The sequence below is a fragment of the Rana temporaria genome, chromosome 13 (assembly GCF_905171775.1).
Source record: "Rana temporaria chromosome 13, aRanTem1.1, whole genome shotgun sequence".
In the NCBI taxonomy this organism is placed as follows: domain Eukaryota; kingdom Metazoa; phylum Chordata; class Amphibia; order Anura; family Ranidae; genus Rana; species Rana temporaria.
In genome coordinates this window covers 45,943,235-46,231,592 of record NC_053501.1, presented here as the reverse complement: position 1 = coordinate 46,231,592, position 288,358 = coordinate 45,943,235, and the positions used below count along the sequence as shown (strand labels likewise).

General features: G+C 42.8%; 4 protein-coding genes across 7 annotated transcripts in view; 2 read left to right on the top strand and 2 right to left on the bottom strand.

The window, feature by feature from the left end:
* EIF2AK4 (eukaryotic translation initiation factor 2 alpha kinase 4) overlaps window positions 1–43,328 on the top strand; it is a 101,784-nt gene extending 58,456 nt beyond the window's left edge. For both annotated transcript variants that reach the window (XM_040332416.1, XM_040332415.1), the window contains 19 exons: window positions 1–175; window positions 2,786–2,861; window positions 3,588–3,709; window positions 6,738–6,787; window positions 8,083–8,251; window positions 11,344–11,460; window positions 11,759–11,824; window positions 15,841–16,017; window positions 17,977–18,111; window positions 19,337–19,447; window positions 22,177–22,299; window positions 24,778–24,864; window positions 27,247–27,359; window positions 29,877–29,935; window positions 33,104–33,201; window positions 36,533–36,601; window positions 37,353–37,397; window positions 38,972–39,087; window positions 42,971–43,328. The exon at window positions 1–175 is cut by the window's left edge and continues 62 nt beyond it. In XM_040332416.1, coding sequence (XP_040188350.1) covers window positions 1–175; window positions 2,786–2,861; window positions 3,588–3,709; window positions 6,738–6,787; window positions 8,083–8,251; window positions 11,344–11,460; window positions 11,759–11,824; window positions 15,841–16,017; window positions 17,977–18,111; window positions 19,337–19,447; window positions 22,177–22,299; window positions 24,778–24,864; window positions 27,247–27,359; window positions 29,877–29,935; window positions 33,104–33,201; window positions 36,533–36,601; window positions 37,353–37,397; window positions 38,972–39,087; window positions 42,971–43,028 — 1,966 coding nt within the window. In that variant the 3' untranslated portion in view covers window positions 43,029–43,328. The remainder of the gene's footprint in view (window positions 176–2,785; window positions 2,862–3,587; window positions 3,710–6,737; window positions 6,788–8,082; window positions 8,252–11,343; window positions 11,461–11,758; window positions 11,825–15,840; window positions 16,018–17,976; window positions 18,112–19,336; window positions 19,448–22,176; window positions 22,300–24,777; window positions 24,865–27,246; window positions 27,360–29,876; window positions 29,936–33,103; window positions 33,202–36,532; window positions 36,602–37,352; window positions 37,398–38,971; window positions 39,088–42,970) is intronic.
* A 3,429-nt stretch (window positions 43,329–46,757) lies between these two features.
* LOC120920963 (protein farnesyltransferase subunit beta-like) lies at window positions 46,758–77,386 on the bottom strand. Its single transcript, XM_040333467.1, has 12 exons — window positions 77,220–77,386; window positions 73,443–73,507; window positions 63,918–63,990; window positions 62,677–62,768; window positions 59,598–59,744; window positions 58,137–58,220; window positions 57,757–57,843; window positions 57,527–57,656; window positions 56,172–56,304; window positions 51,227–51,338; window positions 51,021–51,135; window positions 46,758–47,596 (listed from the first exon to the last, which is right to left on the bottom strand). Exons 1-12 carry the CDS (start codon window positions 77,316–77,318, stop codon window positions 47,489–47,491), a joined length of 1,245 nt encoding a protein of 414 aa, XP_040189401.1. The 5' UTR covers window positions 77,319–77,386; the 3' UTR covers window positions 46,758–47,488.
* A 19,698-nt stretch (window positions 77,387–97,084) lies between these two features.
* Window positions 97,085–221,515, top strand: RAB15 (RAB15, member RAS oncogene family). Its single transcript, XM_040333609.1, has 7 exons — window positions 97,085–97,547; window positions 147,983–148,043; window positions 160,236–160,296; window positions 181,778–181,855; window positions 185,287–185,376; window positions 216,576–216,641; window positions 220,877–221,515. Exons 1-7 carry the CDS (start codon window positions 97,424–97,426, stop codon window positions 221,030–221,032), a joined length of 636 nt encoding a protein of 211 aa, XP_040189543.1. The 5' UTR covers window positions 97,085–97,423; the 3' UTR covers window positions 221,033–221,515.
* Window positions 221,516–242,048: 20,533 nt separating this feature from the next.
* LOC120920222 (carbohydrate sulfotransferase 9-like) lies at window positions 242,049–278,857 on the bottom strand. 3 transcript variants are annotated; one of them, XM_040332178.1, is made up of 3 exons: window positions 278,828–278,857; window positions 257,405–257,551; window positions 242,049–244,237 (listed from the first exon to the last, which is right to left on the bottom strand). In XM_040332178.1, the coding sequence occupies exons 2-3, from the start codon at window positions 257,505–257,507 to the stop codon at window positions 243,402–243,404; spliced, it is 939 nt and encodes a 312-aa protein (XP_040188112.1). In that variant the 5' UTR covers window positions 257,508–257,551; window positions 278,828–278,857; the 3' UTR covers window positions 242,049–243,401. The 3 variants fall into 3 exon arrangements, with proteins under 3 accessions (XP_040188112.1, XP_040188111.1, XP_040188113.1); XM_040332177.1 differs by lacking the exon at window positions 278,828–278,857 and adding an exon at window positions 263,452–263,583; XM_040332179.1 differs by lacking the exon at window positions 278,828–278,857 and having other exon boundaries at window positions 257,337–257,416.
* Between the last annotated feature and the right edge of the window lie 9,501 nt (window positions 278,858–288,358).

The following is a 288,358-nucleotide window of genomic DNA, read 5'->3' as shown; positions in this document are numbered from 1 at the left end:
CTTGAAATGTGACCTTCTGCCACCACCTCAGTTAGAAGAGTCTGAACTTCACGAAGTGCTTCACCATACATTGGCCAATATAGATGGAAAGGCCTACCGCACAATGATGAGCCAAATATTTTCCCAACGCATATCACCTGCAATGGACTACACCTATGACAGTGATATATTTAAGGTATACCTATTTACTTAAAGTGAACTTGTTGGTAATTTTAAACTCCTAAGTTTCTGCTTATGAGCAATCATCACAAAGTATCCAGGCAACCCTCCTGTCTAACTCCCCAATTGAATTTCACTTTGTTACTACGGTCTTGACTTCATGGTTTAGCACCGTCCAGTTGCATCCAGTCCAATAGAATGCCCTTAGTGGTTCTAATGCCTAAACATCTTTATCTTAATACATTCATACGTTCCCTGCATTAGGTTACAACATAAAAAATGTTTAGGCAGTAGTATGCCCATCAACACCGCCCCCCTATTTTTACCTGTCCTCACTATATCAAGCGTTGCCCATCTGCAACAGCTTGGTCTTATCTCCCCGCTCTCACAGGACAGTTTGAAGCAGTAAGGACCGTTGCCTCCCGCTGCTGTCAGTCAAATCCTGTGACGAGAAAGCCAGGGGTGAGGCCGGGACGCTCTGTCTGTGTCTATGGACGCAGCCGGTGCATCTTGGAGTGAGCCCGCAGATGTGCCCCCATAACAAATGGCTTGTTATAGGGGCACACCAAGAAGAGGAGAAGCCAGGAGCACTGGCGGAGGACCTAAGAAAAGGAGGCTCAGGACTGATCTGTGCAAAACCATTGTATTGAGCAGGTAAGTATAAACCATTTTGTTTAAAAAAAATGTTTACAATCACTTTAAAGTGAACCTTTGCTTTGCCCACAAAAAGTGTCAGGTTTCTTTTCTTTAAGCTCACAGTTTCTGCTGATTGGCTACCTGTAACTCTGACTAAGGCCGACCATAGACGGAGCGACTTTCTTTCCTGCAACCACACTGACTGTGTTGATGGGGGAATCGCTCACGCAGCGCCATTGTGTTTTTCGGGCAGGGGAAGCTGTCCCCACCGGGAGAACACAGTGATTATTGCTAGCGGCCATAACAAACACTAGCAATAATCGCATGTAAAATCCATCAACTTGGGGACATTGAGCCTGCCTGTATATGGTTTGAATCTTGGCCGATTCCTGCAGAAACGACTGAGATTCGAACCATCTATGCCCGGGTTAAATAGTAAGTGTGTTGGAAAGCTAATTCAAAAAGATGATTTATATGAAGACCTCTCAGTAGAAAAAAATAACATGACATTAAAGTACCATCATCCTAACATAATTTGAATAAAGATAGGGTTCGTTGGGACCCCAGAGACCCAAAGAAGCCAAGGGGAGTGGATGGGGGCTGGTGGACTGTATCGGTACTTAGATAAATCAGTTATACAGAAGAGTATGGTAAAGGTAAAAAAGTTCAATTTATTAAAAAATAAACATAACATAAGGGGATTAAGGAGTACACAATATTTTAAAATTACAACAGTGATAGTGTAAAACAGATAGATTATACGACCAGCCAACACATCATAGAGATGGTATACAAGCCCTAGTCAGCGGGCAGCGATTGAGGCGGAGGGGGTCGTATAGATCAGGATCTCTACTAGTTTCGCTACTCGTGGTAGCTTCGTCAAAACTTTAGGGCCCTAGGACCTAACTTATAGTAGGCAGGGACCAGAGAGGAACCGCCAGGCACAGCGCTGGAGGAAACCAATTTGAGGGATTCCAGCGGTGAGGGTAAATATGTTTAAGGCCACTTGTGGTAGGTGTACCGTCAAGTATGTCCCAGGGTCGGGTGTGTAAAGGATGTGGTACCAGTAAATCCATAAGACAATAGAGGGAGACATGTTTGCACCCTCTCTTCCAATGTTGTCTTCTACGCGTTAGAGCATAAGTCCCGCTACAGTTATCTAAAGCATTTAGTGGAGCGAAGGAGTTTTCTTCTGGGCAGCTTTACAAAGTTGGCAAACAGTAAAGCCTTATTATTTTGAGCCCCTTGATTTTATTTTTTAAATATTTTTGCATAAACTACAGTTGGGTTTTAAATTTTGATTCTTGTTTGAGCTGAGTGTATCTTAAAATGGATGTAAACCCTCCCCTATACCCGGTGAAGTGAACAGCCTCAGATGATACACAGAGATTAAACATATCTCCCTACATAAGTGTATATCTTCTGTCACACCCCCCTCCCCTCCCTCCTCCACATAGGCAGAGAAACGAAGATACTTGCAGAGCTGTATTATGAGTAGACCAGCTCTCTGCTTATCTATCTCTATGTTCATTCCCCAACACCAATTTCCAGGTGCTTTTATCTTGTGTGTTGGAGAACTTGTCAGACGTTATTATGCTGATAACAGAGGAACGGAACAGCAGAAAGACACGGTACTTAGGGCTTTGAAGAGAGATAAAGTAAACACTACAGATATATGCGCCCAGGTCAGATTTCATGAATGGAGTTTACAACCACTTTAAAGTGGTTGTAAACCCATTATAACAACTTTATGCTACAGGTAAACCTATATTAAGGCTTACCTGTAGCTACCCTGGATATCTCCTAAACCTGCACAGTTTAGGAGAAATCTACCTGTGTCTGCATGTGCCCAAGTGATCGGCATACTAGCTCATTATGCTTTTGTCTTGTAGGTTTTTTTTTTTTAAGAGTTTACAACCACTTTAAACTTTCTTGTCTTCCAACATATTTTAAATATGTTTATCATATTTCATCGTCTTTATTTTTTTAGGGTAGTTTCTCTGCCCGTTCAGCTAGAATTCATCATCATGTGTGTGAGACGGTCTGTAGAGTGTTTAAAAGACACGGTAAGTTTTAAGCAAGGATAAATTGATATTGATTATCTGTTTGGTGTTCACAATTTGGTCTTCCAAAGCAAGATGTGTATCTATAGCTGGAAACAAATTATAAGTACCCTTGTCATTGGCAGATACTGTGACAGTCCCCTTATATAGCTTGTTGTCCATAGTCAAAGGAACTGATCAGATATCACTGCATGCGTTGGCCTATAGTGTACAGGAGTAAGGAGAAAACGATATCGCAGTATCACCTATGGTCCAGGATATCTTCTACACAAGAGTTTTTTTTTTATTTATAATATTGTTACAATGGCAGGATCTAGAAAAAGATGCTGTCATTGTGGCTTTGTTGTTGAAGGTGCAGGCTCTGGGGCTGACCAGTGAAATGTTGGAACAACTGATATGCATATATTTTCTCTGGGTAATTGACATGCCAAGTAGAGAAGGAAGTAAAAGATCAAGAGGTTGCACATTCAAAGCTAGTTGCCAATGGCTGCTGCCTGTGACCTTGTTGGTATAATTATTATTTTGGTGACCACACTGGAACTTGGGAGATATTTGGGCACACAAATCACAAGAACTGGCAGTTAGAAAGCGAAAAAAAAAAAGTGACTCTTCTAAGATAGTGTTCCTATCTTCCGCTCTATGCTTGTATAAACCTTTGTTTTAAAATAAAACTTGCTTCAGATCTGCTGTCCCTGTGATCCAAGTATTTTTAACTGGGTTTCTTTTTAGGTGCAGTGAAGCTACATACACCTTTGTTAATGCCTCGGAGCAAAATGGCATCTGAAAGTGGTGAATTGGCCTGTTTTATGGACCACAGTGGCATGCTAGTAATGCTTCCTTATAATCTCAGGGTAGGTGCTATGGTTGTTAATATAGTAAACCGATCTATGACTTGGTGTTTTGGATTGCTGGAAAACAAGAACCTTAAAGCGGGGTTCCAACCACAATTAGCATTTTTTAAATGTATGTCATCATGCGTTTTTATAATATAAATCCGGTCACTTACTATTTTACAATCCGCCGCCGCTCCGCATAGTTATTCAAAAAAGATCGTTTATAAAACTATGTCCACACCATTGTCATTTTGCTTGTGGGCATTGTGAAGCCCACAAGCACTTCCTGAAAGTCTTGGATGGGGAGTGATAATTGGGTAGCGCACTGCATCCTGGGAAATGATGACACACATTTCCCAGGAGCATTAGAGGGAGATGATGTCAGAATCCTAGGTGATTCCAAATGCAGATTTCGTGGGACCGCATAGCAACAGGCATTTCCAGATGAGTAAAAAAACATTTTTTTTTATTAGATCTAATGAGCACAATAATGAAAAAAAAAAATTTGGGGATGGAAACTCAACTTTAACAATTTCATTAGAGTAAAAATGGAAAAAGTGCTTTAAAGTAATGTGAAAAAGCATTAAAGGATCACTAAAGGAATTTTTTTTTTTAGCTAAATAGCTTCCTTTACCTTACTGCAGTCTTGGTTTCATGTCCTCATTGTTCGTTTTTGCTTTGAAGTAGCTGTAATTCTGCTGTGATCTCCACACTTCCTGCTTGTCTGGCTCCTTATGAAAAAACTCATGGGAGCTTCTCACTGTGGTCTAAGCTGTGTGTCTAAAACTCCTCAGAACCAGAATCAGATTCATTTTAAAAACAAAACACTGCCCTGGATTATTTTGTTTTTGTTCTGTGGGTCTCTTTACTTCACATAAACATGAAACCAGTTTAAAACCGAAAGTGAAACTAGAGGCACATTATATGATAGAATTTAATCTATTGTTAATCATTTTTAAAAGGAATCAGTTAACTTTTATGTCTCTATACCCTGTAAACAGTCATTTCAGCAAAAAACATTTTTTCCTTTAGTGACCCTTTAAGTAACAAATAGTTGGCTTTTTCCATAAACACATTTTTTTTTTTAAACAGAACCATTTAGTACCTTATTGGAATTTTACAAGGAAGAAGCAATGAACTACTAAAGTGCTCACCAGCGCCCGTTCAAATCATCTGCCGTGGTGGCAGACAGGACTTTAAATAGTAACAGCGTGTGCTGGGAGAGGATCCCCCACCAGGTGTCACAGGGGGTGAGAGGGAGGCTACAGGACACAAAAGTGTTAATAGCCATTACTACATGGGTTATGCTGCCACCTTTTGGTGAATGGATACTGGCCAGAAAAAATTGTCAGGAGTCATCCTTAACCAAAAGAACTATCCATATTTTACCTTTCATTGGTTTTGTACCGTAAGAATGAAAGTTGGTTGCTGATTAGTTGCCATGGGCTACCTTTTTGTTCATTACCTTGTCTTACTGCTTTGAGACCCTTTAAAGCAGATCTAAACCTAAAAAAAAAAATGTATCTATTTGCCAGTCCTTTCAGCAAGTACAGAAAATACCTGTTGACCTTGGCAGTAATACAGTGTCCTTGTCCCTTTCCAGTGAGCTTAGAAGAAAACACAAAGGACCTTATCGTTCTTGTGTAAATTACTAGACCCATCAATCTGCCATGCAATGAATATTAACAAATGCAGACATTTTTGAAGTCCTAACTGTGTGACAACCATAGCTCCCTCCATAAATATAGTGGAGAAAAAAGGATAGACATGTGGGAGACAGGAGGGGCCAGATCCACGAAGCGCGGCGCTTCTCTCCGTCCGGCGTAGTGTATCTCAGATACACTACGCCGCCGTAACTTACTTCTTTTTTTTTTTTGTATCCTCAAAGAATTCCCGCCGTAAGTTACGGCGGCTTAGTGTAGTGTAGTGCTCGAAATTAAACCGGAACAAGCCAATGCTTACGACGGTGACGTCATTCTACGCAAAGCCATATTCGCGAACGACTTATGCAAACGACGTAACATTTTCAAAATTCGACGCGGGAACGACGGCCATACTTAACATAGGATACGCCTCACATAGCAGGGGTAACTATACGCCGGAAAAAGGCAAACGCAAACGACGTAAAAAAAATGCGCCGGACGTACGTTCGTGGATCGCCGTATCTAGCTAATTTGCATACTCGACGCGGAATTTGACGGAAACGCCACCTAGCGGCCAGCGTAAATATGCACCTACGATCCGACGGCGTACTAAGACGTACGCCTGTCGGATCAAGCCCAGATTCAGTCGTATCTTGTTTTGTGGATACAAAACACAGATACGACGGGGCTTTTTAAAAATTACGCAGCGTATCCATAGATACGCCGGCGTAATTAGTTTGTGGATCTGGCCCGAAGTGTGTAATTGCAGAATTGCCAGGTGAAAAGAACTGAAAAAAAAAAAGCCTAAAAAAAGAAAACAAATGCAGACAACACATCTACAGACTGGTATTCGGCATTACAACACATTTTTGGTTTAGTGTTTGGATACGGAATTATCTGTTACTAACCCTGGCGGCCGCTCATGCAGGACGCATGGGTGCCGTCCCCCCCCCCCCCTAAATCCATGCGTCCAGCCCCTAATCTACATACAGGGCGCATTGTATTCCATTGTTTTTTTTTTTTTTTTTAGAAGCACAAACTTAAAGTCAGAGGTGAATTAATGTTCGCTTTCGTCCTCCTGCTTCTCCTCTCGGCCAATCAGGAAGCTAGTCCTGAGATCCGATTAGCCGCGGGTCCTAAGTCCTGATTGACCGGGAGGAGACACAGGGGGGGAAGCCGCGACATGGACGGGGTAAGTGCAGGGGCTGGAGGGGGGCCTGGGAACCCACAGGCGAGTGATGCAGTGGCAGAGGGGGGGGGGGGGGGAAGCAGCAGTCGAGCGAGCATTGGGGGAGGTTGTTTGGCTGGGGGGGGGGGTTTCTGGCTGGGGAGGCTGCCCCCCCCACAAGAAAATTGAGCACCAGCCTCCACTGGTTACTAATAATATTTTTAATTTCTTGTAGATTCCTTTTGCAAGATATGTTGCGAGAAGTAATGTAACTAACGTTAAAAGGTAACAAAATAACATAAATGCTTAAGTGGTTTTACCAAAATAAATGACTAAACTTCAATATGTCTGTGTGAATATAAAGGAGGCAGGTCTATTACAAGTTGAACCAGTAATGGGAAACATAGCTTTTACCCTGTTATCACACATTTTCTTACCACCTGCTAGCGTTTGCAGCTCTTAAAGTAGTTTTTTTTTTTATAAACGCATAATTCCCTAATTGGGAAATACAGAACTGGGGAATGCCTGTAGTTCAAGAAGCCATCTTAAGGACTTTATAGCCGAAGCTGGCATCAGATGAGGCCACTGCAGAAGACCAGGTGGCAGCTATGCAGATCTCGGAAACCGATCCCTGATCCTGAAGCCCAAGAAGCACTCAGATCTAATAGCATGCACCTTGACAGGAAGGGGTGAATAATGGTCTCTCTGAGTCACCTACAAATGAAACAAGAGGCCGGTGCTCCCTGAAGTGGTCCATCTGAGATTACAAAAAAGGGGATTAGTTCTCCTGAATGAAGCAGTGGCTGAGAGCAGTCCAAACCACATCTAGAGAGTGGAGGGAAATTTCATTTTGGTGAACTGGAGATGTACAAATGAAAGGAATAAAAAAATTCCTGGTTGAGGTGAAAAGCATAAACTACCTTGGTTAAGAAGGAAGCTCAGTGAGCAGAGAGGAGCTTGTCATCCGTCGGCTCAGCGGAGATCTGCGGACTGATCTCCCGCTGAGCTGGCGGGAGCAGGCGGACTCCGTAGGAACGGAGTCCGCCTCGTGTGAATGGAGCTTTAAGCTTTGACCAAAAAAAAAATGAAAGCTGATTGGTTTCAGCTCCAGATTTTGCACTCTTCAGATTTAGTAAATCAACCCCTCTGTGTCCCTCAATAAATGAGACTGCTTGATTCCAGATTTATGTCAGGTCTTCATAAACATTCCTTTTTTATATCTCTGTTGGCAGCTTATCAAACACACTCAATTCAGAGCATTCTACAATAAACAGTGACATGATGTGAATAATGCAGACAAAATGATACATTTTATACAGCTTAGAATGTGTATGATGACAATAGCGCCAGCATGTTAATGTAACACGGTGATTAAACTTAGATGGCAGTCTATATATACCATTACTTACATGGCAGCTTTAGAATGTGAAAATCCAAAGTGCCAGTCCTGGATTTCAAAGAACACATGTATCGAACCTGAATATATATATTTTTTTTTTTCCGATTCTTATGAGTTGGGAGAAAAGTCTAATATTCAAGCCATTTTAATGCTAAGCGTTTTATCTTTTCTATGACATCAGGTACTGTATTGAGAGAGTATTTAGGCCACGGAAATTGAACCGCTGTCACCCAAAGGAACTCACTGAATGTGCGTTTGATGTTATTACCTCATCTGTGAATAGCTACTTGCCTACTGCGGAGACTATCTACACAATATATGAGATAATTCAGGAATTCCCAGTGTTACAGGTATGGTTCTCACAATGGGAGTAGCAAATAACATTGAGTGAAAACACCCATGAGGGCTTGAAGTACAATGCAAGGGGTACAATGTAAGGGGTATAACATGTAGCCTCATACCTCTGTAAAAATCATGCTGTTGGAATGTGCAAAGGAAAGCTGCAAAGAAAAAGGTTAGATTTATACTTCCTTTACCTCCATCTTCTGCCTACGGGGTGTGACTTCACCAATCATCTAGGACAGAGATATGCAATTAGCGGACCTCCAGCTGTTCCAAAACTACAAATCCCATCATCCTTTGCCTTTGGGTGTCATGCTTTTTGCTGTCAGAGACTTGCTATGCCTCATGGGACTTGTAGTTCTGCAACAGCTGGAGGTCCGCTAATTGCTTATCCCTGATCTAGGAAGATCCTCGAGGAATGCAGACTAGGTCTATCCCAATGAGAATCTTAGCAAGTCTTGGGTGCCCTGTATTCCCCACGATCTTCTCAGAAGAAGCATAACATCACACTTACCTAGGTGCCGCAGGCGTAAGGTGGGGGTAAGGTAAGTATAAAGTCTAACCATCTTTTCTTTACAGGTACATGTTTACAAGGAGGGGGAAAGGTCTGATTTAAGCAACAACATGACGACAAGCTGGCGAAATTCATTATACCTTTGTAATAACAGCATTTCTTTAAAATCTTGGCGCTTCTGTTATATTGATCTTAACTTTCCTCTTTGAAGTTCATCTGAAACAGCTGACATAGAATTCTTTTACATATCCAATTAATTGTATACTTCAAGGATTATTTATGATATTCTGTTTCTATATTCTATGTTTCTTTAACATTTATTAGAATCTGTAAAGCATTAATACTCGGTGGGATTAATTCTACGACTGACCACCTCTCATTGACGTCATTGGGACTTTCCCAGTACATATCAAATGCTTTGCTTTCCATGCAATATGCACTTTGATGATGAAGGCTGTGGTGGATTGCTGTATGTAGAATAATGTTTGTTAGATGTTTTTTAAATTGCCTGTGTGCAGGAAAGCATACTGGCATGATGGATAGCAGAACTGCATGAATTTATAAAACTTTTTTTCACACCACAGTGTTTTTTGGAAGAATCCAATGGTATTTTTAGCCATTTGACCTCTGGAAGGTTTTACCCCCTTCATAACCAGGCCATTTGTTTGCTATTCAGCACTGTGCTACAAATGGAGCTTTCTTTTAGTGGTGTTTTGATTACCACTGGGTTTTTTTATTTTTTGCAATATAAATGAAATACGACAAACAATTTTAGGGAAAAAACAAACAATATTTTCTACTTTGTCATAAAACATATCCAATAAAATCACATTTCGACATAAATTTAGGCCAAAATGCATTCTGTTTTCTTTTTTTTTACCAAAAAGTTTATATTAATTGGTTTGTGTGAAATTTTTATAGCGTCTACAAACTATAGGACATGGTATAGTAAAATTGATCAATTCTGATGTAATGATTGCCTATAGCATTTCTCGAGGCCCTTAAAGGATGAGTTCAATTTTTAGGAGAAAATAAAAGTGCCTCCTCCTCAGTGCTGCCCATCAGTGCCATCTATCGGTGCCCATCAGTGCTGCATATTTGTGCTTCATCATCAGTGCCTGTCAGTGCAGCCTCATCGGTGCCCACCAGTGAAGCAGAAAACTTACTTATTTTACAAAATGTTATAACAAAAACAAACTTTTTTTTTTTATACATTTTCAGTCTTTTTTTTTTTTTTTGCTGATCAAATACCACCAAAAGAAAGAACTATTTGTGGAAACAAAATGATAAACATTTTGTTTGGGTACAGTGTTGCATGACTGTACAATTGTCATTTAAAATCAGACAGCTGAAAATTGGCCTGGGCAGGAAGGGGGCAAAGTTCATATTGCCCCTAAATAACCCCTTTTTGGAAATTAGACAGTCGAAGGCATTTAGTGAGAAGCATGTGAGCTTTTGGAAGTTGTAATTTTTTTTGTCCAAATTTTGGGGAAAATTAAGAAATTGAATAAGATTTACTTTTTTCACAATTTTATTTTTATTTTTTACATACTGTCACCAGTGCAATACAGCATCATCATATGACTGGTGTGGCGGTGATTAGGGACACTGACTTGTGACGGTATATTAAAAAAATAAATATATTTTTTATTCAAGTTTAAAAAAAAAATAAACTGTACTACTCAGGGGTGTGATATTTTTTTTTTACATTTTGTTGTTACAATGAATATTGTAACAGAAAAGTTTTCAACTGTCGAGAATGGGTTAACCATTCATGACGGATGTGATCACAATTCACTAGTGACCTGTGATTGGCTACAGCTTATCACATAGTACAAGGTGCTATGATTGGCCCAGGTACCATGTGATAGCTGTGGGCCAAACACAGCTGTTATGAATGAATTGCCGTAATTCATAACAACTTTGTTGATATTGTGATCGCATAGATCACCCTGGGTGAGGGTTGTACTTTGAAGGGCTTCCTAAAGGCACACTCTTGCATTGGAGGTTGCAGCTAAAATCATACAGAAAAATTAAAATCCATGTAATTTATCAGGAATTTCTATGTCTTCCATACAATATCAGTTTCCAGCACTTTTGCTTAGCCTGCTCTGCAGAAATAAGCTACAATGCTGGCACAAGAGAGGCCCAATCAAAAACTTGCATCGGGGGCCATGTGAGAAGATAGGGGGTGGCACAATCCACCGGACTCTACTTAGGACTGCAATATCCATAAGCGGACTGACTCATTAAATCCACAGGTCTCTGTGGCCCAGTAACTACATTTTGAAGGTATTTTATCAGGCTTGTCCATGAACTTTGCAACCAGGAGCTAATGTGTAACCATAACTTTCTACCATAACATGGCTGTCTAGATTGTGTATAAACTAGTATAGTGTCATCACTTTGCAGGGTACCCTGTTGCATTACTCAGTGTTCCCAGTGTGCCTAATACATCAGTAAAACTTGAATCTGTTGTCTTTTAAATGCTTTCTCATAACCACTGGTAAAGCACGCTTTGGTGCTTTTGGGAAGCATGCATTACTGTGTGACGGTTCTAACAGCTCTTTTTATATTTTATTCCAGGAAAGAAATTACAGTATTCATTTAAATCACACTTCCTTATTGAAAGCCATTCTCCTCCACTGTGGTGTGCCAGAAGATAAGCTCATCCAAGTGTACAATATTCTTTATGATGCTATGGTAAGTGCTCATGGTTCCCCGATGTTACTGAGCTTCATACAATAGACATTATTCACTTCAAGTTATTTACGATCATTATTTACTTTTCTTATACACAATGATTGCAAAATCTCAAAGTAGCGATTGTCATGCAAAATAACATGCCATTTATTCACGTTTGTAAATTTGTGCTTTTTAACGCTAGTGCTAGTAGTCATTCTTCATCTGGTACTTCATAATCTGCACTCCCATGAGTTTTGATTCAGCGCTGTTGAACTGTTCACCTTATGTTAACCTAACATTTTTTTTTTCTTTCTAGATTGAAAAACTTACTAAAAGAGAAGTAGAGGCCAAGTTCTGCAACCTTTCTCTCTCTCAGAACAATGTAAGTAAATATGAATTGAAAAATGATATTAGTGTTTGAGGACAAAACAAATGTGCAGTACATATTGTCAAAGCATGCACATTTTCTCATGTTTTACCCCCTTTAAAGTGGAGTTCCACCCACTTTTTTAAGTCCTCTGCATCCCAAGCTGCTCTGGGGGCTTAAAACGAATTGGCATATATATAAAATATATTTTTAAACTCAGTTTTATCTGCTCCTCACTGTATTATGTGGCCGCGGCTGAGCACCTTATCGCCTCTCTGCAATGCCTCCTGGGAGATGTTTGTCATCAATCCCAGGATGCAATAGTCATGCTGAATGCAGAGAGAGGAGCTGAGAGATTTCAGCGTGATGTAGGGGTGGGTGGGACACGGGGTGGGCGGGACCCAGAGGACAGCAGCTATCAAACACCAACCAATGGGATGGAATCTGGGCGGGCCGCTACGTGTATGTGGCTCCACCCACTTTCTTAAACAGCCCACGCCCGCCCACCCCCGACATCACTTCTCACAGCTAGTCTCTGCATTCAGTTACATATAGTGTAACTGAATGGGAGAAAACGGCTCAGTGTGAAATTGCCAGTGACACCAGCCAGTGCCAACATTTTAATATATATATATATATATATATATATAGGCAGATCCACGTACCTCAGCGCTTCTCTCCGCCGGGCGCAGCGTATCTAAGATACACTACGTCGCCGCAGTGTACGGCGGCGCAGTGTATCTTTGGCGGCGTAAGGCCGCGGAATTCAAATGGCTGTGATGGGGGTGTGTTTTATGTAAATACGTCGTGACCCGACGCAAACAACGTTTTTTCTGTGGGGGTATCCCAGTGCGCATGCTCGAAATGAAACCGGAACAAGCCAATGCTTCCGACGGTGACGTCATTCTACGCAAATCCCTATTCGTGAACGACTTGCGCAAACGACGTAAAAAATTCAAATTTCGACTCAGGAACGACGCCCATACTTAACGTTGAGTACGCCACCATAAAGCAGCTTTAACTATACGCCGGAAAAAGCAAACAACGTAAAAAAATGCGCTGGCCGGACGTACGTTCGTGGATCGCCGTAACTAGCTAATTTGCATACTCAACGCGGAATTCGACGGAAACGCCACCTAGCGGCCGGCGGAAAAAATGCATCTAAGATCAGACAGCGTACTAAGACGTACGCCTGTCGGATCGATCCCAGATGCCGTCGTATCTTGTTTTGTAGATACAAAACAAAGATACGACGCGGGAACTTCTTTTGTGGATCTGCCCCATAATTTTTTTACATTTTAGGAAATTTTTCTAATTTTTCATTCGATCGTTGCATCTAATTTTTACGATAAAGAGTGAACAGTGGGAAGTGAAATACGAACAGCAGGAAATAGACATCATGGGATGTATATCCTAAAATTTCAGTTTTTTGTTTATTTTTTTTCATTTTTTCATTGTATATTCCTTTTTTTACATCTATATACATACATATTAGTCATCTACACTTATTTAGACACACATATATTGCCACTTTATTGTTTATACTTTGTGACTTTACTTTTTCTAGTAAACAGATAAATGAACTATAGATGTACATATAAAACAATTTCTTTTCACTTACTATTCACCACTTGAGCCCCTTCATAAGTATGTACTCATATACACCATTATTATTGTCACACCCACACACCTGGGCTTTATTACAATAATTTTTTCTCATTGTTCTTTTATCTCTCCTCATTCGCATCACATCTGCTTTGTGTCTTTTACACGTCAAATGTTCCTTTACATACACCTTCACTTTCAAACTCATTTTTACCATGGTCACATATATACATGTGACACAAATTGACTTTGTTACAAAGTTTCAGAAGGCGGATTTGAATATGCATACATACATACATAATAATGTTTGATCCACCACCGATTTGTGTCATGATGACACTCTTTCGTTCGTTTACACTTATATTGATTTTATGTATGTATATTAGTTTTATTAGATTTTATTTAACCACTTCCATACCGCGTCATTGTGAAATGACAGCGGCAGGAACCCCTCGCCGATCCGGGTGGACGTCATATGACGTCCTGTATTCCCGGCGATCTAGGGCGCGCGGCAGCGCTCGTGACCCGGCGCGGGTGCCCGGCGGCAATCGTGGTGCCCGCGATTGTCGGTAATCACGGCAGGAGTGTGAATCTGTGTGTGCAAACACACAGATCCACCACCTCTCAGCGGTGAGGAGACCAATGTGTGTTCCCAGTACAGAGGAACACACATCGGTCTCCTCCCCTTGAGAGTCCCCCTCCCTTCTACAGTTAGAACACACCTTAGGGAACATATTAACCCCTTCAACGCCTCCTAGTGGTTTACCCCTTCCCTGCCAGTCACATTTACACAGTAATCAATGCATATTTATAGCACCAATCACTGTATAAATGTGAATGGTCCCAAAAACGTGTCAAAAGTGTCCGATGTGTTCGCCGCAATGTCACGGTCACAGTAAAAAATCGCAAATCGCCGCCAATACTAGTAAAAAAATTAATAAAAATGCCATAAATCTATTACCTATTTTGTAGACGCTATAACTTTTGCACAAACCAATCAATATATGATTATTGCGATTTTTTTTTTTTTTACCAAAAATATGTAGAAGAATACGTATCGGCCTAAACTGAGAATTTTTTTTTTCTTTTTTTATTGTGATATTTATTAAATAAAAAAGTAAAAAATATTGTGTTTTTTTTAAAAATTGTCGCTCTTCTTTTGTTTATAGCGCAAAAAATAAAAACCGCAGAGATGATCAAATACCACCAAACGAAAGCTCTATTTGTGGGAAAAAAACATAAAGATTTAGTTTGGGTACAGTGTTGCATGACCACGCAATTGTCATTCAAAGTGCAACAGCGCTGAAAACTAAAAATTGGTCTAGGCAGGAAGGGGGTGAAAATGCCCTGTATGGAAGGGGTTAAGTCTCATTTTCATGCATTTTTACTTTTATCATTATTTGATTCAATTTGATTTGTTAAATGTGTGTGTATGTGGCACTTTCATTTATTTGGCCCACTCCTGCATTGGATTATCATCGCCGTCAGTCCATTGACTGACTACACACAATTAGCGATGGCCTATCACAGGCAGGGACGGGCCATGTGATGTTTTTAGATGGGTTTATATATTGGAATGTATTTCATTTTGTTTTTAGCTATGACTAAGCACGGAACCCTAGTGCGAAACGCGGCAGTATATACCCCACTGCTTGCTGTGCTTTGTAGTGCTTCTTTCCTTTTACCATTAAAGGCTACCTTTTTAAGGTTCTTCTGGTGTGCGGCTGTCCATATCTCCTCTTCAAGTTTAGCCAGTGCCAACCAGTGACACCAGCCAGTGCCATCTGCCAGTGACACCAGCCAGTGCCATCTGCCAGTGCCATCTGCCAGTGACACCAATCAGTGACACCAGCCAGTGCCAACCAGTGACACCAGCCAGTGCCATCTTCCAGTGACACCAATCAGTGACACCAGCCAGTGCCAACTGCCATTCAATGTGATGTGCTGGGGGCAATGTGATGCAATATGCTGGGGGCAATGCGGTGTGCTGGGGCGATGCGCGATGTTATGGTGGCAATGTGCTGTGCTGGGGGAAGGAGGAAGCAGGGCACAGCAGGTGTACAGACCTGGGTACTCAGCACAGCACAGGGATGGTGGGAATCCCTCATAATGAGCACAGCAGGTGTACAAACCCAGGAACTCAGCACAGCACAAAGATAGTGGGAACCCCTCATAATGAGCACAGCAGAGGTACAGATACCTTGGCACTGAGTCAACAGCGCTTATATGGAACCAGAGTGTGAAGTTCAGAAGGCAGCTCTAAGGTTCTCGCACCTTAGCCTAGTGACAGGACCACTGTTCAAAGTGTTGTTGTGCATTACGTTGGACCATAGAAATAAAAAAAAAAAGCTTCTGCATAATGTAAAACTGTAGCTTGACTTGTTCTGTTGTCCAGCTATTTATTTATTTATGTTTATTTCTTTCAGTTCCAGCTGAATCGACTTTATAAGTTTATTGAGCAGAAAGGAGAGCTCCATGAGCTGGCGGCAAGTATGGCTTCTCTGACAAAGCAGAAATCGGTGGTTGGCGTCCTGGCAAAGCAAGGCCTGAAGGACCTAGAGGAGATCATTGGATTAGTTAAGAGGCTGGGCATTAAGTCTCAGGTGAGAATCTGCTGAAACTAGGAAATGTTATGAACATGTACAGTAGCGTCTAGTTTCAAAAGCATCCTATCATAGCATTCCTTTACTAATTTGTACTAGAGGAAGGACAATGTGTATCCTTCTTTTATTTTTTTTGAGAAAATTTGAGCGTATACAAATGCTTAAATTATGAGAACTATATATGGTCTTATGAAAAAAATGCCCGCCCTTCTAGTATTTAGCTTTATTTTGTCTAAGCCCAACTTGAGTGGACGAGAGGCCATCTAAATTCTTTGGCCACATGGAAGCAAAGATTAATACCTAGAATGGTGCTTGTCTGCTCAGATATCTAGCTCTGCCTCATGGGGACAGAGACCTCAGCCGCATGTAAGCTCCAGGTTTCTTGGCGTTGGGATTATTGAATAAGCTCAGTTACAATCGGTTGAGAATTTAGAAGCCAACTTTTTATTTTTTATTTTGGATAGAGTAGGGAATGGTTAAATTCCTCTATGAAGTTATTTTTTTTATATCTGTGTTCTGCTGGGGGGGGATATTCCTTCACTCTCTGTCTTGAAGATGGAATAGGAAATAAGATGAAATCGTCACAGAATTAGGGGAATTTTCCTCTTGGATAATTGTCACCCCAGAACATTTGTCCCTATTGGAAGTTTACCCATCTTCTCTTGCTTTCATGAAAACAATAACATTTTGAATTACTCTTCACTTTCTGTCTCATCAGAAGTGCTATTGCTGACCTGGTTGACTAATTTTCTTACTGATTTTTTTACTTCAATCCATTTCTTAGTCACTGACTCAGAACACATTTGCAGTAGATAAAACCAGAGCTACTTATCTGCATTCTCTAGTTCTGGGCTATTGACCCAGAGCATTGTGGAGCATGACAATCACATCGGTCACATGATCATAGACCACGCCTCCTGGCATCTGAAACCCCTTAAAGGGCCAGGAGGCGCTGACTCCATGGGGTGAATTATTAGGCAGAAGTGAGAAACTCCCAGGCCATAGCTGTTGAGTCAGCTGTCTGTCCCCTCCCCTGTGCTCCTTCTGGTCCCCCCCCCCATGCTCCCTGCTCCTCTGGTCCTCCCCCTGCTTCTCTGTTCCCCCCTCCCCCAGGTGAGCACTGCGGGGACGGAGAGGAGGTGAGCGCTGCAGGGATAGAGAGACAGAGGAGCGGAGGGGGGCGGCGGCCAGCTGTCACTAAAGCCGGCCCACTTAGCCATCGGCCCACCGGGAAACTCCCTGTAGTCCCAATGGCCAGTCCATCCCTTCTGGTCGATCGTGGTCTGGGCTTGATGACCCTCCATCCCAGAGCATCAAACAGAGTGCAATGCAGAGGGACTACTTGTAAAGTTGGAACTGTAGTAGGGAGCAGGAGCCACATAAGCCGATGTCTCCTCTGTAGTGCTGGCTCCTGTACCAAGATCTTCAGATCAGTGTGAAGCAATACACTGGGCATAATAATATATGGCTGCTTTCACACTGATTTTTACCTGTACCACAGGTGCAGTGCAGTGTACTTGCAGCTTTCCTGCAGTATTGCTGTGCTTTGCCATAGACTTCAATTATATCCTGCGGGTTTGGTGACCTTTCTGAATGCATGACTTTTGGTCCGCTTTCAGAAAGTGCACCACGCCACCTGATTTAAAACCATGATTGCCGAGCAATGCACGCAATTGTGACACGGTAAGTACGACAGTTAGAGGTTTAAATTAGGGGTGATGCGATACTATGCCCAGTGATCTTTGACTTCTCCCATGTTGTTCAGGTAGATTGCCACCTCTTTAAGGTTGCCTACCCCTGCTTTAGCCTATGAAAGCTTTTTTTTTAAGCAAATCATTATTTAGATAGTATAATAGTATATCATTTTGTTTTACCACCAGCTGGAATTTATGTAGCAGTAATTGCTACATTCATTTAGTTATGTTCTGCTCCTCCAACATTTGTGTCTGTTTTCTTTAGGTGGTGGTAAATTTCGGCCTGGTGTACAAGATGCAGCAGCACAGTGGGATTGTATTTCAATTTGTGGCATTCATCAAACGCCGGCAGAGGACCATCCCTGAAATCCTGGCAGCTGGGGGGAGATATGACCATCTGGTACGTGTTGTGTAATGGAGAGATGCGGGGGACTGGGCAGTGAGTACAGCTGGTGAGCAAATAATCCCTTGTCTTTACAAGGTGACACGGAGCACATCATAAGAGCATGTGCTTATTATCATGTGTTTACTCTTCACTGACTTGCCAGTGTTTAGGAAAAGAGGAACAGTGTCATTTATAGAATAAAGCTGAACACACATTCCTACTGGTTTTTATTTGCATAAATAACAGAAATATTTGCATAATTTACATAATATTAATCATTATCAACATACTCAACCCCCAATGGAGACCCAGACAGCAAAACAAAAAAAAAATGGTGACCGTTCTCTATTCTTTCCATAGCTTACAATAAACTAATCAGTTTCTGCTACTGGCAGGTTTTTAGGAAAACTATGAAGTATGGTGTCGGCTTCCTCCTTCTGTTATTGGCTGCTGCAGCTTAAAAAAAAATGTAGATGCCACAAGCTTTTATTTAAACTCTCTAATTCCCCTGTGTGGATAATGGTTTCATAGGATAGACTCGTTATTTAGGGACCTTATTTGGAAGAAGGGTCAGGCCAGCATTTGGCATTTTCAGCTCCCCAAAGATATAGGTGGTTTAGCCATTCACCACCCTTGAAGCTATTACTGCGCTGCTCAAATCTGACAGGGTGTGCCACGTTGAATATAATTAACTCCACACAATTGTTACCAAATGCACTCTGCCTGGGCCATCAACAGCTTAAAAAAAAAAAAAAACTGAAGGGGATCCGTCCCATTTCGTCTGGGCAGATTGAATTGGAGGGCCCAAATAGTTGTGTGGGCTGTGTCAATGTCTGTTCAGCATATGCAGCGTGGACACAGACCTGTCATCCTCCCATTCCACTTATTTAGGCCCGCGGCCGTTTAACAAGTTGCTTCAGTGGCCCTCGCTCTTCAAAAGGTTGGGCACCCCTGTTGTAGACTTTCAGCTCCTCTATGTGATTGCTGTGATCAAATTGGGCTCCTGGAAAGTATGCATGATCCACTTTGATCGCTCTTTAATGGGCAACACTTGTGTAAACGATCTTTTTCTGTTTTAATGGATTGACAAAGGGTTTGAAGCGTTTCCAGTTGTAGAAAGTCTGCTAGTTCAGGAAATTTATAGCTATTGTGTGGCCAGATTTGATTGATGCTTGACGTTGTGCTGGAGTGTTCAATTATTGCAACTTCTAAAATGCTTATATATTTTATCCTCTTTTAGATTTCCCAATTTCGTGGGCCTCAGACTGGATCTGCCATTCTACCCTGTGCAGTTGGTGTTAGTATTGCTATAGACAAGATCTCAGCTGCTCTGTCCAATGCTGAGGAAAATGTAAGTCTGGCTGATTGACGATATTGTAGCCTTTTTTTCTTATTCTGTGCATATCTTACTTGGCTTTCTAAATTAATCGCAGATCTCCGCCACTACTAGTAAAAAAAACTAAAAATTATAAAAAAGGCCATATAAATGCCATAAATCTTTTCCATAGTTTGTAGGTGCTATAACTTTTGTGCAAACCAATCAATATACGCTTCTTGCGATTTTCGCAAAAATATGTAGACGAATACATATTAGCCTAAACTGAGGAAAATTTATTATTCTTTTTTTTTTTTTTTTTAAATGGGATATTTACTATAGCAAAAAGTAAAAGATATTGTTTTTTTCAAAATGTACGTTTTTTTTTTTTTTTGTAGAAAGTGAGACCTATTGAATACTAACTAAAGGCTGCTTGAGGCCAATTAGCACAAATATTCATAGGTCAGGAGGGTGTTGGTTGGGACTTTCGAGGCACTGATAGGAAACCATAAATAGGTATAAAACGTTTTATTTTTTTGTTTATAGCGCAAAAAATAAAAACCGCAGAGGTGATCACATTCCACCAAAAGAAAGCTCTATTTGTATTGAAAGCGCGACCGTGCAATTTTCAGTTAAAACGATGCAGTGCCGTATCGCAAAAAATGGCCCGGTCATTGAGCAGCCAAATCTTCCGGGGCTGAATTGGTAATGTGACCTATAAACTGTACAACTCAATTGAAAAACAAACTGAAATCTTTGGGGGGGGGGGGGGGGGTAAAGTAAGAAAATAATAATGTGGTTGCATAAGTGTGCACACCCTCTTATAACTGGGGCTATAAAACTCATGTTAAATAGGAGTCAGTAGACACCTGCCATAATTTAAAGTGCCTCTGATTAGCCCCTACTAAAGTTTAGCTGTTCTAGTAGGTCTTTGCTGACATTTTCCTAGTCGCATCCTACAGCATGGGCCATGGTCCGCAGAGACCTTTCAAAGCATCAGAGGGATCTCATTGTTAAAAGACATCGGTCAGGAGAAGAGTACAAAAGAATTTTCAAGGCATTAGATATACCATGGAACACAGTGAAGACCGTCATCATCTAGTGGAGAAAATATGGCACAACAGTGACATTACCAAGAACTGGACGTCCCTCCAAAATTGATCAAAAGACAAGAAGTAAACTACAAAGGGAGGCTGCCAAGAGGCCTACAGCAACATTAAAGGAGCTGCAGGAATATCTGGCAAGTACTGGCTGTATGGTACATGTGACAACAATCTCCTGTATTCTTCATATGTTTGGGCTATGGGGTTACAGTGGGAAGACGGAAGCCATTTCTTACAAAGAAAAACATCCAAGCCTGGCAAAGTTTTGCAAATACACATCTGAAGTCTCCCAAAAGAATGTGTAAAATGTGTTCTGGTCTGATGAAACCATGGTTGAACTTTTTGGCCATAATTCCAAAAGATAGGTTTGGCACAAAGACGACACTGCACATCCCCAAAAGAACACCATACCCACAGTGAGGCATGCTGGTGGCAGCATCATGCTTTGGGGCTGTTTTTTTTTTCAGCTGGAACAGAGGCCTTAGTCAAGGTAGAGGGAATTATGAACAGTTCCTAATACCAGTCAATATTGGCACAAAACCTTCAGGCTTCTGGTAGAAAGCTGAACATGAAGAGGAACGTCATCTTTCAGTATGACAACGACCCAAAGCATACATCAAAATCAACAAAGCAATGGCTTCACCAGAAGAAGATTAACGTTTTTGGCCCAGCCAGAGCCCTGACTTAAATCCAATTGAAAATCTGTGGGGTGATCTGAAGAGGGCTGTGCACAGGAGATGCCCACGCAATCTGACAGATTTGGAGTGTTTTTGTAAAGAAGAGTGGGCAATGATTGCCAAGTCAAGATGTGCTGTGCTGATAAACTCATACCCAAAAAGATTGAGTGTTGTAATAAAATCAAGAGGTGCTTCAACAAAGTATTAGTTTAAGGGTGTGTACACTTATGCAACCATATTATTATTGTTTTTTTATTTTTACTTCCCTCCACCTAAACGATTTCAGTTTGTACAGTTTATAGGTCACATTAAAGGTGGAAAAGTTCTGAAATAATTTATCTTTGTCTCATTACAGAAACCTGACATTCTAATAATCTTTATTAATTTACTTAGAATACCCGGTCCTGCCAAACCCGTTTCTTCCTTGTCGTAAAGTGACCACGCTAAGGACAGAAGCTGATCTACGTTAGTGTGGTCAGTTTGCATCCCGCGTCTTCTCGTTCAGAGGAACAGGACACTGTGCAAGTCTGTTTTGGAGCCAAGCCCACACTGAGCACTGCACTGTTTATTAAAACGACAAAAGTCTGCTAGAGATAGGGGAGTGATGTACCTGGGCTTGATTCTTTGCTTGTGTTCTGTTGACATATAAATGTTAGTACTAGCAGGTATACGTCATGGATGTGACACTAGTACAGTACAGGTAGTCAACCCATCAGCTGATCCGTGATGCTGTGCAGAGGGGAAAAAAACCTTTATAGAAAGCAGTTATGATTTTTTTTTTTAGGTGGATTTAGAAAAACTGTGTGCTACTACATTCCTGTCTGTGTATATATAGCACCTGCAGAGGCTTTACAACTACTTCAGCTGAAACTTTGCAACTACACTGCATTCCAAAACATACATTTTAAATTGCTAAAATTCTTGTATTACAGTTTCTAATTTTACAAATTTCATATGGGTGTACAATTCTTTTTCTTCATCTAAGGTCAGCAGTTGTGATTTGCTTGTTGTAAGTGCCGGACAGATGTCTGTAAGCAGGGCAACTGGCATCATTCAGAAGCTTTGGGCCGCGGGCATTACAGCTGAAATAATGTATGACTGGTCAGAGGTAAGTACAATGTCTGCTTTCACTTCCTAAAAATAACTGAGAACTGAAAAGATTCTGCCCATAAATGTTATAATATTATTGCTAGTTCATTACCATGTAAACTAGTAGGAAAAAAGATTCAGTGTATATTTTGTTAATGATGCACAGCTTGGCTGACTGATCCTTAACTTTTGCAGTAAGAGCCCTTTCACACCGAGGCGTTGGTGGTAAAGCACTGCTATTTTTAGTGCTGCTTTACTGTAGTTCTTGCGGAGGTATTCGGCCGCTAGCGGGGCGCTTTTCACCCCCGCTATCGGCCGAAAAAGGGTTAAAACCATCCGCAAAGCGCCGCTGCAGTGGCTGTTTGGCCGTGCTGCCCATTTATTTTAATGGGCAGGAGCACTGTATACACCGCTCCTTCACCACTCCAAAGATGCTGCTTTCTGGAGTTTTTTTTAACATCCTGCCAGCACTTCGCCTCAGTGTGAAAGCCTGAGGGGTTTCACACAGACTGCAGGGGAGCCGTTTTACAGGCGCCATTTTTAGCCCAACAGCGCCTGAAAAATGTCCCTGTGTGAAAGGGTTCAAATGGCTTTTTGTGATTCCTTGTATTTATGCAGCGCTAACATATTATGTATATATACACCGCACCAATCGTATAGGCTCTATCTTGATGGAGCTCACCACCTAATGTTTCTACCAAATTCATGCATGTTTCTTTATTACAAGAGGAAAAAGGAGCATGTGAAAGAAACCTGTGCAAAGCCCAGCACTGTACAGTGGGAATTTAAACCCTACAACCCCTGTGCTACAACAAGGCGAACTAGCTACAATCATGGCATTGTTTTGGCTTGTCTTGTTATATAACTTCATTATGTAAAAATATAATTTCTCTGTACATATAATTGTTAAGACCTGCAGTGGGTAAGGTACTGCGGCCTTCTTTCCATCCTCAATTGCCGGGCATAAGGGATTATCGCTACCATAGGAGGTAGAGGGATAGTGGAGATGAATGCAGTTTCCAAGATGATTCTTCCGAATAGTTAGAATATTCCCCCCCAAACATGAGCCAAGACTTCATGAAGGGTGTCCAGATCTAGAATATCTTTAATGAGGGGCAGGTTCTTATATACAGCAAAAGGGAATACTTGACGTAATTGGATGAACAATGACAATCTCCTCCCACCACATCATACAATGGTTTTACTAACGATAGACCTCTTAGGAGACAGACAAAAGTTCATTTACATGACACCGCAGACGATATTATCACAGCAAGCTCTGCCTGGGAGATATTGAGATCAGTTAAGGAATAAACCAATTATCTCCAGGCAGAGAGCACCCCAAGTTTCCCAAAAGTTGGAACACCCCTTTCCACACAAGGTACCCCTACAATTACATATCCCCCTGATAGCTCCGATCTGGGGGACCAACATATCCAAATTTCACCCAGATCGGTCCAGGGGTTCTTAAAAAACAAACAGAACCTATGAGAAAATCCAGAATAAAGTCTATTTTCTTCACAATAATCATATAAAACAATGTCTGCCAATGAAATATAATATAATTGTTCAAAATTTCCTTCTGTCTCTAGTGACATTAATATGGAATTTACATGCATACAAAGACACGAGAACAGTAGTTAATAACAATAATGCTGTAGTATGTATTTACTAGTAGCGTGTACTTTTATTATATAAGGGTTAATGAAATTGTGTGGTCTGTGGAGTGGTGGTGTTGGAGCAGCATGACTACCTGTAGACTTTTCATAAACACGTGCTCTTGTTTTGGCTGAAGTGCATGTTTGTTGACAACCTCAGGGTCAGCGAATGTGTCTGCTGATGTCACAGTGCTTCTTGAGTTAAAAAAAAAAAGAAAAACCCTCCTTGAATCCAATGAGGAAGTGATGGCCTCAAATCTGTAGGATGCCTAAGGCCCCGTACACACGGTCGGTTTGGTCCTGATGAGAATGAACCAAAGTTCATTTTCATCGGACCAAACCGACTGTGTGTATAGGCTATCGGTCTGTTTTCCTTCGGTCCAAAATTTTAAAACATGCTTCAAAACCGAACCGATGGACCGCTGCCCGATCGGACCAAACCGATGGCTAGTACAGAAAAGCATCGGTTCAAAACCCGCGCATGCTCAGAATCAAGTCGACGCGTGCTTGGAAGCATTGAACTTCGTTTTATTCAGCACGTTGTGTGTTTGACGTCACCACGTTCTGACCCGATCGGATTTTGGACTGACGGTGTGTACACATATCAGGCCGTACGGCCACTATAGAGGTGAACCGATGAAAACGGTCCGTCGGACCATTCTCATCGGTTTTGTCCGACCGTGTGTACGGGGCCTAAGATTGCCCGATGAAGGCACTCAGTCAGATTCTGCTGATATTGCAGAATTTTATGCTTTGGTAGGAACTTTTACTTTATTTAACAAGGTTCTCTCAATGATCTATAATTTTACTTGGTTCCTAAAAATGCATTTCTGTCTTAGTCACAGGATGAGCTGCAGGAGCATTGCAGGATATCTGGAATCACACATGCTGCCATTGTCTCAGACAAAGAAGGAAATCACGTCAAGGTAAATTTGAGGGATGTGTAAAAATCACAACCCACAAGTGGGTTCTCACCAATCCTTCAAGCATCATGAATATTAGAAGGATAATATTAATAAGAACTAAAAACACAAAAGATCAAGGAGGGTCCTCATATGGACAAGTCTTTGCTGAAAAGCCTACCTTACATTTCTGTACATTTTTGTGATGTTATCTGCATTCTATCTTCTTTTGTGTTGTACAGCTGGTAGATGTGTAGATCTAATTTGAAGGTCTTGGCATTAAAGTGGTTGTATGGCTTTGTTTTTTAAAAATGACAAACGTGTTATACTTACCTCCACTGTGCAGTTCATTTTGCACAGAGTGGCCCCGATCCTCGTCTTCTGGGGTCCCTCGGCGGCTGTCTCGGCTCCTCCCCGCAAGAGCTAATCCCCTTCATGGGAAGCGCTCTCCCAAGGGGGTTAGCTTGCGGCCCCGCCCCCCGACCTGCCGTGTCATTGGATGTGATTGACAGCAGTGCGAGCCAATGGCTGAGCTGCTATCAATCTATCCAATCAACGGCCAGACTCCGTGGAGAAGAGGATGTCGGGGGACGGGCACAGCAGGTGAACTGGCTCAGGTAAGTAAAACCGTCACTGCCAGGTGTTTTTTTACCGTAATGCATAGGATGCATTAAGGTAAAACAACATGAACCTTTACAACCCCCTTAAGGCCCCTTTCACGGGGTGGATCCGTTGATCCCCGCTGAGCGGGCGGGTGACCGGTCCATCTCTGCTCAATGTGTAGGGACAGACCTGTCAGAGACCCGCTGATCTCTATGAGAAGATCGGCCGACGGATGGCGAGCAGATCTTGTCGGATCGGATGGCAGGCGGGTGTCAACGGACACATCTTCTCTGACATCCGCCTGCCCATGTCAATGGGTGGCCTGCTCGGATCCACAGGCGGATCTGAGCAGGCCGATAGTGTGAAAGTGTGCGTAAAGATAGTGTTGAAAAAAATATATACATTTTAGGTTTAGACAAATTGCTGTCTTGCCTTACTAGCATGTAGATGGGAAAGTGTTAATGTACATTTTAGGGTATACTAATCCCTTCCTGAACTAGTTTGTGAGCCCTCATAGAGTTGTATAGTGCTGTCTTCTGTGTGTCTCCCCTCTGTCACTGAACAGTATCTACCGCAAGTACCCACTTGATATAATGGTATATTCATAGGATCTTAAAAAAGGGATCGACCGATTATCGGTGCGGTCGATATTCACTTTTTTAGAAGTATCGGTCTAAAAACCTGACCAATATTGCTTCTAGTGGTTTTATCAGGGTGATACATGCAGCTGCATTCATTACCCCAGTACCGTTCTTTAGAGCGTACGGACGGCTTTATTGTAATAACAAACAATGTGGCTCAGAGCAGCCGCTCAGCTGTTATTACAAGCATCGGGAAGGGACGTCCCCCCACTGCCACCTTCTGCCTGCCCGTGCTCTCCCGTCCCAGCCGATGCTTCGTTCTTCAATCCTGAAGCAATGTCATGACATCACTTCCCGGATTACTGGCATCTTAAATGCGCCATTTTTATTTTTTTAAAGTATTCTGAAATGCTAATCTTGATGTTTTTGACTACTTTGAAGTACAGAGGAGGGGTTAGAGGTCTTATAGACCTTCGATCCCTCCATAAAAAGTACCTGTCGCTGCCTATTACTGTCACAAGGGATGTTTACATTCATTGTGACAGCAATAACAGTGATAAACTAAATTAAATGACGGTGTACACTTCTTTTCTTTTGTAAATGTACAAAATATTGGCAGGAGAGGTGGCCGAAATATCGGTATCGGCACCAAAAAACGATATCAGCCGATCCCTAATCTTAAACATAAAAAAAGAACTGATTGCTATAGTGCATATTATTTATTCAAAAACACATAGTTACAAGTATTGCACTTAATAAAGGGCAGGTTTGTGAGTCCTGTAAACAGCCAGAGGAGCTGGGTAAAAGGAGAAATGGCTGGAGTCTCATTGTGTCAGTACATAGATAGATCTATCTATCAGATATGATGGACATTAGCCATTATGATAACATTGAATCCCAGTATCTATATAGAAAGATTTTGCACAATTGAGAATGCATGGCTCATTTACTCTTTTTCTTAATGTTAGAAAATAAGCTTCCATCTGCATTTTGCCAGCCAAGTTGGTATATCTGCCCATCCCAGATAGTTCTAGGTATGTCCTATGTATGTGCAAGGATCATGTAATAGCCTTGGACTAGTTCCTCTATGAAGTTTGGAAAATTGAAGCCAGATACACAGAAAATGTCTCCTGGAATGATTCATCTATAGCAGCTGTCCTCATAAAAGCCACTTTAAATACACATCATTATTAATCCACCCACTTTGTTTCTGTTTGAACAGCTGAAGGCGTTTGAAAAGGAAAGGCAGAGCGAGAAGAGAATTTTGGAGTCAGATCTGGTTGATTATCTTTTGCAGAAGCTGAGGATCAAAGTGCTGGATGAGAGAAATAACAGGTGTGATAAATATTGTTCTCTTTTTCAGGAAATAAAGACAAGGGAAGGCGGTGAAGGGAGATTGTTATCCATAACAATACATCCAATTTTCTTCTCCCTAAGAGAAAGATGAAACCTGATTGGCTTCCGTCAGGTTTCATCGGTCTTTCTCTTGGAAATTAGACAAGTGTAGTTGAAACGGAGAACATCTCCAATGTAATTACACTGATCACTGCGAAAACTACTGGCTCCTGATGTTTGACCAGTGCCATGTAATAAAACCTCAAACCACCCACAAATGATGTACAGAAACTTTAATCACCAGTCATTTTCTTGCCTTATGTGGTGACAGTTGAACCCGCCCAGCTGATCTCAGAGGTTAGAACCTCGGGTCTGCTTACTTGATCCAGGCCAGTGATGTTATTGGATCATCGTGATGGACTTCTGTAAAAATATCTACTTTTATAGGGCTTTTACCGAAATTTTATTTTTTCTACCGTATTCATCTTTTCGCATGATATCAGGGACTGCCCTCTCCACCACCCAAATCTTAAATCCATCAATTTTACCATCATATTTCAAGACAAAATGTCTAGGCATCGGGGGCATTAGATGTTTGTATTGTATATCATGAAGTCATTTTCTGACCATGCGTCTTCCCATTATAGAAAGCCCCGCACACACAGGTCAGGATTTAGACCACAAGTAATGTTCCCAAAACATCTGAGTAGCCGCCTTGGCAATGGGGGTCAAAACATTGCCCTCTATTACAAAAGGGCAGTTATCACACTTCCCACATTTGGATACACCAACTGTAACCTGTCCAGTTTCTCATTTGTCCTTATCAAACTGTGTACAGGCCAGTCCTTTAAGGACCAGGCCCTGAGATAAATAACTGCAGTTTTTTTTATTTTTGAACAAATTCCTTTAGCTGCTTGTCATCAGCAAACAAATGCCAATACGTTTGGCATATGTTTAAAATATCTTGGGAAGATGTAGCATACTGTATGCAAAGATGTGTCCGATTATCCTGAACTTATTGCCGACCATATAACAGGTCCTCCCAGCTACTTTCCCTGCCCCTCATATAGGCTTTAGACAGGGCTTTTTTCTCAGATAATAGGTTCAGGAACTCTCCCTTTTGGAGTTACCCTGTCTTCACCACTACCTACCTCCTAGCACCGTTCCTTGGTCCCACCCCCTACCCACCTCCCAGTATTCCCCCTTTTAATTTGTTAATGATAACAAGAAAAGCAGTAAAATAGATCCCCTACAGCCAAAAACAGACCCCCAGCAACAATAGTTCCTTGACAACAATAGACCACCCTCAACAAAATAAACGCCTCCTAGCAACAATAGACCCCCAGCAGCAACAAAAGATCTCCCCACAGACAGTATCGATAGACCATCCAGCAGTCAGCTACAATAGAATTCTCCCTCAACAGTAGATCCCTCCAGGCAACAACTGACTCTCCCAGGAACATAAGACCCAACCCAGCAACAATAGATGCCCTGTCAGCAAAAATATACCTCCTGAGCAACAATAGATCCTCCCCTTGCAGAAATACATCCATTCCAGCAACACTATATCCCCCGGCAGCAATAGACACTGTAGCACAACCCAGCACTCTTGACATCACATACATTCAGTGCTAGAGGTGCCGGAACTGTGTTCCCCCGCGTTCCCGCTGAAAAAAAAAGCCCTGGCTTTAGATAACTGTTTGTTTGTTTGTACCCCCTCCTCAAAAATATCTCCTTAAGGGTAGAAGCCTTCTGTTCAAAATCATCAGGTAAGGTACAATTTACTGTATTTGCTGGCGTATAAGACTACCTTTTACACTTAAAAAAACTGGCCAAAAAGCAGGGGTCGTCTTAAACGCCGGGTCAGCTTCTTGGATGCCTGCTGGATGTGCGGTAATACTGTATGTAGCTTCGGCTACATACAGTATATACCGTTTAGCCAATCCCAGTGAGCGATGTATTCAAATGAATACAGAACCTGCCTGAATTGGCTTTGAGAGTCAGAGAGGCGTAAGATGATGATGTTACAGCCTCTGCCAATCCAAGCAGGCTTTGTATTCATTAATAGAATACATCGCTCGCCGTGATTGGCTCCAGCAAGAAGTAAGAAGAATATGGCTCCGGCTCCAGCTCCAGCAAGAATGAAGAAAGATATGGCTCCAGAAGGAAGAAATATTAAGCCTAGGAAGGGGGGTCGTCTTATACAGTGAGTACAGGCAAAAAATCTTAAAAAAAACTGTAAAATTAAGGGGTAGCCTTATACACCGGCAAATACGGTATTTGCGCTCTTAAAAACTGTCCCACGGGGATCTCCTTAATTAGGGGCCTTGGGAGGAAGCTATCAGACCCCCAGAGATTATTTGAGGATCTAGACTTCCCAAAGAGTTTTATGGCAAGGGAACAATCTTTGCATTTTGAAATTGTAAGCCAGAATTTTTTTTACGGATTTAGCATCACAAGCATAAGGGAACTTCGGGTGCAGTATTTGTGAGCCATTATTTCCTTCTTTGTTTTTAGAGAAGCGTTGGACACCCTGTCTGGTCAGAACGTAAAGGGCTCTTTCTCCAGCTCACAGAGTAAGTACACAATCACTGCTGCTTACACATGGCTTGCTTTTATTGTGATGTAGGCTTGCCTCTCTACAACATGTTAAATGAGGGGTCCTGACCCACAGTCTCAAATCACGACAATAGCTCTCTGTTCAGGCCAATTGAATACAAATCTGATTTGCGATATGGGAGTGTCACATGCCAGTTGGCGTCATTTGTGGATTGTTGATTGTTTTAAACCATGTGACCTTGGTTATATGCGGGACTTCAACACAAGAAGTGTAGAACTGGGAGAAGGAACATAGAGTATGAAGGTAGTACAAAGGTTGCGTGGTATAGTTTCAGGTCCTCGTTACTTATGCATCATGTCCCATATTGTGCGTCCGTTTCCTCTTTTAGTCACAAAATCAACTCCGTTTAACGATTTGACTCTGGCAGCTGGAACACAAGGTGTAAAATACAAGTAAAACCTTGGTTTGAGATTAACTTAGTTTGAGAGCGTTTTGCAAGAAAAGCAACATTTTTTAATAAAGTTTGACTTGATATACAAGCGATGTCTTGATATACAAGTAGTGTCATGTCACAACTGAGTATAAAAGAGAAGAGAGGCGCCTCTTAAAGGGGTTGTAAAGGTAAATGTTTTTTTCACCTTAATGCATTCTGTGCACTAAGGTGAAAAAAACATCCCAGTATTAGCGGCCCCCCAGATTACTTACCTGACCCCTCGAAAGTCCCGTGCTGTGAACGAGCAGGCTTCTCGGCCATCTTTCCGGCTCATTCATTGGTTGATTTGAAAGCAGCGCAGCCATTGGCTTGCGCTGCTGTCAATCACATCCAATGATGCAGTGCGCCGGGGGGCGGGGCCGAGTGATACAGTGAGCGGCTATGTCCGCCGGCTGTATCACGGGAGCACGCCTGCAAGCTCGCGCAAAGGTGTTGAGCCGAGACAGCTGCCGAGGGACCCCAGAAGACCAGGTCGGGGCCACTCTGTGCAAAACAAACTGCACAGTGGAGGTAAGAATAACATGTTTGTTATTTAAAAAACAATGTCTTTAGTGATCCTTTAAGTGTAGCAATATGGTTACATTTAATGAAGGTACAACATTTAGCAACTTATTGCTACACTTAGAGGCGCCTCTCTTCTCTTTTATACTCTGTAGCTGCTGCTGGATTTTGGTTCTAATCCCCTTGTAGAAGCTTCTATTTGTGGATGGACATTTTATGATTACACAACCTAATCACATTGTTAGAATCTTTTTATAGAAACCATAAACTGAAGGACCTATGAATAAATGGTTGTGGAACAAATCCATTATTTCTTATGGGGAAATTCACTTTGATATACAAGTGCTTTGGATTACAAGCATGTGTCTGGAACAAATAATGCTCGCAATCCAAGGTTTTACTGTACCCACAAACATGATGAAACGAACACTTCATCATTGATTTGGAATTCTTATGTCTGAGTGCAGTCTTGGAATTATTAAACAGGCCAGAAAATCAACTGCAATTGACCTTGTTTCAGCTGCAATAAGCAGCATCAGCAGGGAACCCCCTTTTCCCTTCATATGTACAAATTTATGAAGTGCACTTGAATCTAAGGGTGAATAGATTGACGTATTATTAGTGAAATTAAAACCCAATTGAAGTATCCTAATATATTACTATAAGGCTGCATACAGAATAGGAATGCTTCTTTTTTTTTTTTTTTATAAACAAAATGTTGTAGCAAAGATTAAAATACCTTGGTGTTGGTATTATATAGGACAGTCAAACCACCACAAACACACACACACAATGCAGCACTCTGAATATTCAGATCACCAACTCCTGGACACGCCTCCAACCAACGGTGCTGCTCAGAGAGCCAAAACAATGTTGAATAGGGCAGAGTTAGGAAGGGTGAGTTTAAAATAAGAAGCATATTTATTACTGTATTTGTGGCCTGACTCCATTACTTTTTAAAATTTGAGGGTTCATTTTTACTTTATAAAAAACATATTAAAAAAAACATGAAGGCTGCCATTGTTGACCTCTCATCCTTTAAAGCGGAGGTCCACCCACTTTTTTTACTTTTTCTTATTCAATCTATTAATGCCAATCATTCACTCATTGATCTTTTTTTTTTTTTTGTCAGCTTACCTTGTTTCTAAGCTGATCGATTTCACTTCCTCCTCCTCACACCCGCGGGTAATTATGCCATTTCCCGGCAACACACTGTCTCCTGGGAGCTTTATGTCATAGTTTCCAGGAGTCAGTGTGTATCGCCGCCGCTCAGCATTGCGCCATTTTAAAACCGAAAGGGGCACAATCCCTGGAATGTGCTATCTTCCTTCTATTGCTTTGCTTATGTTCGTTGCCATCACAACGGGGGGCACACTTCCGACGACGACGCCCGTTGTGTGGCAACGTCTGAAGTTTACGGCACTGCGAGCTTAACCACACACTGGGCATGTGCGAGTACGGGCGGTGCATGCTGGTCGCTCAGCATCACCGTATCCCCGAAGATAGTGCTTGTGGGCTTCACATGCCCACAAGCAATATGGAAAATACCAAGAGACCTGAATAAAAGTTATCTTTTTGATAGGAAATCGACAATTGAGCGGCGATGGATCAAAAAAATGGAGTGCTATAAATGATAGTTTTAATCCAACGATCTTCATCATAAAATGTTGTTTCGTTTTCCTCGCTGCTTTGGGTGAGTGACTCGGAATAAGTATGCAGATATGGAGTTTTCCAATCTGTTTACTTGTTCATGTCAGTGACTTCAAGTAGGCAACTAGCAATTTTTAAAGAGGTCAGCAATGATAAAAGCTGTATGGCAGATATACTTGTCAGGTAGATCCTGACCACAATTATTGGTAATTCGTACATTCATATTTATTTACGTAAATTCTTGGTAAAATTTGACAATACTGGATGCCCAGAAACCTTGGTTTAATTGGAGCAACAAACACTTGGCGTTTTTAATATACAGTTTTAATAGAAGAAATCTGTAACACAATATGGGGTAATTACTGTGCAAAGCAAACTTTATGGCGTTAAGCGTATGTTTTATAAATGATCCTGCAGTTATATTGTACATCTGATGTGAATGTGTCTTTGTTCATCCCTATTGTGTGAGGGGCTCCGTCAGGAGACAGCCCTGTTCTATACTTTGCGTCATCTCAGGCTATACTTTCTTTTATCTGACAGGTCAGTTTGAGCAGCACAGCAGTACCATAGTGCCGCCTGTCAGTGTCATCGCTCCAGAAAAGTTATCTGCCAGCGTAAAACGCCGTTTTGAAGCCCAGGTAGTCACAGCTCTGTCTAAGGCAGATTTTTTTTTTTTTTTTAAACAAAATACTGTAGAAACTTTTGCTTTATTTCTGTATAATTGCAATGTAACATATTTTATGCAACATTTTCAGGGAGGGGCCACCTCCCAAATAATGGCTAGCTATATAATATAAGCCTGTATTTGCTGTGACAAGACAGATGGATTGAACTACATGAGCATATGTTGTTTTCATATTTATATTGTTTCCAGTATGCAGATTTGATGGCTTGTTTTCAGCGATTTTTTTTCACAGTGGGTGGTAAGATTAATGAATTGGGCTAATTTAGAAACAATGCAAAGAGCAGAGAGGTGTGCAGTAGTCCATAGCATGTAAATGACAATCGTCTTTATTAGAGTTCCCAAAATCTGATGTCAGTCTGCTTTCTGCATGGAGTCCTGTTTAAAATGGTGTGTACAGAGTTGTTTAATAAGCAGTGATTATTAAGACCAACTTGGGCCCCTTTCACACTGAGGAGTTTTTCAGGCGTTTTAGCTCTAAAAATAGCGCCTAAATACCACCTAAAAAACTCCTGCCCTGCAGTCTCAGTGCCAAAGCCCGAGGGCTTTCACACTGAAGCGGTGCGCTAGCAAGACCGCTCAGCTAGCAGGACCACTCCAAAAGTCCTGCTAGCAGCATCTTTGGAGCGGTGTGTTTACTGCTCCTCCACTGCTCCTTACCATTGACAGCAATGGGAAACCGCGATAATACCGCCGGCAATGAGCCTCTTGCATTGCCGGCGGTATTAACCCTTTTTCGGCCGCTAGTGGGCGCTAAAACCGCACAGCTAGCGGCCGAATACCGCCGCAATTCCGACGGTATAGCGCCACTATACCGTCAGCGCACCTCCTGCCCTAGTGTGAAAGGGGCCTAAATGTGAACATTTTATATCCACACTGGATGACATCAATCTAATGCTGTTTTCATTGTCGTTAATCAGGACACAGTGGGTTCATTGGGAGACGAGAGGGTTATACTGCTGCCTATAGGAGATTGGACAATAGCAAAGCTTGTTATCCCAATATAACCCCTTTCACTCCCATCATGCTGCAATTTATTGCTAGTGTCCTAGGGAAATGGACAACTTCTCTTCTGAATGAAGAAAACCCTTTTCACTACACTTTTTTTTGTTTTATTAAAATGTATTTTTTACTTCAATCAAGCCTTTGCTTTAGAGCCAGAGAGCTTCTTGTAGTTTTCTAGATTGGCCGGTGTTCGTCATTGCCTCCCTCCATCTGGGGACTCCCTGGTATATAGGATGCCTATTTGCATATCCCTATTTTTCCAGCATATTACATTTCCAGCAGATTCTTGCCTTTTAAGGCTTGGTTCACGCTGGAAGCGGCTGCGGATCGCCCAGGAACGCTGTGTGTTCTTGTTCTCTGGTTCAGGGACAAATCCTTGCCTGAATTCGGCCCTGAAATGGACCCAAAGACGCACAGCATTTCTGTGCAGTGCGCTCTGCAATGTGAAGTCGGTCACATTCTCCTGCTATGCAAATTCAATTCGCATAGGTGTGAACCCAGCCTTACAATGGGTGGACATCACTAGTTTGTTACACTTCCCTTTCCGTCTGTCCACTACACCTGTACTTTCTCTGTTTTGTTCACAGAGCATCCCCCTAGTGGGATTTTACCCCACATCCAATTCACTTAGCAGGAGAATGTGACTGTCTCTCTATGGAGCCGGTTCACATATCTCTGCAGCAGCAGATCTGGTGCGTTTTGCAAAACTTGCCTTTTTTGGTCCGTTTTTCAGGTCCGAATTCAGCCCAAAATTTGCAAAAAGGTGAACCAGGACACATCGGACCCCCTGCTGTGTGACGGATCCATCTTAGGTGTGAACCCAGCCTCATACTTTGCATCTACCAAGTATCATGCTACCACAATTGTTTTGGAGGGCTTGTTGGCATTTAATTTGCTGTGTTGCCCACCCCTCAGTTTTGATGTCCCTTTTGCCTCACATTAACACTGTGCCCCTTAAAGCGGGGGTTCACCCTATAAACCCCCAAAAAAACATATATTTTTCTTCTACCATAAAATCAGGCATTGTAGCGCGAGCTACAGTATGCCTGTCCCGATTTTTTTATCCCCGTACTCACCGTTTACTCGTACATCGAAGATACCGACTCCCCTCGGGGAATGGGCGTGCCTATGGAGACGGAGGATGATTGACGGCCGGCTCTGGCGCGTCACGCTTCTCCGGAAATAGCCGAAATAGGCTTGGCTCTTCACGGCGCCTGCGCATAGCCTGTGCGCAGGCGCCGTGAAGAGCCGAGACCTACTCCGGCTGTCTTCGGGGAGAGTGACGTGCCAGGGCCAGCCGTCAATCATCCTCCCTCTCCATAGGCACGCCCATTCCCCGCGGGAGCCGAAATCTATAATGTACGAGTACACAGTGAGTACGGGGGTAAAAAAATCGGGACAGGCATACTGTAGCTCGCGCTACAATGCCTGTCTCGATGGTAAAATCATGGGATTGTGGGTGAACTACCGCTTTAATGATTGATAAAGAAACCAGTATTTATGTATGTGAAAAAACGTTCTTCTACCTTCACAGGGGTAGGGACACTGTTCTCTCTTCTATCTTTATGATCCATGCCAACTGCTCCTTTTCCACAAAACTGGAAGATGATGGGAGTGAGAGGGATAATATCTGGCTAACCGCTTTGTTTGCTAGAGTCCAATCTCTGGGCAGCAGTATAACCCTCTTGTCTCAGAATGCACTCTCTGTTCCATAATGAATTTTAAGAAAGATTTTACGCAAGTACAAAAATATATTTTATTTTTTTGCAAACACAAATATAATGCTGTACCCTCAAGAAGCGTGATGGGAACAGATTGAAACCCCCTTAGCACCCTTCTGACCCAGGATCCTGGCAGAACGCCTATTATATACAGAGTGCTCAGGGGTATACATTAAGATTTAACACATTGAATATTCAGTGATATATTGTTATAACCGTGCAGGTTTTTTTTTTTTATTAACAATTAGAAATCCCCCTTTCTCAGCTCTGCCCTGGTGTGTCAGGACTTTATCAATGGCCTGGAATAAGGATGCAGTCAGTGAAGTCTGTACACCTAATCTGCATACCTGTACCAGGTCAGAGATTCAGGAAGCTATGGAAGCAGCTGAATCATAATTGGCAGCCAGCTAACTTTTTTTAGGAGAAGGTTGGCAATAGGAGCCTTAACATTTCTCCCAGAGTGTTTCCTTTACATGAACTGCAATGTTAGAACTTTTGTATATATTACAATGATAAGTTTTCTACTTGTAATATAAGAAAATATTGGTTTTGTATTCACAGGTACTTTCAAAACTTCAAACTTTCATAACAAACTTTCAACAAAGAAATACAGAGATTGAAATTCTGGCAGTAAGTCTTGTGTTTTAGAACAATGTAATTCACATACAACAGAACTTAGAATACATTTCCTCTTGCCCCGTACACACGACCGGGTTTTCCGACGGGAAAACTGCGAAGAGAGCTTTTGGCCGGGAATCCCGGTCATGTGTATGCACCCTCGCAGTTCTTCCGACAGGAGAACTGCCAAACCCACCGAAAAAAGAGAACCACTTCTTTTTTTTTTTTCTCGCCGGGATTCCAAACTGACTTTTTCCCGTCAGTAAACTCGGCCGTCTGTAGCCGAAAACTGCTATTTTTGTCCGTTTTCCTGTGGGAAAAAACTCAGATGGAGCAAAAACACGATCGGGATTCCTGAGTAAAAGCTCTCATCTGAGTTTTCCCAGCGGGAAAACCGATCATCTGTACGGGGGAAAAGAAGAGAGCAGGTTCTCGGCTGCTTCCCTGAACCTCTGGTCTCCACAGGAAAGTAATAACAGTGGGCAGTGCAGTCTCCAGTCAGTCTGTTAGCTTGGAACAGGGGAATGCCTTGCCATCCTAGGCAAAAAGGGATGTGTGTTTCTATTGAGGCACACAGTGTAGAGAGATACCCTTGCATGCAGGGACTGAAGTTGTGACTCCATAGTGTTTTTTGTTTAGTTTGGAATTGGTTTGTGAATTACTAGGACACATGTAATATTGGTAGATAATGCCCATGTTGTGTTGTATTCAGTTATTGACTTTCTAAAAAAAAAAACTAAAAATGTTCCTTTTCATATTTTAGGTAGATCTACCAAAGGAAACAATACAAAGTTTATTATCCCTGGAGGTAAGTAGTAGGTAAAAAATCACCTTAAAAACTGTACTGGTATTTCTGGATGACTAGGGTCTGAGAGAGGAACTATCTTCATAATGGGCTAGACTTTGAAGTTTAACTGGACAAACATGTATGTTTCAAACTGCATAGGTGGTCCGAGCGTACCAAGTTTTTTTATTGGTTGTGTGCATTTTTTTTTCTTGTCTGCTGTTGTACGTCCGAACCCAGGTATGCCCAATAGGCTCTATTCTGTACATAAATTTAAATACTGCAATAAAAATAATTACAAAAACACTGTACTGGTAGACACGGGTTTAACCACTTTATGCAAAAGTACATACCTGTACGTCATTTGCCTGAAGTGGGTATACCGGGTGATGACTGTAGTTGCAGCATGCCCAGGCACACCCTAATCACCCTGTGTAGCACAGATTTCCCCTACTATCCTGCCCCCATCGCTTCCAGCCTCTCCCAACATCTGTTGCTGCGGGGATGCTTTAAGATAAGTGGGGGAAGGAGCCGGTAAATATGTAATTTACTGGCCCCCTTCCCTTTCTGAATGAACAGCGTAAGTGATCAGTAGTGTGTGTGTGTGTGTGTGTTTGAGCTTTGGGGTGCACACCATAATGCAATAGGCTGTGCACACCTGTGAGTTGCAGGTAAGCATTAGGGGCACAGCTGCAGACAAAAGGCTTTTCTCTTCCATTCATGGACGGACACAGCAGCAATTGACCTTCGGGTATTATCCTCCCTTTTAGGAGATTGACTAGGCAGAAAAACAGCATGTTAAGTACTCCACACAGTACCTCCGGGTACATCCCCCATTCTCTGTTCTGCAGCCTCAGTTTGTAAACAAGCAGTACAAACAAAGGAGGGGTGGGCGCTGTGTCCGTCCATAAGCTCAGAGAAATGGATTTTACAGTGAGTACAAAAATCCTATTTTTATCTTAATGCATTTAGATAAAAAAAAAACTGACTTTACAACCACGTTAATAACACAAGATTTTAAAGCTGAACTATAGACAAACAGTTAAAAGAGAAGTATGGGAATTAATAAACAAACATTTATTTTCACCTAGGTGGATGTGGCATCTGTCTCCCACCAAGAACTGAGTGATCAAAGACCACTGACTGCTCAGTCTTCAGTGAGCAAAGCACTAGTGACTGCCAGTCTCCAGCTCTGCACCTCCAGTGCTCACTGAAGTAGCAGGATGTGCAGGGGGTGGGATATGCTGGCTCAGGCTCTCAGCACCATGCTGAGAGGTCAAGCCAGCTGCCAGTCAGGCATCTAGGTGGATTCCAACATTCAAGTTGGGATCTCTCCAGAGCCTGAAGCAGCTGAGTGATGTCGGCCAACAGCAGACTTTTATCCCGTTGTCGGCTGAATATAGGACACAGGAGTGCAGAACTAAGTGCACTCTTGTGCCCCACAGGAAAAGTAGGGCCAAACGAGCTTTGGCCCCACTTCTCCTTATAAAAACACACAGATGAAAGCTACTTTACCAGCCCATGTATGGGCATCTGCAGGTGGAATGGTACATTACTCTCCAAGACTGTAATCTGCATCTGTTTCCTTTCCTTTCCAGTGTGGAGATGAACAAATGTTCAATGCATCAGTGAAGGATCTCATATCTAGACTGCCAAGACAGAGATATCTAAAGCAGATCTTTGATGAGATTTACACATTCAAAATAGAAAAGAGGTAAAGCCCTTGCTGACACTTGTGTAACATTCTGAATGTATTTAGTAACAATGATACTACTTTGTGTTGTACAGTGAGGGTAACCTTTTGTGCTCGGATAGTGAATTCCCACAAATACCAGTTGATCCTGACAGCAAAGTCCACCTAATGCAGCTTCCTGTGATAGTGTGACAACAATGCTGCATTGTTCCTAAATTCAGAGCACAGTTGTCACTCTGCATGGCTGTGCTTGCACTAGAGTGGGATGGGAAAATATTGCAGGGGGCGTGGCAATTAGCATCTGGCCACACCTAGCATTGATTTTGTTACTGAAACCCTGCTTGTAGGCTGCAGTGTCTGGAAAGGGGGAGCGTGGCAGACACAAATAAAAGATTTGTCCCAATCAGAGTTTATTTTATAAGGGTTGTTAATCAAAAAGTTACTTGAACCGTACAGGATCCTTTAGGAATGCAGCTACTGAAGTCAGAACCTCTAATGGACCAGCCCATGTATTCTCTCTCAGAACTCATTTTCTTTTACCAGGCAGCCAGTGGAGATTCATTACTGTTTTTGTGTTCATTCAATATTAAATGGGCTGTTAATGTGCTAGAAACGCAGGTTAGATGGTACCTTCATTCCCTTCAACCCTACACAATACAATGTTCACATCTGGACTTTGGGTTGTCATTTTTTACTGCATAGATGTGAATTCACCATGTTTTTGTTAGGCCTTTTCAGCATATATAATCATTGTATTGGCCCGGTGCGACCCATTTCTGGGTAGTTTCTGCCAATCACATTTCTTTTATACAGACTGCAAAAAAATCTAATTTATACTACTTAGTTCAGATAAGCTGCTATGGGAAGAAGTATGTGTGTTTTGAGCTAGCATCATTCACTTGATAGAAGTGTCTGAACATAGTGGGTGTTACACTGTTGTCAAAAGTATTGGTACACCTGCGTTTACACACATGAACTTTAATGGCATCCCAGGGGGGTCTTAGTCCGTAGGGTTCAATATGGAGTTGGCCCACACTTTGCAGCTTCAACTCTTCTGGGAAGGCCGTCCACAAGGTTTAGGAGTGTGTCTATGGGAATGTTTGACCATTCTTCCAGAAGAGCATTTGTGAGGTCAGGCACTGATGTTGTACAAGACCTGGCTCGCTCTAATTCATCCCAAACGAGTTTTGTTGGGTTGAGGTCAGGACTTTGTGAAGGCCAGTCAAGTTCCACCTCCTCAAACTCGCTCATCCATGTCTTTATGGACCTTGTTTGTGCACTGGTGTGCAGTCATGTTGGAACATGAAGGGGCCATCCCCAAAATGTTCCCATAAAATTGTCTTGATATGCTGACACCTTAAGAATTCCCTTCACTGGAACTAATGGGCCAAGTCCAACCCCCACACCATAATACCCCTCCACCAAATGATTTGGACCAGTACACAAAGCAAGGTCCATAAAGACATGAATGAGCACATTTGGGGGTGGAGGAACTTGACAGGCCTGCACAGAGTCCTGACCTCAACCCAATAGAGCACCTTTAGGATGAATTAGAGCAGAGACTGGGCCAGGCCTTTTCGTCCAATATCAGTGCCTGACCTCACAAATTTGTTTCTGGAAGAATGGTCAAACATTCCCATAGACACACCTCTAAACCTTGTGGACTTCCCAGAAGAGTTGAAACCGGTATAGCTGCAAAGGGTGGGCCAAATCAATACTGAACCCTACGGACTAAGACTGGGATGGTCCCTTTCACATGATAGACCCCGGTTGGACCCACCCGTCTGTTTTTCAGGAGGATCTTGACTGGCCACCCATTGACTTGTATGGACAGGCGGATAGCGGCAGAGATGTGTCTGCTGACCCCCGCTTGCCATCCGATGAGATCTGCTCAAAACACACAGATGGCGATATATGTTTGCCATCCGTCCAGCGTAATGGGATGAAAATGGACACGCTGTCCATTTTCATCCGATCTTCCAATAGACATCAGCGTCCCTCCCCGCACAGTGAGCAGAGATGGATCCGTTATCCACAGGCTCAGCGGGTATCAACAGATCAATTTCCATGTGCATGTAAGGGCAGGTGTTCCAATACTTTTGATAATATAGTGTAGGTTACCTGTGTTTCCAAAGAAGAACAGGTAGGTACCTTGGTTGTTGGGACACCATCAATTTGCTTGGCTTTTCCCCTGGTGCTCTAGGAGTCTGCATGGGCCTCAACAAGACTGGTCCCCTCAGACTAGTCATGCTAGCAAAACATTTCTGAGGGTGTTTGGATTCATGTCTGAACACCCCTATATTCCCTGGGGCAGCTTAGAAATTTAATGTAATTACCACTTTATCCTTTACACCAGTAGTCATGAACCCTGTCCTCAGGGCCCACTAACAGGCCAGATTTTATGTATTACCATGGGGAGATGCAGACTAGAATACTGCAATCACTGAGCAGAAAATTATATCACCTGTGATGTTTTATAGTTATCTTGCAAACCTGGCCTGTTAGTGGGCCCTGAGGACAGGAGTTGATGACCACTGCTTTACACCCAACACCCCAATGTAAAAATGTGGTATACTGAAAAATATACTTGCCCTAGATACTAGATGACGGGGACATCAGACTTTTTTTGGGTAGGTCCTGGGAAACTGCACTTATTTTTTTTCATGTTTTATGCCTTTAAAAACCCACAAGTCCAAAAACCCTGATCTACCAGAAATACAGTGAGCTCCCACTTCCTGTTTAAGCTGACAACTCTACCCCTGCAGCACTGAAATTCCAAAGGGTGCTGTCAGCCCAGGCCGAATTTTCTATGATCTTTGGACATCTTTACCCCCCCCCCCCGATTCCTGCATACTTAGCTGTGCCCTTTTTAACCACCCAACGCTGATATAAGTCGGCAGAATGGCATGGGTGGGCATAAGCACGTCCTCTTTAAGAGCCTAGCTGTGTGGCGGGGCCGTGAGCTTCGGGTCACAGAGCTGAAGAACAGGGAGAGGCAAGTGTAAACAAACCTCTCCCTGTTCTTCCTAGTGAGAGTGTCACTGATCGTCTGCTCCCCGTTATAGGGAACAATGATCAGTGATGTCACACGCCAAGCCCCCCCCCCCCCCCCCCCACACACACACACAAAGTAAGAATCACTCCCTTAGGTCACACTTCACCCCTTCACTGCCCGTGTCATTTTTATAGCACTGATCGCTCTAAAAATGACAGTGTTGTTGAGTGTCCGCAGTCACGATAATTTTTTTTTATAAAAATGCCATAAATCTATCCCCTATTTTGTAGGCACTATAATTTGCGCAAACCAATCAATAAATGCTTATTGCGATTGAGGGATATTATAGCAAACTGTAAAAAATATTGCATTCTTTTCAAAATTGTCGCTCTTTTTTGATTATAGCGCAAAAAATAAAAACCGCAGAGGTGATCAAATAAATACCACCAAAAGAAAGCTCTATTTGTGGGGGGGAACAAAAGACGTCAATTTTGTTTGGGAGCCACGTAATTATCAGTTAAAGCGACGCAGTGCGGAATCGCAAAAGGGGCCAGGTCCTTTAGCAACCAAATGGTCCAGGGCTGAAGTGGTTAATCATGAACCATACGAGTTGCTAAAGGTTGTACCTTCATTAACTGTAACCATATTGCTACACTTAGAGGCACCTCACTCTCTCTCCGCCTCCTTCCCCCCCCCCCCCATACCCTGTAAGGGGGGGAAGGAGGAGGAGAGAGAGTGAGGCGCCGCTAAGTGATACTTGATACATACCCTGTATCAAGTCAAAATGTATTGAAAAATGTTGCTAGTCTTGCAGAAGACTCTCAAACCAAGGTTTTACTGTACCGTAATAAATGTGGGTTTCTGGCTGCACCCTAATTATTATTATTTATTGCTATTGTGTTTCTACAGGGTGCCCATGCTTGTGCTATACAGTTATCGAGACGATTACTTCAAGATCCTTTTCTAGTCTCCTGCCTTTAAATCATGTCATTGCTGTAAATATTCCCAACCTGCAGAACTGATTACAAGGTGGATCATACCCTCTTTTTATACAATGTGAACTCCAGCTGTTCAGGGACCTGAACTTCTCATCAGCCAATCTCTGGCCTGGAAAAGTACTGTACTCAGACCGACATTACATCAACATTTCCTACCGCTGCTGTTTGATTTCTTTTTATGTACAAGACACAGGAAAGGTGTTTTTTTTTTATTTTATTTTGTATACATTCCTATAGAAAGGAAAAATAAACAACTCAGCCAGTATAAATATATGTCGTATTTTGGCAAGAATTATCAAGTCAGTAATAATTAATAACAGCAATCATCCTAGCCGACAGTGAAACATTTTTAAGGTTTTAAATGCAACATGACACATTTAAAAAAGGTATGTTCAACACAACCAGATGAGGCATTGCATATCTGAAATACATTTGCAGAATAAGTGCTTTAAAGCCCAAAGCTAGCCAAACATTATTTATTTTTTAGTAAGGGAGAAGGGTTACATTTATGTGTCTTTAATTCTGATCTGTTTCGAGGCTTGGGGTCACCATCACAGGAAGCGAGAGAAAATGTCTGCAAAGTCCCATTCAACTCCAGTTTGTAAATGTTGAACACAGATCCTAATGGGAGTGCCGATTGGCACTTTAGGCAGGCAAGCTTCAGAACTTCTTGACGCATTTTAGCCGCTTGCTTAAATGCCATTCCCATTAGGATCTGTTTAACATTTACAAACTGGAGTGGAATGGGACGTTAAAAAAGGTTCCTGAAAGCTCTGCAAATGCTTTGTCATCGCTTGCTGTTCACGCAAGCTTCAGCTTGTTTAAGAGCAGTGTGAAGTATTCCTGTACAAAATGTGAACATTGCTTCAAAATTGTAGTTACCCGTGGCGCTGCAAAATATAAAATTAAGAGCTAGTAGAGAATTGGCAGCATGCATCTTCCCTGACCAGTGCCCTTTAACTGCATTCATTAAAACATTGCGCTTTTTACGAAAGCAAGTGCAAAGTGCACTTGAAATTGCATTGGAAGTGCAGTCGCTGTTAATCTGAAATGAGGGGAAGCTCTACTGATTTTATCATCCAATCATGTGCAAGCTAAAACGCTGTTTTTATTTTCCTTGTATGTCCCCCTCGGATCTACAGTGACTACCTCCCCTTTTTTAGTGCAATTTCAAGTGCACTTTGCACTTGTAGTGCAAAGTGGATTTGCCTTTAGTAAATAACCCCCACTGTACTTTTGTATTTCTCCCTGCAATCTATAAAAAAAAAAAAAAAAAACACACAGACAATGATCCGTTACTTTTATGGAACATAAAGCCTCTGTGTTGTATCCATCTCTGCTGCTCCCACCCAGTTTGTCTGGAGGTGGGAGACCTGTTCTGCATGGCTTTAAATTAGAATCTTCCCCCCTAGCAGAAGGTTTTGCAAAGCAGGTTGCATTCAGCATGGCTGGAAACAGGATTATTTCACACCAAGGGCTCTTTCACATGGGCGGCCCGTTCAGGTCCGCCTGGCAGTTTTTTAGGCGGACCTGAATGGGCGCTCTGTGCTCCTCTATGGAGCCGCGGATGTCAGTGGTGACATGCCCACTGACATCCGATCTGCCAAAGTGTGACGGAGGAAAAAAAAAATACTTTTCCATCCGTCTGGCGGATCGGGTGAACACGGACAGATGGTCCATGTTCCTCTGATCCCCCCCCCCCCATAGGGGAGAGTGGAGAAAAGACCAGGCAGTCCCTGCACAGTGTGCGAGGACCGCCCTGCCTCAGCAGGGATCAACGGACCGATCCCCGCTGAGTAAGCAGAGGTTCACGGGGCTGATCATTACTGATCCGACCCGTGTGAAAGGAGCCTAACTCATATTGCAATTTATTCATAGATGCGGAGAGAAGTACACTTTTTTTTTGGGCAGCTGCCTGGAGCACCATACTTGTGCTCAGGCCATGTTTTCCAGATTTATAGCTACAAATATCAGGGTCATTAATAAATAGGAACTTTGAGGACTCCCATTATTCCAGACCACTTTCATTACACAGTGTATTAGTGCACTTCATGTACATTAATTGGAAATCACTGCCCTGTTATATTGTATATATAAAATACTGGCCACTGGGGATCACAGCTAAGACACATTGCTCTACAGGCAGATAATCAGAAAACATTTGGTCACCTGATCAGTGACAAAGGGAACAGAGCACTGTTTCTTTGCTCTGGTGTATGGAATGTTGTACAGGACAGTACATACATGTCCACCCCACACAAGAACTAAATACCACAACAGTTTTCTGGTAAGAAATATGTACTTGTATCAAAATAGATCAGATTTAGGATATGATTGCGTTATCCACAGTTCATAGAAACAGGCCTGAAAGCAGAGATATAAATATTTCCTATCGGCCTTCTTTGCAAAGACAATTCCTAGGCTGTCCTAACATCGAACCTGCAAAAAGATTCCTACATCCATAGGTCTCTGCTCTGGAGCTGGGGCGTCATTTGAATTATTAACACACAGGCAGTATTTTAGAGCTGACCTGTTCTTCAAATCTAAAGCTTGGTTGTCCAAGGCTGCTTTCACACTGAGGCGCTATTATTGCACTATAAATAGCACCCTGAAAGAACCTCTCCTTTCCATCCAGTGTGAAAAGCCTGACTGGAGCGTTGCGCTGGCGGGACAAAAAAAAAAGTCGTGCCAGCCGCATCTTTGAAGAGCGGTAAAAATACCGCTCCTATAGTGCCCCTGCCCATTGAAATCAATGGGGTAGCGCCTCCAAAGCAGCATTTTTTGTGGGCGGGTTTAACCCTTTCGGCCACTAAAAATCTCCCCGCTAGCACCCAAAAATCACAGTAAAACGCTGCTCAAAATAGTAGCACTTTACTGCCATTGCATCAAGCGCCTCAGTGGGAAAGTACCCTAACAGATTCATTAGCATATTTTATTGTGACAGAGCAGATCAGTCTAATTCCAGATAGCAGGTGCAGAATACCTACCAAGCTGCCCTTAGAGGACCTATTTTTTCCTTCAGGGAGTAGGCTGATCAAGAAAAAAAAAAAAAGTGACTTCCTCCATCCAAACAAGTGAGGTGAATGGAGGAATCTTCCTTGCCGAGACATTGTGGGGTTGAATTATTAAACCTAGAGTGCAAAATATGGTGCAGCTCTGCATAGAAACCAATGAGCTTCTAGGTTATTTTCCCTCCCCTTTAAAAGTTTAATTGAACAAGCTGAAGTTGAAAGCCGATTGGCTACCATGCACAGCTGCACCAGATTTTTCACCCTCTAGTAAGACCACATAACACACTATACAACTTTTGTTGTCGGATTTCCTTTAGCTTTACCAAAACCATGTACTACAAGGGGCCTGCCTGCATACAAATTGAAACTCTTTAGATTTACCAAAACCAAACCTAAAGGGAGGCAGAGGGATTAAAAAAATCTCCAAAACATTGTATAGTGTGGATCCAGCTTTTAGTCAACCCCCTTATCCGGACATCGGGACTTCACCACTGTCAGAATGCACAGATTGTTGGCTACAGTTGCCGATCAACAAAAGTTTTCCAACATTCCCATTTTGATCCAACAATTGACTTCTGTCAAACAGGGACACCCACACATGGATCGAAACTTGGCCAGCTGAAGTCTGTAAATTTTATATGGAACATGGTATATAAAAAGGTGGCCTTTAAAAGGAGATTCTCCCAATTTTTTTTTTTTTGTGAAATTAACTTTACTGCAGTTACATATGAGAACGTTGAGGTTTCTTCCCTTAGAAACTATCGCTGTACCAAAAAGGCCCATTCCATCAAACACTTGCTGGCCTTTAAGAAAAAAGTGCACCTTACAGGTTTTCTGATCACAGTGCTTAGCCCAGTCCGGGTCGCCTTACATTTAGGCCATTCAGACATACTTCTGTTACACAAGAAGACCAGCAAATCTATTCATTTGTAGCCAGCGAGCACCATAAATACATCAAAGTGCTGCAGGTAGCACAGCTACATACAGTAAATATGAAGACTTAAGGTAATATGTACACTTTCCGTTTTACTATTTTCATTCAAGAGAGGATATTTGGTTTAACAATTACTATAACTCAATGGAGTCTTGTTACCACAGCAAATAGAGGAAAAAAATCTGGAATCTGATTCCTGTGGGCACCACTGTAAGCCTATCTAGTCAAACGGTATTCAGATCCTGCCACACATACATTACAGAAGTGCTAAAGTTTAATAAGTACGAATAGAAAATGTCTCTTGGGTTAATGTGTGGATTTACCATTAGAATGGCCTTTTCACTTCCACAAACACCATTCATTCAGTCCTGGAAACGCACGAGACACTGTGCAGCCCTTATAAGAGTGTACATGATGGCTTCCTCCAGGTTGTAACTTGTCGCGTCATAAACCAAAGTAAGTGCTTGGCGAGCTTGTGCTCCACCTAAATGTCATTTTTGGAATTCAAGTCTGGAATCTCTTTCTGCATAAAATGCATGATGGCCTGAGCCACCTTATCAGGTCCAATATTATATACGGGATGTGTAGGCTTCTGCCAGGGAGGAAGAGAAAACAGACATGAGATACCATACATGGTTCTGCATTCCCACAATTTTCATGGTATAGAGGTAATCTATGCATTTTTATTATTAGGCAAAAGAAACCCAACTCTTCTGGTTATATTTTAGTATAACAGTTGGGAAAATAAGACAAATATTAGGATGTAGAAAAAAAAAAAAAAAAAGCAGCAAATTATATCACCTGTGATGCATTTCAGTTATCTTGCTAACCTGGCCTGCTAGTGGGCCCTGAGGACAGGGTTGATGACCACTGACATAATGGGCAAATATGCGATGCATACTGGCCCATTATGCTTTTAATTTGCAGGGTTTGCAGTGAACAAAAGAGGAAGTAAAACCCATCCGTGTTTACTTCCTCTTTAATGTCCGTTAAAATTTAAAACACAGACGCCTACTGTGAATAAAGTGCAATCAATTTTTCACCAGCTCCCCCCAGGGTGTGCTCTCATTTGGCCCCCACTAAAAAAAAATCGAATTCACATGAAACAGCCCATACACAGGTCAACAAGATGGATCCAATCAATGAAGGGAAGGTGCACAATGGGGGTGTCCATGCCTAGTAGTTGTTATCTGGATCTTGAGCTCAATAAAACAAAAGAACAATCCATAGTGCTGATTTTATTAAAAAAACAAATGCATAAGCATTGTATTTAAGGCTACTTTCACACAGAGGCGTTGGGGGCATCTGCGGTAAAGTGCCGCTATTTTTAGCGGCGCCTCACCGTCTTTATTGCTGTGCTTTTCGGCCGCTAGCAGGACACTTTTAACCCCCGCAAGTGGCTAAAAAAGGGTTTAAATTGGCCGCAAAGCAGCGGCGCTTTGCCGACGATGCTGCCCATCGATTTCAATGGGCAGGAGCGCGCTGCAAAGATGCGGCTTGCAAGACTTTTTTTTTTACCGTCCTGCCAGCGGACTGCTCAAGTGTAAAAGCCCTCAGGCTTTCACATTGGAGTGAGAGGAGAGGCTCTTTTAAGGCGCTATTATTAGCGTTATAGTGCCTGTAAAAGCAGCTTAAATACAAGCGCTTCAAAACCTGCTGCTGTTCTCATGCCTTCTCACTGCAGTCACTGAAAGACCAAACACCACTCAGGGATGGATCATGCAGTCTGTAAGGGTTCCCGCTTACTCTGGAGTCTATAGACTTCGCCCTACACATTAGAATCGGAATGACATCAGGGACATAACTTAAACGTTTTTTATTCATTTTTTTTATTGCTGTCACAAGAAATGTAAACATCCCCTGTGACAGCAATAGGCAGTGACAGGTACTCTTTATGGAAAGATCTGGGATCTATTAGAGTTTACATCTGGGAAACTGGAAGTGATGAAAATGCTTGTTGCTTCTGTTTTCCTATACACAGAGCTCAGAGAACTTCTGGTCTTCCACAAGCTCTGTGGTAAGCCAGTAGTAGTGCTGGCTGAACATTCTGCCCTCCTGCTGCTTATAAAAGCAATCCAGCAGCTAAGTAGCCGCTAGGATCGCTTTTACAAGAAAGCCAACCGGGATGAGACCTGTAGCTGCAGGCATCATCCTGGTGTAACCATGTGAAGTCAAATGACGTTCATGTACGTGATTTAGCAGCAAGTTGTGTTTCTATGGACATTAAGCACATTTGTATGCAATCTTCAGTTCTCGGTTGTTGTGGATAGTTATTATGGATTTTTAACAATACTGGCACTTTTCTATTCTGCATATTTGTGAATTTTGATCAAACTTTTACATTGTTTATTCATCATAATCTGTTAGTGACACAGTGGGGTTGATTACTTAGGTTCACACTTTTGCGAATTGGATGTAGTTCCCCCCCTCCGCATCCAATTCACATATCTGATTGTGACTGGCTCTCAATGGAGCCAATTCACACATCTCCAGAGCAAATTACATAGAGGTCCTGTGTGTCTTTTGGTCTAAATTAAGCCAAAAATCCAAACTGAAAAATCGGACCTGAAAACAGTGAACAGGGGGGGATGCACCGGACCCCTGCTGTGAGCCTCTCCATACAGCAGTGTGAAGCCAGCCTAAAACTGGAGTGCAAAATCTGGTGCAGCGTCCAGGTTTTATTGTCAAAGCCAATTGCACAGCTGCACCAGATTTTGCACTCCCATGAAGTCATTCACATTTTACAATATATATTTTTGATATTATTATAATAACAAAACCTAATGTATAAAGTGCTGCACCTATACTTTTAATGTTGATTTTGCACCATTTTGTGCTAGTAGCTAATTTAATGGCTACTGTAGCCCAACCCATATGTCTACTTAACTACTTGCCGCCGTCATTCTACGGCGGCAGGTTGGCTCTCCTGCGCGAGAGCCCGTAGCTCTACGTGGGCTCTCTCGCAGGGAACTAGGGGCGCGCACGCCCCCCGACTCCCGGCGGGTGCGATCGCCGCCGGGCACACGCGATTGCTCGTTACAGAGCGGGGACCGGGAGAGAAATGCTGATCTTCTGTTCATACAATGTATGAACAGAAGATCAGTGATTTCCCCTAGTGAGTCCACCCCCCGGGACATACTTAACCCCTTCCCCGCCCCCTAGTGTTAACCCCTTTACTGCCAGTGGCATTTTTATAGTAATCCAATGTATTTTTATAGCACTGATCACTATAAAAATGCCAATGGTCCCAAAAATGTGTTAAAAGTGTCCGAAGTGTCCGCCATAATGTCGCAGTACCGGGAAAAAAAAAAAAAAAGCTGATCGCCGCCATTACTAGTAAAAAAAAAAAAATATTAATAAAAATGCCATAAAAATACCCCCTATTTTGTAAACGCTATAGCTTTTGCGCAAACCAAACGCTTATTGTGATTTTTTTTTTACGAAAAATATGTAGAAGAATATGTATCAGCCTAAACTGAGGAAAAAAAATGTTTTTTTTATATTTTTGGGGGATATTTATTATAGCAAAAAGTAAAAAATATTCATTTTTTTCAAAATTGTCGCTCTATATTTTTTTATAGCGCAATAACTAAAACCCGCAGAGGTGATCAAATACCACCAAAAGAAAGCTCTATTTGTGGGAAAAAAAAGATGCCAATTTTGTTTGGGAGCCACGTCGCACGACCGCGCAATTGTCAGTTAAAGCGACGCAGTGCTGAATCGCAAAAAGTACTCTGGTCTTTGACCAGCAATAAATATGGTCCGGGGGTTAAGTGGTTAATTTGTAAGCTTCACGAGCAGGGCCCTCCTATTTCTTCGGTATTGAAACTGTACTATCCCAATTTATATTGTAAAGCGCTGTGCAAACTGTTGGCACTATATACATCTTGTATAATAATAATGCCCCATTACGATTTAAGAATCCCCCCCCCCCCGGGGTCTATCCTTTCAAAAGTCAGCTGCTGCTTACTTTAAACTGATAGAAGTCACCAGTTGTCACCGATCTTCCTACTCACCAACAAGTTCTCCGGAGATCCCACAACAGTTTCTCGAAGCATTTCACCACTTCCAAAATGCTGAGCTATAGACAAGCCACTCAGACAATAGCAGGTATGATAGAAGTCTCTTGATCTTTTAAAACATAAAATGAAAAAAATGAATCCTGTAATCAAAAGAAGCCACCACAGTACTATACCAGGAAAAACTAAACAGTTCTTCTTACTTGCCGGGTTTATCTAGTAAACCACCAGAGGGGCATTGGCAACACAAGAGAATATATTCCTGGAGGGCTTTCTGGTCAAACATCCAATTGGCGTAGCTGAGGGTGGATTCTCCTGTAAAGACAAAGATTTCAGTATTACATTGCAAGAATGACATACAACGTGCTGTGACCTAGAGCAGCCAATCAGAGTTCAAGCAAACCTTTCCTGAAAGAAACATGGGGCTGCTACTAGTAATCCCTTTCTGAAGATGCTAGCCATCTGGCTGCTACACCGACCAATTGGGTTCAGTGTGGTTTCTGTCACTGACCTGGAACAAGCATGCATATGTAAAGTCCGACGTCCTTTTGTGCATGCTTGTTCCAGGTAACAGAAGGCATTTGAGAGGGTAAACATGACATCCACAAGACACATCTGCAGAATCCCACAATGGTAAGCTCTATGCCTCTCTCAGGAAGGTTTCCTTTTATTTTATGGCTGTCTTTTTACCGCTGGAGCCCCGGAAGGTTTAACCCCCCCCCCTTTCATGACCAGGTCATTTTTTACAATATGGCACTACGTTACTTTAACTGACAATTGTGCGACGTCGTGCCCAAACAAAATTGTTGTCCTCCTCCCCCTCCCACAAATAAAGCTATATTTTGCTGGCATTTGATCACTTCTGTGTGTTTTTTTATTTTGTGCGCTATAAAACAATAAAAACTGACAATTTTGAAAAAAAAAAAAAAAAAAGGTTTTTTTTCATCAATTTAGGCCAATATGTATTCTGCTACATATATATTTGGGTAAAAAAAAATCCCAATAGGTGTATATTGATTTTTAATTTGTTTTGCAAATCAATCAATATACACCTATTGGGATTTTTTTTACCCAAAAATATATGTAGCAGAATACATATTGGCCTAAATTGATGAAAAAAAAAACTGATTTTTTTTTTGCAAATGCAAACTATGGGACATTTTTTATTGTGTTTTTTTTTTACTAGTAGGAGTGGCAAACAGTGACTTATAGTGGGACTGCAATGTTGGGGACCAGCAACACAATGATTAGTGCTAAAAAAAAAAAAAAAAAAAAAAAAAAAAAAAAATTCACTGTACTTCTGACATTGGCTGGGAAGGGGTTAACATCAGGGGTGATCAAAGGGTTAAATGTATGCCCAGGTTGTGCTTACTGTGGGGGGAGGTGCTTTGACTAGGGGTAGGCAGAGATCTGTGTTTACATAGGCAGACTGCCACTCTGCCTGTGTCCCGAACGATCGGCGGGTCCCATCGGACAGAGTCTGCCAGACCCGCTGATTGGCTCCCACCGTGTCAAATCACAGCGAGAACAGGCCGCTGGCGGCACACACCCCTGACCCAGAAGTGTCCGATCACATACTAGGTACATGATCTGGTACAGAGCAGCCGCCCTACCGCAGTAAATGTACGTAGAGCGCTCACAAAGTGGTCAATTTATTGCACACAATTTGAATATCAATGACACGTTCCTTAACCACTTCAGTACCCACCCATAGTCAAATGACATCCAGAGGAGGGATCTCCCATCCTTTGTGGATGTCATATGATGTCCTGGGCTACCCGGCCGTCTGAGGGGCGTGGGCCCGCGGCATCCCTCGGGACCCGTGCCGGGCGGCCGCGATGTCCGCGGCATCCCTCGGGACCCGTGCGCGTGTCGGGCGGCCGCGATGTCCGCCGGGCACCAGTGATTACAGCAGGACGTGGATCTGTGCATTTAAACACACAGATCCATGTCCTGTCTGTGGTGAGGAGACCGATGTGTGTTCCCAGTACAGAGGAACACAGATCGGTCTCCTCCCCCTACAGTTAGAATCACTCCCTAAAGAACATATTTAACCCCTTGAGTGCCCCCTAGTTTTTCCCTGCCAGTCACATTTACACAGTAATCAGTGTAGTTTTATAACACTAAATTGCTGTATAAATGTGAACGGTTCCAAAAATGTCAGGGTCACAAAAAAAAAAAACCCACGCAGATCGTCGCCATTACTAGTAAAAAAAATAAAAAAAATTCAATAAAGCTATTCCCTATTTTGTAGACAATATAACTTTTGCGCAAACCAATCAATATACGCTTATTGCGATTTTTTTACCAAAAATATGTAGAAGAATACGTATTGGCCTAAACGGAGGATTTTTTTTTAATTTTATTTAAATTGTGATATTTATGAAGTCAAAAAGTAAAAAATAGTGCTTTTTTTTCGAAATTGGCATTTTTCTTGCGTTTATAAAAAAAGAAAGCTTTATTTGTGGGCAAAAAAAAAAAAAAAAAAAAGACGTAAATTTTGTTTGGGCGCTGAAAACTAAAAATTAGTCTGGGCAGGAAGGGGTGAAAATGCCCTGTATGGAAGTGGTTAAAGCGGTTGCACACCCTTACCTATACACGCTAAAGTGACTAGCTTCAGGTGCTACACAGAGATTAAACAAATCTTTTTCCATAAGTTGTATCTGTAGCCATCTCTCCTGTACAGTCACAGTGCACAGTTTACACAGCATTTCTGAGTTCCAGGAGGTGGGATCTGATGTCACAGCACAGAAAGGACAGCTGAGTGTAACCTGCAACCTGAGTGGAGGGAATGGACACACCCCCCTCTACACAGTATCATAAGGAAACTTGTACAACTGGGGCCGTCAATCATCTGTTATATGCTGGGGGTGGGGGCACCACCATTTCATGGGATAAAAAGATCAGAAGTGACTCATGCAGATGACAGAGGAATGGGAAAGCAGACTCTGTGCTTTGAACTGTGGCAAGAACACACTATACAAGGATATGCATTGTTCATTTTTCATTTCAGAAGGTTCACAACCACTTTAAAACCTTATGTAGAACACATTAAACCATTCAAAACAGTCATTACTTCCAATCTAACCCTATAACTGAAGTCACACAGCACAGACAGATTTGGGTTAATTACAGGACATACAGATGGTTCTCAAAAAATTAGCATATTGTGATAAAGTTCATTATTTTCTGTAATGTACTGAAAAACATTAAACTTTCATATATTTTAGATTCATTACACACAACTGAAGTAGTTCAAGCCTTTTTATTGTTTTAATATTGATGATTTTGGCATACAGCTCATGAAAACCCCAAATTCCTATCTAAAATAATTAGCATATTTCATCCGACCAATAAAAGAAAAGTGTTTTTAATAAAAAAAAGTCAACCTTCAAATAATTATGTTCAGTTATGCACTCAATACTTGGTCGGGAATCCTTTTGCAGAAATGACTGCTTCAATGCGGCGTGGCATTGAGGCAATCAGCCAGTGGCACTGCTGAGGTGTTATGGAGGCCCAGGATGCTTCGGTGGCGGCCTTAAGCTCATCCAGAGTGCTGGGTCTTGCGTCTCTCAACTTTCTCTTCCCAATATCCCACAGATTCTCTATGGGGTTCAGGTCAGGAGAGTTGGCAGGCCAATTGAGCACAGTAATACCATGGTCAGTAAACCATTTACCAGTGGTTTTGGCACTGTGAGCAGGTGCCAGGTCGTGCTGAAAAATGAAATCTTCATCTCCATAAAGCTTTTCAGCAGATGGAAGCATGAAGTGCTCCAAAATCTCCTGATAGCTAGCTGCATTCACCCTGCCCTTGATAAAACACAGTGGACCAACACCAGCAGCTGACATGGCACCCCAGACCATCACTGACTGTGGGTACTTGACACTGGACTTGAGGCATTTTGGCATTTCCCTCTCCCCAGTCTTCCTCCAGACTCTGGCACCTTGATTACCGAATGACATGCAAAATTTGCTTTCATCCGAAAAAAGTACTTTGGACCACTGAGCAACAGTCCAGTGTTGCTTCTCTGTAGCCCAGGTCAGGTGCTTCTGCCGCTGTTTCTGGTTCAAAAGTGGCTTGACCTGGGGAATGCGGCACCTGTAGCCCATTTCCTGCACACGCCTGTACACGGTGGCTCTGGATGTTTCTACTCCAGACTCAGTCCACTGCTTCCGCAGGTCCCCCAAGGTCTGGAATCGGTCCTTCTCCACAATCTTCCTCAGGGTCCGGTCACCTCTTCTCGTTGTGCAGCGTTTTCTGCCACACTTTTTCCTTCCCACAGACTTCCCACTGAGGTGCCTTGATACTGCACTCTGGGAACAGCCTATTCGTTCAGAAATTTCTTTCTGTGTCTTACCCTCTTGCTTGAGGGTGTCAATGATGGCCTTCTAGACAGCAGTCAGGTCGGCAGTCTTACCCATGATTGCGGTTTGGAGTAATGAACCAGGCTGGGAGTTTTTAAAAGCCTCAGGAATCTTTTGCAGGTGTTTAGAGTTAATTAGTTGATTCAGATGATTAGGTTCAGAGCTCTTTTAGAGAACCTTTTCATGATATGCTAATTTTTTTAGATAGGAATTTGGGGTTTTCATGAGCTTTATGACAAAATCATCAATATTAAAACAATAAAAAGGCTTGAACTACTTCAGTTGTGTGTAATGAATCTAAAATATATGAAAGTCTAATGTTTATCAGTACATTACAGAAAATAATGAACTTTATCACAATATGCTAATTTTTTGAGAACCACCTGTATAGTAAGTTCCTGGGCCCACATAGGGATCGAGATGTCATTTTGTGATACACTTGGAGAAAGCCATTATTATAGAAGGTAAAAGGGACACCAAGCCGATTTTATCTGTGGAATTTACAGCATAGGAAGTCGGCTGTGTGTTGGGAAATATCACTACCCACATGATCTGGTATGTCTATATTTCCCAACAACTGCACATTGCCACCTGATTAGGGGGGGGGGGGTACACTTGGTACCTGGGGCACTGGAATTTGATGGCATTCATACATCCAGTGAAAGACAACTGTTTAATGTCACAAAGAACATATAACGTGTATCACTAGAAGATGAACACGGACACCATCAAGCTGCACTGCTCCATCTTCTCTATAATAAAACATGGCAGAAAGGCCGTTACCTTCAGCATGTAAAGTTCTATGGAGGAGGGGCATCAGACCAGCTTGCCAAAAGGAATAGCAGCCATCAACCAGCTTGTTGCAGCGACCTTGGAATCCACCCTCAAATCTCATCTGTCTAAAAGCAACCCATCTCTGGAAGAAAACCAAAGGCAATTTTATTCATTTATCCAGTTAGGCTTGTTGAACATCTAGGTCTGTTAGGATTTTTTTTTACAATTGCTTAAAGGGGTTGTAAAGTCAGAAGGATTTTTATCAGATGGGTTTCTGTTGTTGCCTTTCATTCGGTGTGGATTGACATGTGTGATATTATGCCATTTTGTTTAACCGGCATACCTTAAATAACGATAAAAAAAAAAAAAAGGATTTTTATCTTAATGCATTAAGATATTAAACCTTCTGTGTGCAGGAGCCCCCTTAATAATTATCAGATCCCCATCTCTGTCCAGGAGTGTCTCGGCCGTCTGGGACTCTCCTTCCCGATTTACTGAGACAGCAGCGGCACCATTGGCTGCCGCTTCTATCAAAGTCATTAAGCCAATCAGGAGAGAGGGGGCGGGGCCAAATCACAGCTCTGTGTCTGAATGGATACAAAGCGCTGTGATTTGGCTGGGGTGCCCCCATAGCAGCTGGTTTGCTGTAGGGGCTCTTGACAGGAGGGAGGGGCCAGGAGCAGAGAAGAAGGACCCGAGAAGAGGAGGATCCAGGCTGCTCTGTGCAAAACCACTGCACAGAGCAGGTAAGTATAACATGCAGCAGTGGCCCATTCATAAGGGGCACCAACCCCCTAATCTCCATGTGGGTCTCCGGAAGCATAGAGTTCTATTGGTTGTTTTTGTGAAGCACATGATTAGATCCTGAGGCTCCAATTGGCTTTAAAAAGGTTGGGCTCACCCACTTGACATTAGCGAATCAACATTCACTATTGTCTTCCTGCTTCTTCCAGCCAATCAGGACAGGAAGAGGGTCCTAAGACCGGATTGGCCGGGAGGAGAAGCCGCCCACGACCTGGATGGCGTAAGTGCGGGGCTGGCTGGCTTGTGAGCAAGCCGTCTCATCTTCTATACTGTACAGAACATTTGGACATGTTCTATGTGCATTACATTAGTTTGAAGCTATTTTTATTGAAAACATAGATTTAATAAACGGTTGCACTAATAGCCTTTGATTTTATAGGACCTCCGCTTTCAAGAAAATATAAAAAAAAAAAAAAAAAAAGAGTTTTAAGCACATTTTCAGAAAAGAAGTCAAAAATAGGAGAAGAAAAAAAAAGGGGGGGGAAAGGTTTTGGTAGCAAAGGGGTTAATCATTGAAATAAACAAAAATTATAATATTTAAAAAAATAAAAATCACTTACCAACAAGCTCTTTAGGTCTAAAAGGTGAACTCTCTTCATTATGACCAAGGCTGCCAAGCCACAAAATGTATATCCTCCATGTGCTTCCATGCCTGGCACCCCACCAATACCACCTTCCCAAAACTGGCACCTATAACAGTGGTCCAATGGAAAAGCAATGCGTCATGACGTTATCCTAAAACATCAGATATTTAGACGTTTATATCAATGAAAAAAGGCAATTTTCATACCTGGCTATCCATTCAGCCGTACCATCAAATAGCTTGGGTGTCATTATGTTGGTCAGTGATGCCACGGAGGCAGCACAATAGGCACTTCTGTAATAGAACAAGGAATTAAACCATCAAGTACTGACCTCCAATGCAAGAAATGACCCACAACACTTATTATAAAATTGCATTTATTCCCATAAAGTCTAAAATTTTATGAGAAATCCTTCCTACTCCCTAAACTAACAAAATAAATAATGCAGTAGAAGGACTCAAAATCAATGCCGATAATGGCGAGCTGTAATCTCCAATAGCGCTGTATCCAAACCTCAAACAAATACGTTTTATATACCCATCTACCAAAGAAAACAATAAATCAAATTAAAAACAGAATATCTGACCTTACATCCACTTCCCCTCCCACATGCATGTTGAAAGATCCGTTGTGTTGCTTCAGTGACCAGAGGAATTCCAGAAGCTTTTCCCTGTGAAATCAAATCATCATTATTGGCAGGGAACACACAAAGGATGGAATTTACAATAATCTTTCCAGCGATAGACAATATAGTCAGTATAAAAAAGGTAGATCATCATCATTAGAGGATAAGGTATAGTATATGAATATGTCTGCTGTACCATGTACATGTGTTTAAAAGCATCTTCAAACTGACCACACTGGGCATAGACTCGCATCCAACCAGTTAGTTTTTTGGCTGTGCTGGGAGAACAGCCTGCCTGTCCTTCAATGGTCAGACTTGTGCCGACACCTCCCCTGCAATGGTCTTTACTGGGAAGATCAGTGTACTGCTCCCTCCGTTTCTGATTACTGCGGGATGAACACAAAGCGTGTCCGGCAGTGATCTCCGCAGGTAATCGCAGAAAGCCACAATTAGCATCGGCTGCCAACAACCTGGCATTTTAATATGTATAATTATTATTTTAGTAATTGAGTAAGTGCCGATTCACACAGGGGCAACCTGACTTACAGAGCGACTTTGCAAGACGACTTCAGCGCGACTTGGAGCAACTTACAAAGCGACTTAAAATTCCCTCAATGACAAGCGACTTTACCAGTGGCCAATCACAGAATAATCAGCTCTGTGGGAGGGAGGAGTTTGCCGAGTAAACTATTTTCTTTTCCTGTAAAGTTGCTTCAGTTAAGATGGAGATCCGACTTTGAAGGCGACTTCCATTGAAATCTATGGGAACAATTTGCCTAGAAGTTGCCTTGAAGTAGTACAGGAACTTTCGGAGCGACCTTAGTAGTGTGCATTAAGACGGCTCTCATTGACTAACATGGGATTACTGATGTCAAGTGACTTGAGGTCTGAGAAGTCGGATCCCAAGTCGCTGTAGTGTGAACCAGTGACTTGTCGTATGGTTCCTCTATCGAGATGGTTCCTGTAAGGACTGCGCAGGCGCAATCTTTGCTGACGGAAATCTCCAAACCTCGGCCGGCATCCAGGCTCATTCCTTAACATTCCTGTGGATTGGAGGATGTTAAAAAAAGAGCCAGGAGGCCGAGCGAGCATAGCGAGCCATCCGAGCGAAGCGAGTACGTGAGGCCGACTGGCCACTTACCTCAAATTCCACGTCGCCCTGGGAGGTTCGTCGGCAAGGATTGTGCCTGCACAGTCCTTACAGGAACCATCTCGATAGCTGGAACCATATAGTCAGATCACCTGCACTAAGTGGATACCAAGGAACCTTCTGATATTTCAGGTGTACAATAGAAAACTATACATAAACATCTAAATTAGAATACAGATAAAAATGGTTCCTAGGAAATGTAACATAAGAGAAAGAATACATCCCAATACTCCTGGTCCTTCTGAGATAGCAGATTCATCTCACCCACATACCTGTTAATGACATTATAGGCTTCTTCTGTTCCAATGGTGCATAGAGCATTCACTGCTGCATAGGTAGGGGCTAGATGAGGTTGCTGGCTGGGTCCACCACCAAAGCCCCCATTGGGACCCTGGCATTGACCTAGAAACTGGCAAACACTGAGAAAAATAGGAAAAATTAAGAAGTAGGGACAAATGATATTCTATCCATTGCAAGTCATTTCCTGTCACTGCTGTACACAAGTGGTCTGGAAAATTGCAAGTAAATGTATTGCTGCAGCAGAGAAAGCAGCGACAGCAAGTCTGGACCTCTCAGCACCCCAGGGCAGCAATCTAGAGGGCAAATCTGCACCAAGTCAGGTGTCAAAACTGCAGATGGTCTTCTGCAGCTGAAATATAATGTATCATATGCTGGTAGGATTCCCCCAACTACTTGTCACCCTGCGGGAGTAGAGTGTCTGCCGTCACCGGTGCAGCAATGACCCCGAAGGGTCTCTCCTGGAATATTAAGCAAACAAGCTGTCTAGCTGAGCTCTGGAGCAATAATCGTCTTCCTCCAAGAGACTCGTTTTAGAGAAGACCAGATCCCAAAACTTTATAACAAACATTTTCCAACGGTCTTCCACAGTCAGTCTTCAAAATCCAAAGGAAACTGTTTAATATCAAAATCCCTTCCCTGGCAATTCCTCACGGGCCAAGAGGGCAGGTTCCTATATTCACATACATTCACCCTGGTGAACATCGGCCCAATAGCAACTTCTTCCAGCTTTGGAAAAGTTCCTTTCTACTCTTGACTCCTTCATAGAAGGAACCTTAAAGTGGATGTAAAGCCGCTCTCATCCTTTCTAAACTACTGCCATTGTGCTGATCTATAAGGATATAGATGCCTCCTGCATGTAGCCTCACCTGTCAAATGTCTCCCCTCTGTCTGTTATAAGAACTGAAAAACTGCAGATTCTGTGGGTGGATCTGTTGTCTGGAGCTCTGTGGGTGGAGTCGTGATGTCAGTAGACTCCCCGCCCACCTCTACACTCCCCTTGTCAAAATGCATTTTTTCCTGTGTATTCCTTACACTAAATTCTGCTACGATCACTAACAGCCAGTCAAAATCCAGAAAAGTAACCACATGACTTCAGAAAATAATTTGGGGGGGGGGGGGGGCGGGAATTAAAAAATAATGCCCGTCTCCAGGCTAGTGCATGAGATATGTAAATAACCTGTCACTCACAGCAAGGGGGCGGAACAGACTAAGGTTTTTCTCTGCAAGTCTGTTTTATTTCACTGAACAATAAAAGAGGATTGCTCAGAGCTGGATTAACTCTGTGTGGCAAGACTGGGCACAGATGATAGGAAATCTTATACTGTACATTGTGACAAAAAAAAAAAAAAAAATAATAATTCGGCTTTACATCCACTTTAATACTGGATGGCAACTTTAACCTGACCTTAGACCTTTTCCAACTACGGTACTTTCTTATCTGCTATGTGATGTCATTCTTTGTATGTTTACATTGCAAATTCCCAAAAAGTGCTTGGTGAGCGTTTCCTACACTTCTTGATCTGGACAAACAAGAGCAAATATCAACCCAATTAGTAAGCAGAAATGTAAACTGCCACAACTAAAATCCCCACTAAAACATGTCCAATTTTGTCTCTCTCTTTATTTTAACTACAGTGGAACCCCGAATTAAGAGCATAATCCGTTCCAGGAGAAAGCTTGTAATCCAAAGCACTCGCATATCAAAGCGAGTTTCCCCATAGACGTCAATGGACACAAAGATTATTTGTGCCAGATTGACTTCTATTGCATGCAATGCCGCCAGAGGTTGGGGGGCACCCGAGAGACTCGGGAACTGAGTCTTTCCGAATGGCTCCGCGTACCTCTGGCCAAATGCGGTACTGCACCTTGCAGAGGCTTGAATCCTGCTAGTTTTTCGGGACAAAACTGGCAAACCTGTGCCAGAAAAAAATAAAATAATAGCTCGTATTGTGAAATGTTAAGTTAACCAAAAGCAGCACAGTGGTGTAGTGAGTAGCACTTTCGCCTAGCAGCAAAAGGGTCGCTGGTTCGAATCCCGACCACGACGCCATCTGCCTGGAGTTTGCATGTTCTCCCTGTGTCTGCGTGGGTTTCCTCCGGGTACTCCGGTTTCCTCCCACACTCCATAGAAGAAGATTTTCACCGCTCCAGGTGAGCCCTATAGACAATCAGGGACGGTCGGATTACCAAGGTGCTGGCAATGCACGTAGCAGTAGCAATAGGAGGAAGGAGATGGACAGCCGCACTCCAAAATAACTTTTCAAAAAAGTTGTCTTATTTTCAAGCAGGAACATGCATAATCACCACAACCATAAACCAGGACAGCTGACTAGTTTCGCACTCTTGCTAGTGCTTAATCATGGTTTAAGATTATGATTAAGCACTAGCAAGAGTGCGAAACTAGTCGGCTGTCCTGGTTTATGGTTGTGGTGATTATGCATGTTCCTGCTTGAAAATAAAAGACAACTTTTTTGAAAAGATATTTTGGAGTGCGGCTGTCCATCTCCTTCCTCCTATTGCTACTGCCACACTCCATAGACATGCTGGTAGGTAAATTGGATCTTGTCCAAAATTGGCCCAGTATATCTGTGTGTATGACTGTGTCCCTAGTGTGTCGTGATCCTACGGGGTAAAATGACCGCACCAGCCAAGCAGACACTGGCTGGAATAGCGCCCAGAGGCGATTCAGTTTGCATGTGTAGCGCTATACAAGTCATTCATTCATTCATTCAACCGCGTTACTCGCAATCTGAGGTATTACTGTAATATTTTGTATTTTTCTATACTTTCTGGCTTAGCAACTGTGGCGATAAAAACATCCTAGAGGTTCTAACCTTTTATCTCTTTACCAAAGAAAATTAAAATAAGTGGCTTCACTTTACGGTTTTGTTGGGAAAAAAAAATATCAAAATCAGAAGGCACCACAACGTTCCAAGAAACAGAAATATCAAATGTACTATGAGAACTATACTACCAATATAAATGGGTGTGCATGATACAGTTCATGATCATTACATTCATAGCTGACTTTATTATTTTAATACGGCTCACCTTGATGCCACAGATTCAGGGATTGGCTCATCCAATATCATTAAACTATGTACAATCCAATAGCATAGCCAGGGACGGCTGGCATCCAGGCACTAGGATAAAGAAAAGGTTACACAGAAAAGAAGTCAAACATCGAAAAGTGCTTCTTCAATGTAGATTTACCTGGAGACTCTCCATGGAACAAAGCTTAGCGATCCATTTCACTAAGTAACAGATTTGCATGAGGACAGCTTCTGACACACAACATTGCAAATGCATGGAAATGGCTAAAGCCTCATGCATACTACTGGGCATAAAACAAAAAGCTGCTTATACAAACATTCAGCCTGCAGAAGCACATTTGGGTATTTACAGGCATACAGTGCATCCGGAAAGTATTCACAGTGCTTCACTTTCTCCACATTTTCTTATGTTACAGCCTTATTCCATAATAATAATAAATTCATTATTTTCCTCAAAATTCTACAAACAATACCCCATAATGACAACGTGGAAGACGTTTGTTACATAGTCAGATAAAAAAAAAAAAGACACAAGTCCATTAAGTTCAATAATAGTGGGACTGCTGAAGCATTCTCCCCCAATTATAAAAATATACATTTATAAAAAAAACAAAAATCACATGTACAAAAGTATTCACAGCCTTTGCTATGCAACTCAGGTGCATCCGGTCTCCACTGATCATCCTTGAGATGTTTCTTCATTGGAGACCACCTGTGGTAAATTCAGTTGATTGGGTACGATTTGGAAAAAATACACACCTGTCTATATAAAGGTCGCAACTGTTAACTGTGCATGTCAGAGCACAAACCAAGCCAAGGAATTGTGTGCAGACCTCAGACAGGATTGTATGGAGGCACAGATCTCGGGAAGGGTACAGAAAATGTTCTAAAGCATTGAAGGTCCCAATGATCACAGTGGTCGCCATCATCCTTAGGGCCCTTTCACACTAGCGGACCGTATGTCCGCATTTTCATCCGTCCGTTTGCGGATGAAAACGGGACATACATGGGTCTCTATGTGATTACGGGTGTCAGCGGATGACCATCCGCTGACACCCGTAATTTGTCCGCCTCCGCAAAGATCCGCATTTGCAGACGGAAGAAATCCTATTTTTCTTCCGTCTGCCGGATCGGATGAAAACCGACATGCGGTCCGTGTTCATCCGATCCCCCATAGGGGGAAGAGAGAGATAGAGATATTCACACCCCCAGTACTTTAAATGTAAAATAGTTGATTACCTCGTAAGAGTCGGAGAGGTGCTGCAAGCCTTTGCGTAGGTAGTGGGCATGGAGCTCTCTCTCCAATACAAGCCTGGAAGAAACACAAATGTCGTTCTGCTTAAAAGTAAAACAGTTATGATAAATGTATTAATGATGAATCCCCACTCTGCACTTACCCTAATCTGCAACAAAACAAACTAATGAATAAATACAAAGTAAAAATATCCAATAGGCGCTGAATTGAAAATCCCACGCAAAATAAAAAAAGTGAACACCGACTCCTAATACAGCGCTCAATGGCAATCACAAGTTGAACGCATATAAACAGGGCGCTGTATTAGGAGTCGTTCATATATACATATTCTGATAAAATGTATGGGATCGGCCACTGCCGACTGTCTTCTGAAAGGGAAGTTGACGACTCGCTGTACTGTTTTTTTTACTTTGTGTTATAAGGTGACTCTTCCCACCACTATTACCAACAATATCACAAGCAGTATTTTCATCCTTCACATATGTACTCAAACATGCTTTTTAGACCTGAAAATTACTTAAAAATTATTGTAAAGTCAATTTTTTTTTCTATAACAATAACAAACAAGTTATACTTGCCTGCTCAGTTGCAGTGGATTTGCATAGAGCAGCCCAGATCCTCCTCTTCTCGGGTCCCTCTTTTGTACTCCTGGCCCCTCCCGATGAGTGCCCCCACAGCAAGCAGCTTGCTATATGGGGGCACCCGATGCACAGTTCCCTAGGTCCATTCAGACATGGGGCCGTGGCCTGACCCCGCATCCTCCCTCTCCTGAACGGCTAGCTGACTTTGATTGACAGCAGCGAGAGCCAATCGGGAGGGAGAGTCTCTGTCCTACGATGTCCAGGAGTGTCTCGGCCAGCCGAGATGGGGTTCAGGCAAGTCTTAGGAGGGCTGCTGCACACAGAAGGTTTTTTATCTTAATGCATAGAATGCATCAAGATAAAAAAAAAAATAAAAAAAAACACAACACACAACTTCTGCCTTTACAACCACTTTACATACTACAAAATATTTAAAAATTATATTTCCTAAATCTGTGCAAAGAAAATAATGGTACATGCAAAATATCTTGTGACAAAAATTTGCATGTACTCAGAGGCGTGACTCGCCTCTGCTGATACACAAGGATTAAACAAATCCTCTTACACAAGTTGTACCTGCTTATCTGCAGCCTCTCTTCTCTACAGCTCTAAAAACACCAAGATCAAAAGGTGATTTCTCAGCTCCAGAAGCTAGGGACAGGGATCAGATGGCACATACTGCACATCATTAGGCAGGGAGCGGAAACTAAGACCTGACTTGAGGGAATAGACACACCCCCTCCATACAGTCTCATATGATGAAAACATGGACAGCAGACACTACCAAGCACCTTCTGTATGCTGGGGGGGGGGGGGGGGGGTAGTGTGGTGTTGAGGTATCCTGTCAGAAGCGACTCATGCAAGTAGCAAAGAAATGACAGAGGGGGCAGAAATCACACTCACTGCTTTGGATTGAGGCAAGTGCACACTACAGAGAGAAATGCTCTATTCATTTTTTTATTTTTATTTCAAAAGCTTAAAACCACCAACTTTTCCAAACCTATAATTTTAATAAGCCCTGGTCCACACTGGTTCAGCTGAACTCGCACGGCTTCACTCTTGATTTCGGCCGCAATTTAAGAGACATCTGTGCAGGTTTCTACACAGATGTCAATGTAAATCGCGGCCCGAAATGGCAAAAAGTAGTACAGGAACTACTTTTTGAAATCGGTGCAGCGCCGCAGGTGCGGCGTCGCACCGATTAGGACAGTGTCATTGCCGGCAAATGCCGCCGATTTGAGATGCGATTTCACATGTGAAATGGCATCTCAAATCTAAGGATATCGTACCCAGTGTGAACCTGTGCTAAATGAGTTTAAGCCCTGGTTCACACTGGGTACGATTTGGAACGATTTGAGATGCGATTTGACATGTCAAATCGGCGGCAATGGCACTGTCCTAATCAGTGCAACGCCGCATCTGCGATTTCAAAAAGTAGTTCCTGTACTACTTTTTGCGATTTCGGGCCGCGATTTACATTAAATTGCGGCCGAAATCGCGGCAAAATCGCAGCCGCGAAATCGCGGTAAAATCGCGCATTTTACCGCGATTTTGAATTCGCAGCAGTGTGAACCTAGGCTGACTGCACACAAAAACACAATGTACCATATTTCCTATTTTTTTGGTAAACTTTAAAAGACAAATTGGTGTTGAGTAAATAGATACCAAAAGATGTCAAGCTTGAACATAAAAACGATGATAGTCAAGACTGTCCATAGGCAAGACTTACCCGCTGCTACCCTTTAAGTGGGCCAACCATGAGAAAGCAGACTGGTCTCTGATCATGTGACCACTGTCATTGCAGTCACATGATTGGGAGGAGCCTGTCCTGCTGGTTCCCATTAACAAACTAACCAAAAGCTGTAGGAGACAGCTCAGCGTGCTGGGAGCTCCCTCTTTAGCAAAGAACCTCAGACCACCACAGTGGCTGGGCATTAAGGCCCACTTTCCTACCGCTACATATCTGTTATGGAAGGAGGGAAGAGGTTAAAGCACTCAATAAGCTTTATTGCCATCACAAAGGGCCCAATAACTGCTATATGTGCTTTGGCCATCCTGAGCAATTTGCGCAGGTACCAGACTCCCGGGAGCTGCAGGAAACTCACCCACATCACTTCTACACTAAAGCAAGTGCACAATTTTAAAACCAACTCATATAGGCAGATTCACAAAGACTTACGACGGCGTATCAGTAGATAGGCCGTCGTAAGTCCGAATCCGCGCCGTCGTATCTTTAAGCGTATGCTCAAATTGAGATACGCTTCTGTGTTGCTAAGATACGACCGGCGTAAGTCTCCTACGCCGTCGTATCTTAGCTGCATATTTACACTGGCCGCTAGGGACGTGTACGTCGATTTAAGCCGAGAATATGTAAATGAGCAAGATACGCCTATTCAGGAACGTACATACGCCCGTCACAGTAAGCTACGCTGTTTACACAAGGCGTTTTGCAGGCGTAAAGATAAACCACCAAAAAGATGGCACAGCCAATGTTAAGTATGGACGTCGGAACAGTCGTCGGATTTCACGTTGTTTGCGTAAGCCAATTCAGAATGGGGCTGGGCGTAGGTTCCGTTCACGTCGAAAGCATTGACTATTTGCGACGTGATTTTGAACATGCGCACTGGAATACGCCGGACCGCGCATGCGCTGTTCGTTCGGCGCGTCATTTACGTGGGGTCACGAGGCATTACCATACAACACGCCCACTACAGCCTACTTTGAATTACGCGCGCTTACGCCGGCCCATTTACACTACGCCGCCGTAACTTAGGGCGCAAGTTCTTTGTGAATACTGTACTTGCCTCTCTAAGTTACGGCGACGTAGCGTATATGAGATGCGCTACGCCCGCCTAAAGTTAGGCGCATCTACCTGAATCTGGCTAAAAGCGTTTATTCCAAAAGAAAACCCAAAGAATTGTTCCTGCAATTTGGCGAGTTAGAACTCTGCTGTGTTCAAGTGATACGGCCTTTCCTCTTACATCAAACATACTCCTGGGTGAGTTAGATGTCCGATTCCTCGCTGCACTCAAGGAACCCTCCAGCCGGCCCCTACATTACTGCTGTGTGTTACAGTGACAAAGGATGCAGCGGGAGGAACCAAGGCATGCGGTGGGGGGGCGGGGGGGATACAGGACTAGAACACTCACAGAAGCTGAGGATGCTGAAGACTGCCAGAGGCGAGATCACTAATGCCGTGTACACACGATCGGATTTTCCATTGGAAAAAACCTTGGATGGTTTTTCCGACGGAATTCCGCTCAAGCTTGGCTTGCATACACACAGTAGTCACACAAAAGTTCTCTGAACTTTCGACCGTCAAGAACGCGTTGACGTACAAACACTACGACGAGCCGAGAAAATTAAGTTCAATGCTTCCGAGCATGCGTCGAAATTTTGCGTGTCGGAATGGCTACAGACGATCGGATTTTTCGATAGGAATTTTTTCTTTCGGAAAATTTGAGAACCTGCTCTCAATCTTTTGTTGGCGGAAATTCCGACAGCAAAAGTCCGATGGAGCATACAAATGGTCGGAATTTTCGTTCAAAAGCTCACATCGGACTTTTGCTGTCGGAATTTCCGATCGTGTGTACGGGGCATCAGAGTAGAATTCTGACTTGTGGCCCACAGGGGAGTGTTCAGAGTCATCTATTGCACCCATTCTCTACATGTTTTGGGGGGGGATTACAGTTACCGTACTCATCTCCAGAAAAAGGGCCAAATATATAATTCACATATAGGGGGGAGGGGTGTATATGAGGGGGGGGGGGTGTATTATCAGTCAAAGAAGCTGTATTTATGTTAAAGCGGAGCTCCTCCAAAAAGGGTGTTTGCTTCCTCCCCCTCAGCTGCCACCTTTCAGGGTTTGACAGGTACCCACTTCCACTTCTGGGTGACTGCTGCAGCAGTCACCTGAAAGTTCAGCCCCCCGGCCCTCCTCCCACCGCCGCTGGGCCATTCACAAAGCGCACTTCGCAAGACTTCACTGCTGGTTTCCCTTACAAGAAATGGCGGCAGCAGCACTAGTGAGCCGATTAAAAAAAAAAAAAAAAAAATCAGCTGGGGTGAAGACACCGCTGGATTCCTGGACAGGTAAGTGTCCATAGATTCAAAGTCCGCAGCTACAGTATTTGTAGCTGCTGACTTAAAGGGGTTGTAAAGGTTTTTTTTTTTTTTTCTAAATAGGTTCCTTTAGGCTAGTGCATTGTTGGTTCACTTACCTCTTCCTTCGATTTCCCTTTTAAAAGTTTTTTTTTTTCCCCCTTTGTCTAAATTTCTCACTTCCTGTTCCTCCTCAGTAAATGATGGTGTCACCATCATCCAAGCGGTGGTTAGTCAGCCCAAACAGCTTACTGAGGAGGAACAGGAAGTGAGAAATTCAGACAAAGGAAAAAAAAATTGAGAAGGGAAATGGAAGGAAAAGTTAAGTGAACCAACAATGCACTCGCTTAAAAGGAACCTATTTAGAAAATAAAAAACAAACCTTTACAACCCCTTTAACTTTTTCTAAAGGAGCCTAGACCTCCTCTTTAGGTCTGTCCTGAGATTAAGTCCTCCACCACAAGGGTGACTAAACACCAGATTTCAATGCATTTATCTGCACACCAAGTGGTCACCTGCAGTTATGCCACGTACACACGATCAGTTCGTCTGATGAAAACGCTCTGATGGACCGTTTTCATCAGATGAACCGATCGTGTGTGGGCCCCATCGGTTTTTTATCCATCAGTCAAAAAACTAGGAACTTGTTTTAAAATGATCTGATGGTTAAAAAAAACAATAGAAAAAAAAAAACGTGCCGTCCATCAGTTAAAAATCCACGCATGCTCAGAATCAAGTCGACGCATGCTCGGAAGCATTGAACTTCATTTTTCCCAGCACGTCGTTGTGTTTTACGTCACCGCGTTGGACACGATCAGATTTTTAACTGATGGTGTGTAGGCAAGACTGACCATCAGTCAGCTTCATCGGTTAACTGATGGAAAAATCCATCAGACCGTTTTTATCGGATGAACCGATCATGTGTACAGGGCATTAGAGATGGGCATCTGATCCTGGACACAACTGGCTGCATCCAGGCTCAGAGATCTACATACATGCACAACGATGGCTGATATCAACCGGTCATTACTTTGGACAGGCTGAGCAGCTGCTGCCATTCACCCGTCATCCCAGCCAAAAAGACTCCGCCGATCCTTGCTGCTGCAATCCGGTGGATACGGGTAATCCCGCCGATCCTTGCTGCTGCAATCCGGTGGATACGTGTAATCACCTGTGTGAAGGAGGCCTTAGACAGCCCTGCCAGCCAACACAGACAGGTGGTGGCTTCACCTCGCTTTTGCAGTTAAGCGTCTCTCTCTGTAAGTGCGGTTTCCTGTTGGCGTGCAAGAAAACAAATACTGCCCCTCCCTCTCCTAGTCTAAGTGCTGCTGTATAGATTACTGGAAGCCGATAGCAAAATGAACGCATGTACTTAAAAATATATTTAATGATTTTTAAATGAATATTTAAGTACATTTTTATATATACACAGCATATCTGGATTTCATCTTTAAATGCACAGTACGTTCTCCGCCAATTTCACATTCAGCTAGCTGTGTACATTTTGTTAGAAGGAATTTCGACAGATTTACGGGGAAATTTTTTCCCAAAATTTTTTTTGCAGACAGAGAAAGCAGCATGCGGGGAAGCCTGAAATCAATCATTACTGTCGCTACAACAAAAACCTTGGTCAGATCATGTGTTAGCTGCAGGGCACAGAGAGCGTTACAAACCTCAAAATAACAGATTTATTGAAACGAGTAATGGGACTTCTCATTGACACTTCAGGACGGGCACATTGCTACACACACGGTTAGGAATTCATTGTTTTTATGGTCATCTACAGCCGGGAATTTATACTGTGAACCAGGGCTTGCCCAAGACATTGTGCCGCCTTGGTCCAAGAATGAAAGAGTCTAGATCAGTGATGGCGAACCTTGGCACCCCAGATGTTTTGAAACTACATTTCCCATGATGCTCAGCTACACTGCAAAGTGCATGAGCACCATGGGAAATGTAGTTCCAAAACATCTGGGGTGCCAAGGTTCGCCATCGCTGGTCTACATGGTACCGCTCTCCCACCATCTTACATAAAATGTAACCTTCTATCCCTAATACCTGCTGGTGATGTTTGCAGGCCCCTGGCACCCCATGACCCACATTTAGGGCACCCCATTTTCGGACAATAGACTACAACTATAGGACAGCCTTGTGGGCGATCAACTACCCAACTTGCCCTAAATTATCGCGCCTTCTGTGCTGCCAGGTTCCTATAAACAAAATCAAAGAGACTTTGATTAGACGTTTCCTCACTGCCGTTTGATCTGTAATAGCCAGACATTGGCGACGAACCACCATCACTGGCTGAATAGGCTTGCGGGATGGACAGAATTGCCCATGTGCAACACATGATAGCCTGGGAGGAAGACAGAACCCACTCACATGGAGTGATTGGCTACTTCTAGGATCTCCATGCTTGCCTCCGCCTTTTTTTCTCCCCCCCCCCCCCCCCCCATCTTCCATATCTATCCATCCTTCTCCTTCATCGGTAAAACATGACTACTGCCCCATTATGCGCACACTACTCAGGAGAAATTTAGGAGAGGGTGGTCAACCCTTGTTTGCACACGTATCTGTTACATTGTTGGGCTCAGGGATTTTTTTTTTGCCGGAACTGGGCAGGAAGACAGGAATAGAGGGTTAGGTGTGGCTGTGATTGACAGCAGTGGGAGCCAATGGGCTCCCTCTGCTGTCTCAGCCAATGAGGAGGGAAAGTCCCCATAAGATCAAGGCTATTGTAAACAGGTGTCTACCACTCAATATTGTGATTGAATCAAGTAGCGCCCCCTATCCCACTCTACTTATATTGTAAACATCGCTGGATCAGAAGGGGTTCATGTAAGGATTGGAGGGCCCCTGCACACTGGTTTTTTACCTCTCTGCATAGAATGAATGACGGGAACAAACCTTCAGCCTTTACAACCACTTTAAACATTAAATATGGTGACTGGTGTTGCCAATTTTATGAAAATGTTGGTTGCCCAACTGTTACCATGACCCACACTGATCCTGCATCTGCAGGGGCATTTCTAACATTACGTGCAAAAGCACTGAAGTCATTTAAGTCCTACTGATACGCCGGCCTAACTCTTTATGAATCTAGCTAACAGAGTGCAAGTGGGCCGACAGATCCTGAGCGATAATGAGTGTTGTTGCCATTAACATTTGTTCCACATTGCTGCAACTACAGTCCAGTGCAGACTTCTGGGCTTCTGCTATGAATGCTGAAGATGGATGAATACACAGTGCTTGTAGATACAGGACCAGCTTGGTGTGAATTAAAAACTCATTTGCAAATTAATAATGTGTAAATGCCTAATTGCCCACATCATGTCTACAGGTTCACTTTCCTGCAATGTTTCAATAAATGTATTTGAAAACATTAGGAAAGGAAATATGGAGGACAGCCGGGCAGATAGAACGTCACCCTAACATTTTTCAGGCACTGGGGATTAAAGGATGAGGTGGACAGATTGATAGCAGCAAGAGCCACTAGCTCCCACTGCTGTCAATCAAAAGCTGCAATACGGGGGCGGGGCCAAGTCCCTCTGTCTGTGTCAATGTACGCAGCAGCAGGACTGGGGAGCGAGCCCACATTGGGTGCCCCCATGCAAAGCAGCTTTCCGTGTGGGCACCCAATGAAGAGGAGGGGCCTGGAGCACCGGCAGGGCACCCCAGAAGAGGAGGGTTGGAGCTGCTCTGTGCAAAACCATTACACAGAGCAAGCAAGTAGAACATGTTTGTTATCTTTTAAAAAAAAAAAAAAAAAAAATCATGTGTGGGCCATGTTTGTTCACACAAAATGGAAAGGGGTTTATCGGTGTGCAGGCAGTCCCATTCATGGCAACTGCTCCCGATTGAACATCCGTGTGGCTATGTGTCCCCCAACACAGAACATGAAAGCTCAGGACACTCACCTGTACAAATGTCAATTTGGGAGCAACAGCCATGACCATGCAAGTGGTTGTAAACCCCACTTTTTGACTTTTACCTACAGGTAAGCCTATAATAAGGCTTACCTGTAGGTATAAAGAATATCTCCTAAACCTGAGGTCATCTCGCTCGGCGTGGACCAGGTAAGTTCTCTTCACCTCGTTTTAAGGTAAGTATTTCATAATGAGCTAGTATGCGGTTCATACTAGCTCATTATGGCTTTTCCTTTACAGAAGTAAAAAAATATATATATATATTTTTTTACAGGGTATACAACCGCTTTAAGTATGGGAACAAGGCCTATTAAAAAAAAAAAAAAAAACCCCAGCCCTGCCCAACAAAAAAAATAAAAATAAATAAAGCATCCCGCTCATTTCAATATATGCAAACACATCAAATTTGCTCATGTGCCTTATCAAACTTGGCGCCTTTTACGCATGTAAAAACAAAAATAAATAATATCACACAATGAATGCAGCCTTATACCTGGTACACACAATGAGATTATGTGATGAAGGATTGTCGGTTCCTTTTTGCATGCTAATCTCATATCGAAAATGAAGTTTTCAAAAGTTAACCAAAGTTACGAAAATTCTTGTACAACAGAATACAAATTTGGAAGTGACGAGATGTGTTGTAATGCATTGATAATGTATTTTCGAACCACAACTGTACCGATTAAACGAAAATCATGTGACCTGGTATCCCACGATAAAACGTTTTGTGCTTGTCCCATCTGATAATAATTGGATGAACTGTCGTGATTGGCTCTCGAGAGCCGTGTACTAACCATCAGATCACTTCAAAAGCTGCATTTTTGTACAATTTTCTGATCGTGTGTACAGGCCATAAGGCATCCGAGAGAAAGCGGGAGAAAAATAGTACAATACTCACTGAAAGGCCCCGTGGCTTTGTTTGAGGGCAGTGAAGATGGCACCCACAGAACTCTCCACCTTTTTCTGTAAAAGATAAACATACATCCTAAAAACACAATTCCCAGACAGATTCTATAAGGCTATATTCATACCCGAGTAGTGTCTGAGCGATTTTCGGTATTTTTTTTTTTTCACGCCTTTGTATGCATTTTGGGGCTTTAGTATTTTTATTAGCCAATAGAGAAACCTTTATCTGTTGCATCATTTGTTACTAGGCATTTCAGCTTTTCCATTAGCATTTATTTATTTATTTTATTATTAATTAATTATAAATGTTTTTTCGTTAGGGTTCGAGTTCAGTTTAGGATTAGGAGTTGGGGGTTATTCTATTTATATTTATTGTATTTTATATAAATGTAAGGCCCCTTTCACACGGGCAGACCGCTCCGCTTTTCATCTCATGAGAATAGAAATGCTAAAAAAATAAAATAAAATAAAAAAGCGCCCGATTTGATCGAAAAAAAAAAGCTCCAGAACTTGTTTGAGCTTCAAACGTCTGGCTTCAGGCGACAGTGTGGAGAAGTGAACCATCTCTATAGAGAATCGTTGATTTTTTTTCTTTTCTGCTCCAGTGTTTTTGAGCTTCAACCTACAAAACTGCTTAGGTATGAATGCAGCATTAAACAGTAGAAAGGTAAGTGTCTATTTTGGTAGTTGTCTGAAAAAAAAAAAATGCATTCAGACTCCAAAGTTTCCGACACCAAATGCTTCTAAACAGCGTTTCACCCCATTTAATAAAAAAAGTATAATATATGTGTATACACACACACACACACACACACACACACACACACACACACACACACACACACACACACACCACATTTTATTTATTTTTAGAAACGCTTCTAAAAACGCGACAAAACAGATGTTTAAACGTGGGTTACTATCTGTCAAGTTAAATTGTTCAGGAGAGGTTGTAAAAACGTCCCATGTACATGGAGCCTAAATGTATCCTATGCATTAAATTGATTGTAAAGTCTTGTTTTTATTTTTAAATAACAAACGTGTCACACTCATACTACCCTTTCTCTGTGCAGTTGGTTTTGCTCCTCTTCTCGGGACTCTCTTTGCCCCTCCCTCCCGAGGAGTGCCCCCACAGCAAGCAGCTTTCTATGGGGGTACCCGACCCGAGTCAGAGCTCCATTTTTTCATTCAGACACAGAGCCCTGACCTGGCCCCACCCCCTCTCTTCCGATTGACAGCCGCGGGAGCCAACGGTGCCGCTGCTGTGTCTCAGCCAATCAGGAGTGTCCCGGATGGCTTAGACATTTGTGGACATCGCTGGAGAGAGATGGGGCCCTGGTAGGTAATTGGGGGGTGTGCTGGGGATGCTGCTACACACAAAAAAAAATTCTTTATGCATAGAGTGCATAAAGATATATATAAAAAATAAATTAAAAAAAAAAAACCTTCTGCCTTTACAACTTTGGATAAAAAGACTATTGCAGGGGATGCCGGAAATCTGACTTGCATCTTAGCCAATCACACAAGAAATTATGTTTCGGGGGGGGGGGTGTTGTACACATTCTGTGGTTGCCATATTGCATTACAATTTACAGAAAATGATAGAGCTGCAGATTGAAAAGGAAAGGCCATTTTTAATAACATTAAATTACAATATGACTTGTGTAGCTTGTACAGTATATGCTATATATTTTTTTTTATTTGCTTTTGATGTTTTTTTATTTTTTTCTCCCTGAGGATTTTGGTAATTTTTTTTTTTTTTTTTTTTTTTTTTTTAGGGTGGACCTCCACTTTAATTTCATCCAATGTGGAAATTCAACATTATCTATGAAAATGATTTAGGAACAAAACAAAAATCAGTAGATATGGTGTATACTTGGTTATCAATAAAAAAAAGGGACGTGCCACAGAAAGAACAATTGGGTCTTTACAGAATGGATAAGAATGGCCTCCATTGAATCAGCACCCACACTCTGCCACTCTGCCCCTCTGTGTATAATCCGATAACAAAGGACAGGACACCCATTGTAGTTTCCCCAGCTGTAACTGCTAAGGTTAGCAGATTACTTTTGTATTAAACCTCTAGGAAACGCCAAAAAAAAATTCCCGCAAAAAATATATCTAAACAAAATGTCGCAGTGTCATCGGCTCAGCGGGGATCAACGGAGCGATCCCCACTGAGCAAGTGGATACACACGTACGGATCCGTACATGTCAAAGGGGCCTAAAACATACCAACACAAGAGCTCTGGGCTGCGATTGCATACAGCTGATCAGCAGGTCCCAGCTGTGAATCTTTGGCTGGGACTTGCCGACACGCTGTGCAATCACAGTGGGTGCTGGGCGCGCATGCGTGTGTCCTAAAACCAGACGTAGGCAGTAAGGTAAGGGTATATCACGTTGCCAACAGCGGCTGTTGTCCACAGTACATTATTGGTGGGAGCCAAGTGGTTAAATAGCCTGGTTAAGGAAGTGTGCAGAAAAAATAAATAAAAAAAAAGTGCAGTCATTGAGATCTGAGGTTCACTTTAATTTATATGAATATATATATATATATATATATATATATATATATATATATATATATATATATATATATATATATATATATATTAGTATTTGCCGGTGTATAAGGCGACCGGGCGTATAAGACAACCCCCTAATGTTACATTTTTTTTATAAGACGACCCCCCTTCCGAGGCCTCCGATGCTTCATATTTCTTCCTTCTAGAGCAATATTCTTCTTCATTCTTGCTGGGGCCAATCACGACAAGCAATGTATTCTATGAATACAAAGCCTGCTTGCATTGGCAGAGGCTGTAACATCAAATACCTGTCCTGTAAATTCATGTACTTCCTGTCATATGAACTGAGGTGAGTAGATGCTGAGCGTTCACCCGTATGTTTTATTGTAGCAGTGCAGAATAAAATCAGTCTTCATTCATTCACAATGACTGAAAGCCAAGGTCATCCTGCGCCCGTGCCGCCATATACACAATCCTAAAAAAAAAAACATAATCCAACGCTGTACCTGGGGGGGGGGGGGGGACATTCCTTCCCGATCCCCCAGGAGGAAGTCAGATATTCCCCGGATCTACCATCCCCGGTGTTATGTGAGCATGCACTTATATTTTGTGTATTCATCTTTTATTAAACACTTTACTGAGTTGGCTAAGGCCGATTCCTGATCACACCATACATGCGCAGTGGGGTGTCCTGTGTATCATGTATAAATTGTTACACTGTGCAACTCACATTCCAATATACTGCATAGAGCTGAATGGAATGACCTTCTGTAACATAAAAAAAGGGAACCAGTCTGATCCTTAGTAACAATCCATATATAACATGCATTGCACAGACCACACAGCAGGCAATGGGATTTTGGTGTATTTTGGGTGCAATGCATTAATAAAAAGGGTCCTACAAGCTGCATCTTTAAGGGTCTTTCATCATAAAGTACATTGTATATGGAGTGTATAGAGATTACCAGCATCATACCCCAATGTATAGAGGGGGCTGAGTGTTGCTCTGGGGGGAGCCCCTCCTGTCTATGGGATGACTGCTTGTCATGTGTCCGGACAGGTGATCCATTCTGTGTAATGCCCATCAGTGACAACTCCCAGCCGTGTCACCCCATTCCAGGAAGTGTGTGCCCAGCACCCACCATTCATTATATAGTGAGATCTTCTATAGACGAGGCCTCGGTACTCACAAGTGTGGGGGGGGGGGGGGGGTGACACACGTGCATGAGGTACTGCACACCTACCTGCTCCAAGGAGGTCTCGGTAGGTAGGGAATCCTCCTGTAGCCGCTCTTCCCCATGGCTCTCTCTCGTACACCGCAGATCTCTTCCAGTCTCCGCCATGTCCGCCCCGCACGCCTCTCACCGGCGATCCGATCAGCTACGGAAGCTCGGCGGGGTATAAACAGGTCAAAGCGCGAACTCCGAGCCCCGCCCACCTGTCACTAGTGATACACAGAGAGCGCTCCCTCATTGGAGGACAGACTGAACCACAAAAGCCCCTCCCTCCTATGTGACAGGACTGACAGCTTTCTCGTTACTATAATAGTTACTTCATACTGGGTAGAAAGTTCCCACAGAGACCCTGTCATTGTACAACACAGACCAAGAGACCCTGTCATTGTACAACACAGACCAAGAGACCCTGTCATTGTACAACACAGACCAAGAGACCTGTCATTGTACAACACAGACCAAGAGACCCTGTCATTGTACAACACAGACCAAGAGACCCTGTCATTGTACAACATAGACCAAGAGACCCTGTCATTGTACAAAACAGACCAAGAGATCCTGTCATTGTACAACACAGACCAAGAGACCCTGTCATTGTACAACACAGACCAAGAGACCCTGTCATTGTACAACACAGACCAAGAGACCCTGTCATTGTACAACACAGACCAAGAGACCCTGTCATTGTACACCACAGACCAAGAGACCCTGTCATTGTACAACACACACCAAGAGACCCTGTCATTGTAAAACACAGACCAAGAGACCTGTCATTGTACAACACAGACCAAGAGACCCTGTCATTGTACAACACAGACCAAGAGACCCTGTCATTGTACAACACAGACCAAGAGACCCTGTCATAGTACACCACAGACCAAGAGACCCTGTCATAGTACACCACAGACCAAGAGACCCTGTCATTGTACACCACAGACCAAGAGACCCTGTCATTGTACAACACACACCAAGAGACCCTGTCATTGTAAAACACAGACCAAGAGACCTGTCATTGTACAACACAGACCAAGAGACCCTGTCATTGTACAACACAGACCAAGAGACCCTGTCATTGTACAACACAGACCAAGAGACCCTGTCATAGTACACCACAGACCAAGAGACCCTGTCATAGTACACCACAGACCAAGAGACCCTGTCATTGTACACCACAGACCAAGAGACCCTGTCATAGTACACCACAGACCAAGAGACCCTGTCATTGTACAAAACAGACCAAGAGACCCTGTCATTGTACAACACAGACCAAGAGACCCTGTCATTGTACAACACACACCAAGAGACCCTGTCATTGTACAAAACAGACCAAGAGACCCTGTCATTGTACAACACAGACCAAGAGACCCTGTCATTGTACAAAACAGACCAAGAGACCCTGTCATTGTACAACACAGACCAAGAGACCCTGTCATTGTACAACACACACCAAGAGACCCTGTCATTGTACAACACAGACCAAGAGACCCTGTCATTGTACACCACAGACCAAGAGACCCTGTCATAGTACACCACAGACCAAGAGACCCTGTCATTGTACAACACAGACCAAGAGACCCTGTCATAGTACACCACAGACCAAGAGACCCTGTCATTGTACAAAACAGACCAAGAGACCCTGTCATTGTACAACACAGACCAAGAGACCCTGTCATTGTACAACACACACCAAGAGACCCTGTCATTGTACAAAACAGACCAAGAGACCCTGTCATTGTACAACACAGACCAAGAGACCCTGTCATTGTACAAAACAGACCAAGAGACCCTGTCATTGTACAACACAGACCAAGAGACCCTGTCATTGTACAACACAGACCAAGAGACCCTGTCATAGTACACCACAGACCAAGAGACCCTGTCATAGTACACCACAGACCAAGAGACCCTGTCATTGTACAACACAGACCAAGAGACCCTGTCATTGTACAACACAGACCAAGAGACCCTGTCATTGTACAACACAGACCAAGAGACCCTGTCATTGTACAACACAGACCAAGAGATCCTGTCATTGTACAACACAGACCAAGAGACCCTGTCATTGTACACCACAGACCAAGAGACCCTGTCATAGTACACCACAGACCAAGAGACCCTGTCATTGTACAAAACAGACCAAGAGACCCTGTCATTGTACAACACAGACCAAGAGACCCTGTCATTGTACAACACACACCAAGAGACCCTGTCATTGTACAAAACAGACCAAGAGACCCTGTCATTGTACAACACAGACCAAGAGACCCTGTCATTGTACAAAACAGACCAAGAGACCCTGTCATTGTACAACACAGACCAAGAGACCCTGTCATTGTACAACACACACCAAGAGACCCTGTCATTGTACAACACAGACCAAGAGACCCTGTCATTGTACACCACAGACCAAGAGACCCTGTCATAGTACACCACAGACCAAGAGACCCTGTCATTGTACAAAACAGACCAAGAGACCCTGTCATTGTACAACACAGACCAAGAGACCCTGTCATTGTACAACACACACCAAGAGACCCTGTCATTGTACAACACAGACCAAGAGACCCTGTCATTGTACAACACAGACCAAGAGACCCTGTCATTGTACAACACAGACCAAGAGACCCTGTCATTGTACAACACACACCAAGAGACCCTGTCATTGTACAACACAGACCAAGAGACCCTGTCATTGTACAACACAGACCAAGAGACCCTGTCATTGTACAACACAGACCAAGAGACCCTGTCATTGTACACCACAGACCAAGAGACCCTGTCATAGTACACCACAGACCAAGAGACCCTGTCATTGTACAAAACAGACCAAGAGACCCTGTCATTGTACAACACAGACCAAGAGACCCTGTCATTGTACAACACACACCAAGAGACCCTGTCATTGTACAACACAGACCAAGAGACCCTGTCATTGTACAACACAGACCAAGAGACCCTGTCATTGTACAACACAGACCAAGAGACCCTGTCATTGTACAACACGGACCAAGAGACCCTGTCATTGTACAACCCAGACCAAGAGACCCTGTCATTGTACAACACAGACCAAGTGATCCTGTCATTGTACAACATAGGCCACGAGTTTGAATACTGCGCCGGCATATACCGAGCGCAGTACACTCGTGTATCTTCGGGCAGTCTCGGCGCCTCTCGCGCTGACGTCCTGAGCGTACAGGACGTCAGCGCGAGAGTTGCCGACGATACACGAACGTACTGCGCTCGGTATATGTCGGCGCAGTATTCAAACTTGGAACCCAGTGGAACGCTGAGGTCCCTTCTCTCATCAAGATGAGGTTCGCTGCAAAGTTCAGCTCTGGCCAGGTGGGCCGCGCCGGCGGGGTCCATGGATGCGCGTACCCTGAAGGTGGGTACCGCACCTGGAACGGGGAACCCCGTTTCACATGACCTCTCTCACAGATATACCCTCTCCCAGCATGCCCCGCGAGGGAAAACATCCTGTAATTGGCTGCTGGGAGAAGATCTGCTCTGCTAACGGACGGATGAAAATGCGGACATACGGTCCGTACGTGTGAAAGGGCCCTAAGGCTGGAAATAACGGTCACTTTATTAAAAAAAGGTCTGTTATCCCATTGGTCAGCTGTGTGAATGGAGAAGATTAAGTTGATCACATCTGTTAGTACTGTATATATAAAGGAGATTTTACAGATTGTAACAGCTATGTAGTGCCAAAGTCTGCCTGATTTATATAGATATATATATATAGATATGTATATTAATATCGGTATATAACAAGATCTACCTAATGTACAGCTTCTTCCACAATCTGAATATGAATAATATCTCGGGTTTGTATATCGCAATCCTAGTTACACTTCCTGCAGGAGAAATCTCTCTGTGTGTGTTCACCAAGCGAAATCCAAGACCGACTGGCTCTGTGTTGTAAACAACTCTTATAAGGTTTTGGCTCCGCCCCACACTATGACATCATAGAGCTAACTCCTCCACTGAGTGTTTTTTTTTTTTTTAAGTGAGTTTTTTTTTGGACAAAACAACAAGCTAACAATATATGGATACATTGTTTGTATAAGATGATGGACTGCAGTGATCAGATCTATTAGCATTTGATAATCAGTAACATTGATCTGGACCCACCTTTAATAATAAAAAAAATATATATTAATATAATTTCTAACATGGGAAATGTGGGAGTAAGTGGATGCCAGCCAGTGTGGGACCCCCTACAACTAATATCAATGTCATTGGATGATAAGGGGTCTATTTATAAGACATTTGTTGGATGAATGTCACATTGCTGCAGACTGGAGGAATTTTCCCTGTATCTTCTGTAATGAGTGTCATCGCCATCTAGTGGCTAAAATGCAGTATATGTTTTTCTGAAATCCATCAAGGAGAAAATATACTGTATACTAGATGACAATGCCGATCATAATAATTCATCTGATACAGAAAATATGGGAAATGTGTCCAGCTTCCACCAATGTTCTATAAATAGATCTCCCCGGTAACACTGTCACTCTGTTCGAAAAAAAAAAAAAAAAGTGTGTCTGTTATCCCATTGGTTAGCTGTGTAATTGGAGAAATATTAAGCTGATCACATCCGTTAGATTTAGAAGATGTAAAAAGGAGATTTTAGAAATGGTAACAGCTGTGCAGTGCCAGGGTCTGCCTGATTTCTACAGATATATACCAATATAAATATACATTTATGAAAAAAATATAACAAGATCTACCTAATGTACGGCTTCTACCGCAATCTGAATATAAATAATATCTCGGGTTTGTATATCGCAATCCTAGTTACACTTCCTGCAGGAGAAATCTCTCGGTGTGTGTTCACCAAGCGAAATCCAAGACCGACTGGCTCTGTGTTGTAAACAACTCTTATAAGGTTTTGGCTCCGCCCCACACTATGACATCATAGAGCTAACTCCTCCACTGAGTGTTTTTTTTTTTTTAAGTGAGTTTTTTTTTGGACAAAACAACAAGCTAACAATATATGGATACATTGTTTGTATAAGATGATGGACTGCAGTGATCAGATCTATTAGCATTTGATAATCAGTAACATTGATCTGGACCCACCTTTAATAATAAAAAAAATATATATTAATATAATTTCTAACATGGGAAATGTGGGAGTAAGTGGATGCCAGCCAGTGTGGGACCCCCTACAACTAATATCAATGTCATTGGATGATAAGGGGTCTATTTATAAGACATTTGTTGGATGAATGTCACATTGCTGCAGACTGGAGGAATTTTCCCTGTATCTTCTGTAATGAGTGTCATCGCCATCTAGTGGCTAAAATGCAATATATGTTTTTCTGAAATCCATCAAGGAGAAAATATACTGTATACTAGATGGCAATGTTGATCATAATAATTCATCTGATACAGAAAATATGGGAAATGTGTCCAGCTTCCACCAATGTTCTATAAATAGATCTCCCCGGTAACAGCTGATCTCAGTCTCTAAGGCTGGAAATAACTGTCACTCTGTTCGAAAAAAAAAAAATGGTGTCTGTTATCCCATTGGTTAGCTGTGTAATTGGAGAAATATTAAGCTGATCACATCCGTTAGATTTCGAAGATGTAAAAAGGAGATTTTAGAAATGGTAACAGCTGTGCAGTGCCAGGGTCTGCCTGATTTCTACAGATATATACCAATATAAATATACATTTATGAAAAAAATATAACAAGATCTACCTAATGTACGGCTTCTACCACAATCTGAATATGAATAATATCTTGGGTTTGTATATCGCAATCCTAGTTACACTTCCTGCAGGAGAAATCTCTCGAAAACCAAGACGGACTGATGGCTCACTGATGTCAACTCTTTTATAGGGTTTGGCTCCACCCACATTATGATGTCAGAGTTAACTGCCAAAACATCCTACACTGACTTTTTTTTATTGAAAACTTTATTGACAAAACAACAAGTTGACAATATATGGAAAGATTGTTTGTATAAGATGGACTGCAGTTATCAGATCGATTAGCATATAATAATCAGTAAACATTAGACAGTAAGATTAAAATATTAGAGTTTATTTTACCAATTAACTGTTATGTTTTTCATTCACTGCTTGTAATTCTGACATTCCAATATACTCACAGCAGCCAATCAGCAATCATCTGTTTTTATATGGACATCTGACATTCCCATACACTCATAGCAGCCAATCAGCAATCACTGTATTTTAAATTTTTATATTTAAGTGGAGGTTCACCCGGAAATGTACATTTTTAACCTTAGATTGATGCTCATTTTGTCTAGGGGAATCGGGTAGTTTTTTTTAAAATCGAAGCCGTACTAAGGCTCCATTCACACCTATGCGACAAAACGCCCGACGCCGGACGCTTCTGCCGCTAGAGGGGAGAATTCCCATTGCTGTCTATGGAGATGGTTCACATCTCATAGACGCCGAACGCCTGTCGCCTGAAAAAAAGTCCCGGACCCTTTTTTTCAGGCGACATTGGCGTTCGCCCATTGACAGCAATGGGAAGAATCTAAAAAAAAAAAAAGATACACACTCGCGGCAAAATACGCCGCGTACGCCGTACGCCGCTGTCGCATAGGTGTGAATGCAGCCTAAGGCTTCATTTCCACTGACGTTTTTACAGCCACTTTTATGAGCGTTTTTTACAGCTTAAAAACGCCTGTCCATGTTATTCTATGGCATCATGCCCACATAGGCGTTTTTGAGCTGCAAATGGCATAGGCGTTTTTGAGCTGTAAAAAAAACGCAGGACCAGGGCGTTCTGAAGCTCCAGAGTAGAGCTGTAAAAACGCCAGACGTTAAAAAACGCTCAACAACGCGCGAAAACGCTTAAAACGCTCAAAAACGCTACCGTAAAAAAGGCTAACAACAGTGGCTGTAAAAACGCTAGTGGAAATGAAGCCTTACCGTTTTAGAGGTACATCTTCTCCGCAGTTTCCGGGTATGGGCTGCGGGACTGGGCGTTCCTACTTGATTGACAGTCTTCCGAGAGGCTTCCGACGGTCACATCTATCGCGTCACGATTTTCCAAAAGTAGCCGAACGTCGGTGCGCAGGCGCCGTATAGAGCCGCACCGACGGTCGGCTTCTTTCGGCTACTCGTGACGCGATGTATGCGACCGTCGGAAGCCTGTCGGAAGACTGTCAATCAAGTAGGAACGCCCAGTCCCCAAGACCCATACCCGGAAGCGGCTTGGGGGGGATGCATCTCTAAAACGGTAAGTACTGCTCGGATTTAAAAAAAAATACCCGATTCCCCTAGACAAAATGAGCATCAATCTAAGGTTAAAAAATTTTTTTCGGGTGAACTCCCGCTTTAATAAAACTCACAGCAGCCAATCAGCAATCAGGTTTTCATTTGAATTGTGACATTTACAGACACTGCTATGTACAGACATGGAGCTCTGTGTGTCTGATAGGAAACGTATTAAAGTGACGCTCCAGGCCAAATACAAAATGACACGTATGATGTCTGTCTGTCAATGACATTCATATAGCAGTGTCTGCCCGGTGTACAGGATGCCAGGGTTGGGTCCTGGACGGGTGCTATACAGCACCACTATTTGGGCTATGGTCCCTTTAAATAGCGGTGAGAGTGTTCAGGGGGTCACCCAAAGTGGGTGAAGGATTCCAGTTAAGAGTTAATCCAGAGAGGACTGGCTCGCAGTCCTCTCTGTCTTGATAGAGTCATTTGGGGCCTGGAATTTTGGAGGCTCTAAAGCGCTATTTGGGTGGGAAAGAGCCTCCACCTCTAAACACTGGGCGCCAGCACACAAGGAGTTTACACTTCCAGAGAACCACCCATAAAACAGGAAGTGGTGCTGGAGGTGTGTGAAGGAGTGTGGGGATTGCACCTGTGAAGGTGAGCTGGGAGTCTGCAGGACGCTATTAAGAATACACTGAGGACTTTTGTAATTTGGGGGCGAAGACCCGTCTATAACTAAACCGTGTGTGTTTTTGATTTGACTAATTTTGTGCTGAAGAAAAGCAGACTTTTATTTTGATGCCGAAGCTAAGTGGACTTTTCTGTTATAGTTTTCCTTGTGTGCTGAGCAAAGCCTTATTTTTGGTTTGTCTGTGATTAAAAGCCTTTCTTGTTCCCCCCCAGAAACGGTTTATGCACTTAATCCCGCCGAGCTATAGCCCCCAAGCGTTACACCAGTAACAGTTGTATGATTGGTTGATCCTGCCAGGAGATCTGTTATTTGTCCTCTCTTTGTAACAGGGAAAGCTGTCCAGCAGAAATGGCAATTACATTTTCCAAGGTGTCCCACCCCCTCCCGCTACACGGTCAGAGCCGCTGTTTATCAACCAGCAGGGGGCGCTGACTACAGCAAATTGGAGGAGAAAGCACAGCTGCCTGGTGGGTGACAACCATGCTGTACATTGGGTGATGAGGAGTCACACTGTTAAAGATGGCCTTAGGGAGATCTGAAACTGGCAGGATCAACAGGAGTTTATTCATTCTGATCCTTTTAGTATATGGAAACCTTACACAGCGACATTTACAAGGAAAAAGGGGAATTATTTACTAACAAGAAATAAAATTACAGATATGTCATTGCTGAAGTATTAAAGACATGACTCACGCAGCTCCACCTTTAACTAAAATATTACTTTTAAGTGCACTGGCCCTTTAAAAGTTTATTTTTGGGGGTAATATTTTGCCCATGCTATGTCCCGCCAATGCTGTGTCCCGCCAATGCTGTGTCCCACCCAGGGCACAAGTGCACCATCCAGCTCTGCTACCGGCAGCTAGGGATGAGCCGAACACCCCCCCCCCTTTTGGTTTGCACCAGAACCTTTGAACAGACCGAACGTTCGCGCAAACTTAGAACCCCATTAAAGTCTATGGGACTCGTACATTCAAAATCCAAAGTGCTAATTTTAAAAGCTAATATGCAAGTTATTGTCCTAAAATTGGTTTGGGGACCCAGGTCTTGCCCCAGGGAACATGTATCAATGCAAAAAAAGTTTTAAAAACTGACGTTTTTTCTGGAGCAGTGATTTTAATAAAGCTTAAAGTGAAAAATATCGTACCTGCTGGGTGTCTATAGTATGCCTGTAAAGTGGCACATGTTTAGAACTGTCCCTGCACAAGATTAGATTACTATAAGAAAAAACGTTTTGAAAACGTTTTTTTTTTTTTTTTTGTGAAACAAGGATTGGTGATAAAGCATCAGTGGACAGGAGACACCTCTTAGGCCCCGTACACACGACAGAGGAACTCGACGTGCTTGGCACGTCGAGTTCCTCGTCGAGTTTTGGGATGAAGCCGCCGAGGAGCTCGGCGGGCCACCTTCTCCCAAAGAACAACAAGAAAATAGAGAACATGTTCTCTATTTTCTCGTCGAGCTCCTCAGCGGCTCCATCGAGCCAAAACTGTACAGACGACAGAGTTTCTCGGCAGAATCCGGGTTTTGACCGAGTTTCTCGGTGAATTCTGCCGAGAAACTCTGTCGTGTGTACGGGGCCTTACAGAAGAGAATTTCCCTTTCCTAGGGGTAGATTTCCTCTCACTTCCTGTTGTCACCTTCCGTTTGCAAGTAGGAGTCGTTTGTAAGTTGGATGTTTGAAAGTAGGGGCCTGCCGTATATACTCTGCATAAATTTGGGCCCTAGGTGTTGGTGTTGCCACAACACTGTAAGCACTCACAGTTAGTCTTGGTGGGCGCTGGAACGCCCTGCTGTGAACTATTATATCAAGAATTGTAATTACATGCCATTGTTGAACAGTGGTAGAAAAATTGGGCCTTTGGTGCTGGCGCTGGTGCCACAACACTGTAAGTCCTCACAGTTACTCTTGGTGGGCGCAGGAATGGGCTCTGCTGTTAAACATTAGATCAAGAATTGTAATTACATGCCCCTGTGGAACAGCGTCAGAAAAATTGGGCCTTTGTTGGTTGTGGTGGTGCTGGTGCCACAACACTGTAAGCCCTCACAGTTACTCTTGGTGGGCACAGGAATGGGCCCTGCTGTGAAATATTAGATCAAGAATTGTACTTGCAGGCCTTAGGCACTGATTCCACAACAGAGCAACCCTTCACAGATACTCTAGTTGGAGCGCAGGAATGAGCCCTGCTGCAAAGTATTGCATCAAAAATTGTAATTACACGCCCCTGTTAAACAGGAGCAGAAAAATTAGGCCCCTAGGTATTCCCGCACCATGTAAAACAGACGCTGGCGATGGTTGCTGGAACCGGTCATACCTTGGGGCTGCGTACTAAAAAATTGTCTGAACGCATCAGTCAGACGGCCACCTTCTCCACTTCTGCTGCTTCTGTGACTGACTGAAGCCTTAGCAACACGTTGTCCAGGACCTGGATTTTGTAACCTCCCAGTCTCTGGGAACGCGCTGCACAGACCTTTCTGCAAGGCCTCCCGAAGATGTTTCATCTTCTGCTCCCTCTGCGCCGGCAAGATAAGGTCCGTAAACCTTACCCATGTAACGTGAATCAAGGAGGGTTGCCAGCCAGTATTGATCCCTCTCCTTGATGGCACGAATATGAGGATCCTTCCGCAGGCTTTGCAGGATCAGGGAGGCCATACAGCGTTGCTTTGCTGAGGCATTCAGTGCAGAGTCCTCTGGGTCACTGAGGACAACATGATCCGCAGCCACCTCGTCCCAGCCACGTACAAGTCCATGGGTTCCTTGGGACTGTAATTGATCCCTTAAAGACTGCTGCTGATGCTGAGTGCTAGGCTCCACCTCCATGCTGACACAATCCTCCTCCTCGTCCTCTTCCTGTGTGATAGGCAGGCAAGCAGGAACAATGGTTGGGGGTGATAAGTTCAATATATTGTGTAAACAAGAGGTTTGGTGGATATTTTTCTTAAATACTAGATTTTTGAGTGGGATATATCGCATTTTTATTAGTAATTTCCACCATCCTCATTCATATATTGATCATATATTGTTTATACTTCCCTTTAAATGCACACAAGTTTTCTTGTTCCAGGATCAGTTTCAGGGCGTATATTTGGTTTATATATACTCCCTTTGTTTGGGATAAAACAAATCAAAACAGACCTCTTTTTGGTTATGAAATACATACTTACACCACGTATACACGTCCTTTAATATTTAAAGTACAGTGTTTAGGGCTCGACTTACATCACACTTGTCATTTTATTCCATATATTCCCTTGCTGTCCATAGACTTGTGTTAATGATATCATTCTTTGTATCTTTTTCAGACGCAAGGGATCAGCTTATATGACAAGTGTTGTTGGTAGTAATTATAACAACTTTTGTATATTAATTTATACAAATTTTAGCAACCTATTATATTATGTTTTTGTTTATAAACAATTTCTCTTCATGCATTCTCATCATGCTTGTCAGGGTTTGCCCATATTACATCATGGGCATGACTATATTATACAAACATTGAACATATTTGTCTGCACAAAAATAAATAAATATTTAATTAAATTTATTGCACCACATGGGTCAGATTTTAATTTTATCCAATCACATTGAATTTAATTCCACTTAATTTATTTCACTTAATGTTGGACCATGTTCACACACATATATATATTCATTTATTGCATTTCTTTGTATGTTTTTCACATACACTTATAAAGTCTATATCATAAAATGTGTTTTGGGTTAGAGTGTCATATACACGTGTGTGTTTTTGTTTTTGATTGTGCAGATGCTGTTCTGATCATGGGTTGTGTCAGTTTAAATCAGAAATCTAATTTTCTAATGCTGTGTAGACCAGCTCTAATTGATTTGGATGCGTTCAAAGTTTTCCATTTAAATCCTTTCAGATCCTCACACAACCCAGCTATGACTAAGCATCTATCCATGATGTGAAACATGTTAGCTTTTTGTCCCCTGTGTCCACTTCCTACTATTGATTGCAGTGTTGCATGAATTTTTGGATGTCATACATCTTTGGATTTTATTAGGGCTGGGGAAATTAACTATTAATTCATCGATTAATCTTTAATTTTTTTGATCGATCCAAATTCTTTTGATTGGTACTCACCTCCGCCGGCTTCCGGGCCTTCAGGGAGTTCCATCGGAGATCCGGTGACGTCACGGACACCGGCGGGGCTTGCCATGTCCATCTGAAGGGCTCCTTTGCTGTGCCTTCATATCTGCATGGCGGCGGGACCTTACTATCTGCCACACGCAAGGGCTGTTACACTTCCCTCTATCACTTGCCTCTATCAACCTGGGATTCTACAGCCATCCACTGGGAGTTGTGATAGTTCCCTTCATGGGACATCTACATGCCGACGGACTGATGTTAACCCCTCCTCATCTGGACTCAGCAGTGGTATCGTTGTACACATTTTTATACCAGTATCATACTTGGGTACATGTTTTTATGACTGCTTTTGCTACCGTTTGGTATTACTCGCACCATTTTTACAGTTTATGTAGCTACATCGATTTTATATTTTTAATATAATATTTTTAATATTTATTTTGTTACCTACTTAAAGACTATAAAAGTTTTAATGCTATTCCCATTGAACGTTGCCTGTGTGTTTTTTGTATCCTGCTATCCATTTTCCAGTGGTTGGTCGCTGCACTGGGAATCGGCCTGCAAGGAGATCAGCTAAAAGTAGTTGGATCTGTATGTGCGTTATAATTAATCGAAATTAGTCGATAAATCGATTAAAAAAAAACGATTAATCGAACACAAAATTTGTAATCAGTAACAGCCCTAATATATAACAATAGTGAATATACTGACTAGAATGATCTTGTTGAAATAAAAATTATGAGGTAGGAATAGAACCATTAAAAAAAGAGGTGGCCATATATCAAAACCTCTGTTATTCTGGCTAACCACTTCTGTCTTTACATTACTCCACGCTACACTGTCTTCATACCCCAATGTGTTAAGACCCACAGTTAACATTAGTGTGTGTGCTGGTTACTTGCGATACACCTCTTAAATTATTTTAGACCAGGCATGGTCAACAGTGCAAAAATAGACGTTCACAGTCCAACAGGTAAAACATATTTTCCTAGTTCCCTATCTATGACCACAGGCTTGTGTGCTGCCCCAGTATACCTGACATGATGTAGTCCAGCCATCATAAGTCCTGCATAGCCATTTCTCCAGCACTGGTATCTTCAGGGAAAGCCCCAGGTTAAAAGTCTCTGTTGCAGGCCATGATAGACGACATTCTATTACTTTTGCAGGTGCAAGGCAAGACTCCTGTACAGTATACCAGAACCTCATCCTAGATGTCAGAACTTATGTCTTTGCTTGACTTGGGTTGTTTAAATGATTGAAGCTACTGGCTTAGCATGACAGCATGACAGCCAACCAAGCAACTAGTATATGCAGAATGAGAAGATAGCAATGGAAGCCTCCATGTTTCTCTCAAGAAAGATTTTCTTAGGGCTGACTTTACTTTTGTAGTTAAATGCAATGCATATAATGGAGGGTCAGCGACGTAGGTCCATTTTGACTGGCACTCCCATGCTTTTTTGCCCTTTTAAATGCAACAAAATGCACAGCTTTACCCATCTGTGTGTTGTGTTTCAGTGTGTTTAAAAAAAAAAAAGTTTTTTGATGAACTTTGGTGCGTTAGCAGCAGCAAATGCAAAATGAATGGGCTGCCTTAATCAATGTGCAAAATATAGCATGTTAAAGCTAAATTGTAGTCTCTTTTTAAATGATTAGGTAAGGGGTCAAAGGCTTTTTTTAGATATACAAGGGATCTTGTACATTGAAACCAAACTAACGCATTACCAACTTCCAATTCGCCAATGTCATGCTGAAGATCTGCATCTGCGCTTAGTGAAAGCAGAGGTCCGGCAATGTAGACCTGCCATATACTGTAGGCTAGATAACCTCTCTTGGCTAGTCTACAACAATGGTGGTGTTACCAGTGGCAACCAGTTATATATCAATTCCATTTTTGAGGGGGTTTCGAAAATGCAGATTCTCTGGCTAACACAGATACTCTTCAATGGCGTAAGAAAAGGTCCTAGATTTGAAGGTCGAAGTTGAAACATGAGTTGAGCTTGAAACTGCTCTTGTATAAACTTTCTATCCTCTATACTAAAGCCCACCAATATTTTCATGTACACTATGGCAACATATCCCACTTGTTGCCAAGGAGTTATATGACTAATACTTGTTTAAAGGTCAGGCTATTTTTACGTTTTATATCTACAGTATGTGTTTATTGTATTTAGTGTTAATGTCATATTTTTCATGTACCAGATGCATGTAGTGTTTACTGGTTGTTTTATTTTCCGTTACTGTTACTCTATCTGTGGCTTGCAGTGGTTCGCATGTTGGAAGGACACACTATGTGAAATGTGTTTCTCATATCTTTATGTGACACCCTTAAATTATCACTTATTCAGCGCAGAATTAAGAAACTGCCTTGTCATAGTTTTCTTTCATTTATCTCACCACTGACATACATATAAAATGAAGGAAAAACGTTCTGGACAGCCGCACTCCAAAAATAAATAGCTTTCATTATAAAATCAAAAAACACACAAAAAGCATGCCACAGCAGACGGGGTAAAAAGCTAACGCGTTTCACACCAAACTTTAGTGCTTATGAATAAGCACTAAAGTTTGGTGTGAAACGCGTTAGCTTTTTACCCCCGTCTGCTATGGCACGCTTTTTGTGTGTTTTTTGATTTTACAATAAAAGCAATTTATTTTTGGAGTTTGGCTGTCCAGAACGTTTTTTCTTTAATTTTGCATCATTCCATGCATTGACAGCACCCATGGTTTTGGATCAGGTGAGAAAACTTTCTGATTAGTATCCTAGAGCAGTGATTTCTCCAATTAGTGAAATGGTAGGGGTACAATGTACCCCATTACCAACTCACATGGGGGGTAGGATCTGGGGTTCTCCTTTGTTAAAGGGGTCTTCCAGATTCTGATAAGCCCCCCACCCGTAGACCCCCACAACCACCAGGCAAGGGTTGTGGGGATCAGGCCCCTGTCCCCATCAACATGGGGACATCCTCCCCATGTTGAGGGCATGTGGCCTGGTACGGTTCAAGAGTTTTTTTTTTTAATTGACGGCGGGGTTCCCCTTAATATCCATACCAGACCTGAAGGGCCTGGTAATTGAAGTACGGGAAACATGCACTATTTCACAGGCATACTTTACTTTACACCCCCCCATGTACAAAATTCTCTCTGAATTGCCGGGAGCCGACAATTCATTATAGCTGATTTTTAAATTACTTTTTTTCCTTCAGAAATTACACTTTGTGCAGAGACAGTTCTAAGTACGGGAAACATGCACTATTTCACAGGCATACTTTACTTTACACCCCCCATGTTCAAAATTTAAAATAAATATTTCACTTTTATTGTTTCACTTTAAGTATCATTAAATTCACTGCTCCCGAAAAAACGTCAGTTTTTAAAACTTTTTTTTGCATTGATACATGTCCCCTTGTAGGCGGAACATTCGACCGGAAATGTACGATTGCGGCATCGTACAGTTTTGTTGCTCCGTCAAAACTTTTTTTATTTTTTTAAGATTCCGTCAAATTTTTCTTTTTTTGTTTTTTTTAAGATTCCGTCGAATCTTCTTAGAACATTCGACAGACACCATAAGCCTTCAATGACAGATTCTACCTTAATTAATTTGGATTTTCGGACAAATGCATTTTTTTAACGAAAAACAAAATAAATAAAAACGAATTTCGGGAGTAACTAAATAAATTTATTTTTCGGACGAAAACGAAATTCCGAAACAAAATATTTCAGTGTGCACATGTCTAATGATCGTGATATTCAATTTGGGGGAATTTTTTTCATCACCTGTGGCTGGCTATTTGTGTGTTTTATTACGCAGTGATGCATGTGGCCTCCAGTGGTTTCTCTGATTAAGGCTTAACTATAAGAATGAAAGGGGCTGTGGCCTCGTTGCTCAATATGAAGAGAAGCCAACTGGAACATTGTTGGAGAAAAGATCTCAGGATTGGGGAAGAAGATAACAAGTATAAACCTTAGGTACACGGAGTGGTAGGGGTATTTATTAAAAGGGAGGAGGGAAAGTTTCACATAGGAGGAGGGAAAGTGAACCACGTGCTCCCCTGTTGTGTAATGTAGGGGTGCCACATGCTGGGCTGCAAGGTCACCATATGTACTCTTAACCCATCCATGGCTGGACAAGGAATTGGAGATCATCTGGGCCCAAGGCACTGTGGGGAACCTGGGGATTATGACAAGTGCAAAGGCTTGTCCCTTCGAATGAGCTCACCACTTAAGACGTTGAGCCTGGTCTGACCTGTTCTCTCCAGCTGCGTTTTTACATCACATACCCACTAGAGGCTTTTCAACAATGAATCCAACAGCAGCCTATACTGACACAAGCCCGACCGAGGTTAGGAGAAAGAAGAGTCTAGAAATAGAAAGCTTTTTTAATGCTTTACACTCAGTGAATTCCATATGTACACCCTTCAATCATCCTGGTCCTAGGTGAGAGCACAATACTACAATTCCAAACAGAACTTTTGATAAGTGAGGAGAGAGATGAGAGCCGAGCCGAGGAGTAGCCCATATCTTTAGGGAATTGTCAGAGTTCTATATCCTATACCTAAGGGGTGTAAGTACTCCCATAGTCCTGAACCTCTCCTTGCTTCCTCCCCTAGGGGAAGCTATGGAATAACTCCTTACAACCTACATCCTGCTGTAGCTTGCGCCTCAGTACTTCCATTGCCTATTAGTCCTGGACCTATCCTGTTCTATAAATTCTGGCACTACCTTGTGGACAGAAAGGGGAACTGCACCAGGAACATGCGACGTACCCAAACAAAATGAATGTCCTCTTTTTCCCAAATATAGGGTTTTCTTTTGGTGGTATTTGATTATCTCTGTGGTTTTTCATTTTTTTGCGCTTTAAACAATATTATGTTTCTATAAACAAAAAAAGAGCGACAATTTTGAAAAAAACAAAAATTTTTTTTTACTTTTTGCTATAATACATATCCAAAAAAAATACAAAAAAAAATATTTGTTCATCAGTTTAGGCTGATATATATTCTTCTACATATTTTTGGTAAAAAATTTGCAATAGGCATATATTGATTTGCGCAAAAGTTATCGTGTCTGCAAACTATGGGATAGATTTAGGGAGTTTTTTTTTTGGTATTGTTTCTACTGGTTATAGCGGCGATCTCCGATTTTTAGCGGGAATGTGACATTGCAGCGGATAAATCTGACCCGAATTTCACGTTTTGGGGACCAGTAACATTACTACATTGATCAGTGCTATAAAAATGCACTGATCAATGTAAAAATTACACTGTCAGGGAAGGGCTTAACAATAGGGGGCGATCAAGATGTTAACTGTGTTCCCTCTGCGTGTTTTAACTGTAGGGGTGATGGGCTACTTGGGACATGACAGAGATCACTGGGAACAGAAAATCTCTGACATGTCCCCTATCAGAATGGGGATCTGCCTTATTTACCAAGCCAGATCCCCATTCTGCCTCTGTATTAGGCGATCGCGGGCCCATGCGGGAGCACCAACAGGAGACCATGCACAGTGTCTGTCCTCATTTTGAGTCCTTCAAGCTATCTCCATACCTGAACATCATGTCACCACGCTTCATAATAGCAGTTCAAGGCTTGTCATGATTTGCCTTCTGGTGAATGTTTCAATTGGTGGAGGGACACATTACGGTGGAAGAGCACCTTGTAACACTTCTGGTGTAAGGCCCCTTTCACACATGCGGACTACAGCCACTGATCCGTTGGAAAAAAATCCACGGTTTTGTTGTCAGAATGCCCGATCGTCTGTACATGGCATAATACACTCTGCACAGCATGGCTTCTATGGCTGATGTTAGAAATCAGTAACTACAGATGTATAACAGAATGCACTCTAAATAATAAGATGGATATTATGTATTTAGCTGCACTGCCTATTGAACTTAATTTTTCTCGACTCAGCGTACGTCTTGTACATCACTGCGTTCTTGACGTTCGGAATTTCTGACAACATTTGTGTGACCATGTGAATGCAAGATAAGTTTAAACCAACATCCGTTGCAGAGGCGTTGCTAGGTGGGTGCAGGGGGCAGGGGGGTCCGCGCCGCACCTGGGTAACACTTACCAGAGGGGTGACAACCGTGGGTAGCAGTACGCACCTCTAACACCGCCTGGCACCCGCTGCCCCTGATTAGCTGTCCTGTGCCTCAGCTCGCGCCGCTGTGTACCTCAGTGGCACGGACCGAAGCCACCTCCTCCTCTATTTAAATTCATAGAGGAGGAGGAGCCTGCGCTCGAGGGACAGACACACAGTGTCTGTAGCTGTCAGCGCTGTTCTGAGGTATGTAAAGGGGGCATCTATACTGCTGAGGGGGTCTGTACTGAAGGGGGGTCTGTAATGCTGGGGGTGTCTGTACTGAGGGGTGGGTCTGTAATGCTGGGGGGTCTGCACTAGGGGGGTGTCTGTACTGAGGGGGGGTGTCTGTACTGAGGGGGGTGTCTGTACTGCTGGGGGTCTGCACTGAGGTGGGAGGTGTCTGTACTGATGGGAGGTCTGCACATTGGTGGTGGTGTCTGTACTGATGGGGCTCTGCACTTGGGTGGGGGTGTCTGTACTCATGGGGGGTCTGCACTGATGGAGGGGTCTACACTGAGGGGGAGGTCTGTACTTAGTGAGGGGGTCTGTACTGCGGGAGGGGGGTCTGTACTGCGGGAGGGGGGTCTGTAGTTAGTGGAGGGGGGTCTGTAGTTGTTAGTGGAGGGGGGTCTGTACTGCAGGAGGGGGGTCTGTAGTTAGTGGAGGGGGGTCTGTACTATGGGAGGGGGGTCTTTACTGATGGGGACTATAGTTGGTGGGGGCCTTAATTTTTTTTCTGCACCAGGTGACACCAACCCTAGTGACACTGCTGATCCGTCAGAAAAAAAATCCATGTGGGGGGTGTCTGTACTGAGGGGTGGGTCTGTAATGCTGGGAGGTCTGCACTAGGGGGGTGTCTGTACTGAGAGGTGGGTCTGTAATGCTGGGGGTGTCTGTACTGAGGGGGGTCTCCACTGAGGGGGGTGTCTGTACTGCTGGGGGGTCTGCACTGAGGTGGGGGTGTCTGTACTGATGGGGGTCTGCACTTGGGTGGGGGTGTCTGTACTGATGGGGGGTCTGCACTTGGGTGGGGGTGTCTGTACTGATGGAGGGGTCTGTACTTGGGTAGGGGTGTCTGTACTGATGGGGGGTCTGCACTGATGGAGGGGGTCTATACTGAGGGGGAGGTCTGTACTGAAGGAGGGGGGTCTGTACTTAATGGGGGGTATGTACTGCAGGAGGGGGGTCTGTAGTTAGTGGAGGAGGGGTCTGTAGTTAGTGAGGGGGGTCTGTAGTTAGTAGAGGAGGGTGTGTGGTTAGTGGAGGGGGGTCTGTACTGTGGGAGGGGGGTCTGTAGTTAGTGGAGGGGGGTCTGTACTGATGGGGACTATAGTTGGTGGGGGGGGGATATCATTTTTTTTTCGCACCAGGTGACACCAACCCTAGTGACGCCACTGATCAGTCGAAAAAAAAATCCACGGTTTTGTTGTCGGAATGCCCGATCGTGTGTACACAGCATAATACACTCTGCACAGCATGGCTTCTATGGCTGATATTAGAAATCAGTAACTACAGATGTATAACAGAATGCACTCTAAATAATAAGATGGATATTATTTATTTAAAGCATACAGTGCATTCTTCCTCTGCTTTTGCACCGACTTCTTATATCATTTCTGCAGTTTTAGGGAATTTTTGAAGCCAGAAGAACAGGAGGAACCGGTTCCCCAGTGCTATGGATCAGTGTTGTGGAATGTGGAGGGGAAGCAGGGTGACAGCTGTCACTGAGCTGCTGCTGGCACACAGGTGACATCCGCCTGTAGTCCCTACACCTGCCTGGCTGCTCCCTCCACACCCAGAGAAAGGTGTAGCACCCGAATCCAGTGTAGTCTGCTGCATAAGGTGGAGCCTCTGTCTCTCCTCCTCCATGACCATTTTGATAAGATATCTGCCATCTGCTCATTTCACACAATCCTGAATATCGTGGAGGAAGGGGACAGCACAGACCTGCTGCTGCTGCTACTCATTAGGATCCAAGCAGACTCCTCCAGGATAATCCATTTCCCCCATCATCATCATCACCAGGCATGGATGAGGAGATGGGTGCCTCCTGACTTGTCTGATCTCAACCCTCCTCCCTTCTCCTCACTGTACTATCAGGCTGCCAGCAGACACAATGGCCAAACAATATGATGTTTTATTCAGACTGCTGCTGATTGGGGACTCCGGGGTTGGCAAAACATGTTTGCTGTGCAGATTTACAGACAACGAATTCCATCCATCCCACATCTCCACAATAGGTAAGGAAGGCTTTGCTTGCATTGATGATCTGCCTCTGGTAATTGGAGATTATAGTGTTCAATGTGTGTTTACATGCTGGAGAAAACATGCATTCACTGTACAGGCTTTTCCTGATAAATATACCCTTGGCTTGTTTGTATGTGCCTCTAATTAGTACATAGAGAGCAGCATTATTAATGGAGCTATTCATAGACTCAGTCAGTCAATGATACATTTATTGTAAATGTTTTTGTTGTAAACAAATCTTGGTTTTACATTGATCATATTGTTTCCTTTTTTTCTGATTTGGCTACCCTGTTGCCATGAATTAGCAGCGATGTCCCCGCTCTCTTCTCTTCAAAGCTTGTCCCATTCCTTCATTTCTTCCACCTGTAATTCCCAGATGACTAGAAACATCAGCTGTTGGCTGGGAGTTAATGCCAGGTTTTTTTTGTATCGACCCACAATGCTGCCCCTTATTGCTGAAGGGGGGTATGTTGGCAGATCCTAGTTCAGATCAAAGCCAAATATACCTGTTAGGGAAAAGTGTTGATTCTTCTGCAATATCTTTGTTATGATGGGCAAATGTTTATTTACAAATCCGCATGTCAGATTGTTAAAAACAAAGTGTGCCCATTTCCAGAATGGATAGGTTTGGAAATATTAAAGTGGAGGTTCACCCAAAAACCTTTTTTTTTAACATTAGATTGAGGCTTGTACAATCGAAGCAGTACTTACCGTTTTAGAGATGCATCTTCTCCGCCGCTTCCGGGTATGGGCTGCGGGACTGGGCGTTCCTACTTGATTGACAGGCTTCCGACAGGCTTCCGACGGTCGCATACATCGCGTCACGATTTTCCGAAAGTAGCCGAACGTCGGTGCGCAGGCGCCGTATAGAGCCGCACCGACGTTCGGCTTCTTTCGGCTACTCGTGACGCGATGTATGCGACCGTCGGAAGCCTGTCAATCAAATAGGAACGCCCAGTCCCGAAGACCATACCCGGAAGCGGCGGAGAAGATCGCTCTCTAAAACGGTAAGTACGGCTTCGATTTTAAAAAAACTACCCGATTCCCCTTGACAAAATGAGCATGAATCTAATGTTAAAAAAATTTTTTCGGGCGAACTCCCGCTTTAAGATATATAGTACAGAGCAGTAATTCTCATCTAGGGTACCATGGATTCTCAGGGTTCCTCCAGGGGTTGCTGGGAGTTCCTTGAGCTGTGGTTGGTTGACCTCCCGGTTGATGGTGTCCACATAGATCTGGGGCCAGCGTCACTTGGCGGAGCCACCTGCAGGACAACAGGGATCTTCTTCTGTTGTCTGTTAGGGTGACATTCTGACCACCACTCTAAAGAAGGCATTCTTACCATTGCCCACCAGCGTAAGGGGCATTTTTCCACTAACCCCTCCAAAAATTGGTTTGGCAGGGGTTCCCCAAGACCTAAAAAATATTTTAAGGGGTTCCCCTAGGGCAGTGATGGCGAACCTTGGCACCCCAGATGTTTTGAAACTACATTTCCCATGATGCTCATGCACTCTGCAGTGTAGTTGAGCATACGAAAAAAGGGAATAATCAAGGCTTGTAATATACCATGTAGGTAAGTGAAATACCAAGTGTAGTTGAGCATCATGGGAAGAGTAGTTCCAAAACATCTGGGGTGCCAAGGTTCGCCATCACTGCCCTATGGTAAGAGGTTTGAGAAAGGCTAGTGTAGACATTATGCACATACTATACACGACTTGACCAATCTATGATTTATCTTAATCCTTTACAGTAAGCCATATCATGTTAATATATAATTGCATTGGTTAATACTGTAAATATACAGCTGTACAGGTGACTGTTGCGACTGCAGGGCTGTCCTACTTAAATTCAAGATGGCTTTGCTGAATCATAATATTTAGAGAATAGGCATTGGCCAGAGTGCTTTGTAATATTTCAAGGAATTTACCACTCCTCTATCAGAACCACCCATTAACTGGTCAATTACTGCTGGTGCTTGGCAATCTTTTCTAAATGACATCATGCAGTGTAACCCTAGACAGTCTGTACAGAGGATAAGCCGACATAGGTATGCCGTCCAGATTCTTTATGGTAATGTTAACAGAAAAAATCCCCATTTCCCTGTAAATGACTTTTTAAACTGATTATGCAAATTTCTGTACACTTGTGGGAAGGTCGTCATTAGGCAATGCAGTCAGACTGCTTTTAGTAATATGAGATTATATGCAACAGAAATTTGTATTCTATTCACGATTAGCAGATGTGTGACACACAAATGCAGACATAAGATGTATTATTCAGGAGCCAGGTAGTCTAGACTGAGAGCCAACAGACATTTTAAAGGAGAAGTGTGGGCTACATGAAAAAAACAAACACACTTGCCTATATGGCTATGATGCTGCAGCTTTCCCCTGCTGGCTCTACACTGAGCGATCAAAGACCACTGACTGTCCTTCACCGCTCTCTGCTCTGCCCCCTCCAGTGCTCTCTGGAGCAATGGGCTGTGGAGGGGGCGGGAGTGGCTGGCTCAGGCTCTCAGCGGAGTGCTAAGAAGATGATCCTGGACTGGCTCTGTGACGTAAGCTGACAGCGGGCTTTAACTTTGACCCAAATGAGAAGTCTGACTAAAAAAAGCTCTGGCTATACTTTTAGGGTAAATCTGAACAGATTTTTTTTGCCAACTATCATGCCAACTATCATGCTTTAACCTGCCTGGCGGTCTTCCCGAGTCTGACACGGGGTTAGATTTTCCTGCTGCGAGCGGAAACCCCGAGTCAGACTCGGGCTTGCCTCGCTAGATCCACAGGCACAAGTTACTTACCTTGTCCCTGGATCCAGCGATGCCACCGCGCTGTGTGAGCGAGCGGGACCTCGCTCGATTCACACAGTGCCTCCGTGTGACGCCGATCTCCGTTCCCTGCGACGTTACGACGCACGGGGACGGAGAACGGCGCCAAATTCAAAAAAGTAAACAAACACCTTACATACAGTATACTGTAATCTTATAGATTACAGTACTGTATGTAAAAAAAACACACCCCCCCTGTCCCTAGTGGTCTGTCCTGTGTCATGCATGTCATTTTATATAATAAAAACGTTTCTTTCTCCCTGCAAACTGTAGATTGTCCATAGCAACCAAAAGTGTCCCTTTATGTCAAAAATAGTTTTAGATCAGCTAAAAAACAGCGATAATAAATTATAATCACTTGCAGAATTGTGCGATAGCGATTTGTGGGGAAATTCGTCATAAAAAAAAAAAAATAATGACAGCAACAATTCTGCAACTGAGCAAATTTCAGTGATTTTGATTTGATTACATTATTGAATAATTTTTATTATAATTATATTATTATTTGTTATAATTATTTATAATTATTTATTATATTATAATTTATAATTTTGTTTTTAAAAAAATGTCATACCCGGGATGCCTATTAGAAGCTTGTTTGGTCAGATTTAAGTGAGTTATTTCTAAAAATTACAGACCTACAATATAAAACGCCAAATTTCCTTGCAAATAATGGTACCGCTTTTAGCATGTTTTTTCTGACAGAATCATACCGCCAGGGAGGTTAAAGCAGGCATTCTAAGGATCCTTTCTTACATTTAGGCCTCATGCACACTGGGCTTTTGGCAATCTCTCCTAGACACCTTTCCTCCTGGCAGCAGTGTTTCAGAAGAATAAATGCTTGATGCTTGTAAATGCCTGTAGGCAACTTAAGGTGCGTTTAGTCATATCAAGCTCTTGGGCGTTAATTCATTTCAATGGCTAAAATCAAAAACGTTCAAGCGCTAAACGCGCCTAGCGTTAACGCGCATTTACACACATTTACACAGGTTTTTTCTGCCAAAACGCTGCTGCTCATGGATGCACTGGCAGTGCTTTTTTATTTTCTGCCTATAAACTCCCCTAAATACCTACGTGTTCATAGACATAGGCTAACATGCCATTTTCCTTACCTTACAGCTGAACTCCGGTAACAAAAGCTTTCGTTTGTATATATCTCTCAATAGACACAAGGACATAAATCCAGTTTGTGTAAACCAATTGCCTTTATAAATATTAATATAAAAATAATATTAAAATATTACCTTGTAAAAGTAGTGGTGACATCATTGCTATGCTGCCTGTGCAGAGAGCAAAGCTGTGAGAGGGGCCTATCAGCTCCACCCACTACCAGCATAAAACTATAGCAGGGGGCGGAGACAAGACCAGTCGCCCTGCACATGAAGAGAGAGCAGCAATGACTGGTCTTTATAACAAAAAGCCATTGGCTCCTGCTGATGTCAATCACAGCCAGTGATGGGGCCGAGCCAGGCTCTGTATGTCTATGGACACAAAGAGCCTGGCTCGGGATCGAGCCCCACGGCAGGAGGCCTACTATAGTGGGCACTTAGGGGGGGGGGGCAGGAACGCTGGCAGGGGATCCAAAAAAAGGAAGATCGGGCTAGTATGTGCAAAAGCACAAAGCAAGTAAGTATAATATGATTGTTATCTTTTTTTTTTATTATAAAACTTGGACTTTTACAATAATTTCGCTGGACCATGGGACAGGTGTGTATGTTTATTAAAAGTCAGCAGGTACACTTTTTGTAGCTGCTGAGTTTTAATAAACACAGAACCGGGTGGAACTCCATGGGTGGAACACCATGCCAGGTTCTTGTTAACGTGCTTTCTTTCATAGGGTCACTATGCTCAGGGCCAGATTAAGAACATCATGGGCCTGGTGCTGAGGATTTTGGTGGGGCCTTTTAGGCTGCATTCACACCTCCGCGACAAGTAACGCCGCGTACGCGGCGTATTTTGCCGCGAATAGTGTAACTTTTTTTTACAAATCCTTCCTATTGCTTTGTATGGCCGAACGCCAATGCCGCCTGAAAAAAAGGGTCCGGGATAACCTACCCCAGGGCCTCTAAAAAGTAGTAATGTCAGGAAAGTTTACTACCGCTTTATTATCACAGGATCCCAGGAGCCTCTCATGGGGCCCCCTACTGACCCGGTGGACGGTGGCCCTTGGGCAGTGCCTAAGTGCACAGTTGCCAACATTTAAAAAATATTTTCAGGGCCACTTTTTTATATAAGTGCTATATTTAGAGTAGCTGAGATCCCCGATGTTCCTCTATACATCATAGTAGTAATCACAGAATTAAATGAGTACTAATAATGGGGCTGAACAAATATGAGAACTGATATTTCCTTTAGTTTAACTAACAAAAGTGTGTCCATTCTAGAGCTGGTAACATTGAGGATATTCAGTATAATTTTAAAGAACAGTTTTTGTGGGTAAGCGACATAGGGGAGGAGTATGGACGGTATATAAGTGGGAAGTATGTGCAGGTGAGGGAGAGGAATGTGGAGGGTCTAACAGTGGGCACTATGTACAGGAGAGGAGTACAAAGGGTACGGAAAAAAGCACTATGTACAGGAGAGGAGTGTGAAGGGTATGACAATGGGCAGTATGTACAGGAAGAGTGAGGGGGTATGACAGAGGGTAGTACGTACCAGAGAGAAGTGTGGAGGGTATGATGGGGCAGTATGTACAGGAGAGGAGTGTGGAGGGTATGACAGTGGGCAGTATGTACAGGAGAGGAGTGTAGACGGTATGATAGTGGGCTCTATGTATAGGAGAGGAGTGTGGAGGGTATGACAGTGAACAATATGTATAGGAGAGGAGTGTGGAGGGTATGACAGTGGGCACTATGTATAGGAGAGGAGTGTGGAGGGTATGACAGTGGGCACTATGTACAGGAGAGGAGTGTGTAGGGTATGACAGTGGGTACTATGTATAGGAGAGAAGTGTGGAGAGTATGACAGTGGGCGCTATGTACAGGAAAGGAGTGTGGAGAGTATGACAGTGAACACTATGTACAGGAGTGGAAGGATATTTAGGGACTGAGTAGTGGTTAAGCGGGTCATACATGTATTGAAATTACGCCAATTATGCAGAGACCAGCCATAGTCAATCTATGTATGGGCTAGCTGGTTTTACACAAGTCAATCTATTAATCAACTTGAGTACAACCAGCCTGTTTTTTTTTTCTTAAAACAATCAGTGCTGCCAGCTAAAGTTAGCAACACTGATCATTGTACTCACTGGCAGAACACAATAACACTGCAGGAGTGATTCCCCCATCCACAGGTCAGCAGGTGAGAGGGTGTGTGGGGACAGGCTGGGGAGAGATACTAGTCTGGCTGGGTAGGCACTGGTAGTATCAGAGCCAGATACACACAGGTTACATACGCCATGATCGTTAGAGCGAGAACAATAATTCTAGTACTAGACCTCCTCTGTAACTCTAAACATGTAACCTAAAAAAATGTAAAGCATCGCTTAGGATACCAAAAAAAATTGTGCTAACTTAACTAACTAACTGTTTTTTTAATGAATGAAACATTTTTTGAAACATGTTTGAAAAATTGCTGCGCAAATACCGTGCTAAAGCTGCACAATTAATCGTTAAAAAAATCGTGATCTCGATTCAACCCCCCTGACGATCTTCAATGCAGAGTTTGCTGATTCTTTCATATAACAAGTGGAGAGACTTTCAGCTGTCAAAAGAAAATATCTGGGCAGTCTGCCAAGTTTTTAACAGGAAACATTGTAACTGACGCTTCCTTCTTAGATCAAAGGGATAAACTTCTGTGTGTAAAGAACAAATCTGGGCAGTCTGCGAAGTTTGTAAACAAAATGAAACATTGTAACCAACTAACATTGTAACTAAATTTAACCACTTAAAGTCCAACACTTGTTTCTTAAGTTAAAAAGCAATATTATTTGCTAGAAAATTACTTGGAACTGCCAAACATTATATATATTTTAGCAGAGACTCTAGGGAATACAATGGCTATTGCTGCAATATGTTATGTCACACTGCATTTGCCCACTTCAATGAATAATAAAAACCATAAAAACAAAACAGTGAAGTTAGCCCATTTTTTTGTTTTTTTTTGTTTTAATGTGAAAGATGATGTTACGCCGCAACAATCGTGAGAGAATCGTGATCTATCTTCTAAGCAAAAAAATTGCAATTCTCATTTTAGCCAGAATCGTGCAGCTCTGTACCCTGCAACATAAAAAGTGCAAAGACCACCATAGAGTAATTTTCTAGCAAAAAACAAATGATGATTTTTACATGTAGTAGAGAAGTGTCAGAATTGGCCTGGGTGGCAAGGGGTTACCATGAGTAATATACAAATAATTATTATAAGCACTGTGATCCTCTCAGTCTGCTGTAGTGTGTCAGCTTGTATTTATATTGGCCGCTCTGAATGTAGCTTCTGACAGGCTGTGCAAGCAGGCCTGTATCTCCGGAACCATAAATGATAGCCGTCCCATATTTTAACCAGTTGTGGGGTAGCCCTTCCCATGCCTACCCCCAAATGTGGGGTTTCTGTGACCTCTGGTCATCGAGCTACAACCCCCCAAATTCGATCTTGGAAAAAAAAAAAAAAATTTTTTTTTTTTTTGGGCAAATGGGCCTATCTTGAGAAAGGGGCCTGGAGCTGCAGCTCCATCAGCCCCATTGTTAATCCGGCCCTGACTATGCTCTGTCCCTATGTCCCAAATGTGCTCCTGCATTTTTATATGTGACACAGGCTTCTGATGCAGATTAGGCTGATTTACTAAAAGCGTTAATAACCTTCACAAATACATTGGGGTTGATTTACTAAAGGTAAATAGTTTGTGAATTGCACGAACACTGCAAGAGCACGCACAAGTGTACTGCAAGTGCAGTTGCAGTAGATCTGAGGGGAACATGCAAGGAAAATATAATGCAGTTTTAGGTTGCACATGATTGGATGATAGAAATCAGCAGAGCTTCCCCTAATTTCAGAGCTTCCCCTCAGATCTACAGCAACTACACTTTTAGTGCACAGTATATTTACCTTTAGTAACTCAACCTCCCTGTGTGAGTATTTACCAAAATTATCCAATCATGAGAAAAGCAAATTCCTGTTTACTCATTTCATCCCCACATGACTAGATAATTGAAAGGAATATTCACATTTTTTGCGTGAAGTTTCTCAACTCCTTTAATAAATCAGCCCATATAATTGGCACTTTTTAACACACACTACACATGCATGGTCCATTTTTGTCGACACCAGGAATGCATATTTGTAGATGTGAAGTGGCTGCAAAGAAGCCTCGAGAGATCAGCATCACTGCATCGCAAAAAAAAAAGGATTAAAAAAGGGGGAAACACATTTTATTTAAAAAAAAAAAGACAATTATTTATTATAAATAGTGCTTTAGCAGACTATGGGGGTGATTTACTAAAGGCAAATATACTGTGCACTGCAAATGCACTTTCTCCAGGGCTTAGTAAATGAGGTAGCGTTTCACTTTGCAAAGAATACTCAATCACACGCAAGGGAAATAAAGAACAGCATTTTTGCTTGTACATGATTATGTGGAAAAATAGTGTAGCGCTGAAAACCTTAAAAAACATAAAAAAAAACATAATGTACAGTGCATTGAAGATCTGTAAACATATATATGTAAATAGACCTGGAGTGTGCCTTGATGGTCTGGTCGGAATGCCCAGAAAAAGGGGGCATACAGGAGATAGATAATGGGTAGTTTGTGTGGAAGGATGTGTTTTGAGAAGTGCCTTGAAAAAGGGAAGGGTGGGAGGGTATCGTGCACTGGAACCGACAGAGAGTGTGGGTGAGTGCTCTGTTTAAATAGTCTCCGGGCTCCTCCCATAAACTCAGGCCACCATTTTGTCCTTCTAATATATATATATATATATATATATATATATATATATATATACACACATGTTATATCGTCAAAAGTATTGGGGCGCTTGCCTTTACACACACATGAGCGAGGAGCAGCATCTGCCTCCTAAGGTAAGGCCACTGATTGCCGCCATACATCTCCCACGGAGGGGCACTGATCGCCCCCTCCGTCTACCTTGGTGGGGGGAGGGCATTGATCGCCGGCAAACCAACTACCGTGTGGGTTGGGCAGGTTTTTTTTTGCCCCCCCCCCCCCCAAAATATTGAGCCACTGCTTAAGAGTTCAGTGGAACTTAGGCGCTAAGCTCACCCCCTGAAAAACAACCGCACACCATAATCCCTTCTCCACCAAATGATTTGGTCCAGTACACAAAGAAAGGTCCATAAATACATGGATGAGTGAGTTTGGGGTGGAGGAACTTGACTGGCCTTTACAGAGTACTGATCGCAACCAGTTAGAACACATTTGGGAAGAAGCAGAGACTGTGAGCCACGCTTTCCCATTCCCATCAGTGCCGGACCTCACAAATGCGTTTCTGGAAGAATGGTCAAACATTCCTATAGACACACTCCTAAACCTTGTGGACAGCCTTCCCAGAAGAGTTGAAGCTGTTATAACTGCAAAGTGTGGGCCAACTCAATATTGAACCCTACGGACTAAGACTGGGATGCCATTAAAGCGGGGGTTCACCCTAAAAAAAAAAAATTGTTTTGTCTACCATGCTATCCAGCATACTAGCGTGAGATACAGTATGCCTTCATTTTTTTTTTTTAGCTGTGCTCACAGTTTAATCCGTTAGTTAAGTTTCAGACTCCCCGCGGGGAGTAGGCGTTCCTATGAAGAGGGAAACATGATTGACGGCCGGCTATGGCGCGTCACGCTTCCCGAAAATAGCCGAAATAGGACTTGGCTCTTCACGGCGCCTGCGAAGTCAGCTCCTAGTCTGTGCGCAGGCGCCGTATAGCGTCGTGAAGAGCCGAGTCCTACTCCGGCTATTCTCGGGAAGCGTGACGCGCCATAGCCGGCCGTCAATCATGTTCCCCTCTTCATAGGAACGCCTACTCCCCGCGGGGAGTCTGAAACAAAACTAATCGATTAAACTGTGAGTACAGCGCAAAAATAAATAAATAAAGGCATACTGTAGCTCACGCTAGTATGCTGAATGGCATGGTAGAAAGTTGTATTTTAGGGTGAACCCCCGCTTTAAAGTTCATGTGCATGTAAAGGCAATATAGTGTGTGTATTGTAAGCTGGGGGATAGGTAGCAGGTACAAAACGCTCCCTGGGATGAGCAGGCACAGATACCAAGTCCATGGGATAAGTGAAAACAGAGGGGTGTTTATTGGTGCTATATACAAAGTCTTTTTACAGGTGCTGTACAGTGTGCAGAGAAGAAACAAAACAAAAGTAATTAAACAAAAAAACCTAGCCGTGTCCCGGCTCTAACTACACAACATGCATGCCCTCACTACCAGGCTGAACAAACCTACAGCTTGTCAGCTTCCACATAGATTACTTAACAGTTTTGGTTACCAACCTCTTTGCTCTCACAGACCAACACTATCTGTGTCCCAGGGCAGAGCAAAGACTGTCTGCACAGGTGAGCTTAAATTGGCCTGGGGGAGAGGGCCAACACCCGTACTGGATCAGAGCTCAGAGATCCCTGAACGTATAAGAGAGGAGCCTGTGAGAGGTGTAAACCCCGAACAGGACTTTTCCAGGCTCTCTCTGGGACGCTCTGCTACACATCCTCCCCCCTTGTTTCAACCCCAGGGTTGGAACACCTGTAGCCCAACAGGAGTGAACACGGGACAGGGCATCTACATTCCCCATTTCAACACCTGGCCTGTGTTTTACCGTGAAGGAGTAATCCTGTAGGGCCAAAAACCACCGGTTCACCCGTCTATTCGTCTCCTTCTTTTGGGCCATCCATTTCAGGGGAGCATGGTCAGTTATCAAGTCAAATTGGCGCCCCAACAAGTAGTACCTGAGTGCATCCACGGCCCACTTTATGGCTAAACACTCCTTTTCAATGACTGCATATTTTTTTTCATGGTCATTAAGCTTTCTGCTTAGGTACACCACAGGGTGTTCTTCCCCATTGTGTACCTGTGATAGTACTGCCCCGACACCCACATCAGAGGCATCCGTTTGAACCAAAAAGTCTTTGGCGAAATCGGGGGAGTATAGCACTGGCTGTGCACAAAGAGCTTTTTTCAGGACTTGGAAAGATTCTTCCGCTACTGGGGACCATTTCACCATTACGGAGTCTTTCCCTTTCATAAGGTCTGTCAGTGGGGCAGCTATAGGTGCAAAATTTGGGATAAACCTTCTATAGTCATCGATTGCAGCAATAATTTTTGGTATCAGCCAACAAGACGCAACAGTACACCAGTCAGTCAGTCAGTCAGTGTCAGAGGTGGAGTAGGGTGCTTCGGACCTTCCGTTACGAGCCTGCTCCCACCCAGACCTGACAGTCAGCTACTAGGCAGACTACCATTACCTGTCCTGCACAGGGAACAGCTACTAGGAACTACTGGGAACCAGGAATCCAGCTCTCTTCTCTCCTCGTGGACTCCTTCATTCGCCGCAGGTAAGACCCTGCCTCTCAGGGCCTACCATCCAGGGGAACCACTGACGGCCGTCCTTCTCAGGGCAGCCGTCACTCAGACCCCTCACTGCGGCTCTCTATTCCCCTCTTGGGCTCGGCATCCCCACTCGCACGGCCACCCACGATTGTGGTGGCCCCTAGACACCCCACCTGGGTGTATTCTCGGCGCTTCTCGGCGTTTTTTACACGCCCGCGCCAGCCTGCTACTTTCCGCGGCCGCCGCGCCTCAGGAAAGTCCGCGGCTTCAGCCGCGGCCTACCGGCGCTCCGTCCGTTTTCTCCCTGCGCCTGCCACCAATAGTGCGGGTCTTTCTGATTATCGCCCCCGCACCCCCAGAGGTCCCCTCCACCCCCCCTGCTAAGCAACCAGATTGGGGGAATCATTTTCTTACCTACCTGGTTGCCCCCCCCAGCCTGGGTCCTGTATCTTTGCCTGGCGGCCATCTTGGTGCACCCCAGCAACAGTGACACCCAGCATCCCCCCCCCCCTCTTTTTCCCCTCATTAAGTTCAGCAGTCTTTGACCCAGGGCTTGAAGCCGATCGCCTTTAGGGATCAGGAAGGAATTTTTTTCCCTGCCGCAGCACATTGGCCAGCTTGCCCAGGGTTTTTTTTGCCTTCCTCTGGACCAAGGACTGCTGAGAGCGAGGATTCTCCGAATCCTCTCTCACCGATCACCCGCACCCCCGCCCACGGTGACTGGCAACAATGGTTAAATTGCGATACTCTGCGGAAACCATTTGGGGTCTGAGACAATTCGCAACAATATTACCTGCCGTCACCAAAAAAGCCTTAAAATCAGATCAACTTTTGAGAATCGATCGACGATCGATCATCAAAAATTTCAACCATTCAACACAGCTCAAGCACATATCATGTGCGTTGCTTAACACTAGATCAGCAGTTAAACACCGATCAGAAATCCATGATTTCTTACTACAAAACGATCTGGACTGCCTCTTCATTACAGAAAGTTGGCTGTCAGACGATTGCAACACCATTCTTGGAGAACTGGTACCAGCAAATTATCGTATCCTAACGGAAAATAGAATAGGGCAAAGAGGAGGAGGCCTGGCGGTGATTCATAAGTCTCATATTGCAATCACTAAACCGGTCCTTCAAAATCCTCTACCTTTTATGGAAACTCTTACGCTTCAACTTCAAGCTCACTCTCAGGAGACCGTTCACATTCTCCTCTGCTATAGGCCCCCTGGGCCCAAATCGCATTTGATTTCAGCATTAACGGAGTTCATATCCACTTACTCCCTTAACAGCAATCATCTTTTGCTGCTCGGGGATTTCAATTTGTGGGCCAACTCCTCACAGGATCCCATCGCGGATGCCTGCATCGACCACCTGGAAGGGTTAGGTCTTCAGCAACTTATATGCGGACCCACGCATGCTTCAGGTCACACTCTCGACCTAATTTTCAGACAAAATCTGAAAATAAACATTCTGGGTATTGAACCTTTGCCATGGACAGACCACCATGCAATTAGCTTCATAATTCCCAGAATTCCACTAGTCATGAAAGTACCCAAGCCGGTGACAATACACTGGGCTAGATCTCAGAGGAAGCTCCACTCGGAACTCTTCAGATCTACCCTGGGAAACCGAATTGGGGCTATTCCTCCTCAGCTAGCAGCCTCAGATACTTTGGATGCCATAAATGCAGCTCTGCTACAGTCAGCCGACTTAGCAGCACCAAAGCGCAAAGTCCGCAGCCGGGAAAAAAAGTCCAGCTGGTTCAATAACCAGCTGTCGCTATTGAAGCAAGAGCGCAGAAGGGCGGAAGCCGCCTGGATAAGAAGTCCTTCAGAAGACCGCCTCAACTTCTACAAAGCAGTAACTACACGATATCACAAGGAAATTTTCAAAGCCAAGAAACTTCACTTTTCCACGGTGATTAACAGCGCAATGAATCGCCCACGTGAACTCTTCAGGATGGTCACCCAGACCATGAATCCGGGATGTCTTGAAGTCCCCACTTCAGACACCCAAGAGTTCTGCAATGAACTATCGGATTTCTTCATCAACAAAATTGAAAAAATTCGGGTAAGTATTCGGCAAAACAATACTCCACTCAGCCCCCTCTTCAATCAAAACACCGACGGAACGCCTCTACAATCAACTAAGTTCACTTTGGAACCCATCTCCATTGATACCACAAAAAAATTCATTGGTGCGCTGCGCAACAGCACAGCACCCAATGACATCATTCCCACCAAGCTACTGAAGGAATGTGCCGACATCCTGGCGCCTCCGATCACACAGCTTATAAATCAGTCATTTAAGGAAGGCATAGTGCCTTCCCTGCTGAAAGAGGGCACAATCCTGCCGATCTTGAAAAAACCTAATTTGGATCCTATGGACCCAACTCACCGCCGTCCCATAACAGGTCTAAATGCTCTGTCCAAGATAATGGAGAAAGTGGTGGTAAATCAGCTGCAACAGCATCTGGATACCCACAACCTACTCGATCCATTTCAATCCGGGTTCCGTCCCGGACACGGGACAGAAACGGCCTTACTGAAAATATGGGATGATGCGCTCGAGGCCGCAGACGAAGGAGAATCGTGTCTCCTGGTTCTGCTGGACCTAAGCGCAGCCTTTGACACAGTAGACCATAAATTGCTACTGAGACGACTAACAGAAGTCGCCGGAGTCTCAGAAGATGCCTTACCATGGTTCTCCTCTTTTCTCGGAAACCGTTCACAAACAGTGAAACTGGGATCTTTCACGTCAGAAAAACTCGCGGTGCCATGTGGGGTCCCCCAAGGATCCCCCCTATCACCGGTGCTGTTTAATATCTATCTTCGTCCTCTCTTTGATATTATCAGTAGCCAAGAACTACTCTATCACTCGTATGCAGACGACACGCAGTTGTACTTTCGCATCTGCCAAAAAAAGGATCATCATCTCAGATTAGAGAAATGTCTCTCTTCAATAGAAAACTGGATGACTAAGAGTTATCTCAAACTCAATAGCGCTAAAACAGAACTCTTTATGTTCAATGCCAGTCGGAAGAGACAACCGACAACTAACTGGACACCTTCGCCCATCCTGGGTCAGACCATCTCCCCTAGCTCCAAAGTCAAAAGTCTAGGAGTCACGTTTGACACCTTCATGACAATGGACGCACAAATAGGGTCAGTAGTCAGCGGGACGCACCATTTGATGCGCCTTCTACGCAGACTTATTCCATTTATTCCCAAAGAAGACATAGCAGTCGTGGTGGGAACAATCGTGAATTCCAGACTGGACTATGCAAATGCCCTTTACCTCGGGCTCCCCAAGTACCAAATCGCTCGTCTTCAAGTCGTACAGAATACGGCCGCTAGACTTGTGACTGGGAAAAAATCTTGGGAATCAATCTCACCTTCGCTGAGATCCCTTCACTGGTTGCCAGTGAAAGACAGAATTGCATTCAAAGCACTCTGCCTGACACATAAGTGCATCCATGGGAAGGCTCCTCGATATCTTTGCGACAAGATCAAAACGCACAATTGCAACCGCATTCTGCGATCCACCGACCAAAATCTGGTCAAGGTTCCTAAAACCAAATACAAGTCCAAAGGAGTAAGAAGGTTTGCTTTCCAGGGCCCCAGGCTTTGGAATGCTTTGCCAACCAGCATTCGGTTGGAGCAAAACCACCTGTCTTTCAGAAGGCAGATCAAAACCCTGCTTTTCTGAAAAGCATGAGACACTAACAACTAGCGCCCAGAAGCGATTCAGTTCGCATGTGCCGCGCTATATAAATTTTTCATTCATTCATTCATTCATAATACCCCGCAATGCCAAGAAAAGCCCTGACCTGCTTTTTATTTGCAGGACGTGGCCACTCCTGGATGGCTTCTATTTTATTCACCTGGGGCTTTATGACACCACGGCCAATAGTGTAGCCCAAATACTTGGCTTCCTCTAGACCGATGCCACATTTTTTGGGATTTGCCGTAAATCCTTCTTTGAAGAGGGAATCAAGGACAGCCTGGACACGGGGCAAGTGAGACTCCCAGTCAGTGCTATGTACCACTATGTCATCTAGATAGGCCGCTGCATACTGTCGGTGAGGCCTTAGGGTCCTGTCCATAGCCCTCTGAAACTTCGCAGGGGCATTTTGCAACCCAAAAGGCATCCTCTTATATTGAAAGGATCCCTCCGGGGTTACAAATGCAGTCTGCTCTTTGGCGCTAGCAGTCAGGGGTATTTGCCAATACCCTTTTGTCAAGTCCAAAGTGGTCAGATAGCGAGCTTTGCCAAGTCGGTCTATAAGTTCGTCCACTCTGGGCATTGGGTACGTGTCAAACTTTGTCATTGCATTAAGCTTCCTAAAGTCATTGCAGAACCTCCAAGTGCCATCCGGTTTTGGGACTAACACGATGGGGCTAGACCAGTCACTATTGGACTCCTCAATGACATCTAGCTCCAACATCCTTCTAACTTCATCACTGATGTCCTTTCTCCTCGCTTCAGGAATTCGGTACGGCTTGAGCTTGACACGGACCCCCGGTTCAGTAACAATGTCATGCTGAACTGCTGAGGTCGCGCCAGGCAACTCTGAAAATTTCTCTCTATTCCTTATCAGGAACTCTCTAGCTTCCTGTTTTTGGGAACATGACAGGGTGTCTGGAATGGTGACCTCAGGGATCAGAGGGGACTCAATACCTTTAGGCATTACAGGGAGGGACCTCGTAGTCAACGCTAGTCTATCCTTCCAGGGCTTTAACAGATTTACGTGGTAAATTTGTTTGGGCTTCCTTTTACCTGGTTGATACACCTTGTAATTGACCTCCCCAACTTTTTCAATTACTTCAAAGGGACCCTGCCACTTAGCCAGGAATTTGCTCTCAACAGTGGGAACCAACACGAGGACCCTGTCACCAGGTGAGAAAACACGGAGTTGGGCCCCCCTGTTGTATATTCTCTGTTGGGCTGCTTGGGCCTGCAGTAAGTGTTCCTTTACCACCGGCATGATTGCTGCAATCCTCTCCTGCATTTGAGCGATATGCTCAATGACACTTTTGTGGGGTGTCTGTTCCCCCTCCCAAGTTTCCTTGGCTATGTCTAAGAGTCCTCGAGGGTGTCTCCCATAGAGCAGCTCAAATGGAGAGTACCCCGTAGAGGACTGGGGAACCTCCCTGATGGCGAACATCAAGTACGGTATCAGGAAGTCCCATTTTCTCCCATCCTTGTCCACAACCTTCTTTAACATACTCTTTAATGTCTTATTGAAGCATTCCACCAAGCCATCCGTTTGAGGATGATACACAGAGGTTCGCAACTGCGTCACCTTAAATAACTTGCACAGCTCCCTAGTTATCCGTGACATAAATGGGGTACCCTGGTCTGTAAGGATTTCTTTAGGGATGCCAACCCAACTGAACACCATGAACAGCTCTTTGGCAATGTTTTTAGCAGACGCAGCGTGTAAGGGAACGGCCTCAGGGTAACGGGTAGCGTAATCCATGATCACGAGGATATGCTGATGACCACGGGCAGATTTGGGGAGCGGACCCACAAGGTCCATGGCAATCCTTTCAAAGGGCACTTCAATAATGGGCAAGGGCACTAAAGGACTTCGGAAGTGAGGCTGTGGGGCTGACATCTGACACACAGGACAGGATTGACAATAATTCTCAATATTTTTCTGTATCCCAGGCCAGTAAAACCTGTGCAACACTCTTTCAGTGGTTTTCTCAACCCCTAAATGGCCTCCTAGCAAGTGCCCATGAGCAAGTTCCAACACCACCCGCCTATATGGCTTAGGGACCACCAACTGCTCAACCACTTCATCATTCATTTTACATACACGATACAGTAAATCCTCATTGCTGCAGAAATAAGGAAAACAGGTCCTATCCCCTGGTTCAACAGGTACATCATTAATCACCATTACATTTTCCCAGGCCCTGGTGAGGGTAGGGTCTTTTCTCTGCTCAGTACCAAAATTTTCCTTGTGCACATTAAGGTCAGCAAACTCCAACGTAGGCTCAGAGTCAGCAGACGGCTGTCCGGCTCTACTGGTTGTGGGGACTTCCTCAGGCTCCTCCAGCTCTCCTGCCATAACTGAGAAAGGAAAGCTTGGAGAGCCCCGAGATGAGTCCCTTGAACCCCCAATATCAGAATTAGCCAGGAGTTCTGGCTCTGCGACTGAGTCAGGTACTGCGACCGGGTCGGGACGATCCCACAGTTCCCAAAACTTAGGGAAGTCCCTACCAATGATGGCCTCGTGCACCAAGTGGGGCACAAGTCCGACCGCATGGGACACCGTACCTAAGCCAGTTTTAAACTGAACTGTGGCTATAGGATACTCCCGGGTATCCCCATGTACACAGATCACAGCAACTTTTTTAGCATGAAAATTCATAGTTTCAACCATCTCAGCTGTAACCAAAGTAACCAGACTTCCAGAGTCCAGCAAGGCTGTAATAGGCCTATTATTAACAGTCATTTGACACATGTGTTTCCCCACATTTGGCGCTGCAGCGCATGAAACAGCAGCAAACATAGACTGCCTTCTAATGGACAGATCACACTGCATTGGTTCATCAGTCAATGGACAGTTTGCTGCAACATGTCCCAGTTCTTGACAACGAAAACACCTGATGTTTCCCCAGTTCGGTTTGCTCCCAGGCAGTGGTTTCCCTTGTTTGGGACGCCAAACTTCAGTCCTGGCACCAAACCGCCACTGTGATTGCTCTTGTGCAGCATTAATCTGTTGGTACAGCGCCTTGGTTTGCTCCTGTGCAATAGCATTGGCTTGCTGTTGTGCAGCGTTGGCTTGCTGCAGTGCAGCGTTAGTTTGCTGTTGTGCAGCATTGGATAACACCATTTGTTTGAGGATTTCCTCCATGTTGTCACTTTAGGTACTGGCCTTTTAAATAGTAACTTACTACTGCTGGTCGCAGCCTCCACCATATGTAAGCTGGGGGATAGGTAGCAGGTACAAAACGCTCCCTGGGATGAGCAGGCACAGATACCAAGTCCATGGGATAAGTGAAAACAGAGGGGTGTTTATTGGTGCTATATACAAAGTCTTTTTACAGGTGCTGTACAGTGTGCAGAGAAGAAACAAAACAAAAGTAATTAAACAAAAAAACCTAGCCGTGTCCCGGCTCTAACTACACAACATGCATGCCCTCACTACCAGGCTGAGAGCAAAGACTGTCTGCACAGGTGAGCTTAAATTGGCCTGGGGGAGAGGGCCAACACCCGTACTGGATCAGAGCTCAGAGATCCCTGAACGTATAAGAAAGGAGCCTGGGAGAGGTGTAAACCCCGAACAGGACTTTTCCAGGCTCTCTCTGGGACGCTCTGCTACAGTATATATAGTGTTGCCTACATTAACTGGGTCTGGGATATCAATAACTCACTACTATAACAAGTTTATACATGTAAATGTGATATTTTTATAAAAAAAAACTTAAATGCCACTGTTAGCAGTCCTAACAGCCAACTATACATGCAGAACATCTCGCTGCACACAGGACGGTGTCCATCCATTCCATTCATAATGACCTGAAAGTCTTAACACCCCCACTCCATCAAATATACTTAATGCACATCTTATAATGCGGTTGCTATGCAGCAGTGTTCTGGTGATTGCACTGTGAAGAATTCTGACGTATTTATGTGAGCAAGATGTTCCAAAATTCATTAATGTGCTAAATATGAGATCACCATAGAGACTGATTAGATGTGGCGTAGTCACCGATTATAGGCATAAGCACAATAGTGCGTATTACCTTTTAAGCAATTGTCATGATGAATATAGTATATAGGTTATACTGACCTTATTTATTGAGTCACAGCAGAGACATAGAGGACTTAGCAACTTGCTAGTGCCAAAATCCCAACACATGAGGTCAGTTTAACCTGTATATGTACAATGTATGTATTGTAAAGACAGATGTAAAAGATAAAAAATAAATACAGCTTTGTGTTTATTACTTTTTTTTAAAGTAACTAGTGTATATACCTGAATTTACATGGTATCAATTTCATACGAATGCTTGTGGAATGGCGACAAACGAAGGTACCTAAAAATCTCCATAGGCGACGCTTTAGTTTTTTTTACAGGTTACCTGTTTAGAGTTACAGAGAACATCTTGCACTAGAATTGTTGCTCTCACGCTAATGATCGCAGCAATACCTCACATGTGTGGTTTGAACACTGTTTACATATATGGGCGTGACTTACGTATGCGTTCGCTTCTGCATGCCAGCCAGATCTCTAATTTACCTTTTTAAAAGCAAAAAAAGAAACAAAAAGGTAATTTTGACTTTAAGAAAAAAATAATCCTACTGATCTGCTTGAGGACCAGACGTGACAGCGGAGGTTGCTCCAGTTCTCCAAGGGAATAAAGCTGAGTGGGTGCTATTTTGCCCTCACTCGGGTTCCTGCCTAGCCATTTGCTGCATTGGATCGGTTCCAAGCTTATTGACAGCTTCGGTAAGCTCAGAATTGACCGAGACGCAACAGGAGGGGGGCACCTCTCCCGCCACCTATAAAAGTAATCTTGCAGCGAATCTGCCACTGGGACCACTTTTATCTGAAAGCCAGCCGCCTAAGGGAAAAAAAAATATTGTGGTTATAACAGCTAGCTGCTGCCATAACAACTGTATTTAACGTCAAAGTAATGACGAACATTCCCAGTTAGGCAGCCGGCAAGTGGTTAAGAGAGGTCAGCAATGGCAGCCTTTATATTTCTCTTGTGGTATGTGCCTTATCCAATGAATTAGACAGCCGAACATTTTTTTTAGTTTTAGATAAAGTCTGTATTCACTTGGGGAAGGGGGATGCACCACAAGAACTAAGTAGAACTCTCTACAAGTAAGGGGAAATGCGCTCTTATGCCACGTACACACGATCGGAATTTCCGATGAAAAAGAAATTCCGATCGTGTGTGGCCCCATCTGACTTTTTTTTCAGTCTGTGTTTAGAAATAGAACATGTTTTATTTTTTTTTCCATGGAAAAAAAACTCATAGGAAATTCCAATCGTCTGTGTGCAACTCCGACAGAGAAAAAACCCACGCATGCTCAGAATCAAGTCGACACATGCTCTGAACCATTGAACTTCATTTTTCTCGGCTCGTCGTAGTGTTTTACATCACTGCGTTTTGGATGGTCAGAATTTGGTCTGACAGTGTGTATGCAAGACAGCTTGAACTCCATCGGATTTTAGGCCATCGGAAATTCCGATCATGTGTACGGGGCATTAGACAGTTGTCACTAAAAACCAGTCTTCCTGTTAGAAGATTTACCTTCCCCCCCTTTTTGGTGACATCTGTAAAATTTTGGATTTCCCAGCACTTTCTGTCTTGGTGACAATGGCCATCAAGACAAACAGAGAAGTCCATCTACACAGCTGAGACTAGCATGCAAAAAAAACGAACGCTCATTCGTCCGATATTCTTATCAAGTGTACTAGGCATAAAACCTTTTCAGGGATCTAATGATTCCCAATCCGGCCAAGATTTAAAAAAAAAAAATTGAGGTATATATACACTTAGGAGCATATTTCTTTTCATATGTAGCAGTCCTGGCAGCAATTGTGTCTTTTTTGGTGCCACCGTGGCTCGGAGAGGAATCATCTAGTGATTGCCAATTTGCGCGCAGCCTGGCTGGCAGTATTCTTTCTCTTTGTAAAAAGTGTGCAAGTGTAAGAATTGATGCTGATTTGAAGTCAAAATGTAGTCTTATATTGGTTTAATTTAGATTTGTCTTCTGCTCCCTCACTTTGCGTTTTGTAGATCTATAAAATAAACAATTAAAATAAATATTCTTTTACTTTACAGCCTTTTTCTTACACCTGCCTAAAACGTTTACCCAGTACTGTATTAATGTTTTGAATGGGTTAAACTGAAAGGGCTCACATATACTTTAAACTGCCCCCGATGTCACATGCCTGTATTATGTGTTACCAACCTGAACCTATGCAGCAATCTCTTCTTCTAGGCTGCAACTTTTGAAATAGGTGAGAAGAGACGCAGCGCCTTCGAAGTGTACTGGCTTTATTAAACAACAAAGTGGCAACTTGCAACAGTAAGAAAGAAAAACGCTCATTTAGGTGTCATTGTTATGAATCTGCAGTAATGTTTTATGCCCGATTAGTTTGCAGTCCTTAAATCTGTTCCTGTGACCATTTAGTGACCGTTGCGTGTTCTTCTCACCATTCCTGTGTGTTAATAACCCCGACCTTGGCCTGTCCTCCTGACTATCCTGTGCTTAACCCTGAACTGCTTCTTCTGCTCTGTACATCACGGCCAGTCCGTGAGCATGAGCTGAGAGACCCCAGGGGCTGCGACCTGGGGTCAGCTGCAGCCAAATACATCCTCATCACTATAAGCTCTGGTGAATACCTGCTGGCTCTTAGACTTCACACCCTTAGGAATCTTGCGCTCTAGCTTCCTGTCTGGTCCGTGTGAGTGTTCAGGTGGAGCTGTTTTCCTGAACCACCCAGAACTCCGCAGCAAACCAGCCAAAGGGTCCACAACCTTAGTGGTGCGCTCCTAAACCCGGCGGTGTGCATTCATCACCTGGCCACATGCGACCTTACACTAGGTATCACCGCTGTGGTGAGCCGGCCTGGTTCCACTGGTCCCGATGTGGTGGATTTGGAGCAAAGCCCTGGGCTGTGCTGGTGGTTCCCAGCACTTCCTGGTAGGTCCAAGTCCTTTGGGGAGGCAGAAGTAATGTCAGCACCAAAGGAGGAAGTGGAGGGCATGGCACACGTTCACAGCATGTGTGTTCCTTTTTACTTCTTACCACTTTATTGTTTAATAGAGCCAGTACTTTTATGCAACACTTAGAAGACATTGGTTCTTTCTAGTTCTTCAACCAGCGGTAGCCACTGTGTCAAGCACCTGGGCACACTTGGATTTTCACAGACCCCCAGCCATGTACTGATAGTCAATACAGGCATACCCCACTTTTAAGTACACAATGGTGTTTATTTACTAAAGCCGGAAAGTGCAAAATCAGGCTCACTTCTGCATAGAAACGAATGAGCTTCTAACCCCAGATTGTTCAATTAAGCTTTGGTAATAAAATCTGGAAGCTCATTCGTTTCTAGGCAGAAGTGAGCCTGATTTTGCACTTTTCAGCTTTTGTAAATAAACACCACCATTGTGTACTTAAAAGTGGGGTATGCCTGTATATTAACTGTTGGTTGTTTTCTGCTTGTGAGCCAGATACCCCCCTTTTTCAACTTTTGAAATAGGAAGCAGGGTAGCCAGATTATATTACTTGATTGTAGATGGAAACTGTTTACCTTTAGGCCTCTTTCACATGGGCATAACTGCTGACTTGCGATCTGTAGTGGACTGAATTTTCAGCTGACTTATTTGAAGAGGGATTTCACACTTTTACCCTCCATTGGATGTCCATTGGACGTGGTTACACCGCAGTTGTGGAGCAGCCCCATTCACCTCTATAGTGCAGAGTGGCAGGCAGTATTGCCTAAGGAATGCAACTTTTACTCTCTTCGGCCGCGTACACACGGTCGGTCAAAACCGATAAAAACGGACTGAAGGACCTTTTCATCAGTCCAAACCGATCGTGTGTGGGCCCCATCGGTCAGTTATCCTTTGGTCAAAAAATTTAGAACTTGCTTTAAAATGTAACCGATGGACTAATAACCGATAGGTCAAAACCGATGGTTAGTATGCAAAAGCATCGGTTGAAAACCCGCGCATGTTCAGAATCAAGTCGACGCATGCTTGACCGATCATGTGTACGTGGCCTTCCTCTCACTGCAACCACGTTCGTTGGACACGGTACATCGCGGTTGTGGAGCAGCCCCATTAAGCCCCCCCCCCCTTCTATGGGGTGCAGTGGCAGGCAGCATAGTTTATGGAGCACAACATGTCCTATATTTTTCCATATTGCAATGCACAGCTTCATAGATAAAGCAATACTTATCAGAGTGTGCAGAATCCAATGCTTGGTTTTGACAGACGGCTGAGGTGAGTTAAAAATGTACCTCATCTGCCTGTTTTTTCCGCATGACAGTGACTGTGTGAAATAGTCATAATATAAACTATCTTATCAATGTGTACAAATATATTACAAAGCCTTGTTCCGGTGAACAGTTTGTCATGTTATGAAGCTTATACATGGGAAAATACATATTTGCTCATTTAACATGCAGGCAACGTTTCCTGCTTATTATTACTGTACGACGGTTGTGCTGTGCTGATCCGCTGGCCATCTACTAAACAGGGTCTGTCTGAGTGAGAACAAAAGCCAGACAGCGTCTGTTTTCTTTTTTAATGACAAGAAATAGGTACTTTTAACTCAAAATAATAATAATGTGATTTGATAATGCTCCATGGGCCCTACTGATTCATGTAAATTTGGATTTTAATAATGGGATTTTGTAACATAAACACAATAGTGACTAACATAGTTGACACAACATGTATGCCATGCTACAATATTCTTCCAGGAAAGTTAAAATATGAAATAATTTTGATGCATCCTAGTGTATGCTTATCCACAATTCGTGTCCATTTCCTCTGCAGACGTAATAATCTGGCTTTATTTGTTTTCTTGTGTTTGTATGGTGATTATTCCTTATCACATTATACATAAATGATATGGGTAGAAGTATGTGTACGCCACTGTCTATTAGGGTTTATGCTGGGCCCCTTGGATCCAGTGGAAGTTACGAGTAACGTTTTTAATATTTTGCACCTCTAACCTTGTGGCAATAACTTGGGGAAGGCCTTTTAATTTGTTCCGGTGATCTGCCGATATGGTTCCGGCTAACGTGAAAGTTCCTGCGCAGGCGCAATCTGATCTGCCGATATGGTTCCGGCTAACGAGAAAGTTCCTTTAAGGACTGCGCAGGCGCAAACTTGCCGACGGAAATCTCCGAACCTCGGCCGGCATCCAGGGCGACGTGGATTTTGAGGAAAGTGGCCAGTCAGCCTCACGTCCTCGCTTCGCTCGGACGGCTCGCTCTGCTCGCTCGGCCTCCTGGCTCTTTTTTTTAACATCCTCCAATCCACGGGGATGTTAAAGAATGAGCCTGGATGCCGGGCGAGATTCGGAGATTTCTGTCGGCAAGTTTGCGCCTGCGCAGTCCTTGAAGGATCTTTCACGTTAGGGGAACTTTAAGGACAAGTCACCGGCACAACTGTGCCCCTGTGCACAAAGCTCCATGAAGTCAAAGTTTGACAAATTTGGTGTAGATAATCTCGAGTGGCCTGTGCAGAGTCTTGACGTCAACCCTATTGAACACCTGACATCACAAATGCTCTTTTTTTTTGGTTTTATTGACAAAAATTTTCATAGACATATCCAAAAATCCTTGTGGAACACCTTCACAAATGATTGTAGGCTGTTAAAGGTACAACAAGGCGTAGGGATGCTTAATATTAAATTGGATCTTCACCTTTAATTTGAAGTTCCTTCTTCTCCACCCCTCTTTTTTGTTAGAAATAAATTCTGGCCCGCCACCATGCACATCACTTGCTTAGGCTCACTGTGCCTCCTGTGATATGCATGTCACATATCCCAGGAGGCATACAGTAGTCCTTCTTAGACAAAAGAGGAGGAGGCGGGCCTAGCAGTGCACAATCTGTAGGCCCCTCTGGCTGCGCCTGGAACAGCTCGCAGCCTTTCGATCATGACACATAATAGAGCTGTACGATTCTGGCCAAAATGAGAATCACGATTTTTTTGCTTAGAATGAAGATCACGATTCTCTCACGATTCTCACGGCGTAAAATATTTTACATTTATACAAAAAAAAAAAAAAATGGGCTAACTTTACTGGCTAGTTTTTTTTTAAATTCATTAAAGTAATTTTTTCCAAAAAAATTGCATTTAAAAAGACTGCTGCGCAAATACAGTGCAACATAAAATATTGCAACAACCGCCATTTTATTCTCTAGGGTCTCTACTAAAAAATTATATAATGTTTGGGGGTTCTAAGTAATTTTCTAGCAAAAAAAATAATGATTTTAACTTGAAAAGAGCTGTCAGAAAATGGTTTGGTGTTTAAGTGGTTAAACGTTCCTAATTTACATACAGAAGTTTATTTCTTTGATGTAAAAGTCAATGTGATACAATGTTTAGACTTAACTTTCCACTGATAAAGAATGTTTTCAAAACTTGGCAGGCTTCCAGACTTGGCAGATTGCCCAGACTTTGGGGCAGATTCACAGAGATCGGCGTATCTCTGTGCGGGCGTAACATATCTCATTTATGTTACACCGCCGCAAGTTTTTTAGGCAAGTGCTTTATTCACAAAGAACTTGCGTGTAATGTTGCGGCGGCGTATCGTAAATCACCCGGCGGAATTCGGCGGGTAGGGGGCGTGTTTCATTTAAATGAAGCGCGTCCCCACGCTGAACGAACAGAGATACGACGGCGTATCTGGAGATGTGCCGTCGTATCTCTTTTGAGAATCTGGGCCTTTGACTTTTGGCTGAGAGCAGACAGGAAATTCTTTGCATACCAAAGTGCAGAGAGAAAATTCTTTTCATGTCAAAGATCGTGAAACCCTGTGTCAAGAATTGCAACGGGAAAAAGATCGCGATAACGATTCTTGACGATTAATCGTGCAGCTCTAACACATAAGAACATGGCGCACGGGACTGAGTGGGTGAAGAAGAAAAGAGCATTCTGCAGGGCCATGCTGGATCTGGTGTGATGGTCAGGTGTCCACATACTTGGGGCCATGTAGTGTATATCAGTTAGCATTTGTAAACCTCATCAGAGCATCCTGAATTAAAGTGGATGTAAACACAAATTTTTTATATTTGTTTTTGATGTCACAATGTACAGTATAAGATTTCCTATCATCTGTGCCCAGTCTTGCCACACAGAGTTAATCCAGCTCTGAGCAATCCTCTTTTATTGTTCAGTGAAATAAAACGGACTTACAGAGAAAAACCTTAGTCTGTTCCGCCCCCTTGCTGTGAGTGACAGGTTATTTACATATCTCATACACTAGCCTGGAGACAGGCATTATTTTTTTAATTCCCACCCCCACTCCTTTTCTAAAGTCATGTGGTTACTTTTCTGGATTTTCACTGGATGTTAGTGAGCGTTTTTAGAGCGTTTTCGGCGTTTTTTAGCGTTTTTTCCCCGCAAAAAAACAGCACTTTGAACGAAAATTTTGGGCGTTCAGAAAAAAGCCAATAAACTCCAAAGCTCATTAACACTAAAAAACGCCCAGGTGTGCATGGGCACATAGGCTAACATAGAGTTCAATTTATGGGCTTTAAAAAAAAAAGCCAATAAACTGCAGTTTATCAGCTTCAGTGTGCATGGAGCCTTATATAGGTTGTTCTTACTATTCAGTAATGCATCATGACTTTTTATCTATCGACTATACCTAATTTTAAAACAAAATGATTCCCAAAGGAAAAAGCCTGCCAAGAAAATGCCTGCCAGAAAAATAAAATCCCATACATTATTGACCATTAATTAAAATATGTAAGGCAGGCTTGAATAATTCACAGCTGTTAGCTGTTAGGATAACTGAAAAGTACAACTTGGGTAGTGAAGAGTGTCTTTATTGCTCACATGAGGCACACGGCATTATCTGGAGACCATTAAAGCTGCGAGCCTTTGTTTAGCATCAATGAACTTTGTGCTTTTATATGTTTTGCTAATACTGTGTCCATAGCTGCACTCATCAAAAACCACAATGAACCCCTTACTGGTATTTCCATGGATACAGAGAGCTACGGTTACATGCATCATCTTTATGCCTGGGTATGCTAGACAACCTGCTCTTAAATAGGGTGGTAGAACAATATAATGGGGTTGATTTACTAAAAGCAAATAGACTGTGCACTTTGTAAGTGCAGTTGTACTCTGCAAAGGTATTTGCTCCAGAGCTTAGCAAACACTGTACCTAATGTGTAGCTGAGAGCTAAGTGGCATAATGTATCTTCCGTATTAGTTCATGTATATTCTGCCCTAGAATATATTCTAATATTGCAGAACTGTTAGATGAAGAATAGGGGTTAGGAGGGGCTGCCCCTATAATGCCCTAGCCCGCCCCTATACAGCCCTATCCCAGTGGCATATCATCCATGAGGGCAATGTATTCACTGCACACGGGCCCTGAGGGGCCCACTGTGCCGACACACACTGCACCCATGGATGCCCTAGGACACCAAGATGAGGGAGCGGTAACATGGTGATATGTCATATCATTTTGCATATAGACAAGGTGCTGTTGATTTTAAATCTGACTTCCTGATAAATTACATTTTAGTTTTAATTATCATGATATAAAATATTGGATGTGTGGCCCTTTTTGGTGGGCGTGATTTATTTATTTTGGTCCCCACCAGTGTTAATCTACTTACTCTGTCCTCTCCTTGCTCCCGTGCCTCCAGGGAGGATTCCTTCCTTGTGTCTTTAGCAGGATCTCTCCAGCATCCTAGCCCCGTCCCAAGGCAGGTCACCCTCCCAGACTTGGGGGCATCCCTCAGGGCCACCAAAGGCCTCTTCAACACTTCATCTCCATCTTCCACCCAACTGCCCCTGGTGGCATGACCCAAGTCATGTCCCCTGTCGGCCCACTTCTGGGGATTGGCAGAGGCCCCATAAATCTACAGGGCAGCCCCTCCTAACCCCCACCCTCTAGTTCTAGAAGATTCTTCAACCTTCTAGACCAGGGGGAGGTATCAGAGAGAGCTGCCAAGATGAGTCATCCAGCACTGGCCTCTTATAACCCTGGCCCAATTCCGTGACTCAGGTATTTTTTCCTACTCTTACTTCTAGGACACACTAGAGGATGCTACATGTTTTAGTGACAGTCAATCATGTGATGTGTGAATGGCTAATAAATGCTCCTGGCAGCCCTCCCTACCTAGGCAGTGAACTATGCGGGCTATGTAAAAATCTGACACTGGTGGCAAAGCTTGCTCTTGCCGCTTCCATTTGCACATTCCTGTTCATTAATGATGAGGCCCATCATAGTGATGGTCCGAAAGGAATTTAAGGGCTCAGGCCGCGTACACACGGTCGGGCAAAAACCGATGAGAATGGAACGAGGTTCAGTTTCATCGGTCCAAACCGACCATGTGAATAGCCCATCGGTCTGTTGTCCTTCGGTCCAAAAATTTTAAAACATGCTTTAAAATCGAACCAATGGCCCGCTGCCCGATCAGTCCAAACCGATGGTTAGTACAGAAAGCATCGGTTCAAAACCTGCGCATGCTCAGAATCAAGTCGACGCATGCTTGGAAGCATTGAACTTCTTTTTATTCAGCACGTTGTGTGTTTGACGTCACCGCGTTCTGACTCGATCGGTTTTTGGAACGATGGTGTGTACGCACATCAGACCACTTCAGCAGTGAACCGATGGAAATGGCCCGTCGGACCATTCTCATCGGCTTGGAACGACCGTGTGTACGCGGCCTTAGTCTCAGAGCTTACAGCTATGTGGAAGTCTCAGAAACTTGCCAGTCAGGGTTCTTCCCTATCTGAAAGTTTTTTAAGTTACTAACAGTAATGTAGGTACATTTAAGTGCCTACACTGCATAAATGTGGCAGTTTTTTTGTTTTGTTTTTAGAGACAAAGTCTCTTTAACCCTCCTGGCGGTATCCCCGAGCGTGACTCGGGGTTGATTTTTTCTACCAAAATCGGTAACCCCGAGTCACGCTCGGGGTAGATATGCAGAGCCTGCAGCGTGCGCTGGCTTACCTTGTCCTGGATCCAGCGATGCCACCGCGCTGTGTGAGCGAGGTCCCGCTCGATTCACACAGCGTCCTCCTGTGCCGCCGATCTCCGTTCCCTGCGACGTTACGACGCACGGGAGCGGAGATCGGCGCCAAATTCAAAAAAGTAAACAAACACTATACATACAGTATACTGTAATCTTATAGATTACAGTACTGTATGTAAAAATTACACACCCCCTTGTCCCTAGTGGTCTGCCCAGTGTCCTACATGTACTTTTATATAATAAAAACTGTTCTTTCTCCCTGCAAACTGTAGATTGTCCATAGCAACCAAAAGTGTCCCTTTATGTCAAAAATGGTTTTAGAGCAGCTAGAAAACAGCGATAATAAATTATAATCACTTGCAGAAATGTGCGATAGCGATTTGTGGGGAAATTCGTCATAAAAAAAAAAAATAATGACAGCAACAATTCTGCAACTGAGCAAATTTCAGTGATTTTGAGTTGATTACATTATTGAATAATTTTTATTTTAATTATATTATTACTTGCTATAATTATTTATAATTATTTATTATATTATAATTTAAAATGTTGTTTTTAAAAAAATGTCATACCCGGGATGCCTATTAGATTCTTGTTTGGTCAGATTTAAGTGAGTTATTCCTAAAAATCACAGGCCTACAGTATAAAACGCCAAATTTCCTTGCAAATAATTGTACCGCTTTCAGCATGTTTTTTCAGAAAGAATCATACCGCCAGGGAGGTTAAAGGTATTCAGTTGAGTCATACATAGATAAATTGAAGGGGTTGTAAAGGTACAATTTTCTTTTTCCTAAATAGCTTCCTTTAACTTAGTGCAGTCCTCCTTCACTTACCCCATCCTTTGATTTTGCTTTTAAATGTCCTTATTTCTTCTAAGAAATCCTCACTTCCTGTTCTTCTGTCTGTAACTCCACACAGTAATGCAAGGCTTTCTCCCTGGTGTGGAGTGTCATGCTCGCCCCCTCCCTTGGACTACTGGAGAGTCAGGACGCTCTCTACGTTGCAGATAGAGAAAGGAGCTGTGTGTTAGTGGGCGTCCTGACTCTCCTGTAGTCGTGGGACGTGGCTCCCAAACAAAATTGGCGTCCTTTTTTCCCCCACAAATAGAGCTTTCTTTTGGTGGTATTTGATCACCTCTGCGTTTTAATTTTTTAGCGCTGTTGATCAAAAATTTTGAAAAAAAAATGCAATATTTTTAACTTTTTGCTATAATAAATATTCCCAAAAAAGATATAACATTTTTTTTCCCTCAGTTTAGGCCGATACATATTCTTCTACCTATTTTTGGCGCTTATCTATTGGTTTGCGCAAAATTTATAGCGTTTACAAAATAGGGGATAGTTTTTATGGCATTTTTATTAATATTTTTTTTTTTACTACTAATGGCGGCGATCAGCGATTTTTTCGTGACTGCGACATTATGGCGGACACATTTTTGGGACCATTGTCATTTTCACAGTGAAAAGTGCTATAAAAATGCACTGATTACTATGAAAATGACAATTGCAGTTTAGGAGTTAACCACTAGGGGGCGCTGTAGGGGTTAAGTGTGACCTCATATGTGTTTCTAACTGTAGGGGGGCGGGGCTGAACGTGTGACGTCAATGATCATCTTTCCCTATATCAGGGAACAGAGACGATCACTGACACTACAATGAAGAACGGGGAAGGTGTGTTTACACACACACCTCTCCCCATTCTTCAGCTCCGCTGATAAACGTTGATAAACGCAGATAAACGCTCAAAAATGATATCGTATAAACGTTGAAAAAACGTTTTCATAACGTTATTTTAACGTCCATTGTGCAAGAGGCCTCAGTCTTGCACAGTTGTTCAGGCTCCTCTCCTGGACTGAAATTGCTCATTTTGATTTAACTGCATACGATCATTTTTCAGCATGAAAAAAAACGTAGTTTTTTAGCATGTTGAAAAAACGAAGTTTTTCCAACTTCATCATTAAAACAACATTGCCCACACACCATCGTTTTAAAAAAATTATCTAGCAAAGCATGGTGACATACAACACGTACAACGGCACTATAAAGGTGAAGTTCTATTCGCCTTTGGGCTGCTTTAGCTGATTTCGTGTTAGTAAAAGACGATTCGCTCTTTTTTGTCTGTTACAGCGTGATGAATGTGCTTACTCCAATATGAACGGTAGTTTTACCAGAACGAGCGCTCCCGTCTCATAACTTGCCTCTGAGCATGCGCAGGTTTTTAACATCGTTTTAGCCCACACACATGATCACGTTTTACAACCCGAAAAACGTCATAGTTTAAAACGACGTTAAAAAATGCAGCATGTTCGAATTTATTTTTTGTCGTTTTAGAACCTGAAAAATTATGCGAAGCCCACACATGTTCATTTAAAATGAAATTTTTTAAAATCAACGTTTTTTTTCATGCCGAAAAATGATCGTGTGTACGCGGCATCAGTCCCTCGTAGTTTACAATAAAATCTGCAGCAAGTCAGTTAGAGTCTGCCTAATATTTTTAGCTGCGGGACTTCCAGCTTCATATAATTGTTTCCTCCCTAGTCATACTGCCCCTAGCCCACCCCTTTCATTGGATTTCAGGTTTAATAATCATGAAGGTAGAGCATCACATATGGGCATTACCACAGCTTCCAGTTTTAAGGAAGCTATGCACAGCACCCTTCCAGCCAGTGGCGGAACTACCACCATAGCGACCCACGCGGGCGCTATGGGGCCCGCAGCCGAGTGGGGCCCGGTGAGGATTAAGAATAGGATCCGCGGAGCGCTCCGGAGCCTCGGCCTAGGAAAGTCCCCGGCTTCGGCCTAGCTCCGGAGCGGCGCCACTTTTAAATAGATCACAGGGGCTGGAGGGGACGTGCCCGGACCACAGCAAGATGTCGGCGGAGGTGGTCATGGACGGGCCGGATGAAAAGTGGGGACACCTGGCGGCGATAGTCCTGGCCCGGGGAGACAGCAAGGGGATCCCGCTGAAGACCATCCGGACACTGGCTGTGGGAAGCCGCTCATCGCCTGGGTACTGCGGGACGCCATAGACTCCTGACAGCCTGACAGGTCAGTGACACGCCCCCTTTTGCAGCAAGCCTCCTCTGCAGATTTAATCATTAAAGTGGAGGTTCCCCCTAAAAAAAAATTCTAACAATGCATTGAGCTGACTGATTACACTGCGGGTATGCTGGGGTTTCTTTTTTGTTTTTTTCGTACATACCTTGATATCGACGTTTCATCCCTCGGCTTCCGGGTATGATTCTTTCGGGTCTGGGCGTTCCTAGTTGATTGACGTTCCTCCGACCGACGCATACTTGACGTCACAACTTTCCGAAAGAAGCCGAACGTCGCTGCGCAGGCGCCGTATAGAGCCGACTCTATACGGCGCCTGCGCAATGACGTTTGGCTTCTGTCGGAAAGTTGTGACGCGCAGTATGCGCCGGTCGGAGGAACGTCAATCAACTAGGAACGCCCAGACCCGAAAGAATCATACCCGAAGCCGAGGGATGAAACGGCGATATCAAGGTATGTACGAAAAAAACAAAAAAAAAAACAGCATACCCGCAGTGTAATCAGTCAGCTCAATGCATTGTTAGAAAAAAAAATTTGGGGGGACCTCCACTTTAATGAAAATCGGCTTGTATACTATCTATAGAATTGCACTATCCTTTTAAAGGGTTTCTATTTTGTAAGGAACCTCTTATAACGTTATAAATTATACTTCTGCTAATTTATCACCAGGAGAAGGGGGTGCCTCACTACTGTTTGAAAGGTAAAAAAAAAAGTGTAATCCTGAAGCTAAAAATTATTTTTAACTTTGGTAGATATTGGCCTGCTAATAAGATAATGGGTGAAGCAGGTGTTTAGCTTCCACTTTTGAATGGGGTAATCCTTTAGAGTCGGTTCACACATATGCGGCACGACTCCGGGGGCGGCTCTGCAAGTCGTCCCGCGGATAAATTCTATCGTGTGTATGGGGCCTGAGAGTTGTACTGAACTTTTGGAAATCCTATGTTGTGTTGTATTCTTGGGTCACTCAAAGATGTAGTTTTATGTGTGAAATGGTTGCCAAATGCCATAAAGCAACTATAAAATGTGTGTGTGTGTATGTATGTGTGTGTGTGTGTATGTGTATATGTATGTATATATATGTATGTGTGTATATATATATATATATATATATATATACAGTATATATATATTGGACCGATCTTTTTTTTTTTTGGAGGGGGGGGGGGCCCGTACAACATTTTGCTATGGGGCCCCGTGATTTCTAGTTACGCCCCTGCTTCCAGCCCCTGTAATGAAAACAGGTTTTAATTAATGAGTTAATTAGCATGTTGATTAGGGGGGGGGGGGCAGGCTTGTAAAAAATACGAGCGGATTATTTATTACAGGTACATATATAGCACCATCAATTTATGTAGCGCTTTACATACTGTATATACACTCACCGGCCACTTTATTAGGCACACCTTGCTAGTATTGGGTTAGACCGCCTTTTGTCTTCAGAACTGCCTTAATTCTTCATTCCTCCCCCTTGTTTATTAATGACCGTACGACTATTTACAAAGAAGTACTGAATTCTATTCAGCCATCCTAAAATAAACCATATAGCAATCACGGCACACCAAATAATGACATTTGTATCACCTTCCTTACTGGTGATGATCACAGGCAGCGATGCATATAAATATCTGTATCTCTGCCGACGATCAATACGTCCGAGACGAAGCTACGCCGATGTGCCAGGCGAAACGCGTTGACGTCACCTTCTAGCGTGATCACGTGACACTCGAGGCTTGCGTGGAGGACAGAGGACGGAGGAATCCGATCACGTCGGATCTCACCACCGCTGACACCCAGGATCCGGCTAACGATGAACGGCTAAACTAACATCTGTATGGATGGATGGATGGACCCTAAATAGATTCAGGAGCATTCACTCCTCCGCCTAAACAGCCCCGGATCCAGAGCAAGCTGTATACCGGCGACACAGCCATACAGAGACTGCTATATTTGGACGCCATGATTCGAAGTACACACTGAATAACTTCATGGAGAGACCTGTTTTACATGCAACAGCTAAACGAGGTGGTAACGTATTAACCAGTACAATCACAGTCATAACAAGCTACCCATGCTGATTTAACTACTGTTGCTGCAGACATTCACTTTACCGTTCTACTTGAGGTTTGATATTTTCTTATAAATACCGCTGATTTTAGCAAAATGATGGTGGACTTGAATGCAGTAAAAACTGTTTAATCATCACCCTCTCCAATTAAATATCATTGTGATCTCAATACCAATGCATTATAGAATTTATCTTGCAAGATACCAGTGTTTCAATTAACTTCATTTGTCAACAAATGATCAAAATCTACAGCACCTAGCCGTGACCAGGTTGTTTTGGCCATCTATGGAATTCCCAGAGACCTACTTTTTACTATAAACAGGGCTTTTTTTCAGGGGGAACTTGGGGGAACTCAGTTCCACCACCTCTGGCTCAGACCCTTTGGTGCCTGCTCACCACAATCACTTGTAAACACAGAAGTCTGGTTTCTGTGTTTACAAGTGACAGCTCTGCACTCTGTGTGTAACCCCCTGAACTCTGCACTCTGTATGTAATGCAATTCTGGTATTTAATGCTCCTTTAAGACCCTTCTACTGTTTTTGAAATCTGAACGGGGTCGTGGTTGAGTTCCTGCACCTAATTTCTGAGAAAAAAAGCTCTGACTATAAATAAGCACTGTATGAGAGTGTGAAACGCGTTAGCCCTTTTTCCTGATTTTTTGCTGTGACATCCATGTTGTGACCAGTTTTATTTTTGGAGTGCGGTCGTCCCGGTTCTTTCTTATACATTTTTGCAGACCTCCTTTTTATGTTGACATTCATCTGGTTTATGAATACTGTACGGATCCATGCCACCTATCCAATCCTCCTATTCCCTCCACTCCCCTATTTTTACCAAGCCAGTGTCCAGCCTTTACATTTAGTTAAACACTCAATTGACATATCGCGGAATTTTTGAAGGGACTATACCAGTCCCTACTTTGTTAGTCAATTGACTGCTGCATTCAAATTCAGAAATATTTTAATAAGAGTGTACGATACATGTCTAGGCTGAACAAATATGTGTCCGGACCACGCTATTTGTCTATGTTTGTCTGTGTCTTGTTATTAGTCTTGTCTATATGTTGTCTCTTCATATAAGGTAGCCACACTTACGGCTACCTACCTTTCATGTAGTTCTAATATCATTGTGCTTACTTTTTTACTTTTTGATACTAATAAATTAAATTAGAATTGTATCTTAACTCTCTTTTTGATCATTACATTGTTGCTCAAAGTAACCCCTTTAGGCCCTCTGCTGGCTGACAATTTCCCTTCCCTTGCGTCCCTCTCCCCTTTCCCTCCCCCTCCATTTTCCCCTAGTTTTTTTACTTAATTCTTCATGGCATAGATTTAACAAGGTGTTGGAAACATTCCTCTGAGATTTTGGTCCACAGTGACAGGTTAGGATTACGCAGGTGCTGCAGATTTGTCGGCTACACATCCATGATGCGAATCTCCCATTCCACCACATGCCAAAACTGCTCTATTGGATTGAGATCTTGTGAATGTGGAGGCCATTGGAGTACAGTGATCTCATTGTCATGTTCAAGAAACCAGTGGTGAGATGATTTGAGCTTTGTGACATGGTGCATTATCCTTCTGGAAGGAACCATCGGAAGATGGGTACACTGTAGTCATAAAGGGATGGACTGGGTTAGCAACAATACTCAGGTAGGCCGTAGTGTTTAAACAATGATCTATGGGTACTAAGGGGCCCAAAGTGTGCCAAGAAAATATCCCCCACACCATTACACCACCAACCTGAATCAATGACACAAGGCAGGATGGATCCATGCTTTCATGTTGTTTATGTCAAATCCTATCCTTACCATCTGAATGTCGCAGCTGAAATCAAGACTCATCAGAACAGGCAACATTTTTACAATCTTTTATTTTCCAATTTTGGTGACGCTGTGCGAATTGTAGCCTCAGTTTTCTTTTCTTAGCAGACAGAATTGGCACCCGGAGTGGTCTTCTGCTGTTGTACCCCATCTGCTTCAAGGTTCGATGTGTTGTGCATTCAGAGATGGTATTCTGTATACCTTGGTTGTTACGAGTGATTATTTGAGTTACTGTTTCCTTTCTATCTTCGGAACTATGCAGGTGAATTGCATTTGGTCCAATTGGTTTTCTCCAATAAATTGTCATTTAAAATTACATACTTATGATTCAACCTTGTTATCCTCTGTAAACTTTACATGACTAAATCTGATACAAATAATTTTCCCACATCGTTTTCTAAGGAAAAAAATTAGAATATTTTGTACCCACAAATGTATTTCATTTTGCAGACCGCTTTTTAATATGTGAGAACAAAATGTGTGAAGCGCTCAACACTAATATTATCTGTTTTTTGAGATTTTTAACACATTTTATGGAGTTGGAAGAGCAGATGTGACATACTAAACAGGTTCTATCATGTTAGAAGACAAATTGAAGTGTTTGTATTATAATTACTGTAGCAAAGATGTCATAAAATATGTCTGTACATGGTGTTTTATAGAGGTTATGTAAAAAGAGCTAAAAAGCAAACTTGATGCAAACCTTGGAGCATATAGTTGACAAAAACGTAAGCAAAGGTTACATTAAAGTGGATGTAAACCCTCCATACACCCATTGAAGTGAACAGTCTCAGATGATACACAGAGATTAACCAAATCTCCCTACATAGGTTTTACATGTATATCTGCTGTCTTCACATTTATATACTGTTGAGAAAGTTCAGATCAGCCAGGATAGCTAAAGTTGCTGATTGGAGGAAAGGCACACACCCCCTCTCATCATAGGCAGAGACTCTCACGCCTCGTACACACGACCGAGTTTCTGCACAAAAAACAGCAAGAAACTTGCTGGGAGATATTTTTTTGCAGAGGAAACCGGTCGTGTGTACATTTTCGTCGAAGAAACTGTCGAGAAACTCGACAAGCCAAAAAGAGAGCAAGTTCTCTATTTCCTCGACGGGAATGGAGAAACTTGCCTTGTCGAGTTCCTCGACAGCCTGACAAGGAACTCGACAAGGAAAATGATGTGTTTCGCCCGTCGAGTTCCTCTGTCGTGTGTACGAGGTTTTAGAGGTGTTTTATAACAGGGCCAGCTCCCTGCTAATCTATTTTAGCAACCTCCCAGACAGAAATGTAAGGTTTCTTTTATCTTATGTGTCCAAGAATTTGTCAGGAGTTATCATGCTGATAACAGAGGAACGGTTCAGGAGAGAGCTACGGGACTTGGCTCTTTGAAGAGAGATAACAAAATACTGCAGATATATGTGCCCAGCTCAAATTTCATGAATTGAGTTTACATCCACTTTAAGTTAAAACCACATGCCAAAGCAATCTGCAGATCCAGAGATATGAGTAGCTGAATGTAGACAAGTTATCACTTTTATTGTAATAATGGCTTGCCTCCCCCTGACCTATTGGTCAGTAAGGTTGGCCATCACATGGAAACACTGATAGCTAGCATAGGAAAGAGATAAGAGACTTTCACAGGAATATGTGTTTCATATTCAATTTGAATTCCTCAGGCTAGTCATAGATTTACTTTAAAATGATTTTCTACATTACCTGTAAATGTCTCCAATCTCCCTACTTGGTAGTTGAACAATAAAGTGCTATTCCAGCAAGAGACAGTCTTTCCTATTGTCCTCCACTCTAAATACATTCTTTTTATTTAGGTTCCTCCTTACATTGCGAGGATGTAGTTTAACCTTGCATTTCAAGGATTATGGCCACTCAGAAATATGAATTTCACTGCTTTCTGAAAAAGTGAACAGCTACTAGGCAGCAGAAACAATTGCATTAAAGCAGTCGACCTAACTTCTTACAGCCAGCATTTTGTCCTGAAATTATCTTTATACCTTTAGCACCTCTACTCAGGGCTGTCTTTAACGCAGGGCAAAAGGGGAAGCCGCCCCAGGCGCAGTCATTGTTGTGGGGCCCAAAGCAGCTGCTCCGTGAGCCCCGTAAAACTGTTTTGCAAGTGTAGCAGGGCAGCCAATCCTTTTTTCTCTCTGACTCATCTGCCTGCCCTCTCCGCTAGTTTACTGTGCATGTGCGCCTTCTGTTTTCACCCACCACTGTCTGAGAGAGAGAGAGCCTGTGCCAGCAAAAGCTCCCTGCCATGTGTGGGACTACCAGAGAGTACAGAGCATGACCTTAGTGCGAAGGGAAGAAGCTTCTGCCACAGATCGCTGCAGGTAATCCAGGGTGAGCGGACTGATTGGAGGGACTGCTGCTGTATCGCTTAGTCTGGTGATAAAGCCTTGTAGTCGCTACTTGTTACTAACGTTATAGACTGAGCCATTAGGGACTAGGGGCCAGATTCACGTAGATGAGCGGCGGCGTAACTTATCCTAGATAAGTTACACCGCCGCAATTTTTCATCGCAAGTGCCTGATTTACCAATCATTAGCGATGAAAACTACGCCCGCGGCCTCTGGCGCAAGGCGGGCCAATTCAAATGGGCGTGTGCCATTTAAATTAGGCGCGCTGCCGCGCCGGACCTACTGTGCATGCTCCTTTTCCTAACGCGCGCCGTGACGTAATTTTTTTGAACGGCGACGCGCGTAGCGTACTTCCATATTCCCGGACGGCTTACGCAAACGACGTTAAATTTTGAATTTCGAAGCGGGAACGACGGCCATACTTTAGACAGCAATACACTTGCTGACTAAAGTTAGGGCACCAAAAAAAACGACTAACTTTGCGACGGGAAACTTGACTAGGGACGACGTAGCGAACGCAAAAAAACTTTGTGGATCGGCCGTGACTCCTAATTTGCATACCCGACGCTGGTTTACGACGCAAACTCCCCCCAGCGGCGGCCGCGGTACTGCATCCTAAGATCCGACAGTGTAAAACTATTACACCTGTCGGATCTTAGGGATATCTATGCGTAACTGATTCTATGAATCAGTCGCATAGATAGAAACAGGGATACGACGGCGTATCAGGAGAAACGCCGTCGTATCCCTTTTGTGAATCTGGCCCCAAGTACCTACTATGGGGGTGGGGGGGGGGTGCAAGAAAATGTTTGCCCAGGGTCCAATTAATATTAAAGACAGCCCTGCCTCTAATACTGCTGATCTGGGGGAGCCACATGAGCCACAAAGCTGAAAATGTCAGCCCAGAAGTTGCAGATAATAGTAGGTACCTAGGGCCAGATTCAAAAAAGGGATACGACAGCGTTTCTCCTGATACGCCGTCGTATCTCTGTTTCTATCTATGCGACTGATTCATAGAATCAGTTACGCATAGATATTCCTAAGATCCGACAGGTGTAATAGTTTTACACTGTCGGATCTTAGGATGCAGTACCATGGCCGCCGCTGGGGGGAGTTTGCGTCGTAAACCAGCGTCGGGTATGCAAATTAGGAGTTACGGCCGATCCACAACGTTTTTTTGCGTTCGCTACGTCATCCGTAGTCAAGTTTCCCGTCGCAAAGTTAGTCGTTTTTTTTGGTGCCCTAACTTTAGTCAGTGGTGAATCAGGCACTTGCGATGAAAAATTGCGGCGGTGTAACTTATCTAGGATAAGTTACGCCGCGATTCTACGTGAATCTGGCCCCTAGTTTGTTATTTTTTGTGTGCCTTGCAATTCTATGGGCATCATTCAGATATCACTATTTTCAGTGCACCATAAGAATGCTTATAGCGGCAGTTCCGCCGCTTGATCATTCTTATAGGCGGCGGGAGGGAACGTCCCCCCCTCCCGCCGACATCCGGTGCTTCTCTAGGCTCTCCCGTGCCATCGGGGACCCGGAGAATCGATTGGCAGGCGACGGATTGGTAAGCATAGAGATTTCTGGTGACCAGTCATCTCTATGGTCGTCGGAAGCCCGGGTGCGATGTTATGACGTCACGCCCAGGTACCCGAAAGTAAACAAAGCGGCAATCGCAGCTGTCGGCATGAGATTGGTGTATTTCTTTTCACAATCTCATGCTTTCCAGCCTGGAGGAGAGATGTGGGGTCTTATTGACCCCACATCTCTCCATAAAGAGGACCTGTCACAATATATTCCTATTACAAGGGATGTTTTCATCCCTTGGAATAGGAATAAAAGTGATAAAAAAAAATGTAAAAAAAGTGCAAAAAATAAAAGTAAAGTAAAAAAGTAAAAAAATAAAACGCCCCAGTCGCCAGTAGCTCACACTCAGAAGCAAACACACACGCAAATCCTGCCTACATATGTAAACGCCGTTAAAACCACACATGTGAGGTATCGTCGCGTGCGTTAGAGTGCCAGCAACAACTCTAAACTGGTAACCTGTAAGAGTAAGAGTCGTCTATGGAGATTTTTAAGTACCGAAGTTTGGCGCCATTCCATGAGTGTGTGCAATTTTAAAGCGTGACAATTTTAGGTATCTATTTACTCAGCGTAACATAATTTTTCACATTATACATAAAATTGGACTAACTACTGTTTTGTTATTTTTTAATTCATGAAAAAAAAGGTGTTTGAAAAAATGATTGCGCAAAAACCGTGCAAGATAAAATGACCGCTACTTTATTCCCTAGGGTGTCTGCTAATAAATATATATATAACTTTTGGGGGTTCTGAGTAATTTTCTAGCAAAAAAATTATGATTTTTACATGAAGGAGAGAAGTGCCAGAATAGGCACGGTATGGAAGTGGTTAAAAATGTAAAATGTATTTGGGTACAGTGTTATATGACATAGCAATTGTCAGTCAAACTACTGTATCACTAAAAAATGGCCTCCACAGGAAGATGGTGTAACATGGCAGTCCTCAAGTGGTACAGTAAGTGCCGGTTCACACAGGAGCAACCCGACTCACAGCGCGACTTTGCAAGGTGACTTCAGCGCGACTTGGAGCAACTTACAACGCAACTTAAAGTTGCCTCCAGGACAGTCAACTTTGCCAGTGGCCAATCACAGAATAATCAGCTCTGAGGGAGGGGTTTGCCTGAGTAAACTATTTTCTTTTCCTGTAAAGTTGCTAGAGTTAAGATGGAGATCCGACTTTGGAGGCGACTTCCATTGAAATCTATGGGTACAAGTTGCCTAGAAGTTGCCTTGAAGTAGTACAGGAACCTTTTCTGAAGTCGGAACGACTTCAGTAGATTACATTAACCACTTAACCCCCGGACCATATTGCTGGTCAAAGACCAGAGTACTTTTTGCGATTCGGCACTGCATCGCTTTAACTGACAATTGCGCGGTCGTGCGACGTGGCTCCCAAACAAAATTGGCATCCTTTTTTTCCCACAAATAGAGCTTTCTTTTGGTGGTATTTGATCACCTCTGCGGTTTTTAGTTTTTACGCTATAAACAAAAATAGAGCGACATTTTTGAAAAAAATGAATATTTGTTACTTTTTGCTATAATAAATATCCCCCAAAAATATATAAAAAAACAATTCTTTTCCTCAGTTTAGGCCGATACGTATACTATTCTTCTACATATTTTTCGTAAGAAAAAATCGCAATAAGCGTTTATTGATTGGTTTGCGCAAAAGTTATAGCCTTTACAAAATATGGGGTATTTTTATGGAATTTTTATTAATATTTTTTTTTTACTAGTAATGGCGGCGATCAGTGATTTTTTTCGGTACTGCGACATTATGGCGGACACTTCGGACACTTTTGACACATTTTTGGGACTATTGGCATTTTTATAGCGATCAGTGCTATAAAAATGCATTGGATTACTATAAAAAAGCCACTGGCAGTGAAGGGGCTAACACTAGGGGGCGGGGAAGGGGTTAAGTATGTCCCTGGGTGTGTTCTTACTGTGGGGGGGGGGGTGGACTTACTAGGGCAAGTTGTTAAGACAGCTCTTATTGACTAACATGGGATTTCTGATGTCAAGCGACTTGAGGTCTGACAAGTCGGATCCCAAGTCGCTGTAGTGTGAACCAGCACTCAATGCAATACATTATGTTATAATTTATGGAGATTGGTTTGTGGGGACCTTCAGGTTTTTTTAGTAATATAATGCAAGATTCAAAGAACTTAGTACAAGTTGCATATTGCCTAATAACCAATCATATATATATATTTTGTACAAGGCATAGTTCAGTAAAAATTCATTCAGATTTTCTCCTGTGACTTATAGCACTTTGTATCTAATGCTCTTTCTGCTGTTTTTTTTTTTGTTAACGAGACCATTTATGTCTTATTGTAGAAAAATATTTTTATAGCATTTTTCATATTATCTTTTTAATTCATGGTCACAGTTTGCAAATCCTGATAATGAGGAACCACTTTTACATTTATTATGGAAATATTTTCTTCTACAATCTGGGCTTTTGCATATAATGTATATCTGTAAAGTGATCATTAGCTATTTAATAGAATCCTGTTCTAGGTACTTTGGGCCAGATTCACGTAGCTGCGGCGCAGCGTAACGTAACCCGTTTACATTACACCGCCGCAAGTTTTCAGATTTAGTGCCCGATCCACAAAGCACTTACCTGGAAATTTGCGGCGGTGTATCGTAAACACGTCCGGCGCAAGGCGGCCCAATTCAAATGGGGCGGGTACCATTTAAATTAGGCGCGCTCCCGCGCCGGACGTACTGCGCATGCTCCCGTCGATAATTTCCCAACGTGCTTTGCGTGAAATTACGACGCGCCAACGTTTTGAGAATCGCGACGTGATCAACGCACTTATGCCGGGAAAAATAAAAAATAAAAAAAAAATTCAAAAGCGACGCGGGAAAGACGGGCATACTTTAACATGGTGGAGTACTTTTACACCATATTAAAGGTGCCCTATATTTGCGACGGAAATCTAACACTTGCGACGACGTAACGACGGGAAAAACCTTTGTGGATCGCCGTAACTCCTAATTTGCATACCCAACGCTGGTTTACGACGCAAACTCCCCCCCAGCGGCGGCCGCGGTATTGCATCCTAAGATCCGACAGTGTAAGTCCATTACACCTGTCGGATCTAAGGGATATCTATGCGTAACTGATTCTATGAATCAGTCGCATAGATACTCTGAGAGATACGACGGAGTATCTGAGATACTCCGTCGTATCTCTTTTGTGAATCTGGCCCTTTGTTCTTTAAAATTAAAGAGAACATTTGCAAAGCCCCTGTAGGCAAATCATGTATTGCTTAATAACCAGAGCTTTTTTTCTCAGAAAATAGGTGCAGGAACTCAACCACGACCCTGTTCAGATTTCAAAAACAGTAGAAGGGTCTTAAAGGGGCATTAAATACCAGGATTGCATTACATACAGAGTGCAGAGTTCAGGGGGGTTACACACAGAGTGCAGATCTGTCACTTGTAAACACAGTAACCAGACTTCTGTGTTTACAAGTGATTGTAGTGAGTGGGCACCAAAGGGTCTGAGCCAAAGGTGGTGGAACTGAGTTCCCCCAAGTTCCCCCAGAAAAAAAGCCCTGTTAATAACAATGAAATGATAACTCAGTACCAGTCACATGGAGAGTTCAAAAAAAGAAGAGCAACTTACAAGAACACCACTGACAAAAACCATCCACTCAGACACTGGGGTTGATTTAGTAAAGGCAAATCTACTTTGCACTGCAAGTGCACTTGGAAGTGCAGCCGCATAAAATCTGAGGGGAAGAACTGAACTTAGGGGAAGCTCTGCTGATTTTATCATCCAACCATGTGCAAGAAAAATGCTGTTTTTTATTTTCCTTGCATGTCCCCTTAAGATCTACAGCAACTGCGCACTTGTAGTGCAAATTGGATTTGCCTTTAGTAAATGAACCACACTGTCTTCTTCTGTGGCCTGGAATTATGAGGTTTATATGTGGAAGGGATAGAACCTTTGTCAAGTTTTACTGCTGTGTTCCTGCTGGGCATATTCACTTGTATTTGTCCTTGAGATAATTGTCATCAGGACTGAAAGTGGAGAAACACAAATTCTAAATTGTTCATTAACCACTTAAGGACCCCTTAACGCCGATATACATCGGCAGAAGGGCATGGCTGGGCACAGGCACGTACCTGTACGTTGCCTTTAAGAGCCCAGCCGTGGGGTCGTGAGTGCGCAACCGGCGGCGCGCTCGTGACCTGGTCCGAAGCTCCGTGACCGCGCCCGCGGGACCCGCGGACCCGATCGGTGTCCCGCAATCAGTCACAGGAGCTGAAGACTGAAATACGTATATAAACAGTATGTTGCAGTTTGCAAGGAGTTTACCGGGGGATTATGGATGAAGCCACAACCTGAGTATTTCTGTTTTTTTCAGCCAGACGCTGGCTTTCTCATAAAAGTGGTCCAGGTGGCTCATTAGCCGCTGGATCACATTTGGAAGCGGTTGGAGGGGATGTTCGGCCCCACTGCTGATGCTCGCCTGGGGTTTCTCGGGCTTAACATTTTCACCTGCGTGCCTGAGAAACATTCCAACAGTGTGGTCAGCTGGTCACTAAGGGGGGCAAAGACCAGATCATCTCTAAATTCCTCTATGGTCTTGGTGGGCCGGAACAACATCATGATGTCACTTCTGCTCTAGGACGGAAGGGAACCATTTTTTTTTTTTTAAAGCAAAAGATCACTTTTTTTTTTTATATATATATATATATATATATATATATATATTTTGCTTTTAAAGGTAAAGGAGAGATTCAGGGTCTTTTTGACCTCAGATCTCTCCATAAAAATGATCTGTCATCCTTATTTATATTACAAGGAATGTTTACATTCCTTGTAATAGGAATAAAAATTATCAAAAAATAAATGAAAGGGAAAGTGAAAAAAAGAAAGAAAATAAATAAAAACAAAAATTCAAACGCCCCATCCCTCCATGCTTGCATGCAGAAGTGAATGCATAAGTGAGTAAGTCGCACAAGCGTATGTAAACGGTGTCTGCACCACACATGTGAGTTAACATTGCGAACGTTAGAGCGATAGCAATAATTCAAGCGCTAGATGTTCTCTGTAACTCTAAACAGGTAATTTTAAAGCGTCGCCTATGGAGATTTTTAAGTACCGTTGTTTGTCGCCATTTCACGAGCATGCACAATTTTAAAGCGTGACATGTTAGGTATCTATTTACTCGGTATAACATCCTCTTTCCTATTTTATAAAAAATTCTGGATAAACTGCAGCTTCAGCTGTGGATGATGAGGAGTTTATCCTATCACTTTTAAATAAATTGACGCATGAGAAGGCTCAGTCTTCTGACATGCCTCCTTTGTTTTAGTTTAAAGATACTATTTAGGTCCTTAGTGACGCAGTTTACACATGTTTAGACCTGGAGCAACCTATGTCAGATGTCTCAAATGTTATCGGCCTTGGTTCTCTTATGGGTCCCCACCATGTTAAACTTTCAGAATGCAGACATTTCAGTTTTTTTATAGTGATTGACCTAATCCAGATAAAGTGTTTACTCCTCCCAAACACTTTGCCCAGCAGTGATCTATTGAGAAAGGGCTCCTTAAGAAGTGGGCATATCTGAACTGGACATTTCCTGTATTAACAAGACTCTGATGATGTTTCTGTAGAGGACATGCCAATGTTTAAAGATCCTGTGGATAAAAGACTAAAAGTCCTTAAAATGCCTTATTCTTCTTTTGAAGTCTCTGCTGTGCACCCTGACAATGCAGCCATGTTCATCTGCCAGACCCTAGGTGTCTGGTCTAAGGATATGTCTAAGGATCCTGAATCTATCCTTAGGGATTCTTCAGTTTCCCAACAACTGGAGCTCATGCCTGTGGCCTTTCACTACTGAGTGGATGGCTAGCAGATATTGTATGCCCAATGTCCAGAGTGGCGCTCCTATCAGTGCACATGTGGGGAAGTCAGATGTTGGTATGCAGAGCAGCCCTAGATGACCTTATTAAAGACCTCACCAGAGCAAAAATCATGTTTTTTCCCCAGAAAGAGAAGGCTACTTCTCAGTCTGGGAAACCTTCTACTTCAGAAGTTCTTTTCATGTCTCCTAGACCTCCAAGGCCTCCCAAGCTTGGGACCCAGTTTCATTGCTAGTCTTGCGCTCCCAAGAAGTCCTCCTCTTACTTCTCAGAGTAGGGTGACGCCTCTCGGTCTTGGTGGCTACCCAGGACATTTAGAATGCTTGTGTCCAGAACATGATGTCCATGGCCTGCAAGCTACAGTTTCAAAATCTGCCTCTGCCCTTTTTCATGTTATCAAACCTGCCAATGTTCCCACATTGTTCTGGTGCAGCTCCTGTGTCAAGGGGTCACATCCATTGCTCTTTCAAAGGAAAGGTTCCAAGGTTTCCACTGAAATCTGTTCACTATTCCCAAAAGGGAAAGGGAACATTTGTCCCATACTAGATCTAAGGGTTAAAAACTCCTTACTTTGGGTAGAATAGTTCTGCATAGCGTTTACAAGGTCAGTCATTGCTTCCCTTCATCGTGGAGACATTCTTGCCTCTTTTCCATCCCTGTCTACTGTGCACAGTCCAGAAATGAAATATTGTCGAAAAAAAATCTGAACTCAGGAAAATGGTCTCCTCACCCAAAGGGGTCTCAAGACCTCTGTCAAAGGAGAATAATTCTGGATATATACCTCCTACAACAAGTTTTTCTCCTGGTCCAGGGATTGGCTTATTGTGAATCTGTGGGATCAGTTAAACCTGCTATCTTTTCTCCTCTAAAACAACTTCATTGACTTTTCTCCAGGATCGACATGGAGGGTGTTCCAGCGATTTTCATTGCATCAAACTCCTAGCAGAACATGGTACCCAGACCTTGTCAGACTCCTGGCAAACATTTGGTGGGCCTTTCCAGATTGCACTAGATCTTTTGTCTCAAGGACAGGTTTACCACCTTGCTTCTAAGCTGCTGGCTTTAAATTGTGGTGCATTAATGAACTCCAAGAAAAGGAATCAACCATCAAAAATCCTAATATTCTGAATTGTCACCAAAACAGGCTTAAAGAAAAAATATTCCAGGGTGGTCATTTGTTCTGGTGGCAACTGTCTAAGAGGGGGTTTCCCATAGTATGGACAGATATTATTTTACCTCTGGTTGTGTCTATGAAGCCTCGTACACACGACCGAGGAACTCGACGGGCAAAACACATCGTTTTCCTCGTCAAGTTCCTTGTTAGGCTGTCGAGGAACTCGACAAGGCAAGTTTCTCCATTCCCGTCAAGGAAATAGAGAACTTGCTCTCTTTTTGGCTCGTCGAGTTTCTCGACAGTTTCCTTGACGAAAATGTACACACGACCGGTTTGCTCGGCAAAAAAATATCTCCCAGCAAGTTTCTTGCTGGTTTTTGCCGAGAAACTAAGGCCTCGTACACACGGCCGAGGAACTCGACGTGCCAAACACATCGAGTTCCTCGGCCAGTTCAGCCCTGAAGCCGCCGAGGAGCTCGGCGGGACGAGAGCTCCCATAGAACAACGAGGAAATAGAGAACATGTTCTCTATTTCCTCGCCGAGGTCCTCGTCGCCTTCCTCGGCCGAAAGTGTACACACGGCCGGGTTTCTCGGCAGAATTCAGCCAGAAACTCGGTCGGAAGTTGAATTCTGCCGAGGAAACTGGTCGTGTGTACGGGGCCTCAGTCGTGTGTACGAGGCCTGAGACATAAAGTGAAGAAAATGCTCCTCAGTAGGACACAGGGGCAAAAAGACCCCAAAAAACTGACAGGGATTTTAACCATCAGTCTTCTATCAAAAGCGTAAAGAGTTTTGGCTTTTGATGTACTAGACTGTAAAGAAGCCCATAGATGACCCAGCCAATTAAAGAAAAAAAAAAACACTCATTTTTCCTATCCACACAATCTGTATTCAGTATTCCCCGCCGTTAGAATACACTGACCAGCGTTGTTGCCAATAGCCGGTGATGCTGATCAAGCCTTCCCGTACATAGATCAAAATTTGGCCAGTTTCTGCCAAACTTTGATCCAGGTATGGCCAGCTTAAGCTTGTATGGGCACATCCCCTCTTCCCTACTGTTTCTTTTTATTGTTACATGTTGCTATGTATTTGGAACATTGAATGTACCATAATAGTATTCTCTCCATTGCTTTATCCAATACTTATATGGCCATGAAAGATGATGGTGCTATATAAATTTACATTAATTATTGTTTTCAGGCAATTTGTTTGAGTCAGAATACACCACACCAGTACATTCCTGTTTCGAGCACTGAAGCCAGATCTCTATTGTCCTCAGATTTTTCTGGAAGGGTTTCAAGTATGGTTGGGAGCCTTCTGACATCAATTTTATTGTATATTTTTATTAATGCTGAAAGGTCTGGACGTTCCATTGTCAGAATTCATGTAAATCACTGATGTTATTTGAGGGGAATATTTCACCAGGCTGAAGAATGTGCAGATAGTAAGAAATATTTGCGAGGGTGCCATCTATTATCAGTGTTCAATGTTTATTATGTGGAATAAATGTATTTCTAAATGAATTAGCTCTTTTTGTTTAAAGGACCAGTCTGTTTAAAACTTGCATTTTTGATTTTGTTGGAGAGTTATCCCTTAGCACTCTGAGTTTTGCAGTGACATAGGGGGTCAGAGAAAGTAACCAACATTTTTACAACTGTTTTACCTACCAAAAGGATGTTACACAGTTTTGCCACACAGCACAGTCCTTTCTGGCAGGAAAAGGGACCTGACCTTTCTTTGCTGCTGTATCACTTTCAGGTTTCTTCCCCACCCCACGTGTGACTGGACTGTAAAGGAGAAGCAGCGCACTAATGAGCTCATCTATCTGTCACTCTTCTCTTATCAACATTGTTCCTTGTACCTAGCCCTTGTTCACATTGGAGTGACTTGTTGGCAATGGCACTGTCAAATTGGTGCAACGCTGACTTTGCGGTGCCACGTGGATTTGAAAAAGTGGTTCCTGCACTGCGTTTGGCAATTTTGGGTGTGACTTGCATAGACATTTGTACATGAAACTGCACAGATGTCTTCAAAGTCACACCTGAAATTGCACTGACATACAGCTTGAAGTTGTGCGATTTCAAAGCTGCATTCAATGTGAACGAGGGCTGAAGGACACATGATTGGCTTATTGTGCTGCTGCTTCTTCCCTCTTTTAAGCTCTGCTGTACAGGGGCTGAAATAGGCTGATACCAAGTTAAAAATAGCTACAGTACTTACACTGCCTGCATTAAAAATTAGTATATTAATAATTGAATTAGTTTGTGTCTTTTATATCTGGCTTGATGGTTTTCTACATTATTTAGCCCCCAGGTGGTTAGAACTATACACTTTGGTTTCAAGTCTTGCATGTGCAGCCCATAGGAGGAACGTCCACTCTTCCTATTTAATTTGAAATGTATTATATTCTTATATCATACACTCGATCCCGTCGGGAAAACTCCCGTGACAGTTTTTGGCCAGGAAAAATTGCCGTGTGTATGCTCCATGGCAGTTTTCCCATCAGAAAAACAGCCGGGAATCCTGGTGGGAAAAAAAACATGTTCTTTTTTTTCCTACCGTGATTCCTGGCGGTCTTTTTTCCAGCAGTCTTTTTTGCTCCACTGAAGTGGAGCAAACACATGGCCAGATTTCCCGGCCAAAGCTCTCATGGCAGTTTTCCTGCCAGGAAAACCGGCCGTGTGTAGCGGGAAAAAGCTGCCGATACAGTTCTCGGCTTTCCCCTCGTGTTTCCCGGCGGTAAAAATTCCCCTGGGAAACCCGATCGTGTGTACGAGGCATAAGAAGGGGGACCCTCGCCATGCCAACATCCAACATATATTCTAAGACAAAATTTAGAGTAGGGGAATTACAAAGCTGTGGGGAACACCTAAAATGTGAAAGTGAGGAAGAACATATCCAGGCTCTATCATAGGCATAGGTGTGCGCTGCCTATGGCATTAGGGTGTGCACACCAAAGCTCAAACACACATGCGTGTGTAATATACCATATATGGCAGTGGGCAAGTCAGTAGGGCTTTGTCAGCAGGGCAGAGATCGGTGTCAGTAGTTTATCTTTATTTGTATTATTATTTTTTTACAATTTTATTTTTATTATTATTATTTTTTTTTAATATTAGTTTTTTTAGGAGCCCTGTTTGGGGGCTTTGGTGAAATATCAGTGGTCTGAACAGACCCCTGATGTCTAACTTTTGAGGCAGAGAAAGGGACTGAGGACAGAGATTCCCCAGTCCCTTTCTCTGCAGCCAGGCAACAGGGGGAATCTGCATAGTACAGGGTGATTAGGGTGTGCCCAGGCACACCTTACACCCTATGTGCGCACGCCTATGATCATAGGTAAATCTCAGCACCAGAGTTCAAGTTTAGGTAAAATGTGTAATTTCTAGGTTTAAATGAATTTACACACTTGCATGTATGTGTGTGTGTATATGTTGTACTATGTAAATTATTACAATGACATACTTTTTTTTTTCCTCTCAGGAGTGGATTTTAAAATGAAGACAATAGAGGTTGATGGAATCAAGGTGCGGATACAAATCTGGTAAGTGCAATTATAATTCTTCACCGCAAAGTACTACTTTTGGATATTGTAAATTGCATTAATATCTACAGTTAAATCTTTCTTCCGATCATTATGCAGTAGTATTTAGATTTTTAGTGTGGATGTAGAAAATCAGTAGTCATTTTGTATATTTTGCATTATTATGAACTGATGTTCCTTTCTCGTGTAATGTAATTTAAAAAACTATCCTGCAAACTGACGTGCCACCTGTGTTGCAATTCTATGCTATGTTGCAAAGCTATGCTAGATAAATGATCAAGGTCCCCCTGCATGCTATGGTTTATCCACTAGTCCCTACATTACAACTGTGTTCTGTCATGGTTGTGGAGTACAAGGCAGCAAAAGGAACAATGCTGCGCAGTGGAGGAACAGCAATCTGTCACACCCTGACGAATCTTACATTTTTATCTTGCTTTTATTTAGTTGCTATCAGGGCTTTTTTTCAGGGGGAACTTGGGGGAACTCAGTTCCACCACCTCTGGCTCAGACCCTTTGGTGCCTGCTCACCACAAACACTTGTAAACACAGAAGTCTGGTTTCTGTGTTTACAAATGACAGCTCTGCACTGTGTGTAACCCCCCCCCCTGAACTCTGCACTCTGTATGTAATGCAATCCTGGTATTTAATGCCCCTTTAAGACCCTTCTACTGTTTGTGAAATCTGAAATCTGAAATCTGAGAAAAAAAGCTCTGGTTGCTATAAAACCTACTTAGTTTGGCAACATTGGTTCACGTTTATCCATAGAGTCAATGTGCTTTATGCTCAGCTGTTATCATAAAACTGTGAATGGCCTTGCTAGAATAGGTATAAAGAATAACATGATGGTAGAAATTATGGAAATGCTGAATCTACCATGTATTCTGTTGTAGGTCCCCTTCAAATAGAAAGGAAATCACACAAGCAGTCATATACTGTAAATGCTATAGTACTCCACCCTCCGGTGCAACAATTGGCACCTTTCGGGGGGAGGGGGGACAGGATACCTGTCTATGACAGGTATCCTTTCCCACTTCCGGGAGTCCCTGCCGCGGAGCTGTGACATCACCGCGGGGCTCCCTCCTTCTCCCCTGCCCGCCGGGCCAATAGGAGAGAGGAGCGGGGCCTCGCGCATGCGCAGTGAGGTTCCTGGTTTGAAGCCGAAAACCCTACACTACCGGGTTTCCCTACCTGCAATGGTGGCGGAGCACCTGACAGCTGATGTAAACATCAGCTGCGGTGCCGACATCGCTGGACTCCAGGACAGGTAAGTGTCGATTTATTAAAAGCCAGCAGTTTCAGTATGTGTAGCTGCTGTTTTTTTTTTTTTTTCAAGGCCGGAACACCCCTTTAATCTCCTTTTGAATGAAAGTTGCTTTGGTGTATTAAAGAGGATGTCGGCTGAAAAAAAATATTAAAAGCCAGCAGCTACTAATACTGCAGCTGCTGATTTTTAATATTAGGACACTTACCTGTTCTGGAGTCCAGCGCCGTCCGCAGCAGAGGACGAGCGATCGCTCATCACTCTGCTGCCCCCCCCCCCCGCCATCCTCGGTGAGGGAACCAGGAAATAAAGCGCTCCGGCTTCACTGCCGGTTCCCTACGGCGCATGCGCGAGTCGCGCTACGCCTGCCGATTGGCTCCCGCTGTGTACTGGAAGCCGAGTGTTCCCACAACACAATGGGGAGGGCGGGAGGTGACGTCATGCCCACAGTCTGCCCGAGACTGTGTGGCCGGAAGTGGGTGCAAATACCTGTCTTTAGACAGGTATCTGCACCCCCCCTCCCCCCTGAAAGGTGTCAAATGTGACACCGGAGGGGGGAGGGTTCCGATCAGCGGGAGTTCCACTATAGGGTGGATCTCCGCTTTAAGAAGCTTTATTTTTAAACCATGTGCTTCCATGAAACACTGCCATGACAATACTGAACAATGGAGGATCCAGTAATGAGTGCATTATTAGGATGTCCAAACCAGCATGTATACATTTAGAGAAACTCATATTGATATTATAAGAGTGAAGAGCTGCATAGTCAAAGCATCCCTTCAATGCTGACATGAATAATTTCTGATTATCAAGGTACTTTGTCATGCGTTATGTGCTCAATGGGATAATAAAAATTCGGAATTCTTGAAAAACCCTTTCTGCAAAGACTATATGACCAAGTGTCTAAGCCATGGGTGCTAAACCTGTGGCCCTCCAGCTGTTGCAGAACTACAAGTCCCATGAGGCATTGCATGGCTGACAGTTACAAGCATTACTCCCTAAGGCAGAGAAATTATGAGACTTGTAGTCCTGCAACAGCTGGAGGGCCACAGGTTTAGCACCCATGGTCTGAATACTCGTACACACGACCTGTTTTCCCGTCGGGAAAACTGCCATGAGAGCTTTTGGCTGGGAAAACCGGCCGTGTGTATGCTCCATCGCAGTTTTCCTGACAGGAAAACTTCCCGGGAAAAAAAAAAGAACCAGCTCTCTTTTTTCCCGCCGAGATTCCCGGCGGTTTTTAACCCGGCAGTTTTCCTCTGGGAAACACTGCAATGGAGCATACACACCAAAGCTCTCCTGTCAGGAAACCCGGTCGTGTGTATGGGGGAAAAGTTACCTAGCAGGTTCTCGGTTTTCCCCTCGGGTTTGGATGCAGGATGTTTCCTCTGTTAATCTGATTTTTTTTCTCTAAAAGTAATGCTTCTGAAATATGCTTGTATTACATGAGCTCTTTCCAGGTATTTAGTATGTATAAAGTTACTGCACAACCAATTTTTACATTCAATTTAATGCAGAATTGCCTACAATCTGTTGCTATGACTGAGGTAATTTGTTAGTATAAGATGTGCTATATGGCAGCAATTACAAGCCATTTGTCAAGCATTATTGTGGCATTAGCTATCGTATGTATTTGTGTTACCATGATGTAGCATGTTTCACTGGAGCCTACTACCACTGCCATAGAGGTAGATTTTTAACAACTCTGCATTCATTCTTAGGTGGCAAGTAATTTTACTGGCACAGTTGCCAGCAAACTTCTTTTCATGTATACTTAGCTGCTGAGATAGTTTATCTTGGCTGTTGATGTGATCTCAGAGGATCGCAGAGCATTGCATTTCCAGTTGTGATTTGGTTATTTAATGGTAATTGTTTTTTGCATTTTAAATACTGTTCCTAACTGTTTTAATATAAGCACTTTTAAATATTAAAATAATAATTTGTTTTTACTGGCCAAATCCAACCAACATCTTTCTTTTTGTTTAGGGACAAAGAGGGACATTACATACTTCTGTCCACTTTTTATTACTGTACATCTCTTTTAGACCCCTTTCACACATGCAAACCATTTGTTTCATCAGTTCAGTCACGTTTTTTCAAGGAAATAAACAAATGAAGTTTACATCAATTTGTCATCAGTTTTTCATCCCTTTTTATATCAGTTTTTCACATCCCCCAGCTAGAGTCTTAACCACTTGAGTCCCAGAGCCATTTTTTCATGCGAAAAACGGACCGTTTGTCCGCTTACATGTGTTTTCTGTCCGATCTCCTTTTTTAACAGAAGGAAAATAGGCATTAGGGTGTGCATCCCAAAGCTTAAACACATATCCCTACGACCGTGTCATTGGAGAAATGGATGGTGTCAGTAGGGCAGAGATTGGTGTCAGCAGGGCAGTAGATTATGTCAGTAGTCTTTTTTTTTATTATTTAATTTCTTTTTTTTTTTTATTCTTTTTTTTTTTAATTATTCTTTTTTTTTTATTTTTTTTAGGAGCCCCTTGGGGAGGGGGGGGCTTTGGTGAAATATAAGGGGTCTAAACAGGGGGAATCTGTGCCAATCACAGAGTGATTAAGATGTGCCTAGGCACACCTGGCACACCCTGTGCACACGCCTATGAAAATAGAGCTTTGATCCATTACAAAAAACAGATGTTAATGGAAGTGGAGTTAAATGAATGATCATCCATTTACTGTACCGTATTTGCCCGCATATAAGACGACTGGGCGTATAAGACGACCCCCTAATTTTCCAGCTAAAATGTTGGTTTTGGGATATACTCACTGTATAAGACTACCCCCTTCATACTAGTCTGTCTGGAAGCTGAGGGGTAGCCGGAACAACCACTGACAGGAACAACCGCTGACATAAACAGGCTTTTTTCCGATCTCACTGTGCCATTACATTACATGCCTCACGGTGCCATTAGGAACATGCCTCACTGTGCCATTACCAACATGCCTCACTGTGCCATTACCAACATGCCTCACTGTGCCATAACCAACATGCCTCACTGTGCCATTACCAACATGCCTCACTGTGCCATTACCAACATGCCTCACTGTGCCATTACCAACATGCCTCACTGTGCCATTACCAACATGCCTCGATGTTCTCCCTACCTTCTCCTGTATGCACAGTATGTCAGACGGCGGCCATCCATGATTCAAAAGCCGCCCCTCCTCCTCAGGCTGTGATAGGCGGAACACTTGTTTTCCCAGCAGAGCCTCTGTTCAGTGTTCCGCCTATCACGGATGTCCTCTCGTCCGAGGCTGAGGATGAGAAGGCATCCGTGATAGGCTGAACACTAAACAGAGGCTCTGCTGGGAAAACGAGCGTTCCGCCTATCACGGAACAGCCTGGAGGAAAAGGCGCGGCTTTTGAATCATGGATGGCTGCCGTCTGACTACAGGTACCCGGCGTATAAGACGACCCCCGACTTTTGGGGCATTATTTTACACGCCAAGTCGTCTTTTTTTACGCTGGAAAATACGGTACATCCGTTTTCCATAAAGATGAATTAATGTCCGTTTTTCATCTTTGAACGGATGGATGAAAAACTGACAAATGGTCCGCATGTGTGAAAGGGGCCTAAAGGGAAGATTTAATTTCTCTTCCTGTACCCCTGACAACAGGACAAGAAATGATGGGTGCTGTTGTCACTGAGACAGTAATAGACAGATAACAAAAAATCTAACAAAGATTCTAATCCTTCTGTTTTCCCAAAAAAAATCAGTTGGTTGCTGTGCATGTTCTAGCCTATCCTCACTTTGTCCAAAACTAAAAGACAATTGTGTGGCTACAGTTAGATTTAATGCAGGGAAAGATGTTCTCTATGGTACAGCTATTATTGAGATTGAAATGATTGGAAAGGATGGTCATGAACTATGTACTGGGAAGGTTTTGGATATTTATACTGTACATCTATTTCCAGATGTTTGTGGCCACAGATCATAACCCCTAACTATTCAGCCATAAGTATTTGAACCTGAGTTCAGGTGTTTCCAGCAAAAGGTTAATGCTACAGTGTACAAAGGCATTTTAGACAACTGCGCACTTACAACCTTGTGTCAACAGTTTAGGAAGGCTCTCTTCCAGTATGACTGTAAGCCAGGTTCATAAAGTCATAGTTTTTGCCAGTTTGGTGTGGAGGAACTTAATTAGCCTGCACAGAGCCCTGATTTTAATCATGTTAAACATCTCTGAGATAAAGAAGACAACATCCAACATGACCTCACAAATGCTATTTTGACCGATGGTCAGGTGTCTAAAAACATGGGCATATTGTGTGTGTGTGTGCATGTATAGCTATAGATATATTGTATATACTCGAGTATAAGCCGACCCAGGTATAAGCCGAGGCACCTAATTTTACCACAAAAAACTGGGAAAACGTATTGACTCGAGTATAAGCTTAGGGTGAGAATGCAGCAGCTACTATAAGCGGAAAAGAGGAGTCTTTCTTCCTTCCTGATGGTTGGTCTCTCGGTGGCTTTAGGCCCAGGCTTCTGGCCTAGCAGCACGGTTGTGCTGTGACGGCAGCTCCGCAGAGGTGAAGATGCTGGTCCCGAGAGAGCGAGATCGGCCGCGTCCTTTTCTTAAGTAACCTCCCCCACAAGTCTGTGCGGAGGTGTCACATGTTCCAATGCTGCAGGGCATTATGGGATGTGTAGTCTGTTTTTCCTAAGAGTCAATGGAGTCCATACCTCCCGCTACTTGCAATCCCATAATGCATAACTCCTTAAAGGTATCTTACATATGTACAAGCGTGAATAAAGTCCCAGCGAGGATGGTCTGTCCTTAACTCTGACAGGATGACCCCGCTACATTTTCTTTTATTACTTACTTGTAGTCTCTCTCTCTATCAGAGCAGAATTGTTAGGCAAATAGAGTGTCCTTTCTTCTGCCTGAGTTCACTGATGATAAGAGATACACAAAAAGCTGTCATAAAACTAATGCCGGGTACATACTAACAGTTTTTTTGGGTTGCCTGACAGCTCTGGTCAGAGTACTAACCATGCAAAGTTAGTTCAGCGATCTTCCATGCTGAGCTGTTGTTTTTTGACAAGAACAATCTTCCGCCAGAACAATCCGATCAACCCTCTCTGCCGTTGGCTAAATGTCGGACGTTCTTTCAAACTGGCTGTTGTCTCCGGACATTTGGCCCATGTGTATGGGGCTTAAGATTCTATCAGGATTACACAGAAAGAAATAAACACCCTTTTTTAATAAAAGATATAAACTCCAACAGCACAGAACATCAGTTAACAGCCTGAAACTTAGGCAGGGGAAAGGTCAACTTCCATGGGGCCCTACATTCTGACACTGGGTTGACATTTTTGCTGAGTGGGAGAATTCAATTAAATTGCAGCACACACATCTATCCTTAAGGGGCAAGACTGCAGTATAATAAGAGCATAAGGGTCTAGGTTCAGATCCTTTACAAATGCCCTTTCCTGACCAGAGCTTTATTAGTAATGCTCCCAGTTAGGAATCTCACACATTTATGGGCTAATATGGTGTAAAAAAAAGCTTCCAGACTTTTGGGCTACAATAAGAGGATTTATTTAGCACAGTACTATAGCCATCATGATTTAAAATGTTCTAAGACCTGGTTTAGAATGCTATTATATTGGCTGTAAAGCCCCAATGGTGCATTTAAAATGAGGTAAAAACAAATCACATGGGAACTACTGGACTTACAAAAAATGCTTATGCTAAAATATGACTTTATGTATAGCCAACACAAATATTTTTTCATAGAGTAGAGAATGATTAAAAGTCCATCAGTTTATTTTTGCTGTACGTTTGGGAAGATTTCCTTTCACTTTGAGTCATGGCGTCTCCACAGGAAGTGAGAGGATATATCCATATTGTGAGGAGAACTCTCCTCCAAGACAGCTGTTACCCAAAATTTCTCCTCATTGTTCGTTTCCCTGAGAACTGTAAAATGTTCATGACGCAGATAACCAAGACAGTTGGTATATTTTGTTGCTTTGCGGCCTGAAATTAAGATAGACACAGTTTTTGTTTTTATCCAACTGCATTTATTAGTGCAACTTATAACATCCTAGTGTAAGGCCCTGTACACACGACAGAGTTTCTCGGCAGAATTCAGCCAGAAACTCGATCGGAGCCGTATTCTGCCGAGAAACCCGGTCGTGTGTACACTTTTGGCCGAGGAAGCCGACGAGGAACTCGTCGAGCCAAATAGAGAACATGTTCTCCATTTCCTCGTTAGTCAATGGGAAAACTTGGCTCGCCGAGATCCTCGGCGGCTTCACAAGGAACTCGACGAGCAAAACGATGTGTTTTGCTCATCGAGTTTCTCGGACGTGTGTACGGGGCCTCAGATATAACACCAACATGTCAGAAAAAAATCAAAAAAAAATCACTGAGTTGGAAAAAGGATCACTCCTTATGTCAGTAATTTGTTGGGCCACCTTTTGCTTTAATTACAGCCTTTAGTCTGTTGGGATATGTCTCTACTAATTTTGCACAGCTAACCTTGCAATATTTTCCCGCTCTTCTTTGCCAAACTGCTCATGTTTAGTTAAATTTGATGGTGATGTTTGTGGACTGCAGTCTCCAAATCATTTCACAGATTTTCAATCAAGTTTGGGTCATTGTCATGGTGGAAGGTAAACCTTCTTCCCATTGACAATTTTCTGGCAGAGGGCAGCAGATTTTCCTCGAGTTTGACGGTATTTTGCCCCATTCATTTTTCTTTTATCCTAACAAGTGCTCCAGTCACTGCTGCAGAGTAACACCCACATAACAGGATATTACCACCTCCATGCGTTACTGTAGGAATGGTGTTATTTGGATGGTGAGCTGTATTGGATTTCCACCAGATATATAGTTTGGTGTTGAGGCCAAATAATTACATTTTAGTCTCATCTGACTATAATCCCTTTTTCCATGTGGCCTCAGAATATTCAAGGTGCGTTTAAGGTGGTCAGATGAGTCCTATAAGAGTCCCTCTGGGTAAAAGCCATGAAAAATCATTGTCTATGGCTGTCCCTAGCTGTGCTGCACAAGTCCACCTCCCTCAGTGTGTGACCCCTGTCGCTTGAACCAGGTGCATCCTGCTTTAGTCAAAATAACTAGGTAATGCAATGATTGTTCAACCTCAAGTATACAGCCAGGTATCACTAAAGGATGAACATATTAGGCATAGACAAGTATGCATGGGTCAGATGACTATAGACTGGATCCCAATGTCTGTTATTTCAGGCTGATGGAAAACCTTCTGCTAACTAGAGAACCGGATCTAGATGTCTGTGGTCTCCGAATGCGCTTATGTCCTTTCAAAACACAGCAGTGATGTCAGAGGATCAGCCACAGTGCACAAGAGGGACAAAGGCATCTGAGGCTCCCCTATGTATCAAATTCTAAAATGACTGGTGGAGACTGTAGTGCTAAAATGGGGGGGGGGGGGAGGAGACATGGGATGTTGAAGAACTGACTATAAATACCTCTTCTCTTGCAAGGGAGTTTCAGTTGCCTTTTATTTAGAACCTGACAGGTTGTCTTTAAAATAATACTTAAAGGGGTTGTAAAGGAAAAAAATTGTTTTTCATAATAAGCATCCTTTACCTGCAGACATTCCTCTTTTCACTTCCTCATTGTTCGTTTTTGCTCAGAAGTTGCTCTATTTCTTCTCTGTTCTGTTCACTTCCTGCTTGTCTGATTTTACTGACCACCGTGACGGGAGGGTTTACTGCGGTGGTCAGTAACGTGCTCGCCCCCTCCTGGGAACTACATCTGTGCGGCAGGACGCTCTCTACGTGTTAGAGACTTCAAGGAGGTGTGAATTACTGGGCGTGCCGCAATTCATACTGGAAAATGTAGTTCTTACATGAACGAGCAATGCAAACCAGGAAGTGAATGAGAGAACAGAAACTAGAATGCCGGAGGTGATATAGATGAAGGAATTTAATAGGTATTTACTCGTTTTTTAATAGAATCATTACACTATTCTGTCTGTCTACCTTGCAGACATTAATTTTAGGCAAATTTTTTTTTTCCTTTACAACACCTTTAATAATATTGCTATGAAGGTCCTTGTTTAGGCTCTTTCTGTTATAAGGTGACAGCTCTCTGGTCTACCAATTGCGCTCCTGCATTTCCACCCTGTCACATCCACTGCTGGTGGAGACTATAAGTGGCCAAACTGACGCTCACTGGGCAGGTATGTTACCCTGCTGTCATTGCCTGGAAGGCTACCCTAAACAATGACATGTACTTATAAACAGAAAGTGGCTGCAATGAAGAAGGAAGAGATCAATAGAGCCAATATAAAATGATGAAAAAAGGTGAAAAAAGAATATAGAAGAGAAAAAAAAAACATCACAACAATTGTTTTTAATACAACATGCTTTGATAAATGAAATGCCATCCATTTAGTGGTTTTATCCATTTAAAGGCAGCATATCATATTCCTTAATGTGAATAGTATTGAAAATTTAGCTACAGTAATATTTTTTTGATCAACACTGTTAGTCTTATGTCTACAGCAGCAGGCTCGTTTTAATACAAAAAGGTTTACTGTTCTGGGAGTTTAACCTCTCATGAGATATTGGCACAGATGGCTAAAATCTAAGACAACGTGACTTCATAATTTCATATAGCCATGACAATCAGCTTTGTCTTATAGTAAATGCAAAAACTAATTTTCAATACATTGGGTTAGCTATGTTACCCAGCAATAATGAGGATGAGCTTTTCTCTAAAGAATTTTGAATCCATGTGATAATGTGGGCAGTAGAGTGGGAAACATGAGGCTCAACTGTGCACTAAGCTGGGAACTTTGGCAGGGAGCCCTGACTGCTAAAATCTCCAAGAAATGTACATGGTAGCCAATGATTTAGCCCAACCATAACTAAAATATTACTTCTAAGTGGACTGACCCTTTGACAAAGTCAAATTTTTCATGAGTTTTAGATCTCTCCAGAGGCGCATCTAAGTATTCAGGCATCCAGGGTAAAGCTGTCCACATAGACCATCCTCTGCCCCGCCGACTCTAACCGATGTCAGTCTGCAATCGTGACCGGGAAGACTACAGCGATCTGAAAGCGTGGCTTGAACCGCTCGTGGAGCACAGAGTGGAAGGGATGATGTCGATGGCGGTAAGGAGGATGGCTGCAAACCTAGATGTGCCTCTTGTAGCCTCCCTGGCGGTATGATTTTGTCTGATTTTGAATTTCAAAGTGGTACATTGTTTTGCATAGAAATTTGGCGTTAAGTTTTGTAGGCCTGTAATTCTTAAGAATAACTCACTTAAATCTGTCCAAACAAGAGTCTAGTAGACAACTAGACATCCTGGGTGTGATAAAGTTTGAAACACGAAATCATAAATTATAATATAATAAATAACTATAAATAATTATAAAAAATAATATAATAATGATAATAAAATTAATTTCCTCACGAATCACTATTGCTCAATTCTGTAAGTGTTCTAATTTAATATTGCCGTTTTCTAGCTAGTCAAAAACCACTTTTGACGTAAAGGGACACTATTTGGTTGCCATGGACATTCTCAAGTTTCCAGGCAGAAAGGACAGTATATATAATATAAAAGTGCATGCAGGGCACTGGACAAAGCACTAGGGACAAAGGTAAGGTCAAATGAGTTGATGCAGTAATCTTATCACGGCTTTTTTTCAGCCTGAACTCACTGGAACTGCTTTCCGGAACCTCTGGCAGCCCTGTCCTCTCCTGTCCGGCCTGTCATTTAGTACTGAAGTCAGTAGAGGACGTTTTCTGCACAGCGCACTTCCTCTACTGGCTTCTCTGTTCTGTATGTGTTATGTTTTTTGTACTTTTTGAATCTGCTGCCGGGCTCCGCCCCCATGTGTTGTGACGCTCGCAAGGAACAGAGCCCGGAAAACAGAGCATCATGCACAGGATCCAGTGGAGGACACAGTGGGGGGACATCACAGGATCCTAGGGACAAGGTAAGTTACCAGTACCAGGATTCTGCAATGCAATCCCAAGTGTGGCTTGGGGTTACCGCTAATGGTAATGAAAATGAATCCCGAGCCACACTCGGGATTACCGCCAGGGAGGTTAATCATCAACCATGTGAGTTGCTAAATGTTGTACCTTCATTAAATGTAACCATATTGCTACACTTAGAGGTGCCTCTATTGTCTTTTATACTCAGTTGTGACATGACTCTACTTGTAAATCAAGACATTGCTTGTATATCAAATAAAAATGTTGCTTGTCTTGCAAAATGCTCTCAAGCCAAGTTACTATCAAACCAAGGTTTTACTGTACTTCGTAACACAAGTACATGGTAGAACAGGCACATATCAGAATATGAAATGCTGCCCTTAACATATTCTTTAACATATGCAAGGGATGATTTTCACATTTCCAAAGCTGGGCTTTATTCTACTGTATATTTTATTCCATTTGATAAATAAATTCCAAGTTCACATCTGTTTAACTATTCAGTAGGTTATTTATGAATTATTTTTGTTCAGATATATTTATAAAGTAGTTGGGTGTTTCCCAGTTGCCTGTAGCTGGCCAGCTAACTTGCTGCTGGATGTTCATATGCATGCGGAGTCAGGAATAACCATTTCCGTACAGAACAGGGAATGCTCACAGTGTGGAAAATTAAACATGCAGGGAAGCTGATTGTCATCTGTGCTCAGGTATCTGTCTAGACTGAGCATCGGGATGAAATAAAAATCAATTTCTATGTATATCCATTGTTTGTGTCAAGACATCCAGCGTGTAAAGCCGTGTGGCTTTGGGTGAAAGTATCTGATTTACCATAATGTGATCTTAGTCTCTAGGCAGGGTTTGAGGAGCTGACATAATAATTCCTATCTTACACGCTTCAATAACTGGCATTTTATACATCTGTTATTTAATCTGTTACCAGGAAACATTTTGTGCTTTTGTTTTTTTATAGGGATACGGCTGGGCAAGAAAGGTACCAGACAATAACCAAGCAGTACTACAGAAGGGCACAGGTAAATGTTACCCCAAATTTATTATGATTTTAATGTAGTTTCTGTGCTACCTGCCCACAGGTTATTTTCATATATATATATATATATATATATATATATATATATATATATATATATATATATATATACAGTACAGACCAAAAGTTTGGACACACCTTCTCATTCAAAGAGTTTTCTTTTTTTGCATGACTATGAAAATTGTAGATTCACACTGAAGGCATCAAAACTATGAATTAACACATGTGGAATTATACATAACAAAAAAGTGTGAAACAACTGAAAATATATTTCCTATTCTAGGTTCTTCAAAGTAGCCACCTTTTGCAGCAGACACATCTCTAGGACTGTAAGAGGAGACTGTGTGAATCAGGCCTTCATGGTAGAATATCTGCTAGGAAACCGCTGCTAAAGAAAGGCAACAAGCAGAAGAGACTTGTTTGGGCTAAAGAACACAAGGAATGGACATTAGACCAGTGGAAATCTGTGCTTTGGTCTGATGAGTCCAAACTTGAGGTCTTTGGTTACAACCCCTGTGTCTTTGTGCGACGCAGAAAAGGTGAACGGATGGACTCTACATGCCTGGTTCCCACCGTGAAGCATGGAGGAGGAGGTGTGATGGTGTGGGGTGCTTTGCTGGTGACACTGTTGGGGATTTAATCAAAATTGAAGGCATACTGAACCAGCATGGCTACCACAGCATCTTGCAGCGGCATGCTATTCCATCCAGTTTGCGTTTAGTTGGACCATCATTTATTTTTCAACAGGACAATGACCCCAAACACACCTCCAGGCTGTGTAAGGGCTATTTGACCAAGAAGGAGAATGATGGGGTGCTGCGCCAGGTGACTACCTCTTGAAGCTCATCAAGAGAATGCCAAGAGTGTGCCAAGCAGTAATCAAAGCAAAAGGTGGCTACTTTGAAGAACCTAGAATATGAAATCTATTTTCAGTTGTTTCACCCTTTTTTGTTATGTATAATTCCACATGTGTTACTTCATAGTTTTGATGCCTTCAGTGTGAATCTACAATTTTCATAGTCATGAAAATAAAGAAAATTCTTTGAATGAGAAGGTGTGTCCAAACTTTTGGTCTGTACTGTGTATATATATATATATAAATATATATACAGTTGTGTTCAAAATTATTCAACCCCCCAATGCTGTAAAGGGTTTTAGGGAATTTAGTGTACATTTGTAATTGTATTCAGAATGAAATCCTACAAGGACTTCTTAAAGAACCATATGCAACTAAAATGACATCAATTGGTTTTGTAATACAGTAGTAAATGTTTATTTTGTGAATTCTTCATTTACACAATTATTCAACCCCTTAAAGACTACCACTCTGAAGAACAGAGGTTCATTGAAGTGTATTCAATCAGGTATTGAAAACACCTGTGGATGTCAGGGAGCAGCAATAAAGCCTAATAAGCATTAATTAGGCAGCTTTAAAATGACTGTGATACTCAGCTCCTTCTAGACATTTACTGGTGTGGTTACAAACATGGTGAAGTCAAGAGAATGGTCCAGGAAGACAAGAGAAGAGGTGATTACTCTTCACAGGAAGGGCAATGGCTATAAGAATATTGAAAATATGTTAAACATACCAAAAGACACCATAGGAAGCATCATTCGCAAATTCAAGGCAAAGGGCACTGTTGAAACGCTACCTGGTCGTGGCAGAAAGAAGATGCTGACTTCGACTGCTGTGCGCTACCTGAAGCGTAGAGTGGAGAAAAGTTCCCGTGTGACTGCTGAGGAACTGAGAAAAGATTTGTCAGATGTGGGTACTGAAGTTTCTGCTCAGACAAAACGGCGCACACTGCGTAATGAAGGCCTCCATGCCAGAACTCCCAGGTGCACCCCCTTGCTGTCTCCAAAGAATAAGAAGAGTCGACTGCAGTATGCAAAAAGTCATGTGGACAAACCACAGAAGTTTTGGGATTGTGTTCTGTGGACTGATGAAACTGTTTGGGCCCATGGATCAACGCTATGTTTGGAGGAGGAAGAACAAGGCCTATGATGAAAAGAACACCTTGCCCACTGTGAAGCATGGCAGGGGTTCAATCACGCTTTGGGGCTGTTTTGCTTCTGCAGGTACAGGGAAGCTTCAGCGTGTGCAAGGTACCATGAATTCTCTTCAGTACCAGGAGATATTGGATGACAATGTGATTCAGTCCGTCACAAACCTGAGGCTTGGGAGACGTTGGACCTTTCAACAGGACAATGTTCCCAAGCATACCTCCAAGTCCACTAGAGCATGGTTGCAGATAAAAGGCTGGAACATTTTGGAGTGGCCATCGCAGTCACCAGACTTAAATCCGATTGAGAACCTCTGGTGGGACTTAAAGAAAGCAGTTGCAGTGCGCAAGCCTAAGAATGTGACTGAACTGGAGGCTTTTGCCCATGACGAATGGGCGAAGATACCCGTAGATCACTGCAAGACACTTGTGTCAAGCTATGCTTCACGTTTAAAAGCTGTTATAACTGTAAAAGGATGTTGTACTAAGTACTAAGATTGAATGTCACTTGGGGGTTGAATAAAACTGATAATGATGTGAGCACAGAAAAGACATTTGTGGTTATTTCATTATAAATGTTATGTTATATTTGTCTGACCTACACGTGCCTCTTTGATTTAATTGTAAGCAGGATGACTGAATGATCAAAATCAATGTCAAACTGGCCAAAACAATCAATTTCAGTGGGGGTTGAATAATTTTGAATACAACTGTATATATATATATATATATATATATATATATATATATATATATATATATATATATAATATCGGCGTATCTTGCTTTCTGAATACAGAACGAAGATACGCCGGCGCAGCTTTGAATTTACGCGGCGTATCAATAGATACGCTGGCGTAAATTCTTTCTGAATCTAGCCCTTTATCTTTATAGACTTTCAATCTTTCTGTTATATATTTCCACATGACATGCTCTTTCCACACCAGTCATTCTCCAAGGGTCTTTCTTTAGAATAGTGTCTGCATGAGTGACTACATGAGAAATTCTCTTGGACAGTTTTACCAGGTCATCTTCTTCACATGGCAGGCAGTCCTGAGGGCAATTTCTCTCTCTAGGACATTTTTACCAGACTTTTGTCTTTACATGTCAGGCCCTTTCAGGAGAACTGTTTTTCAAGCAGTGTTCATTTCGTTGATGAAATTTTTTTTGTCAGCGGCATGTTTACAGCGACAAAAATTAATGAAAATATAATTCGTATTAGGCCAATTGAGGAAAACTATAATGAAAATCAATTACAACTTTCTTCAACGAAATAAAACAGAATGAAAATGTAAGGGAGGGACCTTTACCCACCTGAACTTCTGCTTTCCTCGGAGCCCAGCCTGTCTGATAAAGCTTCAGTCCCCTGACTCTGCCGTTTCTCAATGGGATCATGCTGTCCCTGATGGCTCCCGCACACCAGCGCGGGAGTGACATCATCGAGGCTCCAGACAGTTACAGTGCCGGAGCCGCAATACAAGGAAGTGAGATGGTGGTGATGAAGGAGAGAAACGAGGGCCGCTGCGGGGGCTTCGATCTCAGGAAAGTAATTCATAATGAGCTAGTATGCTATGCATACTAGCTCATTATGCCTTTGTCTTTCAGGTTGTATTTTTTCTATTTTTTTTAGTTTGTTTTGGCTTAACTTCCTCTTTAATTAATGCATTACAATTTAACTAAACGTAATCGATTTTAATCTGCAAAAATATACTTTAGTCAACTGAAATATGACTAAAACAATTCAGATGACTAAAATACGGTAAAATTTGACATCAATATTAATACTGTTTGCAAGGCATGTTTTCAACACTGCGGTTTCTTTCAGTAGATCCTTTGGGCCAGATTCACAGAAGAAGTACGCCGGAGTATCTACTGATACTCCGGCGCACTTTCAAATTTGCCGCGTCGTATCTTTAGTTTGAATCCTCAAACCAAGATACGACGGCTTCTGGCTTCGATCCGACAGGCGTACGGCTTTGTACGCCTTCGGATCGTAGGTGCAATACTTCGGCGCCCGCTGGGTGGAGTTTGCGTCGTTTTCCGTGTCGGGTATGCTAATTAGCTTTTTCCGGCGATCTACAAAGGTACGGGCGGCCGTCGCATTCTCTTACGTCGTCACTAGTCGGCTTTTCCCGGCGTATAGTTAAAGCTGCTATTTCTTGGCCTTTATTTAGACTTGCCATGTTAAAGTATGACCGTCGTTCCCGCGTCGAATTTTAAATTTTAATTTTTTTTGCGTAAGTCGTCCGTGAATAGGAAAGGACGTAACTCACGTCGACGTTCAAAAAATTACGTCGGTGCGACGTCATTTCGTGCAAAGCACGGCGTGAAATTTCAAAACGGAGCATGCGCAGTACGTTCGGCGCGGGAACGCGCCTAATTTAAATGATCCACGCCTCATTTGAATTAGGCGGGCTTGCGCCGGAGGGATTTACGCTACGCCGCTGCAAATTTACAGGCAAGTGCTTAGTGAATCAAGCACTTGCCCGTAAAACTTGCGACGGTGTAACGTAAATGCAATACGTTACGCCGCTGCAGATGTCTCTGAATCTGGCCCTTTATTTTGAAGACCATTATTTCATAATGGAGCTTATTTGTACATTTTTGAGCATCCTGGATATTTTATGCAAAGAAAAAGTCAATGTGATATGGATGGTTTTATTAACAAAATAGCTATCTTTTGATATTTGATCAGGATAATTTGTTTCTTATAATAGTAGGATTAGGTTTACTTTAATGGTTAGGTATAGGAGTGTAGCTCAAACAAAGAAGAAAAAGTCTGCACAATCACATCCAATTACTGGATGCGGGGGAGGACGGGGCAGGGGGGAATTTATCCTCCAAGTCAGCACAGATAATATGTGTTGGACTGGGGGTCCTGAGTGCATTCAGACACCGCAATCAGAGTGAGAGCTACAGTTAGAGACAGCAGGTGATCATTGTACTGTATATACTATCTGCTCCCTGGTCACAAATTATTACAGCAAGAGCAAGACTTTTTTTCTTACTTTCTTTATGGAATTAATGATGTCCTAATAAATGGTCTCTCATTGCCTTTCAAATTATTTGACTTGAAGAGATAAAAAAGTCTAGGCCTAGGGCCTTTGCATTTCTATTGTGGAACAGGAAAACCAGGGTTTGCAAAGCAATTGGGGATAATAGAAAAGCTACATGAACACCAACACAGCCAATGCAGCTACAAACACTCAGAACTAGGGATGAGCTTCGAATTCGGGTCGAACATGAGTTCGACTTAAACATCGGCTGTTCGATCATTCAACGAAGATCGAACTGCGTCATTGTAGTGCATTGCTAACCTATATAATGCTCATACATCTTGGGGGGGGGGGGCGCAGTTTGGCATGCCACCCTGGGCTCTAGATGACCTTGTCCTGGCACTGATGCAGCGGATTAGTCTGAAAAAAATAAAACCAATGCAGCCACCATATCTAAGGACTGTAAGCTGTTATATAATACAATTTTGGTTTTGGATATGCAGGAAATTGCAACACCATGAACAGGTACAAGAGATTATAGATTATAATCTTATTTTTGGTGTTACAGTGAAATGTTTGCTAAAGGAGCCAATGTTTACTTCATGTTGGTAAATACACTACATGGACCCCAGATCAATGTTGATCGAGGTGAACACTAATTGTGTAGACCCTATTGTAGCCTACTGATGCACCGGTGACCTTCAGCTTTAGCGCTTCAAACAGGGCCACTAAGGCAGTACAGCCAGCCCTCCTGTACTGGGCACACAGGGGTATGTTTCAAGATGCAGAGCAGGGGAAGGGGCCGTTAAACATGTCATTTACTGGCCCCTTCCTTTCCTGAACGAGCGCCGTTCGGTAGAAGTAAAGATCTCACCTGCGATCCGCTGCAGGGAAAAAGCTCTTGGTGCCCCCTGTTTGTTTATGTATGTCACTGCAGCCACATTGTCGATACAAACCTGGAGGTGGTGTCCCCCCAGAAGCGCTTGAAAAAGCCTCCAATGCCTTTTGAATAGCTAGCAGCTCCCTCTGATTTGAGGCCAGCCTGGCTTCCTATGGTGTCCAGACTCCTTGACCCAGGGTCGCCCAAAGGGGCACCCCAGCCGAGGGCACTGGCATCGGTTGTAAGAATCAGTGACCTTGGCCTGATCCAAAGAAGATGGGGTAGGCTCGCCACCACCATATCGACCGATTGACCCTGGCCATTAAGCGAATAGGCAGGTCCAGTATATTCGGGCTGCCGTTCCAATATCGAAGAAGGAGTTTCTGCAGAGGACGCTGATGAAATCGTCCCAAGGTACTGCCGGGAAACTTGATGTCATAAGGCCGATTCCCCTTATGAATTCCTGATTGAAACTTCCCAATTGGTCTGCAATGGTGCCACTGCCTGATCTATCCTCTAAATCTTCTCCTCTTGAAGAAGATTCTTCTTCTCTATCGAGGAGATTATGTAGCCTAAGTATACTACCTCCTGAGAGGGGACAAGATGGGACTGGTCTCTGTTGATTAGTCAATCTAGGGACTGTAAAAAACCCTGCGACTTTTGCAGATCCATCACCAGCTGCTGAGAAGACCTGTCGATAAAAAGAAGGTTGTTCAGGTATAGAATGACAGTGACGGGCATCATCCGCAGTGGATAGCCTTCGGCCATACTGCTCTCCTGGCGGAATTAACCAGCGCAGATGATCTGGCTGCCAATTTGACTGACTCTGCTGAGGCACCAACAAGGAATCCAACTGCCTTAAAAAGCAATGGAAGTGATTTTAGCAATTGCTATCTGGATGTGTCTTCAGAAATATGTGATTGTAACTGTGCTAACCAGTAGTCCAAGCTCCCAGCAATACAGGTGGCCGCTAAATCTGTCTTCAAACTAATTGAAGTGGCATCCCAGGCCCTGCGCAGTAGCACATGTCCTCTTTTATCCATTGGGTCCCTCAGTGATCCCAAATCGTCAAAAGCCAGGTCTATATTTTTCAAAATCTTAACAAGCGGAGCATCTAACTTGGGAATCTTATTCCAAGGATGGGCCGCATCATCCTCAAAGGGAAACCTTCATTTGACGCTACCTGAGAAAAATGGTCTTCTTTTAAATACCCTGGACTTTTTAGCATTTTAACCACTTGTACATGAGGTCATGCTTAGAATATTATACCATCTCCTCCTCAATCTCCAGCAGCTCACCCGCATCGTCCAGTCTATACCTAGACCCCCTGAAAGAATCACCCTCTCTCTCTTCCTCTGACCCAGAGTCTACTTGAGAAGAGGTGTGTGACTTGGGACTCCCATCCCTGTTTTCGCCATCCTCCTCCTGGTCAGCATACTAGCTGCTCTAGTTAGGGCCACAGGAGGACCCTGCATCCTATCCATCAGGCTTTTAAAGGTGGAAGCAATCTCGTTCTTAACTGAGGAGATTTTGTGACATGCTGTCACTGATTTATCCATCACTAGGCTATTAACACATCCCGGGCAAAGAGGCTTCTCCAAGTAGAGCTCAAATTTACTGCACACTTCCTTCTTGGAGCCTGTGCCTGAGCCTGGCTGGGGGAGGCCCTGTCAGGTAGGCTGTATGGGGCCCCATGATTTCTAACAGCAGCCCCGACTCCAAGGCATCTTTGGGCCAGGCATCTAAGGTAAAGATACTGAGACATTCACCTTGGGCCACAAGCTGACAAAGAATGTCCGTCATCCACAATTCATATCAGTTTTTTTTTCAATGTTTTTTGTACGAATCTATAAACTTAAAGCAGAACCCCAGTCATGTTTCCATCTATTAAATCCTCTGCCCTTGTTGTTTTAACTTTGGATAGTAAAAATATTTTTTTGCCAGTAAATAACTTATACAGCGCACTTCTTGTTTTTTCTCCGCTAAAAAGCCTAGGCTTATGACATCATGCACAGCTCTCTGTGCATGATGTCCAACTTTGGGATTGAAAACCTATACTAGCATGCAAAATAATGATAAACTCCTTTCTTGTGACTAATTCGCTGCTCTCACAAAGCACATGTTTCTTTTGTGTTGCTCTCTCATATAAAATGTGTTAATTTTAGTGTCTGCTTTTAGTAATTATTGTATGTTTATGATCACCATAGTATAGCACTTTGTATATAATAGGGCTTTTAAATAACATAGCAAGCATAATAATTATGGTGATTTACAAATAGGCATGTAAGGTTTATTTGAAGAAATGTTGCTTAAAAATTTAACGGAAACATTCATACAATACTAATGCTGCATCTGACATTGCTGTCTTCGATGTAGTAATTGGCCGGCAGTAACCTGAAGCTGTACAGTTATCCTAATTATGTGCTATGGCCCAGAAATAGTTTTCCGTAACAGTACTAGCGAGTCTGTCATCAGACCTTCGTTAAAATGTATTGGTGGGAGTCATGACCCATTTCGTGTAGATTTTGCTTGTTATAGCAGAGCATTTTTTCCACTACTCTACCAGAAAACATCAAATAGTATAACAACATCTTGCTTTACAACTATTTTCATTGTAATGACGACTCAAAAATGCCTAATAGTAAAAAAAAACATTGTTTTTTTTCCCCCAAAGTTGTCAGTCTTTTTTGGTTCATAGCACAAAAAATAACAACTGCAAATGTGATCAAATGCCACCAAAATAAAGTTCTATTTGTGGAAAAAAAAGGGACATGCATTTTATTTGGGTACAGCGTACACGCAATTGTCAGTTAAAGTAACGTAGTGCCGTATCATAAAAAATTAAGGGGGTACATTTTCCGGAGGTCAAGTAGTTAAGCACTTCAGCCCCGGTAGGATTTACCCCCTTAAGGACCAGGCCATTTTTTGCGCTACGGCACTGCGTCAATTTAACTGACATCTGTGCGGTCGTGCGACATTGTACCCAAACAAAATTTATGTCCTTTTTTTCCTCTTAAATAGAGCTTTCTTTTCTTTTGCTGGTATTTGATCACCTCTGTGGTTTAACTTTTTTGCGCTATAAGCAAAAAAATAAAAAATTACAAAGTTAAAAAAGAAAACCGATTTTTTTACTTTCTGCAATAATACATATACAATTTTTTTTAAAAAACACAAATTTTTTCATCAGTTTAGGCCAATATGTATTCTTCTACATATTTTTGGTAAAAAAAATCCCAATAAGCGTTTTATTTATTGGTTTGCGCAAAAGTTCTAGCGTCTACAAAATATTGTTTTTATTGGTAATGTCGGCAATCTTTTATTTTTAACAGGACAAATCTGACCCTAAGTGACACTTTTTGGGGACCAGTGACACCAATACAGTGATAAGTGCTAAAAAAAATGCACTGATCAATGTATAAATGACAATGGCAGGGAAGGGGTTAACACTAGGGGGCAACCAAAGGTTAATTGTACTCCCTGGTTATGTTCTAACTGTGTGAGGGATGGGCACACTGGGACAACACAGAGATCGCTGTTCCTGATTACTTGGAACAACAGATCTCCATGTTGTCCCCTGTCAGAACAGGGATCCGCCTTGTCTACATAGATCGCGGGTTGCCAGCAGACATCGAGTTCGAGGGACCCACGTGTACACACCCACAGTATCCCATGCACAAAACAACATACAGGTACGCCGTTTCGAACAGCCAGGCCGCTGTATATGTGCAGTGTGCGGTCAGGAAGTGGTTAAAGCAAAAGATAAAAAAATGATATATATATATTTTTATATCTTTTGCTTTTAAAGGTAAAGAAGAGATTTGGGGTCTTTTTGACCCCAGATCTCTCTATAAAGAGGGCCTGTCATCCTTATTTATATTACAAGGATTGTTTACATTCCTTGTAACAGGAATAAAAGTGATCAACATTTTTTTAAAGGAACAGTGTAAAAATAAAAAGTAAAATAAATAAGAAAGATTTTTTTTAAAGCGCCCCCATCCCTCACGCGCAGAAGCAAACGCATACATAAGTCGCGCACACATATGTAAACAGTATTCGCACCATAGATATGAGGTATCACTGCGAACGTTAGAGCAAGAGCAATAATTTAAGCTCTAGATATCCTCTGTATCTCTAAAGGGGTCACCTGTAAAAGCATTTAAAGCATTGCCCATAGAGATTTCTAGATTTCTAAGTGCCGTAGTTTGTCGCCATTCCACGGACATGTGCAATTTTAAAGCGTGACATGTTAGGTATCCATTTACTCGGCTTAACATCTTTTACATTTTACAAAAAAATTGGGGTATATCTTGTGTATTGTTTTTTAATTCATTAAAGTGATTTTTTTCCCCCAAGAAAATGTGTTTGCTAAACCGCTGTGCAAATACCATGTCAAAAAAACAATCTTGCAACAATCGCCATTTTATTCCCTAGGGACTCTTCTAAAAAAAAACATCAGTATCTCACAAAAGTATCACAGTCCCGCTATAAGTCGCTGATTGCCCCCCACTACTAGTCATAAATAAATAATTAAATAAAAATATCCCATAGTTTGTAGACGCTATAACTTTTGCGCAAACCAATCAATATAGACTTATTGGATTTTTTTTTTACCAAAAATATGTAGCAGAATACATATTGGCCTAAATTTATGAAGAAATTTGATTATTTCAATTTTTTTATTGGATATGTTTTATAGCAGAAAGTAAAAAAATGTAGAAAAAGGCATTTCTTTTTAAGTGTATTAGTGCTGCTATGGCCATCTATGGCATTAAGGGTGCGGTCTATGGATGTCTTTTGTTTGGGGTATATGTTGCGGGTAGGGGTGCATTTTAACTACACGTTCAAGAATTCCTGTGTAGCGCCATGCTCCTGTTGAGTAGGCGCTATTTGTAAATTTAGTTATCTGAGCTGTAGTTTAGCGCAGAATTTTATGCCAAATTATGGGTCTCTGTTCCAGCTCGGCTGCATTGCACATCTTCCACCTGACTGTGGGTGTCGCTGTGTCGCTGTCACCAGGAGTCAAGGTCTGACTCGACGGCAGGGACTTTTGAACGAGCTTCGCACCGGCTGCTAGGTCAGTGAGAGAGGCCTATCCGGTGGTTGCTGAATCCAGTGTGGAAATGTTTTTTGTCCTCTGGATCCAAGATCATACCCGTAATCTGCAAAGCAAGGTACCTGAAACCTTCCTGGTCCCTATGTGATTGCGGATGTCAGCGGATAAACATCCGCTGACACCCGTAATCACCACCCTAAGCAAACATCCGATTTTGCAGACGCATCACGGCCCCCCGGCGTTGTGGCCTACCTGGCTGGGGTGTGCGTGCGGCGTGGTGTTTTTGGTCCTGGGACAGCGACAGGGACCCAGTGAGCGACTGGGTTCCCACCTTTGAGGATCCCAAGCTGTATTTGCTGTTTGGTGGAGAGTCCATCTGAGGAGTGCCATTGAGAGGCTGGCGATCCAAAAGGGCCTTGACAAACCACCGGGGATCAAGGTAGCCGGACACTGAAGGATTGATCACCTGTCAGTGAGTACCTGGGCAAAAAGTTGAAGGATATCCAGGCATAACTAATCTAAGAAGGATTATCTCTGTAACTACCAAATCAGAGAGGGCCTGTGGCAGAGGTGTCTCTCTGAAGTTCACCAAGGAGGGTCTGTGACAGGGACTTTTCCTCAAGTTCAAGTTCACCAAGGAGTGTCTGTGGCAGAGACTTTATGCTACAAACGTTCGAGTGATACTCCGGCTGCCAGGTCAGTGAGAGAGGCCTGTCCGGGTACACTAAACCCACTGCGGCAGGAGTGGCGCAGAGAAAGTGTTACGCTTGGGAGCAGGACTGTTTCCCTACCATTACGCCTAAATCTGCTGTTCTCTTTCTTCTTCAACTTTACTTTCCTCACTACATGTTTATTGTTTTTACCCGGCTGGATAATAAAGAGCACAGCAAAGAACACCTGTTGTGGATATTCCTTTACTTCTACCAAATGCAATACGCATTATTCACCCCTAGGAATTCGGAGGAGCCATGAGGTAAATGTGCCACCCAAAACAACCAGCAGCTCCTCCAGGGGTAATGCTACACCTGTATAGTCAAATGAAATGTCCTAACTGTTTTAATAAACTGAATTCGGGTCTGTCATAGTATTTTTGCAGTTTAATTGATTTCATAGGATAGAAGAAGATAGATTTCATAGACAAGCACTTAAGCACTGAGACCACAGGTCAAGCAGCTCTCTTATTGAAGTAGCTCTGGTACACCTCTGTCTATAGAGTAGAATGACATTTAGAGGATTAGCGGTTAGGCTTGAGTCCCCTGCAATAGAAAGGTTAGTGTGTGGGATGGTTAAAATGACATTTTATCTATTCTTCATTTAAATGCCAGCCTTTAAAAGTAATTATAAGACCAGAGTGTTGTACACTAGAATAATGTATTGACCTGGGTCACCATGCAAGCCAGCTCGTAATGATTTTTTTACATTGTTAATACTCACTTGCTCATGTAGAGTATCAGTGTATATTTACAGGAAGACTTTATTTTCATCAGCCTGTGTATTCTAACAGAAAAAAAAAAAATTGTCACTAGATAGCCAGCACAAGAAAATCATCTGATTTGGTGCTTTTACTGTCCTGAGATCCTGATATTAGACACACTGGCCCGGATTCAGATACATTATCGTATCTATCGGCGGGCGTAGCGTATCTCAGATACACTACGCCGCCGTAACTTAGGGCGTAAGTTCCGTATTCAGAAAGAACTTGCGCCCTAAGTTATGGCGGCGTAGTGTAAATGTGTCGGGGTAAGCCCGCCTAATTCAAATGTGGATGATGTGGGCGTGTTTATTTTAAATGACTTGTGACCCCACGTAATTGACGTTTCTTACGAACGGCGTGAACGTTTCCAAGTGCGCATGCTCCAAATTACGCCGCAAACTGTCAATGCTTTCAATGTGAACGTAACTTACGTACAGCCCTATTCGCGAACGACTTACCCAACCAAAGTAAAATACGACGCTGTTCGTTCGTTTCCGACGTCCATACCTAACATGACTTACCCCTGCTTTATTAGGGGTAACTTTACGCCGGAAAAAGCCTTACGTAAACGATGTAAAAAAATGCGCCGGCGTACGTACGTTTGTGAATCGGCGTATCTACCTAATTTGCATATTCCTCGCGGAAATCTACGGAAGCGCCACCTAGCGGCCAGCGTAAATATGCAACTAAGATACAACGGCGTAAGAGGCTTACGGCAGTCGGATCTTACCAAAATTCCGGCGTATCTTGTTTTCTGAATACAGAAAAAAGATACGCCGGCGCATCCTAGAAGTTACGCGGCGTATCAATAGATACGCCAGCGTAACTTCGTTCTGAATCCGGGCCATAACTAAGGCCCTGTTCACACTGGTACGACACAAAAGTCGCACAACTTACGATCTGACTTTGCCCTGCGACTTCGGATCTGACTTCTATGCGACTTTAATGAACAGTATCCGATTCAACTTTGAGATGAGTCTTTTTTATGCCAAATTTACACAAAAAAACGGTGTGAGGCCCCCAAAAATCCATACCAGACCCTTATTCGAGCATGCAACCCGGCAGGCCAGGAAACCATACCAGGCCACATGCCCTCAACATGGGGGGGTGCTTTGGGGCAGGGGGGCAGGATTCCACCACATTTCAAGGCAGGGATGCTGAAAGTGCGGCAATCTTCACCAGCCCACTATGCCTCACCTTGATCCCACATTGTGTACACATATGTAAAACTTCCCTCTCATGACCCACAGGCCAGGCTTAGACTGACCCTGGGCTGCAGCAGGCTTCAAGATGGAGACAGAGCCACAAGGTAAGGGACCAAGAAGCACAACGGTCTCACTACACCTTCAGGGTTGCCCTCCCCCTCAGCAGTGTGCCCATCTAACAAGGTTGCATGTGTTGTCTCACACCTTAGTGTGCACATACCCAGAAGGTAAATGGCTTTACTCCCAGTATTCATGCTGTAATACACCATAGTAAAGCCTTATACACACAATCAGATTTTCCGACGGGAATTGTGTGATGGCAGGCTGTTGTCGGAAAATCTGACCGTTTGTATGCTCCATAGGACAATTGTTGTTGAGAATATACCTCATTAGTTATTTTATGAAATCATGCAGTATTTAATTAGTGAAAACATGCGGTAATTTACTACTGGCAGAAGCCGGTGTCATTAACATAGACTGTAAATAGCTGGTTGTTAAGGAGCAGGTGACTGTTGGAGTCCTTAACAACCTGTAACTGTCATGGTTGTTAACCACTTCTTGCCCGGTCAATAGACAATTGACGACCGGGAAGTGGTTCTGTAATCCTGACTGGACGTCTATTGACGTCCAGCAGGATAACATGTCGGCGCGTGCGGCGATCGGTGGTGCGGGGTGTCAGTCTGACACCCTGCATCTTTGATCTCGGTAAAGAGCCTCCGGGGGAGGCTCTTTACCACGTGATCAGCCGTGTCCAATCACGGCTGATCACAATGTAAATAGAAAGAGCTGTTAATCGGCTCTTCCTCACTCGTGTCTGACAGACGCGAGTAGAGGAGAGCCGATCGGCGGCTCTCTTGACAGGGGGGGTAGCCCAGCAATGCCACCATCAGTGCCATCCCTCAGTGTCCATCAGTGCCACCTCTCAGTGACCATCCATGCCCATCAGTGCCCACCTATCAGTGCCCATCTGTGCCACCTATCAATGCCACCCATAAGTACCCATCAGTGCCACCCATAAGTACCCATCAGTGCCGCCTATGAGTGCCCATCAGTCCCGCACATACCTAGAAGGTAAATGGCTTTAACTCCCAGTATTCATGCTGTAATACACCATAGTAAAACCTTATACACACGAGTACCCATCAGTGCCGCATACCAGCGCCGCCTACCAATGCCCATCAGTGCCGCCTATAAGTGACCATCATCAGTGCCCATCAGTGCCACCTTTATCAGTGCCACCTCATTGGTGCCACCTTATCGGTGCCCATCAGTGCAGCCATATCAGTGCCCGTAATTGAGGAAGAAAATGTACTTATTTACAAAAAATGTACAGAAAAAATAAAACCGTATTTTTTTTTAAATGTCGATCTTTTTTTAGTTGTTGGGCAAAAAAAAAAAACGCAGAGGTGATCAAATACCACAAAAAGAAAGCTCTATTTGTGGGAACAAAATGATAAAAAAATTGTTTGGGTACAGTGTAGCATGACCACGCAATTATCATTCAAATTGCGACAGCGCTGAAAGCTGAAAATTGGCTTGGGCAGGAAGGTGCGTAAGTGCCTGGTATGGAAGTGGTTAAGGAACAGGCGAACGTCACATCCTTAACAACCAATGAGTCATCATCTGTCAGCGGGGTTCCCACAGCTGAATGTAAAAAAATAAATGAAAAAAAAAAAGCCTCCCCCCGTCCATACCAGGCCCTTGGGTCTGGAATAAATTTTGATGGGAATCCCCACGACTTGGCATGGAGTTTCCCAAAATGCATACCATACCATACCATACCAGGGCTTCGGGCTCTGCATTGGTTTTGATGTCATAACCTTAGACTGCCAGAGCAAAGTCGATAAGATGCATGCATGCTCGCAACATGCAGGAGGGAGAATCAAGTAAGTAAATCCTGCCGAGAAAACCGGTCGTCTGTATCCTTGCCTGTCCATGGTAAACCCGCGCATGCTAGATACGACTTTGACGCATGCGCGGTAGCATACAACGATGGTGTGGGGTGTAGCAAGATGGCGGCGACGGCATAGAATGTTATTGCCATTCAAAAAAAACGGTGGTTCTTTTGAATGGCCGTCTGTATGCACGGCTTGGCAAGCCAAGCTTGCCAGGAATCCCGTCAGGAAAATCAACGTTTTTTTCCCCGACGGGATTCTCGGCCATGTGTACAGGGCTTTAGTTGTGTAGCATGAGGCTGTATATTCTGCCTCATGTGAGCATATACCTATCTTCATGCAAATAGTTTTCTACAGCTGTGTTTTAGTCATTAAATGATTGTAATAGAAGTGTCTTTTCTGGAAGAAGATAGAGGCTAGGGGCCAGATCCACAAATGAGATACGACGGCGTATCTACTGATACGCCGTTGTATCTCTGTTTCTAACTATGCGACTGATTCATAGAATCAGTTACGCATAGCTAGCCCTAAGATCCGACAGGTGTAATTGAATTACACTGTCGGATCTTAAGGATGCAATTCTAGGCCGGCCGCTAGGTGGCGAGGCCATTGCGGCCGGCGTAGAGAATGCAAATGAAGACTTACGGTGATTCCCGAACGGCCCGTCGATCTAAATCTACGTAGTTTCCGTCGGGTTACGCCGCGTAAAAGTAGGGCTGAGCCCTAGTTCTCTTAAAGCGGAGGTTCACCCTTTAAAACATTTTTTTACATCACACAAAGTCGCGCCATCCTACCGACACAATGCCTGTGTTTTTTTTTTTTGTCAGCACATACCTCTTAATCCCGATTTTCACCTCACGGCGATCCCGCGGGAGTGGGCGTTCCCAAGCACTGCCTGTGATTGACAGGCTTCCGAACGGCGCATACTGCGCGTCACAGGTTGCCGACAGAACCTGAACGTCGGTGAGCAGGCGCCGTATAGAGCCGCACCGACGTTCGGGTTTTTCGGCAACCTGTGACGCGCAGTATGCGCCGTTCGGAAGCCTGTCAATCACAGGCAGTGCTTGGGAACGCCCACTCCCGCGGGATCGCCGTGAGGTGAAAATCGGGATTAAGAGGTATGTGCTGACAAAAAAAAAAAAACACCGGCATTGTGTCGGTAGGATGGCGCGACTTTGTGTGATGTCAAAAAATGTTTTAAAGGGTGAACCTCCGCTTTAAGCCATGTTAAGTATGGCCGTCGTTCCCGCGTCGAAATTCAAACATCAACGTCGTTTGCGTAAGACGTCCGTGAATGGCGCTGGACGCCATTTACGTTAACGTCCAAGCAAATGACGTCGGTGCGACGGCAGTTAGCGCAATGCACGTTGGGTAATTTACCCGACGGAGCTTGCGCAGTACGTCCGGCGCGGGAGCGCGCCTAATTTAAATGGGCCTCCCCTCATTCGATTGGGCCCGCCTTGCGCCGGACGGATTTAAGTTACACCGCTGCAAATTTCCAGGTAAGTGCTTTGTGGATCGGGCACTAACCTGGAAAAATTTGCGTTGGTGTAACTTAAATCGGGAAAGTTAAGTTGCGCCCGGGCTACGTGGATCTGGCCCTAGGTTCACACACATGCAGGTCGGGTAACACATGCTAATTGCACGTGTTCCCCAACCCGCAGGCAAAATGCGCTGCTCTTTAGCAGACCTGTGGGGGAGGCTGCAGAAGGGGAGCAGACGACAGACTATATGGGTTTTCAGAGGTTTTGCTATAAAATGCAATTTTACTTCTGCAGAAGTCGGATTTTCAGGTTCTCAGTCACCCCTACTCCCAAATCAGAAGATGAATGTGTTTGTGGTGCATAGAATGGCATGTCAAAAATGATGGGCTTTCAGAGACCCACTTCTGCCATCTTCCTGGGAGCCTGAACAGCTGTTATGTAGAAAGAACATATCGCTTTTTATTACTGCCTACTGTTAAGTCATTATTTAATCAGTAGCTTCCAACCTTCTCATGCTGTCAGGGCAGAGGCGGTTACAAGGTGATGTTGGCCATAGGCAATCTCTTGCAGATAATGGAGAAATGGGTTTCTTATATATAATTATATCTTAGTACAGGTTCTTTTTCATGATAGCATACATTTTAAAACGTAGTTCTTGCACTTTTGTAATGTTTGAAATAAACTAGTATGAGTTGAAATTTCTGTTTAAAAGATATAACTGCCATTTATGTTTTCTGTGTGTATCATAGGTGATCCTTTGCATTCTCACTTGGCAAAGAAAGCATTGTATTGTTTTAAACTAGAAAGTGTACAATTGAAATGCCTTTTGCCGAAACAGTGCAAAACACAGTAGAGCTCTCTTAGAACAGAAGGTATCCGAATGTCTGACTTAAAGCGGGAGTTCACCCAAAAATCAACTTTCTGCAGTTAGATCCAGCATACTGCTGACATCTGCAGTATGCTGGTCTTTTTTTTTTTTTTTGGTACTTATCGTTTTAGCAGTATTTCTTCTATGGCTCCTAGCGGGCATTACTTCCTGGTATAGGCGTTCCCGAAGACAAGCAAATTGATTGACAGCCTTCGATAGCGCGTCACGGCTTCCGAAAATACACATGAGTGACACTCTGCAATATACGGCGCCTGCGCAGTCAGCTCTACACGGCAGGCGCCGTAAACAGCCAAGTGTCACCTCGGCTATTTGCGGAAGCCGTGACGTGCTATCGAAGGCTGTCAATCAACTTGCTTGCCTTCGGGAACGCTCATTCCCCGCAGGATTCCCTGCTCGGAGCCATATAAGAAATACTGCTAAAACGATAAGTAACAAAAAAAAAAAGACCAGCATACTGCAGATGTTAGCAGTATGCTAGATCTAACTGCAGAAAGTTGATTTTTGGGTGAACTCCCGCTTTAAGGATTTAATACTCATTTTAGGACGGTAGACCCAGCCACAAATCATTCCTTTGTGTCCTTGGACCAACTGTGCTTTAATAACCACTAGCATGTAGCACAGATACAGCCAAATGGACAATTCTCAGTCGCCAGGTCGCCATGGTGACTGATAAAACCCTTTGGCGACCAGAACATTCTATTGTGTAGCCCGCTGGGACGCGAGCACTGAAATGCCAGGACTATTGTTATGTTGACATCCTGACCCTACCGATTAAAGTTGTGGGTTGTGTGGTTGCTCACTAGGGACTCTGCAACCCTGGGAGGCAATCGGCGAGTGAGGGGGAGGCTGTGGTCGGGGAGCAGGCAACAGACTATTTATGGATGCAAAATGTTCCCTTTTTTTCAGAAAAGGTTTACAAAATCTGGTGAGATCTAGGCCGTGATTCTCCAAACAGTTAGATTGTGCTTCAGATCCATTTGAGATTTAATCGGTCAGATCAACACAATTTACCATAAACTATGTAGTGTAAAGATTTGCCAGGATGGGTGTAATTTGAATGGACTGTTACTTTAAAGCAGGGGTCTTCAAACTACGGCCCTCCAGTTGTTCAGGAACTACAATTCCCATCATGCTCGGTCATGTCTGTGAATGTCAGAATCTTGCAATGCCTCATGGGATGTGTAGTTCCGCAACAGCTGGAGGGCCGTAGTTTGAAGATCCCTGCTTTAAAGCATACATAGATATAAGAAAATAACTCATTTATTCAATGTTTGCATTTAATAAAAATATGTGTATATGTATTTTAAAATGGTAACCCGAGCTGTTTTTGCACTAGCCTCCCACAATGCCCTGCACTTCAGCATACAGACTAGGTGAGGAAGGAGCAGTTCCGTTAACCAGTCAAGAGTTTTGTGAGTGGAGGAGAAAGCACAGAAATAATCTGCTGTTTCTTCACTATCCAAGCACAGCTTTGACCATGCAGCATCGCTTTGACTGCAGTGTAAACCGATAAATGGTCAGGACTATGACTAATATAGCCTGGGCTGGAAAAATCCTGGTCACCATTGGCAAATGGAAAAATCTTTCAACTGGGCCATTGAGAGCCAATGGGAGAAAAACAAAGTGTGCCAAAAGCAGAAGATGCAACGGATGGTAAATTTAATTAAAATCAGCCAAATGGCTACTCACACTTGTATAAAGATCAATAGGCATATAACAGTAATACTGTGGTCACTCAGTGGGTCCCTGGTGGATGGTGGTGTGTAGATATTAACAGGAGAGGAAAGGAACAACCGGTTGGACATCCGTCTTGTTCTCCTTGGAACCAGCATGGAACATACTCAGAGTCACATTGGAAGTGACGTCAGGAGATCAATAGCCATTTAGATCTGATGAAGAAGCGGATGCTTTGAAACGTTATCTCCATTTTTTGACGTCACTTCCGATATGACCACCGATACAAGTGTGTTCCATGCTGGTTCTGAGATGACAAGATGGCTGTCAGGCTGGTTGTTCCTATCCTCTCCTCTCCTGTTAACATCTACACACCACCATCCACCAGGGACCTGCTGAGTGACCACAGTATTATACTGTTATATGCCTACTGATCTTTATATTAGTGTGAGTAGTCATTTGGTTGATTTTAATTAAATATACCATTCTTTGCCTCTTCTGCTGCACTTAGTTTTTGGCTCACCTTATTTTTCTCCCATTGTTCTTCCAGAGTGCTTCACTCTAAGGCCGCGTACACACGATTGGTCTAAACCGATGAAAACGGACTGAAGTTCAGTTTCATCGGTCCAAACCGCCCGTGTGTACGCCCCATCGGTCTGTTGTCCTTTGGTCCAAAAAAAGAGAATTTGATTTAAAATCGAACCGATGGACGGCTGACCGATAGGTCAAAACCGATGGTTAGTACGCAAAAGCATCGGTTCAAAACCCGCGCATGCTCAGAATTAAGTCGACGCATGCTTGGAAGCATTGAACTTCGTTTTTTTCAGCACGTTGTGTGTTTTACGTCACCGCGTTCTGACCCGATCGGTTTTGAAAACTATGGTGTGTACGCACATCAGACCATCAGTCTGCTTCAGCGGACCATTCTCATCGGATGGACTCTTCGTGTGTACGCGGCCTTAAGGGAGCAGCCACTAATGCTGCATGTGTATACTTCCTGGACTTTATAGACTTTTAGTTGTGTTATCAGTGTGTTTCCTTACCCTCTCGTGCACCATTCTGTTTTTGTCTCATTGAGAGACGATGCTGGTGGGGAGGAAGACACTGAAATGCTAGGGCTATTGTTAGGTAAAGCCAGCACTAGTTGGGACCTTAGCAGCAATTATGACTGTTTTCACGGACAGTGTTGCACAAGCAAAGTACTGCCTGTATGTGAGAAAGGTGAACTTTACACTCACGCAATGCAGGCTGTCAATATAGCCACATAAGCTGCTAAGTTCTCATGCCATTCCAGCTTTACCCAACGATAGCCCCAGTGTTTGCCTACTAGCAAAAGTTATTAGTTAGTATATTGGGGAAAACCCTTTGCACAAATGCTCCCTCCACATTCTCAAACCAACATTTGTCAGCTCCAGAATCATGACTTGTCCGTGTTGTGAGAAACAGGCACAGCTACTAAAATGTAGATGCGCCATGGGAGCTTTTGTCACTTTCTGTTTATTGTCATTTATTGCCTAAATGTGTTCTGCTGGTAAAGTAATAGTCTCTTGTATTTTATTGTTCATTTAATTGTTAAAATAAAGTCTTTTCAAAATTAACAAAACAAATGTTTTCCTTTTTAATTCCTTTAAAATTCATGGTGCATGCAGTTTTGCATGCTGATATTTAAACATCTGGAAGTGATACAGCTGTACGTCAAACTAAATATATATATATATATATATATATATATATATATATATATATTTTTACATTTTGATGTATTTTACTCCCAGGTATATTAGGGTACTGGAGACATCCAGGGCCACACAGTCATTCCTGGGAGATCTTTTTTTTTTTTAATCAGAGATTTGTAAAATATTTAATGCTTTAATTTTGTGTCACTAATTCTATTTTCTGTATTTGTTTTAGGGAATATTTTTAGTGTACGACATAACAAGTGAGCGGTCCTACCAGCATATAATGAAATGGGCCAGTGATGTAGATGAGGTAATTATATTATCATTTACTTTAACTACCCAAATTCATTTATTAAAACTAAATAAACATATCCTTTGCTTAAAGTAACAGAATAACAATTTTTTTTTTCTGAACTAAACTATTCATTTCAGCATGAATTAAAAACCAAGTTTTTCCAACAAATATAGATCCTAAAGAATTAAAAGCATAGTATCCATATATTTTTTTACACCCTACTATGCTCCTAGAATATTTGTCAAACCTATATTTATAATAAATATGGCATATGCCCACACACAAATACAATGCAATTTTGAAGACAAAAGTACAATAATACACAATGTATACTTCTTAAAGTGGTTGTAATCCCTTACATATACCTAGTGAAGTGACTGGCCTCAGGTGATACACAGAAATGAAACAAATCCTCTTACATAAGTTGTACGTGTCTATTTATTGCCCTCTTTCCCCTGCATACATTCAAAGTGCAGAATTTACACAGGATCTCTCAGCTCTGAAAAGCAGGGGGTGGGAAGCTGAAGTTACATCAGTGAGGAGAGCTCTGAGAGCTGATTAGAGGAAAGGGACACTCCTGCCCCCTTCATACAGCACACAGAAACAGAGCTGAGGCCGTCAATTAGACTGTGCCCTCCCCTGTCACCATTTTTTTTTTTTGGTATCAGGAAAACTTGTCAGAAGCGGTGTTGTAAGTAACGGCGTTTAAATAAATGCCGTTACGCAACGATGGGCCTCCTGAGGGTAACGAGTAATCTACCAGATTACTCTTTCCCTCTCGGCAACGCCGTTCCCATTACTTGGGCGGCGTTACCGCAATTACTTCTACCGTAACTAGATGGCAGCAGACTGGGTGGCCACAGGCCTGAGCTGGCCTGTGATTGGATCACGGCGGGTCATGTGGCCACAGGCCTGAGCTGGCCTGTGATTGGGTCACGGCGGGTCATGTGGCCACAGGCCTGAACTGGCCTGTCTGTGATCACGGGTGGCGCATGCATGCGCCTGGAGTCTCACGCCCGCCTGAAACTTTCTGAGAGCTCACCCGCCGATGCCACCATCACCCGCCGATGCCACCGTCACCCGCCGGTCCGGATCAACTTCAGTAAGAGCAGGTGAGGACCGGTGACCGTTGTGGAAGTGTCTGGGACTGGGGGGAGGGGGCAGTGGAGAGTAGTCAACGCTATGTGGCCATGGGAACATGTAAAATTGTAAATATGCAACACCAAACCAGTGGCAGTGGCTCCAAATGGGGCGCAGGGGTGCCGTTCCCTAATGCATGGGCCAGGCCCCTAATCTCCATGCAGGGCGCCGGATGCATGGATTTTAATGGGGTTTGTTTTATTTTGTTTTTCTGAAGCACGTGATTAGAGCCTGATGTTTGTTTGTTGCCCCCCCCAAATGGAGCACCAGCCTCCACTGGTCCAAACTCTTTGTTTTAACTGTTTAACATTAAACTAAACTGCCTATACAGTAAAACCTAGGCTTGAGAGTAACTTGGTTTGAGAGCGTTTTGTAAGACAAGCTAATTTTTTTTTATAAACTTGGAGTTGATACACAATCGACGTCTTGATTTAAGAGTAGCGTCATGTTACAACTGAGTATAAAAGAGAAGAGAAGCGCCTCTAAGTGTAGCCATATGGTTACATTTAATGAAGGTGCAACATTTAGAAACTCACATGGTTGTGGATTAAAACAGGCACATCTAAGTATGCAGGTATCCAGGGTAAAGCTGTCCACATAGACCAACCTTCTCACTGCCACTTTCAGTGACCAGTATGAGAGAGTGAGAGCGATAATACCAAATTTAACACACCTGCTCCTTGTAACACTAAGGAGTCACATGACACCGGCAAGGGAAAATGTCTAATTGGGCCCAATTTGGACATTTTCACTTAGGGGTGTACTCACTCTTGTTGCCAGTGGTTTAGACATTAATGGCTGTGTGTTGGTTATTTTGAGGGGACAGCAAATTTACACTGTTATACAAGCTGTACACTCACTACTTTACATTGTAGCAAAATTGTATTTCTTCAGTGTTGTCACATGAAAAGATATAATATTTAAAAAAATCAGAGAGCTGTACTCATTTTTGTGAGATACAGTATTTCTAGACGAATCAGGGTTTTGTCTATAACTCTGAATCTTAAAGTGACACAATTTTTGTTTTGTATTTAAGTATGTATTCTTAACTCAAAAAGTACCTTATATTGCGCTCAGCCTCCTTCAAATCCCTTAATTTATTTTTTTGTTGCTGTGATCTGACTTCCTGTTAGAGGGTGACTACATTTGTTTTCCATAGTCCCACTGCATGTAGGCTTGGAGTGAGCACATGACCTGATGATCACACTTAGGGGATGACCTTCATCCCCTCATGGTGGTGCCCTGCTGATTGGTGTGACCAATCAAAGAGACATCATGGCTCTCAACAGACCCTTGACGTATGCATTCTAGCTGCTTGCAAACAGAGATCATGGACCAAGCCCCAATTTTATAACCATACGTGAAAACTGACCTGTAATACCAGATTTTCATGCTGTTGCGGGGTCATTGTCAGAATCAGTGTAATCCCTGTAATGTCCAGGAATGTTTGTAAGCATGATGCGATGGGGGCAGTGAGCACAGTAGCTGCCCATTAGGAAGTTCTGATATTGGCATGTTTCCTTCCCCAAATGGCTAGAGTTATAGAATGTCTGATTGGATTACATGAATGAGAATATGGGAGACCACAGCTATTTCACTTGCTGTGCATCGCTGTAGCATGTTTAAAAATGTTTTTTGGCACATGATATCTGCATTCAGAAGGGAAAGAAAAGTAGTGCCCCAAACTGCACTTGTGCTGCCACTACGTTAGGTACCAGTGTCCCCTCAACAGAATTTAGGTGAACAGACAGCCGGAGGTGTAGCGAGGGTATCGGGGTAAGGGGAGGATAATGCCTGGGGTAATGGTGTAAGGATGGTGACAGGAGATGGTGGAGGAACAGTCCATAGCCACTTGAGGAAAAATAAAGTATTGGTGCTATTGGGCTAAGAGAGGGTGAGTCTAGCCTATAGCCTATAAAACAGTATTTATTTGTATCTTACTCTAGACTCCAGACCTATCTTTTAAGCCTTTCCCATTAAAGTGTAATTTGCCCTCACCCACTATTTACCATTACTGTTACATTTGGCTCCCACTATTTTTGTGGGATTTCTCACAAATTTTACAGTATGAAGACCACAGTAGGGGGAGTGAACCTTGCTAAATGACATAGCTGCCAGCTCCTCTAGGAAGAGCTCACTGAGTCACTGGTATTGATGACTTTGTTGGCTGACTGGCCTCAACACATGACTGAAATACCGATTTGGGTTGCCTGATCTCTTCATAACCTATGCTAATACATTTAGTGTTTTTTTTTTATAGAATTTTTAAGTAATTTTGATATTAATATATATACATTATGTTTTAGTATGCACCTGATGGAGTGCAGAAGATTTTGATAGGGAACAAAGCCGATGAGGAACAGAAAAGACAAGTTGGGAAGAGCCAGGGGATGAAGGTAAGTTTTGCATGAAATGCAAATAAAATCAATTTTATTTCCATTATTATTATAATGCTGATACATTATACAATCTTTTTCAGGGTGCCTAGAACAATTCATGTAAGTCTTAATTCCTGAAAATGCTCACAATCTAATGACCCCATCACACTCATATGCAGCAGGGAAAGTTTGGTAGGAAGCTAATTTACACATTTGAATTTCTTCATACTGTGGGAAGAAAAAAACAAAACAGTATGATAATACAACTTCATGCAGATATTTCCCCGGATAGCCGAGTTTAGCAGTTGAACCCAGGACTGTACGAGAGTGCATACCCTTTAGATACTGTGCTGCCCAATGACCAACAATATTACAGCCACTGAACTTGCTGTAAATGTTTTACAAATAACATATAATATTTTTTTTTCATGAAAACGTATAATAGTTTTAGGGTAAATTTTCTTTACAAAAAAGTATTTTTGAATCTGTTTTATATTTTTACCTTTCACGTATCATACATTTATCTTCAGTAGACACAGAGCTACTTCCAACGTTTGCTTTTACACACCACAAGCTTCTATAATGTGACTCTGATCCATTTGCCAAAAATCACATTTCCTATTTGTCCATGTTTTCATAGCTAGGGACACAATGGCACAGTCAGCCTTCGTTCAACCATTCTTAGCAATTATTTTAATTACAGTGGGTAAGCACTGAAACAGTTAATATGTGTGAATAGAGATGCTCCAGGAGCATCCTTGAAATTCTTATATTGTTGGATGGGTTCCTATAGCAACCAACTCCCATCTTCCACAAGGGACAAAATGTGCACCAACTTCACTGCTGTGCATTTTATAGTTGACAAGAGCAGAAACATATTGAATTCTCCCCTGGTGAACTCAAGTGGATGATAGAAACCATTGGCTTTATTCTGAAAATATCATCCATTCGCTATGTAATAAAACATAGGTACATATATCTGATATTTTGTGTATTAAATTATTACTGTGCTCATGCATGCATGCATGCATACATAGCATCTCTAGAGGTACTAATCACAAAATGGACTCATTTTATTTTACCCAGAGAATTTTTGTTGTTGCTCTAAGTACAGCAGTAACGATCATAACCAACTCATTTAATTTAAGGTAATAAGATTAGTTTACACTCGTTTTATCAAAGAATACATTATAAGATTACAGCACAAAGGTCCTCATTGTCTGGAATCTGGTAGATGAAAGGACCCCATAGACATTGTCACAAATGGGTTCCAATGTGTGTTGGCACCAGACCTTCACAGACATCAGCAGCCAATAAGTCTTGGGAGGAGCATCTGAATTGGTCATGTTGGATATTTTTCAACTGACCTTTATTTGTTTCCCTGAAAAAGATATTCCTGCTCTTACGCCTCCATCCTATAGGGCAGTATAGTGACAGGTTAGGATGTTAAAGTATCGGATTAGGGCTGGATAGTGGCAGATTAGGGCAGTATAGTGGCAGATTAGGGCAGTATAGTGGCAGTTTAGGGAAGTATGGTGGCAGTTTAGGGCTGACAGTGACAGTGTGATAGTGATAGTGACAATGTCCTCAGTCACTTACTCAATGGCTACTGTGTCCATTTGTCCCATTTCCCCTTCTTCAACTTTGGGATTAGCCTGAGTGAAAGAGTCTGTGGGAGGAGTAGAGGAGGCAGCCACACCCCCAGCCCCGCCTACCAACTCTGGCTGTCTCGGGAGATATTTAAAATCTTGAGGGACAATGTACTCGAATTAGACAACAGGGGAGTGGTACAGGCAGCCTCCCCTGCATAACCGTGTCCTCTGCTGATCCGATCATCGATGCAGACGGGCAGTACATTTACAAATCTGCAAAGAGGGAAAGTGCAGCTGTATGCAGACTGTTCATGGTGGAGTAGGGGGTGGTTGGTTTTGGGAGGGCACGACTAAAATCTGGGAGGGCACCACCCCAGCACCCCCGTAGCTCTGACCATGAGACACAATGATGTTTATAGAAATGTATTTTAAAAGATAATTCAGATCTTCTTATAACTTAAAGTGTAAGTAATCCCCTCTATCGTTTTTAGCCAAAGTAAGCTGCCATCTTTGCCTCTGTTTAATCTACAACTGCCATGACGCTACACATGTGATCAGTTATGACACCAGCCATTGGATGGTTTGGCAGTTTTGTAGAGAGCAAACCAATGGGAGTGCTACATTTCCGGATATGAGACGGGTTTATTTCCGCTTTAAAGAAAAAACCTGCATTAAGAAACTATGGTGACCTTTTTTTAAAAATATATTTTTTTACCTGGCTGTAGTTCCAATAGCACTGATAGCACTGATTTGGAACAAGTATGGGCATTATTTCAGGTCCGTGACTGGGAAACAATTCCACATTAGCCCATTATCCAGATAACACTATATCGCTTCTTTTGCCTGATGTATCAACAGGCTACCTAAAAGTTTAAAACATCAGGCCTCTTTTACAGAACACCTGACTACAAAATATATGCCTATTCTGCCTGATACAACCCCTTTTAGAATTAGTCAACTTTTAATTTATACAAATATAAATTAGTGTTCTGTGCTAAGTATATTCAATCCAAATAGCTTCCCAAGTAAAACGATCTCAATCTAATAAAGATAGCTGCACTCACTATACCTCACATAAAAATATACATACTAAATGAATAGAAAAATGTGTTGCGTTATCTAATAAAGTGCACAGCGCTTTACATATTATACAGATAATCAAAAAGCGTAAATGATGAAAACATCAATAAACAATATCAAGAAGTGAGAAATCAATAGTCCCATAATTCTTAAAATTTGTGCAACAGAAATGAATCCCAATGGAATATTAAAAGTGTGTACAAAAAAAGAATAAAGGTGCTCCACTTGTGTATTTCATAAAAAAAAGTAATCCAGTGCTTGGGTGATTACCACAAAAAAAATGCTCCATCCAAGGAAGACCTTTTTACAGGTCTAGCTGCACCTTAAGCTCCATACACACGATCGGACCTTTGTCCGACCAAAATCACATCCGAATTCCGACAGAATTCCATTGGAGTAAAAGAGAACATGTTCTCTAGCTAAACTCAGATGGAATTCATCGGACTTTCTGATGGGGCATACACACGGTCGGAATTTCCAATGGAAAAAGTCTGTCTGTCCGTCCGGCTTTAGCATTAAACCTTTATAGTAGATGGATGGATATAAAACTGCTCCACTCCAACCCAGAGCAGACTGAGCAGACGTGTACAGTCTCCTCTATAACCTGTCAGACCAGATCCAGGGCTATACACTCCCGGCCATGAGAAATTTCACACAATCCTTTCTATCTGCAAGAGATGCAATCTTCTATAACTGTCACAAATGTAAAACTGCAATGTGGCAGACTGGATAGTGGTGGTGGGGTCTGTAAACCGGTTGGTATACAAATCACACTCTTCTATCTGCTGTCATATTTTGATTGGCTCATTGCTCGTCTCACTTCACAGATGGAATCAAGTAGAGCAGCAGGGGGACACTTTCCAAAGGAAAGCTGTACTGTTCTAATCCAACTGCTTCCAGTACTTGGAGTCACCAACCGGATCAGGCATGCAGATTTGCTGTCTTGACTTTTTCTGACCTGCATGCTTGTTTTGGGTCAGGACGCCTCAAGGCGCACAATCTCAGTGCAGGTTTCTTGCCACAAAGGCCTCAGGTTATTTTAAAGCAATGTGAACAGGATGCAACTTTGTATTCATGTCTTATTATTTATATATGGTGTGTAAAAGATCTAAACTTAAAGAACATGTTGTGAAGTGCTAAAATTATTTAAAATAATGGACTTTATAATTAACTTGCAGCAGTAACAAAACTATAAAAAATGCCTCTTGCTCTGTAGTCAATGCCTCCTGATTAGAGAGCTCCATGTGTCCCTAATACTAGGCCAAGCGACCCATGGACTCCCAATACTATGACAGCTCGGTCCACCTTTTGCCACCTCATGACCCATGTTATTGGCCCATCATTGTTTTGGGTAACTCAGGAGAAGGCAGCGGGCAGGCAGGGATGGCAACCAGAAAGATGACTGCATGTTTGAGCCCTGTGCTGAAAGTTTGATCAGACATCCTAAAACCTGGAAGGAGCTTTTATTGCACAGTCAGTGTGTATAATCTTAGCTTTTGTATAGCCACAGGTTTGCTTTAAAGGTGTTCCTGGAAATTGAAAACTGTACCTATTGCTGAGACCTCCCCCTTTTACCACTAGATGAGACTGTGATTTCAAATCTTCCCTGCTGCAATGCCACAGGTTATCTAGATACACATTCATTTTAATATAATGCCAAACCTATGTGCATTTTTATTATTTTATATTGATTTGTATTTATTTTACTTTTTGAGAAGTTGAAGTAAAAGTTATATATTTCTCTGTTTATGGACCATGTACATTAATGTTAGTCTTATGTATGCCTGTAAAACAAAATAGAAAATGGGTAAATGGTATATATATCTACATATGATGCATCTTGGTGTTCAAAATAAGACTTAAAACTGCAAAAAAAAAATTAATATTGTCTTTTTATACCTCTGGTAATCCAAAATATTCTTCATCCAGATCTAGAATAGTAATGAATAACAGATTTGCACCAATTCCCACCTGCTTTTTGTGATAAATACAAATTAACTGTGCTTTCTATACTAGTATGTTCTGTTTATCAATAGTTTTGTTCTCAGGTTTGGGAATTTCCTACAATAGTTTAGGACCGGCGAGACATTACCAGTGATTATTATATCTTTTGGGACAAAATTAAAGAGTGGATTGATACTTTCAGAATGATTTCCCTAACACTATGACATGGTCACGCATAACACTTAAAGCTGAATTAAACCTTAAACATGAACAAATCTCTAACTCTGGCGCAATATGTCCAAAATTTTTTTTTTTAGTTGGAGTGAGGCTTTAAGAACACATTCACAATGTGCTGATTAGCTCCTAGTCAGAAGCTAGCTACGCACACGCAAATATTCTCAGTATGTTTGATAATTTGATAAATGTTGTTTGAAAGTGCTTCAAATATTTGTTTGCTTTTAACATTTGATTTAGGAATGAATGTAAATCCCTGAATGAAAATCACATACACTGTTAGACCCCATTCATACCTGAGCGTTTTGTATCTTGAAGCCTGAAGCTACAAAACCCTGAAGGGGAAAAAATCTATTATTCTCTATGGAGATGGTTCACATCTCCACTCCAAAACGCCTGAAGCCAGAAGCTCCAAAACGCCTGAAGCTCAAACAAGTTCTGGGACTTTTTTTTAGGGAGATTTGGGCGTTTTTCTACTTTTTACATTGGTGACCTTTTGACCTGTACAAAATCACGGAAAAAACACTGTAAAAATTGCGCGACTTTCTGCCTGAAAACACTATGCTCAGGTGTGAATGGGGCCTTCGAAATTTGCAAGTTTGAACAAATGTTTCCATCCCACTCCTTTGAGTTTTCCTGTCACTGCATTAAAAAATGAACGTTGATTTGACCCACTTACAATTAGAAAACTGAACTTTCTTTAAAAGTAAAAATTCAAACATAATTCTACTAGCTCAAGTTCAGCTTTAGTGTTTTACTACTTATTATGATTGCAAAGATTCATTACACTCAATAAATATCTAGCACATTACATTCAAAAAAATTCCATCCTGATCCTTTGAATTTTCTCATCACGATGGTCGAAAATTAATGTTAATGTGACCCTCACTAATAATTGGAATATTCAGCAACCTTTCTCAAAACTAAAAACTTCCAAAAAAGGGGTTGATTTATTAATGGTGAAAACAGATTCTTCTAATCTCTTCCACATAAGCACTAAAGCTGGCCATACACTAAAAGACTTTGTGGTTGATTTACTAAAGCCAAATAGACTGTGCACTTTGCAAAGTGTAGTTGATCCAAGCTTAGTAAATGAGCAGAAGCTCTGCTGACTTCAGTCCCGGCCCAAGACATTGTGCTGCCTGGGACCAAGAATGAAATGCTGCCCCCCCCCCCCAAAAAAAAACACGCTCACCAAAAGGCCCCCACATTCACTATTTTGTATCATGATAACTAAAGGAAACCCGTCATGGCTCTATACATGTATATAGGAGTATAAAGAGGACCTGTCATTGCTCTATAGATGTATATAGGAGCATAAAGAGGACCTGTCATTGCTCTATACATGTATATAGGAGTATAAAGAGGACCTGTCATTGCTCTATACATGTATAAAGGAGTATAACGACGACCTGTCATGGCTCTTTACATGTATATAGGAGTATAAAGGGACCTGTGAATTGCCGGTGGCCGCAATGTCTTTTGCACAAACGAATCAATGTACGCTAATCGTGTTTTTTTTTTCTGGTACCAAAAATATGTAGAAGAATACATATTGGCCTAAACTGATGAAGAAATTTGTTTTTTTTTATACATTTTTTGGATATTTAATATAGCAAAAAGTAAAAAATATATACATTTTTTAATTGCCGCTCTTTTGTTGTTTATAGCACAAAAAAAAACAAATAGACGCAGAGGTGATCAAATATCACCAAAAGAAAGCTCTATTTGTGGGAAAAAAAGGACGTCCATTTTATTTGGGTACAACGTTGCACGACAGCGCAATTGTCAGTTTAAGCGACACAGTGCTGTATGTGATGTGTGTTTAACTTAGAGTTTTGCTTGGGACTCTGCCACACGTTGCGGATTATCACCTGCCACATGTTGCGGATTGTCGCTTACGTCATCTGCAACATGTTGTTGATTGTCATTTGCCACGCGTTGCGGGTTGTCACTTGCCACGTCACATGCCACACTTTGCGGATTGTCACTTGCCACACCGTCACCTCCCTGCGGCTGCACAGTAAGGGCGGTGAGAGATGACATAATCTCTCTGCTTCCCTGCCCGCTCACTTGCTGACTGCTCACCCCCAGTGGTGTAGCGTTGGTTGTCAGCGCCCGGGGCAAGGCAAGTAATTTGCACCCCCCCAAGTAATTTGCCACGGCCCTCCTCCCACCCCCCTGGCTGTGAGTGTTGTGCTTGCCCGCTCCGTTCATCACTAACAGCAGCGGCTGACTGCGGGTGGAATTGGCTGGCTGGTGGGTATCAGTTTGCCGCCCCCCTAAAAGTGCCGCTTGGTACCCATGGTAGGGCCGGCCCTGGCTGACTTCCATCATCCAATCATGTGTAAGCAAAAATGCATTTTTTTTGTATCTTTCCTGCATGTGATTGAGTGCTTTTTTCAAAGTGAAGTCGTAACTCATTTACTATGCTCTGGAACAACTACACTTGCAGAGGGCAACTACACTTTGCAAAGTGCACAGTCTATTTTCCATCAGCAAATCAACCCCAAAGTCTTTTAGGCTGGGTTCACACTACTACACTACTTTCATCCTACTTTGCTCTGTGTTCAATGTTTCCCTATGAGAGCGTCTTGTAGCGTCCTACACAAGTCGGTCCGACTTTGAAAATGCTCCCTGTACTACTTTTGGTCCTACATTGATCCTACTTCAGGCCCATTGAATATCATTGAAGTCGGACCAAAGTAGTATCCTGTTCATGAAAGTAGGATGGATGTAGGACCAATGTAGGATAAATGTAGGACCAATGTAGCAGAGCAAAGTAGGATGAAAGTAGTGTAGTAGTGTGAACCCAGCCTAAGGCCCCGTACACACGACCAGTTTCCTCGGCAGAATTCAGCTTCCGACCGAGTTTCTGGCTGAATTCTGCCGAGAAACCCGGCCGTGTGTACACTTTCGGCCGAGGAAGGCGACGAGGACCTCGGCGAGGAAATAGAGAACATGTTCTCTATTTCCTCGTTGTTCTATGGGAGCTCTCGTCCCGCCGAGCTCCTCGGCGGCTTCAGGGCTGAACTGGCCGAGGAACTTGATGTGTTTGGCACGTCGAGTTCCTCGGCCGTGTGTACGAGGCCTTAGTGTTTGGCCGGCTTTAGTGCTGACGTGGAATAGATTGGAGGAGTCTGTTTTCACTACAAATTCAGGTACATTATTTAATTGATGTCTCTATACCTGCAGATTTAACTGATAAGCAAATACATTGTTTTCTGCAATTGTCTATTGGTAACAAAAATCAGATGGTATCATGCAGCACATATAAGGCTCAATTTACAAAGCTTTAACAAAAGTATAATGATCTTAATTTCATCCAAATGACTGTAATTTTCACATCTATTTGGCATGAAAATAGCTTTTTTTTTTTTTTTTTAAATAAGGATGCTTTATGCTAGCTTTGTGAATTGAGCCTATAATTCTGCAAGATTTATACAGATAACCCTCTGATTTATGAAAGTATTAAATTAGAAGACTTGTTACATATGATGATTTTTAATTATTCTATTCACGTTATTTTAAAAATAAGCCTTGAAATGGCAACCATTAAACCGGGTTTGTTTTTTGTTTTTTTTCGGTATACAAGAAAAAGGCTTAAAATGCTGATAGACAGGTTTGTTTTTTTTAAAATACCAGACTCTAGTGGTCTCTTCTGTCATAAATGCCTCTCACAATTTGTCAGTGGTAATGTAATCTGTGCAACGCATGCCCAGTTCAGACCACATTTATGGCACCCGCTCTGTGTTGTGGTGAAGTGACTCCCATGCGCATGAGTGATGTCACTGTGGCCTCGCCATTTAATTGACAGGGTGACAATGGGGACACTCAGAAGGCAGGAGAAGGCAGAAGCATTGGCGGGGGACCCTAGAAGAGGAGGATTAGGGCTGCTCTGTACAAAACCATTGCACAGATCAGGTAAGTATAACATGTTTGCTATTTTAAAAGAAAAAAAAAACATAAATACTTTAATAATAGTGAAAACTGCATTTCATTCATCTTAGTAAGGAAACGTCTATGATTTGCCAGGGCTTTCCTGACAAAAAAAGACACAACAACAATATGAGCCCAAGGCAGAGTAGGTCTAAATCACTGGTCCAGAAAAGCTAAGTAATCAAAATTAATGTCAATTGTTAATCAGGCATTCATCTATGCAATTACTATATCTAAACACCGGGATTTTTTTAGAATCTGCGTTTTTCTATATGTCTGTGTGTCATTTGTTTCGAACAGAAAATTAATGATTTCTGAAGCGAGCCTTACTAAACCATGATTTCATGGAACAGGGTTCCTCCAGAAGTTGCTAGGGGTTCCTTGAGCAGTGGCAGATTAACTGCTTCCGGACCGCCCACCGCATATATACTGCGACAGGGCATCCCAGCTGCGCAAAATCACATACCTGCTCCAGCTGTGATTGGCTTCCGGGACCACCAATCGTTCATTCAGAGGAAAGGCAGAATGTCGGTCTGTATATGTAAACAAGTCAGACCGCTGTTCTGTCAGGGAGCAAAAGAGAGATCTTGTGTGTCTGCCATTACTAGTAAAAACAATAAAAAAGTCCATAAAAATAGCCCATAGTTTGTAGACGCTATAAACCATCAATATATACTTATTGGGATTTATTTTAGCACAAATATGTACCAAAATACATATTGGCCTAAACTGATGAAGATTCGATTTTTAATTTTTTTTTTGGTGTGTTTTATAGCAGAAAGTAAAACAATTTTTTTTTTCAAAATAGTTGGTCTTTGTTTATAGTGCAAAAAATAAAAACCACAGAGGTAATCAAATACCACCAAAATAAAGCTCTATTTGTGGGGGAAAAAATAACATAATTTTTTGGGGGTACAGGGTCGCACGACCGCGCAATTGTCAGTAAAAGCAACACAGTGACGTATCGTATAAATCGGAGCTGAAGTGGTTAATCTACTGCTTGTAGTTGCCTGCATAGTTCCAGCACCAATTGTACTTGACAGATCCTTTGACTCTGACCCCACATTATTTTACAAATGTACAGTGAACTCTTTCTTTTATAGATTGTAGTGAGGGTTCAGTGAAAGCTGAACATTATTTCAAGAGTTTCTCCATGGTAAAAAGAAAGGCTGTCCTCAGCAATGGACTATACTGTGGATTCCAAGGTTAGCAAAAAGGAAAAATCGAATGTTGGGTTCCAGCCATGCAGGTAGCATAGGCTTACTATAGTCTTTATGGGTAGTAGTTTTTGCTTGCATATTTCATTAAGATATTTGTTTTCATCAGAAGAAAATACATATAAGTCCTAAAAAAAGAACTGCAGTCACAAATTACAAGATAAACACGACTAGCCCATTAAAAAATAAAATGACAAAATCATCTATTGCTGATGGAGGTGCCTGGGACCAGCAGGAGCACTGAGAGCGGAGTGCTGTCAGTGCTCCTAGCACATTATAGCATACACCACCTAGGGGACATTTCATTTAAAAGAAGTAGAGTTTAATTTAGCCTTAAGTGCAAGGAGGTGTATGTCACTTCCTGGATCTCTCTCTTTTGTTTAGAATTTACTGGTTCACTGAATGCCAATAGTATACCTTTTGCTATACGCCGGTGCACCAAGGGGAGAGATACGGACACTCTGTCTGCCTCTCCTCTCCCCTTCCCATTCACAGAAAGCTTTGGATTTTGTGAGAGGGTTTTCAGAATGCAAAGCAGTCTTTGATTGGGCAAAGGGAGCAGAGAGGGGGAGGGGGGGTGTAAGGGGTGGGCAGTGCTGCTGCAAACAACAGAATGGCTGCTGTATAGGATGCCTGTAGCTGGGGTGTCAGAGCACTGAAATTATCCCTATACTATCTTCACTTAATAAAACAGTAAATTGACAAAAGAAAGAACCCTAAGGTGGCTTGCACCTTGTTGCACTTAACTCCTTGTGTGCAAGCAGATTTTTTCCCTAGAGTTCTTTTAAAAAAAATACAGTTCAGTGGGGAGAGGGTCTTTTAATAGGGCTTAAAGGGCAACATTAAAAATACACAAAAGTTATAATCAAAAAAAAAAAAAGCCACTAAATGACAGTTATGATTACGATTGGAGTGTGATATTGGTGGTTGAGTGTCACTCATAGTGATAGGTAATGGGTTTAATTTTTTTTTTTTTACCAAAATACTTTTTCTACAGTATATAGTGTGTCTTTTTGTTGATGATTAACAAGGGGTACTGTGTATTTCATACCTATTGACATGGGGGGCAGTTATCTGGGGTTTCCCTTTATCCTAAGGAATAAATTCAGATTATGATAAATTTCCACTTCCTTGCTGATCCCTACACTGCGTTAGGTATGTGGGATAGAGGCCATTGTCCTCATCAACATGGGAGCAATGTGCTATGCCACTGCCAGTTGAGGGCACAGGGCTTGGTAAGGTTAAGGAGGTGAGGGGAGGGAGGTATCCTACATTCATTGTCCCTCCCTTTCATGACCAACCAGATTGGTTTTGGATTTTTTCTTTCTGTTGGGTTCCCCCTTAAAAATCCACACCAGAACCCTAACTAGGATAAGGGTTTGCTATAGATTTTGAAAGGGTCCTTGTGTCATTATTTTTTTTTTTGCTTGAGGTCCTACTTAAAAATCCATACACGACCCTTATATGCAGGCATGCAACCTGAATAAGGGTCCATATAGGGGCCTGGTATTGATTTTTAAGGGGAACCCCATGCAAATAAATAAATAAATGGCATGAGGTCCCCACCAAAATCCATAGCAGACTTTTATCTAGACATGCAGCCTTGCCAGCCTGGGAAAATGAGGGGCAGTGTGCATATGTCCCCCTTGCTGAACTATACCAGACTTCATGCCATCACCATGGGGAAAGTACCCTACCAGACTTCCCGTTTAAAGAAGGACACGGGCCCCCTACCCACATGGCTGGTCTGAAGGAAAGAGTTATTTCAATCTGAATGTCCCCTTTAGGATAAGTGGGCACATTACACAAATAAGTGGTACATAGTATCCCTTATTACTAAAAAAAAATGTAAATAGAGAAAATAATCCATTGAAAAAAAATAACAAAAACATTGCATGATGTAAATCCAATGTCAATGTGATTGTAGATTGATTGTCAAGTGTGATGAACTGGACAATGCCCTGACAACTCGATACGTCAATATTTTATAGACTTTGAGGCCACTTAGCACAAAAAAATAAGTAGGTATAATTATTTAGCCTTTTTTGTTGCCAAGTAAGTATATGGCAGTTAAAGGATAAAAACATTTTTTAAATACCCCTGGGAGAAAATTTCAAGACAACAAAAATACAGATCTTCCATCATATCTAAAACTATATGATCACCCAATGGTATCTGGAATCACTTGATGATCGTAATTAGGTGATTGTCCTGCTGGCTCTCCCACTGGCAATGATGCTGTTTTTGCCTTTGCTGCCACTGGGTGTTGAAAGCTTGCACCAAATGTCTACAGCAGGTGGGTGGGGCTTTGAAGAAGCTTGTGGCTTAATTTTCCATCAGTATCCACTCAAAACAAAGTATAAGAACAGTTTGAGATTTAGCATATATATGTATAGAATTTAAGCCTAACACCAACCATTTTTTTTGTTTCAAATAGAATAGAAAAGAATTAGACACGCAGGGGGTCAATCTACTAAAGCTGGACCATGCAACTTCAAGCTCACTTCGGCATAGAATCCAATCAGCTTTCAGGTTTTTTGTTGCCAAAACTTAAATTGAACAAGCTGAGGATAGTGGGCAATTGTTTTCTATGCAGAAGTGAGCCTGATTTTGCACTCTACAGCTTTAGTGAATAAACCCCACAGTATTTATGGCTGTTATTGTCTATGCTGGGAAGTGGTTGTGGTTGACCATGGAGACAGTCTCTTACTTGGGGGTAGAAGTAAAACCCTAAAAGCAGGGTACATTTGGGGATTCTATTCATAAAGACCTTGTCTAAAATAATTGCAGTTTTAGACATATGAACATGATTATTTTCATATATTTTCACCGCTCTTGTATTCAATCATGGTTTGTGAATATTACTGTAAAAAAAAAAAGAAATTATGAATTATTTAAGGTTTTAGAATATCTACTTTGCATGTAGAGATGCAACTGGACCAATGGTCCATCAGTCAGAAGACAGTTGCATATTATATGAGCTATGGAAGCTCTTGTGACTTTTCAATTAGCTTCACCACTGAATAAAATGGTTGGCCAAAAAAAATGTTTTTGTACGTAACCTGATGCCTTAGACAGTGTCTATGAGTGCCTTGTTGTAACTTTTGCTTGGTTGCTGTGTTGGAGAGAGAACATAAGGATATTGAAATATTGGAAATATTGGATTTTTGTACAACTTGGTAAAGCAAAATGATTCCAAATGAGTGCAAATCTGTTATTAAGAGCTGGAGATTGCGATGTGTAATAATTCTTTATACACATGCCACAACCAGATCCTAAGATACATCTGAAAGTCCCCCTTTAAAAGCAATAGAAAATTCTATATTTTGAACACTAAGAAGTGTCTTGTGTATGTAGATATATATTAACCCTTTATTTTATTTTACAGGCAATGTTCAGTCATTGAACAACATTTTCAGTGGACCATGAACTAAGGAGAAATGTATGTACAAACAGATAAGTATGTGTTTGATAGTTAAAGTTTGTGTATCTAATATTTGATGCATGAATCCTTTAATTTCTAAAAGTAGTATTATACACCTAAGTGTATAAACAGTAGAGACATTGACAGAATACATATGGAGATCGTACTGATATTAGGGTGAAATTTAAGCTGGTAAAAGTGATTGGCACACTGGATAATGAAGAGACGAGGAACAGTAGTCCCTAAGGCCCCGTACACACGGTCGGACAAAACCGATGAGAATGGTCCGACGGACCGTTTTCATCAGTTCACCTCTGAAGTGGCCATACGGCCTGATATGTGTACACACCGTCAGTCCAAAATCCGATCGGGTCAGAACGCGGTGACGTCAAACACACAACGTGCTGAATAAAACGAAGTTCAATGCTTCCAAGCATGCGTCGACTTCATTCTGAGCATGCGTGGGTTTTGAACCAATGCTTTTCTGTACTAACCATCGGTTTGGTCCGATCAGGCAGCGGTCCATCGGTTCAGTTTTGAAGCATGTTTTAAAAATGTGTATGCTCCATAGCAGTTTTCCCAACAGGAAAACTGCGAGCAAAAAAAGACTTGTTCTCTTGTTTCCTGCCGCTATTCTCAGCGTTTTTTTTGCAGGGAAACACTGCAGTGGAGCATACACACAGCCGGTTTTCCCGACCAAAGCTCTCATGGCAGTTTTCCTGTCGGTCAAACCGGCCGTGTGTACATGGGGAAGAGCAACCAAGCAGGTTCTCAGTTTTTCCCTTGGTTTTCCTGGCGGACCTTTGACCCGCGGGAAAACCGATCGTGTGTATGAGGCAATAAAGTGTATTTATACTCATAACCTTTTTTCCATTTTGGATGGGATTAGGAAAAGTTGGGGGAAAAGAAGAACAAACTCTTTGGAACAACAATTGTTTGGAAAAGTTAATAGGAAAAATAAGAAGAGAGTGACCAGTAATACAGTAGCTAGATACAGCCACAGACATTATGAAAATGCCTTATTAAGAACTTTAAGCAGTTTTAAACCCAAAAGCAAACATTCATTTTATTACGGCTTTCTTTCTTCTATTTTCATCTGGTGATCCAGACAAACCATTCAACACTGGCAAGGGGGCTTACAGTTTTATTGATTTATGTTAAACATTTATCCCAGAAGGGAAACATTCCTCGACTAACAATGCTGCCTCCTATGCATTCCCCCTCTCTTCCTGTTGTGGGAACAGACAGGAAGAGATGGAATCTCTCTAATGGAATCAATAAAACAAGGAAATATACTGCGCTAAGAAAAAACTTGATAAATAAAAAATTGAAGCTGCACACCTAAAAAACATGTGATACTCATGTAAACAGAATCAGGAAAAAGGAAGAGTAGGTAGCGCTAAACAAACCCACACTACTTAAATTAAGTGTAGATATGAATATAAGTTAAACACAACATGAGTCAGCGCAAACTAAGTGTAAATATATATATAAGGTTAATACCCCTCTCAAGAGATAATAACAAATACCACGCAAAATAATAATAAAAACTTAAAAAAATTTGTGTCCAAAACGTGATACTGTTGTAATGTCCAATTCATATGGTGACAACCAAAAATTTAATCAAGTGAAGAGAAGAATCCACCACCGATTCATTGAGAGTTGAATGGACGTAACTGTTCCTCACAGTCGCACCAAAAGTGGTAAGTAAACACCCTTACCAGAAGTGTTGGACCCCCTGTTGGATGAGGTCATACAGGCGTCAATATCCACCATGACGGGTAGTAAGAGATCCCAGCGGTAGTACGTAGCATCTCTCCCAACAAATCCTTCCTTGGCTCCGGGCTCTGTGTCCCATCCAGATAGGAACCCTCAGGCAGATGATTCACCTTATGCCAAACGGTTAGCTCCTAGGCTCAGCACCACAAAGGGACCGCCGAAAAAAGGGATGGGAGGCTTACAATAGTGAAGTACCGTACTGGTATTTTATTAAATAAAAACGCAATACATAAATAAAAAACACTATTTAAAATTGCCGGCAGAAAATAAATAAAATGAAACGTACACCCGTGCTTCCGACATGTTTCGTCATAAATGACGTTCTCAAAGGGCACGGGCGACGCACTAAACGTTCACCTCTCTTATGCACACGGGAGAGCAACCAAGCTTCTCTCTCGTAATGCCGTAACCAATGGAATTAGGCCGCATTACTTTTACTGATATGCAACAAAGCCTCTCTCCCATAGCATGGAAGGCATTAGAACTAACTTGCATTACGTTCTAATTGCCAGAGAAAGGGGAGTAGGACGAAAGACACCGGAAGCTGCATATGGTGAACATATCACAGTGACACAGATAAGAATATTCTGTGTCAACCTGCCTTGAGCCTGCTCCATCGGTGTCGTCCTTACCCTATCTCTGGTCAACATAAATTAAGCAATATAACATTAAAACCATACATAACAATTAAGTACTAAAAATGAATATATAAACATATAAACATACTAAGCTAGATCCACCTGCCTATCACTATGCATGTACTTTACTAATAAGTTAGTACACAAGCAGGGGAACCCACCCTCTTAAATATAAAGATAGAATAGCATCAGGAATTGTTTTTAAATGCGTTTACCTCTATATCTACATTCAAGCCCAGAGGCTGGAGACATTTAACACAATATATCCAGCTCATTTCGAGTTTCGAAATGGCTCTCCTTTTAGACCCCCCTCTCCAATGAGGCTTCAGCGTATCGATAGTTATAAAGGAGGTGCCATTAGGGTCTCTATCATGCACCTCTCCATAGTGAAAGGATACTGAATGTTTTTCAAAACCCCTTCTTATATTCCCTATGTGCTCATTGACCCTTGTCTGAAAGGATCGTTTCGTACGACCAATATACTGTAATCCGCATGGGCAGATCAAAAGGTACACCACATGGGTGGTCGAACAAGTAATGAAAGATCTGATCTTAAATGTCTGAGAAGTGCTGTTAGATGTGAAACACAAGGTTTAGGCGTCCTCCATTAACCAGGGGACTTCCACACGGCTGTGCAAATAGGCTTTGGGTTTAAGGATCCTTTGTTTGCTACTGCTTGCATACTATCTCCATTCATTTGGATTGGAGACTTACAAGCTAGCAACTGGTGAGTCAGGCTTATCCCCCTGTCCACTGGTAATCTGGTCTAATCTACCCAGCCCACAGCCTGACCATCCGTGTACACCCCTGGAATAGGAGTCTTTCTTCTTTTGCTTACCAGCAGCTCTAACGATATTATCCCCCTAACTGGCTTGATTAGTATCTTGGTGAACTACAGCCAACATTAGGTTAAAAAGACCGACCGCTGCTTACCCCCAACGTGGTCAACCTGTTTTTGAAATGTCTATGCTCCTGAGGAAGCGCTTTTCATAGCGCACAACATGTAGAGCAAGCCCTTCTACTCCTATTCCCTCCTACTCCTCTGGAATACCACTTGGTTTTACAATATCTAAGTCAACTTTATAATTATGCTTTGTATCTGAGCTTTTTATGTTAGAATTGTAGTATCATTGTAATAGCCTATGTGGACCAGTTATCGACCTGATTTCTTTTGATTTTATGTTTGTAACTGCTTTTATGACATTCCCACAAAAAATCTACTTAGTTTTCTTACTATATTATTGTGTGCCTTCAAAGTCCAATTTACTAGTTTCGTAGTACTTGTACATCCGCAGTATCACCCTGCTTTGGATGTACGTTAAACCTAGGCCCCTTTCTCTTCCAAGGTTTTACGCTCGCTGATCGCATTTAACATACATACAGCACATCTCTTGCATTTATGATACCCCACTAGTTTCTGAAAAAACATTGGTTTATTATTAGGAGGGTCACATACTCCAAGGGCCAAAGAATCTCTCAATGAGGGGACTCCTCTAAACACGACTTGGGGCTTTACCGGGAGAATGGGGCCTAATATTGTATCCTCTTTAAAAAGATGCCAATGCTTACGGATAAGCTTTTTAATCAGAAAATGCTGACTAGAGTAGCCCGTGACAAAGGGCCATGCAAATTTCCTCTGATCATTCACTGTATTCTGTTTGTCCCTTAGTAACAGACTCCTATCGATTCTTCCTTAAGTGCATGTATTGGCTTTTAGGAACTAAATCAAGCCAAGCCTGATGATGGCAGCTGTCCCAGGGAATAAAGGCATTCCTGTCTGTGGATTTGAAGTGTGTGGAGGTCACAAACCGACCTTCCTCCACCCTTATCCGCAAATCCAGGAAATTTATGCTATTCTGATCTACCTCATATTTGAATTGAATCCCCCTATCATTGATATTCAAAAATTCCATATAGGCATCCAAGGATTCCTTGGATCCCCTCCATAGGAGGAGGACGTTGTCGATGTACCTAACCCACAAGACCAATTCAGGTCTGCGGTTGGAATAGACGACGTCCTCCTCCCATTTCCCCATAAAGAGGTTAGCCAGGCTGGGGGCAAATTTTGCCCCCATGGCTACACCCCTATTTTGCAAAAAGAAATTGCTGCTAATCCAGAAAAAATTGTGCGTAGTGGCAAACTGAAGAAGGTCCATAATAAACTTCTGTTGCACAGAGGAAAGGTTAGAATCCCTTTCCAAAAATATTGGACAGATTCCCCATTGGTGGGGTATGATGGTATATAGCGACATCACGTCCGCGGTGACTAGCCGCAAACCATCTTCATATGTTACCTCACTCAATATGTTGATAACGTGTTTGCTGTCTCTGATGAAGGCTGGTAAGGCCCTGACCAGGTGTTGAAGGTATCCATCAATCTTCAATCTCAGTACTATCACACTGACTCCTGAGGAAGTTCCCCTTTTGGATAAAGGATTGAAGTTTGCCCCTCCCCAACCTCTTAATAAATGAGATAAGAAAAAGGTATCGTTATCCGCCCCGCCGATAAGGGGGGCAGAATAGTGATACTAAATAAATCTGATTACCTCAAAGAATTGGACCTTCTAGTGGGAGATAGAGATACCTATTCCCCTCTCCCAAGAGACCCTCGTTCAGCTTATAGAAAAGTGCTGATTAAACTTGTTGAACAGGGTTACACCTCAGGTGTATTACATAAGAAAGAGAAAGCTTTTCTTGTTCCAGCATCCTAACGGATTCCAATAATTTACTACCTGCCTAAGATACATAAAGAACTAGTCCGAGCGCCTGGTCGACCGATAATCAGTGGAATAGATTCTGTATCTTCTAGGGCAGGTAAGTACATTGATGGATACCTTCAACCCCTGGTCAGGGCCTTACCGGCCTTTATCAGAGACAGCAAACACGTTATCAACATATTGAGTGAGGTAACATATGAAGATGGTTTGTGGATAGTCACCGCGGACGTGACGTTGTAATATACCATCATACCCCACCAATGGGGAATCTCTTCTGTCCAATATTTTTTGGAAAGGGATTCTAACCTTTCCTCTGTGCAACAGAAGTTTATTATGGACCTTCTTCAGTTTGCCACTACGCACAATTTTTTCTGTTTTAGCTGCAATTTCTTTTTGCAAAATAGGGGTGTAGCCTTGGGGGCAAAATTTTCCCCCAGCCTGGCTAACCTCTTTATGGGGAAATGAGAGGAGGACATCGTCTTTGCCAACCGCAGACCTGCAGACCTGAATTGGTCTTGTGGGTTAGGTACATCGACGACATCCTCCTCCTATGGAGGGGATCCAAGGAATCCTTGGATGCCTATATGGAATTTTTGAATAAATTCAAATATGAGGTAGATCAGAATAGCATCAATTTCCTGGATTTGCGGATAAGGGTGGAGGAAGGTCGGTTTGTGACCTCCACACACTTCAAATCCACGGACAGAAATGCCTTTATTCCCGGGACAGCTGCCATCATCAGGCTTGGATTGATTCAGTTCCTAAAATCCAATACATGCGCTTAAGGCGGAACTGTAGTAAGTTGGAGGACTATGACGAACAGGCGAACGTCCTGACGTCTATCCCCATTTCCTGGATAAAGGGTATTCTGCTTTGGATTTGCACTGACAAGCACAGGAAATAAAAAAAATCAATAGGAGTCTGTTACTAAGGGACAAACAGAATACAGTGAATGATCAGAGGAAATTTGCGTGGCCCTTTGTCACGGGCTACTCTAGTCAGCATTTCCTAATTAAAAAGCTGATCCATAAGCATTGGCATCTTATTAAAGAGGATACAATATTAGGCCCCATTCTCCCGGAACAGCCCCAAGTCGTGTTTAGAGGAGTCCCCTCATTGAGAGATTCTTTGGCCCCTGGAGTATGTGACCCTCCTAATAATAAACCAATGTTTTTTTGAGGAATTAGTGGCATATCATAAATGTAAGAGATGTGCTGTATGTACGTTAAATGCGATCAGTGAGCGTAAAACCTTGTGTTTCACATCTAACAGCACTTCTCAGACATTTAAGATCAGATCTTTAATTACTTGTTCGACCACCCATGTGGTGTACCTTTTGATCTGCCCATGCGGATTACAGTATATTGGTCGTACGATACGATCCTTTCAGATAAGGGTCAATGAGCACATAGGGAATATAAGAAGGCGTTTTAAAAAACATTCAGTATCCCGTCACTACAGGGAGTGCAGAATTATTAGGCAAGTTGTATTTTTGAGGATTCATTTTATTATTGAACAACAACCATGTTCTCAATGAACCCAAAAAACTCATTAATATCAAAGCTGAATATTTTTGGAAGTAGTTTTTAGTTTTAGCTATTTAAGGGGGATATCTGTGTGTGCAGGTGACTATTACTGTGCATAATTATTAGGCAACTTAACAAAAAAAATATATATACCCATTTCAATTATTTATTTTTACCAGTGAAACCAATATAACATCTCAACATTCACAAATATACATTTCTGACATTCAAAAACAAAACAAAAACAAATCGGTGACCAATATAGCCACCTTTCTTTGCAAGGACACTCAAAAGCCTGCCATCCATGGATTCTGTCAGTGTTTTGATCTGTTCACCATCAACATTGCGTGCAGCAGCAACCACAGCCTCCCAGACACTGTTCAGAGAGGTGTACTGTTTTCCCTCCTTGTAAATCTCACATTTGATGATGGACCACAGGTTCTCAATGCGGTTCAGATCAGGTGAACAAGGAGGCCATGTCATTAGTTTTTCTTCTTTTATACCCTTTCTTGCCAGCCATGCTGTGGAGTACTTGGACGCGTGTGATGGAGCATTGTCCTGCATGAAAATCATGTTTTTCTTGAAGGATGCAGACTTCTTCCTGTACCACTGCTTGAAGAAGGTGTCTTCCAGAAACTGGCAGTAGGACTGGGAGTTGAGCTTGACTCCATCCTCAACCCGAAAAGGCCCCACAAGCTCATCTTTGATGATACCAGCCCAAACCAGTACTCCACCTCCACCTTGCTGGCGTCTGAGTCGGACTGGAGCTCTCTGCCCTTTACCAATCCAGCCACGGGCCCATCCATCTGGCCCATCAAGACTCACTCTCATTTCATCAGTCCATAAAACCTTAGAAAAATCAGTCTTGAGATATTTCTTGGCCCAGTCTTGACGTTTCAGCTTGTGTGTCTTGTTCAGTGGTGGTCGTCTTTCAGCCTTTCTTACCTTGGCCATGTCTCTGAGTATTGCACACCTTGTGCTTTTGGGCACTCCAGTGATGTTGCAGCTCTGAAATATGGCCAAACTGGTGGCAAGTGGCATCTTGGCAGCTGCACGCTTGACTTTTCTCAGTTCATGGGCAGTTATTTTGCGCCTTGGTTTTTCCACACGCTTCTTGCGACCCTGTTGACTATTTTGAATGAAACGCTTGATTGTTCGATGATCACGCTTCAGAAGCTTTGCAATTTTAAGAGTGCTGCATCCCTCTGCAAGATATCTCACTATTTTTGACTTTTCTGAGCCTGTCAAGTCCTTCTTTTGACCCATGTTGCCAAAGGAAAGGAAGTTGACTAATAATTATGCACACCTGATATAGGGTGTTGATGTCATTAGACCACACCCCTTCTCATTACAGAGATGCACATCACCTAATATGCTTAATTGGTAGTAGGCTTTCGAGCCTATACAGCTTGGAGTAAGACAACATGCATAAAGAGGATGATGTGGTCAAAATACTAATTTGCCTAATAATTCTGCACTCCCTGTATAGAGAGGTGCATGATAGAGACCCTAGTGGCACCTCCTTTATAGCTATCGATACATTGATGCCTCATTGGAGAGGGGGGTCTAAAAGGAGAGCCATTTCGAAACTCGAAATGAGCTGGATATATCCTGTTAAATGTCTCCAGCCTTTTGTCTTTTGTTAAATGTCTCCAGCCAATTCCTGATGCTATTCTATCTTTATATTTAAGAGGGTGGGGTCCCCTGCTTGTGTACTAACTTATTTGTAATGTACATGCATAGTGATAGGCAGATGGATCTAGCTTAGTATGTTTATATATGAATTTTTAGTACTTAATTTTTATGTAATTAAGTTAGTTCTAATGCTTTCCAGGCTATGGGAGAGAGGCTTGGTTGCATATCAGTAAAAGTAATGCGGCCTAATCCCATTGGTTACGGCGTTATGAGAGAGAGGCTTGGTTGCTCTCCCGTGCACATAAGAGAGGTGAACGTTCAGTGCGTCGCCCGTGCCCTTTCGTCATTTATGACGAAACATGTCAGGGCCGAGCCACGCACTAACGTCACCGCGTTAACGTGACCCCGGAAGCACGGGTGTACGTTTCATTTTATTTATTTTCTGCCAGCAATTTTAAATAGTTTTTTATTTATGTAGTGCATTTTTATATAATAAAATACCAGTACGGTACTTCACTATTGTAAGCCTCCCATCCCTTTTTCGGCGGTCCCTTTGTGGCGCTGAGCCTAGGAGCTGACTGTTTGGCATGAGGTGAATCATCTGCCTGAGGGTTCCTATCTGGATGGGACAATGAGAGCCCGGAGCCAAGGAAAGATTCGTTGGGAGAGATGCTACGTACTACCGCTGGGATCTCTTATTACCCGTCAGGGTGGATATTGACGTCTGTATGACCTCATCTAACAGGGGGTCCAACACTTCTGGTAAGGGTGTTTACTTACCACTTTTGGTGCGACTGTGAGGAACAGTTACGCCCATTCAACTCACAATAAATCGGTGGTGGATTCTTCTCTTCACTTGATTACATTTTTGGTTGTCACCATATGAATTGGACATTACAACAGTATCACGTTTTGGACACTAATTTAATAAATTAGTATTATTATTTTGCGTGGTATTTGTTATTATCTCTTGAGAGGGGTGTTAACCTTATATATATATATTTACACTTAGTTTGCACTGACTCATGTTGTGTTTAACTTATATTCATATCTACACTTACCGTATTTGCCGGCGTATAGGGCGACCGGGCGCATAAGATGACCCCCTAATTTTACAGTTTTTTAAAGAGTTTTTGCCTGTATTAACCGTATAAGACGACCCCTATTCCGATGCTTCATATTTCTTTCTTCTGGAGCCATATTCTTCTTTATTCTTGCTGGAGCTGAAGCCAATCACGGCGAGCGATGTATTCTATTAATGAATACAAAGCTTGCTTGGATTGGCAGAGGCTGTAACATCATCAGCCCTCACTTCTCTGACTCTCAAAGTTAATCCGAGCAGGCTACTGTATGTAGGCACTCGGATTGGCAGAGGTTGTTACCCCAATCCGAGCAGGCTCTGTATTCATTTGAATACATCGCTCACGGGATTGGCTAATCGGTATATACTGTATGTAGCCGAAGCTACATACTGTATTACCGCACATCCAGCAGGCATCCGAGAAGCTGACCCGGCGTATAAGACGACCCCTGCTTTTTGGACAGTTTTTTTAAGTGTAAAAGGTAGTCTTATACGCTAGCAAATACAGTAATTTAAGTAGTGTGGGTTTCTTTAGCGCTACCTACCCTATTTTTTTTCCTGAATCTCTCTAATGGAGCTTCTTACTGTAGTAAAACCTTACAGGAGTTCTAATCCCCCCCACACTATGCAAAACTCCAGCTACCATAATGTCCTTTTCTTCTTTTTTCTACAACTTTTCCAAGCGTTATTGCTTTTTTTTCCCAGTTAATTGGCTTGTCTTGCCTACACATGGTCACTCAAATCTTGGCTGAAATTCCAAACTTCAAGAACGCGATGTCGTACAATGCGTACGAAGAGCCAAAATCAATTAAGTTCAATAGGCAGTTCGGGTCTTCTGCTTGATTCTGAGCATGCATGTTTTTTGCGCGTCGTAAATGCATACAGACGAACGCGATTCGCTATTAGGACTTTTTCCTGTCACAAAAATTTAGATCCTGCTATTAATCTTATCTTGGCAGGAAAGCTGACAGAAAAAGTGTGATGAAGCATACACATGGTCGGTTTTCCTGACAAAAACCTCACATCGCACTTTTCCTGTCAGGAAAACCTATCGTGTGTACGAGGCATGAAGATTGGTTAGAGTAGGCAGTCATTATGGTAACAGTTATGTTAGCTGTATTTTAAAATTTAAAGACTTAAACTCATTTAATATTATGGTTCATAGACATGTCTTATGCCCTGTACACATGATCTGTTCGTCTAATGAAAACCGTCCGATGGACCGTTTTCATCGGACGAACCAATCGTGTGTGGGCCCCATCGTTTTTTTGTCCCATCGGTGAAAAAACCTAGAACCTGTTTTAAAATTATCCGATGGTTAAAAAACCGATGGAAAAAAACGATCGTTTGTGGGGAAATCCATCAGTCAAAAATCCACGCATGCTCAGAATCAAGTCGATGAATGCTCGAAAGCATTGAACTTCATTTTTCTCAGCACGTCGTTGTGTTTTACGTCACCGTGTTGGACACGATCGGATTTTTAACTGATGGTGTGTAGGCAAGATTGATGAAAGTCAGCTCCATCGGTCCGTTTTCATCGGATGAACCGATCGTGCATTAGTAGAATGCAAGTTAATATTATATGAAATTACCATGTCTGTAATTTTAGTTAGGATTACAAACAAAGAATACCTAGTGACCTTCTTTTAACAGTACCAAGATGTTAAGTTTCCATAGCAAACAATTAGACCTTAATTTTCAGTTGTCTAGTCCAGTTGGCTCCAAATTTGCTTGCCTTTATCTGGCCCTTTGGGCACTTTTCCTCCTACTGATACAAGACACGATTCTTGCCACTGACACTAACAATGGGGCATGATACCTGCTATTGATACCAAGAATGGGGAACTATTTCTCCCACTGACACCAACAATGGGTCACTATTCCTCCCACTGATACCAACGATGGGGCACTATTCCTCCCACTGATACCAATGATGGGGCACTATTCCTCCCACTAAACCCAGAAACATGTCTACTCCCAATGGCCACAGTCTGGCCCCTCTAAAGTCTGAAGAAGAGTAAACTGGCCCTTTGTTTAGAAAGTTTGGAGACCACTGGTCTAGTCCATAATATTATGTTGATTGACAACACAGCTCATACAAAGTATAGCAGTGAACGTTGCTATTATTTCTTAGAATTTTTTTTTTTTTTTAGCGTTTTCAACCTTGTTCAGACCTCAGCTTTAATATGCTGAATAAGAAGAAAGAGTTCTAATGCAGATAAAACAACATTTCAGTGCACATTAACTGTGCTTGTAATTCATAAGTACGTGAGAGCCGGTTCACACAGGGGCGGCACGACTTTGGGGGCGACTTGGCAAGGCGATCTCAAGATGACTTGAGAGGCGACTTGCAAAATGACTTCTGTATTGAAGTCAATGCAAGTCGCCCCCAAAGTCGTACAAGAACCTTTTTCTAAGTCGGAGCGACTTGCGTCGCTCCTATTAGAACGGTTCTATTGAATAGAGCGGATTGCGTCTTGTCAGGCGGCTGAGTAGCCTGACAAGTCGTCCCTGTGTGATCCGGCTCTCAGGCTAGCAATGAAAAACTTATATGTAAACACAGAGTGTAAATAATATATTATCCCTTTGTAAACCTTTATGAATATAGTTTATTCACATTTGCAAATAAGACAATAACCTAATTAAATGCAATAGAGAATGGTCTTATCTTTTAATGTTTGTAATCCTATCATTCATGACTAAGGAACCTCCCTCCTCCTAACTAATTCATTTGATCTGGCTTAATATTTAAACAATTTACTATGCAAACATTGTCACGGAGGTGCTGCTTTCTCATATGTTACTTTCCATTTTCATAGTTGTAATATACTGGGGCTATCATGATACATAATAAAAATAAAATTATTTTATGAAATTGGATAATCTGCAGCAACCCGATAATATCAATATCATTATTGAACAATATTTACTTATTTGCTATTACTACCTTACATTAGCATGTATTTTTTTGTGGTAAAGGATACAAATCTTCCCAAAGTAATAACACCGCAGGCAAAGAAAGAGTAAAATTGGCCAAAAATTTTACGAAAATTGTATGAACATTCCTACAAAATTTCTCAGTACATTGGATGACTTGATGCATGTCGTTTTAAAAGTTCTTCAACATTTTGTTTGCTTTAAACATTCTATTTTGGATTGGATGGACTTTCCCAAACAAAAGCCACATAAACTATCAGAATTTTATTTTAATTTTGCTCCTACGAGTTTTCTTGTTACTGTGCTCTAAAATGAGCATCGATTTGACCCCATTAACGTTTAGAAAACACAACGTGAAAAGCACCAAAAACATATTAGCATAGATTGATCAATGCTAGGTACTTAGTGCAAGAAAACTTTCCAGTTAAGTGCCCCTATTGAAGTCAAGAATTCGTTTTTTATTTATGGATAGCGGGTGGAAGGGTTAGAACAAAAAAGACAGAAGAGGCACACCCATCCAAATGTAGCCTGTTAATCAAAATAAATAAATAATTAGAAAATGCACTCACTGCATTAGCAGGAAAATAGGCATTGGAGCTTGTTGTCCCAAAATGCGTAACTATGCCCCCAACATCCTGGCGTCATCGCCAAGTGCTCCCGAGGAGCTTTTGGCAATCCTCAGGAGCGCTTGGCAATGATGTCAGGACATTGAAGGCGTGACTACACGTTTCAGGGCACCAAGCTTTGCACTTTTGTTAAACCAAGGACCTTGGTTTGACAAAGGGGCGGAACAAATTTCCCTGAAACGTGCAACCACACCCCCAACGTCCTGAAATCATTGCCGAGTGCTCCCAAGGATTTCCAAAAGCTCCAGGAAAGAGTGTGAAGGCAGCTTGCGTTCCATGCCTGACAGGTTGACAGTCTTCCCACCCAACACTACAACCTACTGGCTGAACTGCAGAAACAGCAGCCGCTTTCCTGCCGATCTCTGTACGCAGACCAACTGCTGCCTTCTGAACTTTGCACAGGGGAGGCAGGATACCATGATGTTTCTCCACACACAGACATGTCTACTTTCCTGCTATTACAGTGAGTGCATTTTATTATTATTTTTATTGATTAATTTTAATAAACAGCCTACATTTAGATGGCTGCACCCCCCTCTTGTCTTTTTTGGATCGACAATATAGGTAACTCAGGACCTATTTTGGGGGAGCAGCACTATCTTATACTCATTTGACTGTTGCCCTTTGGAAATTTTTTATCCTTCTATTGGCTCTACCCACACCGCTCATACCCATGGGTTATTGACAGTGCTATAGTGTACAATTTCTCTTATGGAAGAGTTGCAACTCCTGTCAGGTTTTTATTGCTGTCTGTGCCCAGGTTCGTCAGATTTCCTCTCTCTATTTGTCATCATGACCATTGTCACTGGGACTGAAAGTTCAGGACAAGCTGAACAGCAAGGAGTGATCTTCCAATGGGAATTTTTTTTTTTAATTAAGTGAGGGCACATCCCTCACTTTGTAGAAATTTCTTCTAACTTTTTGTTGGGTCAGCAGGATAGGAAATGAGGCAAAATCTCCACAATGGTCACAGATGATTAATCAGAGTAAGGAATTGGCTTTAGTTGCACTTTAATTAAATAGGATTAAATGAGAAGTTGAAGTTTGATTTTGTTTTGCACAATTCTAAACCATTTGTTGTCAAATGTTAGTTTCTAATGAATATGGCATCTTTCCCTTGTATGTCACACATGTGACTTTTGTAAGACTGAAGCTGAGATTTAAGCCACTGTAAACCAGCCAAGTGTAGGATTGTGGAAAGGTCTTGAAGGCTTGTACCTAAGGGAGTAGATTTTCTTGTGACAGCAGGTTACATCTTACCAAATCTGTCTCTTAAATAAGCCTACAAAGATGAAAATTAATATTTCAGTGCATACATATCATTGACCTTTGGGAGCGTATCATTGAAATTGGACTCTGAAGGCTCTCCATTGATATGCAGATTTCACATTGAAGATATGCTTGTCCTTGTCACAATTGCTTTCTACCCAACTGACAGTTCTTTAGGGAAAAGAGAGTGAATGTTAATCACTAACAGATATACGTGCTTGTCATTGCTTACTTGCTAACCTCAACACTGTTCGCTATCCTTCTAACTTATAGACATGCTAATAAAGGAGAAGTTTCATATTTTATACTCACCACCATACTGTAGCTGTCCCCCACTCGCTCTAAGCCTGAGAACTGAGCGATCATATGACCGATGGTCGTTCAGTTCTTGGGTCCGCTCTGAGCACTGTCAGTCACCGGCTCTCTGCTCTGTCCCTCCAGCGCTCACTGGAGCGCTAGGATGGGGAGGGGGTGGGAGTGACAGCCTTGTGTTGAGAGGCTGTGACAGCTGCCAAACAGTCATCTGGGTGTAACCTGACAATATGGAACAAAAATTGTCTCTATAGCTATGACTAAGCACTAGTTTCAGTGCGAAATACGTCAGTAGTCAGGTTTTATTTTATTTTGCTGTGACTTGTAGTGCTGTCCTTCTTTTAATAAAGGCTACAATTTGTTCAGAGTGTGGCTGTCCAGAGACAATTTTTGTTTCTGCTTTGCTAAGTGCATTGCCTGCACCTGAGTTGTCTGCAGAGGAGGATATTTATCTGGGTTCCCACCTGGAGCGGCTACTCCCTTTAACCTGACAATATGGTTGGGATCCTTTCAAAGCCTTGAGCGGCTCTGTGATGTCAGACTTTAGCCCACTTTCAGCTGATTCTGAGTCATGAGTGAGCACTAGTAAGTTCATTAATAACCTAGAGTAGGATGTGGTTCTTCTTTGATACTACAGCTGTGTGTGGAGTTTCATCAGTTAATAGTAAATGCTTTACTATATAGCAAAAGTTTGTGAACATCTACATTAACCTGGAAAAAGAATGTGGATACTTCTTTAAATTACTGAACTCATTTTTTTCCATTGAAGACTACTGGTAATTCTATAGCTTGGAAAGACAATTTTTTGGAGTAATTCAGACATGTGACCAGGGGGCACCACAGATCACTTTTCAGAGAGACGGTAAGGGCTGTTGCACGTGAGAACGAGCCCTTAAGCAATTGCGTACTTCCAACCTTATGGTGACAGTTTAAGGAAAGTCCTTTGCCATTCCAGTGTGACTGTGCTCTGTGTACAAAGCCAGGTCCTTAAAGACAAGGTTTGGTTAGTTTGGTAACCTGCAGAGAACCCTAACCCTATTGAACAACCTTTAGAACTAATTAGAACACCAATTATGAGCTAGTTTTCTCAAGCAATGCCAGTACCTGACCTCACAAATACTTTGTCTGAATGAGCACAAATTGCCAAAAAACTTGTGGAAAGCTTTCCCAAAAGGGTGGAAGGTGTTGTAGCCACAAAGGATGGGGCAACTTCATATAAATGCCCATGATTTTAGTAGATGTCCAACAAGGCCAAATGTGTGTGATGGTCAGGTGTCCACAAACATTTCTCCACATACAATAGTCAACCATATTGGCGTGTGTGCATGCCATTGCTGTCAAACCTGGATTTTTCATTGAAAAGTTACAGCACCCAAACGCAGATCACAGCAAAAGGCCTGACTTTCCTTCAACATAAACTCATTTCAATAGGACATGCTGTATCCAGAGAAACACAACACAAAGAAAGTCATCCCCGCTACATCACTGAAGTAAATGGAAATTTGCTGACCTACCCAAAGTCTGGTAGAAGGATGGATTTAGAAAAGTGCTTTAGTCCCCGATGGCAGACAGTACAAGCTTAGATAAATGGAAAGAATGTAACCAAATTTAAAAGGTATAATCTTTTTCTGTATAGGGTCTGATTTACATGAGCGTGAAATGAGGAGAAGTCAAGTCTTCACTATAAGCATTCAGTCTGGTGACGGGTGAAGTGAATTTAGAAAACTGACTTCCTCTGCATATAATTGGATCACAGGCTTAAATGTGGGACACAGGGTCTTGTCAGTTAATTGTAATTGACTTCACATTTCAGTCAATTTTGGTTCATGAAGTGTACAGTATGGTTAGGTTGTGTGCCACTAGGTACTAAAATAGTTACAATGTGTCCTATTATAAATAGCAGCCTCTAAAATTGTTTGCTAAAGCACTTGGTACTAGACATGTGCACAGAAAAAAATTTCGTTTTTTTGTTCCGTTTCGTATCGTTCCGTAGGTTCGTTCCCGTTCGTTTTTCGTACAACGCGATTTTTTCGTATTCCGATCGTTTCGTATTTTGGTTACCGTTTTATTTTCGTACATGCGGGATGGTTCGTTATTCTGTTTAATTCATGTTCGTTACTTGTTAGACAATAATTTTCGTGAATTTTCGTCATTTTGTACTTTCGTAAATATATCGCGGGATTCGCGGCACTTTCAACACTTTCAACACGCTTATTGTTAAGCCCCATACACTTGGTCAGACTTTTTTAACAACAAACATAAAAACGATCGTTTTACCGAACGTTCGTTCGTTTTTAAACTCCATCAGAAAACCATTTTTGGGTTCCAGGTACAAAAGTCTGGCCAACTGATCTCTCCCTTCAGACGAAAATCCACAGAAAAGTTTATTTGGCTTTACTGTACTACTGTACTCAGCACAAAAGAGAAGCTGCTTCACTAACTAACTACACTCACTGCCCATTCAAAAAAACGAAAATGACATCTTATAACAAAAGATTTGCATTCTGTATTTTGAAACCAAATTGCGAACAGAAAAAAGGAATTCAGAATACAGAATGCAAATCTTTTGTTATAAGATGTCATATGAACATACAAACAGAAAAAGGATTCAAACAAAATACAGAATGAAAGTCTTTTGTTATAGATGTCATATTCGTTCTTTTGCCGTTTTCGTTTTGTCGTATTTTCGTCGGATCGTTCGTTCGTATTTGCGGTTGTTCGTTATGCGACTCATTCGTAATCCCGTCGTTTTCGTATTTTGGTGCTTACATTTTTTCGTATGTACACATTATTCTGCGGGTACGAAAATGAAAATTTTCGTACGAAAATAACATTCGTACGAACGGGAATGCACATATCTACTTGGTACAATAAACAAATAAAGAGGCCTGCAGCCTCTTTGCAACTATTTCCTGTCTTCATACACTTCAGCAATAGCTGCACGCCTTTTTTTTCTCAGTGCAGTATTCCTGATGGTGACAACAGTGGACTATATCTGCATAGTGGGTGTTGAAATGGTCACTTGTCTCCATCAGAAGCCCTTAGTGACAATGCAGGAGCACATATGTTAGACATTGCCACCCTACAACAGGAAATACCTGAACAAGAACCTTCATGGCAGGATGACCAAAATGTATTAAATACTCAGAATTATTATGACCAAAAATGTCAACCGAAATTACTTTGACAAGTTAGAAGCCTAAATACAATTTTAATGATTTTACCAAATGCTTTGTTTATTAATCCCCCTACATTTTTATTTTGTAGCTTGCAGAAGAATATGGCATGGACTTCTATGAGACAAGTGCCTGCACTAACTTTAACATAAAGGAGGTAAGAAAGGCAACATTCTGCATGACCTTTGTTGATCAATGTAGTGTGAATGTGTGTATATATTTTAATTGTAATCCAAGTGCAATACAAGAATTCAACACATTCAGCTCGGCAGCAACAGTTTCAACCATGCTATTTTTTAAGCCATAATGTGATTTGAACAGGTGAAAAAGTCCAAATAACTGCAAAATACCAGAAATCCCACGACTGTAGCCTAATAACCTACATAAACTTTTCAATATCTACTACGCTAGCATCAGTCTCCTCCGCTAACCCTTACTGCCTAAAATCCATAATAGTCCTCATTACCTTTTAAGCTTAATTGGCAAGAGTCCATTAAAAATAAACACAGCAACCATGCCTCTATAAATACATCCTTCCTTGTGATCTGAAAATAAAAATAAAAGTAAACTATAATTAAACCAATAAATATACATAGTTGCAATTTTTACAGGAAAAATATACAGATTGTAATAATTATTTAGACCTTGTGGTTGCAACGTGTCCAACTTGTCGATCCACCAAACCTCTGTTCACTTTAATGAAAAAAATCCTATCTCCACCCTTCCTTCTTCACTCTCCTTGCCTTTGTTTCTCTTTCTATCTAACCCCCATCTTGTGCTGACCCCAAACTGCTGCCTACTATACATTCTGTTGATCCAGTGATCGGGAACAGTGATTTCTGTCATGTCCCTGGCAGCCCATCCCCCTACAGTTAGAACACACCCATGGAATACACTTAACTAGGGATGAGCTTCGTATTCGAGTCAAACTCATGTTCGACTCGAACATCGTATGTTCGATCGTTTGTTGAAATACGAACAAAACGGGTCGTTCGTGCCAAATTCGAGTTACGTTTCACAGACCATAATTCACTGTGGCATCGCTGGCTGATGATTGGCCAAGCATGCACTATGACCCGCATGCTTGGCCAATCACAGCTTGCAAAAAAACGGACAAAGCCATAATCGGCCAAAGCCAGGGTGGCTTTAGCCAATTATGGCTCAGGGGGTTTAGTACACGCCCCACACTATAAAAGGCCGCCTGCAGGTCGGTCTTGTGTAGTGTGTTGCGGTGATTACGAGAGGACAGAGAGAGTGTCATTTTTTGCAGGTAGATAGAGCAGGCAGGCAGGCTAGTTAGTTAATGTTACAGTGTGTAGAGGATATATATACATCCCAGGTGTTGTACATATATTTATACACTGTATAGTTTAGCTAGATCAGTTCTTCCTAATTTACTGGCAGGCAGGTGATTGTGCTAGCTGCAGTATTCTTACGTGGTTTATTGCCTGTGTCCTCTGTAGTTTGCACCTAAAGCTACTTGGTGTGTACTGGCCGTGTGCTCTGTAGTTTGCACCTAAAGCTACTTGGTGTGTACTGGCAGTGTGCTCTGTAGTTTGCACCTAAAGCTACTTGGTGTGTACTGGCAGCGTGCTCTGTAGTTTGCACCTAAAGATTCAGGAGCAGTGATTTTAATGATGCTTAAATAAAAAAAAAGAAAAATTCCTTTAAATATTGTACCTGCTGGGTGTCTATAATATGCCTGTGAAAACGTCTTTGAGAACCTGGGTCTTGCCCGAGGGAACATGAATCAATGGAAAAAAAGTTCTGAAAAAAAGCAGTTTTTAAAAGTTTTTTTCCATTGATACATGTTCCCTGGGGCAAGACCCGGGTTCTCAAAGACGTTTTACAACAATACCTTGCATATTATGCTTTAAAATGAGCCCTTTTGAATTCAAACGTTCAAGTCCCATAGACGTCAATGGGGTTCTAAATGTTCGCGCGAACGTTTGGTCCGTTCGAAGGTTCTGGTGCGAACCGAACAGGGGGGTGTTTAGGTGCAACGTTGCAATTTCCAGTTGAAGTGATGCAATGCCGTATCGCAAAAAATGGCCTGGTCATTAAGGGGGCAAATCATTCCTGTCCTTAACTAGTTAAGGCAGACTTAGACAAGTGATACATTTCTGTTTGCAGAAAAGTAATGTAATGGAAAAGTTTCATTAAAAAATGGTCCTCTGTCCCCACTTTTATGTGTCTGTGCGATTGTCACATGCAGTACAGTACTTACCAGTATTGGGGTACAAGGGCTGCAGCATGTGGGTGCAGTGTGTTGAGTGATTAAGTACATTTTCTGTTTAATCATCCCCCTATAAGCCTAATGTTAGGCATAATCTGGCTATACCCACCATTCGTTGTGTATGCTTAGTGCACCACAGAACTAGGTTTTCCACCATATCCCACGAAGCCTCAGGTCTTTCAGGATCTTAGTCATGCCCACTTTTTATCATGTTGTTTCTACTTTTTAGTTATAAAGCCAGGCTGATTACCCTTATGGGTATTATTATATACACTGTACGTACATATTATTTTCAGTATACTGCATAAACAATGGTTGAAATTAGCCTGAAAACATGAAAGGGAAAGACTCAACCTATAATCTTGCACACGGACCCACTACTTTCAGAAAACACTCCTGAAACTAAGTTTGAACCTTTTCACATGCAAAGGGTTCTTTACAATAAGAACTGTGAAAATGTCCAATAGTCTTCCACAGGAGCCGTTTTTAGCCAACTCTGTATATTGCTTAAAGCGGTAGTAAACCCTCTGAACTTTTTTTTTTTTAACTCTGTAAAGCAAAAGGCATAATGAGCTAGTATGCACACATACTATCTCATTATGAAATACTTACCTTAGAACGAGGCATCAGTAACTTACCTGGTCCACGAAGAGGGAGATGACTTCTTGCCTCGCCGTGTCTTCCGGGTATCACGGCTCCAGTGCTCTGAGTGGCTGGAGCCGCAATGTCGTCACTCCCGCACATGCACGTGGGAGACTTCTCTCTGGCAAGGTCCGGCGGCTGCCTGGCCATAAGCCGAAAATCCCCTGTGCGCATGCGCCGTTGCATTCAGTGGCTCATTGCGAGGGGAATATCTCCTAAACCGTAAAGGTTTAGGAGATATTTTTGTTACCTATAAGTAAGCCTTATTATAGGCTAACCTGTAGGTAAAAGTTAAAAAAATAATTATACAACCGCAAAAAAAAAAAACTGGATGTGTACTTAAATGCACAAAATACAACAGGCTAAATAATATTTCTAAGAAATAATACTGTAGATTATTGATCCTGGGAGTATCCGATAGCTTTTAGGGATCAAAAGAAATTGTTAGAACAGATTGGATCATGCTTTTACAGCAGGTTTAGGATTCTAAGGTAGCAAAGTGTTTCACTATATATATATATATATATATATATATATATAGCCAGGCAATCCTGGGAAATTAGCAACAGGGACAGATCTACAGCCAGGGTCTGTGCCCCACAGCCAATGGACAGGAGCCATTAAGGGGAAGCTAAGACGACCTGTATCTGTTCCCCCCACATCAAGGAGAGGGGACGGCTTGTACTCAAGCCTACTGTGGCTGCCTTCTGAGACTAAGCTGAAGGAGATTCGCTGCATCTTCAGAGTTAAGAGACTGCAGCCTGTGTGAGGATTGGGATTGGGGACCTGATCTCGGGGAATCACGAGTCACCAGGATGTTGGGACCAGCGTAACCACCCAAACCACCCACCACACACAGCCAAAACAGAGACAGCAGCCACTTAGTTGCTTAACCTTTATTGATGCATTATTACTCTTAGAAGGGACAGTGTACCATCTCAAGAAGGGCCCCACCAAATGCCGACCAACATCAGTTATGAGGCACCATGTAATTTCACCACCTCCAGGGGTAGCCCCACTCTAGGAACGCATACATCTGCCCACTGTTGGGGTTGTTTTTTCACAAAAGGTATACACCAGGACCTTTTAAACACTTGGTTATATAATTAGCAAAGCTGATAAAAACACATGTCCATCAAGTGCAACAAAAGGTAAAAGGCATGCTTGAATAAATCTCTGGCTTATTTAGGAAAGCACTCCATAAAGTGATTGTGCTAAATACAGTATATTGACATATAGAAACCAGTAAGGTGTCAGTTTACAATAGTTAGAGCAATGATACCTGTATAAATTGCAGAAATCCATAGCACGCCGGGATACATGTTTAATTGTTCCAATTATTGTAAACGGACTTTGGCTTATTGATTAAACCTATTTGTGACATATTTTATTATACCACTAATGTTACATTAGAGAGATGTCTTAGTGATTTGGAATTTCAGTACGTAAAACAAAATACCTGGTTAAATAATTGGCTAGTAATATTATCAATGTATTATTTTTTTTTCCTCTAGTCGTTCACCCGACTGACAGAATTGGTTCTTCTGGCTCATAAGAAGGAATTAGATGGTTTACGCATTACTTCCAACGATGAACTGAATCTAGCTGATCTGGAAGATGATGGCCACAAAGCAGATGCAATGGCAAACTCAAAGTCTTGTTGGTGCTAGACAACTCCGTGTGGAAGAGAGAGAGAAAGAGATAGGTGTAAAGATCAAGTTCAAAGATGGAATGTTTTCTTTACGGATCTATTGTGAAAGCTCAGCGTCAAATGTTTTAATCCTTAAGGTCCCAATTACTAGACATGACTAGAGCTTTGCAAATTTCTTCAGTTATGGAATTGTATATTTTCTTAGAGAAAGTAAGACACGTCTACCACTCCAAGGAAATGGATGGCTACCAACATCACAATAAGGGTACTACTGATCCTCAGGTGCTTCCATGGACATTATCCATGGTGCACTCTAAAAGGAAATTGTGAAGCAAAGAAAACAGATGAATATTTTCAGATATAATTGTATTTCCTTTGTTCATTTTTGTGTAAACACAGAATGTCGAATAATAATATAATTATTCAAGAGATCTGCAGATATAACCCTGTGCTATTGGTCTGTATTTGAAACACATTGCATTAGACAAGTTGCTAAATTCCATCTCTGAGTAGCAGTGTTTCCTAAAGTGCGACACATACCAATAGTTCCTCACTGTAGGTAGTCCAAATATTTAATTGTACAAACAACTTGTAGAAAACTGTGCTTACTCCAGTGGCAGGCGAGAGCATATTGATCAGGGGTCAAGTCCTGAGGAAAAAAGTGTGGGAACTCCCAACCAAGATCCACTCCCCCATCAAAAAAAAAAATGATACGCTCATATGCATAATTTCTAAACCGTCCGTTTTTTTTGTTTTTTTTGATCCACGGTACCTTAGTAATCCTTTATGTTACTAAGTTCTTTCTAAATCCTGTGATAACTCGCGGCAGACCTCCGCAATGTCTCCTGGGAACAATGACAAAAGCTCCCAGGAGACATTGCGGCATCGAGGAAGTGATGGAATACCCGCACACTACCCGATGAATCTATATACAGGAAGTGGCCAGTAACATAAAGGATTACTAAGGTTCGCCTGCCCCTGACAGTGACTCGAGCTGGTGAAGGATTGGCTCGGGCGGCTCGGCTGCTCTCAGCTGCTCTAGTCCTTCAAAGGGAACTGCGTTCCTGCTGTGAAAAAAGTGCAGGGACTCCGTTCCCACGCGTTCCCGCAGGACTTGAGCCCTGATATTGATTCAACCAAAAGGTTTAAAGCAGCAGTCTCTTGGGCTCCTGAAGTCATTTTAAAGCAATGTACATCTTAATTGATGTTGGCTGTGTTGGTAGGTGACATGACTGCTAATTTATAATCATTTAATTATAGGTGGTATGTAGGCATTGCGGGGGGGGGGGGGGGGGGGCTTACAGGTATGTAATTAAAAATTCGGCAAACACTGGCCTAGAGGTCCTACAGCTTGACATGGCACCGTACACTACGCTAAAAGTCATTTTTTTAATAGGGTTTTGACAGTGCTAAACATCAGATGGCTTTAGATATAGACATCTAGTACCTCTGCAACATAAGATTTCCAAAGCATAGTAGGTTCTAGAGCTCAAGAGCAAGAACAACTAAAGATATATATATTTATACAGTATATATGTATTTCCTACTTGCATGCAGTTTCATTGAAGTTCCAGGACAAGTACATCACTTAGCTAAACTGCTGCTTCACTGTCCTGGGCTTAGACAAGTGCGTTTTCTCGCAGGTACTCAATTACTGTGAACTCAGATTTCCTTGTTCCTATGTTCTCAATAGTTAGGCTAGTGGCAATGATAAAGACTTGATATAACTTTGGACCAATGATACTCCTAAAAACAAACCTTTTACAATCTCCAGTACAGCAGGAAATGTCAGCTTTGCCTTATTAATTTATCCTCTGAAAATCTGCATCATTACTGCCAAGAAAGAAAACTATTCATATATACCATACTTGTCATTTATAGGGTGATGTTACATTTCAAATACATGTTTATGCTTAAAATCAAGACTGGTAGACAGGTAACTTTGGAATTTGTCAGTCTGGCATCCCTGGAAATATAAATGGGCTAGTATGGATTCATAAAGGCTGCATGACTTCAGAAAGTACTGTGTGTAGAGTTCTCATTGTAAAAAAAAAAAGTCTAATGCCCTGTACACACGATCGGTCAAACCGATGAGAACGGTCTGATGGACCGTTTTCATCGGTTAACCGATGAAGCTGACTGATGGTCAGTCGTGCCTACACACCATCGGTTAAAAAAACGATCGTGTCAGAACGCGGTGACGTAAAACACGACGACGTGCTGAAAAAAACGTTCAATGCTTCCAAGCAGGCGTCGACTTGATTCTGAGCATGCGTGGATTTTTAACTGATGGTTGTGCCTACTAACGATCGTTTTTTTTCTATCGCTTAGGTATCCATCGGTTTAATTTAAAACAAGATTGCTTTTTTTTAACCTATGGATAAATAACCGATGGGGCCCACACACGATCGGTTTGGTCCGATGAAAACGGTCCATCAAACTGTTCTCATCGGTTTGACCGATCGTGTGTACGCGGCATAAGTGTTGTCAAAGAGCTAAATACAAGTTAAAATACAGGAAAGTGAATTACCCATCAAAGGATTTATAATTCTGCTGTTTTCCAATCCACACACCCCTGCCAGACACTATACAAGGTCCTGATCATTTATTATTTCCCACTGTGCTGGGCATATAGATATCATCTCTGTATTCTCCTTTAATCAACATATTCTATTTGTTATGCTGCTCAGTACTACCGTTGGCAAGTCAGACAGATGTGCAGCTGCCCGATATGTCCTTAGCAACAGATGACATACTTGGTTGGTAGGACATTGGCGTGTGGCCTGCACAGCTTTCTGGCTTGCTGGCGGGAGTACAAATAGCAGCAAAGAGGAGGAGAGAGCAAGGAGAAGGTGCCGGCTGTGCTCTCTCCCTCCTGTCTGCATACATGTTAACAACTGTCTGCATACAGTTTTTAACACTGAATGCTCTCAGATCTAAGTGTGCAGGGTTGGGGTAGTTTTTGTCCTTTTACCATGGCACCCTCAAGGACTCTTCTCAGCACTCAGGTTGAGAAATGTTGCAGTAAAGCCAGACTGGGCAATATTGCTGACCCTTTTCCCAGACTGAATGCTGGCATACAGGGATTACTAGAAGCTACTGGAAATACAGATTGAGTTACTGTAATATTCAAAATATATTTATGTATTTTTCATGAATACATAGCTAAATTAGGTGAGGGGTGTTAAGTCAGACTTGATGTACACTTTAAAAATATGAGCATTAAAAGTGTTAAAGTGCAACGAAAGCCAAAATGTTTTTTTTAGTGTTAGACAGATTAGGAAATAGTCAAAACTCTGCTTGCTGTCTGTCCTACTGCAAAGAATTAACTTCTCATCCTGTCCTAGAGACACAACACGTAGTGAGAGGAAATCTCTCCAAGTTAAGGGAAATCCCTGTGTCACTAGAACAAGGGTTCTAATTATTCCCCACTCTGTAATAAAAAATAAATCTATAAATACAGAATATTTGGCTTTAGATAGAATTTAATTTATCAACAACAAAAAAAATTGAGGTGCATTATATCACTGTGTACGTGCTTCTGTTTATGTGCCCATAACTACCGATGGGTTTAATTGCGTATGGTGGAAAATGTAAAAAGTATTACAAAGTCAAGAATACCTCAATATTTACTTTATGCTTATTTAATAACACCTGTCCACCGTTCCGTTTGTTGAATTTTGTCACATTTTTATTAATTTTGCAGGGTTTAAAATGTAGCCAAAACACAAAAATGCATTGTTTTCTATAGGACTCGCCACATTACCAAGCTGTAAACTGCATGACCTCCTTCACTGAACTAAATCTTTTAAAAACCCTATTCACAGCAAGGTAATGTGAAAGAGCTCTACAGATTTGACTGTTCAAAATGCAGTCCTTTAAGGTTAGAACAAAAAAGAAAAACTGTGCCACATTTGTATTTGGAAATGGCATATGCATATAAATATATACAACATTTTCCATCTTCTAAGCAAAGAAGTCATTTTGGCTCAGGTTCCTTGTAGCGTTTCAGTGAACAATCGCTAATTTAACTTTAAAGAATAAATTAATTTTGTCCTCACTCGTGTAATCACATAGGCTTTGACACAGTTCATGTCTGGCAATTGGTTGCATAGGGCACCCTCACTTGGGAGGGGTGGATTGGGGGTGGTTGTGTAGGGTGTGCTTGTAATCCACACACTGGCCCGTCGCTACAGCACAGGCAAAACAAACAATTGCTTGGGGCCCCCGAGCTGGCCGGGGGCCCCCAACTTCCCCTTCCTAGGCTGTAGTGTGGCCGAGCTCCTCTTCCTTCCTCCTGGAGTCCTGTCAGTCCGGCCGGGTACCGCGCATGGTACAGGAGATTCAATTTCCTGTTCCCGGCCGGACTGACAGGAAGTGCACACTAAGTGCTCACTTCCTTTTAGTCCGGCTGGGAACACAGGAAAATGAATCTCCTGTACCGGGCGGTACCCGGCCCGGACCGGGTACTATCTGATAGGGGACTGGGGACCCATAATGACAGAACACCGGACTGATAGGAGGAAGAGGAGCTCAGCCACGCTACAACGGCTGCCTACAGAGAAGAAGGGGAGGTGAGACTAGAAAAGCATAGGGACTAGGGAGGGGTTGAGGAGTAAGAACATGGGTGTAAAAAATCAGTACAGCGCTAACCTAGGCTTTGCGTGCGGGGGGGGGGTGCTTGGAGGCCCCCATTTTGCTTGGGGCCACCAAATTCCTTCAAATGGCCCTTTCCACACACACCTAACCTGTGGTATTTACTCTGAGGGCTCCAGCAGGGCTTTGAAGGGGGATCTTGAAACAATGCAGATGATGTCTGGTGCCTACATTATACCTTTGAGTTTAGTTTCAGAATTTTAGTTCTTCACAGAGGACCAGTGACGTAGGTGGAAATAATTCAGGAATAAATAAATGAATACCAGAGAACATGCAGGACATACTAACAAGTAGAAATGTGCATGCCGGAAATATTTATGGAGTTTCAGATGCATTCATTTATTGAAGAATTTTGTTTTGTCATATTTGTTATGTTGAACCATTTTGTTTTCGGAATTCATTTAATATCTTAGGCATTAATTTCATATATTCGTTTGTCTGGGTGGATTAAAAAAAAATTGCAGTTTTCTCAGAAGATTGGTGGGATTCAATTCGGAGGGATTCGAATTGGAGGGATTCAATATTTTTAAACACCAAGAGAAATGGTAATTGGCCAATATTGACTGGGTCATTAGTATCTGAATTAAAAATGGAATGAAATTTAATCCATTTGTTATCCGATATATGAATCTTGGCTAACATTGATCTTTTTTTTTCAATAAGCGAGTTCTATGAACAAAAAAAAAAATAGATTTTCCTATCTATCTACACACTTGAGTTTGATGGGGGAATCACTTGCACTGTGGTTACAAGCGCAACTTAACACTTGCCTTTACATACCTAGCGATCAGGCCATAGATCTCTGTAACGCTAATCCGCTCCTAGTGACCGATGGAGATGGACCGCTATCAGAGGACCCCCAGTGAGCTGTTGTAGATTCGGTCCCCTTAATGAGTGCCAGGAGCTCACATGCACCCCTTGAGTGACTTCAGACCAGGTTTTGTGCAGTTAAACAACTTTTACTGAAAGTTCAGCATGGCGTATATAACATGGCAAAACATCCTTTCCCTAACTAACTCTAACAGCAGCTGCACAGGTAAAGTCCTTATGGGTGAATTTCATAACTGGCACAACCAGACCTAAAGGTTAAACCCCTAAAAAAAGCCTGTGAACGTGAGCACGAAATGCAAAGCAGTAGTAACCCCTTCCCCCTTTGCCTGGACAGCAACACTAGCCTGGCTAAAATGAACACCGTAGGCAACCTGCCTACATACTGGTCAACATTCCACCTGTTAGTTCACACAGACATTCAAGTTTGGCTTGTTCCTTTGCTGCCACTTGGCACACTGCCAGTCTGGCTCTCTTTGTCCCATACTAGGTGAAAATCTATAGAGTCCCTTACCAAAGAAGTGTAATTCAAACTTCCATTCAGAACCAGATCCAGAGGCAGCATTTCACATCACATTAATACCCTCAAAGTAAACAATGCTATTCCTCTTGCTATGGCACCTAACAGTATCTGTGTTGCTGTAAACACTTTATTGCTGTACAGTACTGAGGTCCATAAAGGATAGACCAGTGGTTCTCAACCTGGGGGTCGGGACCCCCTCGGGGGTCAAATGACGATTAGCCAGGGGCCCCGAATCCTGGGCTGTTCCTGAAGCCTGCACCACTCTCCCAGCCTTTTTGTGGCCGCCCAGCAGGGCTGTCCCTGGAGACTGCGACCGCCCACTCAGCCTCTTCGCAGCCGCCCATTCAGTTCACAGCATGGCTGGGGGCAGAGACTAGAGGTCAGCTGACTGGTGAGGAATGTAAGTGGGAGGGGCTGGAGGAGACCCCATCTACTGATTTTGGCATAGGTGTGCCTGCTGCGAGACACCACAGAACTGGAGACACAATGAAGCTGGAGACACAATGAGTAACTCTACCTGTGATTAGAGTTGCCATTAAAAGTCCCCACTGCAGTTCTCAGATCAGCAGATGACCTTGATCAAGAACACCTAAGTTGACTAATCAGAACTCCCCCTGAGCACTGCCACTCATCCCAACTCCCCGACAAGGATTAAGAGAAGGAATAAAAAGAGAATACACGGAAGGGAGATGAAACGAGGAGGAGGAACAAAGAAAAAGGGAGAGAAAGAAGAATAAGAAAACAAGAAAGACGGCTGGAGAGGGATGGGAAAAAAAAAGAAATTAGGAGAGATAAAAGGGAAAGTAAGTAGAACAAAGAGTGATGCGTTCTAAAATGTACCATAAAGGGTTTTAATACTGTACGAGTGGAAGGGACTAAATATCTGTGGGTTTGGGGCACAAATTATTTGTCTTGCCTTGGGTGCTGACAACCCATGCTACGAAAATATTTTTACTGTTAGGGGTCCCCACAAATTAGGAAATTTTATCAAGGGGTCACGGCACTAGTAAGGTTGAGAACCACTGGGATAGACGAAAGAAGTTAAAGTGAAAGTAAATAAAAACCAAGGGCTAGATTCAGATAGACTCGTCTATCTTTATGCCCGGCGTAACTTATCTCAGATACGTTACGCCGCCGTAATTTAGGGCGCAAGTTCTGTATTCAGCAAGAACTTGCGCCCTTAGTTACGACGGCGTAATTCAAATGTGAATGATGTGGGCGTGTTTTATGTATATTAACTGTGACCCCGCGTATTTGACGTTTTTGTGAAAATATCCCAGTGAAAATATCCCAGTGCGCATGCTCGAAAATCCGCCGGAAATCGTCATTGCTTTCGACGTGAACGTAAATTACGTACATCACTATTCGCAAACGACGTATAATTTTCAAAACTCGACGCGGGAACGACGACCATACTTAGGATACGCCTCATATAGCAGGGGTAACTATACGCCAAAAAAAGCCTATTGTAAACGATGTAAAAAAATGCGCCGGACGTATGTTTATGAATCGGCGTATCTAGCTCATTTGCATATTCCTCGCTTAACTATACGGAAGCGCCACCTAGCGGCCAGAGTAAATATGCAGCCTAAGATACGACGGTGTAAAACACTTACGCCGGTCGTATCTTAGGGAAATCTATGCGTAACTGATTCTATGAATCAGGCGCATAGATACAACCGGCCAGACTCAGAGATACGATGGCGTATCTGGAGATACGTCGGCGTATCTCCTCTCTGAATCTAGCCCCAAATGTTTACACTGAGTTTTCTGAAGAGGTTACATTAGCCTGTATTCACAAGTACTGTTAGATGATTAGATAGCAAGAGAAATGATCACTTTATCTAGCCATAGTGCCTGTGTGATTCATGTGTGTCTTAAAAAAGGATGAGGTGGCAACATAATCAATGTTACAATCACAACACTAAAGGGATGCAATTTAATAGGAATAGCATGGGTCCACTTTCCTGTGTCCTGGTTACAATTGATGGGTGCAGATATTTTCATTTGTTTAGCTTCTCTGAGCACCAATACTGCTTCCTCTATTGCTCCCCTAATATTGTGCCAGGAAATTCTCAGCACCTGGGCCAACGCTTTGATTATAACGCAGTTGCTGTGTCCGCTACTACATCCATCACCTATTTGTATGCCGCCTACGACACCAAGAGAACAGAAGACTTTTTTCCATATCCTGTTTCTTATCAGTACTTACAAATGTCTGTCTAGCATCTGGTCGCCTGGATCACATGTGATCTGATAACTGAAGCTAGGCTTTTCAGTATTGACAAAGGCTTTTATAACACAATAAAATACAGTAGTTGTGGTACATAGTGTGAAGAAATGTTCTCCCTTGATTAGTCTTAACATAATGTCATTTGTACTTGCTGTGCTTTTTATGCTTAATTAAATATTGTTTAATACCATACCGACGTAGGTCATTTTGAACAATGAGACAATCGTATGGTGTGTCAGCATGTTTACAGACTGTTTCTATGTTTTCGGTGCTCGGAGGAAGAAAAGCCGCAGGCAGAAGTCCGACAACATAACATTACCAAAAGCTAACTGCTTTTTAAAAATAAACATCTATTTTACATCACTTACCGCGTTAAGTGTTTTTATTCCAGCGGACCATATGGGAGCACTGAAGGGCTCTGCTAAGCACTGTTTGCATGTAAAACCAGCCACGTAACACAGCCACTAATGTGATTTCAGGAAAACAAGCTTTCTGTGAAAAACGCAGTACACATTTAAAGCAGAACTCCAGGTAAACAGTGAATTTTATATGCTTTAGAAATATACATTGATCAGCCATAACATTATGACCAGACACCATAACTCAGTGTTTCTCAACTCCAGTCCTCGAGGCGCCCCAACAGGTCATGTTTTCAGGCTTTCCATCATTTTGCACAGGTGATTTGATCAGTTTCACTGCCTTAGTAATTAACACAGCCATTTCATCTGAGGGAAATCCTGAAAACATGACCTGTTGGGGCGCCTTGAGGACTGGAGTTGAGAAACACTGCCATAACTCATCGAGGCATGGACTCCACTAGGCTTCTGAAGGTATGCTGTGGCAGGGTTTGACAAATTTGCTTGGAATCTAGGAGCCAGCTAAAAAAGTTAGGAGCCAGAAAATGCGCCCCGTCCCTCCAAGCTCGCGCGCAGAAGCGAACGCATACGTGAGTAGCGCCTGCATATGTAAACGGTATTGAAACCACACATGTGAGGTATCACTGCGATTGGTAGCGCAAGAGCAATAATTCTAGCCCTAGACCTTCTCTGTAACTCAAAACATGCACATTTTTTTAAACGTCGCCTATGGACATTTTCAAGGGTAAAAGTTTGTCGCCATTCCACGAGCGGACGCAATTTTGAAGCGTGACATGTTGGTTATCAATTTACTCGGCGTAGCATTAGGCCCCGTACAGACGACCGAACATGTCTGCTGAAACTGGTCCGCGGACCAGTTTCAGCAGACATGTTCGGTCGTCTGTACAGCCGAGCGGACAGGATTCCAGCGTGCATTTGCCCGCCGGGCCTTTTTCGAGCGGGCAAATATTTCTAAACATGTTTAGAAACATGCCCGCTGGAATCCTGTCCGTCGGACATGTTCGGTCGTCTGTACAGACCTACCGTACATGTCCGAGCGGCCGCCATCCCTCGCATGCGTCGAATGACTTTGACGCATGCGTGGAAGCATTGAACTGGCAGGGCCGCGCACGTCGCCGCGTCATCGTCGTGGCGACGGCGCGGCCTCGTTGCCGTGTATCGAGTACGTGCGGATTTCTGTATGATGGTGTGTACAGCCATCATACAGAAATCTCCGGGCAGACATGTACGCTGAAAACGGTCCGGCAGACCGGTTTCATCGTACATGTTTGCCCGTCTGTACGAGGCCTTACAGTCACTCTCTATCTGATCATTTGGTTAATTACCTATTCTGTTACAGATGTACTATACTTCATATACTATACATGTCCCATTGATGCCTGGGCTTCCTGTACAGGAGATTCCACTGCATTTTCTATTCTACTTTCCATAGTCAGCTACCTAGGAGTCCAACCGAACCCCTCTACCAGTTCTCTACATGTATATGTATAGTGGATTGCAAATATCCACCCAGAAAAGTAATTTACTCTATTGAACAACTCAGTGAGCAATGCATGGATGAGGGAAAACTCTGGTTTGATTTTCCTGCAGGGTTAGAGCAGGTTCATTTAGAAGGGACAAATAAATAACAGTAGCTTAAAAAAAAAAGTACTTTTTCAGTTATCTTTTAAATGACCCCCATATTCTCAATTATGCCTACTAAGGATGCCTACCCCGCTCTTCTGAGATCATGGCTGTGCAACCTGCTGAATACTGCACAACTGCCATTCCGGTAGTCTCAAAGCTGGTCCCTGTTTCTTCTTAACACGAATGTTCCCCTGAGCTCACTGCTCATTCTTTCAAAGTGTAAACCTTCACGCGCGGCGGGGGAGGTGGGGGCGCACAGAGACACAGGATCCTGTGTCTCTGTGCGCCCCTACCTCCCCGCCGCGCGACCGGTAATTGAGGCCATGGCTTTTAGGCCTAAGCTTCCCCGGGCACCAGGTCACAATTTCTTGTTGCAACTGCGACCGGGCGCCCGGATTTTGTTGAGCCCTGTGCTGTGGTATCTGCCACTAAGCCGTCTGTAGCCTGGTCATGAAGAAGGGGGGGGGGTAAACTTTCCGCAGCTGAAGTGGTTAAGTTAGGTAATTTTGAAAGAAAGAGCTGGAAAAACATTTTACAATATAAAGGGAGACAGTACAGTTTAAATACAATAAAATACAAGAGGGTTAAGAGGACCCTGCTCATTAGAGCTTACAATCTAATAAGGTAGGACAAGTGGTAGAAAAAGTAATAACTGTGAGGGATTAGCAGCTGATGGAAGAATAAAAAGTTCAGTTGTGTGGTGGAGATGGGATAGTATTCCTTGAAGAGATGAGTTTTCAGGGCTTACCTCAGGCTCATGCACACTGCAGCTCAAAGAAACGGCTCCTACAGACTTTTAAGCTTTTTTAAAGCTCTTACTTTTTCTGCCTGGAAACTCCCCTCTTTGTTAGCCAATGTTTCCATGCACACTGAGGGGCAGATCCACAAAGATCTGCACCGGCGCAGCGTATCTAAGATACGCTACGCTGCCGTAACTTACTTGGCTTTGGTTTGAATCCTCAACGAATTTGCGCCGTAAGTTAGGGCGGCGTAGTGTATCTCTCGCGGCGTAAGGGCGCGGAATTCAAATGCGGCGGGTAGGGGGCGTGTTTCATTTAAATGAAGCGTGTCCCAGCGCCGAACGAACTGCGCATGCGCCGTCCCTAAAATTTCCCGCCGCGCATTGCGCTAAATCACGTCGCAAGGACGTCATTGGTTTTGACGTGAACGTAAATGGCGTCCAGCCCAATTCACGGACGACTTACGCAAACGACGTAAAATTTTTAAAATTAGACGCGGGAACGACGGCCATACTTAACATTGAGTACGCCACCATATAGCAGCTTTAACTATACGCCGGAAAAAGCCGAACGGAAACGACGTAAAAGAATGCGACGGCCGCTCGTACGTTCGTGGATCGTCGGAAATAGCTAATTTGCATACTCGACGCGGAATACGACGGAAACGCCACCTAGCGGCCGCCGGAAAATTGCATCTTAGATAACAACAATAATTCTATTAAGGAGGGTATTAAACTATTGGAGTCCAATAAAAACATAGTGGTCCGCCCAGCGGACAAAGGTGGAGGAGTGGTTGTACTCACTAGGGAGCAATACTATGGTGAAATGCAGCGACTCCTAGGTGACATCGAAACCTATCACCATTTACCTGGTGACCCACTTGCTAAATTAAAATCAGAACTATCCGGTTGGGTGAATGAAGGGACCACACGCTCTATATTGTCCAGTAAAGAGGCCCTGTATCTCATTCCTAAGGCACCAGTTACCCCAGTACTTTATATCTTGCCAAAAATTCACAAAAGTAGGACCAATCCCCCGGGCCGACCCATAATAAGCGGGATTGGCTCCCTTTATTTGCGTGTTGGGGAGTACCTTGATATATTCCTGCAGCCATTGGTTATACAAGGAAAATCCTATTTGAAAGATAGTAGGGAGCTATTACAACTATTATCCCCCATTAAGGTTTCAGAGGAAACATGGCTTGCCACTATCGATGTTGAGTCGTTATATACCAACATCAGACAGAGTGATGCCATTTTGGCAGTCACAGAGGCTCTAACAGAGAAATCGACACTGCCTCTAGCCCAAATCCAATTTTTGATGGAAGGGTTACGTCAGGCCATGGGGAATAATTATTTTTGGGCACAAGACAGCTACTATAAGCAAATAAAGGGGGTAGCTATGGGGGCTCGTTATGCCCCCAGTGTAGCCAATTTGGTTCTCAATAAATGGGAGGAGGAAACCATTTTTAGAGACAATGACCAATCTATGTTACTCTATAGGAGATACATAGACGATATCGTAATATTGTGGGAAGGGCCCAAACCAACATTAGATCATCTTTTGGTCAAAATGAATATCAATGAGTATGGCCTCAGATTCACTGCGGAGTGTAGTCTGACCTCTATTAACTACTTAGACCTAACTATAACAAAAAATGGTAATCAATTGACCACGAAAACCTTCTTCAAGTCCACGGATCGGAATGGTTTTGTCCCTTTGAGTAGTTGTCACCACCCAAAGTGGCTGGGGGCGATACCAAAGGGGCAATTCATGTGACTTCGGCGCAATTGCGATCAAATTGCGGATTTTGAAGATCAATCCAATCTGTTGACGAATAGATTCGTGGAAAAAGGTTATTCACCATCTGTTTTATCTAATGTTAGAAAAGAAGTGCTTGATATGGATAGGGAATCTCTACTGGTACCCAAAAAGAAATTGATACGGCATGATGAAGTAGCTTTTCTTTCAGGATTTCATAAACAATACAGGGGTGTAGAGAAGATTTTTAAGAAATTTTGGCCGATTCTACTAAAGGATGTGGATTTGGCCAAAATGTTACCGCCTAAACCTTCCTTCATTTACAGAAGGGCACCAGGGTTGCGGAATAAAATTGCAGCAAACGTACCAGACCCTCCTGAGAGACCCATGACATTTTTGGATGGCTCAGGGTTCTACTACTGTACCCGCTGTAGGTCATGCAAAACCACTAATAGACAAGGGAAAAAAAGAGTAAGTTTCAAATCAAATGTAACGAACGAAGAATTTACTATAGAGCCACTAATTACATGTCACTCCAGGTATGTCACATACGTCCTGGAGTGCCCTTGTAAATTGCAGTATGTGGGTCGCACCACAAGGGAACTCAAGGTGCGTATAAATGAACATGTGGCCAATATCCTCAAAGGGTATCCAAATAATAGCGTGTCAAGGCATTTTGATGAGTGCCATGATAGAGACCCACGGAAAATGATCTTTTATGGTATTGACAGGATATCTAGCCATTGGCGGGGCACAGATATGACCAAGAAGGTTTCCCAGAATGAGACCCAGTGGCTGCATCGACTGCGGACGATGCGCCCATTGGGTTTAAACATTGAGTTAGACCTAAATTGTTTTTTAACCAATGAATAGAGTTTTTTTGGTTTTATAGATTTTATTGACAGCAAATCGCATAATAAATTTTTAAACGACTTAATAAAATATACCCTCTGGTTAGGTTTTATAATTTTATATTTTTAAGTTCAGATCTTCGTTGATTGGACTAGATTGACACAATTTTTTCATTATGGACACTTTATATCAGTTATGGGTCATATGTATTGTTATAGATATACTACCAATTGCATCCAGCTGCTATTATTATGGGTGCAAAGTTTTCACTCTTTTGGCTGTCAACAATAGGTTCAACGGATATTTTATATTATTATGTATTATTGTGTCATTCATGTATTCCATATTCTTTGTTTGCGCTGGAATTTTTAGAAATGTCTTTATTAGTTAATTTTTTAATACTTAGACTGCTGGTTCAAATGCATTGATCTTCTGTATTGTTCAGCTTGCTTGATCCGGGACTGAGTGTTGCCGCCCCTCATATCCCCTCCCACTTTAGTTGATTGATAGGTGTTTAAGACAGACCCAGAGCGTGACGCTGTACGCTTCCTGACGGCGTGACAACTTCACGAAACGTACGTCGAGGCTTACAGGTCACATAGTTACATAGTTAGTCAGGTTGAAAAAAGACACAAGTCCATCCAGTTCAACCACAAAAAACAAAATAAAAAAACACAGTAAAATCCTATACACCCAACTCCATACCCACAGTTGATCCAGAGGAAGGCAAAAAACCCCAGCGGAGCATGATCCAATTTGCTACAGCAGGGGAAAAAATTCCTTCCTGATCCCCCGAGAGGCAATCGGATTTACCCTGGATCAACTATACCTACAAATCTTAGTACTCAGTTATATTCTGTACATTTAGGAAAGAATCCAGACCTTTCTTAAAGCAATCTACTGAGCTGGCCAGAACCACCTCTGGAGGGAGTCTGTTCCACATTTTCACAGCTCTTACTGTGAAAAAACCTTTCCGTATTTGGAGGTGAAATCTCTTTTCCTCTAGACGTAAAGAGTGCCCCCTTGTCCTCAGTGATGACCGTAAAGTGAATAACTCAACACCAAGTTCACTGTATGGACCTCTTATATATTTGTACATGTTGATCATATCCCCCCTTATTCTCCTCTTCTCAAGAGTGAATAAATTTAGTTCCTCTAATCTTTCCTCATAGCTGAGCTCCTCCATGCCTCTTATCAGTTTGGTTGCTCTTCTCTGCACTTTCTCCAGTTCTCCTATATCCTTTTTGAGAACTGGTGCCCAAAACTGAACTGCATATTCCAGATGAGGTCTTACTAATGATTTGTACAGGGGCAAAATTATATCTCTGTCTCTGGAGTCCATACCTCTCTTAATACAAGAAAGGACTTTGCTCGCTTTGGAAACCGCAGCTTGGCATTGCATGCCATTATTGAGCTTATGATCAACTAAAACCCCCAGATCCTTCTCCACTACAGACCCCCCAGTTGTACTCCCCCTAGTATGTATGATGCATGCATATTCTTAGACCCCAAGTGCATAACTTTACATTTATCTACATTAAACCTCATCTGCCACTTAGTCGCCCAATCAGACAGAGCATTGAGGTCGGCTTGTAAATTGGAGACATCCTGTAAGGACATTATTCCACTGCATAGCTTGGTGTCATCTGCAAAGACAGAAATGTTACTTTTGATCTCAGACCCAATATCATTTATAAATATATTGAAAAGTAAGGGTCCCAGCACTGAACCTTGGGGTACACCACTCATAACATTGGACCATTCAGAGTAAGAATCATTAACCACGACTCTCTGAATTCTGTCTTTCAGCCAGTTCTCTATCCATTTACAAACTGATTTATCCAATCCTGTAGACCTTACCTTACACATGAGCCGTGTGTGCGGAACTGTATCGAACGCTTTTGCAAAATCCAAATATATCACGTCCACAGCCACGGCTCTGTCCAGGGTTTTACTTACCTCTTCATAAAAGGAAATCAGGTTTGTCTGACAACTTCTGTCTTTCATGAATCCATGTTGTCTGCTGCTTAAATAGTTTTTTTCCAGCAAGAACTCATCCATGTGGTCTTTTATTAAACGTTCCAGTATCTTCCCAACTATAGAAGTTAAACTAACAGGTCTATAGTTACTTGGTAAAGACTTTGTTCCCTTTTTAAATATGGGCACCACATTGGCCCTGCGCCAATCCAGTGGTACTATTCCTGTCTTTAATGAGTCCCTAAATATTAGATACAGTGGCTTTGAAATGACAGAGCTCAACTCACCTAGACCCACGCACTTCCTGGTCCCTCTGGCTCTCTCCATACAGAGGGTTGGAACGCACGCCATCGCGGCTCTGCAGGCTCCATTGCCGGCATTGGGATTACATCTCCTCTCCCCATATTACCACACGTCTTCAACCTCAGTGCCGGGGCTAGGCACCCCTTCAAGTAAGAGGCTATTTGGCGTTTGTTCTTCTGTTTTATCCAAATAAAACGTTATTATTCTATGGCGAATTTCTTTTTCTTGTTTTAATACTTCATGTGGCGTGGAGTGTGGCGGTATCAAGACTGCGAGATCATAGCCTGGAAAACTATCTATAATCTGCTTATGTGACCCCTTTTTAACTAAAGTGGTCCATTGTTTGCGGTAAGGTGCCATCCATGAGCACTTTTGGTGGTCTGTCTTTATCTTGGTGAAGGTGGAATATCTTCTATCTACTACATTGAGGATCCACTATTATTATATATATATGGACTTTCTTCCTGGCACAATTTTCACTTATTTCCTAAAGGATTTGTTGTGCACTATTAACAATTGATTTTTTAATCATTGTATATAATTAGTTATGCATGGTCACTATTAATCATAATCAATTGTTCATTTTCATTTATATTCACTCATTTATACCTAGGTTATCCCCTTCCCTTTTTTGTTTGCATATCCACTATTTTAGTGTTATGAACACTTATGAGCTAGCGCCTCTTAACTTCCATTTCATCTTAGATCCAACGGCGTACTAAGGAGTACGCCTGTCGGATCTAACACAGATGCCATCGTATCTTGTTTTGTGGATACCAAAACAAAGATACGACGTGCAAAATTTGAAATTACGTGGCATATCAAGAGGAAGGGGAAAGGGAAGGGGTTGTGAAAGGGCTGGAAAAGGGGGGGATGGATAGGTGAGAGAGGGGAAAAGAAAGGGGGCAAAAGACAGGAGTGAAAATGGTAGGGTAGGTAAGGGGAAGGGAAGGGGGGTTAAGGGGGAAGGGGGGTTAAGGGGGAGGGAGGGGTGGGGGGGTGTTAAAGGGGAAACGAAAAGGAAAGTGAGGGGACCTGAAGGGGAGGGGAAGGGAAGGAGGTGGAAAAAAATGTCACCATCACATCACCCCTCTCTGGCTCTACACCATTGCTCCCCCTCACTCACATACCTGATCCCAGGCATGTCTTCCATTCCCTTTTTCACTCACTTAATATGTTTTATGTTTACCTTTTATATATTTGGTTTCCCCTGGTCACCCCCTTGTATCACTCCCATATGCCTCACCAATAGTACACATCACTCTTCCTTACCCACCCTTACTTGTCCCTTTTCTTTGGTTATCTATATCAATTGTCTTAATAATTACCGACATCCTCTTTTTACCATTTGGACAGTTAGTCCATCCATGGCACGTCCCCCCTTGTCCGCCGCGGGGGACCCCTCATTTGTACCTTCAGTGTTCCGGGTCAATTAGGGGCTTTAGGTAAGCAGCTTTGATCAAATTTTCCCCTCATTATACACTGGTTCTTGTTTTTATGTATGAGCCTTGTTTGTTCAGATGTGTGTTATCATAGAGGTGTTGGGGCATTATGCAATGGTGTTATGCCGAGTGAATGGAAGGCCATCCCTTTTAGTTCTGTTTTCTGATTGTGGAGTATCATTTGTGATTTTGTTGTATTTATCTCTTCCCTAAATTGAGTGTTTTCTTGTTGTAGCTGTTGCATTATAGATCAACAAGGGCCGGATTCAGAAACAAGATACGACGGCGTATCTCCTGATACGCCGTCGTATCTCTGAGTCTGGACGGTCGTATCTATGCGCCTGATTCAGAGAATCAGTTACGCATAGATATCCCTAAGATCCGACTGGTATAAGTGTCTTACACCGTCATATCTTAGGCTGCATATTCACGCTGGACGCTAGGTGGCGCTTCCGTATAGTTACGCGAGGAATATGCAAATTAGGTATTTACGCCGATTCAGAAACGAACGACCGCCCGGCGCTTTTTTTTACGTCGTTTGCGTTAGGCTTTTTCCGTCGTAAAGTTACCCCTGCTATATGAGGGGTATGTGCGGCGTATCCTATGTTAAGTATGGCCATCGTTCCCGCGTCGAATTTTGAAAATGTTACGTCGTTTGCGTAAGCCGTTCGCAAATAGGGCTTTGCGTAATTACGTTCACGTCAATACCAATGAGGCTTTGCAGCGTAATTTCGAGCATGCGCACTGGGATTTTTTTTACGAACGGTGCATGCGCCGTTCACAAAAAACGTCAAATACACGGGGTCAAGTCAAATTTAAATAAAACACGCCCACAACATCCCCATTTGAATTAGGTGGGCTTACGCCGCCACACATACGTTACGCCGCCGTAACTAAGGGCACAAGTTGTTTCTGAATACAGAACTTGCGCCCAAAGTTACAGCGGCTTAACGTATCTAAGATACGTTACACGGGGCGGACAGATAGACCATTCTATCTGAATCCGGCCCACAATTTCTAATAGGACAGACTTGTGTTCAGACTTGAGTGTGTTCAGCTCTTCTCTCAGCCGGTCATTTACATTGTCACCTAGATGTCTGTTGAATCTGTTCTTTGAACTGTACAAAATCCCTCTCTAGGTGAGATAAGCAATCTCTGAACATGTTGGGTGAGGGAACATCATGCATGTCTATGGACAATTTGCAATTTGTTAGTTTTTAAATCCTTATAAACCTTGGCCTGATCTTTCATTTGGGGGAAGGCATGCTTAACCACTTGACATCCGCCCGCCGAATGCTCTATTGTTCTGACAGGACGTCATATGACGTCCTGTCTTTTAAAGCCTCTAGGGCGCGCGCGCGCACCCGTCGCGTCACTGGGAACACAGTGCACGTGCCCGGCGGCCGCGATGGCCGCCGGGCACCCGCGATTGCCCAGTAACTGTGCAGGGACGTGGAGCTCCGTGTGTAAACACAGAGCTCCACATCCTGTCAGGGAGAGAGGAGACCGATCTGTGTCTCTTGTACATAGGGACACAGATCGGTCACCTCCCCCAGTCACCCCCCTCCCCCCACAGTTAGAACACACCCAGGATACACATTTAACCCCTTCCCCGCCCCCTAGTGGTTAACCCCTTCCCTGCCACTCACATTTATACAGTAATCAATGCATATTTATAGCACTGTTCACTGTATAAATGTGAATGGTCCCAAAAATGTCAAAAGTGTCCAATGTGTCCGCTATATTGTCGCAGTCCCGGAAAAAAAAACGCAAATCCCCACCATTACTAGTAAAAAAAAATTTTTTAAAAAAATCATTATGTCCCCTATTTTGTAGGCAATATAACTTTTGCACAAACCAGGTTATTTCGATTTTTTTTTTTTTTACCAAAAATATGTAGAATACGTATCGGCCTAAACTGAGAAAAAATATATATATTTTTAAAAAAAATTGGATATTTATTATAGCAAAAAGTAAAGAATATTGTGTTTTCTATCAAAATTTACGCTCTTTTTTTGTTTATAGCCCAAAAAATAAAAACCGCACAGGCGATCAACTACCACCAAAAGAAAGCTCTATTTGTGGGGAAAAAAAGGACATCAATTTTGTTTGGGAGCCACCTCCTCACGACCGCGCAATTGTCAGTTAAAGCGACGCAGTGCCGGAAGCTAAAATCTCGTCTGGGCAGGAAGGGGGTATATGTGCACAGTAGGCAAGTGGTTAAACTGCTCTAATTGTTCCACTATGCCTTGTGCTATGATGGTGCCATTGTGGTATATGTTCAGGGTGAGTACAGCACAATTATCTTCCTCCTCCCTGACCTTGATCTGTCTGTTCATGCAGATACCTCCCTTTGTAATATTCTTGTAATATTTACAGAAAGCTGTATGCCAGGCTTCAGTATTCCCAATATATAATAACAAATGGGTTTTCTTTCTGTCATGTTCAGTACTGGTGAAGTCAGCAAACAGAGTCTCTGGATTGTGCCTAAAGCGGAGTTCCACATAAAAATGAAACTTCCGCTTAATCCACTCCTTGCCCCCTTACATGCCACATTTGACATGTAATTTTTTTGGGGGGGGGAGTGGGGGCTTCAGGAGGAGTGGGACTTCCGCCGAGGGGCTGGTAAGGCGAATAGCTTAATCGCCTTATTGCAGCCCCTCCCTGTAGGCGAGCGCCTGTCCAATCGGACGGCGCCACGCTGCTCGCGGTGCCTCTTTCTCTCTGGGGTGATGTGGAGCTCTCTCTCTCTTTTTCTCTCTCTGGTGTGATGTGGAGCTGTCTCTCTGGGGTGATGTGGAGCGCGCTCTCTCTCTCCCTCTCTCTGTGTGGGGTGATGTGGAGCTCTCTCTCCCTCTCTCTCATGATGTGGATCTCTCTCTCTCTGGGGCGATGTGGAGCTCTCTCTCTGGGGTGATGTGGAGCTCTCTCTCTGTGGGGTGATGTGGAGCTCTCTCTCTCTTGTGATGTGAAGCCTCTCTCTCTCTCTCTCTCTCTCTCTCTGGGGTGATGTGGAGCTCTCTCTCTGGTGTGATGTGGAGCTCTCTCTCTTTGGGGTGATGTGGAGCTCTCTCTCTCTCTGTGGTGATGTGAAGCTCTCTCTCTGGTTTGATGTGAAGCTGTCTCTCTCTCTCTGGGGTGATGTGGAGCTCTCTTACCCTCTCCCTCTCTCTCTCTGGGGCGATGTGGAGCACTCTCGGGCTGTCAGTGATTTTCATTCTAGTATTTTACTAACAGCAGCGGGGTGGGGGGGGGGCTAGAGACAGAAACACAGACTCCCGGACTTACAGGCAGGGAAGGGGAGGGGTAGAGGACAGAGGAACACAGAGGAAAGCTGCGGATGATGAAGGAATGTTAACTGACCACGGTGTCAGGGCTCAGCAGCCATGGTAAACCGTGGTCAGTTTCCGGGGGGGGGCAGCTTCCAGAGGGGCAGGTAAGACTGCAGGTCAGACAGCACAAGCACTGTGTCTGTGTTTTTGTCGTCCCCCCCCCCGCTGCTGTTAGTAAAATATCTTAGTGCATAGATACACAGAGCACGTGTCGGCCACATCCCCTCTTCTCACTGGCTGCGATTAACAGCAGTGGGAGCCAACGGAGAGAGTTTCTGCTCTCCTGCATATTGCTGGATCAAGATCGAGCTCAAGTCAATATGATACAAAAAGGGCATACAAGTACCAGCGCCTTTGTCATGTAAAGAAATAAAGTATTGTTTGCTTAAATAAGTACAACATATCTTTATTAGTATTAATCCAAATCACACAAATAACAACAATACCCCTCTATCACCAATAAAAATAGACAAACTTGTCTTGAGCATTACAGAAAGCAATTATGAAGGGAATTTGACTTTAAGAAAAGCACTTATTGTGCCTTTTCTTTGAGTACTCAACAATTTTTCTAGGGTAATAATTAATGTACTAGTTTGTGTATGTTAGGCATCAGTTTTCTAAATATGTGACTAACTGCATTCTGTATTGAATTAATTTGGGACACAGCATCTTAATGTAAAATATGTAGTAATTTTACTTGCTGGGTTGCAACCAGTGGTGGCCCGTCCATTAGGGGCACACGGGCACCACTCCCCGCCCAATAATGCGTCCAGCCCCCAATCTACATTTGGGGTGCCAGATGCATGGATTCCAATTGGAGGGGTGTTTCAAAAAAATGTGATTAGAGCCAGAGGCACGGGGTGCAGAGCTTTGTGCTCCGAGCCTGCCCAATTTTGTGACAATAGCGAATGAATATTCGCTTTTTTCACACCGAATCTCCTCCCCACCAATCAGGAAGCAGGTCCTGAGACCCATTTCCCAATTGGCCAAAAGGACAAGCAATCCTATTGAACCACAATTAGGAGAGAGGAGGAGGGAGGAGACGTGGAGGCAGCCCGGAGGGAAGTGATGTCTGAGGGTAAGTGCGGGACTCATCGACCAACCGGGGGTGCTGGTGACCTGACCCGAATGACCCACGGGGGGGGGAATGCTCACTGTGGGTGTATTGTTTGCCATCCCCCGAAATATACCAGCCGCAACTGGTTGCAACTCTAGTTCTTACACAGCTTGGGTTTAATGTACTACTCCTCACACATCTTTGCGTGAATGCCACTCAGTCCAAGAGGAAGGTTCACCCACCGCAGAAGAAGAGAAAGGACCTGTGGCATCATTGGATCAGCCAGACAACCTTCCACTTTTATCTGTCCTATAAAACAAAATAACCAGCCTTCACTTGGATTGTGCTGTGAATGGAATCTAGCCATTTGCTGCATACATTTACAGTAAACATCCTTATTTTAACACTGAGTTTAGAGATGGTAGATGGCTCTGATTGTTTGTTGCATTGAGTTATTGCAGCTATTTGTGTAATTGTACACATATGGCTAATGAAGTGGGTAGGGCTTGAAATATTAGCCTTTATTAACTAAAGTGATCATGTGAACCTAAGCCTGATGAGGCTTGGTCAACAAACCTACATTAATGATGTACAGTAGATACTCCACCAATCTGCTCCAAAAATAGTTGTGTCACACAACAATGTCACACACATTGATATATAAAACTTCCTTTACCCATTTTATTTTATCTTGAATGTTTTAGGCTTAAAAAACGTGTAGTGATCATACTCAAACATGAAAAGGTCAACACTGTAAACATTAAGAAGTTGTCTAAAAAGGTCGGGTGGTAGCATTTTCAGGTACTGTGTAGTAATTTCTTCATTAGTACGGCTGTCATTTGAGTGATGTTTCATGCTTGGGTATTTAAGATTCTTTGGTGCATTGATAGTCTTCAAAACAAAATCTGCATCCCGAGTTAAGGTTTCATACTTGCCAATAATGTCATAGGAGATCTTGCAGGGATCACAAAGCTGATACGTTGGCCTCCAATGAGTGTCTCTATAGTCTGGATTTTCTACAGTAATAAAAGTGACAAATTCTCTAAAAGTAATTTTGCCTTTGTGTTTGGTTTTAAGTCTTTTTCTGATAGAATTAGCCATGTTTTCACTGTAGTAGACATCATCATCGTGAAGAAATTTGTCTCTATATGCCGACACTACCCTCTCCAAGGGATCCCTGGTAAACATTACTTTGGTATAATTGGAGAGTAACTCTTCCTGCTTGGATAAGGAATATGAGCTTAATTTTGTCAGCAAAGGTGATGAATGAACATTATAATGTTCAAGCTCATTTATTGTATGCCCCAATGAATCATTAAGAAGAAGAATGATTCTTTTCCAATTGGAACAGCCTACCTTTGGCACCTCACAATAGATAAATTTATGGCTGTGTTCTACGTACAACTGTGCAGCAACTTTTTCATTCAGTGGAAGGGAGACATTGTGATTTTTCAGTCCACAACTAAAGTTCACCATAGAATTTCTGTGTTTGTAAACCACTGCATGTTGTAGGGTGTCTGCAACAGTAAAACATAAAAAGAAATACAGAATTATTAGACATTACTGTCACACTTAGTTTAGATTTATGGTGGAACCAAACTAAAACAAACATTTTTATAAAATTTATGCAAGAGATTTTTTTTCCTTAGTTAGGCCCAGAGACCTCCAACTTTTTTTCAACCTCCGCTTTTATTACAGGGTTGATTTGTTATGCTATACAGCTAGGAATACTATTTGTGCCTGAGCAGTACCCTGAAAATTAAGGCCCGGATTCTCGTACGAGTTACGCCGGCGTATCTCCAGATACGCCGTCGCAACTCTGAGTCCAAGCCGTTGTATCTTTGCGCCTGATTCTTAGAATCAGTTACGCATAGATTTGTATTAGATCCGACCTGCGTAAGTCTCTTACGCCATCGAATCTTAACTGCATATTTACGCTGGCCGCTAGGGGCGTGTACGCTGATTTACGCCTAGAAATATGTAAATCAGCTAGATATGCAAATTCACGAACGTACGCCCGGCCGACGCAGTACAGATATGCCGTTTACGTTAGGCTTTTCCCGGCGTAAAGTTACCCCTGCTATATGAGGCGTACATGAGGCGTACCAATGTTAGGTATGGACGCCGTTCCCACATCAAATTTTACGTCGTTTGCGTAAGTCATTCGCGAATAGTGCTGGGCGTCATTTACGTCGAAAGCATTGGCTTCTTGCGGGTTAATTTGGAGCATGCGCACTGGGATACTTTCACGGACGGGGTCACATAAAATTTACATAACACACGCCCACATCTATCACATTTGAATTAGGCGGGCTTACGCTGGCCTATTTACGCTACGCCGCCGCAACGTTCGTTTGAGAATACGGCACTTGCCTGTAAAAGTTGCGGAGGCGTAACGTAAATAGGATACGTTACGCCTGCACAAAGATACGAGATTCTACGTGAATCCGGGCCTAAATGTTTTGTCTCAAATTGCTCCTAAAAATAGCAGTGCATTCCCTGTGCCTTGAACTTCATAACCATATAGTTGCAGTGTGAGATCATCTAAGGCACTGCTGCCTCTGACTGATTGTCTTTTTAGGTTTGAAGTGAGATTCGGTGGTTACTAATTTGCTTCTTGCTGTTATTGCTGGAGAGGAAGCTGTACCTGCTGACCTATGGTGCACAGTCCTCCCTGCTTCTGCTTTATTCATACCGTGGACCTCCTGCTGCTTCTTAAAAATTATCTCATATCTCCAGGTATCAGGGAGGCAGGAATAAGACATGGAATGCTAGTAATAGGGGAAAATATAAATTTCACTGGATAATTAGTACCACACACTTAACTAAGGCTTGCCAGTTTTTAAACGCTTCGCTGGATAATTTTATAGGTCAAATGGTAGCCCCAACTAAAAATAATACTGTGCTAGATCTGGTGGCTTCTAATAAAATTAATTTCAGATATGCATGTTAGGGAAAACGTAGGCATTAATGACCATAGTGTAATTACATTTGAGTTACAGGAAAAAGATATACCAACTAGAACTCTAAACTTCAAAAAAGCCAACTTCAATAAGTTGTGCTCCTTGTTAAGTGAAACTAATTGGGACCAAATGTTATTACCAAAGAACACAGAAAAAGTGCACGTTTTTCAAGGGTTTGTTGAACAATAGCATTCGCAATGCCACTGAATAACAAAAATATGAGAACAAAGTTAAACGTATCTTAGGCAGTTGTTTCGACAAGATTCTAAGCATGCGCACTGGGATGCGGCCACGGGACGGCGCATGCGCCGTTCGTTTTAAGTACTTCTATGACGCTTGGCCCATCATTTGCATGGGGTCACGCCTCATTAGCATGACTCACGCCCACTTCCACCTACGATGGCTTACGTCGAGGGAACCCAGTGCAGTTTGGGAGGCAAGTGCTTTGAGAATTCGGTGCTTGCCTCTCTGCACTATGTCGGCGTATCGTATATTAGATACGCTACCCCGGCATAAATATGCGCCAATGTATGTGAATCCGGGCCATAGTAAAAACAAAGAAAACAAAGAAAAGAAAACAAATTTACATGACAAAAATAATCACACAATATACAGTATGTAGTACACTTAAAATACTATATACTCCAAAAGAGACAGAAAGATTAATATATTTTAAAGTATGTTAAAATAGATCTAATAATGAATATGTTTATACTACTGTAGGTTTATAATTTGGGACTATTGGGAGCGGGATTAGGGTTAGGGATTTGGGACTATTGGGAGCGAGGTTAGGGTTAGGGATTTTGGACTAGTGGAAGCGGGATTAGGGTTAGGGTTAAGGATTTCGGACAATTAGGAGCGAGATTAGGGTTAGGGTTAAGGTTAGGGAATTGGGACTATTGGCAGCAGGATTAGGGTTAGGGATTTGGGACTATTGGGAGCGGGATTAGGGTTAGGGATTTGGGACTATTGGGAGCGGGATTAGGGTTAGGTTTAGTGAATTGGGACAATTGGGAGCAAGATTAGGGTTAGTGATTTGGGACTATTGGGAGCGGGATTAGGGTTAGGTTTAGCAAATTGGGACAATTGGGAGCGAGATTAGGGTTAGGGTTAGGGATTTGGGACTATTGGGAGTGGTATTAGGGTTAGGGATTTGGGACTATTGGGAGCGGGATTAGGGTTAGGTTTAGTGAATTGGGACAATTGGGAGCGAGATTAGGGTTAGGGGTTTGGGACTATAGGGAGCGGGATTAGGGTTAGGTTTAGTAAATTGGGACAATTGGGAGCGAGATTAGGATTAGGGTTAGGGATTTGGGACTATTGGGAGTGGGATAAGAGTTAGGGATTTGGGACTATTGGGAGCGGGATTAGGGTTAGGTTTAGTGAATTGGGACAATTGGGAGCGAGATTAGGGTTAGGGATTTGGGACTATTGGGAGCGGGATTAGGGTTAGGTTTAGTGAATTGGGATAATTGGGAGTGAGATTAGGGTTAGAGATTTGGGACTATTGGGAGTGGGATTATGGTTAGGTTTAGTGAATTGGGACAATTGGGAGCAAGATTAGGGTTAGGGTTAGGGATTTGGGACTATTGGGAGCAGGATTAGGGTTAGGGTTAGGGATTTGGGACTATTGGGAGCGGGATTAGGGTTAGGGATTTGAGACTATTAGGAGCGAGGTTAGGATTAGGGATTTGGCACTATTGGGAGCGGGATTAGGGTTAGGGATTTGGGACTATTGGGAGTGGGATTAGGGTTAGGTTTAGTGAATTGGGACAATTGGGAGCGAGATTAGGGTTAGGGTTAGGGATTTGGGACTATTGGGAGTGGGATTAGGGCTAGGGATTTGAGACTATAAGGAGCAAGGTTAGGGTTAGGGATTTGGGACTATTGGGAGCGGGATTAGGGTTAGGGTTAGGCATTTGGGACTATTGGGAGCGGGATTAGGGTTAGGTTTAGTGAATTGGGACAATTGGGAGCGAGATTAGGGTTAGTGATTTGGGAGTATTGGGAGTGGGATTAGGGTTAGGTTTAGTGAATTGGGACAATTGGGAGCGAGATTAGGGTTAGGGTTAGGGATTTGGGACTATTGGGAGCGGGATTAGGGTTAGGGATTTGGGACTATTGGGAGCAGGATTAGGGTTAGGTTTAGTGAATTGGGACAATTGGGAGCGAGATTAGGGTTAGGGTTAGGGATTTGGGACTATTGGGAGCGGGATTAGGGTTAGGGATTTGGGACTATTGGGAGCGGGATTAGGGTTAGGGTTAGGGATTTGGGACTATTGGGAGCAGGATTAGGGTTAGGGATTTGGGAGTACTGGTCACGGGATTAGGGTTAGGTTTAGTGAATTGGGACAATTGGGAGCGAGATTAGGGTTAGGGATTTGGGACTATTGGGAGCGGGATTAGGGTTAGGTTTAGTGAATTGGGACAATTGGGAGGGAGATTAGGGTTAGGGTTAGGGATTTGGGACTATTGTGAGCAGGATTAGGGTTAGGGTTAGGGATTTTGGACTATTGGGAGCGGGATTAGGGTTAGGGATTCGAGACTATTGGGAGCGGGATTAGGATATAGATACTTATGTTGCAATGTTCATCCGAGTGTAATTTCTGAACTTGTCTGGGTGCACTCTCAAGTCCTCATATAGCAACGCAAATTGTCCACTTGAGGTGTGTGCTTGGAGGATGGGATGAACCCAATAGCGATGTTTCTGCCTCTGTTGGTGGATATTCTTCCAATAGAGTAGCACAAACAACAAAAAAAGCTCCATAAACTCCATCTTCTTTCTGTACCTTCTTCTCACCTCCACGAGATACCAGGAAGTAAACGGGAAGTGATGTAGAGAAGTGGGGTTGTCCTTTGACGCCCATGCTTCAATAACGCTTGTAAAACGCTGTCAAAACGCCCGCAGCATCGCGGTAATTTTACCGCGAATGCGGTAAAAAAGCGGCGTTTTACTGCTATTTTAACACTCCGCTATAGGTATAAGACAAAGATGAAGATAGAAGAATACCTGTTTCTAGATCATTTAACAACTGGTTTCAAGCCTTTTGTATTTTTTCGGGAATGTTATGTGAAAAATTTCGGAGTTCGGATCTGAGCAGAGCTGAGAGCAAGGGGGAAACGAAAAAGAGATCTCGCAGCGTTGACGGCAGACATTTTTGGAGCCAGAAGCAGCTTCCGATGCCAAAAACAGTCCTGATTTCCTGGGACAAAAGCAAAATCCCAGGATTTTAATTGGGACAGCTTCCAATCGGGATGAGGGTCCCAAAATTAGGATTGTCCCGGGAAAATCGGGACTTTTGCACGAGTCCTGCTCAGTCCTTTTTGCGAGTGAATACATTTTTTTTCATCTTTTCTTCCTAGGATGCCACATAAACAGGCAGTTTCAAGTCTCCCCTGGGAGCTCGAGTCTCTCAGTGGAGACTTCTAGAATCTCACGTGGCTTGGTAGGGCAAGACGGGTGACCTCTGCCAAGCTGTGCACCTTTTTTAAAAGAACCGGCTGATTCCAGAACCCCAAAAAGGGCTTTAAAAGGGGACTCAGTCGTTACAGAAGACAGAGCTGTAGTGCTCTAGGAGCTTGTTTTCACTGGGCAAACAGCGTCTTCTGAGGCCAGAACATGAGCCTAATGCAACGGCTGATCGAGCGGGCAGGCGAAGATGGCGGCGAGGAGTGGATCGGGAGGTGTCTGAACCTATCTCAGGCTTTGGGTCAAGAGGCTCCGGTGGGAGCTACATCAGCCGAAGAATCCATCTTGGAGTCCGTGCCGCCTCCGGAAGATGAAGAAGAGGAAAAGCCGCAGGAGGAGTTCCAGAGTCATTGGCGGGGAGGCAGCGTCACCTCCGGCCCTAGGAGTGGGTGGGCAAAGAGGACACTCTCCTTTACCACCTCGGTCAACTCTGGCTATAAGCGCTGTGCGGTCCTCTCCACCCAGGCGCAGAACGATTGGAGGCAGGGCAAGGGGCACAGCCATAGAAGGAGCCACGTCTCATCAGCCATTTTTAAATCAGCCTGAAGAAGGATCACCACAGCAACTGTTGACGCCGACAGAGGCTGGAGCAGGGTCAGCGGCAGCCTCTGGGATAACTACAGCTCCTGTTGCTCTAGTGGGCAGTGGGACTAGTAGCTCCATCCAGGTTCTCAGGATCACCTTTGGGTCCTATTCCACAACCATAGGGTACTGGTGAGTCAGCTTCTCTTCCTATACTATCTAACTGAGCTATTGGCAACGTTAGTGAAAGATATGCATTCAGCTAACAGCCAGGCACAGGGTCTGTCTGCAAGTAGATGTTTCAGTTGCTGAGGTCTGGGCGCCATCTAGTGGGATTTTTGCTAATGGCGCTCAGTTTTTTTTTATAATTTTGACACAGCGGTTTCTAATGCTTTTCAGCTAGCCAGGTCTCAAAATATACCAGAAACATGTTGAAGGAATCAATTCCATGTGAACTCTCTCCTCTACGTAATAATTAATCTTCAACAATTAAAAAAAAAATTTTTGGTGCTGTGAGTTTATAGATATAAGACAAAGATGAAGATAGAAGAAGACCTGTTTCTAGATCATTTAACAACTGGTTTCAAGCCTTTTGTATTTTTTTTCGGGAATGTTATGTGAAAAATTTTCAGCATTTGGATATTATACTTGAGGTATTAAATTTTGGTGGTACTGCTTGGTATAACTACAACCAGGGCTGTCTTACTGAGCGGGCACCCCTGGGCACAGCACGGGGGCCCCACTTCACCTGGGGCCCCAGCAGAGCTGGACATCAGAACTGGACAAATGGCACTAGCCGGGGCCCCGGGGGAGTGTCAGTTGGTGCGCTGAATGATTAGTGTATTGCGGATGTTTTTCCGAGAGCGGAGGAGGGTGTTTCTGGTGCTGTGGAGAGCCTTAGTTAGCTGGAAGATACCAGCTAACTAAGGCTCTCCACAGCACCAGAAAGTTCAGAAACACGCTCGCGGAACATCCGTAGCACACCCGGGAATGGCCTGGAAACCCATAGCTCCTCCTCTCCTCCTTTCCAGGCTGCCTGCTGAGCCGCTCCATCCTCACTGCTCAATGTGCAGTGACACGTGTTCGGGAGGTGTGGATGTCCTAGAAGCATACCTCCCAACATTTAAAAAGTTCACTGCGGGACAGTTGTTGAGCGGGGGGGGGTTGAAGTTGTTGAGCGGGGGGGAATCAAAGTTGTTGAGCGGGGGGATCAAAGAAAGTTGTTGAGCGGGGGGATCGAGGTTGTTGGGCGGGGGGGGGGCGAAGTGGATGCCTCTCACCTTTGCACAGCATGTCTCCTCCCTCACTAGTCATCTCATCGACGCGCCGCATGACATTCAGCAACGCCCGCCGCCTCCAATATTACGGCTGCCGTTCAGCTCCGCCCACCTCCTCCTATAGGCTGCCATTCAGCTCCGCCCGCCTCCTCCTATAGGCTGCCATTCAGCTCCACCCTCCTACTCCAGCAGAACTGCCCATTCAGCTCCGCCCGCCTCCTCCTACAGTACTGAGCAGGGGGGGAGCTCGGATACTCACAGTGCGGGGATAATCCCGCAGAATCCGTGCTTGTTGGGAGGTATGCTAGAAGGGATCCCCCACGCTGCTCCGTCCCCTTCTCCCGCCCCTCTCTCCCTGCTTGTCTTTGAAGGGGATGAGGGGGCGGGAAGATTGAAGAGTCAAAGACTACAAGACTAAGAGAAGTCACTGACTAAGCGCCCCCAGGGACCATTCAAGTAAGTGAGCACTGTAACCAGACCCCCCCTCCTTCTTCTCTCCCCCCCTCCCTTCTCTCCCCCTTCTCTCCCCCACCTCCCCCTTCTCTTCCTTCTCCCTCGCCTTCCCTCTCTCCCCCACCTCCCCCTTCTCTCCCCCCTTGCTTCTCCCCCTTCCTCTCCCCTCTTCCTTCTCCCTCACCTTCCTTCTCTCCCCTTCTTCCCCCATTCCTTCCCCCCCGTTCCTTCCCCCCTCTCCCTCCCCTTCCTTCTCCCTCGCCTTCCTTCTCTCCCCCACCTCTCCCCTTCTCTCCCCCTCACCTTCCTTCTCCCCCTCATTCTCTCCCCCCTTTCTTACCCCCTCCCCTTCCTTCTTCCCCTTTCCCCCCCCTTCCTTCTCTCCCCTCTTCCTTCTCCATTGCCTTCCTTCTCTCCCCCACCTCCCCCTCTTCCTTCTCTCCCCTCCTTCTCCCCTTCCCTTCCTTCTCCCCCTTCTTCTCCCCTTCCTTCTCCTCTCTTCCTTCTCCCTCGCCTTCCCTCTCTCCCCCACCCCTTCCTTCTCCCCCTCCCCTTCCTTCTCCCTCGCCTTCTTTTTCTCCCCCACCCCCCCTTCTCTCCCCCTCCTTCCTCTCCCCTCTTCCTTCTCCCTCACCTTCCTTCTCTCCCCTTCTTCCCCCTTCCTCCCCCCGTTCCTTCCCCCTCTCCCTCCCCTTCCTGCTCTCCCCTCTCCCTCGCCTTCCTTCTCTCCCCCACCTCTCCCCTTCTCTCCCCCTCACCTTCCTTCTCCCCCTCATTCTCTCCCCCCTTTCTTTCCCCCTCCCCTTCCTTCTTCCCCTTTCCCCCCCTTCCTTCTCTCCCCTCTTCCTTCTCCCTTGCCTTCCTTCTCTCCCCCACCTCCCCCTCTTCCTTCTCTCCCCTCCTTCTCCCCCTCCCCTTCCTTCTCCCCCTTCCTTCTCCCTCGCCTTCCCTCTCTCCCCCACCTCCTTCTCTCCCCCTTCCTTCTCCCCCTCCCCTTCCTTCTCCCTCGCCTTCTTTTTCTCCCCCACCCCCCCTTCTCTCCCCCTCCTTCTCCCTCCTTATTTCTCTCCCCTCATCTTTCTCCCTCACCTTTCTTCTCTCCCTCATCTTCCCCCCTTCCGGGGGTGCGCATCGGCTCAATATCCTGGGGACTTCATATGACGTCCACTCAGGATATTGAAACCACTTTGCCGACGTCTTTTTGCATAAGGCAAGTGGTTAACATATGCTGGGGAGTTTCTTATGATCGCTGACTGTGTTACCATCAACCCAGAAGTGGTTTCTATTGGCCATGTGACCTGTTGCAGGTGGATTTAAGGAGGTGAGAGGCTGTAATATCTGTGGTGGAGGGAGTCTTTGCACCGTATGCAGTGTCTGCTTGCCGTGTCACCTGAGGTTCCAAGTTGTGATCTTCTCCTCTAATTCTTGATGCATGAAGCGTTATCCAGTAGTTATTTAATTTGATTTATGCGCTGCACTATTTTTGTTATTTCATCATTGTAAAGGTTTGTTTTTGAATGACCTTAGTGTTAGCTTGCTATATTATTAGGGGGTGTGTTTTATATTTTCTGAAATATTTTATTTTCAATATTAGGATTAAGTTCACCTGCTGGTGGCACTATCCTGCTCTGGGCTGTTTGCTGCAGTTCCAGTATCCACCAGCAGGTGTCTCCCAGGAGCCAGCAGGCTGGTGTAATCAGGCTAATTAATGTTCAGCTGCCTGGGGGCTACTTAAGGCTTCTCCTCCCTTCCCCTGGCGCGTCATGATTTTGGTCCCTGCCTTGCTGCTTATCCTGATCTTGTCTGTACCCCTGTGCCTTGCTCCTGCCTCCCTCTGTTCTGTACCCAGCTGTGATCCCCCTTCCTTGCAACCCTTGTCCCTAGCTTGGTCTGTGTATATGTATGTGTGTGTGTATGTGTGTGTATATGTGTGTGTGTGTGTATATATATATATATATATATATATATATATATATATATATATACATACACATAATTTAGTTGTTCAGGTTTGACAGCTCTTGTTAGTGGGGTTTTTGGTTCTGTTTGGGGTAGTTCACATATACTGTGTTCTGTGTTTGATGTGTTCATTCATTGTTAGCTTTTTCTCACTGTAAATAAATATCACTTTAATATATATATATATATATATATATATATATATATATATATATATGTATGTGTATATATATATATATATATATATATATATATATATATATATTTATGTGTGTGTATGTATGTGTGTGTGTATATATATATGTGTATATATATATATATATATCCTTTGTTTGGTCTCAGTTCCCTTGTGTAGCTACGTACCCTGCTCTGCCGTCTGATATTTCTTAAATATCTAAGGGGCAGGATCACCCTGGTCGATGATGTCACAAGAAGGTGGGGCCACCCCTTTGCTTTTTAACAACTGTCAGATGGCAGAGCAGGCAGTCTGCCGGAGCCCTCAAGACCAGAGTTTTTTATTTTCCCAGGTACATGTACGTCAGTGTGGCAGGCTTCGTGATTGATGATGGATCTACAGGGGACATTTAAAAAAAAATATTTATAAAAGGACTTTTCAAAAACTCTTTTTTTTTTAACAACCAGGATTGTTTGTTATTGAACATATACAGTAAGTGGTACAACAAAACAGATATCAGGGCAGAAATACATAGCACATCGAAATCAAGACTTATCAGACCAGGCAATGTTTTTCCAATCTTCTATTTTCCAATTTTGGTGAGGCTGTGCAAATTGTAGCCTCAGTTTCCTGTACTTGGCTTACAGGAGTGGCACCCAGTGTGGTCTTCTGCTGCTATTGCCCATCTGCTTCAAGGTTCGATGTGTTGTGCGTTCAGAGATGGTATTCTGCATACCTTAATTGTAACAAGTGGTTATTTGAGTTACAGTTGCCTTTCTGTAGCCAAATCTCCTCTGACCTCAACATGGCATATTTGTCAACACAACCGCCGCTCACTGGATATTTTCTCTCTTCTGGACCATTCTCTGTAAACCCCAGAGATGGTTGTGCATGAAAATACCAGTAGCACAGTAGTTTGTGAAATACTCAGACCAGCTCATCTGACACCAACAACCATTCCACGTTCAAAGTCACTTAAATTCCTTTTCCACCCCATTCTGATGATTGGTAGTCTTCACCACACCTAGATGCCTAAATGCATTGAGTTGTTGCCATGTGATTGGCTAATTAGTAATCAATTAAACAGGTGTACCTAATAAAGTGTCCGGTAAATGTATATTAAAGTGGAGCTCTACCCAATAGGAGAAGCTTCACTTGTCTGCCTCCCTCCTCTCTGCTGCCATATTTGGCGCCTTTTTGGGGGGGGGGGATCTGGTTTTGAAGGCGCAACAAACTGAGACAGAAGTTCAGCCCCCTCCAGCCTTCTGGGACACTTCACAGGTCCTAGAAGAAGAAAAAAATATAAGAGAATAGAGTTCCCTCAAAGAAGACCAAATCAGACCACTGTGGATGGTACAATGAACTTTAATTATAGAAAAAACACACAGCAATAATTAATCAAAAAGAAAAGTGGCAGATGGATAGAGTGGTTTCACAATTAAAAAAGGAGACAACGTTGTCTAATTGATTTAAAAACAGTGGAATCGCAGCTGCGCATATCACATTTATAACCCAATCAAGCAATCAACATATTCAAACATAGTTGGTTTGGAGCACAGGGCAAATATTTGCCCCTTTAGGCCAAGAGAGTGGAATTAGCTGGAGAGTAGAACATAATTTATGATCCGATTATTCCTCTTAGCATAGATTCAGATAGGCTATATGTGCTTTTTTCCAGATATGTATGTTGTTGAACATGGATATAGCTGGGTAGATGCGTGTCACATGTGTAATAGGAGCTAATCTCTGCATCAATTGCATCAACTAGATAGCTTGGTGCGGTGTAGCTATACACATGAATCAGCTTAAATGATGGCACATATACAAGGATGTATGTGTGGGGGAGACTATTTAAAGGATCAGACTATATGCATCCATAACCATAACACAATCAGTGGGCAGGTGTATATACTCTCACTTTCTATAATTAAAGTTCATTGTACTATCCACAGTGGTCTGATTTGGTCTTCTTTGAGAGAACTTTATTCTCTTATTTTTTTGTTATAGGTCCTTGGCCATCAGAACTGCATTAGCATAGTCTTCTATGTGGATAGATGCATTGAACTATATGTAGATTTATTCATACTACCTCTATGTAAGGTATTTCGGTTGATCCAGGCACCAATCCATATTTTTTGTACAGAACCTAGAAGACTGCGGACCATTCACAAAGTGCAGTGAGCTTTGCGCATGTGCATTAGGAAACTGGCTGTGAAGCTGCCATCCTTAGTCAAGATGGTGGCGCCAACACCTGATAGACGATTGAAGAATCGTCTCGGATGAGGACACCGCTGGATGCCTGGACAGGTAAGTGCCCTAATATTAAAAGTCAGCAGCTATAGTAATCGAATACTATAGCTGCTGACTTTAAAAAACAATTGGGGGGGGGGGGGGGAGCCTGACTACACAGGGTATCGCGAGTATATCAGACCTGTACGTGGGTGACACACTGCAGTCGGCTGACCAACTCATGACACAATACCACCTACACAATAACGCACGGTTCAACTGTTTGAGAATCACACACTATCTACAAACATTGCCACCACCATCTATTACTCTTCCGAGCACAGTCTGGAAGTTTTACTCTACAGCCAAAACAGATACCAAAGGCATATCGTTCTTCTATAATATGTTTCAAGACAAATTAGTGTTCTCCAAAACAGCAGCAATGACAAAATGGGAGGTGGACCTAGATACCACTTTCTCGACAGAGCAATGGACACATGCCTTTAAGGCTATTCACAAAGCCTCTCATTGTGTTAAACACTGGGAATTGACAATGAAAATAGCTAACAGGTGGCATTACACCCCACTAAGAATAGCCACATTCTTCCCGGGAGCGTCACCCAGCTGCTGGAGAGCGTGTGGACACACAGGTAATCTCCTACACATGCTGTGGCACTGTCCTACTATAAAAGGCCTTTGGAACCAAGTCTTCCGACTCATTTCGACTTTGACGGGGGTGATATCATCACCTGATCCGGCTTTAGCCCTCCTTCACATAGATATCGACAGATACCCATGCAACATGAGACCAGTTGTCACCCACATACTGTTAGAAACGCGTACCATGATTCTACGACATTGGAAATCCAATAAGGCTATAAACGTGTCGGACATAGTTGCAGGGACCCATAGGAATTACACATTTGAAAGACTTATAGCTATCAACAATATGAAGTGCAAACAGTTTGATGCCTGTTGGTCCATATGGCCCAAATGTTTATGAGGATTCTAAAAAGTTCTGTTACATTATTTTGATTTTTGATTCGTGACTACTGTTCTCTTCTGTTTTCTGTCACGTAAGCACCATGGAAGATGTGTATGTCATTTCTCCCTATTTTCCTTGTTATCCCTGGAAAAATATTCAATAAAAAATATTGAAACAAAAAAACAATTGGGGGGAAGCCTGAAGCTCCTCTAATGTTGAACAGTTAGGACAGTCACTTAAATGCTTTTGAACTATTGTATTATCTTCTCATAGATACAACAATCATATGTAGCTGACAAAATACTTTGCATTGATATAAATTTACTTCAGAAATTCCTGTGTCACTTGTAAGGTTAAATGTTATTTTTTCTGTTTTCTTGTACTCAAACTTATTACTTGTACTCAAACGTATCAGCATTCTGTTTAACTGATAGGTGGAAACTGAATTTATACCAATGTCAATTTCCACTATGCTTTTCCTATTGTGTAACAATAATTAAATGACACCTTTTAAATGGAAACTACAAATACTGTATATGGTGAGAACATTTTTATATTGCGATTCAATAAAAGAATTAACATACCAAAATAGTCAAAGCTGCAAATACTTTCTTCTCAAGTTTCCTTTCTTCTTACATCCAGAAACACTTACCATAAAAGCCACGGCGATCAATCAATTTGATACGTAGAACAAATACACACAAAGCAGCGAATATGACAACAAGGAGGAATGTCTTGGAAAGCAACATTTTCATTTTGCAGCTATCAACAGTAAAGGACAATCTTCAATGTTGAAAATCTGAAATAAAAATATATATTTCTAATTATCAGGTAGCCATAGACAGGTCTATTATTTAAAATTCAATTAAATTCTCGGCAAGTAAGTTACATTCCCTAAAATTTATATTGTCCAATGTTTTTTTGCATATATTATTTTACGTGTATGTTTTATTTATAATGGGACAGTTAGGACTAAAAACATTTTTGTGCAGTAAATATGAAAATAGATTTTTTTTTTCCACACAGCTTTGTTTTGGTGGTATTTGATCACCACTGGGTTTTTTATTTGTTATTCTGTTATAGAAAATCCCCTGTGGAACTGTGTAAAAAAGCTTGTAAATTCCTAAAATTCACAGCACCACATATTGCAAAATGTGTATGTCTGCAATTCAATTGTGCCACATACCTTCTTCAAGTGCTGGGTGCATCTGTAACCCCCTGGAGCTCTCTTTCCCTCTTCGAGCACTGCAGAGAGAGGGGGGCCCAAGATCCCCCGCTGACAGCATGCAGAAGAGCAGAGCAGCGTAAGATCAGCTGAGAAGAGCGGGAGGTCAGCGCTATACCGAAGGTATTTGGCACAACTAGATCATATAAAACACACACACAGTCTACACTATATAACACTGTAGTATAACACTAGTATTTCACCAGCACTTTAAACTAGGTCTTACTTTTGGGGTAGGGCTTATATTGCAGGTTTTTCTTGAAAATCGGGGAAGTTCTTATTTGCGGGGTAGGTCTTATTTTCGGGGAAACACGGTATATTTTTTTTAAAGCAAAGGCCCTACAGAATAAAATGGTGGGTGTTGCAAAAACAAATTCACACAGTATTTGCGCAGCGATTTTTTGGAAAAAACACACTTTTTTTTCATTTTAATGCACTAAAACACACTTTCCTGGCCTATTCTCACATCAGCACACAATGGGTCAATGCCTTCTCCGGAAGCCCCACATGACCACCTGTATCTAGAATAAAAGGCAGCCCCTCCCCCACTGACATGTTCTTTTTTTTAGTCTGCTCCAGGCCACCTGTGGATTGCAGTGGTAAGTACTTTGTTTGCTGCAAGGCTATCCCCACTACCGCAGCGCACAGCCCGCCCCTCCATGTTCAGACTCTCATGGAATTGGAAGACCCAGAATGTTGGATGGTAAAGCCTCTTTGGTACTGGGTATGCCTTGTGCTGGGTTGCGCGTGAAGTTGCTTAAATAGCACAAATATTTTACAGGTGTGATATTAGTAAGCTCTGCAATATCACCATTGGGAGTTTCCTGTTTCTCTCTCTTAAGGGGCGCTTGCAGAAGCCTCCTGTGCATTTGTCTTCGAGCTTTGGAGTCCCACCCTTGCCTCCCTCACTTCCCATGCCTCCTGGTACAGAGTCGGTCTGTGAAGATGAACCCATGCACTTGGGCTTCACGCGTCTCTCTGCGGATGAGAGAGCCCTAAGGAGGAGGGAGAGATTGTACCTTTATTGTGGCCAGGCTGGTCACTTTTTAAAGTCTTGTCCTACCCGTCCAGGAAACACCTGAACCTTGAGGTCCTGTCACAGACAGACCTTAAGTGGCGTTGTTTCGTCTCCAGTTTCCCAGAAGGATAAGCCCCTGGTTCAATCCACACCAAAATACTTGGGTCGTAAATATCCCCAAGTCTTTACGTCTTCCACCACAACAAAAAAAAGGGGGGTGTTAATTGCATTCCACCACTCCACACCATTTACCCTTAAGAAAGAACTTAAAGCGGGGGTTCATCCTAAAAACAAATTTCTAACATTATAGCCAGCATACTAAGGACATTTACTGTATGCAGGTCTTTTTTTTTTTTTTTCGTACATACCTTTATATTCTGATTTTGTCCAGGGCTTCCGGGTTCTAATGACTGCGGGACTGGGCGTTCCTATCCCTGCCTCAGGCTTCTGATGACTGCGGGACTGGGCGTTCCTATCCTTGGGTTAGATGATTGACGGCTTGTGAAACTGTTCCCCTGTCGCACAACGCGCGTCACCAGATTTCCGGAAATAGCCGAGCTGCGAGTCGGCACTATACGGCGCATGCGCAGTCAGCTCTACAAGGCGGGTGCAGGCGCCGTATAGTGCCGACTCGCAGCTCGGCTCTTTCCGGAAATCTGGTGACGCGCGTTGTGCGACAGGGGAACTGTTTCACAAGCCGTCAATCATGTAATCCAAGGATGGGAATGCCCAGTCCCGCAGTCATCAGAACCCGGAAGCCCTGGACAAAAGGACAATATAACGGTATGTACGGATAAAAAAAAAATGACCTGCATACAGTAAATGTCCTTAGTATGCTTAGTATGCTGGATGTAATGTTAAAAAATGTTTTTGGGTGAACCCCCGCTTTAAAGACCCTGAGGGCAGATACATAATATTAATAGGAACATTATTGGATAACGATGTTACAGTTGTATCATATTACGCCCCAAACAATAATCCAATATCATTTCTATCCCATTTATTTTCAGTAATTGATACATACAAACAAGGTACTCTAATAATTGGCGGCGACTCAAATAAAATACTATACCCATTTCTTGACAAATCCCCAATTCCCACTACCAGCTCTAAACCCTCATTTCAATGACTCCTACAACAATACTCACTTCTTGACACCTGGCTGGAACACAACCCAAAAAAACGACCATTCACTCACTATTCCCACCCACACAATTTTCACGAATTGACCACGTTTTTGTTACTGTCACCACTTCAGCACTTACAATAGACACACATATTATACCATGTGCATGGTCAGATCATAACGCTGTAATGACCACTTTCGCATCTCTAGTTTCACGATCGAACCATCGTACATGGTGTATTAATGATGGTATGCTAGCAAACTCCTCATTTTGCCAGGATATGATGAAGCCATATAAGATTATACTATAAATAACAATTCCACAAATTACACCCCAAAACACATTCTGCTATTCCTCCCGAGTATGGCGATACCACGTGTAAGACTTTTACACAGCGTGGCCACATACAGAGGTCCAACATTAGGGCCGCTTATAGAAATCACGGGGCTGCGTACAGCCTACCTGACGGGGCCCACGTGCACAAATTTCCAAAAAAAATCCCACTCCTGGAACAACCCCCTCTAAATTACCCCCCCTGCCCCCCCAATCTCTCCTCCCAGCACATATCCCCCCATTCTTCCTCCTCACACATATCGCCCTCCCCAAATCCCCATTACATTTGCCAATGCCAACACAGCCAGGTGTGCTGTATTTTGTTCTCCCCTACTGTCAGAAGAGCGCTGGTCTTTATAGTACATGAGACCGGATCGCTCTTACTGTAGATTGCATTGCACTGTACACACACAGCGCCCCCATCTCCTCCAAAGGCTGCTCAGCGCTCACCTCCCACCAGCAACAAATGTGGATAGGGGGCAGTGTGTGTACAGTGCCACGCGATCTACAGTAAGAGCGATCCGGTCTCATGTACTGTAAAGACCAGCGCTCTTCTGACAGGAGGGGAGAACAAAACACAGCACACCTCCCGCTGGCACTTCTCTCGCCGCTCCAGGCTCCAGGCTGCCATCTCCTCATTCCAGCTGTGAGTGGGGGCAGGGGAAGCAGCGGCCAGCCGCGGGGGGGGGCATAACAACCCACTCCGGCATCCCCTGAAAGCAGCGGGAGCGAGATGGAGAGAAACCAGCTTTGAGTTGCTGGGTGTGAGATTCTGTCATTCCTTATTCTCTGCTCCACCGATCCTCCTGCTGTCCGGGCCCCCATGTGTGCCTGGGCCCCCTACAGGAGGGCTGGTGGTCCCCCCTATAAGTGGCCCTGCCCAACATGCAGGGAGCACCTTCAGGCGTTCTGGAGCACCCAGGCCAATTCTGACATTTCTCTCCTACATGTAAAAATCATCATTTGCTAGAAAATTACATAGAACCCCAAAACATTATATATGCTTTTTTAGCAAAGACCCTGGAAAATACAATGGCGGCCATTTCAACTTTTTATCTCGCACGGTATTTGCGCAGCAATTTTTCGAACGCGTTTTTAAAAAAAAACAGTTTTGTGCTTAAAAAAAAAAAATACAGTAAAGTTAGCCCAATGTTTTTGCATAATATGAAAGATGAAGCTACGCCGAGTAAAAAGATACCCAACATGTCACTCTTCAAAATTGCACACGCTCGTGGAATGACTCCAAACTTCGCTACTTAAAAATCCCCATAGGCGACGCTTTCATTATTTTTATTGGTTATATGTTTTTAGTTACAGAGGAGGTCTAGGGCCAAAATGATTGCTCTCGCTCTAACGTTTGCAGCGATACCTCACATGTGTAGCTTGAACACCGTTTTCATATGTCGGAAGGAATTACGTATGCGTTCGCTTCTGCATGCGAGCACACGGGGACAGGGGCGCTTTAAAAAAACAAATACAATTATTGTTCATTTTACTTTTTATTTATTTTAGTTTGACACTTTTTTCCCCCCAAATTTTTTTTTTGATCACTTTTATTCCTATTATAAGGAATGTAAACATCCCTTGTAATATGAATATAGCATGGCAGGTCCTCTTTACAGTGAGATGTGGAGTCAATAAGACCCTACATCTCACCTCTAGGCTGGGAAGCCTGAAATAGAAAAATGATCCTGACTTCGATCATAGGGGTGAGTCGGTAGAAGCACCGGAGGGTGGCGGGAGGTGGGGGACATATTGCGGAGTATTGGGCAGGGGTATTGCAGAGTATTGGGCAGGGGTATTGCAGAGTATTGGGCAGGGGTATTGCAGAGTATTGGGCAGGGGTATTGCAGAATATTGGGCAGGGGTATTGCAGGGTATTGGGCAGGGGTATTGGGCAGGGGTATTGCGCAGGGGTATTGCGCAGGGGTATTGCACAGGGGTATTGCACAGGGGTATTGCACAGGGGTATTGCAGAGTATTGGGCAGGGGTATTGCAGAGTATTGGGCAGGGGTATTGCAGAGTATTGGGCAGGGGTATTGCAGAGTATTGGGCAGGGGTATTGCAGGGTATTGGGCAGGGGTATTGGGCAGGGGTATTGCGCAGGGGTATTGCGCAGGGGTATTGCACAGGGGTATTGCACAGGGGTATTGCACAGGGGTATTGCAGAGTATTGGGCAGGGATGGATGGCTGGATCTGTGACTGCAATTGTCACAGATCCAGCCCCCAGCACTGCTGCTGCCTCTGCTTTCTCCCCTCTTCTCTCACACTGTACCGATCGGTACAGAGAGGGGAGGGAGGAACCGGCGTCATCACATGACGCCGGTTTGTTTACAAGTGATCGCTCCGTCATTTGACGTAGCGATCGCGTGGTAAACGGCCACTATCAGCGGCAATTTACCGCAATCCGTGATGTGCCGGGTCTTCCCCCTAGCTGTACTATGTCTCCCTTATTTAGGAATATTCTAACAATATTGGCTTCAATTTTTGAGAAAGTTTTGTTGTATGCTTTCGCCCTATAGTTAAACAGTAAATATGATAGATGAGAAACTTCATCATTATTGTATTGAAACTGCCCTTTGTTTTAATTTATTTATGAATTGTATAACCACGAATATTGTTATCTCAAAATGTTAATTCTTGTAATTGGAAAATAAAAAACATTTGAAACGGAATACCTGAGTAGCAGGGAGGAGGGTCGGGTTGAAAGGTTCAATAGTATATGGGGAAAATGGATAGGTTTCAAGAAATACAGAGAAATTGCTTAGGTATTGGAAGGAAAGAGTAGAAATGAAGATTAAGAAGAGGGAAGGGGCAGAGGAAACCAACAATGGGAGGGGAGGTTGGGGGCTCGGGGGAAGGTAAACAATACTGTACATATACATGAAAATTTCCATGTATATATCGTTGTTTTTCTTAAACATTTGATATACAGTGTATGTTGGTTCATTATATATAAAACAAAATAAAGGATAGATATAGATATTTCCTTACCTTACATAAGATCCTGTGCATAAGTATCTTTTTGTCCAATTTGCTGCATAGAATTTTAGCATGTATACCCTTATGAATAGCCACACCTTGTAGCTTGTTAAGGCCATTATCCATTAACTTTTACACCCTGCTGTGCTTTACCATGCCAGCATTACAGATACATACAGATCTATAAAGATTAGTAGTTATGTTTTCCCACATTGTAAACTGTATAGATGAAGTAATATAGGTGAGGCATAGGAGATCAATATCGAAGACACCACATCCTATTTAACAGAGAATATTGGAGAAGGGGAGGGTAACAAACCCAGGGACTTTGAACGGTGTCAAATAATAAAGAAAATGTAATAGGTAGAAAAATATATATAATTTATTTGATTAATCACATACATAAAAAATGGAAGTATACACAACCATAAAATGATCCTAGATAGATATGCGTGGCTTCAGAGGGAGCCACATTCATGACCTGTACATGGAGTGCCCAACATGTTTCGCCCCGAACAGGGCTTCATCAGGAGCTTTGTACAAGGTATACTAAAACAAAAGAAAATAATTATGTATGAGCAAATCAAAAAGACATTGAGACAATAAACAATTAGCATGCTCAATATATAATCTGCATACGCAACAAATCCAAATGTGCAGTGAAGATGATACTTAAAATATAATGAAGGTGGATAAAGGGAATAAGAAGAGCATAAATTCCCACATGAACGCCTCAGAAGGGTGCCCCCAGGGATCAATCAATCCCACAGTGAGAGAGATGGCTACAGTAAATAAAAGCAAAAAATATATATGAATACTCAATAGATAATTAATAGTAAAAAACGGGCACATAACAAAGGCAATCAGAAAGGTAGAGATGGTTAAGCCTTTCAATTATGAGCTAAATACCTGAGACATTTTAGCTTGAAATGTAGGGTCAAAAGATGAGAGTCTGACTGAAGAGAAGGAGATCTTCAAAGCTTTTCAATCTCCATAGCCTCCCAGGGCAGATACACCAGCCAGAACCGTCCAGCCTGAATCACTGTTTGAACAAACAGTGAAAATAAACAGGCTGCACACAGGAATCATTTAAATAAATAAATAAATCATAGCTAAAAAAGCCAGAAAAATTCGAGCTAGCCCCATAATCTAAGGCAAACTTAGAGGGGGGATAGGGAGAGGTAAATAGAGAGGTCACATACCTGTGTGTTGAGGGTGATAAAAAACGCTGCAACAGCAGCAATGGAGAAATTCCGGGGCCAAGCAGGCCTGTGTATAGATGAAGTACTCATCACCATTAACCACTTGAGCCCCGGAGGATTTGGCTGCTGAATAACCAGAGCACTTTTTACAATTTGGCACTTCACTTTTTTTAACTGGTAATTGCGCGGTCATGCAATACTGTACCCAAACATAATTGTCGTCCTTTTTTTCCCACAAATAGAGCTTTCTTTTGATGGTATTTTAATGGCTCTGCGATTTTTATTTTTTGCGATTATAAATGGAAAAAGACCGAAAATATATATATATTTTCTACTTTTTGTTATAAAAAAATCCAATAAATTCAAAAAATTTTAGTCATACATTTAGGCCAAAATGTATTCAGCCACATGTCTTTGATAACAAAAAAGGGCAATAAGCATATATTTATTGGTTTGTGCAAAAGTTATAGCATCTACAAACTAGGGTACATTTCTGGCATTTAAGCCCCCCCCCCCCCCCAATGACCCCATTTTGGAAAGTAGACGCCCCAAGGAAATTGCTGAGGGGCATGTTTAGCCCATTGAATATTTTTTTTTGGTCACAAGTGATTGAAAAATTACAAAAAAAAAGTTACACAAAGTTGTCACTAAATGATATATTGCTCACACGTGCCATGGTTATATGTGGAATTACACCCCAAAATACATTCTACCGCTTCTCCTGAGTATGGAGATACCTCATGTGTGAGATTTTTTGGGAGCCTAGCCGCATACAGGACCCCGAAAACCAATCACCGCTTTCTGGCTTTCTAAGGGTGTAAATTTTTGATTTCACTCCTCACTACCTATCACAGTTTCGAAGGCCATAAAATGCCAAGATAGCACAAACCCCCCCCCCCCCCAAATAACCCCATTTTGGAAAATTACTTTGAACCCCCAAACATTATATATTTTTTTAAATTAAAAGCCCTACAGATTAAAATGGTGGGTGTTGTAAAAAAAAAAAAAGTCACACAGTAGTTGCGCATAGATTTTTCAAACAATTTTTTGGGGGAAAAAACACACTTTTTTTATTTTAATGCACTAAAACACACTATATTGTCCAAATGTTTGATGAAATAAAAAAGATGATCATATGCGAAGTACATGGATACCGAACACTACATTCTTTAAAGCGGTGGTTCACCCTCCTTAACATCATTATAGCATTACATTCGGCATCGTAGCGCGAGCTACAGTATGCCGGTCTTACATTTTTTATCCCCGTACTCACTGTGCAATTGATCATTGAAGATTCCGACTCCCGCGGGGAATGGGCGTGCCTATGGAGAGGGAGGATGATTGACGGCCGGCTCTGGCACGTCACGCTCCCCGAAGACAGCCGGAGTAGGTCTCGGCTCTTCACGGCGCCTGCGCACAGGCTATGCGCAGGCGCCGTGAAGAGCCAAGCCTATTTCGGCTATTTCCGGAGAAGCGTGACGTGCCAGGGCCGGCCGTCAATCACCTTCTCTCACCATAGGAACGCCCATTCCCCGGAATCTTCAATGTGGAATAGCACAGTGAGTACGGGGATAAAAAATGTAAAACCGGCATACTGTAGCTCGCGCTACGATGCCGAATGTAATGCTAGAATAAAAAAATATATATATATTTTTTTTAATAGGGTGAACCCCCGCTTAAAAATTGCGCATAAATGTGCAGTGGCGACAAACAACATACATACTTGACTTTGTGTGGTAATATCTGAATGATGCCTGTAGCTACAGGCATCATTCAGATATCACCGTCTTCAGCCGCCGATTCTCTGCACCATAAGAATGATCAAAGCGGCGGTTCCGCCGCTTGATCGTTCATAGAGGCAGCGGGAGGGGACGTCCCCCCCCTCCCCCTGCCATCCGGTGCTTCTCCGGGCTCTCCCGTGCCATCTGGGGCCCGGAGAGCGAATCGGTTGGCGCTGCTGGAAAGCATAGAGATGACTGGTGACCAGTCATCTCTATGACCATCGGAGGGCCGGCCGCGACGTTATGACGTCCTGACGGGTACCCGGAAGTAAACAAAGCTGCAATCGCGGCTGTCAGCATGTGATCGGTGATTTTTATTTCACCGATTTCATGCTTGTAAGCCTGGAGGAGAGATGTGGGGTCTAATTGACCCCACATCTCTCCATAAAGAGGACCTGTCACACTGATTCCTATTACAAGGGATGTTTACATTCATTGTAATAGGAATAAAAGTGATAAAAAAAAAAATGTCAAAAAAGTGTAAAAAAAAAAAAATTAAGTAAAATAAAAATAAAATTACATTTTTTTTTTTCAAAACGCCCCTGTCCCCATTATCTCGCGCGAAGAAACCAACAAGCATGCAGGTCCCGCCCACATATGTAAACGCCGTTCAAACCCCACATGTGAGGTATCGTTGCGTGCGTTAGAGCATGTGTAACAATTCTAGCACTAGACCTCCCCTGAAACTCAAACATAGTAACCTGTAAAAAATGTTAAAGCGTCACCTATGGAGATTTTTAAGTACCGAAGTTTGGCGCCATTCCATGAGTGTGCGCAATTTTAAAGCGTGACATGTTAGGTATCTATTTACTCGGCGTAACATCCTCCTTCACATTGTACAAAAAAATTGGGCTAACTTTACTGTTTTGTTGTTTTTTTAATTCATGAAACCGTTTTTTTCCCCAAAAAAGGCGTTTGAAAAATGATTGCGCAAATACCGTGCGAGAAAAAAAGTTGCAATGACCGCCATTTTATTCCCTAGGGTGTCTGCTAAAAAAATATATAATGTTTGGGGGTTCTGATTCATTTTCTAGCAAAAAAATTTAGATTTTTACATGAAGGAGAGAAGTGCCAAAATTGGCCCGGTGGTAAAGTGGTTAAAGGTTACCACTTTAGATTTACAGAGGAGTTCTATGCTAAAATTACTGCCCTCGTTCTGGCCTTCGAGGTGATACCTCACATGCATGGTGCAATTGCTGTTTACATATGACACCAGACCGATGCTTGCGTTCCCCTTTGCATGTGAGCACAGGGGGACAAGGGTGCTTTTATTTATTTTGCTTGTTTTGTTTAATTTTTAAACTGTTCCTTTCTTCTTCTTTTTTTTCCAGCATTTTTATTATGTCAGGGAATGTAAATATCCCCTATGACAGCAATAGGTAGTGACAGGTACTCCTTCTTCTTTTTATTTTTTATTTTTTTAAATGGGGTCTATTAGACCCTAGATCTCTCCTCTGCCCTCAAAGCATCTGACCACATCAAGACCGGTGTGATAAAATGCTTTACCAATTTTCCAATGGTGCTGTTTATATCAGGCGAAACCTAAGTCATTAAATGCTCTAGCTTCCGATTTCTTAGGCTATAGAGATGATTGGAGCCATTCTGGTCTCCGATCAGCTCTATGGTCAGCTGGCGAAACCACCGGATGCATTCTCGAGTTCCCTGTTGGGACAGGAGAGCCCTAAAAAAACACAGAAGATGGTGGGAGGGGGGATGTTACCCTCCCACTGCTTGTAAAAGCAGTCTATAGGCTAATTAGCCACTAGGATTGCTTTTACATGAAAGGCGACCGTTGGCTGAAAAGAATGATACCAAGATGATACCTAAACCTGCAGGCATCATTCTGGTATAACCACTCAAAGTCCAGCAACATACCAGTACGTTGCTGGTCCTTGTTGGGCATATAATGTCATCTTTTTTTTTTTTTTCATGCAGCCTGTGGGCTGAATGGAAAAAAGATTTATTGGTGGGTATGCCCATCATTAGAATACCGCCCTTCATCCACCCACTTCTAATGATGGGCATACATGCACCATTTTTTTTAACTGTGGTGGTGAAATCGCCTACTACAGCTCGGGAGTCGCTGATTTTCGTATCGTGAGAGCAAACGCTGTTGCTGTCAAGATATATAAATCAGTGTTCCAGCTGAATTGCGTATCTGAAAAGCAAACAATGGTAACAATAAAACATTAACTCAAAAAAACAACAATCTGTGCCACAAAAAAAGAGTACAAAATATGCCGAAGCATGGGGGCAATACACCCCTAATGTTAGGGGAAAATTGCCCCTCCACCCCTGCCCCATGCTTCGGCATATGTCCTTTTTTTTGTAACTCTAGTGGCGAAATCACCTCCTACAGCGCTGGAGTCGCTGATTTATTTATCGTGAGGGCAAACGCAGCCTTTGTGGCTGAAACGCGTCTACCTTTGCTGTATTTTTTTATGAAGATACAATAAATTCGGACTGATTTAAGAGCATGTATGGAGTTGCGGATTGTCCTTTTATCTATTCAAATGCTGTTCATACCTGAAAATAAAATAATGGTTAACAATAAAACATAGTAAACAGTAAAGTATAAAAGAATTACATATCTGAAAAGCAAACATGAGAAAACATAGTAACAATAAAACATTGCAGTTAAAAAATACAGTAAAACAGAGCAGAATAGAGAGAGAACAATAGAGAGAAAATAGAGAGAGAATAAAACCTATTTTGGCTTTTTTATTTTATATTTGTTTTTTTGAACTTTTATTTTTGGCTTTTTTATTTTATATATTTTTTTTTTACACTTTTATTTGTGACTGTTGCAACAGTTGTGATTGTTGTAACAGTTGTAACAGTTCCAGGTTCGGGTCTCTAAAAATGTGATTGCATCTTTGGAGTAGGGATGAGCCGAACACCCCCTGGTTTAGTTTGCATCAGCACCTTCGAAAGGACCGAACGTTTGCGCAAACTTTAGAACCCCATTGAAGTCTATGGGACTCGAACGTTCGAAATCAAAAGTGCTAATTTTAAAGGCTAATCAAGTTAAAAAAGGGTTTGGGGACCCGGGTTGTCCCAGGGAACATGTATCAATGCAAAAAAGTTTTAAAAATTGCATTTTTTTCGGGAGCCGTGATTTTAATGATGCTTTAAGTGAAAAAAAAGTGAAATATTCCTTCAAATATCAGACCTGCTGGGTGTCTATAGTATGCCTGTGAAGTGGCACGTGTTTCCCGTGTTTAGAACGGTCTCTGCACAAAATGACAGTTCTATAGGAAAAAAGTAATTTAAAACTGCTTGCGGCTTTAATGTAATGTCTGGTCCTGGCAAAATGGATGTACGCGGCTAAGCTCCCAAAAAGTCCCACACATGTGGTATCCCCGTACTCAGGAGAAGCAGCAGAATGTATTTTGGGGTGCAATTCCACATATAACCATGGCATGTGTGAGAAATATATCATTTAGTGACAACGTTTTGTCAATTTTTTTGGTCATTATTCAATCACTTGGGGCAAAAAAATTAAATATTCCATGGACTCAACATGCCTCTCAGCAAATAGTTTGGGGTGTCTTCTTTCCAAAATGGGGTCATTTGGGGAGGTTGTGTGCCATCTTGGCATTTTATGGCCTTCAAAACTGTGATAGGTAGTGAGGAGTGAAATCAAAAATGTACAGTATGCCCTTAGAAATCTTGAAGGCGGTGCTTGGTTTTCGGGGCCCCGTACGCGGTAGGCTCCCAAAAAGTCCCACACATGTGGTAACCCTGTACTCAGGAGAAGCAGCAGAATGTATTTTGGGGTGCAATTCCACATATAACAATGGCATGTGTGAGAAATATATAATTTAGTGACAACTTGTGTCAAAATATAAAATATTCCATGGACTCAGCAAATAGCTTGGGGTGTCTACTTTCCAAAATGGGGTCATTTGGGGGGGGGTTTGTGCTATTTTGGCATTTTATGGCCTTCGAAACTGTGATAGGTAGTGAGGAGTGAAATCAAAAATTTGCGCCCTTAGAAATGCTGAAGGCGGTGCTTGGTTTTTGGGGTCCCGTACGTGGCTCCCAAAAAGTCCCAAATATGTGGTATCCCCGTACTCCGTATCCCCGGGGTCATTTGGGGGGGTTTTGTACTGCCCTGCCATTTTAGCACCTCAAGAAATGAGATAGGCAGTCATAAAATAAAAGCTGTGTAAATTCCAGAAAATGTACCCTAGTTTGTAGACGCTATAATTATAACCAATAAATATATGCTTATTGCGATTTTTTTTTTTTTTTTTTACTAAAGACATGTGGCTGAATACATTTTGGTCTAAATGTTTGACTAAAATTTAGTTTATTCGATATTTTTTACTTTTTGTTATAAGAAAAATCATTTTTTTGCAAAATTTACGGTCTTTTTCCGTTTATATCGCAAAAAAAAAAAATCGCAGAGGCAATCAAATACCATCAAAAGAAAGCTCTATTTGTGGGAAGAAAAGGACGCAAATGTTGTTTCGGTACAACATTGCATGACCGCGCAATTACCAGTTAAAGCAGCGCAGTGCCAAATTGTAAAAACACCTTGGGTCTTTAGGCAGCATATTGGTCCGGTCCTTAAGTGGTTAATTGCCTCATTCTGAACAGCTGAAGTTTTCCAATGCCCTTAGACCTTTTCTGGCTACTTTTGCAGCCGACGCATAATAACAATTGGTGTATTGTCTAAACAAGGCAGAAATGTATGTCCCGTCTGTGACAACACCCACAGATTTACCTGACTTCCTGTCACAATATATATATATATATATATATATATATATATATATATATATAAATTTCTACCTGCATTAAAATGCTATTATTAAAGTCATTTTTATATAGTTTCTAATTTATTAGTAAAGAAAAAAATTGTAAATCCTAAAATTTGATTTTACCCATGGACTGTTCTATTACAGTTATACGGGGGTTTATATTTGTATACTTTATAAAAAAAAAAATGTAATGATTATAAATGTATTTTTCATTTATATGAATGGTGTATAGCTGCATTACATATGTGGATTCCATTAATTTACTATACACCATTCACATTTAAATAGGCACATGTATGATCTTTAAATATTGATAAAAACAATATTTTTTTAATAATTACTTTAATGTATATTGTGTAATGTAACTTTATTTTTTTATTAATATGTGGTGTGTAATGTGTGGTGATTGTTTTCAACTTCCTATTACTGTAATCCTGCTACATCGCGCAAGATTACAGTGATAGGAGCCGTTGTCAGAAGTTCCCGGCGTTTGTAGATCGCTTCTCAACTCAACATGAGAAGCGATCTACAAAGCTTGATAAACAGGCACTCAGAGGAGAGCGATCTCCCCTGAGAACTGAATAGCGGTATTTTACCGCAGTTTGATAAATGGACACCAAAATCCCTCTCTAGGTGATATAAGCAATCTCTGAACATGTTGGGTGAGGGAACATCAGGCATGTCTATGGACAATGCCTTTGCTGCCATCTGTTTCTCATAATTTTTATCTGTAGTTTTAAAATCCTTATAAATCTTGGCCTGATCTTTCATTTGGGGGAAGGCATGCTTAAAGGGGTGTTCCAGTCATTTTTAATGTTTATAAAAATTCAGCAGCTACAAAAAGTGTAGCTGTTGGCTTTTAATAAACATACACTCACCTGCGCCACGTTCCAGCGACGCGCCGGCCGGGGCTCCGCTCCTCTCCCCCCCCCCTCTCTGGCCGGCGTCTTCACTCTAAGTGTGGGCACCCAGCCGTGACAGCTTTTGGCTTCACGGCCAGGCACCCACTGCGCATGTGCGAGCGGCGCTGCGCCATCCGATTGGACAGGCGATCGCTTGGGACCTGTCACGTGTCCCAGGCGATCGCCTACAGGGAGGGGCTGCCAAAAGGCGATATGATGTATCGCCTTAGCAGTCCCTCGGCGGAAGGAGGAAGTGGGACAGGAAGTCCCACTCCTCCTGAAGCCCCCACTCCCCCCCCCCAAAAAAAATTACATGCCAAATGTGGCATGTAAGGGGGCGAAGAGTGGATTAAGCGGAAGTTCCACTTTTGGGTGAAACTCCGCTTTAAACTCCTCTAATTGTTCCACTATGCCTTGTGCCATGATGGTGCCATTGTGGTATATGTTCAGGGTGAGTACCGCACAATTATCTTCCTCATGCCTGACCTTGATCTGTCTGCCAAGGCAGATACCTCCCTTTGTAATATTCTTGTAATATTTACAGAAAGCTGTATGCCAGGCTTCAGGATTCCCAGTTTAGAATAACAAATCGTTTTTCTTTCTGTCATGTTCAGTACTGGTGAAGTCAGCAAACCGAGTCTCTGGATTTTGCTTAAAGGAGTTGTAAAGAAATAATTTTTTTTCACCTTCATGCAATCTATGCATTAAGGTGAAAAAACATCTGATGATGCCGCACCCCCCCCCCCCCGAGCCCCCGTTTTACTTACCTGACCCCTCGAAAGTCCAGCGCTCGGTCCCGAGATCCTCTTTGCCACTCAGCCTGGCCGCTACCACTTTAAAGAGACATTATGCCAGCAATATGGCTAATGACCATATAATGTAGTGCTATCCCCATAAGGGCCCTCTCTCTTTAGTATGATGTGGAGTTGTCTCTCTCTCTCTCTTTAGGGTGATGTGGAGCTCTCTCTCCCCATTCTCTCTCTCTCTGTGGGGTGATGTGAAGCTGTCTCTCTCTCTTTGTGGGGTGATGTGGAGCTCTCTCTCTCTGTGGGATGATGTGGAGCTGTCTTGTGATAGAGTTGATAAAATAATTTTTTTATGTCTGTTATGTCTCTCTTTTAAACACTCAAATATTGTTATTCTCTTTTCTTCTTTCTTGTTTTTATTATTTATTTTCTTTCTTGTTACGATATATGTGTGTATACATATATATGTATGTATGTGTGTCATGGTAATCACGTGAGAAACATTAGTATTTTCCTTGACTGAAAAATATGACCGAATTATTCATCCCTTGTTCGAAAATGAGAAACAGATGTCTCTTCCACTCCCCACTCACTCCTTTCTTCCCCTCCCACAGTGCAAAGAAAATGGCTGCTGAAGCTTTGGAATGCTTCGCCTCGTGGCAAAAACAGATGTCACAGGAGAAGGACCATATACGGATGAACCAATCATATACACACATGTGTGATGACATTTGCTTATGTCGCTTTGTTTAGATAAGGAGCAGTGACCAGAATATAAAGCCTGTTGATGAGGAAGAGCTCACACTGAACCAGTGTGTCCCAGTGTGATTATTTTGCATGCATGCATTCACATCATCATCGATTTGGATCAGAGGCAGAATAGAAAATCATCCTAGATTTGGACTAGGGAAAAAATCTTACAGTCTCTCTTCCTCTCTCTCTGGTGTGAAGTGGATCTGTTTCTCTGGGGTGATGTGGAGCTCTCTCTCTCTCCCTTCCTCTGTGTGTGGTCATGTGGAGCTCTCTCTCCCTCCCTCTCGTGATGTGGATATCTCTCTCTCTCTGGTGTGATGTGGAGCTCTCTCTCGGTGGGGTGATGTGGAGCTCTCTCCCTCCCTCTTAATGTGGATCTCTCTCTGGGGCGATGTGGAGCTCTCTCACTGTGGGGTGATGTTGAGCTCTCTCTCGTGATGTGAAGCCGCTCTCCCTCTCTGGTGTGATGTGGAGCTGTCCTTATCATTCTGGGGTGATGTGGAGCTCTCTCCCTCTCTCTGTGTGGGATGATGTGGAGCGCTCTCTCTCTATCCCTCTCTCCCTCCCTCTGTGTGGGGTGATTTGGAGCTCTCTATCCCTCTCCCGTTGGGGTGATGTGGGAGCTGTCTCTTTCTTTTGGGACAGAAATTAAGGGGAAATCTCACAACATCATTGATTTGGATCAGAGGCAGAATAGAAAAGCATCCTGGAATTGGACCAGGGAAAAAATCTATTAGTCTCGCTTCCTGTCTCTCTCTGGTGTGAAGTGGAGCTGTCTATCTGGGGTGATGTGGAGCTCTCTCTCTCTCCCTCTGTGTGTGGTCATGTGTAGCTCTCTTCCCCCCTCTCCCCCTCTCTCTCGTGATGTGGATATCTCTCTGGTGTGATGTGGATATCTCTCTGGTGTGATGTGGAGCTCTCTCTCTGGTGTGATGTGGAGCTCTCTCTCTGGGGTGATGTGGAGCTCTCTCTCTGGGGTGATGTGGAGCTCTCTCTCTGGGGTGATGTGGAGCTCTCTCTGGGGTGATGTGGAGCTCTCTCTCTGGGGTGATGTGGAGCTCTCTCTCTGTGGGGTGATGTGGAGCTATCTCTCTGTGGGGTGATGTGGAGCTCTCTCCCCCTCTCTTGATGTGGATCTCTCTCTGGGGCGATGAGGAGCTCTCTCTGGGGCGATGAGGAGCTCTCTCTGGGGTGATGGGTTGAGCTCTCTCTGGGGTGATGGGTTGAGCTCTCTCTCTCACGATGGGTTGAGCTCTCTCTCTCACGATGGGTTGAGCTCTCTCTCTCTCTCACTTTGGGGTGATGGGTTGAGCTCTCTCTCTTGTGATGTGAAGCCTCTCTCCCTCTCTGGGGTGATGTGGAGCTTTCTCTCTCTGGTGTGATGTGGAGCTGTCCCTATCTTTCTGGGGTGATGTGGAGCTCTCTCTCTCTATCCCTCCCTCTCTCTGTGTGGGGTGATTTGGAGCTCTCTGATGAGTTACAATAATCTGCCTTTACTATACTGAAAATAAGAAATTCCTTAAATCACATTGCTAATGGTACTTGTAAATACTGAAATTTGCTCGTAAAACTGTAATATTTTTAAGTTTTGGAAATGGCAGTTAAAACTTGGCTGTGCCAGTAAATTTGGGTATCGTGTCAGTAAATTTCAATCTGGTAGGTTGGCAACACTGCCCCATTTATAGATCACGTTTGAATCCCATTATGCCCAAAACTTGGCAACCAGCACACATGGTGAGAATAGGGACACACACAGACATGCATGTTTGAATGTAGCCTTATGTCTCGTACACACGATCCGATTATCGTACAACGTATCGTTCACATTTTGTTGCATAAAACGAATATCGATAAACTGAATTTCAACCTATAAATCAAACTGTGAAAATAAGACAAAAATGTAGCGCTCATGTCTGAGATCAGTACCCAAGTACCAATCACTAAATAACTGTAAACAAATCACTAGTGATAAAACTAATATATATATATATATATATATATATATATATATATATATATATATATATATATATATATATATTAGTCCCACGTGACATGTGGCTAATTAATAAATAAATTAATAGTCCATAAAAGTGAAGTGATATTCAAACAAGATTTGATCTTCTTAAAATCTTCCACCACACCGCCGTGCTTGTGACACCACCCCTCTGCAATCGCACTCACTAGCTAAAATTGCCTCCCGTTCTCGTGTTCGGCTCAAGAGCTTGTTAATTAGAGCTCCAAAGGGTTAAACGACCATCCACTGTGTGTTTCAACATAGAAAAATTACAAATCGGACACTTATATAAGAGAACCTCCTAAATGATCAAATATACACAAATGGGAAGCTGTTGAATGTTGTTCAAAAGAGTGTACATATTGGTGAATAAATATGAAATAAATTAGAAATACAGGGCTATACAGATGCGCCTTATGCAAAAACGCATGTCGAAAAATGCATAAGTCAAATGCATAAGTCATGCAACATATGCTCATCCCCTGCAATGGACAATAAATAGAAATAAATTAGAAATACAGGGCTATACTGATGCACCCTATGCAAAGACGCATGTCGAAAAATGCATAAGTCAAATGCATAAGTCATGCAACATATGCTCATCCCCTGCAATTGACAATAAATAGAAATAAATTAGATTAGAAATACAGGGCTATACTGATGCACCCTAGGCAAAAACGCATGTCGAAAATGCATAAGTCATGTAACATATGCTCATCCCCCACAATAGACAAGCCATACAGCCGGAGGGGCACTGTCGCACTGGGTAAGCACATCAAAATTGGTTTCATATGTGCAGCCCAACAACGTGCACTGTACACCCAAACATGCCAGCGCGGCGCCCCAAACTCATCACGCCCATGTCTAGGTGCAAAGTGCACCTTAACATAACCGTATACTAAGGTGGTGGCGCCGCCTGCAGCATACATCATCGTTACATATAGACCCACCCCATATTGGTAAACAAGGTCACAATCAACCCGGGGGGACCTGCCAAAATCATGCAGGGTGACTGTGTCAGCATATGGTAGTGTCCATACTACTGTCCACCTTTCTTATACCCCACTGTCAAGGCTGATGTAATTAACATGAATAAAATATCCGAAGAATACATAAACATCAAAAGAATAAGTAAATATGCTGGGCCATAAAATATTACCCCTGCTGGTTACAAGGATTAATAATCAAAAAATATTCCAAGAACTATCTAAAAATTATTTATATAACAACTGAGATCAACCTCAATAAAACCAATATCGAATACAAAATGTGCTCTATGAAAAGTACGATTTTTGTCGTCCGATTCTAGAAAAATCTTCCAGAATGTGCGTATCTGAAATTATGTCAAATATATGTGACCCTTGTGCCCTTCTGGTTTATTTTCGTGTTTTTGATCATGCATGGTGTTTGTCTATCGATTTTTTTATTGGTAATATAGACATGTTGCGCATACAATATCAGCTCAGTTATAGTCTTTTATAGGTAAACACATATACATCCCAATATGATTTAATCTTTATAGTTAAGGAAATACAATCAAATAGGGGGTGTACCATCGTCCTAGTATTCTAATATGAATTGAGGGGTCTCAGGGATTCCCCACAAACCCTGAAGCTCCAACAGGAGAAAAAATCTACGTAGTACCGGTATAGTTCTCCCCGCCCACTTTTCTCCTGTTGGAGCTTCAGGGTTTGTGGGGAATCCCTGAGACCCCTCAATTCATATTACATATACATCCCAGTCTTTAACTGTAACCACGTATCACTGTGGAGTGATCGGCAACAGCAAATTAAAAATAATTAAATTCACAGTAACCACCGGGGGGGCACACGGGAGGGGGGGAGGGGATCGGAAGCAGGCAGAACAGGGAGGGGAATTACTGATCAGTCAGAGAAGCAATTACAGGAATGATGCCCTTTGTCTGTGTTTCTCCCTGCAGCAGCTGAAAGACGGGAGGAGGGGGAAAAACTGGCTTTCAGCTGCTGTAGAGGGCATCAGGGCACAGGACATCTTTCTGTAACTGCCCCTCAGCCAAACCACACTAATTCCCCCTGCTGTTTGTGCCCCCCTGTGTAACCGGGCCCACTACAGGAGGACTGGTGGTCCCCCCCCTATCAGCGGCCCTGTTTGTGGCCTTCAAAGTCCCATCCAAAGGGGAACAGTTCTTTGTTAAATCGATTTTTTAGCGGACGCATACTGTACTGATTATAACATTTTCGTATGATGGGCTGGCGTTCGTGCAAAGTTTTCGTGTTTGTTTCTTCGGATTTTGTCGGACAGCCTGTCGTGATCGGCTGTCGGAAAAAATGGTCGTGTGTAGGCTTTAACGACGTGAAAAAAATGTGCATGTTCAGAAGCAAGTTATGAGACGGGAGCGCTCGTTCTGGTAAAATTAGTGTTTGTAATGGAGATAGCACATTCGTCACGCTGTAACAGACTGAAAAGCACAAATCGTCTCTCACCAAACTTTTACTAACACAAAATCAGCAAAAGCATTCCAAGGGTGGCGCCACCCTTTATAGTGCCGCTGTACGTGTTGTACGTCACCGCGCTTTGCTAGAGCATTTTTCTTTTTTTTTTCACGATTGTGTGTAGGCAAGGCAAGCTTAACAATAATCGGGTTGAAAAAAAATCGTTTTTTCTAGACCATTAAAGCAAGGTAAAATGTTGCAGTGCTTCTAAATTCACAAAATCCTAACTGTCCTAAGTAACTTTATTTGGAATATTTTTTGTGTCTAACGGTGAGAACCCGTTTTGTTAACGTTGGTACTATTATTGTTTTTAGTATTATTACTTAGTATATATGTGAACATACGGTAACTGTTTAAATAACATCTAGCTGTGAGATTGGGACAGTAAAATACAGCAGAGTGTACAGTAATGAAATAATTAACTTAAACTCGTTCTTCGGGAGGTGTGGCTATTCATAACAATGATAGAAGTGCCAACATCTCTACACAGCAGATTTAAAGAATATGTTTAAGAAGTGGCGTTAATGCACGGTAAGGGAATGTTTCTATCTATCTAACTGTTTCTTTTTGTACAAATTTATTTGACTTTTATATATGATAGACAGGAATTGCTAGGAAGTTTAACCACTTAAGGACCACAAGATTTTCCCCCTTAAAAAATGGATGTAAACCCTCTCTCATCCTTTCTAAACTACTGCCATAGTGCTGATCTATAAGGATATAGATGCCTCCTGCATGTATCCTTACCTGTCAAATGTCTCCCCTCTGTCTGTTATAAGAACTGAAAAACTGCAGATTCTGTGGGTGGGTATGTTGTGTGGAGCTCTGTGGGTGGCGTTGTGATGTCAGTAGACTCCCCGCCCTCCTCTACACTCCCCTTGTCAATGATCACTAACATCCAGTCAAAATTCAGAAAAGTAACCATATGACTTCAGAAAAGGAGTGAGGCTAGTGCATGAGATATGTAAAAACCTGTCACTCACAGCAAGGGGGCGGAACGGACTAAGGTTTTTCTCTGTAAATCCGTTTTTATTTCAATAATGAGGATTGCTCAGCACTGGATTAACTCTGTGTGGCAAGACTGGGCACAGATGATAGGAAATCTTATACTGTACATTGTGACATCAAAAAAAAAAAAAAACATTTCGGGTTTTTCATCCACTTTAATGACCAGGTCATTTTTTGCGATACGGCACTGCGTCACTTCAACTGACAATTGCGCGGTTGTGCGACACTGTACCCAAACAAAATTTACATCCTTTTTGTCCCACAGCTTGATTTTGGTGGTATTTATTCACCTCTGCGGTTTTTATTTTTTGCGGTTTTTATTTTTTTGCTCTATAAACCAAAAAACAGCAACAATTTTTAATTTTTTTTTACTTTTTTGCTATAATAAATATCCCAAATGAAATGTAAAACAAATTTCTTCATCAATTTAGGCCAATATGTATTCTTCTACATATTTTTGGTAAAAAAATATTGCAATAAGTATATATTGATTGGTTTTCGCAAAAGTTATAGCGTCTACAAAATAGGGGATAGATTTATGTCATTTTTATTTTTCAGACCCACTGATTGGCTACCACTCTGTCCAATCAGAGCAGGGCTCTGGCAGCACACATGCGCGCCCCAGAGCCTTTGAAAAAAAACATGTATAGGTACGTGATTTTGCACTTAAGCGCCGCCTTGCCGCAGTATATGTACATGAGGCTGTCTTTAACCACTAGTCATCTGCCCGTCAAAAGACGGCGGGAGGAAGACTCTGTTATCCTGGGTGGACGTCATATGACGTCGCGCATGTGGGCATTTTTTACCAATGTAGAAGAATACGTATCGGCCTAAACTGAGGAAAAAATTGGTTTAAAAAAAAAATGGATATTTATTATAGCTAAAAATAAAAAATATTGTGTTTTATTTCAAACTTGTCTCTCTTCTTCTAATAAATAAAAACCGCAGAGTGCTAAAAGCTGAAAATTGGTCTGGGCAGGAAGGGGGTGAAAGTGCCCTGTAGGCAAGTGGTTACTAAACCCAGGACCTTGCATTCACTATCTCTGGTCTCTCACAGTACACAGAACATGGAAATGCAATTATTTTAGTAAATATAAACGGCTAAATACCTTTTCTCATCAGCAGTATATAGCAGTCTTATGACTTCTATAATTGTCTGGTTAAGGCTTGTAGGAGAAGTTTTCATTCTACTCTGACTGTCCTATGAGGTTGCAGGACCCCAGACCCTCTGTCTGGACAGTGCTGATTGGCCCTGTGCTGATCACATGCACCCTCCCAAGAAAAAAACAACTCTAGCAATACACACCAAACTCAGAATGTGCAGAGTGTCCCCAAGGCTCTGTTCTATCGGGAGATGGATTGGGTATTGTGAAAGAAGGGGAGGATCAGAGAAGACAGGATCAAACAGACCTTTTACACATTGCAAAGGTTTAAGCTCTGAGGTTCCACAGTTAGTATAACAAGTATGCTTTACTGCATGTACAGACTAGACACGTGCAATTTGTTTCGGTCCGAATACAAATTTGGCCACATTTTTAGCTATTCCGGGTGGGTGGCTTACTGGTCCGCTGCTTAACAACCAGCTATTCAATTTGAATTTTGTGTGAAGAATAGCTGGTTGTTAAGCAGCGGACCAGTAAGCCACCCACCCGCATCCTTAACAACCATGACTCATCATCTGTCAGCTGGCTGTCCCACTGAATATAATGAAAAGAATGCCGGCATTGCCCAGCAATAGAATTTTTTTACAAAAACGGCATGGGGTTCCCCCCAGTCCATACCGGACCCTTCGGGTCTGATATGGATTTTAAAAACCAAAATAAAAAAACGCCCCACCAAAATCCATACCAGACCCTTATCATTATTATGCAGCCCGGCGGGTCAGGAAAAGGGGGGACGAGGGGGGGGGGCAAGTGCCCGCCCTCGTGAATCATACCAGGCCACATGCCCTCAACATGGGAAAGTGGGTGCCCAAAAGCACCTTGTCCTCATGTTGACAAGGGCCTTATCCCCACAACCGTGGCCGGTGGTTGTGGGGGTCTGCAGGCAGGGGACTTAGAATCTGGAAGCCTCCTTTAACAAGGGGCCCCCCAGGTCCTGCCCCCCATGTAAATGAGTTTAGGGTACATAGTGCCCCTAAACATTCACCAAAAAAGTGTAAAAAACAAGTAATAATGATGTCATGGACCTTGGAATGCTGAAGTGTTTGAATCTGTTACACAGTGGGGGGTCTTCTGCCCTGTCTTAAGGCTACCCCCCCCCCTCCAGACGGCTCCATGGTCTGGAGGAAAAGCATTGTTCTGTGTTTGGTTGTTTGTGTACTTTGATTGCCCCCTGGGGCTTCTGTCTCATTACACATATCAGTCCTCCTATTCAAGCTATCGGACCAATCCTTGCTGACCCTGTTTCAAGTCCTCATTTGCATGGCTAAGCGGACCTAATTGAGAACTACAATGTACTTTACAATTGACCAATAGGAAAGCGGTTGTTGGGGGCGGGGTGTTCAAACTGCTGTATAAAACTGGGTTGTGTGCATCCAATAAAGGAGTCTCCTGTTTGAACTTACATACAGCCTGCCTGGTGTTTGTTCTGATGGATTTCAAACGGCACATTTCTGTACGAATCCCAGAGCATCGGGATATAGTCGTGCGCTGGTCGGCAAGCAGTAAAAGTTCATGCATCATGATTTTCCTGAGAGAAGCACTTGGCTCACTAAAAAATATAACAGAGAAATGCCATGCTCAATAACATAGTGAAGAACATTTAATCTTTCAGAAAATATTGCATTTGCTTTTAAAAATTGTGTTTAGTGGGCAAATGTAATATTTAATGTCGATCCATCTATCCTATGCAAAAGACATAAGAAAATAAATGCAACAGAAACTTCTCATAGATGCCACACCTGTGAAAAGAACCAACAAGTAAACCAGATCCAAATTATAATAATAGGTTAGACAAATCACTCTACAATAGTACAATACTTACCTCCAATTCATTTTGGGCACTGGAGGTTAACCAAAAGTAGAAATAAAAGAAGACCATAGATTCATCAAAGAGGGTGCACACCGCAAAATAACAGAAACTATGATATTAATAATGATCATTTCCTTTTTTAGAAAAGCTCTCGGACAGCCATCAAAAATATTGGAAGAACAAGGTGAGGCTGTAGGGAAGCTGGAAAGAGTAAACAGAAGTGAAAAGTAATTTAAAGAGTCCCTATTAAAGACTTTTAGGGGCAGATCCACAGAGATCTGCACCGGCGCAGCGTATGGGAGATACGCTACGCCGCTGTAACTTACTGGTTTAAACTTCGAATCCACCAAGAATTTGCGCCGTAAGTTACAGCGGTGTAGTCTATCACTCGTGGCGTAAGGGCGCCTAATTCAAAACGGCGAATAGGGGGCGTGTTTCATTTAAATGAAGCGCGTCCCCACGCTGAATCAACTGCGCATGCGCCGTCCCTAAATTTCCCGCCGTGCATTGCGCTAAATGACGTCGCAAGGACGTCATTTTTTTTAACATAGACATGAATTACGTCCATCCCGATTCACGGACGACTTAAGCAAAAAAAAAAAAAAATTCAAAATAAACGCGGGAACGACGGCCATACTTAACATGGCAGGTCTAACTATACGCGACGAAATACCAGCTTTAACTATACGCCGGAAAAAGTCGACTAGAGACACCCTAAAAAAATGCGACGGCCGCTCGTACGTTCGTGGATCGTCAGAAATAGCTAATTTGCATACCCGACGTGGAAAACGACGTGAACGCCACCCAGCGGACGCCGAAGAATTGCATCTTAGATCTGAAGGCGTACGAGGACGTACACCTGTCGGATCTAACCCAGATGCTGTCGTATGTTGTTTTGAGGATTCAAAACAACGATACGACGCGGGTAATTTGAAAGTACGCCAGCGTATCAGTAGATACGCTGGCGTATTCGCTCTGTGGATCTGCCCCTTAATGTTTTGCTCAGGGCCCTGTTACCAGATGAACTATTCTTATCAAAAAGTGGTTGAATTTTGCATCACGTTCAATGCCCAGTTTGTTCTGTCTTTTAAAAGACTAAAATACTTTGTTCGAAAATTTAACCTTAACCACCAACCACCCACCGTATGCAGAATGACGGCCGGGAAGTGGTTCTGTTATCCTGACTGGGCATCATATGACGTCCAGCAGGATAACATACCGGCGTGCGCCCTTTGGGGCTGGCATTGCGGTGATCGTGAGTGCAGCGTGTCAGTCTGACACACCGCATCTCCAATGGTGACAATGAGCCTCTGTCAGAGGCTTCTTACCACGTGATCAGCTGTGACCAATCACAGCTGATCTTTGCGTGAACCAGGAAGTGCCGGTAAATGGCATTCCTCGGTTCGCGCTGACAGGGAGAGCCGATCAGCGGCTCACCCTGTCATGGGGGGGGGGGGGTCTGTGCTTATAATCAGCACAGCCCCCTCAGATCTACTAATTAGCTACCAATCAGTGCCCAAATAATAAATACTGCCAGTGCCCACCACAGTGCCAATCAGAGCCCACCACAGTGCCAATCAGTGCCCAGCAGTAACACCTGTCAGTAGCTAATCAGTACCTCATCACCAGTGCTGCCCATCAGTGCCACCTGTCGGTGGCAATCAGTGCCACGTGTCAGTGCCCATCACAGCCGCCTGTCAGTGCCCATCAGTTGCACTATCAGTACTCATCAGTGCTCCATATCAGTGCCACCTATTGGTGCCCATTAGTGCTGCATATCAGTGCCCATCAATTCTACATATCAGTGCCTCCTCATCAGTGCCCATCAATGCCACCTTATCAGTGCCGCCTCATCAGTGCCCATCAGTGCCCGTCAGTCAAGTGCAAAACAAAATTTTATGACAGAAAATGTTGGTATTTTTTTTGTTTGTTTAGCAAAAAATAAAAACCCCAGAGGTGATTAAATACCATCAACATAAAGCTCTATTTGTGGGAAGAAAATTATAAAAATGTAGTTTTGGGTACAGTGTTGCATGCCTGCGCAATTGTCATTCAAAGTGTGACAGCGATGAAAGCTGAAAAATGTCCTGGGCAGGAAGGGGTGAAAGTGGCTGGTATTCAAGTGGTTAAAGAGACATTATGCCAGCAATTTGGCTAATGACCATTATAGTGTAGCACTATCCCCATAAGGGCCCCTGGATATTGCTTGTTCTCTTGTGCTGCCTCAACCCTGGGAACTTCCGAGGCCTTCCGAGACTCTAGGTTCTGACGTGAAGTGTACCCCTTTAAATGGGCCACAGACATAATGTAAACTGAACACAGCAAAGCAAACAATGAGTTTAAAGTTGTCAGTCAGCCAAACCCTGGGACAGCACCCAAGACTGGTCGAGTGAAACACCTGGCAGTTGGGTAATTTCAAAATAGCAAAGGCAAACAGTAATGAATAACACTAGAATATGCAAAGAATGGTAGACACTGAATAATTGAATGTGCCCAGAGTGCTCAATGGTGGGGAGGCTATGACTAGAGAGAGGCTTGACTTCAGAGAACGCTACTACAATGGGTAAAGGAAGTTAAAAACTAGTTGGGCCAGCTCCACCCCTGCACATAATGGGGTAGTCCAAGTGTCAGGTCTGAACACAGTCTTCGCCGGAACGTTAGAGCTCAATGATGTTGAAGGGATAATCCTCAGAGAGGGGGATGGGAAAGATCCAAGCAGTCAGCAAGCAAGTAGTGGGCATAGCAGAAGTGGCAAGTTGAATGTAAGTATTTGATATATATATATATATGTGTATTGAAGTGAAGGGGAACCCGCGCCAAAAAAACCCGAAAAAATGGCGTGGGGGGCCTATTTGTCCAAACGTGTTGTTTACAAGTTAAAATCAGTTTGTTTTTTTTTGCTAGAAAATTACTTAGAACCCCCAAACATTTTATATTTACCTCAGGTACTCGCCAATACCAATTACCGATACCTGTTTTGTGTCGTGACATTTTTTTTTTTTTAATAATGAAAGATTATTACATTTTCCTTATAATATGAGGAATTCAAATTAAAAAGACATTATGAAAGAAATAAAACATTTTTATTTGCTGGTCTCAAAGCTGTTAAAGCGTAAATTGCACAGAACATGTTATATAAAATAATGTCAATGTTCTGTTCTCGCTACACGTTTGCCCCTGGCGTGTATGTAGCTCAACATACAGCTTAAACCTTGCATCCTAAATAACCAGACTGGCCCAGATTCAGGTAGATCCGCGCAATATTTGCGTGGGCAAAGGGCAAAGATTTTCCTCTGTGCCCACGCAAATATTTCGATTTGCCCGCGATTCACGGAGCAGTAGCTCCGTAAATTGCGCGGGCGCTATGCTAATTTGCCCTGCGTAAGGGCGCCTAATGTAAATGATCCCGCCGGGGGCGGGAATCATTTAAATTAGGCGCGCTCCCGCGCCGAGCGAACAGCGCATGCTCCGTCGGGAAACTTTCCCGACGTGCATTGCGGCAAATGACGTCGCAAGGACGTCATTTGCTTCTAAATGAACGTGAATGGCGTCCAGCGCCATTCACGAATCACTTACGTAAACGACGTGAAATTCAAATTTCACGAGCGGGAAGGGTGGCTATACTTTAGCATTGGCTGCCCCTGCTACAGCAGGAGCAACCTTGCGCTAAAGTCGCCGTACGGAAACTCCGTACCTTGCGTGCACAGGGCCCGCGCAACTTTTGTGAATCGGTGGTAGTATGCAATTTGCATACTATACGCCGATCACAATGGCCGCGCCCCCTAGCGGCCAACGCAAGAATGCAGCCTGAGATATGAAGTCATAAGGAGGCTTATGTCTGTCATATCCTAGGCTGCAGTCCGCGTAGCGATGTTCCTGAATCAGGGGCATTCGCTACGCGGGAGCAAAACAGCTATTGCGCCGCGCAACCTCAGGCTGCATTCTTGCGTTGGCCGCTAGGGGGCGCGGCCATTGTGATCGCCGTATAGTATGCAAATTGCATACTACCACCGATTCACAAAAGTTGCGCGGGCCCTGCGCACGCAAGGTACGGAGTTTCCGTACGGCGACTTTAGCATAAGGCTGCTCCTACTCATAGTAGGCGCAGCCAATGCTAAAGTATAGCCACCCTTCCCGCTCGTGAAATTTGAATTTCACGTCGTTTACGTAAGTGATTCGTGAATGGCGCTGGACGCCATTCACGTTCATTTAGAAGCAAATGACGTCCTTGCGACGTCATTTGCCGCAATGCACGTCGGGAAAGTTTCCCGACGGACCATGCGCTGTTCGCTCGGCGCGGGAGCGCGCCTAATTTAAATGATTCCCGCCCCCGGCGGGATCATTTACATTAGGCGCCCTTACGCAGGGCAAATTAGCATAGCGCCCGCGCAATTTACGGAGCTACTGCTCCGTGAATCGCGGGCAAATCGAAATATTTGCGTGGGCGCAGAGGAAAATCTTTGCCCTTTGCCCACGCAAATATTGCGCGGATCTACCTGAATCTGGGCCACAGTCTTTATCATACCGGCGATGCTGTCCCAGGAGAATCAAGACTTGGGAAACATGTGGTGCAGGCTTAGCTGACTCCATGTGGACTGTCTAGTGGAAAAGAGATGAAAGAGTGGTGATAGGAAGTGAAGACAGTTTTCAGCAACATGACAGGAAATGTACATTGCCATAGAACACTGCCCATCTACAGTCCTTTGTTAAGAGTGGCATCTAGTGGACATTATTTGAATTACTGATATTACTGCATTTCCTTGTAGGCCAAAGGCATGACAGTCAATGACATGTACATTGCAAGTTCCCAATATTTAGGCATGAGGAGAAGCAAGAACAGTACAGTACCTCAGTCAACTCACAAGACATTATAAAATGTTTAAATAAAAAAAAAAAACCACAACATTGTGTTTGTTTCTAGTTCAACTTCTTACAGTATTTTCCGGCGTATAAGACAACCTTTTGTATTTAAAAATATCCCCCAAAAGTCGGGGGTTGTCTTATACGCCGGATACCTGTATACAGAGTCAGAGGGTGGGCGTCCATTGTTCAAAAGCCGCACCTCCTCCACGTCCTGTTTCGTGATAGGTGGAACACTCAGTTTCCCAGCAGAGCCTGTGTTCAGTGTTCCGCCTATCACGGTGGTCCTCTCATCCTCTGCCTCAGACAAGAGGACCTCCATAATAAGCGGAACACCGAACACAGGCTCGGCTGGGAAACTAAGTGTTCCGCCTATCACGGAACTGGACAAGGAGGAGGCGCGGCTTTTGAACAATGGACGCCCAAAGTCTGACTCTGCATACAGGGATAAGGTATGGAGATTGGCACAGTGAGGTAGGCAATGGGCACAGTGAGGTATGCAGTGGGCATAGTGAGGTATGCAATGAGCACAGTGAGGTGTGTCGGAAGTTGGTCGTCTTATACAGCGAGTATATCCCAAAACCAACCTTTTAGCTGGAAAATTAGGGGGTCATCTTAAATGCCCAGTCTTAAACGCCGGCAAATACGGTACTAGGGTGACCATGTGTCCCGGATGGCCCGGGACAGTCCCACATTTTGCAGGTCTGTCCCGGGCACATTCATTCCAGGACAATACAGTGTCCCGGGATGAAACTGACACAGCAACCCCCCCGGCCAATCTGATGCCCCCAAAAAAGACTGCCACATCACTGCTTTACTCACTGACAGTACTTGTTCTGGCCAGGATTGCCTGGAGGAGCACAATCCTGCCCCTTGCTTGTGATTGGAGAAATCATAAATCCCGCCTCTTGCGTCCAATCACTGTGCTTTGATTTGTTACAACACAAGCTGATTTTTGGGAGGGGAGGGTGTCCCTGAATGGTAGTTTGGAAATGTGGTCACCCTATACGGTACACATTTGTAAAAGAAACACATTTCACAGACAGAACAAATTATGTTCATTCCAGGATGGCAAGGATGTGCGTTAGGTTGACATTTAGCACTGCAGTAACCAGTAAGGCCTCATGCACAGCTCAAAGCAGCTGCTTCTCCAGGTGTTTTAGCTCTTTTGAGCTTTTTTTTTCTCTACCTGTTACCTCTTCTCCTCAATGTAAGCCTATGTGTTCATCATGGCCAGGCACACTATATGCGGTTTCAGAAGTTTAGTGGCAGGGCAGTTTACAGGCAGCAAGCAGAAAAAAATCCAAAGAAATTGGAAATGGAAACCTTTGGATTTTTTTTCTGCCTGTAAACTTCCCTACCACTAAACTCCTGAAACTACATATAGTGTGCAATGGGCTGACATGGATGGAAGGAGATAACAGGCAGAAAAAAAGC

Excerpts from the sequence above, each read along its gene's own strand:
- LOC120920963 (XM_040333467.1), bottom strand. The coding sequence starts at position 77,318 with ATGGCGGAGACTGGAAGAGATCTGCGGTGTACGAGAGAGAGCCATGGG. Across the intron at positions 57,844-58,136 it reads GGAGGGGAAGTGGATGTAAG|AAGTGCCTATTGTGCTGCCT; the intron begins GTCAGATATTCT and ends GTTCTATTACAG. Across the intron at positions 56,305-57,526 it reads TAGACCTAAAGAGCTTGTTG|AGATGGGTTGCTTTTAGACA; the intron begins GTAAGTGATTTT and ends GTTTTCTTCCAG.
- RAB15 (XM_040333609.1), top strand. The coding sequence starts at position 97,424 with ATGGCCAAACAATATGATGTTTTATTCAGACTGCTGCTGATTGGGGAC. Across the intron at positions 148,044-160,235 it reads AAGGTGCGGATACAAATCTG|GGATACGGCTGGGCAAGAAA; the intron begins GTAAGTGCAATT and ends GTTTTTTTATAG. Across the intron at positions 216,642-220,876 it reads CTAACTTTAACATAAAGGAG|TCGTTCACCCGACTGACAGA; the intron begins GTAAGAAAGGCA and ends TTTTTCCTCTAG.
- LOC120920222 (XM_040332178.1), bottom strand. The coding sequence starts at position 257,507 with ATGAAAATGTTGCTTTCCAAGACATTCCTCCTTGTTGTCATATTCGCT. Across the intron at positions 244,238-257,404 it reads TGATCGCCGTGGCTTTTATG|ACACCCTACAACATGCAGTG; the intron begins GTAAGTGTTTCT and ends TTACTGTTGCAG.